At 33.0% G+C, this 288,358-nt stretch overlaps 5 protein-coding genes across 7 annotated transcripts in view; 1 reads left to right on the top strand and 4 right to left on the bottom strand.

The window, feature by feature from the left end:
- BicC (protein bicaudal C) overlaps nucleotides 1-13,442 on the bottom strand; it is a 110,635-nt gene extending 97,193 nt beyond the window's left edge. For both annotated transcript variants that reach the window (XM_089103611.1, XM_089103616.1), the window contains exons 1-2: nucleotides 13,370-13,442; nucleotides 2,128-2,351 (exon numbers count right to left, since the gene is read on the bottom strand). In XM_089103611.1, coding sequence (XP_088959737.1) covers nucleotides 2,128-2,319 — 192 coding nt within the window. In that variant the 5' untranslated portion in view covers nucleotides 2,320-2,351; nucleotides 13,370-13,442. The remainder of the gene's footprint in view (nucleotides 1-2,127; nucleotides 2,352-13,369) is intronic.
- A 13,164-nt stretch (nucleotides 13,443-26,606) lies between these two features.
- On the bottom strand, nucleotides 26,607-68,784 carry spict (magnesium transporter spict). 2 transcript variants are annotated; one of them, XM_089108320.1, is made up of 7 exons: nucleotides 68,679-68,751; nucleotides 49,876-49,983; nucleotides 49,048-49,236; nucleotides 44,960-45,082; nucleotides 39,358-39,500; nucleotides 32,963-33,071; nucleotides 26,607-27,958 (listed from the first exon to the last, which is right to left on the bottom strand). In XM_089108320.1, the coding sequence occupies exons 2-7, from the start codon at nucleotides 49,901-49,903 to the stop codon at nucleotides 27,399-27,401; spliced, it is 1,152 nt and encodes a 383-aa protein (XP_088964446.1). In that variant the 5' UTR covers nucleotides 49,904-49,983; nucleotides 68,679-68,751; the 3' UTR covers nucleotides 26,607-27,398. The 2 variants fall into 2 exon arrangements, with proteins under 2 accessions (XP_088964446.1, XP_088964447.1); XM_089108321.1 differs by lacking the exon at nucleotides 49,876-49,983 and having other exon boundaries at nucleotides 68,679-68,784.
- A 23,781-nt stretch (nucleotides 68,785-92,565) lies between these two features.
- Nucleotides 92,566-222,179, bottom strand: LOC148955711 (FAD-dependent oxidoreductase domain-containing protein 1-like). Its single transcript, XM_089108318.1, has 6 exons — nucleotides 222,161-222,179; nucleotides 215,514-215,614; nucleotides 115,347-115,433; nucleotides 106,219-106,369; nucleotides 102,092-102,206; nucleotides 92,566-92,717 (listed from the first exon to the last, which is right to left on the bottom strand). The coding sequence occupies exons 2-6, from the start codon at nucleotides 215,537-215,539 to the stop codon at nucleotides 92,578-92,580; spliced, it is 519 nt and encodes a 172-aa protein (XP_088964444.1). The 5' UTR covers nucleotides 215,540-215,614; nucleotides 222,161-222,179; the 3' UTR covers nucleotides 92,566-92,577.
- A 33,421-nt stretch (nucleotides 222,180-255,600) lies between these two features.
- LOC148955710 (uncharacterized) lies at nucleotides 255,601-256,290 on the bottom strand. Its single transcript, XM_089107891.1, has one exon. The coding sequence runs from the start codon at nucleotides 256,288-256,290 to the stop codon at nucleotides 255,601-255,603; it is 690 nt and encodes a 229-aa protein (XP_088964017.1).
- Nucleotides 256,291-261,580: 5,290 nt separating this feature from the next.
- The window catches only part of LOC148955709 (mitogen-activated protein kinase kinase kinase 7-like), a 72,688-nt gene continuing 45,910 nt past the window's right edge, over nucleotides 261,581-288,358 (top strand). Inside the window, exons 1-3 of the mRNA XM_089103604.1 lie at nucleotides 261,581-261,650; nucleotides 278,044-278,287; nucleotides 282,978-283,238. Of these exons, the coding sequence (XP_088959730.1) occupies nucleotides 261,600-261,650; nucleotides 278,044-278,287; nucleotides 282,978-283,238 (556 nt within the window). The 5' untranslated portion in view covers nucleotides 261,581-261,599. The remainder of the gene's footprint in view (nucleotides 261,651-278,043; nucleotides 278,288-282,977; nucleotides 283,239-288,358) is intronic.

Genomic DNA, 288,358 nt, shown 5'->3' with positions numbered 1-288,358 from the left:
AGCATGCAGTGATTAGCAAAACCTTCAACCAAAATACCAAGACAACAAAAAAATTTGGCTATCATATTTGTCATTGCCTTTATTGTTCAAGACAAGCAAATCAATAAACTTTATGAGCATTTAAAAACATATTCTTGGAAGTAACGACCCGTATAGAAATATATGTTCAGAACCAAGTGGTGCACATTCGGCAAGCATAAAAACCCAATATACATAAACTGCAAACATGAATGTTACCAGAATGAGGACATTTACTTTGTGCAAATTCATTTACCGTTTCCTGTTGCAGTTTACTGATTTATTTATCATACTTATGACCTAGGTCTTCTTCTCCCCAAATAGAGGATCTGCAGTGAAGGTGTTTCTATTACTGTAGGTAATGGTATATTGGATGCAAATTAGTAAAAGATTATATTTTTAATTTCGAAAAGCTCTGTTAAGTTTAACTATCGAATTGTATACGTATTTAAGATCACCAATTAATTTCTAGTGAAATTCAAGTCAAATCCTCTGCTATTATTGTTACTGTTGCTTGTTTAAAGTTTTACAGACTGCCAAGCCAACAGTTTCCAAAAAGGGTCTACAGAACATTAGGATATACCTCGCCGGTTTAGATGACTTTTGCATACGAGTGGATGCGTTTCTTGAAAAGATCTGTCAAGTTTTAGAAAGCTTGAAGAGTTCTAAGAAGCGTTTGACATCAGAACTAGATCTGTGGCATTTCAACTTCAAGATCAGAGCCGGAACAGGTGCCGTAGAACATGGTCAAAAGAATAGGTCCATTTTTCGCTAGTTAGTCTTCTAAGATCTTGTATCTTTTAATAAGAATAACTTTGGAATAAAATCTGAGGATCATTATCTCACTGCTCAGGCACTTTTCTGAAAATCTTTTCAGAAAATCAATATATCCTTAGTCTTCTCCCTTAGGTTTGACTGAACAGATAAATTACAATTCAAACATACTTAACTGATATCAGAGAGAAATAATATCGTAATGATTCAGGAAAAAAAAAATGCGAATTCAAGGATCAAGGGAAAAAAATGCGAGATTTAAGAGATTTTTCCTTGATTTAAGATCAAGGAAAAAAAAATGCGAATATGGACGGCATGATTTAAGACTCAAAGAAATATTTTAACAGATTTATTAGCTAAAAACCAGGGCTTTGCTGATAAATGCAATGAACGCCCTAAGCGTTTGTGACATAAGTTTCTTTCTTTATGTTAAGATACTATTAAAGATTTTTGCTCCGTTTGCAATTCGTACCACTATGCCAGGAGCCGGTTTTCTACCTTGTGATTAATAAAATACCCAGGGCTGTGTCCAGAGGTACAAGAGGTATCCAGTTGCACCCCGCTACCTTAAAATATTTCTCTGACTCGTAAATTGGTCGCAAAATGCGGATGAAAAGGCTATTTCTACTCAAACTAAAAGATGTTCCTCCAACTCATAAACTGGTTTTAAAAATACAGGTAAAAAATCTTAGTTGAGACTTTTAGACAAATTCCACGGGAGGTAAGCCCCCTTTTTGCTATTCTTTCGGTAGTCTCCCATGAAAAGCATTCCTTGGTCGCCCTCCCCCCCCCCCCCAAAAAAAATCATAGATAAATGCTTATCAACAAGAATGGTAGAAAAATCCGGTTTTAACTTGGATTCAATGTTTTGTAAAATCCAGGAATGACATTACAACTTAAAAGCTCATAAAAAAAAGATCATAACCTTCTAAATTTCTACCAAAACCAGTTTTGCCAACACGGTACAATTTTTCTGTTTTTGAACTCAATCTAAGATCCTGGTACAATGCGGTAGCCTATATTTGGAAATGTTTTGGTACAGTAAAATTTTCTGGTACATTTTCCCTTCACTTGCTCCTTTCCGACTCGGATATCTATTCAAGTTTAGGTTTATCGAAAATTTTCTTCCTGTTTCGGCAAATTTTTACCCTTGTTTTACGGTACAATTTTAGCTGGAAAACTGGTAGGCTACAGTTTATTTCAAAGCGTTGGCAACGCTGCCTACAACTACTATAGCATAATCCAACTTCTAGAGATAATGCAAGATTCTTGGAATTTTTAATTGAGGGCTGGCATTCATATTTTTGAACATTTGGTGTCAAGAAACAATAATACCTTTTTAAAAAACTTCTCTGCAGCACTTCCATTTTCCGCCATAAGCATGGACTCCAACTTCCGCCGGTCCACACGAAAACGATCTTCGAATTGGTACCTCGACCTTGACTGAGTCTCAGCGTCTTCGGTTCCTGGAGGAAAATCGTCCCGATCAAACAGCTCGGAATTAGTGTCGTCTCCAATGAGCCCCATATTAGTTTATGCACTTGGTTTACGGCAAAATACTAAGGAGAAAAGGGCAAAAATATAACATGCCTACAAGTAAATGTTTAAATACATATGATACAAAAAGTTAAGTATAATAAAAATTAAATAAATAAAAATAAGATAAAATAAATTTTGTGCAGAGAACAAAAATAAAATATGAACAATACAAATAAATAAAACATAAACAAAATCAAATATGTTTATTTAAGGTAATCTTAATAAAAATATTATCATTAAAAAGCATGTACCGTAAAACATAGTTTTTCAATCTAGGCCCTACAAAACGCTGACTTGCTAGATTCTAAGGCTAAATTTTAACCTGAACATAGTTACTGATGAAGGTAAAAGTATACAAATGGTAAGTAGGCTACATAGGCACACCATATACGGTGGGGTTCCTTTAAAAAAATCAAGCCCCTTTTTCTCCAGAAAAATCCTTAAAATCAAGTTTAAAGCTAGATTTTGATATGAAATAATCAATACCCCCCTTCCTCATCAGACTGGTCACCATGCCCTTACATTGATGTTTGCCCTCAAACATAGGAAAAAATGCCTAGCTACACTTATGACCGAAGGGTAATGTCATTTAAATATGGTAAAGGAGCAGACATAGAAAAGGTACTTTAAATTAGGTCTTAGTGGGTATTGAAAATATTGAGAAAAAAAAATGTAAATTGTACACGGTAATCAAACACTTCGTGGCAGCGAACTGCAAGTAAGGAGCGACGCGGCTCAATAGTAACCGAAACGCTAAAAAACAGATTGCATGCTGATTCCAAATACACTAAGTTCATTAAGTTTAATGTTACCCTTTCAAAAGTTATGAGCCTGAGAAAATTGCCCAATATTCAAAAAAGGATGAAATAACCCCCCCCCCTTATCCCAATAGCGAAAATGTATTGCGGTCTTAATGAATATCACACCATCAGACTCAGCGTGTCAGAAAACTCTTCTGAAGAGGTTTCAAGCTCCTATGTATAAAAATGTGGACTTTTGCATTTTTTTTTTTTTTTTTGGCCGGCAGAAAGATCATGAAAGTGGGTGTTTTTCCCAGGGGTGATTATATCGAACCAGTGGTTCTAGAAGATTGGGGAGACGACTCATTTGATCGGAAATAAAAAGTTCTAGTGCCCTAAACGACCGAAGTGACCGAAACGATTGGAGGGTAACTAGCCCTCCTGCCACGTCTCCTTTTACCCCAAAGTCGTTCGATCAAAATTTTGGGGATAACAAGACCCCCAACATCCCCATGGGAAAGGGTTCTAAGTTACGAAATTTGTCCATTGTTTATGCATAGTATTTTTTTATCAAGAAATATAAAGACATTTTTTTTTTGGGGGGGGGGGATTTTCTGCTTGGGGGGGACCTTACTCGGGGATAATTTTCCATAGGGAGGGAAGTTTTTGGGAGTGATTTTTCCACGGGAAATTTTACGCTGGGGAAATTTGCCAGAATTCCTATACGAAATTCTTTTTATTTGTCTTACTTTGTCTTTGCCTACTGAATTTTACATGTGGGGATATCCTGGGGAACTTTTCAGTGGGATTAGAATCGTCTGGAAAATTTTTCCGTCGGGAGGGGGAATTTGTCGTGGAATTTTCATCCGCGAATTTTTCATCGGGAATTTTCCACGGCAGCAACTTTCCACTGGGTGTGGGAGGATTTCCGGGAAAATTTTTCCGCAGAGGGGGATATCCGACAAGATTTGAAAAACGATCAGAAATTAGTATTTTTCAAATTAAAGTATTCTAATGAGAATATTTCAGGAAGAATCATCCGCAAGAAATTTTCTGGTGGGAGTTTTCAGTGATAATTGAATTTGTCCGGGGATGAATTTACATGGGAGGAACTTTACTTAGAGAAATTTTCCGCGGAGGAAAGAAATTTTCCATGAAGTGGAGATGGTTTTTCCGGTATATTTAGAAAAACAATAAGAAATTAAATAAGAAAAAACAAGAAAGCAGCGGAGCAACATTAAAACTTAAGACAAACATCAATTATTCCGTATATGAAGGAGTTTTTTCTCTGCTCAATATCTCAATCTTTGCTAAAGTTTGACTTGTGTCCCAATTCTTTGAGAACGACTCCTGATACCCAAGGGTCAATAAGTGTTTTTTAAAGTTCTAATGCGATTTTGCGAGGTATTGAAGAGGGGAGGCCCCTCATTTACTGAATAATTTCTGTTCGTTTTAAGATTTGACGTTGCCCCTTATTTTCGATTGACTTTTTTTTTTTTATTTGATGTATTTACAGAACGATAAACAAGTGGAGACTAAAACCTCGCAATCTTCAGAGTTAAGGCTAAATGTTGAATAATAAAGGTAACGATGAAATGGTCCTAGAAAGGGTAAAAAGTAAAGAGTAAGTACAAAGGGTAATAGTATTTGCAAAATGGTAAAGAAGCAGAGAATAAATAAAATTCTTTTAAATTAGGACGGAATGAAAAATCGAACAAATGATAAATATTTGAATGTTGTAATGCAATGTAAGATGTAATGTAAATATAGGAGGCTTTGTCGATGGGAGATACAAGATCAGTTGACAATATTACTAATAACACTACTAACAATTCACCGCAGTACCAAGTCGCCTGAGGCCAACCCAGCTACGCATGCGCCTCTTCCATGCTTATCTGTTGAAAGCCTCCCTCTTTACACCCTCCCAGTAAGTTCCGATTTCCCTTCAATCTTTCTTTACGACATCCTCTCACTCCAACCGCGGACGACCTGCTTTCTGTTTAGCCCTAGGCGGTTGGCCAAAAAGGGTGAGCTAGGAAGACTTAAACATGGTGTAACTTTGAAAATAGGTAAAGGTTGTAAAAGGAAAATAGGAAAATAGGTAAAGGTTGTAAAAGGAAAATAGGTAAAGGTTGTAAAAGGAAAATAGGTAAAGTTGTAAAAGGTAAAGGTATTGATAAAGATAAGTAAATTGTAAACGACAATTGTCTTTACAGAATGAGAAAGCAGCGGAGACGAAAACCTGCCTCGTCTTCCGAATCAGAGCTAAGAAATGAATTACAATGGCATTGATGGAGAATAAATAAGTACTAAATGGTAGTGGCAATTATCAACGTTATAACACACCTACTCTTTCAAATAAGGACTAAATGACAAAATACTAAAGGTGTTGATAAATGTTGAAAGGTGTTGATAATTAATTGATAATGGTACTTATAAAATGGCGAACTGGGGAGTCTAAAATCAGGCTCCATCATCTCAGGCTAAAATCAGAAATAAATGCTAAGTCATGAAATAATTCAAAGCTAAACAGCAAAGGCTACGGGAGAACACGGAATCAATGGGGAAGTAAAACTCTCATACACTTAGATTATGCTTATGATTTGAGCATCCTAGATGAAAAGGAAATAATAAAAAAGTTTTTTTTAACTGAAAGTAAGGAGCAACATTAAAATTTAAAACGAACAGAAATTATTCCGTATATGAAAGGGGCTGTCCCCTCCTCAACGCCTCGCTCTTTACGCTAAAGTTTTTTTTTTTAATAGAGTTGTGATAAAGAGTCAAAATTTAACGTAAAGAGTGAGGCGTTGAGGAGGGGAGAGGGGACTCTAATTTTTAAAGTAATAAAAAACTTTAGCGTAAAGAGCGGGGCGTTGAGGACAGAACAGCCTCTTTCATATACGGAATAATTTTCTGTTTGTTTTAAGTTTTAATGTCGCTCCTTACTTTTAGTTTTTCATTTAATCCCAGTTAAAAATAGGAACGGGGCCACAATTAGGGATACGAAAAGAGTTAATTTTGAGAATGTGCTAAACCGTGATAAAGTTACAAGAAAAGATATAGAGGAAAATGAAAAAGTTTGCGACATCTTGGATGTGAAGATAGATATATTTTGTGCGGAAGAATTAGTGACAGTACTAAAAGCATTATATAAAATATGATAAGGCCCCAGATACTGATAGCCCCGTCCTGCACTGGTTCTGGGAACGCCGCTTTTCCTGAGACAAAAATAATTTCAATGATTTAAAGAATATGAAAATTGCAACTTGGAATGTTACAATGTTAAAAAAAAACTATAGTATACTGTAATAACTATAGTATATTATTAAAATAACTATAATCCCCCCGCAACATCTCCACATGCAAAATTTGACAAAGAGAATGTAAAACAATTAAACAGAATTTCGTATAGGAATTTTTTCAAATCCCCCAATGTTTCCCCTAAAAAAATCACCCCCTGGAATCTTCCCTCCCCATGCAAAATTATACCCGTGGGAAAACCCTCCAGTAGAAAATCCCCCCCGAAATATGTTTGCATACTTCCCAAAAACAAATACTATGCGTAAACAATGGGCAATTTTCGTAATTTACAGGCCTCTCCCCACGGACTGTAGGGGTCATTTTACCCCTAAAGACATAATTATTTGATCAGATCAGAGTTATTTGATACTGAACAAAATGGCTATCTCAAAATTTTGATCAGATAACTTTGGGGTAAAATGGGTGTGAGAGGGGGCCAGTTGTCTTCCAATCTTTTTGATAACTTAAAAAGGGCACTAAAAGTTTTAATTTCCGTTCGAATGCACCCTCTACCGATCTTCTACGACCATCATTTCAATACGATCACCACTGGGGGAAAAAAAAAAAAGAAAAAAAAACAAACAATTAAACATGCATCAGTGATCTGTCTTCTGGTAAAAATAGCAAAATTCCACATTTTTGTGGCATATATAGGAGCTTGAAACTTCTACAGCAGGGTTCTCTGATACGCTGAATCTGATGGCACGATTTTCATTAAGATTCCTTGAATTTTAGGGGGTGTTCCTTCTTATTTCAAAAATCAGACAAATTTTCTCAGGCTCGTAACTTTTGATGGGTAACACTAAACTTGATGAGTCTTATATATATGGAATCAGCATAATAAGCAGATTCTTTTGATGGATCCGTTTTTTAGAGTTTCGGTTACTATTAAACCTTGTCTCTCCTTACTCCCAGTTCGGTACCAAAAACTGTTTGACAAGTCCAGATTGACTACTCCCTCTCAATTTACTAACATGCCAGTACAATATTTTACTAAAATGCCGTCTAGTTACATCTTCCAGACCACCGGTAATTTTATCCATGGCATCCACTTCACACCTCCCTAGTTAATTTTTTAATTATTTCTCCACTGTCTTTACATTCCTCTTATTTTCATTTGATCTCACATCCAGATAATTTATGTACAAACCCCTCCTCTCTATTAAACATAAAGCATGTTTACTAATATTCCTAGCTGCGTTCCTAGCTTTCTTCCCTAAGACACCATTAGCAATTTCACAAACTAGTTTCCTAGAAACATTCCATTCATCTACTACATAGTTAAATTTAAAACTCTCCAGTTTAGTATTCAACTGCTCCTGTAAAGTTTCTCTCAAATTCTCATCGGGGAGTCTACCAACGTCATGGCTTCCCTGAAGACAGTTACCCTTGCTAAGTTTAAGCTTTAAACTAACCCTACCCTAGAGACTACTAGACGGTGATCTTCACTTTTAACCGCAATAGCAGCACTCCTATATACCCTAGTATCTTGCATTGATACTGGGAGTCTTAGCTGCCTTACCATCATGTGAATACCATGTTAACTTATGGGCTATTTTATGACCAAATACTGTATTGGTTATAACTAGACTGTTATAGGCCTACTAGACTCGTACTTACCAAATTGCAGCAGTCTATTACAATTACAGTTTTTTTTAACACCGAATTTGCCTAAGCTAGGATACTATCTATCCCTATTTCTACCAGCCTGGGCATTAAAATCTCCTAATAATAACACCATATTTCTAGCTGGAACCATGTCGAATTGTTCCTGTAGCTTTAAGTAAAATTCATCTGAGTCAATACAATCTCCCTCAGTTGGTTCTATAGGGGCATATACTACTATGACTGACACTCTGCACTTTCTAGTCATAAAATGAGCGATTAAAATTCTATATTACTTAATGTCATGTTTCCTTCCCCTGGGACATAATTTTCTGAAACTTCTAATCGGGCGATTAGGAGTTCGAAGCGTCTCAATTCGCCAGTCAAAATGTCGATACGATAGTCAGTTTTTATGATTACAGCATTCCAAGTTGTAGTTTTCATATTCTTTAAATCACTGAAATTTTTTGGCCTGAGGAAAAGCGATGGTCCCAGAACCAGTGCAGGACGGGGACAGACATATCTCCTCAAGTCACGAAGCGCTTAAGCCGGCTTAGAACCGGACTGCAAGAAGTTCCTGGGGCCACCAGTTGAACGGAGGATTTGTTGAATTCTGGGCCCATATGGGTCACAACATGGTTTTCAGCCCTTGTTGATGCTCTTCTATCAACAAGAGTCAAAGCCCTGCCCAGACAATCTCAAGCCTATTACCTCCGACCCATTATATATTCATGCCTACAAATATTATGCTATTACGGGGAGGCAACCCATAGTAGATAAATTAACTAGGAAGAGGTTATTCAGCCCAAAAAAGCCCACCAAAGCAAAACAGGCCCAGAAGAATTATCCATTAATCAGAATCCACTGCAGATGCTGTGTCTCAAAGAATGAGGACACTTGGATAAATATATCATTTAAAAATTAGGAATGAAACACAAATACCTTATAAAAAGAAACTTTTTACAAGTTTAAAATCAAGAATTTTATTATCATAGAGTTTCTTGCGGTTTTACGTATAGCCTAAGACTATACCCTCCCCCCATGTGGGATGGGACACATTGTCACGATAGCGACCATTGTATTGGAAACGTCGTTGATTGGTAAATCTATATGTACTATTCTCTTGTTATTAGAGTGTTTTCTTTAGAGGAGCTCAGAGATTTAAATGTTATTTTTTTTTTTGCTACGGTTTTTTATTCTCGATCAGTTGCAATAGCAATTCCTGATAAAAAGAGCTTCCAATTTGCCCAGTACTAACCTAAAATTTAAAGAAACAGTTTCAACGTATTGCTTGGGCATTATGTGAACGCCTTACCATGTGTCCTTTGGTAAATTCAAGGTAATTAACTGAAACCTAAAATTTAAAGAATTTTCCTTTGGTAAATGCAAGGTAATTGACCAGATACAATTAATAACAAAATATTATTCTTATTAGAGAAACTTTTTTTAACTGATTTAATGTTTGCATTCCTTTTAATATGGATCTAAGCCCCGACCCTTCCCCTCTAATGCCTTAATACGGCCCTAGGCATAACACTAAGTTTGGTGGAATTCATTGAATGTTAGATTTATTTGCTAACAGAAACCCTGGGCTCCCACATATACAATTTATTTATGGCGAAATATTGCATTATGAAATCGGACATGAAATTTATACGTTAACGCTATAATTGTTATAGGGGATCACACTAGACAATTTATTTGCGTCCGATTTTGGAAAAACAGTACATTAGACTATTTGAGCGTTTTAAAATAGCTGATGGTAAGACCAATGATGGTAAGTTATGTTAGGGTGAGGGACTGGGAGGCATACAATGTCATTAATGATGACATTTAAAAATAATTATAAATGAGACATCAAATGGTATATTCCATTTTTGTCTTTTTGACTTATGTTCTAGGTTAGAAACAAATTGACTACTTAAAAGTACCTCTACTAGAATCAACCTGCGCAATGCTAGTATAGAAATTTAGCTACTATGCCCAATGAAGGCGCTTTTGTGCAGAGTCCGGCAGGGGCGGATCCAGGATTTTTCTTAGGGGGGGGGGCAAAATAGGTTGATCCGATAAACTAGCGTTAAGAGCAAGTTTAATTAACGCAAACGTGCGTTAATTAGGTACATTACACAACTTTAGACTACGTGAGGGGGAGCGCGCCCCCTCGCACCCTGGATCCACCGCTTGAGTCCAGGCTACACTGCATAAGACGAAACAAACTGGCCTATAGTTTTCAAATTAGGCCTAACCATCTAAATTGGCCTACATATCTTACCTCCAACTTCTTATTTATTGCTACAACTTTCAAGAATTTATTCCGTTACTTTCATTACAAGCAACCTTTTCATATGGTCTTAATCAGCTTTAGAGAATAGTTTTCTTTAATTTCTAACTGACAAACTCAGTTTTTCAATATCCATTTGGATTTTGCACAAACTATTAATTTCATGTTATTTATTCATAGAAAAACCGGAGAAGTTGAGATTTATGAACTTGCACGATATTTTGGAAACCGGATAGATTTCTACCTAGAATTCACACACAATTGCGATATTCGCATATGTGTTTGCTTGCGAATAACTGTATATGTGGGAACCGAGGGAAAGGAAAATATACCATTCAATTCACCATTTAATAATATTTCAACAATATATTCTACATTCAACAATATGTGTATATTTCCAAATGTAGACCTACTAATTAAAAACATCGTAGTTGCGTTTCAGCCCCCTCCCCAAGCATGAGGTTAAAGCCTTAGACTATATACAAAACTTCGTAGATTTTGTTGTTGTTAATTCTTCTGTCGAATTGACAAGATGAATCAGTTGTTGATGAAAAATTAATACAGAAATAATGCAAACCAAGAAAATTAACAAAGTTCTGTGTATGATCTTGGAGGGAGCTGAAGGAGCAGTTCCAGAACTAGGCAAGGGGGATGGATACCCATCAATGATGGTAGCGATACTTGTGTATTATACGCCACTCACCTAAGTTTACGCTGTGTAAAACTCGAGAACAAACTAGTTTCTTCGTATGTTTCTTTCAGCTTAGCGTGAGACAAGACAAAGACAAAGTGCCAGAATAGATGGGAAGTATATAATTTGGGCATTATATTTGCATATTAGGGGGATGGGGGTAAAGTATTTTGACGGTTTGAAGTTAGAAAACAATTCTTACTTCATAATATTCGAATAATTGTCCCTAAAAAAAAATTGCCTGCAGAACTGCTATACTTTACCCCTCCCCCCCCTCTTCAATGTGCAAATATATAGCCCAAATTCATTTCTAAAGTACTAAAAACTAATGAAGAAACCGGTTTCTTCTCGTGTTTTACACAGCGTAAACTTGAGAATGAGTGGTGGATGATACACAAGTACCGTGGTAGCAATTTCAAACAGTTCGTGGTAACGAACTGTAAGTAAGGAGCGACCCGGCTCAATAGTAACCGAAACTCGAAAAAAACGGAATTTTGATACCAATAGATATACCAGAAGAATCAGATTTTTATGCTGATTTCAAATATATAAGTTTCATAAAGTTTAGTCTTACCCATCAAAAGTAACGTAAGAAAATTTGCCTGATTTTCGAAAAAAGGGGGAAACACCCCCAAAAAGTTATAAAACCTTAATGAAAATCACGTCATCAGATTCAGCATATCAGAGAACCCTACTGAGTGGAGGTTTCAAGCTCCTATCTGCAAAAATGTGGAATTTTGTATTTTTTGCCAGAAGAAAGATCACGGATGGGTGTTTTTTTATTTTTTTTTTTTTTTCTTTTTTTCCCCAGAAATGATCGTATCGACCCAGTGGTCCTAGAATATGGTGGGAGGGCTCATTCAATCGGAAATTAAAAGTTCTAGTGCCCTTTTTAAGTGACCAAAAAATGGAGGGCAACTAGGCCCCCTCCCACGCTCATTTTTTTCGCAAAGTCACCCGACCAAAATTTTGAGATATCCATTTTGTTCAGCATGGTCAAAATATAATAACTATGTCTTTTAGAATAACTTAATCCCAGAAGTCCCCGGGGGGAGGGCTGAAAGTTATGAACTTTACCCAATGTTTACATATAGTATTGGTTACTGGGAAGTATACAGACGTTTTCAGGGGGGATTTTTTTCTAGTAGTGGGGGAGGGGGTCGGGGGTTATGTGGCAGGATCTTTCCATGGAGGAAGTTTTCATCGGGGAAAGGACATTGCTATGAAGGGAGCGCCGGATTTCCCAGCATTATTTAAAAAACGATCAGAAATTAAATAAAAAAAAAGTTTTTCAACTGAAAGTAAGGAGCAACATCAAACTTAAAACGAACAGAAATTATGACGCATATAATTGGTACCTCCCCCTAGCCATTACGTCGCTCTTTGCGCCAAAGATTTTTTAGTACTTTCGTAAGAGATATTTATCTTAATTAACGGCCTTTGTGATTAAGGGGTCATTTTTAAAGAATTGGAACAAAATTCAAACTTTAGCGTAAAGGGCTAGGTATTGACTAGGGGACGAGCCCTATAATATACGTATTAAAAATATATGAATATAGAAGTTCGTTACGTATGTTAATTCGTAAGTTACGTATATTTATTACGTATATTATAATAAAAACGTTCGTAAACAGAATTAAACAGCTTTCGAGAAAGCCATTTAACCAAATAAAAGTAAAATTAATATGCAAATTTTGTTTTAATTATTCATGTACGGTGAGCCAAAATCAACTCTTTCTCACAACTCTATTTTTTTAAACAATAAAAAACTTTAGCGTAAAGAGCGAGGCGTTGAGGAGGGGACAGCCTCTTTCATATACGGAATAATTTCTGTTTGTTTTAAGTTTTAATGTCGCTCCTTACTTTCAGTTAAAAACAAACTTGTTTGTTTTATTTAATTATATTAAGAAAGAACGTTGAATAGCAAATTTAACTACATGCCTGTCTTTCTGCTTGTGAATTTACAATAAAATTTGCGAATTTTATTGGCTTGTTTTCTTTTTTGTTCTTATTTCTCATGAAAAGTTAGTTCACAATGCCAAGTTGAAAAAAAACAACAACAGAATTAGAAAAGTTAAGTGTTCAGCCTTAAAAAGGCATTAGACAGGAGGGGGGGGGGCAGAGACTCAATTAATTGAAAGCGAATACAAAAATTTATTAACTATGGTTTTCTGATAGGAATAAAGAAAAATTTTGGTGTAATTGTAGCTAGTTCAGAAGAGGAAGCTTCTATTGCAATAACCAAATTAAGTTCTGCAAGCATTAATCTGCAAAAAATATTTTGAATTTTTGGGTGTGTCCGAATTTCATCTTCCTTGAATATTATTTTACTAAAAGTGCTAAATAATGCTTTATGATAATCCCAACTATATAATAACACTGATATAACCCCTCCCCCCCCCCCCAATAAAAAAATCTTACCTAATATTGACCTGTCGGCTTGAAAATAATTAGTCCTCTCAGTGGAGTCTCATAGATGATCCGTTTAGCTTCCAAACTTGGTCGAGACTAACACAAACAGAATTTAGTTCAGGTGAAAAATGATTTCATTCATTTCAGTAGTCAGGTAGCTGCATCAAAGGCCCCTGAGACTAAGCTAAATTATATAGCGGACCACTGAGTCAATCAAAGGAATTTTAATAAGTGGACCAGAAAAATTACAGAACATTATTTTGACTCTTAAAACTGTATCTAGCAAGTGAGCATATATCCTTGTCTATTTATAATCAATTTTACTAAACTATATTCAATATTATTAGTAATTAGTATCTGTCGATAGCACAGGAACCCGCGAAAAAAAGAGAAAAATCTAATCGATGGCAAGGCTAGAAAAAGTTTTCCAAGTGGGGAGAGTACGAAACAATACTAGTTATAACCATTAGAGCCTCATATTTATCCCGGCTGTTATAAAATTCTGAATTTTTTAAAATATGGAATAAAAAAAAGTTTGTTCTACTGAAAGTAAGGAGCAACATAAAAATTTAAAACGAACAGAAATTAATCTGTATATAATGTAGGCTGCCCCCTCCTCAATCACCCTCTCTTCACGCTAAAGTTTTCTTAAGAAATTAAAAAAAAAGGTTCTGATTCTAATTGCATGGCTCTTGTGTTTCAGGAACCGTTCTTAAAGAATTGCGGCAAAAGGTCAAACTTTAGCGTAAGAGCGGGGTATTAAGAAGGGGGAAGCCCCCCTGATACACGGTATATTTTCTGTTCGTTTTACGTTTTTACAGAAACCCCCCCCCTCCGTGGAAAATCCCCCCACGAAAAATTCTTCTATAGAATGTTCTTCCCATGTAAAATTCTTCCGCCCGGAAATTACTTCAGGACAATTCCATCCTCGCTGTGAATTCTCCTCACAAAACTTCTTTTTTACGATTCCGCCGGAAGAATACTCCTTAGTATACTTTCATTTGTAGAAAGACTTGTTTTTTTTTTATTTCTAATCCTTTTTAAGGATGCGAAATTTCTTGAACAAATCTCAAAATTTTGATAAGACGACTTTTGGCAAAAAGGGCGTGAGAGGGGGGCTAGTTACTCTCCAATTTTTTGGTCACTTACAAAGGGCACTAGCAATTTTAATTTCCATTCGAATGAGCCCTCTTGAGATATTCTAGGACCATTCGTTCGACATGACCATCCCTGGAAAAAAAAACAAATAAACACTCATCAGTGATCTTTCTTCTGGCAAAAAATACAAAATTCCCCATTTTTGCAGAGAGGAGCTTGAAATCTCAACAGTAGGGTTCTCTGATACTCTAAATCTGATAGTGATTTGCATTAAGATTCTTTAATTTTTAGGGGGTGTCACCCCCCTTTTTCAAAAATACATCAAATTTTCTCAGGCTCATACCCTTTAAATGTTAGCACTAAACTTAATGAATATTATATATTTGGAGCCAGCATAATAAGCCAATTCTAGTGATGTATATATATTGATATCAAAATTCCGTTTTTTAGAGTTTCGGTCACTATTAAGCCGCGTCGCTCCTACATAGACTGATTAACAAAGGGCTTAGCAAACACTTATCCTTTGTTATTTGGGATCTCATTTTCTATATTACATTCTATGTTATCGGTAATTAGTATCTCCAGACACAATTGTAGGCCACAAAAAAGTACCTGCAAGGGGTGAGCCTGAAAACCACAGTTTATATAATTATCCAGTATGATCTTTCCCTATCTCACCCATTATAAAAACCCGGACCAAGGTGCGAGTGCTCCAGAGAACGTTTTTGCAGATAGAAACATAAGCGGAATCAGATCTTTTCACGGGTAGACAAGTCAGACGCGAAACAATCGGAAACAGACTAACACCCGCTAATGCAGAAAGAAGTTGGAGGAGCTTTTTGTTCGTACCGAGAATGAAGACCAGAAATGATCTGCGATAAACTTACTGGATAATTCTATAAACTGTGCTGAAAACCAACTAAATAAACTTCTAAACTATCTGATTAGTTAACGTAGGCGAAATATAGCCCCGTGGAATCCAATAGTGATTAGTAAAACCTGTTACGCATACGAATTCTCTACGCATGGAAAGTCTAGAAACAACCCAATGTCAGCCAATGACTGTAAGAGGCAAAATATTAAATGAGAAGGATTCATATCATTATGTTTTTCTTCAATTCATCAGCATTTTATGGAACTAAACTCATTTTAAGAAATTTTTCTTTCTTTAAGTCAGTTGGTTCAAAACTTGTCGTCGTGCCACACTTTAGCGTCCCTAAATTATGATACCTCCAACCTCCCCCCCCCAAACCAGTGACGCATAATCTTCTAATTCAAAAAGCAAAATCTTATTTACAATGAGAAAATGGAAAAGGTCATTGATTTCCTCTAAATAAGTCTCCTCCCTCCCTGTTAGCCAGGTATTTTACTTTTATAATCAAAACTACAAACTAAATTTGGTAAACGACGGGATCGTTCGAGCCCAACTCGAACTCTCAGTATATGTTAGAATTCTACAGAGATTCCATTTTTATGTTATTCACCTGGATTCTGTGTTTTTTCTAACTTAGGCCCCGCTAGAACCAAAGTACTGTGCACGTATCTGCCCCCACGTAGTACCATAAAAGAAGATTTTTTTTTCTATATAGATACTGGAAGCCACAGAAAGTTTGCAAGATAATGGGGTGTGACGCTGCAAAATATTTCCGGAAAAGCCAGAGCAACGAATTGAAACATTTTCATTTGTACAGAGATGTGCTACATCATTTAGGAAAAAAATTCGTTAGTAAAGCGTCATATTTGCCGCAAACATAAAGACATTTCGCCCACGTTACACAGTGTTGTTTTTTCTGCCCAGTCTACCTTACTTTCCTTTAGTTGCTGTATTTTTCCACATCCACATCGCTGTACTCTTCCACACTTCCACGTCGTTCTCATGGGAACTTTATGTTCTATTTCACACTTACAGTAGAATCAGGCAACGGCAGAAACAAGTTGGTATGTTCGAAGACAAAACTGCCTCTCCGTGAAGTACAAATAACAGTTGAATAGGGACAAATCCTTTTAATTGACAGTTAAACGAAAAAAAAGAAATCTCTGGATATTTCGGTCTGTGATCAACAGATAAACGTGTACTCGACGTTTCTGCTTGGCTACCCAACTGTATATTTGACCGAAATATCCTGAGCTTTTGATGTTGCTTTAGTGAAACCACTGTCAAATAAAACGATTTGTCCGTATTGAATTGATATTTGTAAAAAAAATAATTTATAAGGGAGTTATTCCCCCTCAACGATAAAAGAATTCATCAAGACGGCTTTCCATGGGTCCTTGTATACTTGACGTTTCTGTTTTGACTACACCTGTAAGCTTTCCTTGGAGTTATTGACTGTTTATAGAATGATTGGTTTACAGATTCGAACACGTGCTTTAACCCCCCCCCCCCAAAAAAAAAAAAAAAACAATAAAAAAAAAAACTTGCTTATAGCAAGTACTTGCTATAAGCTACGAGTTGGATTCCAGTCCCCTAAAGACGCAAGTTAACCCTTTGTTGTGTATTTTAACCACATTTAATTGACATTTAGTAAGCCTTTTGTGGATGGCAAGAATACAGCACTTGCCTCAGAAGGATTGGGTTGAGCAAGGTCATTTGAAACCGTAACTGTAGTTGTTGTTCAGGCTCAGTTGAATACATCCAGCCCTGCAAGTGTTTCACCTAATGACAACAAGTTTTAAACTCCCTACCCTTCCTCCTTCCATAGAGGTTGGATCAGGTGCATATCCTAAAAAGCTACAACTGTGAACCTATATTTTGACCCCCACATAGTTTTTTGGTGGGGTGATCCGACAAAACCTGTCGGGTCCTAACTTTTTGAGCTGGAATGCATATAGAGTATTATACCGTGAATATTCCATCTAAAGGAAACCAGTATATCGTCACACAAAAAAAAATTGAATGAAAAAGTAGAAAGAGGATATGTTTCTTAAGAATGGAGGAAAAAAAATATAATTACACAAAAAATCGAATAAAAAGGAAATGAGTTGCCCCATTTCTATTATTTGGTATTCTGTGTCACGTCTAATTAGCTGCAATCAATCTGAACTTACCTTGTCGCATGTCAAAGGAAACGTGCTATTGGCTAGACGCATGTTGTGTTTGTAAAAACCTACTTGGGATGTTTTTGATTATATTTAAAAATAAATGCGCAACATCGCACAAGCGATTCTTCTTTTTCTGCCGAGTCCAAACATTCCTTATTTTCCTTTCCCCCATAATAGCTAAACCTTTACTATCTCCCATGTTCAGATTTGCATGAGGAAACCTGTTTCTCCTGAAGTTGTATTTTCAAAAATTAGCTTCGAAAACAGTTCTTCTGTTTACTCATTTGACGGTGGACCCATGGGGCTCAAACAAGAAAGTAGAGTAGATGGGGCTATGGATTCATGGTGTTTCAAAAATTTTGTAATATTTCCCGTACTTCTAAAATTGTTATTTACCATTTGTTTGCAGTTTTGCTACTTCCCATTACCTTGTTTTTTTTTATTGACTCAATTGGGAAAATTTCTCGAAAAACTTAATTGCTGGCTAAATTTAATTTCCATTGACCTTCAAAAAGCATTTGACCTTGTTAACCACAATATTTTAGTAGAGAAACTTGTAACTGATTTTAATATTGATTCTTTCCTGGTTAAATTGGTAGCCTCCTCTTTATCAAATAGATCACAGGTAGTCAAATATCAGAATCATTATTCCAGCCCCCTCTCTGTAGACAATGGAGTACCCCAAGTTACTCCCCTAAGTCTCCTCCTTTTTTCTGTCATGCTAAATAGTATCACTAAGGAATTTCCCGACAGATTTAAATTTGTGGATGACCTAATGGTTGTAGAAACCAGCTACCGAAACTTAGTAAGTAACCCTATTAGTATTCTCAGTGATATGACAGATGACGCTGCGGAGCTAGACATGAGAGTAAACCCCTCTAAATCTATGGTAATGCCAATTTCTTTCCTTAAAACCTCACTCCTTTTTCTCAACCCTATCCCCCCAGATATTTCTGTGTCTTCCTTTAAATTACTTGGGGTTACAATTTCCTCTAATTTAAAGGGGGATATCCACGTGAAAGACATTGTCCATAGAGCTAATGCGTCCATGTCTCTCCTTAAGCTGTTGAATAAATTTAACGCCCCTCCATCCCATTCTTTAAGGATCTATACTTCCTTCGTCCGCCCGCATCTTGAATATGCTTGTCCAGTTTGGCATCCCGGCATCTCCCGTGATGAATCAGAAAAAATTGAATCTATTCAAAAAAGAGCCCTAAGAATAATTTTTAAACAAGCTATGGTACCATATTCACTCCTTTTAAAAAAAAGCCAAGCTGGAAACTCTTGAGCACAGGAGAGGAACGCTGTGCCTCCGGTTTGCAGAAAATGCAATAATAAACCCTCGCGCGGAAGACATTTTCCCCAAAAGACATTCCCCATCCAGACACCGCCTGCCACGTACTGTTTCTGAGCCCGTCCCTATCTTGTCCCCCAATCGTTGCTTAACCTCCAGGTATGAAAGAACCTTTGTCCCCTTCATTACTGATCAAATAAGCTGCTAGTTTTTTTTTGTTTTTTTTTTTGGTACTGGTGATACCCAAGTTTGTGTCCGTTGGTTCTTTTGTTCCCTTTCACTTGTTTATATTTTCTCTTTTAACCTTTTTAACGCTATTTTTATCTCATTTTTTTTTGGCTTTATTTACTTTTTACCTTTTTAACTTTCTTACATTTGACGCTTTTATTTACTGATGAATGGCTTTGCCTTTCTGATATTGTTGTTTGTGGTATTGTTTAGCCAGTTTTTTAGTTGTTGTGTTATTTTTATGACTCCGAAATGTGAATTCGGCCCTTCGGGGCTTGTGATAGTAATTTTCTGAAATAAATATCTTATCTATCTTACCCCTCCAAAAATGAATTTCTGAGCAGTTGACTGAGGAGGGCCTTGTCCCATCACTGGCTTAAGAGTGCTGGAAAAAACTATCATGGAATAAAACCACTTATGAGTACAAAAAAGGGCGTATCCAGGATTTTGTTCGGGAGGGGGGATTTTTTTTTTGGGGGGGGGGGGTACACATTTTTTTACGAAAACCATCAAAATTTGTTTTATATGTATTTTGTTATGTTTTTACGAGTCAGAAAAATTTGTTTAAAGAGGCGGGATGGGGGTTCAAATTCTGAGCTCCTGCCCCCATGTTTACGGCCTTGAGAACATGCAACAAAATCTTGGGAAGGAAGAGGCGGTCAAACTTGCCACTTTTATATGATTTTCACTAGTTTTCGTTAATTTTCTTTTCCTTTATTAATATTTTTCTTACAGTGGCTTTTGCGTATAGTGAAATTGTAGTAATAAACAAACACCATACATACAAACACCAATAATTGCAACCAGGCGATTAATATATTACAATTAAAACTAGTATTGCGCTATTTTTGTTAATTTTCTTCGTTTTCTGTTATTGTTTTCAGTTGTGGGATCTGTGCCATAATTATTATTCTGAAAACATAATAAACATATTCGCTCAAAAAGAGAGCTAAACAAACAAAACAAGACCACTAATAAAGCAAAACAAGTTTGTATCCAAATGTTCCAATGATCTCCGAGTAAGCCTCTAGAAAACTAGCTTACTCTGATTCTCAACGTAAGCCAAATGATGTGCCGTCTTGCCTCACACCAATGAAGCTTGAAATCATTTGTCACAACCATTTCGAAATTCCAGCTTTATCTTCATCTGCAGCCTTTAGCTGCTGCTTATTCCATCTGCAGCCATTCCTAGAGTAGCACCCATTTCCTGTCCTCTCGGTTTCGGGCTGAACAGTAAAAACGATGGGGTGCAAAGAACCTTCTGAACGATGCATGGTGAAAAAAGGTAAGAAGAGCGATATTAGACATTTACTTCTTAAATCTCCACAAAGTCATACACTACCTCAGAAGGCCCGTTCATAGAAAAAAAGGCCCGTTTTATCATGGAAAGATGAAAACTTTTCGACAGCCGTATTTTATAAGTATGACTAAGTTTTTAAGTCATTTCACACATCATTTTGATCCATCTTTTATCTACGGCGGGAATGCCAAATATGACAATAAATACGAGCACTAACTTTATATCTATACATTGAATCTGCTGTTCTATCTTAAGCATGAGCTCAACTTTATGAGTTTGCAGTCTAAACCACTGGACGGTGATGATGCCAAAGCCTAAACACGAGCGAAAACGCGAGCTGCCTTATTAGCAAAGCTACGGCCGTGGCTACCAAGGATAAAAGTCTGATTATTCACCCGAGCGAAGCAAAAGTTATATACCAGATCTACAGCTACTGAAATATCGCCCCACATCTTTTTGATATTCAACTCTCTGATCTGAATTGTGAATTGAAACCGTCCTTCTGACACTTGTAAGGTTTTCAATCAAACGACTTTAAATAGTTGCACAACCAATTGACAAGATTTAAAAGGTGTGTCTATTCTTGAGCTTACTTACTTGTGTTTTCAGGTAAGGCATTGTGGAGATAGGACAGGCTACGCATTAACCAATGTGCACAATTGTACATTGGATAATTTTTTTTAAATGCAACAAAATAATTGCTTAGTTACAGTGCACAACTGGAAAAGCACCTAGTTTCGGTAGTTTTAAGACAAACGAAATAGGGTGCACACCTGAACTTTAAAATTTTATTCATAACAAAAAATACAAGACAATCACAATGTGCTACCTAGCGTGTAAAACTACCTAAGTTATTGACGCAAGGACAATACAATCCCCTAAAAAAATCACAATAAAATACTAGCATAAGAAAAAATGTTACTGAATCCCTCACATAGGACAAAAATAGCAGCCCAAAAAAGAAAGTCGAATAAATATCCGAATAGAATGGAAAGGAAAGATGTACCGGCATGGTGCCAACACAATCATAGTGCAATTCTGCTTGAAAAATGGACGGCAGTAGAAAGGCCAATCATAAGCCCTGTTTTGACTCAAGATTAAATAGGCATCAATATTAAAGCAATATCACTTTTGACCAATGAGGAATTATATGAAAAGGAAACTAAAATTGATCGGAAATGATGAGATGTCCTGACAACTGGACTATATATTAATAATAAGGGTTACTTACAAAAAGTCAAGCAAGCTCAAAATGATAAAAAGTGACAACTTGTCCTGATGATTGGAAAGAGTCAAGATTAGTACTTTCGATAAATCAAAACTTAAAGAGAAAACCGATTCAGACAGGTGAAAAGGTATGATTGACCCTAATTATTAAGACTACTTTAATACTTTAAAAAATTGATGATTGATATTGATATTTGGAAAGAGTCCTGATTTGGTAGAGAACCTTCAGCCAATCAGGACAACTTAAAAGAAGAAAATAACTCAGATTTTTTGAAAGGTATGATCAATCCTGATGATTGGTATGCATGTAAAAGTGCCAAAAGTGAAACTTGTCTACTTATAAAGGGAAGAGATCGCTCAGATTTTTCGAAAAAGCATGACTGGTGCTGATGACCAGATTGACCATAAAAAGCTCAGAACTGATAATTAGTCCTGATAATTGTAAAGAGTCCTGAATGGTAGCCAACCTTCAGCCAATCAGGACTACTTAAAAGAAGAAAAAAACTCAGACTTTTTGAAAGGTATGATCAGTCCTGATGATTGGAATGCACTTAAAAGTGCCAAAAGTGATAAATATCTACTGGGGAATTATATCTCAGATTGTCTACTTATAAAAGGGGAAAATAGCTCAAATTTTTCGAAACGTATGATTGATGCCGATGATAGGACTGTGAAAGGGTCAAAAGTAATGACTGATCATTATAGAGGAAAATTTCCTATCTGGTCACTTTTGACCCAACGACATAACTTACCAAAAAAAAAAAAAAAAAAAAAAAAAAAAAAAAAAAAAAAAAAAAAAAAAAAAATCGGATTGATTTGAAGTCATAAGATCTAAATAATTATGCTAAGTAAAGGTGGTTTTCGAGCTTCGCTCCATTTCTTTTGTCCAAAAACTAAGTCAAGCTATTGCAATTAAAATATTAGAGCCTCGAATCAATGATGGTAAATAATGGCGCAACGTTTCACACTATCACTTTAAAGTAACCACATAATCAGTATTGGTATTACCACAATTCTTGATATATAACGTAGAACACAAATAGTATAGGCCTATAGCAAAGAGAAACTTTGAACTAAATTTTAAATACAATATTGAAAAACCAAAAATAACAAAAACTTGAATATTTTACCACAACCCTTTCCAAGCGAGAGGATTTCCTAAGTCAGTTGTCTTTCTAAGCAAGTTGTTGAAGTAAGGAACAAGGAGGTTCTTAACAACAGACTTGCAAATTATACAAAGATCCTATTTAACTTGAAAACCACCTTAACACCCTATACCAGTTAATTAGTTCACTGGCATTAAAAAAAAGAATGCATATTACTACGACACTGGGAGTGTATATTCCCACTTTACAGGGTCTAAAACGAAACCCTTTCGTTCAGTTACAGACATTAGCCAATCCAAATGTACAATACTTGAAATAAAATCTTGGGAAGGAAAAGTTTGTATTGTCACTTTTATAGTGGTCAGACTATAAAACTTCATAATAGGAAGAGGTGGACAGACGACTTTTAGGTTGGTAGAGACCACTCTTTTTTAGGGTTAGTGGCCATTTTTAATTGCTCTTTCCTATTTCTGGTTGCATCAAAACGTTTCAATGGTTCTTCATTGAGATTTTGGGATATCTTTACGGGCAAAAAATCTTGGTCATCTTTCTTCTTATTTTAATGGGTTTAATCGATTTTGGGAACTGAGCCAATCCAATACTTACACTGAAAACATATTAAAGATACTTGCCTAAAAAGACAGTAAAACAAACAACAACAACAACAAAAACACTAATGCAACGGAACAAATTTGCATCAAAACGTTGCAATAATCCTTGAGTAAGTGTCGGGCCTTTTTTCAATAGCTTTGTTTATTGAGCTAAGTCTACACTATCCACAAAATATTGATTTTAGTTTTGCTGCTCGACAAGTGTAAAGTGACGGCTCCAGAAGCATTCTCAGCTTCAAAAGATCTATCCTGGCACTAAGGGCGTGTTCAGGATTGTTTTTTGGATGGTATTTTTTTCGGGGGGGGGGGAGGGTTCTTACAAAAAAATGCATCAAAAACTTGTTTATATGCATTTTTATTACTTTCTTGCGAGTCGAGCAAAAAAAACAATTTTTTTGGGGTGGGGGGGGGGTAAACCCAGTACCCCTTCCCCCTGAGTACGGACCTGCCTGGCACTCAACAGAAACCAGTGAGGCTAATTCTGGCAGTCTAGCTACATTTGCAAGGCTTGAACAGTAAATAAAAGTCACTAGTAAAGTATAGAAACCAACGAGAGATGAAGCACAACTTCTTCTCTGAGCAAAAAAAACAAGCCAACACCAGTGCTATCAGATACTTCTTCGGTTAATTGTGAAAACCCAGCTAAAACGTTAGCAGTGTTTACTTTTTGTATCTATGTTTCACTTATGCTTAAGTATACATACGCAGAAAGAAGGTGGCAACGGAGTCCAATTCCCTCCCCAAAATAGTTGTGCAGGCCCACCTCTCCACCCCTGTGTGTACATGTATGCTTGAGTCGCAGAGTCTATATATAATGGTGATGTCATGATATAATCTGCAGTGAAAGCTCATCAATATATGGAATCACCATGACGCAAAAACTAAACAAAATAAATAAAAAATGGCGACTAAAAATCCTCTTCTTTCGTACCTTCGAGTAAGGTAAATACATTCTTAGACCACACTGGCTATACATGACAAATGAAACTCAGAGAGGAAAGAAAATAACAAAATGAAAAATAAAATAAAAAAAGGTGAAAAAATGAGGATTTTTTCATCCAGTGGCGAATCATGCAGAAGAAGAAATAAGCAAGTATTTCGACAAGGACGTCCACCAAGTCGTTCTCAGTGCTATAAAAAAAAAAAAAAAAAAAAAAAAAAAAAAAAAAAAATGAGGACGACTCGGCGGAGGTCCTTGTTGAAATATTTGCTTATTTCTTCTTCTTCATGGTTCGCCACTGGCTAACAAAATCCTCGTTTTTTCACCTTTTTTTATTTTATTTTTCATTTTGTTATTTTCTTTCCTCTCTGAGTTTCATTTGTTCGAGTAAGGTCAAACACGAGAGCACCTATGAGTGTAAATATTTTAGAGAGCGTTGACAGTATATATAAAACGACCAAGGGAAAATTGTTCTTTATAATAACCAAATAGTGAAAGCCTTTTTTTCATATGGCCTGGAATAAAAAGATTGGAGGAAATTTGGACAATAGCAATTCAAAAAAGGCTAACTCACAAGGCAGTAATCCTAGAAGAGAGTGAAAGAACAAGAACAAAAATTATTTTCAGTATACAATCCTTTGAACAATAACTACTTGAGGTATAGTGCCTGTCACTGGCATTTGGCATGTTAGCCATCATCAAAATGTTAAGTTTTCAAAGAATTTTTGGGGGAACTTTTTACGGCATTATTTGGCAATACTCTAAAGTTTTTGTGGTTTTCAGGGATACTGGTAAATGGCTTCCAGATGATGTGTAATTCAAGGCAATAAAGTTATAAGGCAATATTGTCTATTTATTATTATAGAAATTAATTAATTATAGAAATATAAATTATAAATATAAAATATTAATTAATATAGAAATACAAAATATAAAACCTCCAGCGTATGCACTTTACTAGTGTATATACTTGCTGAATTTTAGTAAATTGCAAATCACACTATTTAAAACCATAATTTCTATTTAAAGATCTTAAGGCTAATTCTTAATTTTAAAGTATAAATCGTGTTTCTACATACCGATGGTACAATGCCTTGTTTTAATTTTGTCTTCAATTTTGTAAACAAACAGTTTTTGCATCAGCGGTTGCTCTTTTTAACTATTTCTGTTTATAAGGATAGGAAAAGTTCAATATTTCCAAACAAATAAAAACAACAAAGTATTTTAACGGGTATAACATTTTAAACAAAGCCGTGGACAAAAAAAAACAACAAATTTTAAATAATATAGAAATCTAAACATTTTGACTATCAACGAAAAAAAAAAGCAAAAGCAACATGAATTAATCTAAATTAAAAAAAAAAAATATTTCCAAACAAATAAAAACCACAAAGTATCTTGAAATCACAGTATACACTGGATTTATTCATTCATTAAATATTTAAGGGAAAGTTCAATACTTCCAAACAAATAAAAACCACAAAGTATCTTGAAATCAAAGTATACACTTTCGAAATAACCAATTTTGGTTGACACTATGGATCGATCTAATCAATCAAGCTTAGCGAGCTCAATGATAGGGAGTATACCTCTTAACTGGCCAAAAAATCCGGACAATCTGGCCAAAAGTTTATTTATTAGCTAACTACTAAATTGAGGGTTTAGAAATAAAATAAATAAAGCCCAGAACAGCACTGTATGAAACAAAAATTTTTCGAAATTGAGCTACTCATACGGAAACCTTCGCTTTTAGTTCTAATTAAGCAAGACTACTAAACAATTTAAAACGTAATTTATATGATAAGTAACTTTCCAGTAAATGTGATGAGTTACTTTCCAGTAAATGTGATAATTAACTTTCCAGTAAATGTGATAAGTTGCTTTCCAGTAAATGTGATAAGCAGCTTTCCAGTAAATGTGATAAGTAGCTTTCCAGTAAATGTGATAAGCAGCTTTCCAGTAAAAGTGATAAGTAGCTTTCCAGTAAAATATGATGATAGCTTTCCAGTAAATGTGATAAGTTGCTTTCCAGTAGATGTGATAATTAGCTTTCCAGTAAATGTGATAAGTAGCTTTCCCGTAAATGTGATAAGTAGCTTTCCAGTAAATGTGATAAGTTGCTTTCCAGTAGATGTGATAAGTAAGTAGCTTTCCAGTAAAATATGATAAGATAGCTTTCCAGTAAAAGCTGATAAGTAAGTAACTTTCCAGTAAAGTATGATAAGATAGCTTACCAGTAAAAAAAAAAAAAAAAAAAAAAAAAAAAAAAAAAAAAAACACATTTTATTCAAGAATAAGACCCTAAAAAACAAAGCCATGTGAAGTTGTTCTTTGATTTTTCTTTTATTATTACTTACATAATAAGTGAGTAGTCTATACGTTTTTATGCTACTTCTTCCCACTACTGAATCCTCTTAGACCCACTTCTATGGCAAGGGAATATGCCAAAGTTTGCGTCTGATCAAACCCAAGAAAAAGAGACAATTTTAATTTGGTGCACAAGAATACAGATTTCGTTGATCAATGATAGAAAAGAAATTGGAGACTTCCGGGGATTTATGAAACAAAATCCGGGGATTTATGAAACAAAATCCGGGGATTTTTTTTTCTGTTCAAACCTAAGCTCTCTTCATGACTGCACTCAAAAATATAGCTTCAGCTATGTTGGAGCATAGATACTTCAAAAAAACTTAATTCACTTTCAAGCTGAACGCCACATTTTTAAACTATATGACAAAAAAAACTTGCTATGTTGGAGCATAGGTACTTCAAAAAAAAACTTAATTCACTTTAAAGCTGAACGCCACATTTTAAACTATATGACAAAAAAAAACTTGCTATGTTGGAGCATAGGTACTTCAAAAAAAAACTTAATTCACTTTCAAGCTGAACGCCACATTTTTAAACTATATGACAAAAAAACTTGCTATGTTGGAGCATAGGTACTTCAAAAAAAAAACTTAATTTACTTTAAAGCTGAACGCCACATTTTTAAACTATATGACATACTTAAACCGAATTAACACCCTATAGCCCAGTCATTCTTTTAATATAAAAAAAAAAACAATTAAAAAAAAGTAATTAAAATATATAGTAAAATAATAAAATAATTAAGTAAAGTAATCTGATATAAAGTAATTATATAAAATATATTTTCTATATTCCATTATAGTGAATACAAAAAAAAATTACTCATGCAACTGATTCTAATAGTTTCTCCTCATCTGGCAATGGTGATGTAGCATAATGCATTTGGGGCGAAAATAAACCTGGCAAGTCTGTCATTGTAATATTAACTCCTTTAAACCAATTCAGTAAAAATATACCTAAAATAACGATTAAAAAACCGACTATACTACCAACAATATCAATAAATTGTATTGTGAACCATTCTTCAAACAAAATCCCCGTTGCAATAATAACCATCGTCGTAAACGTAACGTAATAAACTGGGGTAACAACAGCAGTCGAAAAAATATCTAATGCTTTGTTCAAATAATTAATTTGCACGCTAACTGTTACAAGAAGAAATAGAATAAAGAACCAAAATAACCAAGAGGTGAGTTGATTGTTTCCGCTGATGGTTTCCCGAATGGCCAAGCCAGTTCCTTTGACAGCCGAAACACTTAAAGAGCCGATAGCTGAGCATATGTAGACATATATAAGCACATTACTCTCACCAAAGCGGGGGGCCACAATGAAGGCTAGGATTAGGGAGGTGATCACGACAACAGCAACATAGACCAGGAACTCTGGAAGGAAAAACAGCTTTATGCTAAAAGTAGAAAAAACGGGCGGGGTTGATTCAAACAACTAACATTTCCAGGCACTTAACCAGGTTGGCAAGACTATCAAATATGCATCAAGATACTCTCCCATTGGCGTTGCCATAAGTTTTTCACTGATTAACTAAAAACAACAAAGGTATTTTTTTGGTATTTTTATATTTACACCTGGGCACGATACTAAAAAAATTAAAATTGAGAGATTCAAAAATCAGTGAAACTTTCAATAGTTTTATCAATTTTAAATAAACAGTCTAGTTTAATTAGTTTGACATGCACTAAATTTTATCCATACTTTCTACATTTTAAACTACACATTCCTATCAAATGCATAGAAAATAAATTGCTAAGTTGGTTTAAAAATTATTAAAGCTTATTGACTTTGCTTAGGCATCAGTTTTCCCAATATTTAGATGAAATAGAACAACAAAGTGTTCTTTAAAATAGTAAACTTAAACTGAAAGTTACAAGTGTCTTTATCTCAAGAATTTTTTCTTTCCAATAATCTTGATTATCGTCGTGATTTTCTTTTTTTGTTGTTCATTTATTGAAAAATAAACACAGCACTGTTTAAAAATACATGCTGTTTTCAATAACGCACAAATGACATTCAATTATCTTAGAGAGTTTGGGATAGGGGGAGGATAGCCCGACCCCTATTCACGGTAGCTCTTACTTGTAAACCTTAATTATCATTATGATATTATTTCATCGTTGTGCTGTTGTGGATATTATGAAAACTAAAAAACACACAACTCCAAATACTTTTGGTTTTCAGTAAAGCATAAATGACGCACTTGCCTTTAGAGGCTTTAGGCAATAGCCGTACTCTCATTTGTGGTAACTTCAGTTCATTTTAAGTTTGGCTTGACTGTTGAATTTAGTTTCTATTCGTTTTAGGATTCATCTGTTCGCAAATAGCAGTAATAGCTTTTGGCTTTATTAATTCATTCATAGCAAGTTCTTACTCTATTAAATTTAAATTATTGTATTACTTAATTGGTGCACTTTTTCGGTTTTAAAATGACACTTTACTTTTCTTCGAAAGACTTCTCTTTGGAAAATATTTTCTTTTAAATCAATCTAGGGAAATACCCCAAGGAACAGCAGCCATAAGATAACCAGCAATAAACGATACCAGTACTTGAGCTGTTTCAATAAAATTAAATTAAAAAATAAAACTTTTTTTCAACAGAAAGAAATGAGTTAAATTAAAAATTAAAACGCACACAAATTATTCCTCAAATAAGGGGGGCTGCGCCTTCCTCAACCCTCGCTCTTTACAAAAATTCCTCCTTAATAAATTTGCGTGCGTAATTAAAAACCCTTTCCCCAGGGACTATGGGGGGTCATTTCGTCCCCAAAGGCATAGTTCTTGGGCCTTTCAACTATGCTGAATGAAATGGCTATATCAAAATTTTGATCGGAAGTCTTTGAGGAAAAAGGAAGCATGGAAGGGGGGTTAGTTGCCCTCCAATCTTTTCGGTCACTTGAAAAGAGCATTAGAACTTTTATTTTCTGTTAAAATGAGCCCTTTCCCAATCTTCTAGGACCATTGATTCGATAAGATCACTCTTGAAAAAAAATAAAAATAAAAAATATACATTCGTCCATATTCTTTCTTTTGGCAAAAAATACGAATTCCATATTTTTATAGATAGGACCTTGACTGTGGGGTTTTCATTAAGATCGCTTGACTTTAGAGGGAATGTTTTCGCCCTTTTTCAAAAATCTGGCAAATTTTCTCAGAATCACAAACTTAAGCTTTACATGTTTGGAATTGAGCATAAAAAGCGAGTCCTTTTGATGTATCAATTGTTATCAAAATTCCTTTTTTAAGAGGTTCGGCTACTATTGAGCTGAGTTACCACGAACTTGTCTTTGTTATGGAATCTCTTTCAAAACAAGCCTCGTGTAACAGCTACATTCACCAGCTTTTTGACTAGTGTTTAGGAACTTTTCAATGAAATCTTCGGGTTTTCCCTTAAAGTTTCCCTAAGGTGTTTATATAAGCTGGATACCCCCTGAATCAAGTTCTGGCCACACTTCTGACAATAAAATAGCTGAAAATAAATAGCTCTTTATCTTTTGATTAAAGACAAAGATCTATTATCGATTTATCGTGACACGTTTATAATTCTTTGAACAAATATCCATTTCCTTAGATAACATTTTAAGCGGAAGTCATGAGTTTGACTTCCTTTTCGATAAACCTCAAATAGTCGTTGGCAGGGTTGCCATCCCTAGTGATTTATACTGATTTTTGCTCTAAAACTAGTGATTTTCCCTAAATTTAGTGATTTTTCCCGATATAGCGTTTAGACTGATGATTCAATCGAATAAATCGTACAAGAAGCTAATTAATATAAAAGCACATTTCGAAAAAACTCAATTAGTCGCTGAATATTGAAGGAGAATAGAGATTTTGATAAAGACAAACCAAGAAAATAACGTTATTCAAACAGTTTGTTTGAACCTTTCAAAAGGTTGAATATTGAAGGAGAATAGAGATTTTGATAAAGACACCCCAAGGAAATAAACAGTTTGTTTGAACCATTTCAAAAATACCAATGGCTTTTAATGTCATGGACAATAATTATTAATATATTGTTAAATAACATTATTATTGGCAATTAAAAAAAAACTTTTGAACGATTTCCGTCTTCGGGAAAATTGCCTTCTTAAAGGCCTCTCTGGGACACGTTGGTCTCCGCCTACATGTCCGAGAGGGGGGGGAGGTGGCCTTATTCAGAAGGCCGCCCACGTACATGACGTTACCATACTAATCTAGAACTTTCATTTTAATTGGGTATTAATCAGATCTATTATGTGGTTTTAATTAGCTCAGAGTGATAACCTCGCTTGCTCTTTTCAAGCGTATTGCCTTCTTGGCAGGTGAAAGGCGAATAGTGTTTGTTTTCTTTTTTAATAAATGTATATATCTCTCTGATTTTGGTTTTGTTAGTATTATTTTAACCTGCAATTACATTTTATTGAATATATACAATGATGTGCTTACGCATGATTATTGCGGTAAACCTACTTTGTTTATGTGTTTATTATTTGGAACTGATTGTCTTTCTTGTTTATTAGTCTTTATAGAAAATTCTGCATTTAAGCAGAGCCGCTTTTCTTCTTTCTTTTGGCCACCATTTTTTCAATTATACTTGTCTCTATCTAAATTTATTTTTTTTCCTCCGCCATTTTTTTTTTACAACTTTATATAGTGGATAAAAAAAAAATCATGGTTGCGGCGTCAAATACCACCTAGTAAGGGATGAACCCTAGCAGCTAGAATCTATGGTAACTAAAACGCGTTTTATAAGAAACTGTCAAATGAGGAAGAATTACCTTTTGATTCAAGAATTCAAGAATGGTAACTGTTATTTCGGTTAATCTTTTTGGTAAGAGAACAAACAAATGGAAATTTTAAAAAACAGCCTGAATTCCCTAAAAAATAATGATAGCTCGAAATGAAAACTATAGCCTACCATTGATCATCATAGCAAAAACCCCAATATAGGAAAAATACAGTCCCCCATCTTGAGCAACAAGGAACATCATTTTTTCGCAGGGAATGCACTGTTGTGTCTCATTTCTTTTTTTCTTCCTTTTTCGTCACCGATAGGGGGCACTGAAACATCATAGAGAGGACAGAAACTGCATCTTCATATACAAAGTAATATAACACACGTATCTTTCGACAAGAAATATAACACACGGGTCTTGTGAAAAGTTTACAAACAGTTCGTGGCAACGAACTGTATGTAAGGAGCGATGCGGCTCAATAGTAACCGAAACTCTAAGGGTCTATATAACAATATATACATCAAAAGAATTGAATTTTGATACTTATTTAAAATATATAAAATTCATCAAGTTTAATGTTACCCATCAAAAGCTACGAGCCCGGGAAAATGAAGCCAATTTTCAAAAACTGGGGAAACACTCCCAAAACATCAAATGATCTTAATGAAAATCACACCATCAAATTCAGCATATAAGAGAGCCCTACTGTAGAGGTTCCAAGCTCCTATCTGTAAAAATGTGGATTTTTGCCAGATGAAAGATCACGGATTCGTGTTTTTGGGGGGTTTGCTTGTTTCCCCAAAGGTAATCGTATTGAACCAGTGATCTAAGAAGATCAGAAGAGGGTTCATTTGATCGAAAATCAAAAGTACTAATGCGCTTTTTAAGTGACCAAAAATATTGGAGGCCAGCTAGCCCCCCTCCCACGCCCCTTTTTCCCCGAAGTCGCCCGACCAAAACTTTCAATTAGTTATTTTGTTCAGCATAGTCGAAAGATCTAATAACTATGTCTTTGAGGATGGCATGAACCCCCATAGTCTCCTGGGGAAGGGCTGCAAGTTCTGAACTTTGTCCATTGTTTACATATGGTGTTGGTTATTAGGAAGTATATAGATATTTTTTTGGGGGAGGGGAATTTCTGGTGGTGGTTACGTGGGAGGGAGAAATTTTCCTCGGGGGAAGAGAATTTTCCACGGAGGGGGAGCCGGATTTCCCGGCATTCTTTAAAAAGTGATCAGAAAATAAATATAAGAATTTTTTTTTTTTACTTAAAGTAAGGAGTAACATTAAAACTTAAAACGAACAGAAATTATGGTGTATATAAGGGTGTTTCTCCTTCCTCAATACGTCACTTTTTACACTAAAGTTTTTTTAGAACTTTTAGAAAAGCTTATCATTCTAATTAAACCACTATTGTGTTTCAGGAGTCATTCTTAAATAATTGGAATAAAAATTCAAACTTTAGCGTAAAGAGCAGGGTATTGAGGAGGGGGCAAACCCTCATCCTTTTCACTTTCGCTTCTAATCTGAGGGGGAAAAAGACTGGGGGAAAGAAAGAGAGAGAGAGAGAGGGAGGGAGAGAAACATAGAGAGAGAGAGAGAGTGAGCTTAATGGTCACTAGAAAAGGGTGAAACAGAAGTAAAAACAGCAAAAAAAGTCACCGGAAGATTTAAGTCTTTCAGCTAGGCCATAAATAGTGTCTGGATCTTCATCTTTTGGAGCATGCAGGACGATTACGGTTGATCCCAAAATGCAGAGGCTACATCCAATCTAGAAGACATAAAACTAATGAACAAGAAAATTCGCTGGCTGGTTAAAAAACAGTAGCTAATACACCAATACCTAAGTATAGAGAGCAATATAAAAGCCAAGTCAAATTGAACTCCAAAACATATTTAAACTGGCCGAGGAGATCTCCCAAACCGTTTGTTGAAGAAAGATGTTTGTGTCTTGTGGCCAGAAATTAACAGAGGAATTCAAACCGGAAACCAAGAAATACCTTCCCCCTTCAAGATTTGCATAAGTAAGCCCAGTAGCTACATTGCACAGTGGTCTGATACACTTTTTTAAAAGGAGGGGGTGGAGGAAAAGGGCCTTTGATGCTTGAGTCTCAACCCGGAATGTATATGTTCGTCCCGCCATAAAATTAGAATTAAATTAAAGAACCGAACACCAAAAAATTCCTTTCCACCTTCCATAGATAAGGCTAGGACACTGGTACAATGTACCATTGTCTTGGTGTAATAGCCCCGTTCTGCTGTTCAGGAGAATTACAGTCCTCTATCTTGAGCAAAAAGGAAAATCACCTTTTCGCATGGGAAGCAGTGATGCACCCCCGTTGTTTTCCCAGGGGTGTTCGTACCAAACCAGGGGTCGTAAAACGCTGGGAGAGGGCTGATTTGAAAGAAAATCGTCCTATCTAGTGCCTTTTGTTAGTAAAAACGATGATGTTAAAATGGAACACAATTTTTGACAAAAACAGCATCTTCATATACAACATGATAAAACACATGTATCTCTATGTTCTATACTTACTTTCTTGCATATCCATTTACTCGAATAAGTTCTATTTTACCATGGAAATATTTTCCTTTTTTGCTTCTATGTTTTTGACGGCTGATTTCAAATATGTGATTTTTATCTAGATTCTAGGTTCCTATCAGAAGCGCTTGTATGATTTAAAACAAGATGATTGTCCTTCTAAGGTTCAGATTGTGTCCTTAGTATCATTACTAATAAGCATTTCTAATCTTAATCAGGCCCAGAAACTCACTACCCACAGAAACATGCTTTTTTTACTACAATGTGTTCAAGTTATCAAGAAAGTAATCAATGTTTTTAAACCAGTACATGTCACTGCTTAACGGTGCCAGACAAGCTTTGTTGCTTTAGTAGAAACCTTCTCTTTCAATTCGTTTTCCCCTTTTCCCCTTTGATCTCCCCTTTAAATTACGGTTTTTTTTCTTTCCCTTTAAATCATCATTTTCCACCAACCGTGACCATTTACCCCCTCCTACACGTATTTGTCATTTGCAGGTATATTTTTTATTCGGCTTGAGATCTCCCCTTCGACATAAACTATTACCACAGAGAAACTGATAGTTTACTTAATCAAAATGTCGGACTAAAACTTTTCATTATTTCCATTGGATTAATATTTCTCACAAAAGAACCATTCAAGTTGTAAAAGGCTTTAGATTGGCCAATCAGCATTATGGGGCCAGGCTTGAAATAACGGGTGGGGGGGCTATTTTTCCCTAGGGATAAGGGACATCGTGACTGGCTCGCAAAAATGCGTCACAAAAATAAAGCAATGGAATTAGAGCATACTTTAGAAGAGGGATATATAGGACAGTAGCCACTCTTTTTTTTCTCTTTAATGTTATCTTATGTTATTTTGCATGCATGAATTTCAATTTCATAAAACATGGAGACCTAGCGTTTTTTTCTTGTTCTTTATATTCATCATTTCATGCTACAGGACTAGCTTTAATTAAATATAGTTAGATAATTAAAACTAATAATTTGATTTAGTGAATCATTTAAATTAATTATATAAATATATGTATATAATTATTTTTTCATAATTAAAAAATTATATTTACATAAATAAAAATTATATTTACCTAAATAATTTATTTAACAGTTAACAAAAAATTAATTTTATTATATAATAAGTAATTTAATAATTCAATTTACTTAATAATTTTAATCAAATTCCAACTAACTTCAATTAATAGCTAACACTTAGAAAAAGAAAGCGATGTCCCACCGATTACATGGCAAAAATTAGCTTCAGTCAGAGTTATCAATGGCATATTTATCGGGAAACGAGAATATGCAAACAATGTATTCAATGAATCATCAGCATTCCACAAGATAATATTTAGCAAATGACAATAGCAAAGTCGATGCTATTTTGACCTTTTTATCACAGTGTTTATTTCAATTCAATTTATTCGAATAAAAACATAACACAAACATCAATAACAATAAAGATCCTAGAAGAGAACTTGTTAAGGACTAAAAAAAAGAAAAAAAGTGACGCCAAAAAAAGATAGAAGAATAAAACATGGGTAATTGAAGCAAATTGGTGAAAAGTTAAAAGACTAAATTATATAATCAAGTTTTGTTACATTGTTGTACAGCGTGAAAAAACTTGTGGCTAGCTCAACACTGGAGGATATTTTGTTCCATTGAATAATAGATTTGTAAATGGGAGATTGCTGGGAAGCACTAGAAACACATTTAGGGATTATAAAGGCTCTACTGGATGATCGGAGACAGTGGGCTTCCAAATTATTAATATTATAATAGGTTAATAGTTGAAGAGGAAGATTATTGTGGAAAGCAGAGTAAGCAAGCGATAAGTTTAGTTTTTGTATGATTTGATCTGTTGGATATAGACGATGAAGCCGAAAAACTGCTTTAATGGCATGGTTTTGGGCAAATTTGAGTTTTTTAATGAAGGACCGGTTTGTATTTTCCCAAACTGATCCGCAATAAGAAAAGTAAGGAAAAATAAAGGAATAATAGAGGGTAACTAGGATGTCAGGAGGAAGAAAATAATTCACACGGTTAATCATAGCTACTTGTCTCAAAAATAATTCCTGTGATGTAAGAAATATGATTAGAGAATGACAAGCATGAGTCAATAAATACACCAAGAAACTTGGCAACCTCCACTTGTGGGAGGATGTCGGAGGAGTACTTGAGACCAAGAGCAGGTTAGATAATCCAACTTGGATTACGACTAATCCAACTTGGATAACGTGTTTGTTGTAGGGGGTTCTGAATAATACTACTTGACTTTTTTTGCTATTAATGGTCATGTTATTGAAGGCACAGAGGATACTCCACCTAAGTGCACACTCTGCACCCTTCCAGATAGATAAGAGTCAAACCAAGAGAGGGGAACACCACGAATACCGTAACTATTTAATTTACTTATCAAACAGTTCGTGGTAACGAACTGTAAGTAAGGAGCGACCCAGCTCAATAGTAACCGAAACTCTAAAAAACGGAAACCCGAAACTCTGAATTTTGATACCAACAGATAGATCAAAATAATCAAATTCTTATGCTGATTTCAAATATATAAGTTTTATCTAGATTAATCTTACCCATCAAAAATTAAGTGCCTGAAAGTATTTGACTTATTGTCGAAAAAAGGGGAAAGTAACGATTAAATGTTATGGCGCTTTAATGAAAAACACGCAATCAGACTTAGTACATAAGAGAATTCAACTCTAGATGTTTAAAGCTCATATCTGCAAAAACGTAGACTTTTGTATTTTTTTACAGAAGAAACATCACGGATGTGTGTATATTTGTTTTTTTTTCCCAGGGGTGATCGTATCGATCCAGTAGCCCTAGAATATCGTGAGAGGACTCATTTGAACGGAAATTAAAAGTTCTAGTGCCCTTTTTAAGTGACCAAAAAAATTGCAGGGCAACTGGGCCCCCTCCCCCGCTCATTTTTTTCCCTAAGTAAGCCAATCAAAATTTTGAGATAGTCGTTTTGCTCAGTATAGTCGAAAATCTAATTAATATATCTTTGAGGATGACTTAATCCCCCGCACTTCCCAGGGGAAGGGCTGTAAGTTATACACTTTGCCCATTGTTTACATATAGGCTAGAATTGGTTATTTGGAAGTATACAGGCGTTTTCAGGAGAAATTTTTTTCTGGTGTGGGTGGGGGGGGGGGTCGGAGTAGTGGTTACGGGGGATTCTTTCCATGGAGGATGTTTCCTTGGGGGAAGGGACATTAAATAAAAAACAAGTTTTTTTCACCTGAAAGTAAGGAGCAACATTAAAACTAAAAACAAACAGAAATGATTACGCATATGAGGAGGTTCGCCCCCTAGTCAATAGCTCGCTCTTTACGCTAAAGTGTTTTTAGTACTTTCAAAAGAGCTATCTATTCTCACAAACCGGCCTTTGTGGTTCAGGGGTTTGTGATTCGAACCAAATTCGAACTTTAACGTAAAGACCGAGGTATTGAATAGGGGGCGAACTCCCTGATATACGTAATAAAAAAATAATAGTAAGGATATAGTAAGGAGTAAGGTAATAGTAAGAAGCGACATTAAAACTTAAAACGAACAGAAATTATTCCGTATATGAAAGGGGCTGTCCCCTCCTCAACGCCTCGCTCTTTACGCTAAATTTTGACTCTGTCTCACAACTTTGTTTTTAAAACAATAAAAAAAACTTTAGCGTAAAGAGCGAGGCGTTGAGGAGGGGACAGCCCCTTTCATATACGGAATAATTTCTGTTCGTTTTAAGTTTTAATGTCGCTCCTTACTTTCAGTAAAAAAAAACTTGTTTTTTTTTATTTAATTATAATACTAGGATCGACCGTGTCAAAGGCCTTAGAGAAATCCAAAATAAATCCAATACAGTTTTTTTAGGTCGAGTTGTGAGCGTATGACCTGTGTGGCGTCAATTAGAGCATGAGAATTTGAAAATTTCGGCCGAAAGCCATATTGGTGAGAAGAAATCAAGGAAACGGAGCGCTGACTGCCAAACAGAAAGGGAGACAGACGTTTGAAGATAATTCTCTCGATTGGACAATAATTACCGATCTCAGTTGGATTTTAAGAACTTTCTTTTTAAGAACTGGAATAACAATGGCTGACTTTAGTAAATCAGGGAAAACTCCGCGAGTTAAAAGTTAGGTTGGCAACGTGCTTGATGGGCTCGTAAACAAAAGCAGATATGGTGTTCAGGAGCTTATTACTCAATCCAAGACAGTCAGGCGTAAAACTAATAGGGAGAGAAAAGACGATTTGAAGTACCTCATTGCTATCAGTTGGGCAGAAAAAAACATGGATGTAGAATTGAAGCAAGGGAGTACAGCCTGTAAGGACGAGCGGGAGTCAGTATGAGGAACATTAGAAAAATAATTGTTAAATGCGTCAGGTGCATGTAAAGGGTCAATTAATCTGTCATTTGTGTCTTTAAGGTGAATAGGTATAGACTTTGATTTTCTTTTTTTTTGAGAGTATATCATTAATAGTGGATCAAATCTTTTTCAGGTTTCCTTTGCAATTGAGAATTTTTGTATAATAATCATTTTTCTTTGCTTCACGGCTGAGTTTAGTGTATAAGTTTTTATGTGACATCCAGGGGCATACAGCGATAGTTTTCCGGTTAAGTTTACGAATAGGAAAAGTTGAATGGATAATCTCACTTAGCCATTGCGCAAAACCATTGCGCATTTCTCCTCTTTATTTTGTTTTCTATATTTTTACTGAACTAGTTCATTTACTTTCTGAAATATTTTCTTATAAAAAATATTGTTTATTATTATATAATAATATTAAAAAAGGTGACATATTAAAAGGATTAGAAGCGAGTATGTGTCTATGGCGAAGGGGAGGCAGGCAAGTATCTTTCCCTTTGCCAAGCAGCACACTAATTTTTTCTATACTTTCATGTGCTTCCCACCTTGTTCACCAACTTTCGAATTTTTTTAAATTATGCTCTCTTACTTCTCACCGAAACAATATGTGCATGACCACAAAAATGATCACGGAAATGTGGAGGGAGGGGGAGGGGGCAAAATGCATTTTTCAAAACCTAGAGGGGGAGAACAATTAAAAGTCTGTATACAAAAGCGTCAAAAGGGACTGAAATCATAATGCTTATAAAAAGTAAAAAGGTGACATATTAAAAGGATTAGAAGCGAGCATGTGTCTATGGCGAGGGAGGGGGGAGTACCTTTCCCTTTGCCAAGCAGCACATTGATTCTTCTAATATTTTTCATGTGCTTCCCACTTTATTCAACAACTTTCGCATTTTTTTTTTTAATTATGCTCTCTTACTTCCCACCGAAACAATACATGCATGCCAACAAAGATGATCACAAAAATGTTTTAAGGGGGGGGGATTTTTTAAACCTAATGGGGAGGAGGACTTTTATTCAAGGAGAATACGAGTAAGTTGTTTTGCAATGAAAATCCGAAAAAAGATTTTTTTTTTTTTAATCTATGGGGAAGGAGGCGAAATGGCAGCACTGTACGTCCCTGATTAGAAGAGTTAAATATTTACCTTTCCAAGTAGGTTGAGTCGCTCATGCAAGATTTTAGAAGCAAGAACTGCCGTCACCAAAACACTTAGGGCACCAAGCGGCGTCACCAATGAAGCTGGAGCTAAAGCATAGGCACCAAAATTCAAACCTTCACCAATACCCACTATAAAATAAATGAAGTCATTTCGATAGAAATTCCAGGTTATTTTTTAAAGCACGTAACATTTTAAGCTACTTTGAACTGATTCTTTTTTTTCTGCTGCTGGAGGAGCATTGGGACACCACAGAGTTTTTTAATGACTCATTTGAAAGCTAATTCTTTTATCTACGTGTTTTTTTTAAATATAAATTGGACTTAGCGCTATGATAAAGTGCTATATGGCACCAAAAATGACACTTTGGGTGGCATTTCTAGAGAGGAAAGGCTGAGAAGCATGAAAAGAATATTATCACAATCTCTATGTTCGAAAACACTCCACCTGGGGTTTGCAATCCCTCATCTTGCATACTCGCCTTCCAGTCCCCTTAGTAAGGGTTCAAAACCGTCTTCTGACTAACAGGACTAAGCCAGTTCTAGCGGCTTGACAAATTCTGGGCTAGGTTAGGGATTTCAATTCACAAGAAATTAGAGGGAGGGGGGGGGGGGGGCAAAATGTATTTTTAATATCTATAGGGAGTCAAACCTGTTCCAAAATTGATTGGATAATCTTGCCATAGCTTGTATAGCTTCGATAAGAGATATGAATAAATGACAGAAAACCAAAAGCCGACATCTACTTCCTACTTTCTCAGAAATTTAAAAAAAAACTTAACTACTCCTGTTTTGTGCCAGAGATTTAGATATTCAGATCTATGGAACTTATCATAGGCAGCGCTATTGCGCTGCCTAAGCAAAGAGCGATGTGGGCACAATGTATTATTAATATATTTTTTTGTTTAGACCAGGGCACTTTGCATCGAAGGAGTTGTCATAGCAACGTCGAAAAGGGCTCATTCGATTGGAATTTGAAGGGGCTAGTGCCTTTCTTAATAGTTGAAAGTGATCCAAGGGCAACTAACCCTCCTTCCACGCCTACTACCACCCCAAACACATCCAACCAAAATTTTGAGATAGTCATTTTGTTCAACGTAGCTGAAAGGTCCAGAAATTAGGTATTTGAGGATGACAACCCCCCCCCCAGCCCTCGGGGCAAGGGTTGCAAGTTATACCCTGGGGGCATATAAGGTATATATAGAAAGGGGTGACCGTAAAAACTTCTGAGGGGGCCCATTGGATTGGTAATCAGAAGTTCTAGCGCCCTATTTCAGAATCAGAGTTATCGGAGGTTGGATACCCCACCACCCACACCTCGTATTTTCCCGAAATGTATCGGATAGAAATTTTGAGGTGGCAATTTGTTGTCTTAGGAACTTCGAAAAGAGCTCATTCGATTGGAAATTGAAAGGGCTACGGCCCTTTTTAATATTCAAAAGTGATTGGAGGGTAAAAAACCCACCTTCCATGCCCACCTTTTTTTCCAAACACATCCAATCAAAATTTTGAGATAGCCATTTTGTTCGACGTAACTGAAAGGCCCAGAAAATATATCTTAGAGGATGATAACCCCTTGCCCAGAGCCCTCAGGGCAAGGGTTGTAAGTTATGTCCTGGGGGAATATAAGGCATATATAGAAAGAATGATCGTATAAACTTTAGAGAGGATTCATTCGATTGCTAATCAGAAGTTTTACTGCCCTTTTTGAGATTCTGAGTGATCGGGAGGTGGATAGCCCCCCTCCCCACACATACCTCGTATTTTCCCAAGATGCCTCTGATAGAAATTTTGAGATGGCCATTTGTTGCCTTAGAAACTTCGAAAAGAGCTCATTCGATTGGAAATTGAAAAGGCTAGTACCCTTTTTAATAGTCAAGAGTGATTTAAGGGTAGCTAACCCCCCCTCCCTCCCCATCCCACCATTTCCCTAAGCACATCCAATCAAAATTTTGAGATAACCCTCAGGGCAAGGGTTGTAAGTTCTGTCCTGGGGGCATATAAGGTACATATAGAAAGGGCGGTCGTATAAATTACGTTGAACAAAATAGCCATTTTGTTCAACGTAATTGAAAGGTCTGGAAATTATGTCTTTGAAGATGACAAGCCCCCAGAGCCGTCAGGGCAAGGGTTGTAAATTGGGGCATATAAGGTACATATAGAAAGGGTGATCGTATAAATTTCCGGCGGGGGGGGGGGGCTCATTGGATTAGTAATCAGAAGTTCTAGTGTATTTTTTAAGACTCAGAGTGATCAAAGGGTGGATACCCCCCACACCTCGTATTTTTCCGAAATACATCTGATAGAAATTTCGAGATGGCCATTTGTTGTCGTAGAAACTTCGAAAACAGCTCATTCGATTGGAAATTGAAAGAACCAGTACCCTTTTTAATAGTCGAAAATGATTGGAGGGCAACTAACCCCCCCCTCCACGCCTAAGATTTCCCCAACCACATCCAATCAAAATTTTGAGATAGCCATTTTGTTCAACGTAATTGAAAGGTCCGAATATCATGTCTTTGAGGAGGACAACCCCCCCCCAAGAGTTGCAAGTTATGCCCTGGGGGCATATAAGATATACTTAGAAAGGATGATCGTATAAACTTCGGAGGGAACTCATTGGATTGGTAACCATAACTTCTAGTGCCCTTTTTAAGATTCAAAGTGATCGGAGGGCGCATACCCCACCCACATCTCGTATTTTCCCGAAATGTATCTGATAGAAATTTTGAGATGACCATCTGTTGTAATAGAAACTTCAAAAACAGCTCACTCGATTGGAAATAGAAAGGGCCAGTACCATTTTCAATAATCGAAAGTGATTGGAGGGCAACTAACCCCCCTCCCACGCCCACCATTTCTTCAAACACATCCAACCAAAATTTTGAGATAGCCATTTTGTTCAACGTAACTGAAAGGTCCGGAAATTATGTCTTTGAAAATGACATCCCCCCCACAGACCTCAGGGCGATGGTTGTAAGTTATGCCCTGGGGGCATATAGGGTATATATAGAAAAGGTAATCGTATAAACTTCGGAGGGGGCTCATAAGATTGGTAATCAGAAGTTCTAGGGCCCTTTATGAGATTCAGAGTGACTGGAGGGCAGATACCCCTATCCCCCATCAATTCCCAAAACACATCTAATCAAAATTTTGAGATAGCCATTTTGTTCAGAATAGATGAAAGTTCTCGAAATTATGTGTTTGACAACCCCCATGCCTTCTCAAGACCAGAACATAATTTGCACTTTACTGAAAACAAAATATATTTAAAATGTTTTCACTTGTTTAAAATGTTTTTACTAGATATATGAAGGGAGAAGTCCTCCCCCTTGCACTCCAATTACAGCGCGAGTGTCTGGTGCCCTTTTTAAGAGTAACAAAATATTGGAGGGCAAGCAGCCCTTCACTTGAGCCCATACATTTTCCAAACGCACCTAGTCAAAATTTTGAGACAGGCATTTTGTTCAGCATAGTAGAACTCTCCAGAAATTATGTCATTAGAGATATTGGAAATTCCAAACCCCTACAATTAGGCAATTGGCTCATTATGCTTTAAAACTAAATGTTGCTTTTTAAACTAAATCAAAAGGCATTGTGCTTATGGTTGCCAATAAGATACCTCAGCAATATGTCGAGAACGACTTGGGGTATTAAGTTAAGACTTTTGGGTATGCTACTATTACTACTTCTGCTCTTACAATTTACATAATTAAAAAGAGTGTAAGTGTGTCCAGGTTGTCAAAGACCATAGATAGAATCTTTTGGGAATGATACTAACTTTTAATTTTCAGGTCAACTTCAGGAGTTATGAGATTAAACTAAAAATTATATTGTTTGTGTCCGGATTAAAAATTGTTAAAAAAGTTTCTCCAATATGCAAATAGCAACCCATACCACGGATTCTTATAGAAAAAAAAACTGAAAAGATATAAAATATTATTTTACATGAAAAAGACTATGTATATAAAAAAAACAAAAATTAATTTAAAAACTTTTTCCACAAGACAAGTTTCCAAGAAAAGTAAAGAACTCCATTAAGCCAAGAATGAGCAAAAATTAAGTAAAATAATCTTCCAAGCGTAAAACTACCACAAATCACTATCAATAAATAAATTAAAGTCAATACAAACAGAAATTACAATAAATAGCAGAGTCAAACTCAAAACAAGCAAAAATTAACATGAGCAGGGTTGAAAACCCCCATGCCTTCTAGAGAGCAGAACAGAATTTGTGCTTTACTGAAAACAAAATACGGTTGAAATACTTTTGCCTTTCTTACTTTCATAAAAAAAATTTATCAAAACCTTAAGGAACAAATATCAGTATCTGTCGATTAAACTGACAATCCACAGTCAATTGTTTTTGGTTTTGTTTTTTTAGTTAAGCACAAATAGTGTTCTGGTCTTGAGAAGGCATGGGGGTTATCAGCCCTACTCATGTTAATTTTTGCTCGTTTTGATTTAACCCGGCTATTTATTGTAATTTATGTTCATTTTGAGCTTCATTCATTTATTGAGTGATATGGTAGTTTTACGCTTAGAAGATTATTTTACTTAATTTTTACTTATTCTTGGCTTTTTACTCATTAATTTTTGCTTTTACTTTTAGCCTGCGACTTGTCTGGTGGGGCTCAAAATATAGTTTTTCAAGGGCTACTACCGATTATCTTCCTTTTAAAATTACTGAAAGTCCAATTTCCTATAGAGGTACTTTTTACGTTTTGGTGGGATTCAATTGGGTGACAAATGTTACTTTGAAGCTTTAAAAGATACTCTGAAACTAACTGCCGCAAGCAATAAAGGATTAAAAAAGCAGCAAAATAAATAGTTGGTCAGAAAAAATATTGCCATCAAAATAAAACTAAATTATTGCATTCAATTGATCTGATGCTCTTTGGAGCAAGGATGAATTTTTAGCCCTACAGAAATTAAAAGCCATCTGCTTTATCATACTTACTTTTGCAAAAAAAAAAGAAACATATTAACCATGACTTTAGTTTATCTTCTACTTATCATCAACAAGCATAAACATTCAGGGGGGGGGAAGTAATACAGCCAATACCTCCTCCTAAGAAGCTTTCTTTACAACAACCTATAAATGATCAAATTTATATTTCTTACTGATATTTTTAAGCATGATGATTTCAGTTCAGGAGAAGGATGAGTGGTACATCTGCTCACCTGCTTCTGGGGTGCTTTCTCCAAACAGAGCAAGATGTTTTGAAAAAAAACTGCACAAGCACCATGCAGCAAAACCCAAGCTGCACTCAGGTCTGGCATTTAGGAGGGGATCGAATAATTTTTCCTTGCAGGGTTTAGAGGTCGACTACACAAGGAAAAAAAACTTTTAGGTAACACAATTGTCAATTTCTAAGGAGGGGGGGGGGTTCTTCACATCAATATATATTTGGAAAGCAATCCAACATGGAAAACCTTGCTTCCCCTTGTTGCCAGACATGGTCCAAGCAACAGTAGTCCCAATAAAGTGGTAAAGTAGTATTATCATATCTATTGTACTAGTAATATATTAGTAGCAAAACTTAAAACATACATGAACTAGAATATACATGAATAATTTAGCTAACATACTTGATAAAATGCCTAACCACCAAAGCCAGTCCTTTAGGTAGCCATATCCTCCTGCGCCAGCTCTTGTATGACCTTTGAATCCCAAGCGTTTCAAACTTATCTTCTTGATGATGAAACTAGTTCCTAAAATATTGTCACATCACTTTAAAAGGAATTTATAGATTCAAAAATAAAAATGATGAAAATAAATGCAGTTTAATATCACAACAGTGAAATTTGAAGTCTCAAAAGAAATCACAGACACAAAACCTAAACAAATGAAAAATTGTTTTTAACCAGGATTGGACAAGAGATTTGTTTGTAATAATGCAGACACACTATCATTAGTGTTAGAAGAGCGCAAACATCAATTTTATAGATCATACATAATCAATGGTATCTAGTACAAGAATATTAAATTTTATTATGGGGCAGGGAAGGGGAGACGTGTATTGTTGATATCTGCTTAAGGGTTTTCAGCCTCAAAAAGTCAATGGCTATCTCAGTATTGTTCACTTGCTGACAGTTTGAGCCAAAATCATTATTCTGTGACAGAAAAAAAAGCACTAGATGTTTTCATTTCCACTTAATAAAGTCCTCTTTTGATTTTCTATAATCACTAGGGGGGAGAGGAAATACATTTCTGTTAAACATACAAAAATACAATTTAGGCTACCTTGTCTTCAAGGTTGGGGAGGGTAAACCTCAGGTTATGGCTTTTAATAACTTTATATAGCTTGAGAGGGAGGAGAAACGTGCATAGTTATGTTGGTCTCAGGAGGCTAAGTGCTGTGATGAGTTGTTAGTAGTAGTAGTTTTCCACAATTGCAATTTCAATGGTTTACTTTTCCTTTTTGGTTTTATGTCATTCAGACTCAAAATTTATTTTAGAAAATACTACAACCATTACAATCTATTTTTCAGTTGAAATTGAATTAAGGTTCTTATTCCAAAATTAGTGGAAAATTTGTCTCAATAGATGGTCTTCTTCAAAATGATTTTTTTTATTTTTTTTTAATTAAACAGGTTAATATGAACAAGTCACTTTTGACTGCTCCTTGTTTTTCTATTTAGATTGCAGCTACTGATGCAGGTATGACAGGGATACATAGCAGGTATATAGCTTACACAGAATTTTGTTGCTTTTTTAGGGGAGAGAGGGAATTTCATGCAAAAAAAGACAGAAGAAAACTGGTGAATTGTGGTCTTAACACCTGCTAGGACCTGCATGGTAAAACTGGGTTACACTTTATTAGGAACATTCTTTTAAGAGATGATTAGTTTACTTTCAAAAATTTTTCAACTGCTCAAAGTAAAAACAGGCATCTTGAGAACATTTATAATTTATCATGCACAAAAATTTCTGAAAACATTCAAACATACTTTAAATTCTTCATATCCTTGAAATTTTTATTGTTGTACAAAATTTTTGGAGTGAGTAGGGTGTTAATAGGCCTTGAAATTGACCAAAAAGTTTATTGTCCCTGATCTATTCGAAAGTTACTGCCATAAGTCTCTTGACCAAGGGGAAAATAATGTAAAAAATAATTAACTAATTTGGGCCACAATTTGTCCAAAAATGGACCTAAAAAGGGGAATAACTTTTTCCTGATCAGTTCAAAACTTACACACCTAGTCCTTATGTTCTCTGAATGGCTTGAAACATGCACTCATAAGTTCCTGGGCCAAGAGAACTCTCATGCACAAAAAAAAATTTAGGTTAGGGGCATGGGTTCCTAAAAACATAGGTATGAAAAATCTTTTGTTTGATTGGATTGACTTTTATATCTGAAAGCCCTTGGGTCAAGAGACACTAATTTACAAAAAAAAAGTATTTGAAAGAAACTTATACCAGTTTGCACAAAAGGGTGTGCTAAAAAGATAAATAAATTTTCTTGGACAAACTGAAACTTGAGATCATAAATTCCAGGCCAAGTAAAACCCATTTTCAAAAAAAAATGTATATGGGCACAGTCCTTTCAAAATTGTGGCCCAAAAAAGACCATTTATGTCTGAATAGCTTGAAACTTTCAAGGATCATTAGTCATGCTGAGGAAATTTTTTTTTGAGTTTTTTTAAATAGTTGTTTATTTTAACATCAATTATTAGCAAAAAAATTAATATGAATATATCCTCTCCAAATGCCACAGCATGATATGGAGGAGGGATAACCATTCAAATCCACCAAAAAAAAACACAACATCAACATCAAGTACTCTGCTACAACTAACTTAACACTCAACTCCTTCCTTAACACAGCTCAATCAAAATAAAATACCAAATTTAATGATTTAATACTAATTGAATCTATCAACTATGCATCCTATTAAATTAATTGTTAAAACTCATATTTAGAAAACAATTATTTCTTCAACAGCCTTTAAATTCACTTAAATCACTACTTTTAATGTAGTGACCCCTGACCTTGACAATTGGAGGTGGAGTGTGTTAGCATTCCTGGAAATGGGCTGTATACCTAGTTGTGCCTGGTCAGTTTAAAACTTACAGCTGGTAGTCTCAGGACCAAAAGGAACCTAACACAGAAAAATTAGTTTGGGGGCATTGTCATCCAAAAATAGGGCTCAAAAGGACAATAAGCCTTTTTTCCTCACAAGCTCAAAACTTAAATACTTCAGACCTTTGGCTAAACACAATGTGCAAGGTAAAATAGAAAGCAAAATATTGGTTTTTCCTGGAACAGGGCCCAAAAACCTTTTTTAATGACTTGAAACTTATAAATTTAGTCCTAGAGCCAAGAGGCCCTGAATGAACAAGAAAAAAGAGGAAAAAACATACTTTCCTTCAAGAAAATGCCAAAACAATCATATATTTGGTGGCTATACTCAAATATATTCTAAGACCACACTGGCTATACATGACAAATGAAACTCAGAGACAAAAGAAAATAACAAAATGAAAAATAAAATCAAAAAGGGTGAAAAACCAAGGATTTTGTCAGCCAGTGGTGAACCACAAAGAAGAGTTTTCCTCAGTGCTAAACAAAAAGGAAAGAAAAGAAAAAGAAATTTTTGTTGGTTTTTGGGGTAAAGTATAGTAGAGCTGTAGTCAAAATGTGTTAGCTATAAATATTCTGTAGGCTATATTACAAAGTACAAATCTTTTTAACATGTTTCCTTCTCAATAGCCTCTAGTCTAGACCTTTACCCAGTGTATACAGGATAAAAATAGTATGCAATTGAGCAAAATTAGGTAAAACTAAAACCCTAACATCTTGTTACCAAAGACAAATTAAGAAGAATTGTATATATCAATAAATAGCTAAAAATCTAAGCTATGTATCAACTGGTTATTATTAAAGTTATTCAAGATTAAACACTTGAAATTATTACTTTATTGACTTGACCATAAACAAGGCATATGAAAGGCAAAACATCTTATAGTGTTCTTTTTCAAAGGTCTTTCATCATTCTGTGCTGATCAGCAGTCTAAGAGTAATGATGAGTATATCATCAGTTCTCTCATCATTGTTTTATATGGTAGAAAGATGGCGTCTTTCACACTTTTTGCTACCATCAGTGAGCTGTAAGATCTTAGAACAAAGATGAGTTAAAAGAAAGGAAATCTTTGCAGAAAGATGTAAGATCTTAGTGCAAAAGAATGGGCATTTTATTACTACACTTTAATTGCATCATGCTGTAGTAAAATAGGGGTGGTCCAAAAACATGTCTCTATTTTTCTATAATGCTGAAGAAAAGTGGTCTTCCAAAAGAAGCCTATTGGGCCATTAGGGGGAGGGGTGGTAAGGAAAATTTACAACAGATTAATATGTGAACTGAAATTTATTCTGTAAATTGAAAAACCTACCTTAATGTGTTTGTGTCTGTGGGCTTTTAACATTAACTTGTAACACTTGGCCAATACTAGGCACTTTTTGAGTAGCCTACTGGGGTATTACCCTAGGCTAGTACTGCTAAATGAGCACATTTGCACCATTTTGGCACTTCTTTAGATGGTTGTATATTCTAGATAGTCTGTATTATCCTTAAATTTTTGTTAAAACTCATTTTTTTGGTTCTACTAAGTTATGTGACCTTTTCTAGGCTAGCCTAATTAATAAATCCATCTCAAATAATAAGACCAAACCATACCTATAAATATGCAAGATAAAACAGCCAAAAGTAATCCATAATAAACTTCCGTATTTCCATTGTTCTGCCTTTTGTATTTGGCGTGCAGCTCTTCTTCAGGAATCGGCGTGTCAAAGATAGCAGTGGTGGCTTTATCCATATCAAGGCACGGTTTCACAATTTGAATTTTTACCAGCTTCATATGCGTTACTGCCAACCAAAGTATAATCACCTACGGAACAAGTACTGACAAAACTCTCCAAAAGTAACCCCGCGTACCTCAGCGCCTCTAGACGCAAAATGTTGTACTACTTAATCGCTCCGAGCCAAAGTATTTTGCTCCGGCCAATAATTATGCTAGAGCGTGATTCAGGCGACGAGCGACCGGGATGAATTGTGTAACTACGGTTTTTAGTTGCCAGGATCGCATAGGTATACAAAGGGTCACTTTTTTGTGTGGAGAGGATAGGTTTTGTCAGTACTTGTTCCGTAGGTGATTATACTTTGCTGCCAACCAAATTATAATCACCTACGGAACAAGTACTGACAAAACCTATCCTCTCCACACAAAAAAGTGACCCTTTGTCCGCTTCTCCGGAGACGATTCCATATCTATGCGAACCTGGCAACTAAATACCGTAGTTACACAATTCAATAAAACTTTCCCGGTCACTCGTCGCCTGAATCACGCTCTAGCATAATTTATTGACTCGTAGCAAAGTACTTTGGCTCGGAGCGATTAAGTAGTACAGCACTTTGTGTCTAGAGGCGCTGAGGTACGCGGGGTCACTTTTGGAGAGTTTTGTCAGTACTTGTTCCGTAGGTGATTATACTTTGCTGCCAACTAACTCTTTTGATGTCCACTAGAAGAGGTCATTTTCCCAAGGACAAAGAGAAGATAACAAACTTCCTGTGTATCAAGTATGCCAAAGAATATTTAAGTATATGCTCATAGTACTAGAACAAATTATGTATAAGCTGATTAATAATCCCATAGAATAAACTACACTTAATCATTTTAGTACGTAATTACAGGACTTCAATGCTTTTTCTAGACGTACTGGTTTTTCAGAGTACTGGACGTAGTCCTCACGTCTCAAGGTTTCTTTAAAAAATATAGCCTCCTGGCCTCGCTATTTTTATTAGTGCGCTTGTGTAATATAAAGGGTACTTTTGCAACTAAAGCGTAATTTGTAACTTTTACTAGAAACTGTCCGAATTAGAACCGACGGGAAATTTTTTCGGTAAATAAACATACTTTTGCTTACTCTGATGCTATTTAATGATGCGCCCTGGCTTTGCTGATCATAATGCTGATGCACTCTTTCCACAACCTGCATGCATTTAGTGCACTTTGATTTTATTTAAAATACTCCCTATCATCCCCTGAAATTTCCACTTTATTACCCTTAGCCATTTTAGAGACATTGAAGTTACATCCTTTTAATATTTATTTTCAGTTATACCCTCAACATGCCCTGAAAGTCTATATTTAATACCTTCATCCATTCCTAAAATATCGCAAATAAACCCTTATGACAAACTTGGATGGACAGAGTATCTTTTGATTTAGTTCAACATTCCCAATAATAGGATCTGAGATTTCCAACGTTACACTCCTAACTGTTCTTGATATACTGCATATTCGTCTTTTTGACAATCTGGATACACATAATACCTTTTTATTTAGCTTTACACTCCTTTCAACTTTCCCTGAAAAGTAAAACTTAATATCCAATTTTATTCCTGAGACATTGTATCTATGGCATTTCGAAAACCTGGATCCGCTTAACCCCTTTTGATTTAATTTAAAAGTAGTAGCAGTAGTATTTATAGTATTAGCCCCGAGAGTTCCGAATTATTAACCTTAGTTGTTCTAATATATTGCTGATTCGTCCTTTCGACACCCATCATGCACATAGTACCTTTTGATTTATTTTTATAGCAACATAGACTTCCCCTAAAAATTCTACTTTATACCCTATTCAAGTCATAAAATATCCCGCCTATACCATTTTGACAAACTGAATGCACTTAAAATATTTTGATTGTGTGTTTAGTTTAGTTTAACATAATATATTTTTATTTAGTTCAACATCCCCCTCAACATTTCCTGAAAGCGTCTCCTTAATGCCTTTAGCCTTAGTTGTGGTATTAGTAGCAGCAGTAGAAATAGTAGTAGTATGCAAATAGTGCCTTTTGGTTAGTTCAACATCCCCATCAACTTGCTCTGAAAGTTTCAGATTATTATTCTAACCCATTCCTGAAATGTCACTGACATGCCCTTTTGACAACCAACATGCACATAGTGTGTTTTGATTTCGTTCAAACTCCCCCGAAACGTTCCGTGAAAATTTCACCTTAATACCGCTATCCTCAGTAGCACCAGCAATCGTAGTAGAAGAAGCAGTAGTCATAGTAGCATGCACATAGCAGTGGCGGATCCATGGGAGGGCGATGGGGCGCGCACCCCCCTTAACATAGTCTGAAGTAGTGTCATATGCTTATTTAACGCAAGTTTGCGTTAATTAAACTTGCTCCTAACGCGAGTTTATCAGATCAACTTATTTTGCACCCCCCCCTCCCTAAAAAATCCTGGATCCGCCACTGGCACATAGTGCTTATAGTTAGTTCAATATCCCCCTTAACTTATTCTAAAAGTTTCAACTTAAAAATCTAAGTCTTCCTAGGATATCGCTGCTACAACCTTTTGACAACCTACGTGCACATGATGTGTTTCTATTTAGTCAAATGTCCCCCTAAAAGTAATTCATGAAAGTTTCACCTTAATACCCTTGGCCTCAGTAGTAGTAGCAGTATTAGTAGCAGCAGTAGTAGCAGTATACACATAGCGTCTTTTTTTCAACATCCTCTAACATGCCCTGAATGTTTCAACTTGATACCCTATGCCTTTTCTGGAAAATTGATAATGCATACTTTTGACAACCAAAATGAACACGAGTGGTTTGATTTAGTTCAACATCTGCTCAACATTCTCTGAAATGTCCACCTTAATACTCTTGGATTTAGTAGTAGTAGTAGTGGGCATTCGGAGACTTCCAAATGGTCGGAGGACAACCGGACAGCTGCTCCAGGTGGCATGGCTGGGAGGGCTGCCATGGTAGAGGGGTTGCCCATTTTGTTCAAAAATTTTCCCTTCGATTTGGCTTTTTTGCTAATATTTGAGTCGAGAGTAGGGCGCTGTGATTAATTTTCCCCAGGCACCACAAACTCTAAGAAAGACTCTGGTAGTAGCAGTAGAAATCGTAATAGCAGTAGTAGTAGCAGTTGAAGCAGTAGCAGTAGCCCACACCTATTGCCTTTTGATTAGTTCAACATCCCCCACACCATGCTACGTAAGGTTTTACTTAATACTATAAGCCACTCCTAACATATTACTGATACGCCTTTTTGACAATATGCATGCATATAGTGTGTTTTGATTTAGTTCAACTTCTCTCTAAATATTAAATGAAATTTTCACCTAAACAGCCTTAGCCGTAGTAGCAGTAATAGTAGCAGTAGTAGTAGTAGCAGTAATAGTAATAGCAGTAACAGTAGTAGTAGTAATAGTAGTAGTAGTAGTAGTAATAGTAGTAGTAGTAGCAACAGTAATAGCAGTAGTAGCAGCAGTAGCAGTAGTAGTAATGGTAAACAGTAGTAACTCAGTTCTTTTCCTAAGATAATACTAATCAGAGCCGTTAAAAGGGAGGGGGCAGATTCCCCGAGCGCCGTAGCTAGGAGGTTGCCCACATTGATCAAATTTTTCGCTTTGCTTTAGTTCAACTTCTCTCTAAATATTCCCTGAAATTTTCACCTAAATAACCTTAGCCCTAGTAGTAATAATAGTAGTAGTGGTAGTAGTAATAGGAGCAGCAGTAGTATTAGTAGTAGTAGTAGCAGTATTAGTAACAGTAGTGACTCAATCCTTTTCCTAAGATAATGCTAATCAGAGCTGTTCAAAGGGGGGGGGGGTGCCCCGAGCGCCGTGGCTAGGAGGCTGCACACATTGATCACATTTTTCGCTTTGCCTCGGCTTTTTTAGCTTGTATTTAAGTCGAGAGGACGGAGCTGCAATAAATGATTGCCGGGCATCACCAACCCTAGGATCGGCTTTGTTGCTAATACGTCCTTTTGGCAACCTGTATGCACACAGTATGTTTGGATTCAGTCGAGCTCCCTCTCAGCATTTCCTGAAATTTTCTGCTTAATACCCCTAGCCTTCGTTGTAGTCGCAGTAAAAATAGTAGCTGTATTGGTAGCAGTAACAGAACAGTAGTAGCAGTAGTAGTGTTGGCGTGCATTTTTTTGCCTTTTCGTCAGTTAATCACCCCCGTCGTCATTCCCTGAAAATTCCAGCTTAATACCCAACACCGACCCTGAGATACGCTCTTTCAGCAGCCTGTATATACAAAGTGTGTTTTGGTTTAGTTCAACACTCCTTTCGACATTTTCTGAAAGTTTTACCTTAATAGCCTCACCGTTTTTAAACAAACAGGGTCAAACTTGCCCCATTTTTTAATAGCAGACACTACAAGTAAACTATAGGTGAATTACGAAACTTACAACCCTTTCCCCAACTGCGGCGGAGGGTTGTCATCACCAGAGACATAATTATTAGACCTTTCAACTATGCTGAAAAAATGGTTATTTGAAAATTTTAATTGGCTGTCTTTAGGAAAAAAGGGCGTGGAAGGAGGGCCTATTGCCCTCTATTAACTTTTGACTATTAAAAAACCATTAGAACTTTCTATTTTCTATCAAATGAGCCCCTTCCAAAGTATTTATGACAGCTCCTTCCATACTAGCAACAAACGACACTACAAAGAAGTGTCTTCTACAAAGAAGAAAAGAGACAGGCAAGCTTTATATCAGAATATAACGCCCAAGGGGACACCAATAGCCGAGTGGGACTTGGTACCATGTTATTATTACTCTTTTTCTGTTAGGAGGCAATTGGTTTATGTGAAATTAGCGTCGATTCATTTTCCTGCATAAGCTCATATTAATGACAGCAATTATAATAGTAATAGATTAGCTGTGTTGAAGAATGGTGCTTGACCAATGATTCTGTAGAGATTGAAAACCCATATTGGACAAATTTGGGACCAAACATGACTATGGTTGCAACTCGGGGTGTTCCTTGGGAAGCAGAACGACAGCCAGCGAGCAGAGCTAAAAAGTATGAGTAAAGGCGAAACAACGTTGTAGAAAAAATGTTTTTTGTACTAGGTCACGAGGAATTAGTAAAAGGTCAAAATTTGCATGTTTGATATTCTAATTAACACAAAATGCATTCTAAAATCGTTGAAAATGTTTAAAGTATAATCTGAATGAACAGCTATTGAAGTGGTCGCGTGCATTTTCTCATTACTTAAGAAATAAATATCGCCCCAGGATTTTTCAGATTTATCTGCGTTCTTTATATCAAACATATCGCGGTAACGAACTTTAGGTAAGGTGCAACCCGGTTCAATTGGAGTCAAACGCCTAGACGACGGAATTTTGGTATATGCGAGTGCACCAAAAGAATTAGATTTTAAATTGGACGTACCATATATAAATTTCATCAATCTTGGCGTGACCATTCAGAAGTATCGTGTCAAAGGAAGCCGGGCGGATTTTCGAAAAAAGAGAGAAAGACCCCCTGAAAGTTATAGAACCTTAATGAAATTCACACCATCATATTCAGCGTATCAGAGAACCCTACTGTAAAGGTTTCAAGCTCCTATCTATAAAAATGTGGAATTTTCCATTTTTTGCCATAAGAAAGATCATGGATGTGTGTTTGTTTGTTTTTTTTTCTTCCCAGGGGTGATCGTATCGACCCAGTATATCGCGAAAGGGCTCATTTGAACGGAAATTAAAAGTTCGAGTACTATTTTTAAGTGACCAAAAAATGAATGGTAACTAGATCCCTTCCTACGCTCATTTTTTTCCAAAAGTCACCCGATCAAAATCTTGAAATAGCCGTTTTGTTGAACATGGTCGAAAATTTTATAACCATGTCTTTTAGGATGACTTAATCCCTCAAAGCCCCCAGGGGGAGGGCTGAAAGTTATGAACTTTACCCAATGATAACATATAGTATTGGTTATTGGGAAGTATACAGACGTTTTCAGGGGGAATTTTTTGTGGTAGTGGGGGGGGGGGGTGGGTCGGGGGGTTATATGGGAGGATATTTTCATGAAAGCAGTTTTCATGGGGGAAGGGACATTGCTATGAAGGGGGCGCCGGATTTCCCATCATTATTTAAAAAAAATAATCAGAAATTAAATATAAAAAACAAGTTTTTCAACTGAAAGCAAGGAGCAACATCAAAACTTAAAACGAACAAAAAAATATTAGGTATATGATTGGGTTCACCTTCTAGTCAGTGCCTCGCTCTTTAAGCAAAAGATTTTGTAGTACTTTCATAAGAGCCATTTATTATAATTAACGGCCTTTGTGATTAAGGGGTCATTTTTAAAGAATTGGGACAAAATTCAAACCTTTGCGTGAAGAGTAGGGTAATGAGTAAGGGGCGAACCCCCTAATATACTTATTAAAAATATATGAATATAGAAGTTCGTTACGTAAGTTAATTCGTAAGTTACGTATATTTATTACTAATAAAAACGTTCGTAAATAAAATTCAACAAATTTCGAGAAAGCCATTTAACCAAATAAAAGTAAAATTAATATGCAAATTTTGTTTTAATTATTTATGCACGGTGAGCCAAAATCTAAACCTGCATTAATTCAAAAACGTTCACAAATGAAATAAAAAAAAAAACAAGTTTTTAATTGAAAGTAAGGAACGACGTTAAAACTTGAAACGAACAGAAATTATTCCGTATATGAAAGGGACTGTCCCCCCCCTCAACGCCTCGCTCTTTACGCTAAAGTTTGACTTTCTCACAACTCAATTTTTTTTAAACAATAAAATTTTGTTTTAATTGCAAATTTTTATAATTAACTTTAACAAAAATCACACCATCAGATTCAGCTTAGCAAAGAACATTATTAAAGAAGCTTCAAACTCCTATCAGCAAAAATGTGGAATTTTGCATTTTAAAATAAAAGCTGCATTAACTAAAAAACGATCAGAAATTTAATAAAAAAACAAGTTTTTTAAACTGAAAATAAGGAGCGACATTAAAACTTAAAACGAACAGAAATTATTCCGTATATGAAAGGGGCTGTCCCCTCCTCAATGCCTCGCTCTTTACGCTAAAGTTTGACTCTGTCACACAACTTTATTTTTTAAAACAATAAAAAATTTGGCGTAAAGAGCGAGACGTTGAGGAGGGGACAGCCCTTTCATATACGGAATAATTTCTGTTCGTTTTAAGTTTTAATGTCGCTCCTTACTTTCAGTTTAAAAAACTTGTTTTTTTTATTTAATTACCTATGAAACAACACTTTTGAAAACAATTTTGGTATAGAAGGAAGTTTAAAAATAGTTTTCTAAAAATATTTTTTTTTACCTTTTTGTTTAAGCGGTATCAGAGACAACGCTGTAGCGTTACCTATAGTAAAGACCAAATGGCTTCAATGTTTTATTTTTCTATTCCCAGAGGCACTTCACATGGAATGGGTCGTCGCAAAAAATTCAAAGGGGGCTCATTCGATTCTAAAATCGAGAGTTCTAGAGGCTTTTTTAAGAGTCAAAAGTGATCGGAGGGAAATAACCCCCCCCCTCTACGCCCTTTTTTTCTCAAATTCATTTGATAAAAATTTTGAAATAACGATTTTGTTAAAAAAAAAAAATCAAAGATCACATAACAAAAACTCCGGTGTCGACACAACCGCCCAGGGACCGACGTTGTAAGGTATGCCCTGGGGGCAAATAAGGTTCTTATGGAAGGGATGCTCGTATAGACTTCAGAGAGAGCTCATTTGATTGGAACTTAAAGGTTTTAGTTCATTTTTTCAGAGTCAAATGATATCGCAGGGCAACTAGCCCCCCGCCCCACGCCTTTTTTCCCCAAACGCATCAGATAAAAATTTTGAGATAGCCATTTTGCTAAAATAGTTCAAAGGTTGGATAACAAAAAATTTAGTGTTGATACAACCCCCCAGGGCCCAGGGGCAGGCGTTGTAATCTATGCCCTGGGGGCATATATGGTTCTCGTGGAAGGGATGCTTGTATAAGCTTCAGAGAGGGCTCATTTGATTGGAAATTGAAAGTTCTGGTTCACTTTTTAAGAATCAAAAGTGATCGGAGGGCAGCTAGCCCCCCCCCACAACGCCTTTTTTCCTCAAATGTATCAGATAAAAATTGTGAGATAGAAATTTAGTTAAAAATAGTTCAAAGGTCAAATCACAAAAAGACCGGTATCGACAAGGCCCCTCAGGGCCCGGTGGCAGGCGTTATAAGTTATGCCCTGGGGGCATATATGGTTCCTATGGAAGGGATGCTGGTATAAACTTCAGGGAGGGCTCATTTGATTGGAAATTGAAAGTTGTAGATCACTTTAAAGAGTCAAAAGTGACCAGAAGGCAGCTAGCCCCAAATGCAGCTTTTGGGGCTTCAGAAGGCAGCTTTTCTACCAAATGCATCAGATAAAAATTTTAACATACTCATATTGTTAAAATAGTTCAATGGTCAGATAATAAATTTCAAGTGACGATAGAACCCCCCAGGGCCCGGGGGCAGGCGTTGCAAGTTATGCCCTGGGTGTATATATGGTTCTTGTGAAAGGGATGCTCGTATAAACTTCAGGGAGGGCTCATTTATTTGTAAAGTGAAAGTTATAGTTCACTTTTTAGATAAAAAAAACTGTGGTGTCAGCACAACCTTCCAGGGTCCGGGGGCAGGCGTTGCAAGTTATGCCCCGGGGGTATATATGATTCTTATGGAAGGGATGCTTGTATAAAATTCAGAGAGGCCTCATTTATTTGGAAAGTGAAAGTTCCTAGTTCAACTTCTAGGAGTCAAAAGTGATCGGAGGGCAACTAGCCCCCCCCTCCCAACGCTCTTCTTTCACCAAATGCATAAGATAGAAATTTTGAGATAGCCATTTTGTTAAAAATGGTTAAAAGGTTCAAAACAGGCTCATTCGACTGGAAATTCAAAGGGTTATTGCCCTTTTTTATAGTCGAAAGTGATTGGAGGGCAACTAGCCCCCACGCCCATTATTCCCCTAAACACATCCAATCAAAATTTTGAGATAGCCATTTTGTTCAGCGTAGTTGACTTCCAGATAGAAAATATGTTTTTGAGGAGGAAACTCCCCCATAACCCTCAGGGCAAGGGTTTGAAGTTATGCCCAGGGGGCATATAGGTCTAGTGCCCTTTTTAATAGTTAGAAGTGATTAGAGGGCACCTAGCCCCCCCCCCCCGACCCCCGTCATTCCCCCAAACACATCCAATCAAAATTTTGAGATAGACATTTTTGTTCAGCGTAGGCTAGTTGATTTCCAGATAGAAAATATGTTTTTGAGGAGGAAACTCCCCCATAACCCTCAGGGCAAGGGTTTAAAGTTATGCCCTAGGGGCATATAAGGTTTTTTATAGAAGGCGATGTCGTAGAAACTTCAAAACAGGCTCAACCGATTGGAAATTCAAAGGGCTAGTGCCCTTTTTAATAGTCGAAAGTGATTGGAGGGCACCTAGCCCCCCACCCCTCCCCACACCCATCATTCCCCCAAACACATCCAATCTAAATTTTGAGATAGCCATTTTTTTCAGCGTAGGCTAGTTGATTTCCAGATATAAAATAAGTTTTTGAGGAGGACACTCCCCCACAACCCTCGGGGCAAGGGTTTTAAGTTATGCCCAGAGGGCATATAAGGTTTTTATAGAAGGCGTTGTCGTAGAAACTTCGAAACAGGCTCATTCGACTGGAAATTCAAAGGGCTAGTACCCTTTTTAATAGTCGAAAGTGATTGGAGGGCAACTAGCCCCCCCCCCGCCCCTGATTCCCCCAAACACATCCAATCAAAATTTTGAGATCGCCATTTTGTTCAGAGTAGTTGATTTCCAGATAGAAAATATGTTTTTGAGGAGGAAACTCCCCCATAACCCTCAGGGCAACGGTTTAAAGTTATGCCCTAGGGGCATACAAGGTTTTTATAGAAGGCGATGTCGTAGAAACTTCAAAACAGGCTCAACCGATTGGAAATTCAAAAGGATAATGCCCTTTTTAGTAGTCAAAAGTGATTGGGGGCACCTAGCCCCCCCCCCCCACCACACCCATCATTCCCCCAAACACATCCAATCTAAATTTTGAGATAGCCATTTTGTTCAGCGTAGGCTAGTTAATTTCCAGATATAAAAAATGTTTTTGAGGAGGACACTTCCCTACAACCCTAGAGGCAAGGGCTTTAAGTTATGCCCAGAGAGTACATAAGGTTTTTATAGAAGGAGTTGTCGAAGAAACTTCAAAAAAGGCTCATTCAATTGGAAATTCAAAAGCCTAGTGCCCTTTTTAATAGTCGAAAGTGATTGGATGACAATTAGCCCCCCCCCCCACGCCCATCATTCCCCCAAACACATCCAATCAAAATTTTGAGATAGCCATTTTGTTCAGCGTAGTTGATTTCCAGATAAAAATATGTTTTTGAGGAGGACACTCCCAACAACCCTCTGGGCAAGGGTTATAAGTTATACCTTGGGGGCATATAAGTTTTTATTGAAAAGTTTTGTCGTAGAAACTTGAAAAAGGGCTCATTCGATTTGAAATTTAAAGGACTGGTACCATTTTTAATAGTCAAAACTGACTAGTCATATTTTTTGTTGTTGTTGTTGTTTAGACCAAGGCACTTCGTATCGAAGGAGTTGTCGTGGGAACTTCGAAAAGGGCTCATTCGATTGGAAATAGAAAGGGCTGATGCCCTTTTTAATAGTCGAAAGTGATTGGAGGGCAACTAATCCCCCTTCCACTCCCACCCTCCCATTTGCCCATTATATTTAAAAACTAAATATTGCCTTAAGATTAAATCAAAATGCACTGTGATATCGCTAATTTTAAATAAGGCATCTCAGCAGTATCCCAAGAACGACTGAGGGTATTATGTTCAAACTTTCCGGGCTTAAAATTTAACCAAATCAAAATAGCGTAAGTGTATCTATGCTATCAAAGAAAGTAAACAGATTTTTTTGCGAATGGTACCAAGTTATTCATTTCAGGTCAATTAGAGGAGGTATGAAACTAAATTAAACACTATTATTTGTGTCCAGATTTTTAAAAGGGTGTATTTTGTTAAAAATTGCTAAAACGTTTTCTCCAGCATACAAATAGATGGTCTAACTATAAAGTCTTAAAAAACGAAAAGATTTAAAGTATTATTTTCTTTTTCCCAGAAAAGACTATGTCAATATAAAACAAACAGAAATTAAATAAAAAAAACTTTTTCCACAGAATAAGTTTTTCAAAGAAAAGTAAAGAACTCTATTAAACAAGTTGGGCGCAAAACCCCTATGACTTCCCAAGGCCAGAACAAAATGATCACTTTACTGAAAAAATACAAATGAATGTGGATTGCTGATATTTAGTAATCAAAATTTTAATATTACTTTATTTGTTAAATTTATAAAAGTAAAAACATTTATATTTTTTTTTCAGTAAACTGCAAATTTTGTCCTGGCCTTGGGAAGGCATAGGGGTTTTGCGCCCAACTTATGTAAATTTCTTCTTGTCTTGAGTTTGACTCGGTTATTTATTGTAATTTCTGTTCGTTTTGGGTTTCATTTATTTGTCGATGCTGATTTGTGGTAGTTTCAAGCTTGGTAGATTATTTGATTTTATTTTTGCTAATTTTTTGTTTAATGGAGTTCTTTACTTTTCTTTGAAAAACTTATTTTGTGGAAAAAGTTTATTAATTAATAAATAAAATAATGATGGTATATTATGATATATAATAGCTGTTATAATATGATAATAATAATTATTGTAGAGATAGAAAGGAAATCATGCTATAATTTTCTGTCCCTTACATCTTGAAAAAAAACTCTTGAATTGTTCAAGTCAATTCACTTTTAGCTGAATGTTTCTGTTCAGTTAAATGACTTTCTCTGTGGAGCTGTCAAAAAAAAAATGCCTTTTTTCCTACTATATGACCAGATTATAAATAAAATAAAAATAAAGAACATATAACAAAGGGCAAAACGGCCAATTAAGACATTGGACTGAATAAATACCATATTTAAAATATTTCGATAAATAACATATTTATATATTTATTATTATATATTTATATAGCTATTATATATATTTATTTATATAGCAGCGAAGACTGCTATATAAATAATATATATTTATTATTATATAGGCTATTTATGTAGCTATTATATATATTGATTTATATAGCAGCGAAGACTGCCGGTCGACAAACGAAAAAAAACGTAGCCAGTATTCTATAAGGTTATGGCTATAACCGCATTTTGAGTGTTTTCTGTCCCTCGTGCCTTGAAAAATTCAAGCCCACTCTCAATCTGCTAATACTACTTTATATTCGGTTGAACGACTTTCTTCATGACTTCTGTTCTTGTATATAAATAAGTAAAAAAATGTAATTCAATAAAAACAATTTCAAGTGAAAGTAAGGAGCATCATTAAAACTTAAAACGAATAGTTATTACTACGTATATGTGAAGGGGTACCCCCTCCTCGATACGTCGCTCCTCACGCTAAAGTTTTTTAGTACTTTTAAAAAGCTTATTGTTCTGTTAAAATGACCCTTGGGTTAAAGAATTGGGACAAATAGCCAACATTTAGCGTAATGAGCGAAGTACTGAAGAAGGGATAACGCCCCTCATATACATAATAACCTCTCTTTATTTTAAGTTTTAATCTTGCTCCTTACTTTTGGTTGAAAAAACTGGTTTTTAAAAATTAAATTTCTGGTCATTTTTTAAACAATGCCGGGAAATCCGGCGCTCCCTCAATGGGAAATTCCCTCGCCATCGGAAAATCCCTCCTTGTAAAATACCTCCCCCCTTCAGGAAAATTCCCCCGAACAATTCCATTCTTGTTGAAAATTCATTGAGGAAATATTTGATTGTTGTTTGAAATGCCTAACGAACAAATAAACTTATAAATGAGGATAAATACATTTATTTAGACAGCGAAAAAACAGGTACAAAAGTCCAGATATTTCGATCACATATACAGCGACCGTCTTCAGTATAAATAATAAAATAATAAAATTGAAACTAGCATATTTATATACAACAAAATAAATAACTTTTTGGGTCATTCACAGAATAACGAACTTCCAGATTATTCATTATTTTGTGAATGACCAGAAAAGTTGTTTATTTTGTTGTATATAAAGATGCTAGTTTCAATTTTATTATTTTAGTATTTATACTGAAGACGGTTGCTGTATGTGTGATCGAAATATCTGGACTTTTGTACCTGTTTTTTCACTGTCTTAATATATGGATTTATCCCCATTTGAAAGTTTATTTGTTCGTCATAGAACTGCCGTGTGGTCTAAGAAAACAACACCTAATTAAAGGCGTTAGGTCGAAAATATGAAATATCTAACTGTGCCTATATTAGAGCAATTATATGGAATTTTAAAGCTAACATATTTTGGGTTGTTTAAAGGAGCATTTTCAAATTCCTTCAATTTCTCTGCTACACTCCGTATTATGCTGGTAATGTGGTTGAAATTTTTTTTGTTTATATTTGTTGCACTAATGTAGTATAGACGCAGTTATTATTTCAGCTATTGTGAAAGCTTGGGTCTGTGAATTTGAACAAAAATAATCAGAAACCCTAGTGCTCATGGTATATATATTTAGCTGAATAAATTTCTATGGAACATACATAGAGGTAGAAAGTCCAATCTCTGAATTGTTATTTAAAAATGCATAGAGAATTAATGTAACAAAATTGATTGTTTGAAAGAGCTTGTTGCCTTTTGTGAAGGCATACAAATATGAGATGGTTGAGTGTAATATGTGACAACTATGAACAATCGCTTATTGTAATTCCCAGATATGCAATCTTCACATTTCGTGATTCCGCTGTCCGAGTTCGTGTGTTACAAATCTTTGTCTGTGTAAGCTCAGCGCCATCTACTGCATTTAACGCCTTTCCACACTCGGTATATGTTGGTAATATTGTCGCAGTTTTTATTTTATGTGTAACTTTGCAGTTATTACTTAACAGTAAGTAGTTTTTACGCAATACTCTTAGATTTCAGTGGCTTAGCCAGTATTGGGGTAGGAGGGGTATTATCCTACCCGAGTGCAGCATCTTTTGAGATGCCATTTAGATAGACGCTTTTTTTAATTCGCTGGGGATGTGTTAAGGGAGGGGAAGCCTGGGTGCTGATATACATTTACCTCGCCTCTCTTAGCTTTGCTATATGAAGTTTTAAAGCTAGCTTAATTTGGGTCCTTTAAAGAGCTAATTCAAAGGAAAGCCTTCAATCTCCCTGCTACACTCCATATATTTTGTGTCCTTTCAAGGAGCATATTTAAAAGAAAGTCTTTCGTTCTGCGGATGAAGGATGACAGATTGCCGAAGATTTTCCTTTCGGCCAACCGCCTAGGGCTAAACGGAAAGCAGGTCGTCCTCTTCTGGGGTGGGAGTGTGTCATAAAGAAAGATTTAAAGGAAATGGGAACTTCCTGGGAGGGTGTAAAGAGGGAGGCTTTGAATAGATTGGGATGGAGGAGCATGCGTAGCTGTGTTGGCCTTAGGCCGGTTGGTGCTGCGGTGACTTGTTAGTAGTAGTAGTTGGATAATGTAAATACATTTTGATTTTTGAAATGGCTAAGTGGAAACTTAGCAAAAATTGCAGAAATTGAGAATTTAGCTTTCAATGAAAAGGACCTCTATGTGCAGCAGTTATTGGTTTTAGCATGCAACAAAATAAAAATAAAAAAGAAACATGGTTGAAAAAACAGTAAATATAAGCTAAAACGCATGGTACCAAGCTAAAGAAGGTATAGCTTTCTTTTGAAGCTATAGATATCTCTGGTAATCAACAGATTATTAATCTGTTGTTACGGATAAAAATCCCTGTCATGTTTAACTGGTTTAATAGTAAATTACAAAGGGAGATTTTTTTCAAGCAGAAATGCTGTACGAAAACAGCAAAAAAACATTGTTTTTCATTAAGCATAAAAGCTCCACGGAATCTGCAATTTTATCTAGTAAATCTTATACAACAATGCACTTCTTCATATTCAAATCATTTTCTATGTATCGTCACATGTAATTTTTAGAGAGAGAGACAGAGGTTTACGGTGCTCACGAAGATATGGCACAGCCCTAAAATTTTTTTAGCTGTTAAATACCTGAAAGAAAAATCTCCGGAAATTGCAGTTTTCAGCTAAGAATATACCTAAAATAGGTCCAGGGGGGCAAATTTCTGCTTTGGCGTCCTTCCTGCTTTAACACTTGTTACTATTAATACTTTTACTATCAAAACTTTTGCAACACTTTTGATTGTCGAGTGACATGATGACACAACCGTGTATTATATAGCCGTAAATATTTTCAAGGAATAAGAAAAACTTAATTTTGATTTTTTTTTGGGGGGGGGGGGGTGCACCATGACTCCCAGGTATCTTGGAGACCTCTTCTAGGGAGCTAATTATTGCGGTTGAAGGTTTTGTAAACGATGTTTTAAAGTCACGGAATATAATTTTTATCATTCGTTGTTCCTTGTACAGGGGCTACCAATTTTTCGTCAATTTTGCCACATTGAACCGTGAAAATAAATAAGCAACGCCATCAACACCGTCTTTTCATCTATAAAATTCCAACATCAACAACCTTTTTATTCCCTAAGGGATCAACTACATTTTCAAAAGAAGCCAACAACTGCTTAAGCTGTTTGGTTCCAAATTTTTTTATCTTTTCTATTTATTGATTTTCTCCCCAAGTTTCTTTCGTTTTTTAATTTGGTTCCTGCTGTTCAACTTTATTGAATTTAATTTTAATGGTAAAGAACTGCATATGCAGCCGTGCAATTTGTGGTAGTATCGCACGTCAAATAAAAAAAAAGTAAAAATTGGCAAAAAATCTAAAAATAGATGGCACCAAATAGCTTGTGGAAGTGTAGTTTCCCTTTGACGGTCTAGTTGTCTTACAGAATCAAAAGATTATTAATGCTAAATTTTTTGTGTTATGAAGCGGTATCAGATTTAACTATTAGTTTTTTAGTATTTATTATCATGTTTCAACATTGCAACGCTGGCGAAAATAATTTTGAAGTAACCCAAACGAAAATTCTTAGAAAACCTTGGTTTTCAGGTATTAAAATGCCTAATATAGGTTTATTTTAGTAAATTATATTATTTATAGAACAATTATTTTATTAAAATTTCTTTTTATCTATTTTACTTTATTAGTCAAAAAAATTGTTTTATTTCAAATCATTTATAAATTATATATAAAAAATGTTTATTTTGATGTCCTTGGTGCTTTAACGACTATAATAGGATTAAGTAGGCTAAGTAATTTTTGCGATAAGAGCTGTGGAGTAGTCCCAATATCCATGCTAATCACCAGTCCTGGAGCTAGTTCAATTTTAGACCTATTCGAAAAAGGGTTCTAATATTACAACGCAAAATTAAAGACTTCTGCAACATTTTTTTTTTCTCTTTCGAGTGTATCACAATTTAAAAGTATTGAATATTTTCAAGGGAACAGCATCTAATCCGAACCCTTGTTCTCATTTTGCTTCGCAGATACTTATTAGACAGTCGCAGCTGGCGCGATCTTCCGCGGTTGGGGTAGGAGGATGTCTTAAATAAAGATGTAATTGAAACGGAAACTTCCTGGGAGGGTGTAAAGAGGGAGGCTTTGAATAGACTGGGATGGAGGAGCATGCGTAGCTGTGTTGGCAACAGGAGGCTTGGTACTGCGGTAAGTTGTTTGTAGTAGTAGTAGTAGTATCATCTTAACCAAAATAAATGTGTATCCAAAATAAGAGTGTATCCAAAATTTGTGCAATTTTGCAGCATTTTCGGTTAGATGTGTTTTTGTTGTGTTAATTCTCTTTCCTTCTCTCTATTTAATCTAATTTATTTTAATCCCTACCAATCATCAGGCTTATTTTTCAATTAATGCAATAACATTTCAGGAAGTGTTTTAATATATATTTTAATTGATAAGTGTTTAAATGAATAATTGTTTTAATAAATAAGCGTTTTATTAAATTAAATAATTATTAGATAGGTTCTTTTTTTTAGCTCCAGAAGTACTGGGACCAGAGAAGTATGACAAAAGCTGTGACATGTGGTCACTTGGAGTTATTATGTACATCCTGTACGTGTTTAATTCTTACTAGCATAAACCGCTAATACTATTTTCAATTCAACGTGGCACCTAGCATCCTGAGGTCAAAACATCTGCGGGATTGCTGCTTCACCCCGCATTGCTTAAATCTTCAATCGTTATTCCTCCTTTCTATTAAGTTCCAACTTCCTTTAAATTCCTTCCCTTGACCTCTGCCTCTCCTATTCGTTAACATATCCCTTATTCTGTGTTCTTCGTGTTCCGAGCTTGCTGCTGGATTTCAGAGCTACTATGATTCCTTGTTCTAGGTTCAGAGTTTTCCGTGCTTGTTGCTATTGTGCCGAGCTACTATTATTCCTTGTTCTAGTTTCCGAGTTTTCCATTCTTGTCTCTATTTTTCCAAGCTGCTATTATTCATTGTTCTAGGTTCAGAGTTTTCCATGTTTGTTGCTATTGTTCCGAGCTACCATTAATCCTCGTTCTAGGTTCCGAGTTTTCCATGCTTGTTGCTATTGTGCCAAGCTACTTTTAATCCTTGTTCTAGGTTCAGAGTTTTCCATGCTTGTTTCTATTGTTCCGAGCTACTATTATTCCTTGTTCTAGGTTCCGAGTTTTCCATGCTTGCTGCTATTGTTCCGAGCTACTATTATTCCTTGTTCTAGGTTCCGAGTTTTCCATGCTTGTTGCTATTGTTCCAAGCTACCATTATTCATTGTTCTAGGTTCCGAGTTTTCCATGTTTGGTGCTATTGTTCCTAGCTACTATTATTCCTTGTTCTAGGTTCCGAGTTTTCCATGCTTGTCTCTATTGTTCCGAGCTACTATTATTCCTTGTTCTAGGTTCAGAGTTTTCCATGCTTGTTGCTATTGTTCCAAGCTACGATTAGTCCTTGTTCTAGGTTCCGAGTTTTCCTTGCTTGTTGCTATTGTTCCAAGCTCCTATTAATCCTTGTTCTCGGTTCAGAGTTTTCCATGATTGTTGCTATTGTTCCGAGCTACTATTATTCCTTGTTCTAGGTTCCGAGTTTTCCATGCTTGTTGCTATTGTTCCGAGCTACGATTAATCCTAGTTCTAGGTTCCGAGTTTTCCATGCTTGTTGCTATTGATCCGAGCTACTATTATTCCCTGTTCTAGGTTCCGAATTTTGACTGCTTGTTGCTATTGTTCCAAGCTGCTATTATTCCTTTTTCTAGGTTCCGAGTTTTCCATGCTTGTTGCCATTGTTCTGGGCTACTATTATTCCTTGTTCTAGGTTAACAATTTCCATGCTTGTTGCTATTGTTCTGAGCTACTGATGTTTGTTATATTCTTCATGAAATTTGCTTTTTTCAATCGCTCTGCAAATTTAATTTTTGTACATTTTATCGTGAGTGTCTCCATTTTTTTTTAAATTAGCAACTTAGAATAGTCTACAGATTGGTAATTGCACGTAAAAAAAAACAGAACAAGCTAAAAAAAAGCTTATAGATTGTAAATTCTGTCTTAGAAATGGAACCTTGACTTAAATATAACTTGACTTAATATAAAAGAAAAAAAAAGAAATTATGCACTAGAGATAGTCCGAAATTCTGAAATTATTCTTCAGCTTGATAAGTTACCTAAGAACAAATCTGGTAATGTCTAGTAAGCTTTGTTTCGTGCTACTTCAAACTCATATAATAAAGAACAAAAGCACGATAAACAATAGAGGAATCTTTTTGCAAGACAGTGGAGATAGTTTGAATGAATATTTCGGCCCTATGTCCAAGGGCTGTCCTCAGCAAGACAAAAATAAAAAATAAAAAAATTCACAACAACATGCGACCAATAAAGCCAAAAATTAAAAAATTTTCAAAGCAGTCCCAGCATCCTTACTTCAGCGAAGTTCAACCAGGACTGATAAAAAGTAAGGTAAAACAAGGCGATTCAATGAGATGAAAGAAAAATAATTTAAAAATACGTTCTTATTGCTATTCCAGCCTTTTTGGCGGCTAACCTCAAAGGTCTTTTTGTGACCGGTTCTGTGTTAATGTCTGCTGGTTTTTTAAAATACTTTGTAAGATCATTTTTAATTAAATTTGTGTATAGAGCAATTAGTGTATACTCATATAATCTAATGCAGCTTTTTTTATTCCTCTAGGTTTTATACAGATATCAGAGAGGCCTTTTTGGATAATTTTTTTTTAAAACAGCAAAAAGTAAAACAATGAGGAATTATTCTAAGACAAAGAAATAAAATAAAACAAAAGTTTAGTAAAATAAAATATAACAAAAGATATAAAACAAAAGTATAAAACATCCGCATGGAATAAATGATTTTCATGCAAGTATAAAGCATTTGTGCATCTTTGTATCCCCCCCCCACCCCCGAAAAGTCAATATCAGCAGGAAAGCAGTCTCAAACTGACATATTCTCTGTTAGTTTAAATACACATATTATAATAGGTTAAATTGCGATGTGCACAACACCAAATAATTTTACCTCTGTGCAGCAATTTTTTCTACAAATCCAGAAGAAAATATTTTCCTGTCATAACAGGTACCAATGTGTTTATATGCATTTCATAATCCTTTTCTCCGAAGAATCCTGAAAACAAATCTTAATTAGTCATTTATAAATCATTATTTAATAAGCATAATTAAGAAATTTAAAACCAAATAAACTCCCAGTTAATACATAAATATATTAAGTTTATAATTCACGTGTTCCTTGATTAATTAATCGATTATAATTAATCAAGTAGTAATGTCTAATTAATTAAGTATAATAATTAAATATAAATTTTTTAAATGAATATTTTGGCTATCTGCAGATAAATACAAAATCAGACGCACAATAACTTGTGGATCATGAACATTTCAGACACGTTTGCTTAAAATATATTCTACTTTATTGCTATTGTTAGAACATTTTGAGAAAAAATGTATCTTGAAATGTGTGAGTATTAAAACTAAAATTAAAAATCAAAACAGTTCTAGAATCATCATTTTAAGGAAGTTCAACCAGAACTGAAGAAAAAGACACGAAACAAGACAATTTATTCGGACAAAAAAAAAAGAATCAGAGCGTGTTTTTAATGAGATTATGTTTACATATTTTGCAATTATCTATTTAAATTAGTTTTCTACTTTATAGGAATATCCTACATTCTTTTCAAGTCCTCTGTATGTAATCTGAATATTTTTATCATTGCGTAATTAGTCATTATTTCACAATTTGCATAAATTTTGCACATTTGCACAATTTGCAGAAATTTAACAATTTGTCTTTGCTTTGATTAGGTTCAGCAGTAAAATATATAGCAAGCTTTTCCACAGTAAATTGTCCTATTGCCCCATAGATGACAGACTTTTGTCAACGGTATAGGTATATTATCCTCATCCATTTTATCTCTTTCATCAATATCATTTACTTTCCAGTTTATGTGGGTATACTCCATTCCTTTCAAGTCATGGTCAGGCCACGTCCCCTGGAATGAAGAAGCGAATTCGAGAGAAGCTATTTCTACATGCAGCCTAAGCTGTTCCTGGGGGGGGGGGCAATCGGGTTTGCTGCCTCGGGTGCCGCAACTGGCGGTTGGGGTTGTGGGAATGCCCACTTCGATCAAATTTTTATTTTTGATTTGTTTTTGTCTTTTTGGTTATATTCGAGCCGGGAGAGGGGGCTGTGATATAATTTCACCAGGGCACCACCAACACTAGGAACGGCTCTGCATCCAGCTATAATTGAAGCATGTGGCAGCTTATATCTTCCATTGCCCAATATTTCTGAATATTCATACATATACCTTTTAGCATATTTGGTCTTCTGTTTCTTTTTCAAGGAAGTAACAACATCCAAGGAAATAATTTAAAAAATGAAAAGAATCGTATACGTTGAAAAAAGAGGAAAAGGAAAAGGAAGGAAAACATTTCTGAAAAAGCCGTTATCGTTATTTGGCTTAAAAAGGATATTTACATAAAAAGATCGTTTCATTTTATTTGAATCATATATCAGAAGACAAGGCCTTAGCCAGGACTTTTTTCGGGGGGGGAGGGGTTACTAAAAAAAATTATCGGGGGGGGGGGGTTACACAAAAAAAACTCAAAAAACGCATACAACATTTTTCATATCCGTTTTGTTACGTTTTTACGAGTCAGACTAACGTGTCGGTGGGGGGGGGGTTCAAAACGGGTAACCCATCCCCTGGATACAGCCCTGTCAGAAGATCGTACTTTTTATCACTTCTTTTGTACGTTGTACGTTTTACGTTGTTTGCTTCAGTTTGGTTGAAATTTTATACAGTGACTATTATCCTAAGGAGTTTGTCTAGAACTTTGACAAAACAACAATAATAATTTTTCAAATATTTTCTTTCATTCCCTCTCTTTTTTCTTTTTAGATACCTATTTTCATCTTGAATCCTCACAATCTGGCCAATAAGACCTGACTCGTATTAGCGTGGCTTAGGGTACCAGACCCTAAAATAAGCTAAAACGTAGTGTTCAAGACCTGAACACGTGTTAGAAAAAAATAAAAGGGTTATTCAAAACTTAAGTTGCTGAAGTACTATTTATGTTATACTTAATAGTAATATTTATATTTCTGATAATATAATATTTATTTTGAGTAATAATATGTATATTATATTAAATAGTCAAACACTAACCGAACTAGTTCATTAAAGAATCTTTACTTTTTAAGCTTCTTAATATTGCTGGCTCCAGGATTTTGTCTGTGGGGGAGGGGGGGGGTAAAAAATCTTTACAAAACGTGTCAAAATTGGTTTATATGTAGGCTATTTGTTGCTTTCTTACGAGTCGGCCAAAATTTGGACACAGCCTTGCTTCTTAAGATAAATTAGGCTTCTCAAGTTTTTTAATCTAGAAATAATTTTGGTTAATGGTTTTGGTTTTGTTATTTTTGTTATTTTATTTTTAATTTGGTTAATGGTTTTGGTTAATGGTTAACAAAGATAGTCTATGCTAAAAGGGTCTGTAAGTTAAGACACATTTTAAGCTTAAACTTAGTTCCAGCAACACTGCAACCTAGTAGAATAGAATATACAAACTATAGAATAGTTTACTCGAAATAAAAGATGGATGCCAACCTTCACTTACATTACTCTTGCACTATGTCTGACACAAAAACCAATTAAAAACAAGCTTATCTGAAATACCATTCTTCGTGTATGTGTAGAAATCAAAATAAACAGTGTTACCCCGTTCTATCTCAGTGTCCATAATGATTTATCGAGATCAGTTATTATTTGTCTATGTTTCTCAGATGATCAAGTCTCTAATAAACAGATAAATAAACAGCTTAAAATTTGGACTTGGTTGATAAACATTCTAATGTTGCTTTTCCTAAATCATAAAAGATTTCTTTGGATGCTAGCCTATATTCAGGCAAAATTAGGGGGGGGAGGGGGAGCCCCCCGTCCCCGAAATGTTTGCTCAAGTCGTAATAACGTAACAAAATACATATAAATTTTTTGATGCGTTTATAAAAGTTTTATGTGTAACCCCCCCCCCCGGACAAAAATATAGGAAACGGCCCGATAAGTTAAATAAGTGAATAAGCTCATAAAATAAGTCAATTTCAGTCAAATATTTTTGTTCTTTCCAGGATTGGGGGAGGGGGCTTTGAACAGCCTTAGAAACTCATTTCAGTTTTTTAACACTGTTTAATGTTGCTTCAGGCAAACAGATAGCTTAGATATGGAAAAACACTGAAGAATTTTAGGTTTATTTTTAAAGCGTATTTGCTGCAAATTGAAATCTAAATAACAACATAAATAAAATACAATATAAATAAAATACAAATGTAATTAAATTAAAAAACAAAAATGAATAAAAATACAACTATGTATGATAACAGTAGCTATTGAAATTATCCTTAGAACTTGCTATTCTATTAATGAAAAAGAATTAGCTTAATTAAATCTGACTATTTTAGATGTTATCGATAAGTGAAATTAGTAAATAAGTTCATAAAACATGTCAATTTTAAGGTCGCATATTTTGTTCCTCCCGGGTGTGGGGGGAGGGGGCTTTGAACAGCCTTAGAAGTATATTTCTTTTTATGTCACTTATTGTTGACCAAAGTAAACAGATAGTTTAGATATGAAATTATACTGAAATATTTTAAGTTTGTTTTTAACACTCATTTGTTGTAAATTGAAATATAAATAAAAACACAATGATGTGTGATATATGTGGCTACTTATCCTATATACATCTGTAATATTTTTGTATATCTGTCATTACATGTTATTTCTTTTTCCAAATTAAAAAGTTTATAACAATTACTATAGTGTGCATCTGTTTAAAAAATTAAATTACAAGATTAGTTTAAAAATTAATTCAATAAAAATTTAATGAAAAATTAAAAGATTTTAAAAAAGCAGAGCATTTGGGCATATTTTAGTCTATTTCTATTGTCTTGATGAAAAGTTTTACCCAATACTTATGTATCTGCTATTAATTCACCGACTGTGTTTCCCTAGCAATGTACTGCAGTTCCTTATCTTATCTTATGATTCCCTAGCAATACACTGCAGTTCCTTATCTTATCTTATGATTCCCTAGCAATGCACTGCAGTTCCTTATAATATCTTATGATTAATTAGCAATGCACTGCAGTTCCTGCTACTCCTCTCACTACCCACATCATTCTTCGGGAAGACGGTGACGTCTGGCCTCAAGTGCAAGAAGAGATGACAAACGTCTTAGCAACAATGCGCGTGGATTATGACCAAGTTAATTTGAAGCCAATAAATTCATCTAGTAACAAGCTCCTGTCAAAAAGGCGAAAAGGAGCTGTCGCTCCCATTGAAGAGGAGCATATGGTGGTTTCGTAAATCTAGGTTTATTCTTGAATGTGATATAAGTCAAGTGCAATTTATAAAAAGGGTGTTGGCATTTTAGGCGTGGATGAAGTTTTTTCTTTAATTTTTTCATAGGTTAATGAACACATGGAAACACTAGTCTTTTGGGCGGTGTTCGTAGGCTGGTTAGCGGAACAAGATTAGTCTTCGATCTGACATATGCGATTATCATAAGCAAATAGAAGCTGATGAGAAAAATTCAATTTCAAATTGTTCCACTCGGGGCTTAAAAGCAAATGGCTTTTCATCTGATATTTGCGATTATCGTAGGGAAATAGAGGTTGCTAGTGCAAAGTACTCCTGGCTAGTAATTTTTAGTGCCAAATTCAAATTGTTCTACTCGAAGCTTAAAAGCATATGGCTTCTCATCTGATATTTGCGATTATCGTTGGGAAATAGAGACCACTAGTGCAAAGTACTCCTGGCTTGTGTTTTTTTTAGCGCCAAATTCAAATTGTTTAACACATGTCTGTCGCCAAATGGCTTTAAAGCAAATGGCTTTCCATCTGATATTTGGGATTATCGTAGGAAAATAGAGACCACTAGTGCAAAGTAATCCTGGCTTGTGTTTTTTAGTGCCAAATTCAAATTGTTCCGCTCTTGGCTTAAAAGCAAATGGCTTTTTATCTGATATTTGCGATCATCGTTGGGAAATAGAGGCCGCTAGTGCAAAGTACTCCTGGCTAGTAATTTTTAGCGCCAAATTCAAATTTTTGCACTCGTGGCTTTAAAGCAAACTATAGATTTCTCTGTTTTCCTCATTTTGTCAATCACAAACTGACTAGTGTTTTTGAATTTCTTGCAAGGTAATAACTGAGACTCAAAGATTAATACTAGTTTATTGAGGTAATCTGATTACATGCTTCCATTTGAAACAATGGAAGCATGGTCAGTTCAAATAACTTGCTTTTTCAGTTAATATTCGCAATAACTTTCACTAGTCGGTCTCCCCAGCCAGCTTTTCGTTCCAGAATATTCACGACTGGGGTTCTTTTGCTGTTACACGAGCTATTGCAAAAAATTGTGCACTGGTGTACTAAAGGATAACCGTTTTTGGAATTATCAAAATTTAAAATAAATTTAGTTTTTACAAAGTGGACCTGAAAGTTTTATTATTGACTATTATTTCAGTCAAATTAACGTAGCCTATTATACAAAAAAGGTTATTTACAAATTTATAAGCCATGTACTCAAGGGTAAATGTTTTTGGAATTCCCAAAATTTAAAAGAATTATAGTTTTTACAAAATGGACCTGAAAATTTTATTAGTAGCTATTATTTCATTCAAATTAACGTAGCCTATCATACAAAAAGTTATTTGCAAATTTTAAACCACATCCTCAAGGATAAATGTTCATAGAATTCCCAAATTTTAAAAGAAATATAGTTTTTACAAAGTAGACCTGAAAATTCTTATTAGTAACTATGATTTCAGTCTAATTAAACGCAGCTTATTATACAAAAAAAAAATCATTTACAAATTTTAAATTGCACCCTCGATAATAAATGTTTGTAGAATTCCTAAATTCTAAAAAAATATGGCTCGTACAAAGTGGACCTGAAATTTTTATTAGTAACTAAGATTTCAGTCAAATTAACGGAGCTTATTATACTAAAAAATTATTTACGAATTTTAAACCATGTACTCAAGGATAAATGTTTGTAGAATTCCTAAATTCAAAAAAAATATAGTTTTTACAAAGTGGGACTGAATTTCTTATCAGTAACTATGATTTCAGTCAAATAAATGGAGCATATTATACAAAAACTTATTTACAAATTTTAAACCATGTACTGAAGGATAAATGTTTGAGGTCTCTACTTTTAAAAGGAATACAGTTTTTACAAAGTGAACAGGACATTTTCAGTAGTAACTATGATTTTGATCAAATTAACGAAGCCAATCATAAAAAAGGTTAAATTTGCAAACTATAATCATGTATGCAAACTTAATTGCTCAGATCTTGTTAATTGCAGGGAATTTTTAATGACTTTGGATGACTAGCTATCTAGCTAGTCATCTAGCTAGATAGCTAGTCATCTAGCTTCTAGATGACTTCTAGGTTCTAGCTTCTAGCTTCTAGGTTCAATATCTAGCTTCTTTCAGTTGGAGCTGATGAGTGATATATCTTATTAAATAATCTGTTTAAAAAAAAATTTGTTGAAGTAAAACGGATGAATAATCCAATTTTATCAAACTTTTAAGTAATGGTTAGGGATACCTGTTTTTTTTTGGGTCGGGCCATTTGAGGGTATGGTTATGGGTAGGCCCTTGGTCTCTCGTCCTCTCACAAATGGCGTTTCTTGCTGCATGGGTTTACAATTCGCACATTCTGTGTTTGATCCTTTAAATTCAGACACGCTTGTCTGAGGGTTGTTTAGAATTACGAGCTTAGAATTGTTTGGCACGCTTTAATTTTGTGCCATGTGTATTATTTTTATTGGGGGCTCATAATTACTTACTACCTTATGTATCTTTATGTTCATTAGTCTACGCTGTAATGCCAAGTTTACATTCTGAAACTTCTTATTTTCCCTATTTTCTTTTATTTATATTTTCTTTCGAAGGTAAAATAATCTGTTTGTATTTTTGATTGATTAATTTGGACCTGGCTAGGAAATAGTTTACAGTCAAAATATTTAAGATTTGCGTTTTGTTAGTCCGAAAAAACTGTTTATTTTCGCTTTTTATAAATAATTTTGAGTTTGTAAACCATCATGATAATTTTTACTTTTTGTTTCCTTGCATTATCGGCTTCTTCAGTGTTACACTGTTCTGACAGAAGGCGCCCTTTCTTGCGAAGAGAAAACGAGTAGGTGGCGCTTTTGTGCGAATTCGGCGGAGTGTGTAAGGCAGAATAAAATTATCTAGACTAGTACCACAGCTCAAAATAGAGTTTACGTAGATTTTAAAATTTAAATACAATTTTATTGGCTGGAGAAGGGATTTTTTTTTAACTTTGATCCAGAACACCTTTAAACTTTGAAGCTATGAAAATCTTCAACTTTGACGTTGGAAGCGAACCGAATATTCGCCTACACGAACACATTGCTGATTTTTATTTGGGTGACGTAAAATGCAGCTGCCAAAGCGAATTTCGCCTCCTGTCAAAACTTAGCTTCAGTCCTAAAACTATTTAGAGAATCAGCATAAGTATTTTTGCTAAAACAAAGTGACATATAACGTATTCTAACGAATAAATTTCTGTTATTAAATGAAGGATGCCTACGGTCCACCGGTAAAATTTACATATCCTTTTTTCTAAATCCTCAAATATGAAGCCATTGAAGTTTATTCGAAGTTATGCGAAGAATGTCAAGTATGAAATGTTGATAACTACCTTGTGTACAAGATATTAGGGGGCAGTATTTTTTGGGGGCGAACTTCTTAATCATTTTTATGAAGTTCTAAGCATAGTACAGGTACCTTCAGGGAGGAGCCATTGGGTGATAGCTCCTTGGGAATTATCGAAAAATGTATCAAAAGACAAAAATGAGAAATACTCCCATTTAAAACCTAATAAAAATAAGAGTCCTTGTTGTGCTTGTCTTCCTTCCCGAGAAAATTTCCTGGTGGTACTTTTAAGTCAGAGGTTTTTGATTTATATAGAAAGCCCTTGCTTGATTTTTCTTACTAGCTTCCAATAGAATTTTTTCAACTTAGTTTACTTAGCTTCCAATATATTTTTGCTATCGAATGACAGTGGTGATGACCAGGGGTACCAATGACTCTGAGTTATTTTTAATACAATGGTTAGGTGGGTAGAACAAAAAGGGGTAAAGGAATTTGCTAGTCCTATACTGATTATCAGTTGTTTTTTCTTTTAATTAATTTAATTTCAATAAAAAATGGAAAAACAAACTAAAAGCCCAGGTAAAAAAAATTACAAATGAAATTTTTACAGACATGATTTCTATTATTAGCTTCAGCAAAAAGAGCAGTTACTCCCTATTATTGAGACATGTCCCAGAGAAGAGGGAGCTCCCAGTTGTTAGCCTTCCATCAAATATCATTATTCGTAATAATGTTCGTGAAATTCCTTTAAGTTTCATATACCTAGTGTAGTAACTGCTCTTTTAACGGATTTACCCCCCCCTTTCCTTCAGAAATGTCAAATAGCTGGCCTAATATTTGTGTTGTTAATGTATTGGACATCCTCCCCTCTTGCCAAAAGAGAAAGTTCGTGTCAGTTATTAATATTTCAAAAGTTGAAAAGTCAATTGTTTTCTGTTTCAGTGTTTAGAAAATCGTTCTAAAAATGTTTGTGTGGTCATAAAATGTTTAAAAGATTGGATAATAGATCTTTGACAGAGAAGAAACGATATATTAACAAAATTATTATATCCTTGCATTCAAGGGGTGGGGGATTGTCTAAGGGGAAAATTAGCCTAGAACCCTGTATTCAAGAATAGAAGGGGGCTCCCAGCTTTTCCTGTCCCCTGAAATACCATCATTCTTAATATTTGCTTTCAAGAAGTGTCACAACTTGCCTATTGTTTACTATTTTGAAAAATTTACCCCCCCTTCTCCAGGAAAAAACAGGCATGGATGCCTGCCATTAATATTACATAAAGCTTCAAAATCAATTGTTTTCTCCTTTTTGGCAATGTTTAAGAAATCAAAAACAAATCCTACCCAAAAGAATCTGCTTTGACTTAAAAACGGGTCCTGACGAAATGGATATACAAATGTTTACAGTAAGCACAACAGTTATACGATAGTTCATAAAACAGTATGTTTTATTTAGTACAAACCGTGTAGATGGCTCAAATGGTTTTCTTTGTTTCAAGAGCCTATATTTAAGAAATCATGAAGGGCTATTCTCTAGTTGATATTTTCTTGTTGTGATTGTGTTGTGTTGTGATTGTGCATTTTGGATACTCGTTCTGTGCTTTTTTCTTTTAAAACTAAATTGGAACTTGAAAATAGTTATTAATAGGAATTATAGGCTGTTTAAGCCTATATCTGTGATCTGTGATCTAAGCCTATGATCTGTTTAAGTCATCAGATGAATTTATGTATTTCCTCGGAAATATTCCTTGTATGCATGTTAATTTATAAGATACTGCAATTAAGTTCTGGATATTATGAGACCATTTGGAAAAATTCCTTGGTACCGTTATAATGGTTGGTTTGAAATATAAAATTTTTGTATTCGTCGTATTTTTTTTTAACACTGGACACAAAATTTTGGGACAAAACTCTGGGGCTAACTCTGGACAAAGTAAGTTTTTTTTTTTTTTCTTTCTTTTTTTTTTTTAAGAGTAAATTAAGTTCTGTCTTTATTGAGATAAAGATAATCTTTTTGTCTCTAATTGTTTTTTTTAAGCCTTATGTTTTTCTGTATTGACCCAGGTTCCAATATCGTTTATTGTAATTAATTGCATTTACTTGTTGATTAAGCGTAACTATTATGCTCGTATTTATTAGTAAAAATTAATCTTACGTGAGTATTCGAAAATCGAAGGAATAGTCGAAGTCTAGTAGGCTTCCTTTCCTTGGTAATTCCGGACCCAGAGATCATACCCGCCTTTAGGAACGAACTTACTGTAGGTCTGACGCAGGGACCTTAGTAGTCAAGAAGCGTCGTTAATCCGACTACTTACTATCTTGTCTAGAGGTCTGACTTTACCTCTCACCATTGTACCAAAAACTGTATATAAAATAAAAATCTATCTAAGCAGCTCCGTAGCACCTTTTAAGAAAGGATCTAACAGGAAGATTTTTAATTTATCCTGATAGTAATTTTAATATATCTTGATACAACGATTGTATTTGCCTATTGAACGCTAAAAATTACAAAAAACAATTGCAATAAGCTTATTGACCGTAAGTGAGCTGAGAAGTTATTGGAAAAATAAAGTTTTGAAGTGAAAAAAACAGGCGAATTATAGCGGAAATTAAGAAATTCCATTGAAAATGACAGAAAATACCGGAATTCAGAAAGTTTAACGTTCCACGAAAAAGAAGTAGACAGTGCCGGTGAACAAAGGCATTACCTTAAAGCATTGTCTTTTAGTGTGTGTCTCAGAATTCATTTATTGTTAGTATATTTAGTTTTTTCGTCATTATTTTCTATCCAGGACAATGGATAATACCAAATTATTATGATTTTACGGGCAAAATTTGTTGCTATCTGCCATTTTGTGACTGAATATAGCGATAAATAATTAGTGATCATAAATGATAATTGAATTACGGAACACCCTCTTAATTTTGAAAACTTTTCAGTATGAATAGGATAATTTCCTAAATTTGAGGCTAAAGGCCTTTCGCGGTTTTTAAGATTTTTTTCACTCAAAGATTTTGAATATAATATCAACCATATAGCTGGTAAATTAATATCAAATCTATTAGTGTGTCTCCTGTTAGAATTTTGTTTTTAAATTTGGTTTTTATCTAGTTCATCAATGCATGAAGTTAAATTTTAGTTCTAAAAGATATTAAATAAAAAAAGATTATGTTACATAACGTTGACAGTGGTGATAATAGAGGGGATTTTTTTTTCCCTCCCCCTCCTAGATTTTGAAAAATATGTTTTGCCTAAATTCTCGCCCCTAAATTCTCGTGAATTGGTGCCATTGGAAGTTGATCAAGCCAGGATCATTAATGGGAATTTTAACGTAAAATTTTGAAAAAAATCGTATCAATCAGAAGGGAAATTCAGTGTGTAAAATTTACTATACATTTTAGCAGGGCTAACGACTTTGATAGTAAAAATTTCTGGATAAATTAGGTTTTATATATATATATATATATATATATATATATATATATATATATATATATATATATATATTATCTATTGCCAATTTAGTTGTCACATCTTATATTGTACTTAATAATGCGTTCGAACGTTCCAAGATTATATTGACAAGCCCGGTTACTTATTATTTGCTTTTCACGAGACGTAGATGACGTCATAGAATAGTTGGATTACTAATCCAAGATAACTTAGGATATGTGACATCTTATATAAACAAAATTTATTTTTCTTAAAAAAATGGAAGAAATATGTGAAACTATTTGCAGAGATCATAAAACAACAGTAATTGTTAAATTTGGCACACCTTCAGGGGGTTTCTAAATAAACTATGTTTATAGTGGAGTACATATGATTAATGTTGTTATTCGCCTAGTTGCCTAAAGTGTTTCAGTTGACGGATAAGTATCTGTTGTTATATTTTACGGATTATATCCCGGGAAGTTAACATTAAGCGGATTACTCGGATAAGGGATGCCCGAACACACTGTTGAATTTTGGTTTGTAGACTTGAAAGCTTTTTAGTGCCATCTATTTCAAATTTCTAGTGCCTTAAGAATTTTATTATATTTGCTGTCTGAGTGAATGTTTTTCTTCTTGTTTTGTGAAATATTCAATAAAGACGTTTAGAAAACTCGATAATAAGATTCACTTTATGATATATCGAGGTCGTTAAGGCCAATAGACATACCTGACTTTCAACCAAAAGTAAAGAACAACACTAAAACTTAAAACGAACCGAAATTACTCCGTATAGAATTATTCTGTATGTATATTGAGGAAAGGTTCGCTCCCTTCCTCAATACTTTGCTCTTCATATTAAAGTTTTTTTTACTACTTTTAAAAAAGCTTCTTATTCTAATTAAACGGTCCGGGTGTTTCAGGAGCCGTTTTTAAAAAAATGTACAAATAATTTAGCTTTTGTGTACAGAGTGAGATATTGGGGAGGTGGCCAACCCCTTATATATGGAATAGTTTCTGTTCGTTTCCAGTTTTAATGTTGCTCCTTACTTTCAGTTGAAACACTTTTTGTTGTTTTGTATTTAATCTCTGATCGTTTTTCAAATAATACCGGGAAATCTGTCTCCCCCTCCACGAAATTTTCCCTCCGGACAATTCCATCCTTCCTGAAAATTCCCCTGTAAAATTTCTTGCGGCCGATTCCACCTGAAAAATTCTCTTTAGCATACTTTCATTTGAAAAAGACTAATTTCTTATCATGTTTCAAATCATGCCAGTTATCCCACCTTCCGTGGAAAATTTCCCCGGGGAATCCCCCCCATCAGTGGGAAGTTGTTCTCACGGAAAATTCCACCGTTGAGAATTTCTACCGTGGAAAATCCCCCCCCCCACACACACAGAAAAATCCTCCATATAATAACAACCCTGCGGAAAATTTCCCCTGGACAATTCCTCTAGAACATCTCCACATGTAAAATTGAGTCACCAAAGAGAACGTAAGACAAATAGATATAATTTTGCATAATTTTACATAGGAATTCTATCAAATAACTCTAGTGTAAAATTTCCCCTGGAAAGCCCCCCCCCCCCCCGGGGATTTCCCTTCCCGCGAAAAAGTCTCACCGTGGAAACTCACCCCCTGCAGAAAATCCCACTAAAAATGTCAATATACTTCCCAATGAACTATACTATGAGTAAACAATGGGATAATTTTATAACTTGCAACCCTTTCCCCAGGAGCTCTGGGGGGTCATGTCACCCCCAAAGGCATAGTTATTGGATCTTTTAACCATTCTGAGCAAAATGACTAAAATTTTTCACCAGACGACTTGGGGGAAATGGGGGTTGTGGGAGAGGGACGTTAGGAAAACTCGTATATACTTAATTTTGAAATTTACCATTATTTCTAAAACTACCATTAAATTCCTCAAACTTTAAATTTAAACAACTTCAAGTTGAAATAACTCGTAAATGACACGAACTTGAAACCTGATTTGATTTTCCAATTTACCTTCTTTTTTTTAATTACCATTAAAGTCCTTAGAGTTTAAAATTTACGATTTCGATTTCTTTCTACATAAAAACGACATGATAAAGGTACGAAATTTGTTTTTATTATAATATATTATACCACAGTAAAGAGGCGGAGATTTGAGGGGCAAAACCATCACAAGAGGGTTGCTGGGAGACTGACTCCCAAATAAAATGTTTACTTAGACTTAGACTTGGGTATCCCCACGCCGGCTGGCGCACAAGGCGACAACGTTGCCTCTCCATGACGGCCTCTCTCGTGCTTTTGACCAAAGTTCTTCGAACGAAGATCTCAAAAGCGCAGCATCCTTCTCAAGGCATTTTCCTAGTGTTGTCTTATGTTACCCACGTCGTCTGATGCCAGAAGGAACCCAACACCACTAGGCGGCCCTCACCCATCCGCACCATGTGACCCCAATATCACCATCAGTTAGTTACTATTCTATCGATCACGAGCGGCTGCTTTGTCTTTTCATGCATAGAGGCAATAGTGAGCTTATCAGTCCATTGGATACCAAGGATGCGCCAAAGACAGATGTTCTCAAAACCCTAGATTCGCTTTTCCAGCTGCTTAGTCAACGATCAAGATTCGCAGCCGTACATTAGTGCGGAGAGGACGTTATTATTGAAATGCCGAAGTTTGAGCCGTAGGGAGTATGCTGGATTCCTCCACACATTTCTTAGTTTATTGAAGGCACTAGCTGTGCATGCAATGTTTGTAGTGATTTCCGACTCAAAATTCCACTTACATTTAATGAAACTACCAATGTCCTTGAGCGCATTAACCTCCTCTAGTACATCAGATCCGATTTTAAGCGGTGGGTTAGGTAAGGTATTGACGCTGTTTCACATGACTTTTGTTTTCTGTGTACTGATTGACAGACCAACTCACCCGGCCATACCGGAGAGTACCACGATATTATTCTGTAGCTCCTCTCTTAAATGAGATAGGAGGGTTATATCATCAGCAAAATCGCCGTCACAGAATGTGTGGTTTCGGTTCAGCTGAATTCCGCCTCTGAAATTACATATTCGAGGCACATAGTCGATGAGAACAGCAATTAACACTGGTGAGAGGATACATCCTTGGTGGACACCATACTACACTGAGCCATTTGGTAGGGTCCCCGTCACCAGTCCGTACAGCACATAAATTATTCTTGAATAGCCTGACAATTATAAAAAACAATCTTGTCGGGGAATCCATAATACCGAAGTATTTTCCATAGTGAGTCTCTGTGGACCGAGTCGAATGCTTTCAAAAAGTCAATGAAGGCAACAATAATCTCAGTCTGCCATTCGTTTGATTCATCTATGAGTACCCTCAAACTGAATATCAAATAAGCACACGATCTCCCAAGTCGAAACCCATGTTGCTTGTCTCTTAACATTGCGTCAAATTTTGACTGAATACAGTTCAGTAGTACTTGGCATAAAATCTTACTCCCTACAGACTGCAGAATGGTACCTTGCCAGTTGTTACATTCGGTTGTTCTGCCTTTCTTAAAGAGCCTGACGATAACCCCTTTCTTCCAATCGATGGGAATATTTTCAGTTTCCCATATCTGAGAAATAGCCTTGTGAAGGGGCTCGGCAATGGTTTCAGCTCCATACTTCAAGAGCTCTGGCTGTAAGCCGTCAACTTCTGCAGCTCTGCCATTCTTAAGCTTATTCAATACTGTCATGACTTCAAGAAGGCTTATAGGTTCTTCACTTATGTCATGTTGGAGGAACGATAGCTCAGCAGGAGGGGATACAGGGTTTGTAGGTGGTGGAAAGTTTAGTACCTCATTGAAGTATTCCTTCCATCTCTTATCAATGTCTTCATTTTTTTTTTAAAGTTGGCCAGCCTTACTTTCAATCGCAGGTGCCGGCTTTCTGAAATCTCTAGTTATTTCCTTTGTGATACGATAGGCTGTCCGACTGTCGCCCTTACTGGCGGCTGCCTCTTCATCAGCCGCCTTTGTCTTAAGAAAGAGTCGTTTGTCAGCTCTGGTAGACTACTTTACGGCCTTGTGGGCTTCCTTATATTTAGATTTCAAAAAATCTTTGTACTCGACAGTGGACTCACTCTCGCTTGATTCCAACATGATTTTAGCTTCTTTTCGGTCATTCTTAAGTTTCCAAGATTTGTCGCTGATCCACTGCTCACTTTTCCTTTTTGCATACCCGATGTTTTCTTCGGCACAATAGACTCCCATCTCTTGTTTACTGTTGCAGTTGTGTCTTCAGTCGAAATACTTGCAAACCTATTAGCAAGATTTACACAGTAGGCTTGTCGAAGACTCTTGTCCTAGAGCTTCGGGACGTCGAAGAACCTGATAGGGTTTTCAAATTTCTTCATGGTATTCAGCTTAAGTTTGAAACTGGCAATCACCAGTTGGTGGTCAGAGTATGAATCTGCGCCACGGTAAGTTCGTACATCCTCCAGCGATCGTCTATGACGCTTTTTCACTAATATGTGGTCGATCTGGCTTCTTGTAACACCGCCAGGTGAGGTTCAAGTATATTTGTGTACTTCACGGTGGGGGAACCATAATCCACCTACTATCAGGCTAAGGCTGGCACACATATCAACCAGACGCACTCCATTATCATTGATAACACCCAGGCCATGGTGGCCTAGCGTATCAGGCGCAAAACTGTTATCACTACCAACTTTGGCATTAAAGTCGTCAGACACAACTAATGCATCGTACTCACTGTATTGAGTATGTTATTCAAATCACTATAGAAACTGTCCTTGGTGTCCCCACCAGAATCGTTTATGGGGGCATAGGCTGCAACGACGGTAAGTTCAGACTGGGAGCTTTCAAAACGAGCCTTAAGAATTCTTTCACTCATAGGTACAAAGTCCAACATCGACTTCTTTGCTTGTTTACTGACAACTAGGGCGATTCCGGCTTCGCGTCTCTTCTCTTTACCTGAGAAGAAGACTTCATAGTTGTCAACATATATTAAACCAGAACCAGTCAGTCTGGCTTCAGAAATAGCTGTATTTCAATCTTATATGATTGAAGAATTCTAATCACAACCTCTAGACGACCTGGTTGTGGGTCAGGATTAACAGTCCTGACATTCCAAAAAGCAAGACGAAAAGGTTCATTCGCTGTCAAAAATCGTGTCCGGGGACGGTCAGTAGTCGTTACCAGAGAAATCACATTAGGTCCCAGGCTTTTCGTTATCGTTTCGAAAATTTTTACAGGGATAGGGAATTCGCCTATAGCCCAAACCTCCTCTTTTCCTGGCTTGGGACAATCTGCTCACCGAGCCCTGAGAGGCAAGGATCCTAACAGGCGGAGTTATAATAAAATGGTTATGAGGGCTTGACGTTACCCGTAAGTATTCACCATCAGTATAATGGAATGATGTTAACTCAATCATGCCCAACCCATTTTTCCTTATTGGGCTAACTTTCGAAGTTTATGACGATGGAATCCAAATTTAATTGCTGATTTAACAAAAATAAAAAAAAAAAAAAAAAAAAACAGAACGTCGGTTCACAGTCGTTTACTTTTGGGCAAAAGCTTGTGCAATCAAAAGGAAACTAATGAGAGTGGGAAACCTTTTAATTTATTGAATTAAGATTAATTAAGAAATTAAATGAGATTTTTTTTTAATTTCTTTAAATGAGAATACAGAAAGGAACAGGGCAACATAGTACAAACATACATTCTTATTTATTGTTCTTTTATAAACAAGCGGTAGTGATTAATATATTTGCAAAGAGTATTAAATGAGGAATTGCATTGCATTTCTCTTTTGTTACTAAAGTGCTGAGCTCAAGTTAAATTTTTTAACATACAATTTTTTCAGCCGATAGTAAGAAAAATCGGGAGGGGGAGGCTGTCTTGAAGTTCTCGCTAAACACTTCTTATTAAAATTCAACGGCTCTTGTGTTTGAGCATTCTTTCTTTAGTAATTGTGACAAAAGTCAAATTTTAGCGTAATGAGAGAGGGTCGACGAAGGGGCAGCACCTCTCTCCCACATATATGGATTAATGTCTGTTAGTTCTAAGTTGTATTGCTGTTCCTTGCTTTCAGTAAAAAAAAAACTTGTTTTCAAGCGCAGGTTTCATTTATGTGTTTGTTGATGATGACTGATGCAAGTTCGGTATGTTTGTGCTTTTTATGATCATCGCCAATGTAAATTTATTATATTTGTGCTCTCTTTGTGTTCATGGCCGTATTTTTGGCTTCAATACACTTATCTCATCTATCATACCTTAAACAGGGAAGTAGGAGTAACTTCGCTGCTTGTAGAATTTGTTGACTAATCTATCCAAACCCACCTCAAAACACTCGTTGCGAGAACCACAACCAAATAAAAGGTTCAAGAGGGCTTTACGTATTCCTAAGCATTCACTATCAGCATACTAGAGTCGAGTTAAACCTAATATATCATGTTCCAGCTATTTATGTCAAATTTTACTAATTTCCGTAGCTTATGATGTATTTAAAGTTTCGTTGTTTTTTTTTTTATCTTTTGTTTTGTTCGACAGCTTTATTTAAAATAAACCAGTTTTTTCTCTCTTAATCTTTTGCATATTCATTGTATTTTCCCTTTATACTGTCAAAAACTATAATTATATAATAGTAGATTATATTATATAATTATATACATAATAATATATAGTACATATATTATATATATATATATATATATATATATATATATATATATATATATATATATATATATATATATATATATATATATATATATATATATATATATATATATAAACTATTGTACTTTTTATCATGAATTTTCCGGCATTATTTGAAGAACGATCAGAAATTAAATAAAAAGGCTAGTTTTTTTAAAACTGCAAGTAAGGAGCAACATTAAAACCCTCTTCAATACCCCGCATTTGACGCTAAAGTTTGACTTTTTGTCATAATTCTTCAAAACGATTCCTGAAACATAAGGACCATTTAATTAGAATTATAATCTTTTTAAAGTAGTAAAAAACTTTAGCGTAAAGAGCGGGGTATTGAGGAGGGGGCAACCCCTTTCATATACGGAATAATTTCTGTTCGTTCAAGTTTTACTGTTGCTCCTTACTTTCAGTTGAGAAAAAACACACTGATATTGCCAAAATTCATTTCCTTGTGGAATCAAAAAGTGTCTCTTCTGTGTACCATTTCACGAATGGAGAGATTTAGAATCAATAGCTCAATTCACAGAAATGTAGGAGGGGGAGGGGTGTTTTTCAAAATCTATATGAGTGCAACTTTGTTTTTTCTTAAATAAAAGTACAATAAAGGTCATTTTCAAGGAAAATACCGGAAAAGGGTATTTTTCAAGACTGGGGGACGGCAAAAAAGTCTTGGGGGACAAGTGGCCTCCTCCCAACTTGACACCACTGGTTAGATAACCGGGCGATCCTACCCAAGAAGGGCGCCATTAAGGAGAATTGTTGAAATATATATAAATCCTGGATATAAATCATATATATATAAATAATAAATATATATAAACCAAATATATATAAAAACTGGATACATCTAAAGCACTCGACGAGACGGTGCTACATGAAACTAAGAATTCTTAAAATCATGGACAGACAAATAGGGGCGCAAATGAAAACAAGTACTAAGACGTAAATGTTGCTAATCATTACTATCAATGCCGCATTTCAGTGCACGCGAAACGTGCACTGATTCAATGCACGGTGCCACATGGAACTAAGAGCTAAGAGTAAAAAATAAGATCTTATTAAAGTCACAGAGACGAATAGAGGATTTTATGGAAGCTAATGTTGGTTCCAAGGCTGTACCCAGGGGAGAGGGGTAAGGGGGTTTGACCCCCCCCCCCCGAAATGTCTGTCCGACTCGGAAAAAATGTAACAAAAATGAATAGAATTTTTTTTGATGCGTTTTCTAAAGTTTTTTTGTACCCCCCCCCCCCCGAAAAAAAAATCCTGGATACGACCCTGGTTGGTTCCTATGTACTTTTGCAATTCAACACTAATAATCTCACGTTTCAGCACAACGTGGAATTAAAAAGTGAATTTCACCAAAGGCAATTGTGATGGTAGTGATTATTATACTAGGAAAGAGGGTTAAATGGAGAATCAAACAGCGTAATTTTTTGCTATTTACTTTCTGTACTACAATAAGAATTTGCTCTATTAGGAAATGCTTCAATTCCATTCCCACCAACTAGCCACTGCTTACTAGCTTCATAAAAAATTAGTTAACATGACATCCATTTAAACTTCAGAAGAGAAACAATCCGAATATAAGAAGCTCCATAAAGAAACTGATTTAAATATAAACTGATTCTCCGCATGTTAAGTTGTGATTTGTAACTTACTTCCTTTCGGAAAAAAAAAACAGCTTCCGCGTTCTTTGCGCTAAAGTCTTAAAGTTTTTTAAAATACTCCTCATTCAATTTCAACGGCCCTTGTGTTTGAGCAATCTTCCTTAAACAAATGTAACAAAAGGTCAAATTTAGCGTAAAGAGAGGGGGTTGGGGAAGGAGCAGCTCCTTTCATATACGGAACAATTTCTGTTTATTTCAATTTTTAATGTTGCTACTTACTTTCAGATGAAAAACTTGATTTAAAAAACTGAATTAAAATTCAATTCAGGAATAGAGAGGGTTAGAAAACTGGTCACTCCCTCTTAAGAAGCAACTAATTAGTCCTATTCAAGGGGTTGCTGACACAGATATGAGCTCGATTGGACAAACGAACAACTTCTACGGCAGGGCCCGACGGAGCTGACATTTTCGTAATATTGGAGTAGTGAGACTTGATAGGTAACAAACACAGTCTTGTTTTATGGTGTTCGTTTATACTATTTTAGTTTTGCCCTATGATGGATGGATGGATGATCTATCAAAAATTGAAATGACATCATTTTTAAAGAATTCTGAAAAATGGCTTATGCCAGCTTTGCCTCTCACTCAGACTCTCTGTCTTGGCTTTTTCTCCAATTAGCCATAGCTCTTAACTTTTTCATCACAGTCCACCAAATTGATTTTAATTCAAAGTTGATTTTAATCATTCGGACTGAGGTGCAATATATTTTTCCCTCAATATAGGAATTTTAATGACAATTTGACTTCACCCGTAAGCTGTAGCGTAAATTTTTAATATTTTTTTTTTTTATTAAGACATACAATTATTTTATAGAAGAGAGTTAGATCATTGTCTTAATAACTCTGTTGAATATATATTGCAAAAAAAAAAAAAAAAAAAAAAAACATTTCATTGAACATATATAGGTGACGAGAGTAGGTCTTATTTTTTGTCTAATTTTCTTTTTTGGTTTCATGATTTTCTAATTTTTTGTCCAATTGAAAATTTAATTTTTTGTCTTTTGTCGCTTCTCAGAAAGACACAGCTGATCCCACGAAGCTCATACCTGTACATTTTATTTTAACTAGCTATGCCAACATACAAACATACATTAATCCTTGGACCTATTTTACAATCACAAATAAAACGGTTTAAAAACGATAGAATCTGTGAAATTTCCGGTCGTATCAAAATAAACTTAAACCTCTAAGTGAAATTATAATATTGGTAATTTAGAACTAAATTTGTTTTAAATTATTCTATTTCTGATGGAGTTCCATTATCCATCCCATCAGTTACATTAGCAAATTATCAGTTTTTTTTTATTAGTCTTTGGATTATTATTATGGATGGACTCACACAAGTGATTCGAAGCTCAGCCCACAATGGTTCATTGCCTCCACACCAAAAAAAGGACAAAAAATAAATGAAGTAAAAAAATCATACATAAATACAAATAAAGAAATTTAGTACAAATAATCTTATTTATGTTTATATAAATTTTGATTTATTATTGTAACAAACTTACAATAATTTATAAATATTATTACAATAATTTTATTTTTTCGTTATATTATAATAAAATTATTGTAACAATATTTGATGATGACAACTAATTATAATGGTAATTATCATCGATGACAATTTGCTTATGAACCGTACCCGTAGATTCTAGGTATACCCAAGTGAATGTGGGTCGATAATTGTCATCAGTGCTAATTATCATTATCATCAAATTTCATCATCAAATATTAAATGTCATTGTAAATTATCATTAGCTGTCACTATCAAATATAATTAATTGTCATCATCAAGTATCATGAATTGTCATTACAAAATGTCCTTATTGATAAATCAATAAATCATAAATGATATATTTTAAAAATTCATTGAATTTTCTTTTTTGTTAGTTTAAATGGATGAGGGTTGTACATCCCAGGAGGAAGGGGGAACCCTATTGTTACGTTTAATTGAATGTATGTATTAATGGATGAATGTATTTATAATAGGCGTGCCGTTGCCGCGAAGAGTGCAATGGGAGCCGTACTGTATATTAGTGAAGCATTTTTTATGTTTATGTATCAGCGTGCGTTTTGTCATAAGACAGTGTATTTTAGTCATATTATATTATATTGTGTCATAAGACAGTGTATAAATTTATTTTTTCCTTTTTTTTATTAGTTCAAATCAATTCAACCTTGGCTTTTGAAACCTACCTAATGTTAAGGCATATTAATTTATGACCAATCATATTTTTTTTCTCTCTTTTTATAAGCAATTCTTATTAGTCTAGAGTGACAAATGTCTAAACATTTAGAGTGTCTAGAGGGACATTATTATGTCTAGAGTGACAATGTCTAGCTAAGGACACGTGATAACAGGGTCTAAACAAACAAAAGTAGCCAGATGGAAGTGGGTCCCTTGTACACCCTGTGGTTCAGCAATTCTTAAAACACATGACCAATGGGCAAACAAGATAAATTACTTAGAAACAGGGGGAAAATGGGTTAGATATAGTTATTCCCCCATCCTCAGCCAGGGAATTACTTAGTCCTTTGCCCCTCACAAAAGGAAAATAATATTTCTTCTTAAAAAAATAAATAAATAAATAAATGAAACAGTCAGTTCAAAAAGGTCCTTTCTATTGATTTCCCCCCCAAAACAAGTATTGACATTTCAAAAAAGAAAAAAATTGCCAATTTGTCACTTTAAGAAGTTTTTATTATAAATAACTTGACAATGATAAGTCTTTTCAAACAGTTCGTGGTAACGAACTGTAAGTAAGGAGCAACCCGGCTCAATAGTAACCGAAACTCTAAAAAACGGAATTTGGATGCCAATATATATATAAAAAGAATCAGCTTACTATACTAATTTTAGATATATATGTTTAATTAAGTTTATTTTTACCCATCAAAAGTTACGAGCCTGAAAAAATTTGCCTTATTTTCGAAAAAAAGGGGCAAACACGCCCTAAAAGTGATAGAATCTTAATGAAAATCAAACCATCAGATTTAACGTATCAGAGAAGCCTCCTGTAGAGGTTTCAAGCTCCTACCTGCAAAAATGTGGAATTTTGTATTTTTTGCCAGAAGAAAGATCATGGAGATCTTTCTCCGTGAAAGAAAAAGAAATTTTTTTTTCTTTTTTTTTGTTTTTCCCAGGGGTGATCGTATCGATCCAGTGGTCCTAGAAAATCGCGAGAGGGCTCATTTGGACGGAAATTAAAAGTTCTAGTGCCCTTTTCAAGTGACCAAAAAATTGGAGGGCAACTAGAGAGTTCCCTCCCACGCCCATTTTTTCCCAAAGTTACCCAATCAAAAATTTGAGATAGCCATTTTGTTCAGCATAGTCGAAAACTTAATAACTATATCTTTGAGGATGACTTAACCCCCCCACAGTGCCCGGGGAAAAGGATACAAGTTGTGAACTTTGCCCATTGTTTACATATAATATAGGTTATTGCGAAGTATACAGACGTTTTCAGGAGGGATTTTTCTGGTGGGGGGAGGGGGGTCAGATGAGGGGGTTATGTGGGAAGATCTTTCCATGGAGGACGTTTTCATGGGGGAAGGTACATTTCTATGAAGGGGGTGCCGGATTTCCCAGCATTGTTTGAAAAATGATCAGAAATTAAATAAAAAAAAGAAGTTTTTTCACCTGAAAGTAAGGAGCAACATTAAAGCTTAAAACAAACAGAAATTATTACGTATATGAGGGGGTTCTCCCCCTAGTCAATACCTCGCTCTTTACGCTTTTTTTAGTACTTTTGAAAGAGCTGATTATTCTAATTAAACAGCCTTTGTGATTCAGTGGTCATTCTTAAAGAATTGGAACAAAATTCGAACTTTAGGGTAAAGAGCGAGGTATTGACTAGCAGTTGAACCCCCCTCATATACGTAATAATTTCTGTTCGTTTTAAGTTTTTATGTTGTTCATTACTTTCAGTTGATAAAACTTGTTTTTTTTTATCTGATTATCGATAAGGGTGGTACTAGACTATAGCCTTCTCCCTCCCAGTCCTGTGGATTAGCTCCTAGACAACATAGAATACTAGTAGGCAGGGCCGTAGCTAGAATTTTTTTCGATAGGGTTATTTTGTTTGGGGGGGGGGAGAAGGGGTTAAAAAATTAAAAAACAAACAAATAAACTGTTTGTATACATTTTTGTTATGTCTTTACGAGTCAGACACAATTTCGCAGAGGGGGTTTAAAATCTCTAATCCTTCCCCATGGATACGCCCCTGCTAGTAGGGATTATTTGTGGTGATAGAAAAACTGTAATAGTCCATGTAGTTCATACTCTTCATTTTCAGGTAAATTTGAAGAGAATACCCTCAATTAGTATTCTAGCATACCCTCACCTAACGTATTGATATTCGAGACTTTATTTTTCCTTAAATATTGCTAAAAAAAATACCAAACGAATGCAACTCGATAAAAAACTTAGACTATATTCGTTTCAATTAAACGGTTATTATAAAGTATACACTCAATCCTAAACCTTGTCAGATCCAGAGTCTGATATCTTGAATGGATGATCAGTTCAGAAACTGCACGGCCAGCAGTAGGTGCTTGTTGCAGTCCTAAAATAATAATATTATACATTTTCAATAAGTAATTTAACATAACATCAGTGCTAATTCTCCAACTGTTGAAAATAATTTCTTAGACAACACTGCCTTTCTATTAACAGGAGATCGAACTATTATTTCTCAGACATTAAATAGATGGCCAGGTTGCATTTGTGCTAAAATGTGAAAAATCTACTAATTCCAATATGCTCTATTTTTCTAATTGTAAAAAAAAAAAAAAAAAAAAAAATATACAGCAAGTTTTGATGACCTTTGGTATCAGTCATAATAAACGGCCTGTTATTATTTTCGATAAAACCAATACATATTGCGAATTTATTGAGGGCGAATCTTCACATATTACGTAATGAAAAAGAAATGCAAAAAAAAAGAAAAGCTAACAAGGAAAATTCATGCAAATCAAAAGCAAGTGGGGCGTTAGCTGCGTCAAAAGCCATTGATAGGAATCATCATCAGTCTAACTGTTTGACTGCATTTTGTGTTTTACTTTTCATGTAAGTGTAGTTCTTCTTCTTTGTCATTTTCAATTCCCCCCACCAAAAAAAAAAAAAATTATTGAAAAAAAAGAAAAATTCATTTTGTAAGTTTGCCTAAGAAAAGTATAAACAGTATTATAATTCAGGTTCGATGAATGGATAGATCTGAAACAACTGAATCGAGTAATACTTTGTCTATATACTCTTATACTAATGTAAGTATAAACTAATGCTCTAATTAAATGTAAACTTATAAATATGAACTAAGTAATATACTATAAATAAATATAATATGATAAATATAATATAAATAAATATAAACGAAGTATAAACTAATAAGTAAAGAAACTAATGACAATGACAAAATTTACACTTTGTCTTTTTAGCGTAAGTTGTAGGCTTGTCGCAAAATCATAACCTTGTGGAGACCTTAACCTTAAGCTTTTATAGCTTAATCTTTAATAAAACATATGCTTTAATAGAGCTTCAGCTCAATATGCTTAAACTTTAATAGAACATATGTTTTAACAGAGCTTAAGCTTAATATGCTCAGTCTTTAATAGAACATAAGCTTTAATAGAGCTTAAGCTTAATATGTTTAAGCTTTGATAGAAGATATGGGGAAGATAAACCAATAGGTTTTGGGAAATCAAAAATAACAAAGGTATTAAGCTTTTGGGCGGAAATTTTCTCTCCACGATCAGCGCTATTTTAAAACTGGCCGCATAAACGACGATAATATCAAAGCACCAAAAAATTTGCGGGATTTCTGACTAACCAGTTTCAGGCGACAAAATATATTATTTTAAATCAGAATCAACATCAACTGGTAACAGCCAGAGCCGTATCCAGGATTTTCGCTTTAAGGGTACAAAAAAATTGTGGGTAGGTACAAAAAAAAGATCAGCGATTATCAGGGGTTCTGTATAGAAAAATTTGTTTATATGTGCTTTTGTATTGTGTTTACAGGCATCGTAAACACAAAACAAAGCTATACAACGGAGAAACATAGTTTTTAAAAGAATCATCAAGCTGTCCTTCAGTAGCAACCAGAGGCAGGGTTGCCACCTCTAGCACGAAAGTGCTTAGCACTATTTCATTATTTGTAACACTGTAGCATGTGGTCAGGGCTGCCTCCTGTAGTACTAAAGAAAAATTTTATCACTATTACTGTGTTTTTTTTTACTGTGGCTCCGGAAATTGCTATGTACCACGCATATTTGGGCAATTTTAGCACTCTAGGAACTGACCGTGGTGGCAACCCTGACCAGGGGTACCCGAAAGAAGAGGGCTCGCAAAAATCGCCCAACGACACAGCTATTGAGCTGACCTCCCCAATCGGATAATTTTTGGTGGCCGCAGCGATAAGAGGATGGCTGTCGCCTCTTTCTTGGATACCTTAAGCACCTCTGGAGGCAGAGGAGACTCCAAGGTCTAAGGTAAGGAAATGAGCAAATTTGGTTATTATACTAAATTCTTACTATGCTTTTAGACCGCAATAATTCACTCCAATAAATCAAGTCCATATAAATACATAAAGTATATAGTATAAACTATCATAGTGCACGTTAATAAGCCGCAGGTAGCAACACATAAAATGCTGGAATAGGAATTAGTGAAGAACCATTGAGCAACAAATTCACTTCGCCATGGAAAACAACTTTCAATACTTACAGTTCCAAAGGTTGTGTCAAAAGGTTGTATGCGCAATATCCCAGGAAAAAAGGGGATACGTTGGAACTTCTAGTGCATATTATTGGGGATGTTACTCTAAATAAAAAAAAAAAAAAATCCAAATTTGTCATAAGGGCATATCACGATATCTGGGGAACAAATAAAGGTATGAAATTGAAACTTCAGGACCTGTTGAAGGGGAATAATAATTAAATTTGCCATGGCCTATGGGTTTTTATCGCAAATAAATTCTATTCTAAATCTATTCTATGCATGTTAAAATGGCCTATCTGCAATATATCTCGGATGGCTAAGAGCATTAAGGTGAAACTATTCGGGGATATTGCAGTGTATATTGAACAAAGTCAAAAGACACTCTATGCATGCAGGGTGTCAAAAGGGCATATGAACAATATTTGAGGAACAGCTGAAAGCAATAAGTTGAATCTTCGAGGGGCTACTACAACTACTTGACTTGACTTGCTTTATTTACTACTAATTACAAAATAAACTATATACAAGCAACCGCCCGGAGAAGGCTCAAAAATCCTGATGAAAGACGGCTGCAATCCTCTAATTCTCAACCTCTCAAAATTCTAATTCTCAAAAAAAAAAAAAAAAAAAATAAAAAAAAAAAGACCTGAAAAAAAACTTGAACACTCTCTCTCAATTTAAACAATAATACCAAAACTATGAAGAAAAGAAAAAAAAAAATTAAAATTAAGACATTAATGATGAAAATACTAATAAATTACCTCCCCTCTCCCAATAAATGTTTTTTTATTTTTACTTTAAACGACCCAATGTGTTCAGCTTCCCGAACGCAAACTGGGATATCATTCTAAATAGCCAAAACCAAGTATAGAATCCCGAAACCTGCACGTGTGGTGTCTCGATACTCAACCGTAAAATTTTCCGCCTCTCTAGTCGCATACCTGTGGAGTGAACTATTTACGCGAAAATAATTTGTAAAAACTGGAGGACATACATCATTCCAACACCTATAGGCAAAAATAGCAGCTTGGTAATCGCGAATCTGACCAATGTTAAGCGCTCTTAATTTTTTAAAACATGACGCAGTATCATTCACAATTTCTATATAATTCCCAAGAAGACGTACTGTTTTATTTTGTAAAATCTGCACTCTTTTGAAATTTGCATAAAAATTGCTAGACCAAATGACACAACCATAAGACATATAAGGCGCAACAATACTATGATACAATAATAAAAGAACCGACAATGGTAAAAATGCTTCAAACGACGCAAAATTCCCAGACCTCTAGCAACTTTAGCTGCAACAAGATCACTATGGTGCTTCCAAGACAAATTACAATCAAGCTGGAAGCCCAAATAACGCACCTCATGCACCTGTGACAAAGGCTTACCATTAAAAAATATCTCTCCACCAACACTCGGAGGCTTACCAACTCTCCTAAAAATCATAAAATAAGTTTTTTTAACATTCACTGACAAAAGGCTTAAAATTGTAAATACATAAAATGACTTTAAAACCCTATTTACTTTCAACAATAGATCATCATTCATTCGAATAGACATAGTTAAAGCAGTATCACCCGCGAAAGTCGTGATAAAACACTCCGGTAAGTAAAAACGCATTGAATCAACATACACAAGGTACAGAAGTGGTCCCAAGACAGATCCCTGAGGTACACCGCACTTCACTTGATAGGCAGAAGAAAATGCATCATTTAAAACAACTTGAATAGATCTTCCACTTAAAAAACTATCAAACCATTTCAGATAATTACCACGAACTCCAAGGGACTGTAGACGTTTGAGTAAAATTTTAAAATCCACTGTATCAAACGACTTTCTAAAATCAATAAAAACAGTCAAAGGGATTTCACCACGTTCAAAGCATCTATTTACAATATCACAGGGAGAATGCACGGCGTCCGACGTCAAGTGACCTTTCCTAAAGCCGAACTGAGTTTCACTTAACATCCCTGATTTCGAAAGATAATCATATAGCCTTTTATGCACGATTTTTTCAAATATTTTTGAAAACAGGGGAAGGATTGATATAGGTTTATCATTTTTGATATTTAGTTTAGACCCACCTTTATGGGGAGGGATAACTTTTGCCCTTTTAAGCGCATCGGGGAATACCCCAGTTTCCAGGGACATATTGATTTTGTGGACGAGACATGGTATTAAATAACACATCACTGACTTAAAAGTCTTAAAGTTAATTTTATCTTTGCATGCTGAATATGATTTGATTGTTTTCACAACTTTTAGAATTTCATCTCCAGTACACGGTTGAAACTCAATTTTATTTCCAATTCCTCTTTCATCCAAAAATTCGTCCTCCAAGGAATCATTATTAAAATTCAGTAACCCTTCCGCCTGCACATTTTGACCAATACTTGAAAAGAACTCAGCAAATTTATTAGTAATAATCGTTTCATCACTCACTGCTTCTCCTTGAATCAGCAGCGAATTGGGTGGAGCTTCTTTCTTCTTTCCCAATAGGTCATTTATAACCTTCCAAGTTCCTCTCGCACTATCCTTATTTAAACTCAGTTGGTTAGCAAAATATTCTTTTTTAGCTTTCCTTCTCATTGAGTTCACTTTATTGCGTATTATTTTAAACTCTTCCAATTTCTTGAATAACCTACTATTTAAATAATCTACATACACTTGATTTCTTAAATGTGACGCTTCAAGAATTTCTGTAGTTATCCAAGGCTTCCTGGGTTGATCCTTATGCGGTTTCACAAATTTAACTGGGCAAGTCTTGTCATAAATTGGCTGTATGATCCCCATCATGCAATCAAATGCCCCAGAACCGTCATCTCTTATCTCCAAAATCTCGCTAAGATCAGTGCTGCTTAACTCATCACCAAGCCTCTGTAAGTTCTCTTTTTTTAACGATCGATTCTTCACTTTTTTTCTTTCATTTCTTTCTATGCGGACACAAAGTACCGTTCCGAGAACTGTAAAATGGTCAGAACAAGGGTACAGAACCACATCAGCATAACTACGATCCAGATACTTCGAACCAACAAAAATATTGTCAATGAGAGTAGCTGAATGACTCGTAACCCGTGTTGGAATATTAGCTAGGGGAAAAAGATCATTAGCAACCATCAAATTAAAAAAAATCAAGATTCACTCCATTCATCGATAGCAGGTCAAAGTTAAAATCACCCATACAAATAAAATCGAAACCTATCCGAGACACCGCACGCGTAAGTTGATCAAATCCACGCTCAAAATCTTCCCAGCTTGCGCTCGGTGGCTTATACACAATACTAATAAAAAATTTACTACTACCCAAATTTAAATCTATACTAAAACTTTCAAACTTACCCTCTATCCTAACATCAATATCATTTCTTACATGGCATGTCAATGACTTTGAAATAAAACATTCAATTCCCCCTCTGTGAAGTGACGTCCAGTTTTTAGCCTCCAAATTATAATCTGGAAAAGAATGCAGCGAGAAAGAGTGTTCCTGACTAAAAAAACTTTCAGATATACCAATAAAACTAATTTTTCCTTGAGAATCAGAAAGAAATTGCAACACATCTTCATAGCCAGTAGTGAGGTGACAATTCTAGGCACATAAACGCAACGAATCGGCTTCCCCGGGGTCTAACTTCGATCTTTGGACATAAGCACTATTTTTTAACGGTTGATATCTAACTTGGTTTATACACGGTTCAGCATCTCTTGCTATTGGTGCCGATAAAACCTCTTCTAGACGAAAAGGTCGGCTCATTAAATCATCAAGTGAAGAACCAACGAAAGTAAATAAATAAACATATAACATATCTCTCTAAATAAAAAAAAAGAAAAAAAAAAGTAAGAAATAAAAAATAGGAGACCAAGACATTTTTTTTGCAAATAATAATAGAAAGACTAAAACCAAAAACGAAACAAAACGGATCCCTCAAAAGAAAAGGAAAAGAAAGAATAAAATAAACGGGATACCAAAAGATTTTATGCTAATAATAATAACAATGAAAAAATCGCGAAAAACAACGACACACAAAAAATGCACCAACGCTGTACAGAGAACAAAACATGACAGAAAACAACACAAATATGAATTTAAACACATTCAGCAAGAGATCTTATTTTCCGGGCAGACGGTTCACCAGGTAGCTTCACTAGTATGTTGCCCCGGTCGGTCCATACATTTTTAACACCAAAGCGATCCCTTGCGGCATTTAGAAGGTCGCGACGTCGCTTTGTAAGGGATTTCGACACAAAGATTCCAGACCCAGCTAGTTTAGACTTCTGTAAGAACACTTTTCGAGCAACTTCTTTACTAACAAATCGCACTAAAACTGGGGCAACTTTGTCACTGGTGGTATGAGGCCCATTCATTCTAAGCCGGAAAACACTTGATAATTCACAAGAAGATATACCAGTAACACCCATCCGTATCGAAAGGACACTGAGCATAGTCGTTTTAAGGTCAACTCCTGGCTTTTGCTTCAGACCGTTGAAAACAAGACTGTCCAACATATTTTCTTCATCAACATAGTCTAGTTTGACTTCGATTTTTTCAATTCGATTCTCCAGATTACGGGTTTGCATTCTATACATTTTCAACTCACGCTCGATACGGTCTAATATGGGGTTGAGCTCTAGTGACACAGATTTATATAACTCGCTAATTATAGTCTCAGCTGTATCTTTAAGACCAGATTTCGCATTCGAGCCACACTTGGCAGAAACCTGACGAGTTATCTCTGTAACTATAGATTCCCTAGTTTTCTCTAGCTCCTGTTCTGTAGCGGAAATTCGTGCAAATAAAGCAGACTGTGAACCAGGCAGTACGGCAGCTTGATCCGGTACTTTTAGTGCCACAAACGCTTTTGAAATAGACCTGTAAATGTCGGGAAAATGCTCAAGTTCCTCAAAAGCGTGTTTCACATTCTTCGCAGTTTTAGTAGAAGCCCCTTGAACATTATCCTTTTACGATACAAGATTATTCTGAGAAACAATTCGCTCGTTATGATCCCCGTAACAAAAGATCAAAAGTTCGTTCGCTTTCCGTCAATTTTCGTAATCTTCAGAATTCGTAGAGGTCACAAGGGATAGCCCGCAAATTTCGCCAGTGCAAGATCGAATTGATTGAAAGTCGTCTTGATTAGTGTGAAATAAAACAACCAAACTTAAAAATGAAAAACCAACCTGAGACGCATCTTGTAGTGGGTAGGCCCACGAAAGGCGTTGGCAACCACCGCTTTTGCAGGGTGGCCCAGTGGACCGTGGTGGCCTGCGACGTTTTTTTTCTCCACCCTTTTCTTACATCCAAAACAGCATAGCATCCAATTATTAACAAAATAACTAAGCCACACCAAGTCCTTTTTCTTTTCACAAAGTGGGAATACAGCGAAACGAATTAATTCACTTATTGCGAAACTGTCCACTGTAATTTATTCTAAATTTAATCCGGCTTAAAAACAAAACAGATGTTTACAGGTCAGATGCCAAACAAGAACTGTGCAATTGGTACTACTGCTATTGTGACTTTTTCAAACTGTGACTGGTTTTAACTGTTTAAATTTGGGACTACTTGCAACTACAGCCCCAACTACTTGTAACTACAATTGCCAGTGCATGTGACTTTGATTGCATCAACCACTTTGCTATAGCAAGCAACGAGACCATCCGTCAGAACTGGAGCAATGCCAAAGAGGCAGGGATACACTGGCTGGTAGGCTTCCGAACTCGAAATTCACAACTGTCACAACGCAAGCCTGAACCCACAATCTTGGGTAAAGCAACGAGCTTTAACAGGGTCAATATAGGACAGTTCTTATCAAACCTGAAGTCAGTTCTAGAAAAGATTCCTTTGACTGCAAGTGACTTTTACAGCTGTTACGAAGAATCTGTAACCACAGTTCACGTTCCTTCTAGAATGTTTGGGGAGAGGGGTCAGAAAGTACTGTGCAAGGCAACATCCTCAGAGAGAAGTGTCTTTGTGACCATGGTCGGGACTGTTTCTGCAAGCAGTCAGTATTTATCACCGTACTTCACATTTCCAAGGAAAAATTTTCAGCCTCACATGCTACTGGTGCTTCAGCAAACTCAGCAGATGGAGTCTCACCAGGGGCTTGGATCGATCAAGATCTATTTTTGAAGCATATTCATCACCTCAAGGACATATTCACATGCATCTCAAAAGAGCCATTAGCTTTGAATCTTAGATAAAAATAATCCTCACATCTCCTTAAAAGTTATCCAGTTTGCAAAAGATTTAGGCATCACGCTACACATCAGCCCCAAGCTCTAGATCTTAGAGGGCAGTGTGTACTTTCCCTTCAAGTGCCAATACAACAAAGCTCCAGATAACTGGGTGTTGTCTAATCCTGGGAAGACCTCGACAATAAATGACATTGCTTCTTTTGTTAGATGGAGTCTTTCTCTATTGTTCACCCCAAATGACATCATGGGGGTCTTCCAGAAAACTCGAATATGACTGTAAAATCTTGAAATCTTCACAGAAGATGATTTTCTTACCTTTTTTGTCACTGACAGGCCTGCTCCCCCTAATCCTAACGGACCTACCCCAATTAGTCCAGCAAATGACATCCTATGTCAACCTGAAGACCCTGAGGTTGAGGTGAACAATGAAGAAGCTCAGAGCTCATCCGCTTCTGGTTCAAATCAAGAACCAGTTATGCCTGAACAAGTAAGTCCATTCCGCAAAGCAAAGTTCGCGTTACCCAACACAGTCAAGAACGTAAGAAAGGAACTTCCAAAGTTCTGACTGATACCCTGTCAAACTTCAGCTTGAAAAAGAAGGAAAGAAAAAACAAATAAAGAATTTAGCTACATCAACTTTGGTGACTTTTTAAAGGTAATATATGAGGGAGACTTTTACTCTGGTATTATTGCGGAAAAAACAGCGAATAGTGCCAACGTAAACGTGATATGTATGGCCAGACTTGCGGACAGCGCCCCAAACCTAAAATAATCTAACCTAACCCCCACCCCCGCAGGCGCAAATATATAGCCCAAATTATACAAGTCCAATTTTATCATCCCTCACTTGTATTTGTGGCTGTGAAACCGGTTTTCTCATATCTAACCTAAGCATAATTCTTGAGTGTGTTCGTTTAATTAACAAGTACCTTATATACTATTACATCTCCATTATATAGAGACCCGAAATTCCTTCGGGCATTCTTTAAGAGAAAAAGGAATAGAAAAAGCAAACGGAATTACCATGGCCACTGAATCGAGTGGCAAAAAATACATTTCTATGGATGGGATGGGGTCCTAATATAGCGTTCTGGTCATACGTGTTGTAGTCGTAGTGTCCAGCCCAGGCGCTCTTTACCTAAAAGAAAAACTTAGAGTTAATAAACAGTAGCTACGCCATCTACTTTTGTACTCCTAGAATAGGTTCTGGCAAAAGGTACGATGAAATCCCTGCTTCACTACAATGAATCATATGTTTTAGCTAATATTGCATAAACGGAATGAATGTTTAAAATTAGGTAGAAGTATTTCTGTATTTTAATCATAAAAAAAAACTTTTTACCACAAACGAAGTTTTCAAAGAAACGTAAAGACCTATATTAAACCAAAGATGAGACGACATGAAGTCAAATAATTCTTCAAGACTAAAACTACCATAAGTCACAACCAATAAATCAATGAAACCCAAAACGAACAAAAATTACAATAAATAACCAAGTCAAACTCAAAACGTGCAGACACTAAAAGGAGTGGGGATGCCTCCCCCATGTCTTCTAAAGACAAGAACAAAAGTTGCAAAGTTTGAACAATATAATCATAAGATATTTCTGATGCACCCTTTTGAAAACCTACTTGCACATACTGTCTTTTGAATTAATTCAAATTCCTCTTCAATGTTCCCTATAGTTTTCACCTTCATAGGCTTAGCAGAGTTGCCACTCGGCCGGTTTTCTTGGTGCCACTTTGGGTGGCAAAATAGTGTCAATTTTGTATAAAAAGTATCATTTTCCAAAAATTTACCGCTTGCGACACTTTGCATCGCTCACGCTCCAAAAGACCATCGTATGGTCTTGAAAAAATTTGCCAATCCGCTTCGAATCATCCCCGCATGGTTTCCCGTATTTTTAAATTCTTCAAAATCAAATGTCGGATCTAATGCCATCTATCATCTATAAAAAAGAAATTTTGACTTTACTTAGTCGCTGCTGATTTCCGGCTTTGTGCAGCACTTCCACTCTTGTCAATTTTCCAGCCCCCCTCCTATGAACTCGCTAAAACATAAATGTTGCTTACTGTATAAAATGGGAACTTGTCCCACAGAGTACTTTCTTCTCTTTTTTTCTGAGCAGTGTTTATTCTTAGCGTGAAAAAGGATCGGAAAAAGAAAAGAGGAAGCAGTTTTTTTTTCTTTTGAGAAAACGGAAAAAAGGGACAGCAATACTCGTCTACATTTAGAGTTTTTCATCCAGTTTTTCCATAAAATGGACTATCTGGATTATTACAGTGCATTCAGGCGCTTGAAACTTTTTTTTCTCCGAAAATGCTGAAGAGAATGCCACGAACATAGATCGTAGCTATTGATGACCCTATGATAAACACAACTAATACTGGTTCAGACACTAACTCTTTCAAATAATTTATTTGGCAAAAACTAGTGAAAAATCAATAAGACAGCTATATCATCTAATCTTTTCATCACAACCTGAATAGAATAAGTTTCACGAAAACTGTCGCCACCCCCAGTAACTTATTCTTTAAGATGCGTCCGGGGTCTAGGGCATAGGAACAGTCAACTATCATTTAAAACATCAATATGAAAGCACCTTTATAATAAAAAAACGAGCATTTAGTGTATTAGCGTGAAAGCACATTTACAATCAAATATTAGTGGGAATAAAATAACTAAAATGAGGAAGTGCGTCCAAATTCAATTTATGTAACGATTTTACATAAATTAAATTAAGAAAAAAAAGTGAAATTAGATTGTGATTTTGCTAATGATTTCATAGGATGAAAGATAATGGAATTTTTGGTATCGATTTTTTTTTTTAGAATGTTGGTTATGCATGAATATTAATTTTTCAATTGCCAAGAATTCAAAGAAAAAATATGAAAAGTGTGAACGGAAATCTTAGAGCGCATTTTTGCGTCACTGGCCCAGTCATTGAAGAGGTCACTAGATATTCTTGTGGGACACCAGTGAGCTCAGTGGATGTTTTTGCGTTGCTGAGTCGTTGTGTAATGTCACCAGTGAGATTTTCAGTCACTGGGCTTCAAGAGTTCCAGTCACAGAAATCGATGAAAAGATGTGCAAAGTTATGCAGTAACTGGCCCAGTACCTGGTTAACATAGTAACAGCTATTAACATAGTGGCGCAAAAATACACTCTTAGCTTTTCTTGCTCTTTTTTGTTCTTTGAATTGTAGTCAACCCTCAACTAATAAAACATAAAAATTGAATTCGGACACACTCAAGAATTGGAAACTGCTTGACTGACTTATCGTCTATGAGCCTACAAATTATTGCAACAACCGAAAATAGTTGAGCTGAAGAACTGAAAACAACTGAAGGCTTCTCCACCTCATTGAAGTTGATATCTATCTCTGTCCTCTTCATTGCCAAGTATTTCGTACCGAAGATCACTGGATGATCTTCGCTTATCAGTGATAAGAATAAGAATATAAACATTTCTCACACACAGATAGAGATAAACACCTTTATATTTTTCACCGCACAGAAAGATTCTTGCATCCAATAATTGCCAATAATTGCCGGAGTTAAAATAAGTATCTTAACTGACAGGAAAAGGATATCAATGCACATCTACATTGACAGTTTTTCTTCCGGTTTTTTGTCTGAAAAAAACCTTTTTTTTGTAAAACAGTACTACTTTGCAAAAAAAGTGCCACTTTTGGTAAAAAAAAAATGGCGTATTAGTGTCAGGTGTTCTGAAAAGTACCGTTTTTAAAAAAAAAGTGTCAAAAGTGACACTAAAGTGTCACCGGTGGCAACCCTGAGGCTTAGCCTTAGTAGTAGTCGTCGCCGCAGTAGTAGTAGTACGTAATAATAGTAGCAGTAACAGTAGTAGAAGTAGCTATGGTTTTGTGCACGTATTGTCTTTTGGTCAGTTGAACACCCACTCGTCATACCCTGAAAATTTCTACTTATTGCTCTAAGCTGATACTTCATAAGAACACTAAAGCGCTTTAACACCAACAGTAAAGTCACTTTCGTGTTCTCATTGAAACAACTCTATTCAGCTTCTGTGGTGCTCAGTCATAGTAGCAATAATTGTAGATACAGGTATTTGTTGTTTTTATTTCTTGGTTTTGGATTTTATTTGATTTTAAGTTGTTTTAGTTTCAATCGTTGTTTTCTTAGCGTTGCAGACGCCTTGTTTCATACAGGCGAAATATCCGCGTCGCTTTAGTTTTTTCTTCTTCTTCAACTAGCCGTAGTCCCGTTTGTTTTCTTCGTCATGAGAGTTCTCTCTCTCTTTGTGTTTTTTTCTTTCATAAAGAGACAGTACAGTGACAACAGGAAGATGGAACAGATTGACACAGAAACATTAATTCGTATTGTAAAATGAATATGACGACTGGAGATACATGCATGAATATGATTTCAACAACCTGGGTTCGGTTAGATTAGGTTTGGTTAAGTGAGGTTAGGCTGATTTAGGTTAGTTTATGTAAGGCTTTTAACCCATTTCTGATATTTATAACAAACTTTAACCTAGCCTAACTTAAACTAACCTAAACTAACATAATCTAACCTATCTTTAACCTTTACCATCATAGCTTGCACAGGATTGAAAAAGCTTCATGGGTGAAAAACCGGTTCACGACATTCCCCGGTGAATGTCGACATTAACCAGATTTCGGGCATTCACGGTAACATATATATGCATTAAATTAACTGCAATTAACTGGACCTTAGTGCATATGCACTGAGGTCCTTGCGTCAGTCCAGCAGTGTGTTTCTATAGCTGAGTTCGAACTCCATGTCCAGTATTACCAAGATAAGATCAAATCCACAACGCCACTAAAGGAATTACTTTCCAGATAATGCTAGAAGATCACCTTTTTACTTATTTTTTTAATTTACATACATTAAATTTTTGCCACTGTTAACCGGTTTTTTCATTTCCTGTAAAAGTAAAAGGAGAGGTGGAGAGAGAGGGAGAAGAGAGAGACAAAGAGAGGGAGAGAGAGAGAACTAATATAAAATGCTGGTAAACAGGCCTTCTTAAAGGTTCAAACTCTTCCAGGAGAAAAACTTGTGATAACCCCTGCTCTACCCCCACGCCCAACAAAATAGAAAAAAACTTTGGTTGAGTGAAATTTTTACAGAGAAGCTAGAATTCATACTTTTAAAAAGTTGAATGATGGCACTCGTTCAGCCAGTTTCGGCCAAATTTTGTCTTGAAAGAAATTGTCATCTACATCTAAATTATCAGTAGGCGGTTCTTCGTGTTCTTCAGGGGAGGAGCCACTTAGATAATGACCAGCCATTCCTTCCCTCGTAAAAATAAAAACTGAATTAGCATAACTCGTTATAATTCCTGTTATATATACATAGATAAAATCCATAAATTATAAATAGAGTAAGCATTCGTTTGGCGTAAGACGGAGTTAAAAACATTGCAAAATTGTACGATAATGTTTCCATAGTGGCCTCTTTAGGTAACTTAAACCATAGGGAGTTATAAAGACCTCTGTTTCTGTTTTATGATGACGGAGAGAGAACGGATAAACATTATCTAAAGTTGTGCATTGGTTTTTGCTTGGTAAAATTTAGTTTGTTTTACAAGTAATTACCCTGGCAATTGCTATGCAGGGTAGCTTTTGACATTTTACTGATGAAGTGTTGGAAATAAGAAACTCCTTCTTCATGCAATTTGCAGGAAAGGGAAACGAATACTTTCAATATTGCATAAATACATCTTTCTGGGCCATAACGTCTAGGGCGAAGGCCTGTTCAGGCAAGGAGTAAACTGTCCTGAAGTTACTAGCTTTTGTCAGCCTGTATCCTTAGAGCAAACAGACATTCACTGTTAACGATATAAGATCATAACGCCTACAACGTACTGATCTTCCGTGTTGAGGACGATATGTCGTAATTTCTGGGCCATAGGTTCTAGGGCAAGGGCCTATCCAGGACTTTTGTTCCAGGGAGGCGTTTATTCTTATTCAGTGGGTGAGGTCAGGGGGGGGGGTAAAAAAAACTATCAAACGCATCAAAAACTTGTTTATTTGCATTTTTGATACTTTTTTACGAGTTGGACATAAATTTTGGGAGGAGGCCTTCAAACCTAGTAACCACCCTCCCCTGTATATGGCCTTGCTCTGGGGAGTACAGAATTTTTCCGCAAGCGGATAAACTGTACCGGAGATTTTCGTCGTGATCATCCCCAGCGACGAATTACTATGGTCATAATGTTTAGGATGTAAAAACCTCACTGCTAAGGACATAAGATTATAACACCTAAGGCGAACAAACCTTTACTACAGAAGACATCAGGTCATAATGTGTAGGTCTTAGATTCCATAGAGTGCAGAATTTTTCTGGAAAATGGTAAACTGTACCGAATTTTAACTAAGATGAGCCCAAGCAACAAATTACTTTTGTCACAACGCCTTATGCACAAAGATCATCACTGCTATGGGCAAAATGATCATAATTCCTAGGAGGTATAGACCTTCACTGTTAAGGATATAAGCTATAAGGTCATAATGCATGTAACAAGCGACACGATCTTTCTTGCAGAGTCAATTTTATGTGTCTCAAAATCATCTTGCATGTTAGGAAACTTGACAACATTGTTTACCCGAGAACTACTATTTCCCCTCAACAAAGCTACTTTGCAGCAGAACACGTTTCATTAATTGAGCCACTCTAAAGATAAAAACCTATAACATTACCTTTCTTGCCAATACTGAAAACCTTTGTTAAGCAAAGCTCAGAGGAAAGTATGTCAACAACACAGAAGACGTTTTACTCAAAGTCAGCCAAGAATTCAGGCAGTTGTCTCCAGCTTGACGATTTGAGGACTGAAATCTCGTATTATCGACTTAAGATTACTGATGACATTACCATCTGCCGTACAAATGCCCTTAGAATGATGTGATACAGTGATCTAACATCAGGTACTGTCACTAAAATGTTAAAAAGTGAGAACGTCTCTCTTTACAGTGATCCGAAACTGATGAAGCTTTCGAAATTAATCAATACGTTCTAACAGTATATTTCAAATATCCTTCCAGTGTTTGAACATGACACTCACGAAAATGGATAATATCCTAGGGAGGCTCAAGATATTAGTAATGAGTTGAGGTCGTCATCTCTGGATAGTGGATTCCCGTTATTGGCATACTTTATGGACCTCGTCATTGAATGAGACGATACTGGGATTAAAGCAGACAGTTCCTCAACTTTCGTTTGACACACCAAAAATAAATGAGAATACGATTCACGGAGGAGCTTACGATGCTTTTGTTGACTTATTCAAAGGAAACCAGAGAATGAAGAAAAAAGGCTCTTTCATTTCCAGCAACAAAGCGAAAACTGGAGGAACAAAAAAGGTCATAGCTTCAATTTAGTCCCGAGGACTACAGGGAGAATACAGTCGAAAACTTGATGACCTTATTTTGGTACATATTCAAAATCGGCTTCCCTTAGGAAATCATCTGCCTCAATTTATGAAAAATTGAATAGTATTGCACACAAAAAATGTTTTCCACATCATCAGAGGGGTTCCGCCAGACTTTAATAAAAACATTCCTTCCGCTCTAGTGCACAACCCGATCAACGAATCAAATATACAATTGCATATTTTAGAATCAGAGATCCCCATAATGCTAAATAAAGGCGTAATAAGTCCAAACTCTAACCGTTTCCAGGATTTTACAGTTTTTTTTTTTTTTTTTTTTTGCCAAAAAGACAGAAGATGGAGACATGAGTTGGCGCCCAATAGAACACTTATCTTATCCACAAGAATGTTGGAAGTGACGATCTTCAAAATAGAGAACAAAGCTACGACTTTAGCTTCAATACAGAGATTAAACTGGGCGGCGTCAATACCAACACGGTTATACAGACGACTGACTTTTGCGAATTAAATAAAAAAAACAAGTTTTTTTAACTGAAAGTAAGGAACGACGTTAAAACTTAAAACGAACAGAAATTATTCCGTATATGAAGGGGGCTGTCCCCTCCTCAACGCCTCGCTCTTTACACTAAAGTTTTTTTTATTGTTTAAAAAAATAGAGTTGTGAGAAAGTCAAACTTTAGTGTAAAGAGCGAGGCGTTGAGGAGGGGACAGCCCCCTTCATATACGGAATAATTTCTGTTCGTTTTAAGTTTTAACGTCGTTCCTTACTTTCTGTTAAAAAAACTTGTTTTTTTTATTTAATTTTTGAACAATTTTGAATTAATGCAGGTTTTGATTTTGGCTCACCGTACATGAATAATTAAAACAAAATTTGCATATTATATTTGGTTAAATGGCTTTCTCGAAACTTGTTTAATTTTATTTACGAACGTTTTTATTAGTAATAAATATACGTAACTTAGAATTAACTTACGTAACGAACTTCTATATTCATAAATTTTTAACACGTATATTAGGGGGTTCGCCCCCTAGTCAATACCCTGCTCTTTAAACTATAGTTCGAATTTTTTTTCCAGTTCTTTAAAAATGACCTCTTAATCACAATCAGTTGATCAGTTGAAAAACTTGTTTTTTTTTATTTAATTCCTGATCTTTTTCTTTAATAATGCTGGGAAATCCGGCGCCCCCTTCATAGCAATGTCCCTTCCCCCATGAAAACTTCCTTCATGGAAAGATCCTTCCATAGAGCCCCCGACCCTCTCCTTCCCCCACCGACCAGAAACAATCTCCTCTGAAAAAGTCTGTATACGTCCCAATAACCCAGACTATATGTTAACATTGAGTAAAGTTCATAACTTTCAGCCCTCCCCCGGGGGACTTTGGGGGATCAAGTCATCCTAAAAGACATTTTTATCATATTTTCGACCATGCTGAACAAAATGGCTATCTCAAAATTTTTTATCGGGTGACTTTGGGAAAACAATGAGCGTCGGAGGGGGCCTAGTTGCCCTCTATTTTTTCGGTCACTTAAAAAGGGCACTAGAACTTTTAATTTCCGTTCCAATGAGCCCTCCCACGATATTCTAGGACCACTGGGTCTATACGATCGCCCCTGGGAAAAAAAACAAAAAAAAACAAACAAACAAACAAATAAACACGCATCCGTGATCTTTCTTCTGGCAAAAAATGCAAAATTCCACATTATTGTATATAGGAGCTTGCAACCTCTACAGTATGTTTCCCTGATACGCTGAATATGATGGTGTGATTTTCATTAAGGTTCAATAACTTATTAGGGAGTCTTTCCCCCTTTTTTTGAAAATCAGCCAAATTTTCTCAGGCGCGTAACTTTTGATGGGTTAGATTAAACTTAATGAAACTTATATATTTGAAATCAGAATTCAAATTTGATTCTTTTGATGTATCTATTGGTATCAAAATCCCGTTTTTTAGATTTTCGGTTACCATTGAGCTGGGTTGCTCCTTACTTACAGTTCGTTACCACGAACTGTTTGAAAAGGCAAAACCGGGTAGTAAAGAATAGCTTGACAACCTTGGTAATTCTTCTGTGCAGATTGGACTCTATAAGGCAACTGACGAAACTTATTGGACCCAGCAATGCGTTTACCCGAATAATTCCTTTTAAAAAACTGAATCTCAGGATATGTTAGTTACTCACGCCCTTGTTATCACACCGGGCATGGGACAGCATGGATATACACACTCCAATTGCAACAGAGGTGAAATAGGCGTTAAATCATGGCCGAATGAACTACGATTGGTTGAGTTACGGCTTCCCTGGCAAACCTCAAATTTTGATCGGGTGACTTTGGGAAAAAAATGAGCACGGAAGGGGGTCTAGTTGCTCTCCAATTTTTTCGATCTCTTAAAAAGGGCACTAGAACTTTTAATTTTCGTTTGAATGAGTCCTCTCACGATATTCTAGGACCACTGGGTCGATGCGATCACCCCTGAAAAAAACAAAACAAAAAACATCTATGATCTTTCTTCTGGCAAAAAATGCAAAATTCTACATTTTTACAGATAGGAGCTTGAAACCTCTACACTAGGGTTTTTTGATACGCTGAATCTGATGGCGTGATTTTCATTGATACTCTATGAATTTTGGGGGTGTTACTCCATTTTTTCAGAAATAAGGCATATTTTCTCAGGCTCGTAACTTTTGATAGGTAAGATTAAACTTGATGAAACTTACATATTTGGAATCATTATAAAAATTGGATTCTTCATCTTTTTATGTATCTATTGGTATCAAGATCCACGTCGAGACATTTATGACATTTGGTCTCCAGAGCAAAAGTCACTTCATATCAATAAGTAAAAATTAATATATAAATTTTATTAATAGATAAATTAATTAATAATTATAAGATATTAGATAATATTAGATAAATTAGAAAAATTTGGCTAAAGGGACTTGATCGCTATAGAGATATATGGTCATGCAGGATTTTGTGGTGTTTTAACCTCGTCCTGTATTCAAAAAACCAAAATGTTCTTGCTAAAAGCAGCTTATGAGGAATGTATCAGCCAGCCAAACTGAACTTTCCTTTGAAAACTTTGCCTTTGGGTAAGGATTTAGTCATTTTGTATCAGCCTATACTACCCCCGTATTCCAATACATGATACCTATAGTGGGCTGAACTCTAACACATAAAAAGATAATAGCCCATTCCCAACAACACCGCAGAATGAGGACTTGCCCGGAGCTTCCTTTCTAATACTGGATCAACGAAAATCACAATAAAGTGGCACTTAGTTTGCGAGCTGAGCATCTATATGCGACGGCAAACCACATCTTGCCGTTAAAGATTGCCATTGCTCATTGGACGTGGCATTGCCTCTGCTAAAAGTCACATCTTGCATCATATGGAATGATGCCCTGTGATTTTAGGGAGCCCCAGCGTGAAGTAGGCTACCATATTTGGTGGAAAAGAGTGGCCAGATGGGGGAATTTGTGCAATTTTGGCGCTTTTTTGAGGCAGTTGTGCATTAAATTTTTCAAATCGGGCATTTTTTGAGGGGTGAATCTTTCATTCGGCGCATTTGCACTAGGAAAATGGAGCTTTCGACGCATTCTCACTTTTAGGTTGCGCACCTTTAGACCAAGCAACTGTCAACACTGAGTGGAAGAACGTTGGTATGATTAGATAAAAAAGCAATTTTTTTTAACTGAAAGTAAAGAGTAACATTAAAACTTGAAACGAACAGAAATTATTCTGTATATGAAAGAGGCTGTCCCCTCCTTAATGCCTCGGTCTTTACGCTAGTTTTTTATTGTTTTAAAAAATTAAGTTGTGATACAGAGTCAAACTTTAGCGTGAAGAGCGAGGCTTTGAGGAGGGCACAGCCCCTTTCATATACGGAATAATTTCTGTTCGTTTTAATTTTTAATGTCGCTCCTTACTTTCAGTTAAAAAAAACTTTTTTTTATTTAATTTCTGAACATTTTTAAATTAATGCAGGTTTTGATTTTGGCACACCGTACATGAATAACTAAAACAAAATTTGCAAATTAATTTTACTTTTTTTGGTTAAATAGCTTTCTCGAAAGTTGTTTAATCCTATTTACGAACGTTTTTATTAGTAATAAATATACGTAACTTACGAATTGACTTACGTAACGAACTTCTATATTCGTATATTTTTATTATGTATATTAAGGGGTTCGCCCCCTAGTCAATACCTCGCTCTTTGCGCTAAACTTCAAATTCTGTTTCAATTCTCTACGAATGGCCCCTTAAGCACAAAGGCCGTTAATTAGAATAAATAGCTCATATGAAAGTACTAAAAAAAACTTCAGCGTAAAGAGTTAGTTATTGACAGTAGAGTACTAAGTACCATTTTGCTTACTCTATGTTCCTTCCTGTGCTATTTGTTTTACTTTACGTTCCTTGGCACCTTTCCAGAGCATGTACATTGCAAAAGACTGGTTTAGACACAGGTTTCTAAGCCAAAACTTTTGATTGTCACATTACGTATTCAAAAGTGGTTTCTGATTTTTTTGGACAATTACCTTAACTCGAGACTAGTTTCATAGGAATGTATGATGGTGCTAATTAAAAAAATCGAATGTTACACTTAGAATTGTTTGATTGACATATGCTGTTAAAAGCTAACTATATTTGCAAAAAAGGAATAAGGGATTCACGAATTGGACTGTACGAACGATCTTATTTGAATAATAGGGAAAAAAATAGCTAGATAACACTTGCGAATTGGATCATATGAAGGTCGAGAAAAAAAAGGGTTAAAGCGATTAGCAGTTAAGGTAAATATTTATCGGGCTTTTATTTTTTCTGTTCAATTATTTTCAGTGTAAGCCAATATAATGCTAGGGGGGAAATTAAGTTTTGAGGGGGAGGGGGGTTAAATGAGACGTATTTTGTACCCGGTAAACATGCGACTTGAAATGCTTCATTAGAAATAGGTTATTGCTTATGATACCTCCTCGACGGATATTTTTTTATTGTATTTTATAACTATTAGTCAAACGTAGCGTTGTGTTTGTCAAACCAACTAGTAAATATTTATGGGGCTTTTATTTTTTCTGTTCAATTATTTTCAGTGTAAGCCAATATAATGCTAGGGGAGGGAAATTAAGTTTTGAGGGGGTAAAAATGGTACTTATTTAGTACCCGGTAAACATGTGACTTGAAATGCTTCATTAGAAATACGTTATTGCTAATGATACCTCCTCGACAGATTTTTTTTATCGTATTTTATAGCTATTAGCCAAACGTTGCGTTGTGTTTGTCACACCAACTAGTAAATATTTATCGGGCTTTTATTTTTTCTGTTCAAATATTTTCAGTATAAGCCAATATATTGCTAGGAAGGGGAATTCGGTTTTGAAGGATGTGTCGAAATGGTACGTATTTAGTATCCACTAAACATATGACTTGAAATACTTCATTAGAAATAAGTTATTGCTAATGATACCTCCTCGACAGATATTTTTTATTGTATTTTATAGCTATAAGCCAAACGTTGCGTTGTGTTTGCCACACCAACTAGCAAATATTTATCGGGCTTTTATTTTTTCTGTTCAATTATTTTCAGTATAAGCCAATATAATGCTAGGGGGGAAATTAAGTTTTGAGGGGGTAAAAATATTACTCATTTAGTACCCGGTAAACATGTGACTTGAAATGCTTCATTATAAATAGGTTATTGCTAATGATACCTCCTCGAAAGATTTTTTTTTATTGTATTTTATAGCTATTAGCCAAACGTTGCGTTGTGTTTGTCACACCAACTAGTAAATATTTATCTGGCTTTTATTTTTTCTTTTCAATTATTTTCAGTGTAAGCCAATATAATGCTAGGGGGGGGGGAAATAAAGGTTTGAGGGGGTGTAAAAATGGTACTAATTTAGTACCCGCTAAACATGTGATTTGACATACTTCATTAGAAGTAGGTTATTGCTAATGATACCGCTTCGACGGTTATTTTTTATTGTATTTTCTAGCTATTAGCCAAACGTTGCGTTGTGTTTGCCACACCAACTAGTAAATATTTATCGGGCTTTTATTTTTTCTGTTCAATTATTTTCAGTGTAAGCCAATATAATGCTCGGGGGGAAATTAAGTTTTGAGGGGGTAAAAATGGTACATATTTAGTACCCGGTAAACATGTGACTTGAAATGCTTCATTAGAAATAGGTTATTGCTAATGACACCTCCTCGACAGATATTTTCTTATTGTATTTTATAGCTATTAGCCAAACGTTGCGTTGTGTTTGTCACACCAACCAGTAAATATTTATCAGGCTTTTATTTTTTTCTGTTCAATTATTTTTAGTGTAAGCCAATATATTGCTAGGAGGGGGAATTCGGTTTTGAAGGATGTGTAGAAATGGTACTTATTTAATATCCAGTAAACATGTGACTTGAAATGCTTCATTAGAAATAGGTTATTGCTAATGATACCTCCTCGACAGATATTTTTTTATTGTATGTTATAGCTATATGCCAAACGTTGTCTCTCTCACTCTTTTTGCCTGTGTGCCTGGGCGGGTGTTTCCTTATTCTAATGCATGTCTTTCTCAGTTTGTGGGTCTGAATCTACGTATTTGAATGTGTTTTTGTATCTCTCACTCTTTTTGCCTGTGAGTCTGGGCGGGTGTTCGCTTATTCCAATGCATGGATGGGTGTTTACTAATTCCAAATGCATGTCTAATCCTGCTTAGAACCATACAGTATTTCTAAAATCAACTTATTCATTTTAATATTGGCTAGACAAAGCTCTGCTTCAAAAATTGTCACAAAAAGGAAACAACAGTAACGATCATTGGAGGTGATGAACTTAATTATGGTTTTAAATATATGCAAATAAACCTATAATGTCAAACGGTATATTTACCTGAACTTTACACCAGATGGGTCTACAACAAGAGGGCAGTCAAGTCCAGGGCGATCTTGGGAATGGACGCAATACACATATCGTTTCCTGTAATTTTATAAGGAAATAAAACCACCTCATAAGAAAAATATAAACTAACATACACATCCATAATATGCAAAGATTTACACATAATCATAAGTTAAACCTCACAAGCTCCAGTAAGAAAAACTGAGCTTGGGGCCTGAACTGCTTCAGGTCAGAAAGACATAAATGAACGGCAAAAACCTGGTTGCATTGATTCGTGACGCCCTTTCTTGAGACAACAAAACAGAACTCTTTTACAATATATGACCTTAGTATGCATGTATTTAAGCAAAAGAACCATTACTACTACTAACAACTCACCGCAGCACCAAGCCGCCTGAGGCCAACACAGCTACGCACGATCCTCCTCCACCCCAATCCATTCAAAGCCTCCCTTTTTACACCCGCCCACGAAACTCCCATTTCGTTTAAATCTTTCTTTATGACGTCCTCCCACCCCAGACGGGGACTACCTGCTTTCCGTTTAGCCCTAGATGGTTGGCCGAAAAGAACAATCTTCGGCAATCTGTCATCCTTCATCCGCACAACGTGCCCTAATCACCTCAACCTTTCTTTCATTACAGCCCTAGAGAGCGGTATTGAACTACATTTTTCGTATAGCCTATTGTTTGAAATACGGTCAGACAGCCGGGTACCCAGAACAATCCATAAGCAATTTCTCTGGAAAACATCTAGCAAATCTTCATCCGCTCTTCGGAGCGTCCAAGCTTAAGAGCTATATTTGACCACTGTCATCACTGTAGCTTCTAAGATTCTAATCTTGGTTTGCAGACTTATCTTCCTATTCTTACAGACTTTTTTTAACTGCGAAAAAACACCCTGGGCCTTGGCTATTCGACTTTTAACATATTCACTGATCCCACCATATTTACTAATAATAACACTACCAAGGTAAGTGAAACTGTCCACCTGATCAATCTTTTCATTACCCAACGTCACCTTTTCATCTTCACTTATTCCTAGCCTTGAAGATTTAGTCTTCCTAACATTAATTTTCAAACCAATTCTAGCACCCTGAACTCGCAAAACCTCTAAAAGTTCATTCATCTTGTTTGCACTTTCATTTTGGATGATTAAATCATCGACATAATCTGAGCCAAGGAGACTTTTTCCTCCCCAGGTGCTTCTGCAGTCTCCCGCCGCCTTTCCTGTGCTCCTTAAGACAAACTCCGTCCATATGACCAATCTAAAGGGGGATAGAACACAACCCTGCTTAATTCGTGATTTAGTACAAAACCAGCTGCTAACCTCATTTCCTACCTTAACCGCAGCAGTGTTATTCTCATACATAGCACTAATCACTTAAATGTATTTGTCTGGTATACCATACAAGGATAAAACCTTTACTAAAGCTCTTCTATCAACAGAATCGAACGCTTGCTCATAATATATAAAACTGAGGACCAAAGGTGTTTGAAAACTCAGGCACTTCTAAATTATTAGCCTAAGAATGAAAATTAGGTCGACACATCCTCTACCTTTTCTAAAACCGCACTGTTCTTCTCTTAAAACTTTGTCTACGGCATCTCTCAGTCTAAAAATTATCATATTACTAAGTAATTTACTACCTACCGTGACCAGACTAATACCTTAATATTTACCACACTCGCTTCTATCACCTTTCTTATTAAGTGGCTTAATCAAGGTTTTCCTAAAATCGTTAGGTACTTCCCCTTTTTCGAAAATCATATTCATAATCTTCAATAGCTTATTTCTGAACTCAGAGCCACCATATTTAAGAAACTCATTTACCACCCTATCAGCACCTGGAGCCTTATTATGTTTCTTTAACCCTTTTAGTACTGTTGCTAATTCCTCCTCACAAAACAAATCTTCCTTCACATCCAAAGTATAACGAACTTTATCATTTTCATCTATATTTTTTCCTGCATCTCTAGCTCGGTTAAGCAAGTTCTCAAAATGTTCGGCCCATCTCTCTTTAGTTTTTTCCTTATCGCTAATTGCGACACCACTCCTATCTTTAACTGGGACAAGTCCTGATCGACTATTCCCTCTCAATTTATTAACATGCCAGTACAATATTTTACTATTATACCGTCTAGCTGCATCATCCACATCCTTAGCAATTTTATGTTCTCCGCTTCAAGCCAACTTAGCTTGTACTTCACTGCTTTCTTCACTTTCTTTTTAATCCCTTTGTTTTCATATGATCTATCACTCAGATAATTCTTGTACAAGTCCTTTCTCCTTTCTATTAAACATAAAGCTTTTTCACTAATATTCTTAGCTGCAGTTCTAGATTTCTTCCCTAATACACCTTCAGCGACTTCATAAATTATTTTTCTAAAATTATTCCAACCATCTTCCACATTATCAAATTTAAAACTCACAAGTTTAGTATTCAACTGCTCCTGGAAAGTTTCTCTCAAATTCTCATCCTGGAGTCTACCAACATCATAACTTCCCGGGAGGTAGTTACCCTTCCGATGTTTCAGCTTTAAATTAACCCTTGACACTACTAGATAGTGATCTTAACTTTTAACATCAATAATAACCCTTCGATATATTCTAGTATCTTATATCTATCCTGCCAGTGTTCGGTTTACAATAACATAATCAATAAGGTTAGCTGTCTTACCATTACGTGAATACCTTGTTCACTAATGGGCCATTTTATGACCAAATACCATATTGGATAACTGGATTGTTATACCTACAAAACTGCAAAAGTCTGTATCCATTACTGTTTTCTTTTCCTACACCAAATTTACCTAGGCTGGGATACCATCTATCCCTATTTCTACCAACCTGGGCGTTAAAATCTCCCAGTAATAACATCATATTTCTACCATTACAACAAAATTATGAGCTACAATAAGCTATGACGGATCTAAATTGAAAAACAAAAACATACAAACAAACATTCAACGAGATATTCAACATTTAGCAAATGCTGTTTAATGCATATGTTGTTTATGCAGCTTGATCAATATGAATTAGCGTACGCTGCCTGACGTTGTTAAGTTTTACATAGTTGTTAATTTTGTTATAATGGTGCTTTCAAACTACGCTGTAGAACCTTTCGCAGCACTATAACTTTGAAGTTTACGTTACATCACGTGATCTTATGAAGGAAATTTTGTCCGTAACGTAGGCAGTACCAAGTAGACTGACCTCTAAATAAAATTAAAAAAAACAAAAAACAACAAGTTTTTTAACTGAAAGTAAGGAACGACGTTGAAACTTAAAACGAACAGAAATTATTCTGTATATGAAAGGGCCTTTCCCCTCCTCAACGCCTCGCTCTTTACGCTAAAGTTTTTCATTGTTTAAAAAAAATAAAGTTGTGAAAAAGTCAAACTTTAGCGTAAAGAGCGAGGCGTTGAGGAGGGGACAGCCCCTTTCATATACGGAATAATTTTTGTTCGTTTTAAGTTTTAACGTCGTTCCTTACTTTCAGTTAAAAAAACTTGTTTTTTTTGTTTAATTTTTGAACGTTTTTGAATTAATGCAGGTTTTTATTTTGGCTCACCGTACATGAATAATTAAAAAAAATTGAATATTAATTTTACTTTTATTTGGTTAAATGGCTTCCGCGAAACCTGTTAATTTTCTTTACGAACGTTTTTATTAGTAATAAAAATACGTAACTTACGTAACGAACCTCTATATTCTTATATTCTTAATACGTATATTAGAGGGTTCGCCCCCTAGTCAATACCTTGCTATTTAAGCAAAAGTTCGAATTTTGTTCCAATTCCTTAAAAATGACCCCTTAGTCACAAATGCCGTTAATTAGAATAAATAGCTCTTATGAAAGTACTAAATAATCTTTGGCTTAAAGAGCGAGGTATTGACTAGGGGATAAACCCAATCCTATGCGTAATGTTTTCTGTCCTTTTAAGTTTTGATGTTGCTCCTTTTTTCAGTTAAAAAACTTGTTTTTTTATATATAATTTCTGATCTTTTTTTAAATAATGCTGGGAAACCCGGCGCCCCTTCATAGCAATGTCCCTTCTCCCATGAAAACTTCCTTTATGGTAAGATCCTCCCACATAACCCCCAACCCACTCCCCCCCCCACTACCAGAAAAAATCCCCTCTGAAAACGTCTGTATACTTCCTAATAACCAATACTATATGTTAAAATGGAGTAAAGTTCATAACTTTCAGCCCTCCCCCCTCGGGACTTTGGGAAATTAAGTCATCCTAAAAAACATAGTTATCATACTTTCGACCATGCTGAACAAAATGGCTATCTCAAAATTTCGATCTGGTCACTTTGGGAAAAAACGAGCGTGGGACTATGTCTTTTAGGATGACTTCAAGTAAATATAAACCCAAGATGCCTTGGATGTCTCCTAGTCTTGTGAGATCAATAATTCAGAAGTCAGAGCTTTTTAAGCTGGCTTGCAAAAGCCTTGATCCTGATGATTTATCAAACTATAAGCATTATAAGAATGTATTAACATCAACAATTAGACTAGCTAAGAAGAATTATTTTTTGTTGAAAATTCAGGAATGCAATGGTAATTTACAGAAAGTTTGGAGTGTTGTTAATGAAGCTTTATCTCGTAGGAAACAATCAATGAAACAGCCTACCGCCTTCAAGAATGCAGATAGTTCAACTATTGAAAAAGCAGCTGTACCCAATGCCTTCAACTCTTAATTTACCACCCTACCAACTGTTAAGACCCCCTCCTTTCCTAAACCAAGTAAATCATCACCAGCTGAGAGAAGTATTTTTCTAACTCCTTGTTCAAGCATAGAGATATGTGATTTCACTTCTTCTTTAAGTAGCAGTAATACAGCTGATGCGCTTGGACTAACAAACCATGTGCTCAAGTATGTTTCTTCTTATGTTGTTGAACCTCTTACCCATATTTTTAATCTATCTATTTCAAAAGGTGTATACCCTGATTTGTTTAAAATTGCAAAAGTAATCCCTCTTTTTAAGAAGGGTGACCCCAACTTAGTGTCAAATTATAGACCTATATCAATTCTCCCAATTTTCTGGAAATTACTTGAAAAAAATGCGCATAAGAGGCTTTTTTCATTCCTGTCTACTGGTACTTCAGTTGGAAGCGGTTCTGTTCTGTCTGATCATCAGTATGGCTTCCAACCTAAACTCTCTACTGCATGTGCTCTAGTTGACATTACAGAATTCGTGCGTGTTAACATAGACAAGGGTTGTTGTGTTCTAGGACTGTTTCTTGATTTTTATAATGCTTTCAACATGGTAGATCATTTTGTCTGGGAAAACTGGGAAAACTGTCTCTACTTGGAGTTCGGGGAATTGCCTTTGAATGGTTTAAATCTTACCTGTCTAATAGATCTCAGTTTGTGTGTTATGATGGGAAATATTCTGATCTAGCTTCGGTTTCCAAAGGGGTACCTCAAGGCTCAGTTTTGGAACCACTCCTCTTTCTTATTTATATTAATGACCTTCCTCCATCTCCCAACCTTGATACCCACACTGTTATGTTTGCAGACGATAGTAATTTTTTCGTGGTTTCCAATGATCTGCCCTCTGCTGTTGCTAAGGCTCAGCTTCTGCTTAACCATGGGCGTGATTGGTGTGACCAGAACAGGATGCTGTTAAATAGCTCTAAGAGTAGCATTATTCATTTTCGAACCCCATACCACATGTCTGAACCTTCCCCAACAATCTTCGTTTTTATGGTACTGATATAATTCCCAAGTGCTTTTGTGTTCAACTTCTTGGTGTGCATGTTGATTGTTTTCTTTCTTTCAAAACTCATATTTACTGTGAAAATTCTATAATTTCTCGTCAAATGTCTATGCTTCATCTTGCCAATCAATTTCTTACTCTCAATGTAAAGCTTTCTATTTATTATTCATGTGTCATTTCGTATCGTCCTTTTTGCTGCACTGTAAGGGACAACACTAACTATTCTTCCCTTTGGCGACTCTGAACAGCACAGAATAGAGTGGTGAAGGCAACTTATTGCCAACCCCGACTCTATGTTACAGCTGATCTTTACAGTGATACAGGTCTAGATGCCTTAGATGTGGTTATCAAGAAGCAGAACCTAAAACTAGCTCATCAAGCCTTCAATTTCTCACTTCCTCCAAACATTTTATCCTACTTTGATCTAGCATCAACACGTAAGTGCCAGACTTTGCTTCGGAGCTCTGTTCACCAATTTTGGCTGCCTAAAAGGGTATCCTCAGCAGCTCAGAGGTCACCAATTTATAGAGCAATTGCTCTTTGGAACTCTATTCCCAGTGAACTTTCCCTTATCAAAAACTCTTCTTCCCTTTGCAGAAAAATATTCTCTAAGGCTTTAAGTAATTTCGTTTTTTTTTTCTTTTTTTCTTTATTCATTTTGTTTTATCTATTTATTCCGCTTTACTTTGTATAGTTTTTTTTTTCTTTTCTCCTCTCTCAATATGTTGAATGAGATTTGAACCCCGGTGTTTAAAAGTATTATTATTGGTTTGGATTTTTATCAAAGTACAGGACATTTTCAGTTCAGGTAAAATTGAGTCGAAGGTTATTTTGTAGCAGTTGTTTGTTTTTTGTTGCTGTTTTTTTTTGTTGATTTTTCTCGCATTGTGTTTTTGTTTTGAGATGTGATTGTATTTTTTTTTCTTCCCTGATTTGTTTTGTTTGGATTTTGTGATTGATACGATGTCCTCTACAAGCTATGCTTCTTGGGACATCTAGTGCTTAAATGTATTTATGTTTTTATTGTAGTATTTAATAAATTGAATTGAATTGAAATGAATTGAGGGGGCCTAGTTGCCCTCCATTTTTTTTGGTCACTTAAAAAGGGCACTAGAACTTTTAGTTTCCGTTCGAATGAGCCCTCCCACGATATTCTAGGACCACTGGGTCAATACGATCACCCCTGTGGAAAAAAAAAACAAACAAAGCAACACGCATCCCTCATCTTTCTTCTGGCAAAAAATGCAAAATTCCACATTTTTGTAGATAGGAACTTGAAAAATCTTCAGATGGGTTTTCTGATACGCTGAATATGATGGTGTGATTTTCATTAGGGTTCTATAACTTCTAGGGGGCCTTTCTCCCTTTTTTCGAATATCGGGCAAATGTTCTCAGGTGCGTAACTTTTGATGGGTAGGACTAAACTTAATGAAACTTTTATCTTTGAAATCAGCATTAATATCTGATTCTTTTGATGTATCTATTGGTATCAAAATTTCGTTTTCTACAGTTTCGGTTACCATTGAGCCGGGTCGTTCCTTACTTACAGTTCGTTACCACGAACTGTTTGATTTAAGGTCACGTAAGCTTATGTTACATTATAGAAAATCCCAAATAGTTGCAACTAAACAGAATTCCTGGAAGAGCAGTTAATAAACTGTAAAATAAATTAATAAACTTTTCCTTGAAGGCCATCATGCCTTCATTTCATCACATAAGATCATCGTCGGAGCTTCAATATCCACCTCCATCCTCACTTTTTATTTTTGAATAGTTTGTATTTAATAGTGATGATTTTAGACGATGATTGATGACTCGTGTAAGTGTGAAGGGTTATGCTTAACGTAACTAAACTACTAAGCATAGAATATTACGTACGCAGTGTGAAAGCCACTTAATGGTAGTTAAGTCTTTGTCATGCCATTAATTAGTTTTTTCCCAGTGTTTTTTTTCTTTTGTTGTCTTTTTATATTACTCCACTATGTTCTATTTTACAAGAGGGGGGGGGGAGGTACAAATAAAAAAAACATATATACTTAGCATACAAACATGTACATAAGCATAAAGAAAGCAACTCAAGGTGCTCTGCGGAAAAAAAAGGTGAGCATGTGAAGTCTGAACTGAGCAATATAAGCGGCTTTCACACTACACACGTAATTTTTCTGTGTATTGGGGTTGAGTTACGTTACATTAAGTATGGTCATACACACTTAAACAAGTCCTTTCACATCTGGCTAACGTAAAAATCCATAAAACTGCCATAATCGTCTTCTAAAATAATTACAATCATCAATTATCACAATCTAGGTAGTTTGATACCTCGCTCTTAACAATAAATTTGACTTTTTGTCCCATTTCTTTAAGAACCACTCCTGAAATACAAGAGCCGTTTAATTTGAACAATAAAAAGCTTTTTTTAAACTACTAAAAAACTTCAGCGTGAAGAGCGAGGTATTGAGTGACCCCCCTCATATACCTAATAATTTCTGTTCGTTTTAAGTTTTGATGCTGCTCCTTACTTTCAGTTGCAAACACTTTTTTTTATATCTAGTTATGGAGTAAAGAACGACTTTCAAGCAAATATCTGACTCTTGGTTATTCGATAAACCTAGTGCATTTTAGAGAAAAACTAATATTTGATATTTCTCGTTTCCAATTTTTCTTTTGTATCGACATTGTGGAAGAAACTTCCGGAGCAAGACAGCAGATTTATTTTGAGTCGCGTAGGGCTATTATCTGCATGATTGATATACATATTTGGATGACGTCATATTCAAAAAAGATATCACTAACTAAATTACAACCACTATTTGACAAAAAAACATGACGTCATGTTCTCTACACGATGTATTCATAAGATAGGATGACGTCATGTTGAAAAGAAAGCCACAATACAGAAGTAATGCTGGCGAACACTTCAGTTTTTTACGGTTCCGAGAAGAGAAAGGTACTAGTCAGATACAAGTTCAACAACAAATTCAAGAATCATATTGGATATTTCCCTTTTCAGGTCCTCTTTTGATTCAACATGGAGGAAGGAACTTCTGTTTCAAGTAAGTAAGTTATGAATTATTAAAAAAAAAAATTCAGGGTTTAGTAAATATTTAAAATTTTCTTTTCAGGGTCTCTTTTAAGTGAACGCAGAGGAAGAAACTTCAATTTCGAGCATATAAGTAACAAATTATTTGAAAAAAAAAACTTTAGGTTTAGCACATGGCTAATACCTGAAACTTCCCTTTTTATCGGGCGCATTCCGCGCTGCGATCGTAATTAATGATATGTAATTTTTCTGACTGAAAATTGTTCCATGTCGCCGAATTAAAAAAAAAAAAAAAAAAAAATAGGCCCCACCCATTAGTAGTTTCTGTTCTGCGTTTATAAAATAATTGGTTATTACCTGGTTTTGACAAAATTTGACCACGTCTCAAAATTTGAGATGCTTATTTTGACCCCTTCCTCTAATCCGATTTGGCTCAAAATTTGTATATACCTTTGCTTTACCTAACATCCCATGAGAAATTTACCTAATTCCATGTAAATGTTCGGGCAATAAAATTACTTACTTACATTTTAATATTCTGATATATTTGAATCTCAAAAATACTTAATTATCCTACAGTTCAGTCTATGACTTTAGAAGAAACATAATCGAACATATGTTTCTTAGTGCTTATTAACTAAAAAAACAAGTTTTTTTTAACTGAAAGTAAGGAGCGACATTAAAACTTAAAACGAAGAGAAATTATTGCGTATATTAAAGGGGATGTCCCCTCCTCAACGCCTCACTCTTTACGCCAAAGTTTTTTTTTGTTTTAAAAGATAACGTTGTGAGACAGAGTCAAACTTTAGCGTAAAGAGCGAGGCGTTGAGGCGGGGACAGCCCCTTTCATATACGGAATAATTTCTATTCGTTTTTAAATTTAATGTCGCTCCCTATTTCTAGTTAAAAAAAACTTGTTTTTTTTAGTTAAATTATCAACGGTTCCTACTTAATACCACTTTGATATTGGCTCATTGTACATTAATAATTATAACGAAACTCGTATATTAATTTCCTATTTTTTGGCTAATTGGCTTCCATAAAATTTTAATCTGACGTAACTTAAAAAATTAATTACTTAAGAAATTTCTATATTCGTATGTTTTTATTACGTATATTAGGGAGTTCGCTCCCTAGACAATACCTCGCTCTTACGCTAACGTTCGAATTTTGTTCGAATCACAAGCCCCTGAATCACAAAGGCCGGTTAATTAGAATAGATAGCTCTTTTGAAAGTACTAAAAAACTTTAGCGTAAAGAGGAAGGTATTGACTAGGGGGCGAACCCTCTCATATACGTAATAATTTCTGTTTTTTTTTAAGTTTTAATGTTGCTCGTTATTTTCAGTTGAAAAAACTTGTTTTTTTATTTAATTTCTGATCGTTTTTTTAAATAATGCTGAGAAATCTGGCGTCCCCTTCATGGAAATATACCGTCCCCCCAAGGAAATATCCTCCATGGAAAGATCCTCCCCCGTAACCCCTACTCCGACCCCGACCCCCCCATATAAAAAAAATTCCTCCTCAAAAAATCTGTATACCCCAATAACCAAAACTATATGTAACCAATAGGTAAGGTTCACGACTTTTAGTGCGTCCCCTTGTACCTTTAGGAGGTCAAGCCATCCTCAAAGAAATATTTTAAATATTTTCAATTACGTTGAACAAAAAGGTTATCTCAAAAATTTTATTAGGTGACTTCGGAAAAAAAATGAGCGTGGGAGGGAGCCAAGTTTCTCTTCAAATTTTTTGGTCACTTAAAAAGGCCACTAGAACTTTTAATTTCTGTTCGAATGAGCCCTCTCGCGATATTCTAGGACTACTGGATCGATACGATCACCCCTGGGAAAATAAAAAACAAACAAAAAAACAAACAAATAAACATGCATCCGTGATCTTTCTTGTGGCAAAAAATACAAAATTCCACATTTTTGCAGGTAGGAGCTTGAAACTTCTATAGTAAAGTTCTCTAATACACTGAATCTAATAGTGTGATTTTCATTACAGTTCTATAGCTTTTAGGGGGTCTTTCCCCCTTTTTTCGAAAATAAGGCAAATTTTCTCAGGCACGTAGCTTTTGATGGGTAATACTAACCTTGTTGAAACTTATATATTTGAAACCAGCATAAAAATCTGATTCTTTTGATGTACCTATTTGTATCAAAATTCGGTTTTATAGAGTTTCGGTTACTATTGAGCCGGGTCGCTCCTTACTTGATCAAGAAGGGCTTGGCGCAGCGGAAGCGCGCTGGGCGTATGACCTAGAGGTCAATGAATCGAAATCATTAACTATTTTTTCTTTGTTTTTAAGAATTTAAGGCCAAAAACTTAAATAAATACTTAATAAAAAAAGAACTTTAAAAAACCATGTTTTACAAATGATAAAAAGGGGAAAATACATTTTTCGGCTCTAAAAAACACTTTTCATATACATACTTAAAATTGTTCTGAATATTTTGAATGCTGTGAACCCTTTAACTCAAACTTGTAAAAAATTCTAAAAATGTAAACGCGGTGCGCCTTTTCAATCAACATACCTATTGATTTCTAATTATTTAAAATACGCACCACGTTTAACTTTTTAGAAAATTTTTACGAGTTTGAGTAAAAGAGTTGACAACATTCAAAATATTCAGAAAAGTTTGAAGTGTGTATATAAAAAATATTCTTTAGAGCCGAAAAAATTATTTTTAATTCTAGTCGAGAGTTGAATTAAAAATGCGCAGGACATGGCAAGTCTTATCCGAATCGAAAGTGGATAAAATTCTGTGCAATTAATACATTTGAGATTCATGACATTAAAAGTGTACGAATGTATTTTCTCCTAGATCTTGTTTGATATTTCTTACTAATGAAAGATGATTAAAATATTATAGTATATATATATATATATATATATATATATATATATATATATAGTATATAAGCGTATATAGTATATATATATATAGTATATATATAGTATTATATATATATATATGGATATCTGCAGTAAAAACCGCCAAGGACGTATCCAGGAAGTATTCGGGGGGGGGGGGGTCAAAAAACTTTAAAAAACACATAAAAATGTGTTTATATGCATTTTGACACGTTCTTAACAGTCGGACAAAACTTCCAGGGGAGGAGGTGGGGGGTCAAATCTTGTGAACTCTCTCCCAGGATATGGCCTCTCAACCAACATCCTTTGATATTAGACAAATTACGACTACACTTTGACTAAACTAAAACGATCTCGATTCATTGGGGTAAACACCAAATATTTTTGGATGTACATTTTTAGCATTTAAAGTAGGGGCTCTTTGCTACACCTAAGCCCATCATGGAAAGAAGGAGTTACATGAAGGTTGACTATTTTGTAAGCCCAAAATGGTATATATTTTTTTTAAATTATTTACCTTGGCACCAAGTGGAGACACTACTCAATAGATAGTGAAGACAGAACTTGATTGTAAGTCACCCCTAGTCTTCTAGGAGGTTATGAACTAAGTAAGTAATCGGATTACCGACACTTATTGACTAATAAGATCCCTGTGTCGCCCCTGCAGTGTGTTGCTACAGTAAGGTTCGATCTATGGGTTAGGTATTACCAAAGTATAATCACCTACGGAACAAGTACGGACAAAACCTATACTCTCCACACAAAAAAAGTGACCCTTTGTATACCTATGCGAACCTGGCAACTAAAAACCGTAGTAACACAATTCATCTCGGTCACTCGTCGCCTGAATCACGCTCTAGCATAATTATTGACCGGAGCAAAGTACTTTGGCTCGGAGCGATTAAGTAGTACAACATTTCGCGTCTAGAGGCGCTGAGGTACGCCGGGTCACTTTTGGAGAGTTTTGTCAGTACTTGTTCCGTAGGTGATTATACTTTGGAGCTAAGGTCCAACCCACTGCGCCACTACGGGACAACCTTGTGAACCAATTTTTTAATTTTCAAAATACATGCCTAAATTGGCCGTTCCCCGTCAGACGGTAAATAATGATGATTGAACAAGAACATCACGAAGCCCCGCCTCTTATCATAATTAAATAAAAAAAACAAGTTTTTTAAACTGAAAGTAAGGAGCGACATTAAAACTTAAAACGAACAGAAATTATTCCGTATATGAAAGGGGCTGTCCCCTCCTCAACGCCTCGCTCTTTACACTAAAGTTTTTTATTGTTTTAAAAAATAAAGTTGTGAGACAGAGTAAAACTTTAGCGTAAAGAGCAAGGCGTTGAGGAGGGGACAGCCCCTTTCATATACGGAATAATTTCTGTTCGTTTTAAGTTTTAATGTCGCTCTTTACTTTCAGTTTGAAAAAATTGTTTTTTTATATTTTTTTTCTGATCGTTTTTTAGTTAATGCAGCTTTTATTTGCATAAAAATTTCACTTTTCTTTTACTAAATGGGTGTCTACAAATTAACTTACGTAACTAACTTCTATATTCTTGTATTTTTCTTCTGGCAAAAAATACAAAGTTGCAGATTTTTGCAGATATGAGCTTGAAACCTATGTAATAGGGTTTTCTGATACGCTGAATCTGACGGTGTGATTTTCATTAAAATTCTTTCACTTGTAGGGGATGTTTCCCCCTCTTTAAAAATCGAGTAAATTTTCTCAGGCTCGTAGCCTTTGATGAGTAATACTAAACTTAATAAAATTTATGTATTTAGGATCAGCATTAAAAACCCAGTCTTTTGTTACGTTTATTGACATCAAAATTTCGTTTTAAAAATTTTCGATTGCTATTGAACCGTATCGCTTGTTTTTTTTATTGTTTTTTTTTATTACGTATACGTTATTAAACATATGAGGGGGTTGTAGCCGTCGTGAATAAAAAGCAATTTACGTTCAAAGTTAAAAAAGAATTTGATTCACAAACCCCTGAATCACAAAGGCCGTTTAATTAGAATAGATAACTCTTTTGAAAGCACTAAAAAAAAACTGTAGCGTAAAGAGCGAGGTATTGACTTTGGGAGAACCCCCTCACATACGTTATAATTTCTGTTCGTTTTAAGTTCTAATATTCCTTCTTACATTTCAGTTGAAAAAACTTGTTTTTTTATTTAATTTCTGCTCGTTTTTTAAATAATGCTTGGAAATCCGGTGCCCCCTTCATAGAAATTTCCCTTACCCCAAATAAACATCCTCTACGGAAATATTCTCCAGAGTACCTCCCTCCTCTAGCCCCTCCTCCCCCAGAAAAAATCCTTCCTGAAAATGGTTGTATACTTCCCAATAACCAATAAATAATGCTGGCAAGTCCGGCGCCCCCTTCATGTCAATTTCCCTTCCCCCATGAGAACTTCCTTCATGAACAGATCCTCCAACATAACCACCGACCCACCCTTCCCTCCCACTACCAGAAAAAAAACCTCCTGAAAACTTCTGTATACTTCCCAATAAACAATGCTATATTTTAACATTGGGTAAAGTTCATAAATTTTAGCCCTCCTTCTGGGAACTTCGGGGGATTAAGTCATCCTAAAAGACATATTTATCATATTTTCGACCATGCTGAACAAAATGGCTATCTCAAAATTTTGATCGGGTGACTTTGGGAAAAAAAATAAGCGAGGGAGGGGGTCTAGTTGCCCTCCATTTTTTTTGGTCACTTAAAAAGGGCACTAGAACTTTCAATTTCTGTTCCAATGAGCCCTCCCACGATATTCTAGGACCACTGGGTCGATACGAACACCCCAGGGGAAAAAAAACAAAAAAAAACAAATAAACACGCACCCGTGATCTTTCTTCTGGCAAAAAATGCAAAATTCCACATTTTCTTAGATAGGAGCACGAAATCTCTGCAGTGGGGTTTTCTGACACGTTGAATATGATGGTGTGATTTTCATTAAGGTTTTATATCCTTTAGGGGGTCTTTCCCCCTTTTTTTGAAAATCAGCCAAATTTTCTCAGGCGCGTAACTTTTGATGGGTAGCACTAAACGTGATGAAAGTTATATATTTGAAATCAGCATTGAAATCTGATTCTTTTGATATACCTATTGGTATCAAAAACCCGTTTTCTAGAGTTCGGTTACCATTGAGCCGGGTCGCTCCTTACTTACAGTTCGTTACCACGAACTGTTTGATTTTGTATTGTATTGGATTTGAATTTTGAAATTAGGGTTCGTGTTTTTGTGTGTGTGGTTCGAGTTCATGATGTTTAAATTATTGTCTTTGGGCTTATGGCTTCACATTAAGTTTCGCTTTTGGTTTTTAGTATTTACAATTTGATTTTACTTTTTTTGTTTTTTTTTTGTTTTTTAGATAAAGTGTTAGATTTTTGTTTATAAATTGGGAATTAAAGTTTTTATTTATATTTAATTTTTTGCTAGTTTTTGTCTATAGGGTTTAAATTATGCGTTTTGCACTTAACTTTGGGTTATAGAATGTGTTCAGGTGTGCTCGTTGGTTTTAAGATTTTTTACGTGGCAGTTTTTTTACTGTGGTGGGCTGAAATGTAAAAAAGTTATTTTTTGCATTTACATTAAAATATTTCGCCGTCGGCGCATAACATGTTTTGTTTGTCAATTTTAGTTTTCTTCATTGAACCCTAGAGCTTAGATTTTAATACTTGGAGTTTTAGTACCATTGTGAGTAAGATGGGTATCTCAAGACTTTGATTCGCTGTCATCGAGGGTTAAAAAGTGCGAAGAAGAAATGGCGAAAAAACACAAACATAGTTTTTTCTTTTTTTTTGTATTTGGCTAATTAATTTTACTTTTTTTTGGGTAAATGGCTTTCTCGAAAGTTGTTTAATTTTATTTATGAACGTTTAACGTTATTAGTAAAAGATATACGTAACTTACGAATTAACTTACGTAACAAATTTCTACGGTATATTCATATATCTTTAATACGTACATTAGGGGGTTCGCCCCCTAGTCAATACCTCGCTCTTAATGCTAAAGTTCGAATTTTGTTCCAATTTTTAAAAATGACCCCCTAATCACTAATGCTGTTAATTAGAATAAACAGCTTTTATGAAAGTACTAAAAAATCTTTAGTGTAAAGAGCAAGGCTATGACTAGGGGGCAAACCCAATCATATACGTAATAATTTCAGTTCATTTTAAGTTTTGATGTTGCTCCTTAATTTCAGTTGAAAAACTTGTTTTGGTATTTAATTTCTGATCGTTTTTTTAAATAATGCTGGCAAATCCGGCACCCCTTTCATAGCAATGGCCCTTCCCCCATGAAAACTTCCTCCATGGAAAGATCCTACCACGTAACCTTTGTCATTTTGTTAAAAATGTAAATTTGTTACATTTTCGTATCTACATGGAAAGTTAAAATATTTTAAGTTAGATTTGAAGTTTTGTCAGTGTTTGAAGGTTTTGTGTATAATGTCTAACTTGTTTTAGCATTTAAATTTTTATACTAGGAAGGTTTTATTTGTGTATGTTTGTTTTGAGCTTCTGTATATGGCTTAACTTTTTTTGTGCCGGGCTGAAATTTGTATGTGGAAGTGTCTGTTTTCATTTAAATATAAATTTTTTGCTGTCAGGGTAAAACAATTCTTGTTAATTCGGTTTTAATTTCCTTGGTTGGGATTGGAAACTATATTTTATTTTCATTTTTTTTGTGGGCAGTGGAGATGAGTAAGTAAATATTATATATGGAGTCTAAGTTTTCTAGGGAAGTGTTTAATTTGACATGTGCTGCTAGTGGGAGGATTTTAGGTGGTCGAGTTTGGTGCTAGAGGATGTACTGAGCTGGCTGTTAACAACCTTTAGCGGTTACCCTGTTTTTACAAATCCATGGGCAAAACTAGCAGCGACTTCAGTAATCCAGAATCAAACATGCCCCCTTTTATTACTTAATTTAAAACAATTCTTCCGTAAAACAAGCTTTCCAAAGAATAGTGAAGAGCTCAATAGAGCCAAAAATGAGCAGAAATTAAGTCAAGTTATCTTCCAAGGGTAAAACTGCCACAAATCACAATAAATAAATAAGTGGAACTCAAAACGCGGTGGCCCTGTTTTCACAAACCTCAGTGCACATTTAGCAGCTTATACAGGAGATCCAGGATCAGACATGCCCTCTTGTCTTAATTAAAAACCTTATCATATGCAGCGCAATAGCGCTGCCTAAGTAAAGAACGATGTTGGCACAATGTATTATTTTTTTTTATTTCTTTTTTCTCCATACCCGGGCACTTCGTATCGAAGGAGTTGTCGTGGAAATTTCGAAAAGGGCTCATTCGATTGGAAATTTGAGTGGCTAGTGCCCTTTTTAATAGTCGAAAGCGATTGGAGGGCAACTAACCCCCCCCCCCACGCCCATCATTCCCCCAAATACATCCAATCAAAATTTTGAGATAGCCATTTTCTTCAGTGTAGTTGATTTCCAGATAGAAAATATGTTTTTGAGGAGGACACTTCCCCACAACCTTCGGGGCAAGGGTTTTAAGTTATGCCCCAAGGGCATATAAGAATGATGTTGGCACAATGTATTATTTATTATTATTTTTTCCCTTTAGAGCAGGGCACTTCATATCGAAGAAGTTGTCGTAGAAACTTCTAAAAGGGCCTATTCAATTGAAAATTGGAGTGGCATGTGCCCTTTTTAGTAGTCGAAAGTAATCGAAAGGCAGCTAACACCCCTTCCACACCGAATAATTCCCGAAACACATCCAATCAAAATTTTAAGATAGCTATTTTGTTCAACGTAGTTGATTTCCAGATAAAAATTATGTTTTTGATGAGAACACTCCCCCACAGCCTTCAGGGCAACGGTTGTAAGTTATGCCCTGGGTTTTATGCATATAAGTTTTTTATAGAAGGCGTTGTCGTAGAGCCTTCAAAAAAGACTCATTCGATTGGAAATTCAAAAGGCTAGTGCCCTTTTTAATAGTTGAAAATGATTGGAGGGCAACTAACCCCCCTCTCACGCTCACCTTTTCCCCAAACACATCCAATTCCAAATCTAATTCGCCCACCATTCCTCCAAACACATTTAATCAAAATTTTTAGATAGCCATTTTGTTCAGCGTTGTTGATTTCCAGATAGAAGTTATGTTTTTGAGGAGGACACTCCCCCAGAGCCCTCAGAGCAAGGGTTGTAAGTTATGCCCTGGGGGCATATAAGATTTTTATACTACGCGTTGTCGTAGAAACTTCAAAAAGGGCTCATTCGATTGGAAATTGAAATGGCTAGTACCCTTTTTAATAGTCGAAAGTGATTGGAAGGCAACTAACACCCATTCCATGCCCAGCATTTCCCCAAAGATTTCCAATCAAAATTTTGAGATAGCCATTTTGTTCTACGCAGTTTAAAGCTCAGGAAATTATACCTTTGAGCAGGACACACCCCCCACATTTTTCAGGGCGTAGAAACTTGAAAAAGGGATCATTCGTTTGGAAATTGAAATGGCTAATACCCTTTTTAATAGTCGAAAGTGGTTTGAGGGCAAATAACCACCGTCTCTCACACACCTTTTCCCCAAGCACATCCAATCAAAATTTTTAGACAACCATTTTGATCTACGTAGTTTAAAGCTAAGAACATTATATCTTTGAGAAAAACACATCCCCCGCGTGTTTCATGATAACGTTTATAAGCTATGTACTGGGGCAGAAAAGGTTTCTACTGAAAGATTCGTCTTAGAAACTTGAAAAAGGGCTCTTTTGATTAGAAATTAGAACGGCTAGTGCTCTTTTCAATTTTCAACAGTGATTGGAGGGCAACTCATCCCTCTCTCACGCCCACCTTTTCCCCAAACACATCCAGTCAAAATTTTTAAATAGCCATTTTATTCAACATAGTTAAAATTTTTGGAAATTAGGTCTTTAAGGATGACAACCCATCCCACCAACCCTCAGGGCAAAGGTTGTAAGTTATTCCCTGGGACCATGTAAGGTTTTTATAGAAAGCGATGTTGTAAAAACATCAAAAAGGGTTCATTCAATTGAAAATTAAAAAAGCTGATGCCCACTTAATAGTCGAAAGTGATTGAAGGGCAACTAACCCCCCTCTCACGCCCACCATTTCCCCAAACATATCCAATCAAAATTTTGAGATACCCATTTTGTTCAACGTAGTAGAAAGTTCTGGAAATTAAGTCTTTTAGGGTGATAACCCCCTATGAGCCCTCAGTGCAAGTGTTGTAAGTTACGCCCCGACTGCACATACGATTTTTATAGAAAATTGCTGTAAAAATTTCAAAAAGGGCTCATTTGTTTGGAAATTGAAATTGCCCTTTTTAATAGTCGAAAGTGAGTGGAGAGTGATTAATAAATAAATTAAACCCAAAACGAACAGAAATTACAATACATAACCGAGTCAAACTCAAAACGAGCAGAAATTAACACAAGTTTGGCTCGAATTCCCTATGCCTTCACAAGGCCAGAACAAAATTTGCACTTTACTGAAAAATAAAAATGAATGTGCATTGTCAGTTTAATATACATATACTGATATTTAGTAATCAAAATGTTAATATTATTTCATTTATTAAACTTATAAAAGTAAAAACATTTATATTTTTTTCAGTAAAGTGCAAATTTTGTTCTGGCCTAGGGAAGACATAGGGGTTTTGAGCCCAACTTATGTTAATTTCTGCTCGTTTTGAGTTTGAAGCGGTGATTTATTGTAATTTCTGTTCGTTTTGGGTCTCATTTATTTATTGATGCTGATTTGTGGTAGTTTCACGCTTGGTAGATTTTTTTATTTTATTTTTGCTCATTTTTTGTTTAATGGAGTTCTTTAATTTTCTTTGAAAAACTTATTTTGTGGAAAAAGTTTTCCCAATTAATATGTTATCAATCGGAAACTTGAATAAGTTAAAGCCGAATCAAATATTGAAATTGGGAAATAGGGATGATATTTAAATTTTGTTTTCCACCTTGGTGAATAAAATCGGAAAGAAAATAGTATGAAAGAATAGAAAATAAAAGAACGATATAGTATGAAAATTAATTCAAAATTGAAATTGTTTTGAAATGATAGTTAATACAAAACATAAAATTAAAAAGCAAAGGAAATATACATATTGCAATAATAAGAAGATGAAATAATTATTCCTATCATGACGTCATTATGAAAAATGATATGACGTCATATGAAGTATTTATGTAAATGCAATGTGTGCCATATTTTAGTTTCAGGATGTTTTTCACTGGTGAAGTGTCAGACAGTATTCCCGGGGAAGCGGATTTGAGGATTAAAAATACAGTGAACAAAGTAAGGACTTCAGGTAAGGGAATGTTTATGTTACTTTCAAAGAAACTTTATTGAGTAGATTAGTACAACTTTTTCCAGGGAACCTGACCGATCCTTAGGGGAAATTTCTTTGTTGGTATGTATTAATATCTGGTGTTACAGAAATACACTTGGTCAAAATAAAATTCCTGGAATTTATTTTCCAGTTAAGCCTACAATTTTAGGATTCATATTTAAGTTTTTTTCATTGGTTCCTAAAATTTGCTATTTGGATCAAATAATAGTGTGCATCATAGTCTTAGGAACAATTGTTCAAACTATTAATTCCATTTTGTTTTGTATAACAAATAAATATGCCCCTCATAGAGGTATTTGCATGTTCTGAGGTTTTCGTGCGTTGCATTCAAGACTTTCCGACTGAAAAAAAAAAAATGTTCTTGTTTTTAGGGTCAACAATTGGTCCCGGAGGCACGAATGCGCATATAAGGACTGAAGTCAAAATGTTTTGGGATTTTCTCCATTTTCTTTTTTAGACCCAAAATTTTGTAACTGGGTTTCTATATGCGATACTCGTATATCAGTTAGTGGCATTCGGGGACTTAGTTAGGAAATTATTGGGGTCCAAGATGTGTTTTTTGGTATGAGTTCCTCTGATATGACTACATTTTCTCTGTTAAAGGTTGAAATTTCTGTAACTTGGGTGTGTTTTCAGTTTTCTTACCTTTTGTAGACCAATAAGCACTTTTTTTCAAATTTCTAGTTGTAGTTAGGTATCTAGAGTAAAGTTGTTTTTTTTTTAGGGGGGGGGGATTAGAATGTACACGTATTTGCCATAGTCATTTGTGTTGGATTGAACTCTACGTGTAAAGAAAAAGTTTTTTTGTAAGGGTGTTAGGTCTTATGCTAATATTTATTTTATAGTATATTTAATGTATTAATTTTTTCTTATTTTAACTTAGTATTAGAATTAAATTTGGGTTTTTGGGCTAATAATTTGGAATGTGGTGCTTCATTTCTATAGTGTGTGGTATTTTCATACATGTCTTCCTGTGTGAGGTTTAATTTTTGTATATATATATATATATATATATATATATATATATATATATATATATATATATATATATATATATATATATATATATATATATATATATATATATATATATATATATATATATATATATATATATATATATATATATATATATATATATATATATATATATATATATATATATATATATATATATATATATATATATATATATATATATAGTGTCTGCTCTTGAATATCTTATAGTAAAGCTTTTGGGTTTTAACTTCAACAATTAGTACATGTGGTTTAAGCTGCTTTTTGGGCTAATCTCTTTTAATACAGAATTTAAGCTTTTTTGTGAGCTTTAATGTTTATTTTTCTATGGCAATGGAGGTAGTCAGTCTCCTCCACTAATAATTTGGTAAATATTATGGTTTATCTAGTAAACCTAACATAAAATAAGACAATACTAAGAGGAATATATTATATATATATATATATATATATATATATATATATATATATATATATATATATATATATATATATATATATATATATATATATATATATATATATATATATATATATATATATATATATATATATATATATATATATATATATATATAAATATATATATATATATATATATATATATATATATATATATAGTATATATATATGTATATATATATATATATATATATATATATATATATATATATATATATATATATATATATATATATATATATATATATATATGTATAATTTCTTACGAGTAGGTAACACTGAATTTATATTTTGCACGAGTGGTTTAGCGTTCGATGTCACGTCTTTTGTAAGTTTACTTACAAAGTTTACTTTGTAAACTTGTAAGTTTACTGCTCGTTTGAATGTATAAGTTTTAAATTTTGGGTTTGAAAGAGTTTAGTTTTTATATAGGATGTATATCTCGCACGTGTGGTTTAACAATTGGTGTTTTCAGTAAAGTGTTATCAATTAGGGTTTTGAAGTTACTTGTTTACGATCTTTTTCTGGTCTAATTCTTGCATGAATAAATTTTCACTCTTACAAAGGCTTAAGTTTTTGCATGTTTGGTTCTATAGGTTTTAACCTCTGTAAGCGGAACAAAGTTTTCTTTTGGGTCTTTTTTTTTTTTTTTTTTTTTTTTTTTTTTTTTTTTTGATTAGTTGTGTATACCGACCTACAGCTCTTGTGCAGAAAACTCAAGTCTCTTATACACACTTTTAATAAACAAAGAGAAAACGGCCTCAATCTGTACTTGATATAGTGTATTTTTCACCGTGGATATTAAAAACCTTATTTTTTATATAATTTTTTCTTTCAATTTGGTTATAAATGTAAAGCCAATGGGGGACGGGCCATAAGAAATCATCGAAATTTCCGTGTGTAAGACTTATGTATTTTGGAAGAACATTTTTTAATGTATTTTTTTTATGGTTTCTGGGTTTCAATTTCTTTGTTTGGGGGGGGGACGGGGTTAAAAGGTTTCTTAGATGCCGTTTACCTTTCTAGTGTTTGAATTTCAATTTTTTAGGTAGTATTTATGTTTTTTATATAGGTTTTATTATTATTAATACCAACATATTATGTTTAAGTTATTTTTTAAGGTACCTTTTATATACCTGTTATATGTGTTTTACTTTTGTATACGGAACGGAAGTTTTCGTCTTTGGCATTAAATTTTGCCCATGGCATTTAATTTTTAACTTTTTGTTTAGATTTTTATATTAGATCGAACATTTTTTTTGTAGGATTCTAGTCTTTTTATGTTATTTTAACTGTTTTTTCTAGCGTTTCAGTTAATATTTAAGGGGCCAAAGCTTTGTATTGTATTGGGTTTTTGAAGTTAGGTCTCATGTTTTTGTGTGTGAAGCTCGAGTTTATATATGATGTTTTAAATATTGTGTGTGGGATTATGGTTTCACATTAAGGTTCGTCTTTAATTTCTAGTATTTATGGTTTGTGTTTTTTTTTTACTTTTTTTTCTTTTTTTTTGGTGAAAGTGATCATTTGTTATATTCGTGTTTTATATAGTTAAAGTCTTGGTATTTATATTTAAACTTTATCTAGCTTTTGAAGTTTTTGTCTAAAGGGTTTAAATTGTGTGTTTTTATTTAACTTTCGGTTTTAAGAGGTTTTCAATTTTGCACGTTGGTTTTAAGAACTTGTATTTGGATTACTTTTTTCTGAGGTGGGCTGAAATTGTTTATGCGTAGCTAAATTTTGGTTCCTTTAGATTCATTTTTGTTTTTGTTTGCAGGGTATAGCATGTTCGTTTGTCAGGTTTTAGTTTCCTTGATTGAGGCTTAGAGTTTAGGGAAAGAGATTATGTGGAAGGGAAAGTTTTCATTTAGATGTAGTTTTTTTTGCTGTTAGAGTAAAACAATTCTTCTTAATTCGGTTTTAATTTCCTTGGTTGGGATTGGAAACAATAATTTTATTTTTAGTTTTTTTTTGTGGCAGTGGAGATGAGTAAGTAAATATTACATATGGAGTCTAAGTTTTCTAGGGAAGTGTTTGATTTTGGATATATATACATGTGCTGCTAGCGGGAGGATTTTAGGTGGTCGGGTTCGATGCTAGAGGATGTACTGAGCTGGCTGTGCACAACCTTAACGCGGTTACCCTGTTTTTACAAATTCAAGTGCACAACTAGCAGCACATTCAGGTAATCCAGAATCAAACATGCCCTCTTTTCTTAATTAATTTAAAACAGTTCTTTCGTAAAATAAGCATTTCAAAGAATAGTGAAGAGTACGGCCTAAAAAGAGTAGAAATAAAGTCAAGTATCGTCCAAGGGTAAAACTACCGCAAATCATAATAAATAAATAAATGGAACTCAAAACAAACCAAAAATAACATTATAGGCCGAGTCAAATCCAAAAACAAGCAAAAAATTAGAATGAGTCGGGCTGAAAATCCCCATGCCTTCTCAAGGCCAGAAAACAATTTGCACTTTACTGAAAAAAACGTATGACCGTTGATAGTTAGTTAAATTTGTATATACTCATATTCATTTCTTAAAGTTTGAATTTTTTAATTTATTAAAGTACAAAAAGTGAAAACATTGAAAATGCAGCTATTTTGCTTATTTAATTACATTTCTTTTTATTTTTTGATGGATTATTCATGTATATGTGCATTTTTATACATTTCTTTAAGTACAAATTATATTCTGGTCTTAAGAAGGCATAGGGGTCATCAGCCCTACTAATAGTACTTTTTACTCGTTTTTAACTTGACTCGACTATTTATCATAATTTATATAACATATTTTTGAGTATTGAATTGCGCTGGGTTTTATTTTTTAAAATTTGTGTTCGTGTTTTAGTGTATGAGGTTTGTATTCATATATTATGTTAAACTATTTTGTGTGGGTTTATGGTTTCAAATTAAGGCTCGTTTTTAATTTTTGTATTGACGGTTTTTGTTAGTGGGAGAGTATTAGGCGGTAAGGTTGTATACGGGGGTGCTAGGGGGTGAATAGGGATCGCTTTGCACAAATTTCACGCGGTGGTCCTGTTTTCACAAACCTCAGTGCACATTTAGCAGCGTATTCAGGAGATCCAGGATCACACATACCCTCTTGTCTTAATTAAAAACCTCATATGTTATCAATAGGAAATTTGAATAAGTTAAAGCCGTATCAAATATTGAAATTGGGACACTCTTGTCCCGATATTTAAAATTTTGTTTTCCACCGTGGTAGATAAAATCGAAAAGAAAATAGAATGAAAGAATAGGAAATTAAAGAACGATATAGAATGAAAAGAAATTCAAAAGTTAAAAAAAAAAACTTACTAACTTCCCATATAAAAACAAAATGTAAGGTTCCCTTTTGATTTAATATGGAAGCTTATAGCTAATTAAAAAAAAATGTTCCTAAGCATATGACTAATAGTTAAATTTTTTTCTTTTTCAGGTTTCCTTTTGATTCAACATGGAAGAAGAAAGCTTAAGGATCATGTAAGTAAGTTATATATTATTTTTTTAAATGTTCTTAGGCATATGACTAATAGTTAACAATTTTATTTTTCAGGTTCCCTTTTGATTCAAATTGGAAGAAGAAAGCTTGAGGATCATGTAAGTAAGTTATACATTTTTTTTATAAAATGCTCTTAATCATAAGACTAATATTTGACGTTTTTATTTTTCTTGTTTCCTTTTGATTCAACATGGAATAAGAAAGCTTAAGGATTATGAAAGTAGGCTATATGTTATTTAAAAAAAATGTTATTGAGCACAAGAATAATGGTTAAAGCATTCATTTTTAAGGTTACAATTTTACTCAAAATGGAATAAAAAATCTTAAGGATCATGTAAGTAAGATATATATTATTTTTAAAAAATGTTCTTAATCATATGACTAATAGTTAACATTTTTCTTTTTCAAGTTCACTTTTGATTCAACATGGAAGAAGAAAGATTAAGGATCATGTAAGTAAGTTATATATTATTTTAAAAAAATGTTCTTAAGCATATGACTAATAGTTAAAGAGAGCTTAAAAAAGAGCTTAAGGATCATGTAAGTAAGTTATATATTATTTTTAAAAATGTTCTTGAGCATATGACTAATAGTTAACATTTTTCTTTTTCAGGTTCCCTTTGGATTCAACATGGAAGAATAAAGCGTAAGGATCATGCAAGTAATTTATATATTATTTAAAAAAATGTTCCTGATCATATTAATAATATTTAGAATTTTATTTTTCAGGTTTCTTTTTCATTCAACATGGAAGAAGAAAGCTTAAGTATCATCTAAATAAGTTAAGAATTATTTTAAATTTGTTCTTAATCAAGTGACTAATGGTAAACATTTTTCTTTTTAAGGTTTAATTTTTATTCAACATGGAAGAAGAAAGCTTAAAGATCAATTAAGTAAGTTATATATTATTTCAAAAAATGTCCTTAAGCATATGACTAATAGTTAGCATTTTTCTTTTTCCGGTTCACTTTTGATTCGACATGGAAGAAGAAAGCTTAAGGATCATGCAAGTAAATTATATATTATTTTCAAAAAAATGTTCTTAAGCATATGACTAATGGTTAACATTTTTCTTTTTCAGGTTCCCTTTGGATTCAACATGGAAGAAGAAAGCTTAAGGATCATGTAAATAAGTTAGGTATTATTTAAAAAAAATGTTCTTAAGCATATGACTAATAGTTAACATTTTTCTTTTTCAGGTTCCATTTTGATTCAACATGGAAGAAGAAAGCTTAAAGATCATGTAAGTCAGTTATATATTATTTTCAAAAAATTGTTCTAAAGCATATGACTAATGGCTAACATATTTCTATTTCAGGTTCCCTTTGGATTAAACATGTAAAAAGAAATCTTAAGGATCGTGTAAGTAAGCTATATAATATTTAAAAAAATGTTCTTAATCATATGACTAATATTTAAAATTTTTTCTTTTTCAGGGTCCCATTTGATTCAGCATGGAAGAAGAAAGCTTAAGGATCATGTAAGTAAGTTATATATTATTTTCAAAAAAATGTTCTTAAGCATATGACTAATTGCTAACATATTTCTTTTTCAGGTTACCTTTGGATTCAACATGGAAGAAGAAAGCTTAAGGACATGTAACTAAACTATATATTATTTATAAAAAAATTTTTTTAAGCATATGAATAATAGTTAACATTTTTTCTTTTTCAGGTTCCCTTTGATTCAGCATGGAAGAAGAAAGCTTAAGGATTATGTAGGTAAGTTATATATTATTTTAAAAAAATTGTTCTAAGGCCTATAACTAATAGCTAACATATTTATATTCAAGGGTCCCGTTGGACTCAACATGGAAAAAGAAAGCTTAGGTATCATGTAAATATGTTAGATATTATTTAAAAAAAAATGTTATTAAGCATATGAATAATAGTTAACATTTTTCTTTTTCAGGTTCCATTTTGATTCAGCGTGGAAGAGAAAAGCGTAAAGATCATGTAAGTAAGTTATATATTATATTCAAAAAATTGTTCTTAAGCATATGACTAATGGTTAAAATTTTTCTATTTCAGGTTCCCTTTGGATTCAACATGGAAGAAGAAAGCTTAAGGATCATGTAACTAAGCTATATATTATTTAAAAAAATGTTCTTAAGCATATGACTAATAGTTAACATTTTTTCTTTTTCAGGTTCCCTTTTGATTCAACATGGAAGAAGAAAGCTTAAGGATCATGTAAGTCAGTTATATATTATTTTCAAAAAAATGTTCTAAAGCATATGACTAATGGCTAACATTTTTCTATTTCAGGTTCCCTTTGGATTCAACATGGAAAAAGAAAGCTTAAGGACATGTAAATAAGTTATATATTATTTAAAAAAAAATGTTATTAAGCATATGAATAATAGCTAAAATTTTTCTTTTTCATGTTCCCTTTTGATTCAGTATGGAAGAAGAAAGCTTAAGGATCATGTAAGTCAGTTATATATTATTTTAAAAAAATTGTTCTTAAGCATATGACTAATGGTTAACATTTTTCTATTTCAGGTTCCCTTTGGATTCAACATGGAAGAAGAAAGCTTAAGGATCATGTGAATAAGCTATATATTATTTAAAAAAATGTTCTTAAGCATATCACTAATAGTTAACATTTCTTCTTTTTCAGGTTCCCTTTTGATTCAACATGGAAGAAGAAAGCTTAAGGGTCACGTAAAAAGGGTATATATTATTTAAAAAAAAAATTCTTAAGCATATGACTAACAGTTAGCATTTTTCTTTTTCAGGTTCCCTTTTGATTCAACATGGAAGAAGAAAGCTTAAGGATCATGTAAGTAATTTATATATTATCTTAAAAAAATTTCCTTAACAACATGACTTTTTATTCAACATTGAAGACGAAAGCATAAGGGTCATTTAAGTACCTTATATATTATTTTAAATATTCTTTAGAACATGACTAATAATGAGCATTTTTATTTTTAAGTTTCCCTTTTGATGCAACTTGTAATAAGAAATCTTAAGGGATTATGTAAGTAAGATATATATTATTTTAAGAAAATGTTCTAAAGCATATGACTAATAGTTAACATTTTTATTTTTAAGGTTTCCGTTTGACTCAACATGGAAGAAGAAAGCTTAAGGATCATGTAAATAAGCTAGATATTATTTTAAAAAAAATTTTATTAAGCATATGACTAATAGTTAACATTTTTTTTTTCAGGTTCCCTTTTGATTCAACATGGAAGAAGAAAGTTTAAGGATCATGTAAGTAAGTTATACATTATTTAAAAAAAAATGTTCTTAAGCATATGGGTAATAGTTAACATTTTTTCTTTTTCAGGTTCCCTTTTTATTCAACATGGAAGAAGAAAGCTTAAGGATCATGTACGTAAGTTATATATTATTTAAAAAAAATATTCTTAAGCATATGACTAATAGTTGACATTTTTCTTTTTCATGGTCCCTTTTGATTCAACATGGAAGAAGAAAGCTTAATGATCATGAGAGTAAGTTATATATTATTTAAAAAAAAATATTCATAAGCATATGACTAATAGTTAGAATTTTTCTTTTTCAGGTTCCCTTTTGATTCAACATGGAAGAAGAAAGCTTCAGGATCATATAAGTAAGTTATATATTATTTAAACAAAATGTTCTTAAGCATATAAATAAGAGTTAAAATTTTTCTTTTCAGGATCCCTTTTGATTCAACATTGAAGAAGAAAGCCTAAGGATAATGTAAGTAAGTTGTATATTATTTAAAAAAAATATTCTTCAGTATATGACTAATGGTTAACATTTTTCTTTTTAAGGTTCCCTTTGGATTCAACATGGAAGAAGAAAGCTTAAGGATCATGTAAGTATGTTATGTATTATCTAAAAAAAAATTCCTTAAGCATATGACTTTTGATTCAACATGGAAGAAGAAAGCATAAGGATCAAGTAAGTAAGTTATATATTATTTTAAATGTTCTTAAGCATATGACTAATAGTTAACATTTTTTCTTTTTCAGGTTCCCTTTGTATTCAACATCGAAGAAGAAAGCTTAAGGATCATGTAAGTAAGTCATATTTTATTTAAAAAAATATTCTTAAGCATATGACTAATAGTTAACATTTTCCTTTTTCAGGTTCCCTTTTGATTCAACATGGAAGAAGAAAGCTTAAGGATCATGTAAGTAAGTCATATTTTATTTTAAATTTTCTTAAGCATATGACTAATAGTTAACATTTTTTCTTTTTCAGGTTCCCTTTGTATTCAACATGGAAGAAGAAAGCTTAAGGATCATGTAAGTAAGTTATATATTATTTAAAAAAATATTCTTAAGAATATGACTAATAGTTAACATTTTTGCTTTTTCAGGTTCCCTTTTGATTCAACATGGAAGAAGAAAGCTTAAGGATCATGTAAGTAAGTTATATATTATTTTAAAAAAATGTCCTTAAGTATATGACTAATAGTTAACAGTTTTCTTTTTCAGGTTCACTTTTGATTCAACATGGAAGAAGAAAGCTTAAGGATCATGTAATTAACTTACACATTATTTCTTAAAAATGCACTTAAGAATATGACTATTGGTTGAAGTTGTTCTTGTTTATGTCCCCTTTTTATTCAACATAGAAGAATAAACCTTAAGGATCATGTAAGTTGTACGTTATTTAAAAAACATATTCTTAAGCATGTGACAAATAGTAAACGTTTTTCTTTTTCAGGTTCCTTTTTGATTCAACATGGAAGAAGAAAGCTTAAAGATCATGTAAGCAAGTTATATATTATTTTAAAAAATGTCCTTAAGCATATGACTATTGATTCAACATGGAAGAAGAAAGCATAAGGATCAAGTAAGTAAGTTATATATTATTTTAAATGTTCTTAAGCATATGACTAATAGTTAACATTTTTTCTTTTTCAGGTTCCCTTTGTATTCAACATGGAAGAAGAAAGCTTAAAGATCATGTAAGTAAGTTATATATTATTTAAAAAAATGTTCTTAAGAATATGACTAATAGTAAACATTTTTCTTTTTCAGGTTCCCTTTTGATTCAACATGGAAGAAGAAAGCTTAAAGATCATGTGAGTAAGTTATATATTATTTTAAAAAAATGTCCTTAAGCATATGACTAATAGTTAAAAGTTTTCTTTTTCGGGTTCCCTTTTGATTCAACATGGAAGAAGAAAGCTTAAGGATCATGTAAGTAAGTTATATATTATTTTTAAAAAATGTTCTTAAGCATATGAATAATAGTTAACATTTTTCTTTTTCAGGTTCCCTTTTGATTCAACATCGAAGAAGAAATCTTAAGGATCATGTAAGTAATTCATATTTTATTTAAAAAAATATTCATAAGCATATGACTAATAGTTAAAATTTTTCTTTTTCAGGTTCCCTTTTGATTCAACATGGAAGAAGAAAGCTTAAGGATCATGTAAGTATGTCATATATAATTTAAACAAAATACTCTTAAGCATAACATTGTTCTTTTTCAGGTTCCCTTTGGATTCAACATGGAAGAAGAAAGCGTAAGGATCATGTAAGTAAGTTATATCTTATTTAAAAAAAATGCTCTTATGCATATGACTAATAGTTAACATTTTTCTTTTTCAGGTTCCCTTTTGATTCAATATGGAAGAAGAAAGCTTAAGGATCATGTAAGTAAGTTATATATTATTTTTTAAATGTTCTTAAGCATATGACTAACAGCTAACATTTTTGTTTTTCAGGTTCCCTTTTGATTCAACATGGAAGAAGAAAGCTTAAGGATCATGTAAGTAAGTTATATATTATTTTAAAAAAAATATTCTTAAGCATATGACTAATAGTTAAAATTTTTCTTTTTCAGGTTCCCTTTTGATTCAACATGGAAGAAGAAAGCGTAAGGATAATATAAGTAAGTCATATTTTATTTAAAAAAAAATATTCTTAAGCATATGAATAATAGTTAACATTTTTCTTTTTCAGGTTCCCTTTTGATTTAACATGGAAGAAGAAAGCTTAAGGATCACGTAAGTAAGTTATATATTATTAAAAAAAAATGCTCTTAAGCATATGAATAATGGTTAACATTGTTCTTTTTCAGGTTCCCTTTTGATTCAACATGGAAGAAGAAAGATTAAGGGTCATTTAAGTAAGTCATATTATATTTAAATAAATATTCTTAAGCACATGACTAATAGTTAGCATTTTTCTTTTTAAGGTTCCCTTTTGATTCAACTTGGAAGAAGAAAGCTTAAGGATCATGTAAGTAAGTTATATATTATTTTAAGAAAATGTTCTAAAGCATATGACGATTGATTCAACATGGAAGAAGAAAGCATAAGGATCAAGTAAGTAAGATATATATTATTTTAAATGTTCTTAAGCATATGACTAATAGTTAACATTTTTCTTTTTCAGGTTCCCTTTGTATTCAACATGGAAGAAGAAAGCTTAAGGATCATGTAAGTAAGTTATATATTATTTAAAAAAAAGTTCATAAGCATATAACTAATAGTTAACATTTTTCTTTTTCAGGTTCCTTTTTGATTCAACATGGAAGAAGAAAGATTAAGGGTCATGTAAGTAAGTTATATATTATTTTAAATGTTCTTAAGCACATGACTAATAGTTAGCATTTTTTCTTTTTAAGGTTCCCTTTGTATTCAACATGGAAGAAGAAAGCTTAAGGATCATGTAAGTAAGTTATATATTATTTAAAAAAATATTCTTAAGAATATGACTAATAGTTAACATTTTTCTTTTTCAGGTTCCCTTTTGATTCAACATGGAAGAAGAAAGCTTAAGGATCATGTAAGTAAGTTATATATTATTTAAAAAAAATGTCATTAAGCAAATGACTAATGGTTAAAATTTTCTTTTTCAGGTTCCCTTTTGATTTAACATGGAAGAAGAAAGCTTAAGGATCATGTAAGAAAGCTAAACATTATTTTTTAAAAATGTTCTTAAGCATATGAATAATGGCTGACGTATTCATTTTTGAGGTTCCCTTTTGATTCAACATGGAAGAAGAAAGCTTCAGGATCATGTAAGTAAGTTATATATTATTAAAAAAAAATGCTCATAAGCATATAAATAAGGGTTAACATTTTTATTTTTAAGTTTCCCTTTTGATTCAACATGGAAAAAGAAACCTTAAGCATCATGTAAGTAAGTTATATATTATTTAAAAAAAATGTCCTTAAGCATATGACGTTTGATTCAACATGGAAGAAGAAAGAATAAGGATCAAGTAAGTAAGTTATATATTATTTTAAAATGTTCTTAAGCATATGACTAATAGTTAACATTTTTTCTTTTTCAGGTTCCCTTTGTATTCAACATGGAAGAACAAAGCTTAAAGATCATGTAAGTAAGTTATATATTATTTAAAAAAAATATTCTTCAGCATATGACTAATAGTTAACATTTTTCTTTTTCAGGTTCCCTTTTGATTCAACATGGAAGAAGAAAGCTTAAGGATCATGTAAGTAAGTTATATATTATTTAAAAAAAATGTCCTTAAGCATATGACTATTGATTCAACATGGAAGAAGAAAGCATAAGGATAAAGTAAGTAAGTTATATATTATTTTAAATTTTCTTAAGCATATGACTAATAGTTAACATTTTTTCTTTTTCAGGTTCCCTTTGTATTCAACATGGAAGAAGAAAGCTTAAAGATCATGTAAGTAAGTTATATATTATTTAAAAAAAAATATTCTTAAGCATATGACTAATAGTTAACATTTTTCTTTTTCAGGTTCCCTTTTGATTCAACATGGAAGAAGAAAGCTTAAGGATCATGTAAGTAAGTTATATAATATTTTAAAAAAATGTCCTTAAGTATATGACTAATAGTTAAAATTTTTCTTTTTCAGGTTCACTTTTGATTCGACATGGAAGAAGAAAGCTTAAGGATCATGTAAGTAAGTTATATATTATTTCTTAAAAATGTTCTTAAGCATATGACTAATAGTTAACATTTTTCTTTTTCAGGTTCCCTTTTGATTCAACATGAAAGAAGAAAGCTTAAGGATCAAGTAAGTTATATATTATTTAAAAAAATATTCTTAAGCATATAACTAATAGTTAACATTTTTCTTATTCAGGTTCCCTTTTGATTCAACATGGAAGAAGAAAGCTTAAGGATCATGTAAGTAAGTTATATATTATTTAAAAAAAATGCTCTTAAGCATATGACTAATGGTTAAAATTGTTCTTTTTCAGGTTCCCTTTGGATTCAACATGGAAGAAGAAAGCGTAAGGATCATGTAAGTAAGTTTAAATTATTTTAAAAAAATGTTCTTAAGCATATGACTAAAAGCTAAAATTTTTCTTTTTCAGGTTCCCTTTTGATTCAAAATGGAAGAAGAAAGTTAAGGATCATGTAAGTAAGTTATATATTATTTTTTTAATGTTCTTAAGCATATGACTAATAACTAACATTTTTCTTTTTCAGGTTCCCTTTTGATTCAACATGGAAGAAGAAAGCTTAAGGATCATGTAAGTAAGGTATATATTATTTTTTAAAAAATGTTTTTAAGCATATGACTAATAGTTAAAGAGAGCTTAAAAGAGAGCTTAAGGATCATGAAGAGTAAGTTATATATTAGTTTAAAAATGTTCTTACGCATATGACTAATAGTTAACGTTTTTCTTTTTCAAGTTCCCTTTTGATTCAACATGGAAGAAGAAAGCTTAAGGATTATACAAGTAAGTTATATATTATTTTAAAAAAATGTTCTTGATCATTTGACTAATAGTTAACATTTTCTTTTTCAGGTTTCTTTTTCATTCAACAAGGAAGAAGAGAGCCTAAGAATTATCTAAGTAAGTTATGAATTATTTTAAAAAACATTCTTAAGCATGTGAGTAATAGTTAACATTTTTCTTTTTCAGGTTCCCTTTTGATTCAACATGAAAGAAGAAAGCTTAAAGATCATGTAAGTAAGTTATATATTATTCTTAAAAACATTTCTTAAGCATATGACAAATAGTTAACATTTTCCTTTTTCAGGTTCCCTTTTGATTCAACATGGAAGAAAGAAGCTTAAGGATCATATAAGTAAGTTATATTTTATTTAAAAAAATTTTTTTAAGCATATGACTATTAGTTGACATTTTTCTTTTTCAGGTTCCCTTTTGATTCAACATGGAATAAGAAATCTTAAGGATCATGTAAGTAACTTATATGTTATATTAAAAAACTGTCTTTAAGCATATGACTAATAGTTACCATTTTTAATTTTCAGTTTCCCTTTTGATTGAACATGGAAGAAGAAAGCTTAAGGAGCATGTAAGTAAGGTATATTATTTAAAAAAAATGTTCTTAAGCATATGACTAATATTTAACATTTTTCTTTTTCAGGTTCCCTTTTGATTCAACATGGAAGAAGAAAGCTTAAGGATGATGTAAGAAAGTTATATATTATTTTTAAAAAAATTTCTTAAGCATATGACTAACAGTTAACATTTTCCTTTTTCAGGTTCCCTTTGGATTCAACATGGAATAGTAAAGCTTAAGGATCATTTAAATAATTTAGGTATTATATTTAAAAAAAAATGTTCTGAATCATATGACTAATATTCAACACTTTTCTTTTTCAGGGTCCATTTTGATTAAATATTTAAGAAAAAAGCTTAAGAATCATGTAATTATTTTATATATTATTTTAAAAAAATGTTATAAAGCATGTGACTAATGGCTAAAAGTTTTCTTTTTCAGGGTCCCTGTTGATTCAAAATGGAAGAAGAAAGCTTAAGGATTATTTAAGTAAGTTATATATTATTTTATAAAATTTTCTTAACCATATGACTAATAGTTAAAATTTTTATTTTTCAGGCTTGCTTTTGATTCAATACGGAAAAAGAAAGCTTAAGGATCATGTAAGTAAGTTATACATTATTTTAAAAAAATGCTCTTAGGCCTATAACTAATAGTTAACATTTTTATTTTTAAGGTTCCCTTTGGATTCAACATGGAAGAAGAAAGCTTAAGGATCATGTAAGTAAGCTATATATTATTTAAAAAAATGTTCTTAAGCATATGACTAATAGTTAACATTTTTTCTTTTTCAGGTTCCCTTTTGATTCAACATGGAAGAAGAAAGCTTAAGGACCATGCAAGTAATTTATATAGTATTTAACAAAAATTTTATTAAGCATATGACTAATAGTTAAAATTTTTTCTTTTTCAGGTTCCCTTTTGATTCAACATGGAAGAAGAAAGCTTAAGGATCATGTAAGTAAGTTATATATTATTTTAAAAAATGTTCTTAGGCATATGACTAATAGTAAAAATTTTTCTTATTCAGGGTCCCTTTTGATTCAACATGAAAGAAGAAAGCTTAAGGATCATCTAAGTAAGTTATATGTTATTTTATACAAATCTTCTAAAGCATATGATTAATAGTTTATATTTTTCTTATTCAGGTTCCCTTTTGATTCAATATGGAAGAAGAAAGCTTAAGGATCAAATGAGTAAGTTATATACTATTTTTAAAAAATTATCTTAAGCATATGACTAATAGTTAACATTTTTCTTTTTCAGGTTCCCTTTTGATTCAACATGGAAGAAGAAAGCTTAAGGATAATGTAAGTAAGTTATATATTATTTTTTAAAAATGTTCTTAAGCATATGACTAATAGTTGACATTTTTATTTTTCAGGTTCCTTTTTGATTCAACATGGAAGAGGAAAGCTTAAAGATCATGCAAGTAAGTTATATATTATTTTAAAAAAATGATCTTAAGCATTAACTAACAGCTAATATTTTTCTTTTTCAGGTTCCCTTTTGATTCAAGATAGAAGAAGAAAGCTTATGGATCATGTAAGTAAGTTATATATTATTTTAAAAAATATTCTTAAGCAATAGACTAATAGTTAAAACAAAAATTTTCAGGTTCCCTTTTGATTCAACATGGAAGAAGAAAGCTTAAGGATCGTGCAAGTAATCTATATAGTATTTTAAAAAAATTTTCTACAGCTTATGACTAACAGTTAAAAATTTTTCTTTTTCAGTTTCCCTTTGATTCAAAATTTAAGAAAAAAGATTAAGGATAATTCAAGTAATCTATATATTATTTTTTTAAAATGCTATAAAGAATATGACTAATATTTGACATTTTTCTTTTTCGGGTTCCCTTTTGATTCAACATGGAAGAAGAAAGATTAAGGATAATTTAATTAAGGTATATATTATTTTTTAAAAATGTTTGTTAGCATATTTCGAATAGTTAAAATTTTTCTTTTTCATGATCCCTTTTGATTAAAGATGGAAGAAGAAAGCTTAAGGATAATGTAAGTAAGTTATATATTATTTAAAAAAAATATTCTTAAGCATATGACTAATAGTTAACATTTTTCTTTTTCAGGTATCCCTTGGATTAAACATAGAAGAATAAATCGGAAGGATTATTTAGTTTATTTATATAAAATTTTAAAAAAATGTTATTAAGAATATAAATAATATTAAAAATTTTTCTTTTTAATGGTAATTTTTGATTAAACATGGAAGAAGAAATCACAAGTATAATGTAATTAATTGATATGTTATATTATAAAAATGTTCTAAAGCATATGATTAATAGTTTATATTTTTCTTATTAAGGTTCCTTTTTTATTCAATATGGAAGAAGAAAGCTTAAGGATCATGTAAGTAAGTTATATATTTTTTTAAAAAATGATCTTAAGCATATGACTAATAATTAACATTTTTATTTTTTAGGTTCCCTTTTGGTTCAACATGGAAGAAGAAAGCTTAATGATCATGTAAGTAATTTATACATTATTTTTAAAAATGATCTTAAGCATATGACTATATAGTTTAGATTTTTATTTTTCAGGTTCCCTTTTGATTCAACATGGAATAGGAAAGCTTAAAGATCATGTAAGTAAGTTATATATTATTTTAAAAAACATTATTAAGCATATGACTAATAGTAAACATTTTTCTTTTTCAGGTTCCCTTTTGATTCAACATGGAAGAAGAAAGCTTAAGGATCATGTAAGTAAGTTATATATTATTCTTAAAAACATTTCTTAAGCATATGACAAATAGTTAACATTTTTCTTTTTCAGGTTCCCTTTTGATTCAACATGGAAGAACAAAGCTTAAGGATCATGTAAGTTATATATTATTTTAAAAAAATGTACTTAAGCACATGACTAATAGTTGGCATTTTTCTTTTTCGGGTTTACTTTTGATTCAACATGGAAGAAGAAAGCTTAAGGGATCATGTAAGTAAGTTATATATTATTTTAAGAAAATATGCTAAAGCGTATGACTAATGGTTAACATTTTTATATTTCAGGGTCCCTTTTGATTCAACATGGAAGGATAAAGCTTACGGACATGCGAGTAAGTTATATATTATTTTTTTTAAAAATGTTCTTAAGCATATGACTAAAAGTTGAAATTTTTTCTTTTTCAGGTTCCCTTTGATTCAACATGGAAGAAGAAAGCTTAAGGATCATGTAAGTAAGTTATATATTATTTTCAAAAAAATGTTCTTAAGCATATGACTAATGGTTAACATTTTTCTTTTTCAGGTTCCTTTTGGATTCAACATGGAAGAAGAAAGCTTAAGGATCATGCAAATAAGTTATATATTATTTAAAAAAAAATGTTCTTAAGCATATGACTAATAGCTAAAATTTTTCTTTTTCAGGTTCCCTTTTGATTCAACATGGAAGAAGAAAGCTTAAGGATCATATAAGTAAGTTATATCTTATTTAAAAAAAATGTTCTTAAACATATGACTAATGGTTAACATTGTTCTTTTTCAGGTTCCCTTTTGATTCAACATGGAAGAAGAAAGCTTAAGGATTATGCAAGTAAGTTATATATTATTTTAAAAAAATGTCCTTAAGCATATGACGATTGATTCAACATGGAAGAAGAAAGCATAAGGATCAAGTAAGTAAGATATATATTATTTTAAATGTTCTTAAGCATATGACTAATAGTTAACATTTTTTCTTTTTCAGGTTCCCTTTGTATTCAACATGGAAGAACAAAGCTTAAAGATCATGTAAGTAAGTTATATATTATTTAAAAAAAATATTCTTCAGCATATGACTAATAGTTAACATTTTTCTTTTTCAGGTTCCCTTTTGATTCAACATGGAAGAAGAAAGCTTAATGATCATGTAAGTAAGTTATATATTATTTAAAAAAAATGTCCTTAAGCATATGACGTTTGATTCAACATGGAAGAAGAAAGCATAAGGGTCAAGTAAGTAAGATATATATTATTTTAAATGGTCTTAAGCACATGACTAATAGTTAATATTTTTTCTTTTTCAGGTTCCCTTTGTATTCAACATGGAAGAAGAAAGCTTAAAGATCATGTAAGTAAGTTATATATTATTTAAAAAAATGTTCTTAAGCATGTGACTAATAGTAAACATTTTTCTTTTTCAGGTTTCCTTTTGATTCAACATGGAAGAAGAAAGCATAAAGATCATGTAAGTAAGTTATATATTATTTTTAAAAATGTCCTTAAGCAAATGACTAATAGTTAACATTTTCTTTTTCAGGTTCACTTTTGATTTGACATGGAAGAAGAAAGCTTAAGGATCATGTAAGTAAGTTATACATAATTTTTTAAAAAGTTCGTAAGCATATGACTAATAGTTAACATTTTTCTTTTTCAGGTTCCCTTTTGATTCAACACCGAAGGAGAAACCTTAAGGATGATGCAATTAAATCATATTTTATTTTAAAAAATATTCTTAAGCACATTAATAATAGTTAACATTTTTCTTTTTTAGGTTCCCTTTTCATTCAACATCGAAAAAGAAAGCTTAAGGATCATGTAAGTAAGTTATATATTATTTTAAAAAATGCTCTTAATCATATGACTAATGGTTAACATTGTTCTTTTTCAGGTTCCCTTTGGATTCAACATGGAAGAAGAAAGCGTAAGGATCATGTAAGTAAGTTTAAATTATTTTAAAAAAATGCTCTTAAGCATATGACTAAAAGTTAACATTTTTCTTTTTCAGGTTCCCTTTTGATTCAATATGGAAGAAGAAAGCTTAAGGATCATGTAAGTAAGTTATATATTATTTTTTAAATGTTCTTAAGCATATGACTAATAACTAACATTTTTCTTTTTCAGGTTCCCTTTGGATTCAACATGGAAGAAGAAAGCGTAAGGATCATGTAAGTAAGTTATATATTATTTTAAAAAAATGTTCTTAAGCATATGACTAATAGTTAAAGAGAGCTTAAAAGAGAGCTTAAGGATCATGAAGAGTAAGTTATATATTAGTTTAAAAATGTTCTTAAGCATATGACTAATGGTTAACATTTTTCTTTTTCAGGTTCCCTTTGGATTCAACATGGTAGAAGAAAGCTTAAGGATTATGCAAGTAAGTTATATATTATTAAAAAAAATGTTCTTGATCATTTGACTAATAGTTAACATTTTCTTTTTCAGGCTTACTTTAGATTCAGCATGGAAGAAGAGAGCCTAAGGATCATGTAAGTAAGTTATAAATTATTTAAAAAAATATTCTTAAGCATATGACTAATAGTAAACATTTTTATTTTTCAGGTTCCCTTTTGATTCAACATGGAAGAAGAAAGCTTAAGGATAATGTAAGTAAGTTATATATTATTATTAAAAACATTTCTTAAGCATATGACAAATAGTTAACATTTTTCTTTTTCAGGTTCCCTTTTGATTCAACATGGAAGAAAAAAGCTTAAGGATCATGTAAGTAAGGTATATATTATTAAAAAAAATGTTCTTAAGCATATGACTATTAGTTGAAATTTTTCTTTTTCGGGTTCCCTTTTGATTCAACATGGAATAAGAAATCTTAAGGATCATGTAAGTAACTTATATGTTATATTAAAAAAATGTCTTTAATCATATGATTAATAGTTACCATTTTTAATTTTCAGTTTCCCTTTTGATTGAACATGGAAGAAGAAAGCTTAAGTATCATGTAAGTAAGTTATATTATTTAAAAAAAAATGTTCTTAAGCATATGACTAATAGTGAACATTTTTCTTTTTCAGGTTCCCTTTTGATTCAACATGGAAGAAGAAAGCTTAAGGATGATGTAAGAAAGTTATATATTATTTTTAAAAAAATTTCTTAAGCATATGACTAATATTTAACATTTTCCTTTTTCAGGTTCCCTTTTGATTCAAAATGGAAGAAGAAAGCTTAAGGATAATGTAAATAAGTTATGTATTATTTTTAAAAAAAAAATTTCTTAATCATATGAATAATATTTAACGCTTTTCTTTTTCAGGTTCCCTTTTGATTCTAAATGGAAGAACAAAGCTTAAAGATCATGTGAGTAAGTTATATATTATTTTTAAAAAAAAATTTCTTAATAATATGAATAATAGTTAAAATTTTTATTTTTCAGGTTCCTTTTTGACTCAACATGGAAGAAGAAAGATTAAGTATTATTTAAGTAAGTTATATATTATTTTATAAAATTTTCTTAACCATATGACTAATAGTTAAAATTTTTCTTTTTCAGGCTTGCTTTTGATTCAATATGGAAGCAGAAAGCTTAAACATTATGCAATTAAGTTATGTATTATTTATAAAAAAATGTTCTTAAGCATATGACTAATGGTTAACATTTTTCTTTTTCAGGTTCCCTTTGGATTCAACATGGAAGAAGAAAGCTTAAGGACATGTAACTAAGTTATATATTATTTTTAAAAAAATGTTTTTAAGCATATGAATAATAGTCGAAATTTTTCTTTTTCAGGTTCCCTTTTGATTCAACATGGAAGAAGAAAACTTAAGGATCATGAAAGTAAGTTATATATTATTTTTAAAAAATGTTCTTAAGCATAGGACTAATAGTTAACATTTTTCTTTTTCAGGTTCCCTTTTGATTCAACATAGAAGAAGAAAGCTTAAGGATCATGTAAGTAAGTTATATATTATTTAAAAAAAATTTTCTTAGGCATATAACTAATAGTAAACATTTTTCTTTTTCAGGGTCCCTTTTGATTCAACATGTAATAAGAAAGCTTAAGGATCATGTAAGTAAGTTACATGTTATTTTATACAAATGTTCTTAAGCATATAATTAATAGTTTATATTTTTATTATTCAGGTTCCTTTTTGATTCAATATGGAAGAAGAAAGCTTAAGGATCAAATGAGTAAGTTATATACTATTTTTAAAAAATGATCTTAAGCATATGACTAATAGTTAACATTTTTCTTTTTCAGGTTCCCTTTTGATTCAACATGGAAGAAGAAAGCTTAAGGATAATGTAAGTAAGTTATATATTATTTTTTAAAACTGCTCTTAAGCATATGACTAATAGTTGACATTTTTATTTTTCAGGTTCCCTTTTGATTCAACATGGAAGAAGAAAGCTTAAAGATCATGAAATTAATTTATATATTATTTTAAAAAAAATGATCTTAAGCATTAACTAAGAGTTAATATTTTTCTTTTTCAGGTTCCCTTTTGATTCAAGATAGAAGAAGAAAGCTTATGGATCATTTAAGTAAGTTATATATTATTTAAAAAAAATATTCTTAAGAAAAATACTAACAGTTAAACAAAAATTTTAAGGTTAACTTTTGATTCAATATGGAAGAACAAAGATTAAGGATCATGTAAGTAAGTTATATATTATTTTAAAAAAATGTTCTTAAGCATATGACTAATAGTTAACATTTTTTCTTTTTCAGGTTCCCTTTTGATTCAACATGGAAGAAAAAAGCTTAAGGATCATGTAAGTAAGCTATATATTTTTTTTTTTAATTTTATTAATCAACTGACAAATATTTAAAATTTTTATTTTTAGGGTTCATATTTTCTTCGACATGGAAGAGGAAAGATTGAGGGTCATTTAAGTAAGTCATATATTATTTTTCAAAAAGTACGGATGCACATGACTAATAGTCAGAATTTTTCTTTTTGATGATACCTTTGGATTAAAGATGGACGAAGAAAGCTTAAGGATAATATAAGTAAGTCGTATTTTATCTAAAAAAAATATTCTTAAGCATATGACTAATAGTTAACATTTTTCTTTTTCAAGTTCCCTTTGGATTCAACTTAGAAGAAGAAAGCTTAAGGATCATGACAGTAAGTTATATATAATTTATAAAAAATTTTCTTAACCATATAACTAATAGTAAAAGTTTTTATTATTCAGGGTCCCTTTTGATTCAATATGAAAGAAGAAAGCTTAAGGATCATCTAAGTAAGTTACATGTGATTTTATAAAAATCTTCTAAAGCATATGATTAAAAGTTTATATTTTTCTTATTAAGGTTCCCTTTTGATTCAATATTGAAGAAGAAAGCTTAAGGATCATGTAAGTAAGTTATATATTATTTAAAAAAATGTTCTTAAGCATATGACTAATAGTTAACATTTTTCTTTTTCAGGTTCCTTTTTGATTCAACATGAAAGAAGAAAGCTCAAGGATCATGTAAGTAAGTTATATATTATTTTTAAAAATGCTCTTAAGCATATGACTAATAGTTGAGATTTTTATTTTTCAGGTTCCCTTTTGATTCAACATGGAAGAGGAAAGCTTAAAGATCATGCAAGTAAGTTATATATTATTTTAAAAAACATTCTTAAGCATATGAGTAATAGTAAACATTTTTATTTTTCAGGTTCCCTTTTGATTCAACATGGAAGAAGAAAGCTTAAGGATCATGTAAGTAAGTTATATATTATTATTAAAAAAATTTCTTAAGCATATGACAAATAGTTAACATTTTTCTTTTTCAGGTTCCCTTTTGATTCAACATGGAAGAACAAAGCTTAAGGATCATGTAAGTTATATATTATTTTAAAAAAATGTCCTTAAGCACATGACTAATAGTTGGCATTTTTCTTTTTCGGGTTTCCTTTTGATGCAACTTGGAAGAAGAAAGCTTAAGGATAATGTAAGTAATGTATATGTTATCTTAAAAAAATATGCTAAAGCGTATGACTAATTGATAAAATTTTTCTATTTCTGGTTCACTTTGGATTCAAAATGGAAGAATAAAGATTACTGACCGTGTAAGTAAGCTATATATTATTTTTTTTAAAAATGTTTTTAAGCATATGACTAATAGTTAACATTTTTCTTTTTCAGGTTCCCTTTTGATTCAACATGGAATAAGAAAGCTTAAGGATCATGTAAGTCAGTTATATATTATTTTCAAAAAAATGTTCTTAAGCATATGACTAATGGTTAACATTTTTCTTTTTCAGGTTCCCTTTGGATTCAACATGGAAGAAGAAAGCTTAAGGATCATGTAAGTAAGATATATATTATTTAAAAAAATGTTCTTAAGCATATGACTAATAGTTAACATTTCTTCTTTTTCAGGTTCCCTTTTGATTCAACATGGAAGAAGAAATCTTAAGGGTCACGTAAAAAGGGTATATATTATTTAAAAAAAAATTCTTAAGCATATGACTAACAGTTAGCATTTTTCTTTTTCAGGTTCCCTTTTGATTCAACATGGAAAAAGAAAGCTTAAGGATCATGTAAGTAAGTTATATATTATTTAAAAAAAATGTCCTTAAGCATATGACTTTTGATTCAACATGGAAGAAGAAAGCATAAGGGTCATTTAAGTAAGTTATATATTATTTTAAATATTTTTAAGCATATGACTAATGGTTAACATTTTTCTTTTTCAGGTTCCCTTTTGATTCAACATGGAAGAAGAAAGCTTAATGATCATGTAAATAAGCTATATTTTATAAAAAAAAAAATGTTCTTAAGCATATGAATAATAGTTCAAATTTTTTCTTTTTCAGGTTCCCTTTTGATTCAACATGGAAGAAGAAAGTTTAAGGATCATGTAAGTAAGTAATATATTATTTTAAAAAAAATATTCTTAAGCATATGGCTAATAGTTAACATTTTTTATTTTTCAGGTTCCCTTTGTATTCAACATGGAAGAAGAAAGCTTAAGGATCATGTAAGTAAGTTATATATTATTTAAAAAAATATTCTTAATCATATGACTAATAGTTAACATTTTTCTTTTTCAGGTTCCCTTTTGATTCAGCATGGAAGAAGAAAGCGTAAGGATCATGTAAGTAAGTTATATATTATTTTAAAAAAAATATTCTTAAGCATATGACTAATAGTTAGCATTTTTCTTTTTCAGGTTCCCTTTTGTTTCAACATGGAAGAAGAAAGCTTAAGGATCACGTAAGTAAGTTATATATTATTTAAAAAAAATGTTCTTAAGCATATGACTAATGGTTAACATTGTTCTTTTTCAGGTTCCCTTTGGATTCAACATAGAAGAAGAAAGCTTAAAGATCATGTAAGTAAGTTATATATTATTTAAAAAAATGTTCTTGATCATTTGACTAATAGTTAACATTTTTCTTTTTCAGGTTTCCTTTTGATTCAACATGGAAGAAGAGAGCCTAAGGATCATGTAAGTAAGTTATGAATTATTTTAAGAAAATGTTCTAAAGCATATGACTATTGATTCAACAAGGAAGAAGAAAGCGTAAGGATCATGTAAGTAAGTTATATATTATTTAAAAAAAATGTTCTTAAGCATTGGACTAATAGTTAACATTTTTTCTTTTTCAGGTTCCCTTTTGATTCAACATGGAAGAAGAAGGCTTAAGGATCATATAAGTAAGTTCTATATTATTTAAAAAAAAAATTCATAAGCATATGACGAATAGCAAAAATTTTCCTTTTTCAGTTTTCCTTTTGATTCAACCATGAATAATAAATCTTAATTATCATGTAATTAATTTATATATTATTTTATAAAAAATTAATTAACAACATTAATTTTGATTCAAAATGGAAGACGAAAGATTGAGGGTCAAGTAAGTACCTTATATATTATTTTAAATGTTCTTAAGCACATGACTAATGATTAGCATTTTTTCTTTTTCAGGTTCCCTTTGTATTCAACATGGAAGAAGAAAGCTTAAGGATCATGTAAGTAAGTTATATATTATTTAAAAAAATGTTCTTAAGCATATGACTAATAGTTAACGTTTTTCTTTTTTAGGGTCCCTTTGCATTCAAAATGGAAGAAGAAAGCTTAAGTATCATGTAAGCATTATATTATTTTAAAAAATGTTCTTAAGCACATGACTAATACTTAACATTTTTCTTATTTAGGGTCCCTTTGGATTAAATATGTAATGAAAAAGCTTATGTAGCATGTAAGCCTTGTATTATTTTAAAAAATTTTCTTAATCACAATACTAGTAGATAGAATTTTTCTTATTCAGGGTACTGGTAGATCCAATATGGAAGAAGAAAGATTAAGGGTAAATTAAGTATGCTATATATTATTTAAAAAAAATGCTCTTAAGCATATGAATAATTGTTAAAGTTTTTCTTTTTCATGTTCACTTGGAAGTCAACATAGAAGAAGAAAGCGTAAGGATCATGTAAGTAAGTTATATATTATTTTAAAAAAATGCTCTTAAGCATATGCCTAATAGTTAACGTTTTTCTTTTTCAGGTTCCCTTTTGATTCAATATGGAAGAAGAAAGCTTAAGGATCATGTAAGTAAGTTATATATTATTTTTTTAATGTTCTTAAGCATATGACTAATAACTAACATTTTTCTTTTTCAGGTTCCCTTTTGATTCAACATGGAAGAAGAAAGCTTAAGGATCATGTAAGTAAGTTATATATTATTTTAAAAAAATGTTCTTAAGCATATGACTAATAGTTAAAGAGAGCTTAAAAGAGAGCTTAAGGATCATGAAGAGTAAGTTATATATTAGTTTAAAAATGTTCTTACGCATATGACTAATAGTTAACGTTTTTCTTTTTCAGGTTCCCTTTTGATTCAACATGGAAGAAGAAAGCTTAAGGATTATGCAAGTAAGTTATATCTTATTTTAAAAAAATGTTCTTGATCATTTGACTAATAGTTAACATTTTCTTTTTCAGGTTTCTTTTTGATTCAACATGGAAGAAGAGAGCTTAAGGATTATCTAAATAAGTTATGAATTATTTTAAAAAATATTATTAAGCATATGACTAATAGTAAACATTTTTCTTTTTCAGGTTCCCTTTTGATTCAACATGGAAGAAGAAAGCTTAAGCATCATGAAAGTAAGTTATATATTATTCTTAAAAACATTTCTTAAGCATATGACAAATAGTTAACATTTTTCTTTTTCAGGTTCCCTTTTGATTCAACATGGAAGAAAAAAGCTTAAGGATCATGTAAGTAAGGTATATATTATTAAAAAAAAAAATTTTTAAGCATATGACTAATAGTTAACATTTTTCTTTTTCAGGTTCCCTTTTGATTCAACATGGAAGAAGAAAGCTTAAGGATCATGTAAGTAAGTTATATGTTATCTTAAAAAACTGTCCTTAAGCATATGATTAATAGTTAACATTTTTCATTTTCAGTTTCCCTTTTGATTGAACATGGAAGAAGAAAGCTTAAAGATCATGTAAGTAAGGTATATTATTTAAACAAAAATGTTCTTGATCATTTGACTAATGGTTAACATTTTCTTTTTCAGGTTTCCGTTGGATTAAGAATGTAATAGTAAAGCTTAGGTATCATTTAAATATTTTATTTATTATTTAAAAAAAATTTTCTTAAGCATTTGAATAATATTTAAAACTTTTTTTTTCAGGTTCCCTTTTGATTCAACATGGAAGAGCAAAGCTTAAAGATCATGTAAGTAAGTTATATATTATTTTAAAAAAATTTTCTTAAGCATATAACTAATAGTTAACATTTTTCTTTTTCAGGTTCCTTTTTGATTCAACATGGAAAAAGAAAGCTTAAGGATTATTTAAGTAAGCTACATATTATTTTATAAAATTTTCTTAACCAAATGACTAATAGTTAAAATTTTTATTTTTCAGGCTTGCTTTTGATTCAATACGGAAGAAGAAAGCTTTAAGATCATTCAATTAAGTTATGTATTATTTTTAAAGAAATGTTCCTAAGCATATGAATAATGGTTAACATTTTTCTTTTTCAGGTTCCCTTTGGATTCAAAATGGAAGAAGAAAGCTTAAGGACATGTAACTAAGCTATATATTATTAAAAAAAAAATTTATTAAGCATATGACTAATAGTTAACATTTTTCTTTTTCAGGTTTCCTTTAGATTCAGCATGGAAGAAGAAAGCTTTAAGATCATGTAAGTAAGTTATATTTTATTTTAAAAAAATTTTCTTAAGAATATGACTAATAGTTAACATTTTTTCTTTTTCAGGTTCCCTTTTGATTCAACATGGAAAAAGAAACCTTAATGATTATGTAAGTAAGTTATATATTATTTTAAAAAAATGTTCTTAGCCATATGACTAATAGTTAAAATTTTTCTTATTCAGGGTCCCTTTTGATTCAACATGAAAGAAGAGAGCTTAAGGATCATGTAAGTAATTTATATGTTATTTTAAAAAAATCTTCTAAAGCATATGATTAAAAGTTTATATTTTTATTATTCAGGTCCCCTTTTGATTCAATATGGTACAAGAAAGCTTAAGGATCATGCAAGTAAGTTATGTACTATTTAAAAAAAATGTTCTTAAGCATATGACTAATAGTTAAAATTTTTCTTTTTCAGGTTCCCATTTGATTCAAGATGGAAGAAGAAAGCTTAAGGATCATGTAAGTAAGTTATATATTATTTTTTATAACTGATCTTAATCATATGAATATTAGTTTATATTTTTCTTTATCAGGTTCCCTTTTGATTCAACATGGAAGATGAAAGCTTAAGGATCATGAAACTAATTTAAATATTATTTAAAAAAAATGTTCTTAAGAATATGACTAACAGCTAACATTTTTCTTTTTCAGGTTCACTTTTGATTCAAGATAGAAGAAGAAAGCTTATGGATCATTTAAGTAATTTATATATTATTTAGAAAAAATATTATTAAGAAATATACTAACAGTTAAACAAAAATTTTAAGGTTCACTTTGGATTCAACATGTAAGAAGAAAGATTCAGGATCGTGCGATTAATCTATATAGTATTTAAAAAAAATGTTCTTCAGCATATCACTAACAGTTAAAATTTTTTCTTTTTCAGTTTCCCTTTTGATTCAAAATGTAAGAAAAAAGATTATGGATCATGCAAGTAAGCTATATATTATTTTAAAAATGCTCTTAAGCATATGACTAATAGTTGACATTTTTCTTTTTCAGGTTCACATTTGCTTCGACATGGAAGAAGAAAGCTTAAGGATAATGTAAGCAAGCTATACATTATTTTTCAAAAAGCTCGTAAGCATATAACTAATAGTCAACATTTTTCTTTTTCAGGTTCCCTTTTGATTCAACATGGAAGAAGAAAGCTAAAGGATCATATAAGTAAGTTATAAATTATTTAAAAAAAATGCTCTTAAGCATATGACTAATTGTTAACATTGTTCTTTTTCAGGTTCCCTTTGGATTCAACATAGAAGAAGAAAGCTTAAGGATCATGTAAGTAAGTTATATATTATTTTAAAAAATGATATTAAGCATATGACTAATAGTTAACATTTTTCTTTTTCAGGTTCCCTTTGATTCAACATGGATGAAGAAAGCTTAAAGATCATGCAAGTAACTTATACATTATTTTTAAAAAATTATATTAAGCATATGAGTAATAGTTGACATTTTTCTTTTTCAGGTTCCATTTTGATTCAATATGGAAGAAGAAAGCTTAAAGATTATGTAAGTAAGTTATATATTATTTTAAAAAAAAATGTGACAAATAGTTAACATTTTTCTTTTTCAGGTTCCCTTTTGATTCAACATGGAAGAACAAAGCTTAAGGATCATGTAAGTTATATATTATTTTAAAAAAATGTCCTTAAGTATATGACTAATAGTTAACATTTTTCTTTTTCAGGTTTCCTTTTGATTCAACATGGAAGAAGAAAGGTTAAGCATCATGTAAGTAGTTATATATTATTTTTTAAAATGCTCTTAAGCATATGACTAATAGTTAACATTTTTCTTTTTCAGGTTCCCTTTTCATTCAACATGGAAGAAGAAAGCTTGAGGATCATGTAAGTAAGTTATGTATTATTTCTTTAAAATGTTCTTAAGCATATGACTAATAGTTAACAATTTTCTTTTTCTGGTTCCCTTTTGATTCAAATTTGAAGAAGAAAGATTAATGATCAGGTAAGTTAGATATATATTATTTTTTAAAAATATTCTTAAGCATATGACTAATAGTTAGCATTTTTCTTTTTCAGGTTCCCTTTTCATTCAACATGGAAGGAGAAAGCTTAAGGATCATGTAAGTAAGTCAGATTTTATTTTTTAAAAAATATTCTAAAGCATATGACTAATAGTTAACATTTTCCTTTTTCAGGTTCCCTTTTGATTCAACATGGAAGAAGAAAGCTTAAGGATCTTATAAGTAAGTTATATATTATTTTTAAAAATGTTCTTAAGCATATGACTAATAGTTAACATTTCCTTTTCAGGTTCCCTTTTGATTCAACATGGAAGAAGAAAGCTTAAGGATCATGTAAGCAAGCTATATATTATTTTTTTTAAATGTTCTTAAGCATATAACTAATAGTAAACATTTTTATTATTCAGGGTCCCTTTTGATTCAACATGGAAGAAGAGAGCTTAAGGATCATCTAAGTAAGTTACATGTGATTTTATACAAATGTTCTAAAGCATATGGTTAAAAGTTTGTATTTTTATTTTTCAGGTCAACTTTTGATTCAACATGGAACAAGAAAGCTTAAGGATCATACAAGTAAGTTATGTATTATTTTAAAAAATGATCTTAAGCATATGACTAATAGTTAACATTTTTTCTTTTTCAGGTTCCCTTTGATTCAACATGGTAGAAGAAAGCTTAATGATCATGTAAGTAATTTATATATTATTTTTTATAAATGATCTTAAGCATATGACTATTAGTTTAGATTTTTCTTTTTCAGGTTCACTTTTGATTCAACATGGAAGAAGAAAGCTTAAGAATCATGCAAGTAAGTTATATATTATTTAAAAAAATATTCTTAAGCATATGACTAATAGTAAACATTTTTCTTTTTCAGGTTCCCTTTTGATTCAACATGGAAGAAGAAAGCTTAAGGATCATGTAAGTAAGTTATATATTATTCTTAAAAACATTTCTTAAGCATATGACAAATAGTTAACATTTTTCATATGACAAATAGTTAACATTTTTGATTCAACATGTAGGAGGAAAGCTTAAAGATCATGTAAGTAAGTTATATATTATTTTAAGAAAATATTCTAAAGCATATGACTAATGGTTAACATTTTTCTATTTCAGGTTCCCTTTGGATTCAACATGGAAGAAGAAAGCTTAAGGATCATGTAAGTAAGCTATATATTATTTAAAAAAATGTTCTTAAGCATATGACTAATAGTTAACATTTTTTTCTTTTTCAGGTTCCCTTTTGATTCAACATGGAAGAAGAAAGCTTAATGATCATGTAAGTAAGTTATATATTATTTTTTATCAGTGTTCTTAAGCATATGACTAATAGTTAACATTTTTCTTTTACACGTTCCCTTTTGATTCAACATTGAAGAAGAAAGATTAAGCATCATGTGAGTAGTTCTATATTATTTTTAAAAATTCTCTTAAGCAAATGACTAATAGTTAACATTTTTCTTTTTCAGGTTCCTTTTTCATTCAACATGGAAGAAGAAAGCTTAAGGATCATGTAAGTAAGTTATATATTTTTTTTTAAATGTTCTTAAGCATATGACTAATAGTTAACAATTTTCTTTTTCAGGTTCCCTTTTGATTCAAATTGGAAGAAGAAAGCTTAAGGATCATGTAAGTAAGTTATATATTATTTTTTTAAAATGTTCTTTAGCATATGACTAATAGTTAACAATTTTCTTTTTCAGGTTCCCTTTTCATTCAACATGGAAGAAGAAAGCTTAAGGATCATGTAAGTAAGTTATATATTATTTTTTAAAAATATTCTTAAGCATATGACTAACAGTTAACATTTTTGTTTTTCACGTTACTTTTTGATTCAAAATTGAAGAAGAAAGGTTAAGCATCATGTAATAAAGTTATATTTTATTTTAAAAAATTCTTTTAAGCATATGACTAATGGTTAACATTTTTCTTTTTCAGGTTCCCTTTTTATTCAACATGGAAGAAGAAGCGTAAGGATCATGTAAGCAAGCTATATATTATTTTTTAAAAATGTTCTTAAGCATATGACTAATAGTTAACATTTTTCTTTTTCAGGTTCCTGAATTTTTCTTTTTCATGGTCATTTTCAGGTTCAAATTGGAAGAAGAAAGCTTAAGGATCATGTAAGTAAGTTATATATTATTTTTTTAAATGTTCTTAAGCATATGACTAATAGCTAAACTTTTTCTTTTTTAGGTTCCCTTTTGATTCAAAATGGAAGAAGAATGCTTAAGGATCATATAAGTAAGTTATATCTTATTTTAAAAAAATGGTCTTAAACATATGACTAATAGTTAACATTTTCTTCTTCAGGTTTCCTTTCGATTCAAAAAGGAAGAAGAAAGCTTAAGGATCATGTAAATTATATGTTATTGTAAAAAAAATGTTCTTAAGCATATGACAAATAGTTAACATTTTTCTTTTTCGGGTTCCCTTTTGATTCAATATGGAAGAAGAAAGGTTAAGGATCATGTAAATTATATATTATTGTAAAAAAAATGTTCTTAAGCATATGACAAATAGTTAACATTTTTCTTTTTCAGGTTCCCTTTTGATTCAACATGGAAGAAGAAAGCTTAAGGATCTTCGTATGTAAACTATATGTTATTTTAAAAAAATGTTCTTAAGCATATGACTAATAGTTAACATTTTTCTTTTTCACGGTCCCTTTTGATTCAACATTGAAGAAGAAAGATTAAGCATCATGTAAGTAGTTATCTATTATTTTTTAAAATTCTCTAAATAATATGACTAATAGTTAAAATTTTTGTTTCAGGTTACCTTTTGATTCAACATTGACGAAGAAAGCTGGAGGATCATGTAAGCAAGCTATGTATTATTTCTTATAAATGTTATTAAGCATATGAAAAATGGTTAAAATTTTTATTTTTCGTGTTCAATTTTCATTCAATATTGAAGCGGAAATCTTGATTATATGGAAATTAATTTATAACTTATTTCTTAAAAATGCACTGAAGAATGTGACAAATATTCGACATTTTCTTTTTCAGGTTCCTTGTTGAATCAATATGGAAGAAGAAAGCGAAAAGATTTATTAATTAAGCTATATACTATTTTTTATAAATATTCTTAAGAATATGACAAATAGTTAACAATTTTCTTTTTCAGGTTCCCTTTTGATTCAAATTTGAAGAAGAAAGCTTAAGGATCATGTAAGTAAGTTACAAATTATTTTTTTACAATGTTCTTAAGCATGTGACTAATAGTTAAAATTTTTCTTTTTTAGGTTCCCTTTTGATTCAACATGGAAGAAGAAAGCTTAAGGATCATGTAAGTAAGTTATATATTATTTTAAAAAATGTTCTGAAGCATATAATTAATTATTAACATTTTTCTTATTAAGGTTCCCTTTTGATTCAACATAGAAGAAGAAAGCTTAAGGATCATATAAGTTATATATTATTGTAAAAAAATGTTCTTAAGCATATGACTAATAGTTAACATTTTTCTTTTTCAGGTTCCTTTTTGATTCAACATGAAAGAAGAAGGCATAAATATCATGTAAGTAAGTTATATAATATTTATAAAAAAAATCTTCATAAGCATATGACTAATAGTTAACATTTTTCTTTTTCAGGTTCCCTTTTGATTCAACATGGAAGAAGAAAGCTTAAGGATCATGTAAGTAAGTTATACATTATTTTTTAAAAATGATCTTAAGCATATGACTAATAGTTGACATTTTTCTTTTTCAGGTTCCCTTTTGATTCAACATGGAAGAAGAAAGCGTAAAGATCATGTAAGTAAGTTATATATTATTTTTAAAAAATTGTCTTAAGCATATAACTAATAGTTAAAATTTTTCTTTTTCAGATTCCTTTTTGACTCAACATGAAGGTTAAGGATTATTTGAGTAATTGACATATTATTTTATAAAATTTTCTTAAAAAAATGACGAATAGTTAAAATTTTTATTTTTCAGGCTTGCTTTTAATTCAATACGGAAGAAAAAAGCTTAAAGATTATGTAAGTAAGTTGTATATATTATTTAAAAAAAAATGTTCTTAAGAATATGACTAATGGTTAACATTGTTCTTTTTAAGGTTCCCTTTGGATTCAACCCGGAAGAAGAAAGCTTAAAGACATGTAACTAAGCTATATATTATTTAAAAAAAAAATGTTCTTAAGCATATGAATAATAGCTAACAATTTCCTTTTTCAGGTTCCCTTTTGATTCAAATTGGAAGAAGAAAGCTTAAGGATCATGTAAGTAAGTTATATATTATTTTTTTAAATGTTCTTAAGCATATGACTAATAGTTAACAATTTTCTTTTTCAGGTTCCCTTTTGATTCAAAATGGAAGGACAAACATTAAGGATCATGTAAGTAATCCAGATTTTATTTTTTTTAAATGTTCTAAAGAATATTACTAATATTTAACATTTTCATTTTTCAGGTTCACTTTTTATTCAAAATGGAAGAAGAAAGGTTAAGCATCATGTAATTAGTTATATATTATTTTTAAAAATGTTCTTAAGCATATGACTAATAGTTAACATTTTTCTTTTTCAGGTTCCCTTTTGATTCAACATGGAAGAAGAAGCGTAAGGATCATATAAGCAAGCTATATATTATTTTTTTAAAATGTTCTTAAGCATAAGACTAATAGTTCTTTTTCAGGTTCCCTTTTGATTCAAATTGGAAGAAGAAAGATTAAGGATCATGTAATTAAGTTATATATTATTTTTTTAAATGTTCTTCAGCATGTGACTAATGGTTAACAATTTTCTATGTCAGGTTCCCTTTGGAATCAACATGGATGAAGAAAGCTTAAAGATCATGTAAGTCATATATTATTTTTAAAAATGTCCTGAAGCATATAACTAATTATTAACAATTTTCTTATTTAGGTTAACTTTTGATTCAATATGGAAGAAGACAGCTTAAGGATCATATAAGTTATATGTTATTGTAAAAAAATGTTCTTAAGAAATGACAAATAGTTAACATTTTTCTTATTCAGGTTCCCTTTTGATTCAATATGGAAGAAGAAAGCTTAAGGATCACATAAGTTATATATTATTGTAAAAAAATGTTCTTAAGCATATGACTAATAGTTAACATTTTTCTTTTTCAGGTTCCCTTTTGATTCAACGTGAAAGAAGAAGGCTTAAGGATCTTCGTAAGCAAGCTATATATTATTTTTTATAAATGTTCTTAAGCATATGACTAATAGTTAACATTTTTCTTTTTCAGTTTTCCTTTTGATTCAACATGGAAGAAGAAAGGTTAAGCATCATGTAAGTAAGTTATATATTATTTTTTAAAATGTTCTTAAGCATATGACTAATAGTTAACATTTTTCTTTTTCAGGTTCCCTTTTCATTCAACATGGAAGAAGAAAGCTGGAGGATCATGTAAGTAAGTTATATATTATTTTTTTAAATGTTCTTAAGCATATGACTAATAGTTAACAATTTTCTTTTTCAGGTTCCCTTTTGATTCAAATTGGAAGAAGAAAGATTAAGCATCATGTAAGTAAGTTATATATTATTTTTTAAAATGTTATTAAGCATATTACTAATCGTTAAAATTTTTCTATTTAAGTGTCCCTTTTCATTCAATATGGAAGAAGAAAGCTGGAGGATCATGTAAGTAAGTTATCTATTATTTTTTAAAATGTTATTAATATTATGAATAATATTTAACATTTTTCTTTTTAAGGTTCAATTTTTATTCAAAATGGAAGAAGAAAGCTTAAGCATCATGTAAGTAAGTTATATATTATTTTTAAAAATGTTCTTAAGAATATTACAAATAGTTAACATTTTCTTTTTCAGGTTCCATTTTCATTCAACATGGAAGAACAAAGCTTAATGATCATGTAAGCAAGCTATATACTATTTTTTTAAAATGTTATTAAGCATATGACAAATGGTTAACAATTTTCTTTTTCAGGTTCCCTTTTGATTCAAAATTGAAGAATAAAGATTAAGTATCAGGTAAGTAAGTTACAAATTATTTTTTTAAAATGCACTATAAAATATGACTATTCGTCGACAATTTTCTTTTTAGTGTTCACATTGGATTCAAGATGGATGAAGAAAGCGTATAGATCATGTAAGTAAGTAATATATTATCTATAAAAATTTTCTTAAGCCTATGACTAATTGTTAAAAATTTTCTTTTTAAGGTTCCCTTTCGATTCAATATGGAAGAAGAAATCTTAAGGATCATGTAAATTATATGTTATTGTAAAAAAATGTTCTTAAGATATGACAAATAGTTAAAATTTTTCTTTTTCGGGTTCCTTTTTGATTCAACATGGAAGAAGAAGGATTAAATATCATGTAAGTAAGTTCTATATTATTTAAAAAAAAATCTTAATAAGCACATGACTAATAGTTAAAATTTTTATTTTTCAGGTTCCCTTTTGATTCAATATGGAAGAGGAAAGCTTAAGGATCATTTAAGTAGGTTATATATTATTTTTTTAAAATGTTCTGAAGCAAATGACTAATAGTCGATACTTTTCTTTTTCAGGTTCCCTTTTGATTCAACATGGAAGAACAAAGCGTAAAGATAATGTAAGTAAGTTATATATTATTTTAAAAAAAATGTATTAATCATATAGCTAATAGTTAAAATTTTTCTTTTTCAGATTCCTTTTTGACTCAACATGGAAGAAGAAAGGTTAAGGATTATTTGAGTAAGTTACATATTATTTTATAAAATTTTCTTAAACATATGACTAATAGTTAAAATTTTTATTTTTCAGGCTTGCTTTTGATTCAATACGGAAGCAGAAAGCTTAAACATTATGCAAGTAATTTATGCATTATTTTAAAAGAATTTTTCTTAAGCATATGAATAATGGTTATAATTTTTCTTTTTAAGGTTCCATTTTGATTCAAACCGTAAGGATAAAGCTTAAGGACATGTAACTAAGCTATATATTATTTTAAAAAAAAATGTTCTTAAGCATATGACTAATAGTTAAAAATTTTTCTTTTTCAGGTTCCCTTGGATACAACCTGGAAGAAGAAATCTTAAGGATCATTTAGGTAAGCTATCTATTATTTATAAAAAATGTTCTTAGGCATATGACTAATAGTTAAAATTTTTCTTTTTCAGGATCCCTTTGGATTCAACATGGAAGAAGAAAGGTTAAGCATCATGTAAGTAAGTTATATATAATTTAAAAAAAATGTTCTTAGCCATATGACTAATAGTTAACATTTTTCTTTTTCAGGTTCCCTTTTGATTCAACATGAAAGAAGAAAGCTTAAGGATCATGTAAGTAAGTTATATATTATTTTAAACAAATTTTCTAAAGCATATGACTAATAGTTTATATTTTTCTTATTCAGGTTCCTTTTTGATTCAATATGGAAGAAGAAAGCTTAAGGATCATGTAAGTAAGTTATATATTTTTAAAAAATGATCTTAAGCAATATGACTAATAGTTAAACATTTTTATTTTTCAGGCTCCCTTTTGATTCAACATGTAAGAAGAAAGCGTAAAGATCATGCAAGTAAGTTATATATTATTTTTTAAAAATGCTCTTAAGCATATGACTAATAGTTGACATTTTTATTTTTCAGGTTCCCTTTTGATTCAACATGGAAGAAGAAAGCTTAAGGATCATGTAAGTAAGTTATATATTATTTTAAATGTTCTTAAGCACATGACTAATAGTTAGCATTTTTCTTTTTAAGGTTCCCTTTTGATTCAACATTGAAGAAGAAAGCTTAAGGATCATGTAAGTAAGTTATATATTATTTTAAAAAATGTTCTTAAGCATATGACTAATAGTTAACATTTTTCTTTTCAGGTTCCCTTTTGATTCAACATGGAAGAAGAAAGCTTAAGGATCATGTAAGTAAGTCATATTTTATCTAAAAAAAATATTCTTAAGCATATGACTAATAGTTAAACATTTTTCTTTTCAGGTTCCCTTTTGATTCAACATGGAAGAAGAAATCTTAAGGATCATGTAAGTAAGTTAAACATTATTTTTCAAAAATGTTCGTAGGCATATGACTAATAGTCAACATTTTCCTTTTTTAGGTTCACTTTTGATTCGACATGGAAGAAGAAAGCTTAAGGATAATGTAAGTAAGCAGTATATTTTTTTTTTAAAAGTTAGTAAGCATATGACTAATAGTTAAAATTTTTCTTTTTCAGGTTCCCATTTGATTTAACATGGAAGAAGAAATCTTCAGGATCATGTAAGTAAGTTATATATTATCTAAAAAAATGTTCTTAAGCACATAATTAATAGTTAACATTTTTATTTTTCAGGTTCCCTTTTTATTCAACATGGAAGAAGAAGGCTTAAGTATCATGTAAGTAAGTTATATATTATTTAAAAAAAATATTCATAAGCATATGACTAATAGTTAACATTTTTATTTTTAAGGTTCACATTGGATTCGACATAGAATAGGAAATATTAAGTATAATGTAAGTAAGTAATATATTATTTTTTAAAAATGTTCGGAAGCGAATGACTAATAGTCAAAATTTTTCTTTTTTAGGTTCCCTTTTGATTCAACATGGAAGAAGAAAGCGTAAAGATCACGTAAGTAAGGTATATATTATTTTAAAAAAATGTTCTTAAGCATATGACTAATAGTTAAACATTTTTCTTTTTCAGGGTCCTTTTTGATTCAACATGGAAGAAGAAAGCTTAATGATTATTTAATTAATTGACATATTATTTTATAAAATTTTATTAAGCAAATGACTAATAGTTAAAATTTTTCTTTTTCAGGTTTCCTTTTGATTCAATATGGAAGCAGAAAGCTAAAAGATTATGCAAGTAAATTATGTATTATTTTAAAAAAATGTTCTTGAGCATATGACTAATGGTTATCATTTTTCTATTCCAGGTTCCCTTTGGACTCAACATGGAAGAAGAAAGCTTAAGGATCATTTAAGTAAGTTATACATTATTTTTTTAAAGTGATCTTAAGCATATGACTAATACTCGACATTTTGATTTTTCAGGTTCCCTTTTGATTCAACATGGAAGAAGAAAGCTTAAGGACGTTGTAATTAAGTCATATTTTATTTTATAAAAAATATTCTTAAACACATGAATAACAGTTAACGTTCTTCTTTTTAAGGTTCCCTTTTGATTTAACATGGAAGGAGAAAGCTTAAGTACCATATAAGTAAGTTATATTTTATTTTAAAAAATGTTCTTAAGCATATAATTAACACTTAAAATTTTTCTTTTTCAGGTTCCCTTTTTACTAAAGATGGACGGAAAAATCTTAAGGATCATATAAGTAAGGCATATATTATTTAAAAAAAATATTCTTAAGCATATGACTAATAGTTAACATTTTTCTTTTTCAGGTTCCCTTTTGATTTAACATGGAAGAAGAAAGCTTAATGATCATGTAAGTACGTTATATTTTAATTTAAAAAATGTACTTAAGCATATGACTAATACTTAACGTTTTTCTTTTTCAGGTTCCCTTTTGATTCAAGATGGAAGAAGAAAGCTTAAGGATCATGTAAGTAAGTCATATATTATTTTTAAAAAATGTTCTAAAGCATATGACAAATAGTTAACATTTTTCTATTTCAGGTTCCCTTTTGATTCAACATGGAAGAAGAAAGCTTAAGGATCATGTAAGTAAGTTATATATTATTTTTAGTAAATGTTCTTAAGAATATAACTAATCGTTAAAATTTTTCTTTGTCAGGATCCCTTTGGATTCAACATGGAAGAAGAAAGCCTAAGGATCATGTAAGTAAGTTGTATATTATTTTTTGAAAATGTTCGTAAGCATATAACTAATAGTTAAAATTTTTCTTTTTCAGGATCCTTTTGGATTCAACATGGAAGAAGAAAGCTTCAAGATCATGTAAGTACGTTATATTTTATTTTAAAAAATATCCTTAAGCACATGATTAACAGTTAACATTTTTCTTTTTCAGGTTCACATTTTATTCGACATCGAAAGAAAAAGCTTAAGGATCATGGAATTAAATCATATTTTATTTTTAAAAAATGTTCGTAAGCATATGAATAATAGTTAACATTTTTCTTTTTCAGGTTCCCTTTGGATTCAACATTGAAGAAGAAAGCTTAAGGATCATGTAAGTACGTTATATATTATTTAAAAAAATGTTCTTAAGCCTATGACTAATAGTTAAAAATTTTCTTCTTTAGGTTCCCTTTCGATTCAAGATGGAAGAAGACAGCTTAAGGATCATATAAGTTATATATTATTGTAAAAAAATGGTCTTAAGCATATGACTAATAGTTAACATTTTTCTTTTTCGGGTTCCTTTTTGATTCAACATGAAAGAAGAAGGCATAAATATCATGTAAGTTATATATTATTTTAAAAAAAAAATTCTTCATAAGCATATGACTAATAGTTAACATTTTTCTTTTTCAGGTTCCCTTTTGATTCAACATGGAAGAAGAAAGCTTAAGGATCATGTAAGTAAGTTATATTTTATTTTTTAAAAATTCTCTTACTCGAAAGACTAATGGCCTATATTTTTCTTATTTAGGGTCCTTTTTGATTCAACATGGAAGAAGAAAGCGTAAGGATAACGTAAGTAATTTATATATTATTTTAAAAAAATTTTCTTAAGAATATAACTAATGGTTAACAGTTTTATTTTTAAGGGTCCTTGTTCATTCAAAATGAAGCTTAAGGATTATTTAAGTAAGTGATATATTATTTTATAAAATTTTCTGAAACATATGACTAATAGTTAAAATTTTTATTTTTCAGGCTTGCTTTTGATTCAATACGGAAGAAGAAAGCTTAAACATTATGTAAGTAAATTATGTATTATTTTAAAAGAAAATGTGACAAATAGTTAACATTTTTCTTTTTAAGGTTCCCTTTTTCATGGTCATTTTCAGGTTCAACATGAAAGAACAAAGCTTAACGATCATGTAAGTAAGTTATATATTATTTTAAAAAAATATTCTTAAGCATATGACTAATAGTTAACATTTTTCTTTTTCAGGTTCCCTTTTGATTCAACATGGAAGAAGAAAGCTTAAGGATCATGTAAGTAAGTTATATATTATTTTTCAAAAATGTTCTTAAGCATATAAATAATAGTTAACATTTTTCTTTTTTAGGTTCCCTTTTGATTCAACATGGAAGAAAAAAGCTTAAAGATCATGTAAGTACGTTATATTTTATTTTAAAAAATGTCCTTAAGCACATAATTAATACTTAAAATTTTTCTTTTTCAGGTTCACTTTTTATTAGACATGGAAGGAAAAAGCTTACGGACCATGCTAGTAAACCATATATTATTTTAAAAAAATGTTCTTAAGCATATGACTAATAGTTAACATTTTTTCTTTTTCAGGTTCCCTTTTGATTCAACATGGAAGAAAAAAGCTTAAGGATCATGTAAGTAAGCTATATATTTTTTTTAAATGTTATTAAGCATATTAAAAGTAGTTAACATTTTTATTTTTCAGGTTCCCATTTGCTTCAACATGGAAGAAGAAAGCTTAAGGATCATGTAAGTAAGTTATATATTATTTTTCGAAAATGTTATTAAGCATATAACTAATAGTTAACATTTTTCTTTTTCAGGTTCACATTTGATTCGACATGGAAGAAGAAAGCTTAAGGATAATGTAAGTAAGTTATATATTATTTTTCAAAAATGTTCTTAAGCATATGACTAATAGTTAAAATTTTTCTTTTTCAGGTTCACATTGGATTCGACATGGAAGAAGAAAGCTTAAGGATAATGTAAGTAAGTTATATATTATTTTTCAAAAATGTCCGTAAGCATATGACTAATAGTTAACATTTTTCTTTTTCAGGTTCACATTCGACTCGACATGGAAGAGGAAAGCTTAAGGATAATGTAAGTAAGTTATACATTATTTTTCTAAAATGCAAGGTAGAATATAACTAATAGTCGACAATTTTCTTTTTCAGGATCCTTTTTGATTCAACATGGAAGGAGAAAGCTTAAAGACCATTTAAGTACGTTATATTTTATTTTAAAAAATATCCTTAAGCACATAATTAACAGTTAACATTTTTTTTTTTCTGGTTCACTTTTGACTAGAGATTGACGGAAAAATCTTAAGGACCATACAAGTAAGGCATATTTTATTTAAAACAAAATGTTCTTAAGCATATGACTAAAAGTTAAAATTTTTTCTTTTTCAGCTTCACATTTGATTCGACATGGAAGAGGAAAGCTTAAGGATCATGTAAGTAAGGTATAAATTATTTTTCTAAAAGTTCGGAAGCGTAAGACTAATCGTCAACATTTTTCTTTTTAAGGTTCCCATTTGATTCAACATGGAAGAAGAAAGCTTAAGGATCATGTAAGTAAGTCATATTTTATTTTACAAAAATATTCTTAAGCATATTACTAACAATTAACATTTTTGTTTTTCAGGTTCCCTTTTGATTCAAAATGGAAGAAGAAACGTTAATGATCTTGTTAGTAAGTTATATTTCTTTTTTAAAAAAACTCTTAAGCATGAGACTAATGGCTAAAATTTTGATTTTTCATGTTCCCTTTTGAATAAACATGGAAGAACAAAGCTTAAGGATGATGCAAGTAAGGTATATTTTATTTTAAAAAAATGTCCTTAGGCATATGACTAATAGTTAGCATTTTTTCTTTTTCAGGTTCCCTTTTGATTCAACATTGAAGAAGAAAGCTTAAAGATCATGCAAGTAATTTATATAGTATTTTAAAAAAATGTTTTTCAGCATATTACTAATAGTTAACATTTTTTCTTTTTCAGGTTCCCTTTTGATTCAACATCGAAAAAGAAAGCTTAAGGATCATGTAAGTAAGTCATATTTTATTTTTAAAAATATTCATAAGCATATGACTAATAGTTAACATTTTTCTTTTTCAGGATCCCATTGGATTCAACATGGAAGAAGAAAGCTTAAGGATAATGTAAGTAAGTCATATTTTATTTTACAAAAATATTCTTAAGCATATGACTAATAGTTAACATTTTTCTTTTTCAGGTTCCCTTTGGATTCGAAATGGAAAAAGAAACCTTAAGGATAATGTAAGTAAGTTATATTTCATTTTTAAAAAAATTCGTAAGCATGAGACTAATGGCTAAAATTTTGCTTTTTTAGGTTCCATTTTGATTTAACACGGAAGGACAAAGCTTCAAGACGATGCAAGTACGTTATGTTTTATTTTAAAAAATATCCTTAAGCACATAATTAATACTTAAAATTTTTCTTTTTCAGGTTCACTTTTGATTCGACATTAAAGGAAAAAGCTTAAGGATCATGTAAGTAAGTTATATATTGTTTTAAACAAATATTCTTAAGCATGTGACTAATGGTAGACATTGTTATTTTTCAGGTTCCCTTTGGATTCAACATGGAAGAAGAAAGTTTAAATATCATGCAAGTAAGTTATATATTATTTTAAAAAAATATTCCTGATCATTCGACTAATAGTTAACATTTTGCTTTTTCAGGTTCCCTTTTGATTCAACATGGAAGAAGAAAGCTTAAGGATGATGCAAGTAAGTCATATTTTATTTTTTAAAAAATATTCTTAAGCATATGAATAATAGTTAACATTTTTCTTTTTCAGGTTCCCTTTTGATTCAACATGGAAGAAGAAAGCTTAAGGATCATGTAAGTAAGTCATATTTTATTTAAAGAAAATGTGCTAAAGCATATGACTAATGGTTAAAATTGTTCTATGTCAGGTTCCCTTTCGATTCAACATGGATGGAGAAAGCTTCAAGATTATGCAAGTAATCTATATTTTATTTAAAAAAAAGTTCCTGATCATTTGACTAATAGTTAAAATTTTATTTTTCAGGTTTCCTTTTTATTCAACATTGAAGAAAAAAGCTTAAGGATCATGTAAGTAAGTTATATTTTATTTAAAAAAAATGTCCTTAAGCATATGATTAAAAGTTAACATTTTTCTTTTTCAGCTTCCCTTTTGATACAACATGGAAGAAGAAAGCTTAAGGATCATGTAAGTTAGTCATATATTATTTTACAAAAATGTTCTTAAGCATATGACTAAAAGTTAACATTTTTCATTTTCAGGTTCCTTTTTGATTCAACATGGAAGGAGAAAGCTTAAGGATCATGTAAGTAAGTTATATATTATTTTACAAAAATGTTCTTAAACATGTGACTAATAGTAAACATTTTTCTTGTTCAAGTTCCCTTTTGATTTAACATGGAAGAGGAAAGCTTAAGAATCATGCAAGTAAGTTATATATTATTTAAAAAAAATGTTCTTAAACATATTACTAATAGCTAAAATTTTTCTTGTTCAGGTTCCCTTTTGATTCAATATGGAAGAAGAAAGCTTAAGGATCATAAAAGTAAGTTATATCTTATTTTAAACAAAATGTTCTTAAGCATAAGACTAATAGTTAACATTTTTTCTTTTTCAGGTTCACATTTGATTCGACATGGAAGAAGAAAGCTTAAGGATCATGTAAGTAAGTTATATATTATTTTACAAAAATGTTCGTAAGCATATGACTAATAGTTAAAATTTTCCTTTTTCAGGTTCCCTTTTGATTCGAGATGGAAGAAGAAAGCTTAAGGATAATGTAAGTAAGCAGTATATTTTTTTTTTAAAAGTTCGTAAGCATATGACTAATAGTTAAAATTTTTCTTTTTCAGGTTCCCATTTGCTTCAACATGGAAGAAGAAATCTTAAGGATCATGTAAGTAAGCTATATATTATTTTTTGAAAATGTTCTAAAGCATATGACTTATGGATAACATTTTTCTATTTCATGTTCCCTTTTGATTCAACATGGAAGAAGAAAGCTTACGGACCATGTGAGTAAGCTATATATTATTTAAAAAAATATTCTTACTCGTATCACTCATAGCTAACATTTTTTCTTTTTCAGGTTCCCTTTTGATTCAACATGTAAGAAGAAAGCGTAAAGATCATGTGAGTAAGTTATATATTATTTAAAAAAAAAGTTATTAAGCATATGACTAATAGTTAAAAGTTTTCTTTTTCAGGGTCCTTTTTGACTCAACATGGAAGAAGAAAGCTTAAGGATTATTTGATTAAGCTATATATTATTTTATAAAATTTTCTTAACCATATGACTAATAGTTAAAATTTTTATTTTTCAGGTTTCCTTTTGATTCAATATGGAAGAAGAAAGCTTAAGGATCATGTAAGTAAGTTATACATTATTTTAAAAAAATGTTCTTAAGCATATGACTAATAGTTAACATTTTTCTTTTTCAGGGTCCCTTTGGATTCAGCATGGAAGGGGAAAGCTTAAGGACATGTAACTAAGCTATATATTATTTTTAAAAAAATGTTCTTAAGCATATGACTAATAGTTAACATATTTTCTTTTTCAGGTTCCCTTTTGATTCAACATGGAAGAAGAAACCTTAAGGATCATGTAAGTAAGTCATATTTTATTTTTAAAAAATGTTCTTAGGCATATGACTAATAGTTAACATTTTTCTTTTTCAGGTTCCCTTTTCATTCAACATGGAAGAAGAAACCTTAAGGATCATGTAAGTAGGTCATATTTTATTTAAAAAAAATATTCTTAAGCATATGACTAATAGTAAACATTTTTCTTTTTCAGGTTCCCTTTTGATTCAACATGAAAGAAGAAAGCTTAAGGATCATGTAAGTAAGTTATATGTGATTTTAAAAAAATGTTCTAAAGCATATGGTTAATAGTTTATATTTTTCTTATTAAGGGCCCCTTTTGATTCAATATGGAAGAAGAAAGCGTAAAGATCATGCAAGTAATTTATGTTTTATTTATAAAAAATTCTCTTAAGAATATGAATAATAGCTGAAATTTTTATTTTTCAGGCTCCCTTTTGATTGAACATGGATGAAGAAATCTTAAGGATTATGTAAGTAAGTTATACATTATATTAATAAAATGCTCTTAATCATATGACTATATAGTTGACATTTTCATTTTTCAGGTTCCCTTTTGATTCAACATTTAAGAAGAAAGCTTAATGATCATGTAAGTAATTTATATATTATTTTAAAAAAATTTTCTTAAGCAAATGACTAATAGTCAAACAAAAATTTTCAGGTTCCCTTTTGATTCAATATGGAAGAACAAAGGTTAAGGATCATGCAAGTAAGTTATATATAATTTTTAAAAAATGTTCTTAAGCATATGACTAATAGTTAACATTTTTATTTTTAAGGTTCATTTTTGATTCGAGATGGAAGAAGAAAGCTTAAGGATAATTTAAGTAAGTTGTACATAATTTTTAAAAAGTTCTTAAGCATATTACGAATGTTTAAAATTTTCCTTTTTCAGGTATCCCTTTTGATTCAACAAGGAAAAAGAAATCTTAAGGATCATGTAAGTAAGCTATACATTATCTTAAAAAAATGTTCTTAAGCATATGACTAATAGTTAACATTTTTCTTTTTCAGGTTCCCTTTTGATTCAACATGGAAGAAGAAAGCTTAAGGATCATGAAAGTAAGTTATATATTATTTAAAAAAAAATGTTCTTAAGCATATGACTAATGGTTAACATTGTTCTTTTTCAGGTTCCCTTTGGATTCAACATGGTAGAAGAAAGCGTAAGGATCATGTAAGTAAGTTATATATTATTTAAAAAAATGTTCTTGATAATTTGACTAATAGTTAACATTTTCTTTTTCAGGTTCCCTTTTGATTCAACATGAAAGAAGAAAGCTTAAGGATCATCTAAGTAAGTTATATGTGATTTTAAACAAATGTTCTAAAGCATATAATTAAAAATTTACATTTTTATTTTTTAGGTCCTATTTTGATTCAACATGGCAGAAGACAGCGTAAAGATCATGTAAGTTATATAGTATTGTAAAAAAATTTTCTTAAGCCTATTACTAATAATTAAAATTTTTCTTTTTCATTTTCCTTTTTGGTTCAACATGGAAGAAGAAAGCTTAAGGATCATGTAAGTAAGTTATATATTATTTTTTTTTAAATGCTCTTAAGCATATGACTAATAGTTTAATTTTTTATTTTTCAGGTTCCTTTTTGATTCAACATGGAAGAGGAAAGCTTAAAGATCATGCAAGTAAGTTATATATTATTTTATAAAAATGTTCTCAAGCATATGACTAAGAGTTAATATTTTTCTTTTTCAGGTTCCCTTTTGATTCAACATGGAAGAAGAAAGCTTAAGGATCATGTGAGTAAGTCATATATTATTTTAAAAAAATATTCTTAAGCATATGACTAATAGTTAGAATTTTTCTTTTTCAGGTTCCCTTTTGATTGAAAATGGAAGAAGAAAGATTCAGGGTCAGTTAAGTAAGTTATATATTATTTCAACAAAATATTCTTAATCATATGAATAATTGTTAAAATTGTTCTTTTTCAGGTTCCCTTGGAATTCAACTTAGAAGAAGAAAGCTTAAGGATCATGTAAGTAAGCTATATAATATTTAAAAAAAATGTTCTTAGGCATATGACTAATAGTTAAAATTTTTCTTATTCAGGTTCCCTTTTGATTCAACATGAAAGAAGAAAGCTTAAGGATCATCTAAGTAAGTTACATGTTATTTTAAAAAAATGTTCTTAAGCATATGATTAAGAGTTTATATTTTTCTTATTCAGGTTCCTTTTTGATTAAAGATGGAAGAAGAAAGCTTAAGGATCATACAAGTAAGTTATGTATTATTTTAAAAAAATGATATTAAGAATATGACTAATAGTTAAAATTTTTTCTTTTTCAGGTTCCCTTTGATTCAACATGGTAGAAGAAAGCTTAAGGATCATGTAAGTAAGTTATACATTATTTTTTTAAAATGCTCTTAAGCATATGACTATTAGTTGACATTTTTATTTTTCAGGTTCCCTTTTGATTCAACATGGAAGAAGAAAGCTTAAAGATCATGTAAGTAAGTTATATATTATTTTAAAAAAAATGATCTTAAGCATTAACTAACAGCTAATATTTTTCTTTTTCAGGTTCCCTTTTGATTCAAGATGGAAGAAGAAAGCTTAAGGATCATGTAAGTAAGTTATATATTATTAAAAAAAAATATTGTTAAGCAAATGACTAATAGTTAAAACAAAAATTTTCAGGTTCCCTTTTGATTCAATATGGAAGAACAAAGCTTAAGAATCATGTAAGTAATTTATATATTATTTTAAAAAAATGTTTAACAGAATATAACTAATAGCTAACATTTTTTCTTTTTCAGGTTCCCTTTGATTCAACATGTTAGAAGAAAGCTTAAGGATCATATAAGTAAGCTATATCTTATTTTTTATAAATTTTCTAAAGCATATGACTAATATTTAACATTTTTCTTTTTCAGGTTACCTTTTGATTCAACATCGAAAAAGAAAGCCTAATGATTATGTAAGTAATTCATATTTTATCTTAAAAAAATATTCTTAAGCATATGACTAATAGTTAGCATTTTCCTTTTTAAGGTTCCCTTTTGATTCAACATGGAAGAAGAAAGCTTAAGGATCATGTAAGTAAGTTATATATTATTAAAAAAAAATGCTCTTAAGCATATAACTAAGGGTTAACATTTTTCTTTTTCAGGTTCCCTTTGGATTCAACATAGAAGAAGAAAGCGTAAGGATCATGTAAGTAAGTTATATATTATTTTAAAAAAATGTTCTTAAGCATATGACTAATAGTTAATAATTTTCTTTTTCAGGTTCCCTTTTGATTCAAGATGGAAGAAGAAATCTTAAGGATCATGTAAGTAAGTTATATATTATTTTTTAAATGTTCTTAAGCATATGACTAATAGCTAACATTTTTCTTTTTCAGGTTCCCTTTTGATTCAACATATAATAAAAAAGCTTAAGGATCATGTAAGTAAGGTATATGTTATTTTAAAAAAATGTTCTTAAGCATATGACTAATAGTTAACATTTTTCTATTTCAGGTTCCCTTTGGATTCAACATTGAAGAAGAAAGCTTAAGGATCATGTAAGTAAGCTATATATTATTTAAAAAAATGTTCTTAAGCATATCACTAATAGTTAACATTTTTTCTTTTTCAGGTTCCCTTTTGATTCAAGATGGACGAAGAAAGCTTAAGGATCATATAAGTAAGTCATATATTATTTAAAAAAAATATTCTTAAGCATATGACTAATAGTTAACATTTTTCTTTTTCAGGTTCCCTTTTGATTCAACATGGAAGAAGAAAGCTTAAGGATCATGTAAGTAAGTTATATCTTATTAAAAAAAAATGATCTTAAGCATATGACTAATGGTTAACATTGTTCTTTTTCAGGTTCCCTTTGGATTCAACATGGAAGAAGAAAGCGTAAGGATCATGTAAGTAAGTTATACATTATTTTAAAAAAATGTCTTTAAGTATGTGACTAATAGTTGACATTTTTCTTTTTCGTGTTCCCTTTTGATTCAACATGGAAGAAGAGATCCTAATGATAATGTAAGTAACTTATATTTTATATTAAAAAAATGAACTTAATCATATTAATAATAGTTACCCTTATTAATTTTAATCGTCACTTTTGATTCAACATGGAAGAAGAAAGCTTAAATAGAATGTAAGTAAGGTATATTATTATTTAACAAAAATTTTATTAAGAATATGACTCATAGTTAACATTGTTCTTTTTCAGGTTCCCTTTGGATTCAAAATGGAAGAAGAAAGCATAAGGATCATGTAAGTAAGTTATATATTATTTTGAAAACATGATCTTAAGCATATGACTAATAGTTAACATTTTTATTTTTCAGGTTCCCTTTTGGTTCAACATGGAAGAAGAAAGCTTAAGGATTATGCAAGTAAGTTATATATTATTTATTAAAAATGCTCTTAAGCATATGACTAATAGTTGACATTTTTATTTTTCAGGTTCCCTTTTGATTCAACATAGAAGAAGAAAGCTTAAGGATCATGTAAGTAAGTTATATATTATTTTAAAAAAATATTGTTAAGCAAATGACTAATAGTTAAAACAAAAATTTTCAGGTTCCCTTTTGATTCAATATGGAAGAACAAAGCTTAAGGATCATGCAAGCTATATATTATTTAAAAAAATGTTCTTAAGCATATGACTAATAGTTAACATTTTTCTTTTTCAGTTTCCCTTTTGATTCAACATATAAGAAGAAAGCTTAAGGATCATGTAAGTAAGTTATATATTTTTTTTTTAAATGTTATTAATCATATTAAAAGTAGTTAAAATTTTTTCTTTTTCAGGTTCCCTTTTTCTTCAACATGGAAGAAGAAAGATTAAGCATCATGTGAGTAAGTTATACATTATTTTAAAAAAATATTCTTAAGCATATGATTAATAGTTAACATTTTTCTTTTTCAGGTTCCCTTTTGATTCAACATGGAAGAAGAAAGCTTAAAGATCATGTAAGTAAGTTATATATTATTTAAAAAAAATGCTCTTAAGCATATGACTAATGGTTAACATTTTTCTTTTTCAGGGTCCCTTGTGATTCAACATGGTAGAGGAAAGCGTAAAGATTATGTAAGTAAGCTATATATTATTTAAAAAGAATGATCTTAAGCATATGACTAAGAGCTAACATTTTTGTTTTTCAGGTTCCCTTTTGATTCAAGATAGAAGAAGAAAGCTTATGGATCATGTAAGTAAGTTATATATTATTTAAAAAAAATATTGTTAAGCAAATGACTAATAGTTAAAACAAAAATTTTCAGGTTCCCTTTTGATTCAATATGGAAGAACAAAGCTTAAGGATCATGTAAGTAAGTTATATATTATTTTAAAAAAATGATCATAAGCATATGACTAATAGTTAACATTTTTCTTTTTCGGGTTCCCTTTTGATTCAACATGGAAGAAGAAAGCTTACGGATCATGTAAGTAAGTAATATATTATTTTATAAAATGATCTTAAGCATATGACTAATAGTCAACATTTTTCTTTTTCAGATTCCCTTTTGATTCAACATGGAAGAAGAAAGCTTAAGGATCATGTAAGTAAGTCATATTTTATTTAAAAAAATATTCTTAAGCATATGACTAATAGTTAACATTTTTCTTTTTCAGGTTCACTTTTGATTTAACATGGAAGAAGAAAGCTTAAGGATCATGTAAGTAAGTTATATATTATTTTAAAAAAAATGCTCTTAAGCATATAACTAAGGGTTAACATTGTTCTTTTTCAGGTTCCCTTTGGATTCAACATAGAAGAAGAAAGCGTAAGGATCATGTAAGTAAGTTATATATTATTTAAAAAAAATGTTCTTAAGCATATGACTAAAAGTTAACAATTTTCTTTTTCAGGTTCCCTTTTGATTCAATATGGAAGAAGAAAGCTTAAGGATCATGTAAGTAAGTTATATATTATTTTTTAAATGTTCTTAAGCATATGACTAATAACTAACATTTTTCTTTTTCAGGTTCCCTTTTGATTCAACATATAATAAAAAAGCTTAAGGATCATGTAAGTAATGTATATGTTATTTTAAAAAAATGTTCTTAAGCATATGACTAATTGTTAAAATTTTTCTATTTCAGGTTCCCTTTTGATTCAAAAAGGAAAAAGAAAGCTTAAGGATCATGTAAGTAAGCCATATTTTATTTAAAAAAATGTTCTTAAACCTATTACTAATAGTTAACATTTTTCTTTTTCAGGTTCCCTTTTGATTAAAGATGGACGAAGAAAGCTTAAGGATAATACAAGTAAGTCGTATTTTATTTAAAAAAAAATATTCTTAAGCATATGACTAATAGTTAGAATTTTTCTTTTTCAGGTTCCCTTTTGATTCAACATGGAAAAAGAAACCTTAATGATCATGTAAGTATGTTATATATTATTAAAAAAAATGCTCTTAAACATATGACTAATGGTTAACATTGTTCTTTTTCAGGTTCCCTTTGGATTCAACATGGAAGAAGAAAGCGTAAGGATCATGTAAGTAAGTTATATATTATTTTAAAAAATGTTCTTAAGCATATGACTAATAGTTAACATTTTTCTTTTTCAGGTTCCCTTTTGATTCAACATGGAAGAAGAAAGCTTAAGGATCATGTAAGTAAGTTATATGTTATCTTAAAAAAATGTCCTTAAGCATATGATTAATAGTTAACATTTTTCTTTTTCAGGTTCCCTTTTGATTCAACATGGAAGAAGAAAGCTTAAGGATCATGTAAGTAAGTTATATATTATTTAAAAAAAATGTTCTTAAGCATATGACTAATGGTTAACATTGTTCTTTTTCAGGTTCCCTTTTGGATTCAACATGGAAGAAGAAAGCATAAGGATCATGTAAGTAAGTTATATATTATTTTAAAAACATGATCTTAAGCATATGACTAATAGTTAACATTTTTCTTTTTCAGGGTCTCTTTTGATTCAAGATTGAACAATAAATATTAATTATTATGCTAGTAATTTATATATTATTTTTTTAAAATGATCTAAATAATATTACTATTTGTTGACATTGTCCTTTTTAAGGTTCACTATTGATTCAAAATGTAATAGGAAATATTAAAGGTCATTTAAGTAAGTTATATGTTATCTTAAAAAATGTCCTAAAGCACATGACTAATGGTTAACATGTTAAAAATTTAAACAAAAATTTTCAGGTTCCCTTTTGATTCAACATGGAAGAACAAACCTTAAGGATCATGTAAGTTATATATTATTTTTAAAAAATGTTCTTAAGCATATGACTAATACTTAACAATTTTCTTTTTCAGGTTCCCTTTTGATTCAACATAGAAGAAGAAAGCTTAAAGATCATGTAAGTAAGCTATATATTTTTTTTTTAAATGTTCTTAAGCATATTACAAATAGTTAACATTTTTCTTTTTCGGGTTCCCATTTGATTCAACATGGAAGAAGAAAGATTAAGCATCATGTAAGTAAGTTATACATTATTTTAAAAAAATATTCTTAAGCATATGATTAATAGTTAACATTTTTATTTTTCAGGTTCCCTTTTGATTCAACATGGAAGAAGAAAGCTTAAAGATTATGTAAGTAAGTTATATATTATTTTAAAAAAATGTTCTTAATCATATGACTAATGGTTAACATTTTTCTTTTTCATGTTCCCTTTGGATTCAAACTAGTAGAAGAAAGAGTAAGGATTATGCAAATAAGTTATGTATTATTATAAAAAATGTTCTTAGGCATTTGACTAATAGTTAACTTTTTCTTTTTCAGGTTCCTTTTTGATTCAACATGAAAGAAGAAAGCTTGAGGATCATCTAAGTAAGTTATATGTTATTTTAAACAAATGTTCTTAAGCATATGATTAATAATTTGTATTTTTCTTATTCAGGTCCAATTTTGATTCAATATGGAAGAAGAAAGAGTATGGATCATACAAGTAATTTATGTATTATTTTAAAAAAATTATATTAAGAATATTAATAATAGCTAACATTTTTCTTTTTCAGGTTCCCTTTTGGTTCAACATGGTACAAGAAAGCTTAAGGATAATGTAAGTAAGTTATACATTATTTTTTTAAACAGCTCTTAAGCATATGACTAATAGTTGAAATTTTTATTTTTAAGGTTCCTTTTTGATTCAACATGGAAGAGGAAAGCTTAAGGATCATGCAAGTAAGTTATATATTATTTTAAAAAAATTATCTTAAGCATATGACTAACAGCTAACATTTTTGTTTTTCAGGTTCCCTTTTGATTCAACATGGAAGAAGAAAGCTTAAGAATCATGTTAGTAAGTTATATATTATTTTTTTAAATGCTGTTAAGCATATGACTAATAGTTGACATTTTTATTTTTCAGGTTCCCCTTTGATTCAACATGGTAGAAGAAAGCTTAAGGATCATTTAAGTAAGTTATATATTATTTTTTTTAAATGATCTTAAGCATATGACTATTAGTTTACATTTTTCTTTTTCAGGGTCACTTTTGATTCAACATGGAATAAGAAATATTAAGGGTAATTTAAGTAAGTTATATGTTATCTTAAATATTCTTAAGCAAATGACTAATAGTCAAACAAAAATTTTCAGGTTCCCTTTTGATTCAATATGGAAGAACAAAGCTTAAGGATCATGTAAGTAAGTTATATATCATTTTTTTAAAATGTTCTTAAGCATATGACTAATAGTTAACATTTTTCTTTTTCAGGGTCCCTTTGATTCAAGATATAAGAATAAATCTTAAAGATAATCTAATTAAGCTAGAAATTTTTTTTTTAAATGCTATTAAACATATGAAAAATAGTCGTCATTTTTCTTTTTTGTGTTCACATTTGCTTAAACATGGAAGGAGAAAGCTTAAGGATCATGTGAGTAAGTTATACATTATTTTAAAAAAAATATTCTTAAGCATATGACTAATAGTTAACATTTTTCTTTTTCAGGTTCCCTTTTGATTCAACATGGAAGAAGAAAGCTTAAGGATCATGTAAGTAAGTTATATATTATTAAAAAAAAATGCTCTGAAGCATATGATTAATTGTTAACATTGTTCTTTTTCAGGTTCCCTTGGGATTCAACATAGAAGAAGAAAGCTTAAGGATCATGTAAGTAAGTTATATAATATTTTAAAAAAATATTCTTAGGCATATGACTAATAGTTAAAATTTTTCTTTTTCAGGTTCCTTTTTGATTCAACATGAAAGAAGAAAGCTTAAGGATCATGTAAGTAAGTTATATGTTATTTTAAACAACTCTTCTTAAGCATATGGTTAAAAATTTGTATTTTTCTTATTCAGGTCCCCTTTTGATTCAATATGGAAGAAGAAAGCTTAAGGATCATACAAGTAAGCTATGTATTATTTTAAAAAAATTTTATTAAGAATATGACTAATAGCTAACATTTTTCTTTTTCAGGTTCCCTTTTGGTTCAACATGGTACAAGAAAGCTTAAGGATCATGTAAGTAAGTTATACATTATTTTTTTAAAATGCTCTTAATCATATGACTAATAGTTGACTTTTTTTATTTTTCAGGTTCCCTTTTGATTCAACATGGAAGAGGAAAGCTTAAGGATCATGCAAGTAAGTTATATATTATTTTAAAAAAATGATCTCAAGCATATGACTAAGAGCTAACATTTTTCTTTTTCAGGTTCCCTTTTGATTCAAGATGGAAGAAGAAAGCTTAAGGATCATGTGAGTAAGTTATATATTATTTTTTAAAATGCTGTTAAGCATATGACTAACAGCTGACATTTTCCTTTTTCAGGTTTCCTTTTGATTCAACATGGAAGAAGAGAGCCTAAGGATCATGTAAGTAATTTATAAATTATTTTAAAAAAATGTTCTTAATCAAATGACTAACAGTTAAAAAAAAATTTTCAGGTTCCTTTTTGATTCTACATGAAAGAACAAGGCGTAAGTATCATGTGAGTAAGTTATACATTATTTTATAAAAATTGTCTTAATCATATGGCTAATGGTTAACATTTTCCTTTTTCAGGTTCCTTTTGGACTCAACATGGAAGAGGAAAGCTTAAGGATCATTTAAGTAAGTTATATATTATTTTATAAAATATTCTTAATCATAATACTAATAATTAACATTTTTCTTTTTCAGGTTCCCTTTTGATTTAACACCGAAAGAAAAAGCTTAAGGATGATGCAATTAAATCATATTTTATCTTAAAAAACATTCATAAGCACATTAATAATAATTAACATTTTTCTTTTTCAGGTTCCCTTTTGATTCAACATGGAAGAAGAAAGCTTAAGGATCATGTAAGTAAGTTATATATATTAAAAAAAAATGCTCTTAAGCATATAACTAAGGGTTAACATTGTTCTTTTTCAGGTTCCCTTTGGATTCAACATAGAAAAAGAAAGCGTAAGGATCATGTAAGTAAGTTATATATTATTTTAAAAAAATTATCTTAAGCTTGTGACTAATAGTCAACATTTTTCTTTTTCAGGTTCCCTTTTGATTCAACATGGAAGAAGAAAGCTTAAGGATCATGTAAGTAAGTTATACATTATTTTTTAAAAAAGCTCTTAATCATATGACTATATAGTTGACATTTTTCTTTTTCAGGTTTCCTTTTGATTCAACATGGAAGAAGAGAGCCTAAGGATCATGTAAGTAAGTTATAAATTATTTTAAAAAAATATTCTTAAGCAAATGACTAATAGTTAAACAAAAATTTTCAGGTTCCCTTTTGATTCAATATGGAAGAACAAAGCTTAAGGATCATGTAAGTAAGTTATATATTATTTTTTTTAAATGTTCTTAAGCATATGACAAATAGTTAACATTTTTCTTTTTCAGGTTCCTTTTTGATTCAACATGAAAGAAGAAGGCATAAATATCATGTAAGTTATATAATATTTTAAAAAAAAATCTTAATAAGCACATGACTAATAGTTAACATTTTTCTTTTTCAGGTTCCCTTTTGATTCAACATGGAAGAGGAAAGCTTAAGGATCATGTAAGTAAGTTATATATTATTTTTTAAAAATGCTCTTAAGCAAATGACTAATAGTCTATACTTTTTTATTCAGGTTCCCTTTTGATTCTACATGGAAGAAGAAAGCTTAAAAATAATGTGAGTAAGTTATATATTATTTTAAAAAAAAGTTCTTAAGCATGTGACTAATGGTTAAAATTTTTCTTTTTCAGGGTCCTTTTTGATTCAACATGGAAGAAGAAAGCTTAAGGATTATTTAAGTAAGTTATATATTATTTTATAAAATTTTCTGAAGAATATGACTAATAGTTAAAATTTTTCTTTTTCAGGCTTGCTTTTAATTCAATACGGAAAAAGAAAGCTTAAAGATTATTTAAGTAAATTATATATTATTTTAAAAGAAATATTCTTAAGCCTATGACTAATAGTTAACATTTTTATTTTCAAGGTTCCCGTTGGACTCAGTATGGAAGAGGAAAGCTTAGGGATCATGTAAGTATTTTATGTATTATTTAAAAAAAATGTTCTTAATCATATGACTAATAGTTAACAATTTTCTTTTTCAGGTTCCATTTTGATTCAACATGGAAGAAAAAAGCGTAAAGATCATGTAAGTAAGTTATATATTATTTTAAAAAAATGTTCTAAAGCATATAACTAATAGTTAACAGTTTTCTTTTTCAGGGTCCTTGTTGATTCAACATGGAAGAAGAAAGCTTAAGGATTATATAAGTAAGTTACATATTATTTTATAGAATTTTCTGAAAAAAATGACAAATAGTTAAAATTTTTCTTTTTTAGTCTTGCGTTTGATTCAATATGGAAGAAGAAAGCTTAAAGATCATGCAAGTAAGTTATGTATTATTTTAAAAAAAATTTCTTAAGCATATGACTAATGGTTAACATTTTTCTTTTTAAGGTTCCCTTTGGATTCAACCTGGAAGGAGAAAACTTAAGGATCATGTAACTAAGCTATATATTATTTTTTTTTTAAATGTTCTTAAGCATATGACTAGTACTTGACATATTTTCTTTTTCAGGTTCCCTTTTGATTCAACATGGAAGAAGAAAGCTTAAGGATCATGTAAGTAAGTTATATATTATTTTTAAAAAATGTTCTTAAGTATATGACTAATAGTTAACATTTTTCTTTTTCGGGTTCCCTTTTGATTCAACATAGAAGAAGAAAGCTTAATGATCATGTAAGTAAGTTATATAATATTTATAAAAAATTTTCTTATGAATATCACTAATAGTAAAAATTTTTCTTATTCAGGTTCCCTTTTGATTCAACATGAAAGAAGAGAGCTCAAGGATCATCTAAGTAATTTACATGTGATTTTATAAAAATCTTCTAAAGCATATGGTTAAAAGTTTGTATTTTTCTTATTCAGGTCCCCTTTTGATTCAATATGGAAGAAGAAAGCTTAAAGATCATGCAAGTAAGCTATGTATTATTTATAAAAAATTTTATTAAGCATATGACTAAAAGTTTATATTTTTCTTATTCAGGTTCCCTTTTGATTCAACATGGTACAAGAAAGCTTAAGGATCATGTAAGTAAGTTATATATTATTTTTTAAAAATGCTCTTAAGCATATGACTAATAGTTGACATTTTTATTTTTCAGGTTTCCTTTTGATTCAACATGGAAGAAGAAAGATTAAGGATAATTTAATTAAGGTATATATTATCTTAATTAAATATGCTAAATCATATGACTTATGTATATAATTTTTCTTTGTAAGTGTCACTTTTGATTCAACATGGATAAATAAATCATGATTACCGTTTGATTAATCTATTTATTATTTTAAATAAGTTGTATTAATAATATCAATTATAGTTATAATTTTTTCTTTTTCAGGTTACATGTGGATTAAACAGGGACTAATAAATATTAAAGACAATTCAATTAATCTCTATCTTTTTTCTTTAAAATGTTATGAATAATATGACTAATAGTCAAAATTTTTCTTTTAAACTGTCAATTTTGATTAAACATTGAATAAGAAATATTAAGGATAATGTATTTAATTTCTATTTAATTTATAAAAATTCTCAAAATAATCTTAATAATATTTAAAATTTTTCTTTTTAATGGTCCAATTTCAGTATACCTTTACTAAGAAATATTGATTAACATGTCATTAAGATATATATTTTTTATATAAAATTATATTAATATTCTGTATAAGATTTAAAATTTTTATTTTTAAGGTTAAATTTTTATTCAACATGAAAGAAGAAGTATTAATGATCAAGTAAGTTCTATATTATTTAAAAAAATATTATGAATAATATGAATAATAAATAAAAATTTTATTTGTTAGGGTATATTTTGAGTAAATATTTTAGAAGACATCTTAATTATCAAATAATGTAGTTAGGAGATTAAAAAAATGTTCTTAATAATATTAATAATATTTAAAATTTTTATTTTTAATGGTCCTTTTTGATTAAACATTAAATAATAATTCATAAAGATAATGTTATTTCTATATTATTTAAAAAAAAAATTCATAATAATATTAATAATAGTTAACATTTTTATTTTTCAGGTTCCCTTTTTATTCAACATGGAAGAGGAAAGCTTAAAGATAATCTAAGTAAGTTATATATTATTTTTTATAAATTTTCTTAAGCATATGACTAATAGTCAACATTTTTCTTTTTTAGGTTCCCTTTTGATTCAACATGGAAGAAGAAAGCGTAAAGATCACGTAAGTAAGTTATATATTATTTTAAAAAAATGTTCTTAAGCATATGACTAATAGTTAACATTTTTCTTTTTCAGGGTCCTTTTTGATTCAACATGAAGCTTAAGGATTATTTAAGTAAGTGATATATTATTTTATAAAATTTTCTGAAGCATATGACTAATAGTTAAAATTTTTCTTTTTCAGGTTTCCTTTTGATTCAAGACGGTAAAAGAAAGCTTAAACATTATGTAAATAAATTATGTATTATTTAAAAAAAATGTTCTTAAGCCTATGACTAATGGTTAACACTTTTATTTTTAAGGTTCCCGTTTGATTCAACATGGAAGAAGAAAGCTTAAGGATCATGTAAATAAGTTATGTATTATTTTAAAAAAAATGTTCTTAAGCATATGACTAATAGTTAAAAAAAATTTTTTTTCAGGTTCCCTTTTGATTCAACATGGAAGAAGAAAGCGTAAAGATCATGTAAGTAAGTTATATATTATTTTAAAAAAAATGTTCTTAAGCATATGACTAATGGTTAACATTTTTCTTTTTCAGGTTCCCTTTGGATTCAACCTGGAAGGAGAAAGCTTAATGACATGCAACTAAGCTATATATTATTTTTTTAAAAAATGTTTTTAATCATATGACTAAAATTTAAAAATTTTTCTTTTTCATGATCCATTTAATTAAACATTGAAGTATAAAGCTGAAGTATTATTTAGTTACTTTATATATTATTTAAAAAAAATGTTCTTAGGCATATAAATAATATTTAAAATTTTTATTATTAATGGTCCCTTTTGATTCAATATGGAAGAAGAAAGCTTAAGGATCATATAAGTAAGTTATATGTTATTTTAAAAAAATGTTCTTAAGCATATGATTAATAGTTTATATTTTTCTTATTCAGGTTCCCTTTTGATTCAATATGGAAGAAGAAAGCTTAAGGATCATGTAAGTAAGTTATATATTATTTTAAAAAAATGATCTTAAGCATATGACTAATAGTTGACATTTTTCTTTTTCAGGTTCCCTTTTGATTCAACATGGAAGAAGAAAGCTTAAGGATCATGTAAGTAAGTTATATATTATTTTTTAAAAATGCTCTTAAGCATATGACTAATAGTTTACATTTTTCTTTTTTAGGTTCCCTTTTGATTCAAGATATAAGAAGAAAGCTTAAGGATAATGTAAGTAAGTTATAAGTTATTTTAAAAAAATATTCTTAAGCATATGACTAACAGTTAAACAAAAATTTTCAGGTTCCCTTTTGATTCAACATGGAAGAAGAAAGCGTAAAGATCATGCAAGTAAGTTATACATCATTTTTATAAAATGCTCTTAAGCATGTAACTAATAGTTAACATTTTTCTTTTTCAGGTTCCTTTTTGATTCAACATGGAAGAAGACAGCTTAAGGATTATTTAAGTAAGTCATATATTATATTACGGTAATCACCTGGCAAAAAACAAAAAAAACCACCACAATTAACCCCTAAAAAAACACACAAAAAATAAAAAACTGCTTTCTTTACTTAGCAGCTGAAACAAATCAGTACTTGAAAAAGGTCTAAACCCTGCTCATCCATCCAGTTCCCTAGGACAAAACAGTATAACCAATCCGACAGTCCGAAAATCAAGTCCAAAATAGAGCAAAATCAGCATCAATAAGCATACGTCTATGTTCCCAAACCAAGCTATAGCACCATAAATCTACAAAAAGATTATATTCCCAAGGTGATCACCATATATTGGGGCTCGTCAGATGAAAACTCATTGCCTAAATGGGTTTCGGCGCTTAAATTTCATTACCCAGGCAATTGAGCGCGCCATGCCATAATCTGGCATACCCCTATATAGTACCACCAATTGAATAAACATAAACAAAATACAAAACATCAAAAAAATAAACATATATACCTAAGAAATTTTTTTTCCAACATTCTTAACCAACCTTCAAATAACACTTAGAGACGAACTTCAACCTATTTAAATACAAACAAATAAATACCACTAGTACTCCACCCGGAACAATTTCACTTTCACTCAAATTCTAAGAATTAAATTCCGAATATTCCACCATAATCTTTACCACAGGTGTCGCAATCCAACCCTCAACAACCGGGAAGATAAACCAATTCCGTCGACAAGTTACCGTAAAATATCATTCAATATATCTTGATAACTTTTATTATACTTATGTAAAAGCTGATTATACTTAAAACAAAGCTTTTTAAATTGCCAAGCAAGTTTATTGGCGGAAAAACCTCTTATGATTAGCTTCTTCCTAAGTAACATACATCTATTTCTAAAATCGATGTAATTAGTACAAATTCTTGCATATCTAAATAGTTGGGAAAAATACGATGAATATGTTATATTTGAATGAATATTACTTTTTGGAAATATAAAATTAACTATTTCAAAATTAAAATCGTCTGTTTTATTATATATTTTAAAATTTTTTGTATTATTAGGTATCACATTAATCTCTAAATCTAGAAAATGGTCATATTTGCCATTTCCATTACTGGATTCCAGCTTTAACTCTGGTGGATATATTTGAATTGCAATCTCTAAAAAATTTGAACAATTTATCACCAGAAGGTCATCTAAATATCTTTTATTATTTGAGAGCAAATACTTTATATTACTTGGATCCTTTTGATTCAATATGGAAGAAGAAAGCTTAAAGATTATGTAAGTAAGTTATATATTATTTTAAAAAAAATGTTCTTAAGCATATGACTAATGGTTAACATTTTTCTTTTTCAGGTTCCCTTTGGATTCAACATGGAAGAAGAAAGCTTAAGGATCATGTAAGTAAGTTATATATTATTTTTCAAAAATGTTCTTAAGCATATGACTAATAGTTAACATTTTTCTTTTTCAGGTTCCTTTTTGATTCAACATGGAAGAAGAAAGATTAAGGGTCATTTAAGTAAGTTATATATTATTTTATAAAATTTTCTGAAGCACATGACTAATAGTTAAAATTTTTATTTTTCAGTCTTGCTTTTAATTCAATATGGTAAAAAAAAGCTTAAAGATTATGTAAATAAGTTGTATGTATTATTTAAAAAAAAATGTTATTAAGAATATGACTAATAGTTAACATTTTTCTTTTTAAGGTTCCCTTTTGATTCAGCCTGGAAGGAGAAAGCTTAAGGACATGTAACTAAGCTATATATTATTTTTAAAAAAAATTCTTAAGCATATGACTAATAGTTAACATTTTTCTTTTTCAGGTTCCCTTTTGATTCAACATGGAAGAAGAAACCTTAAGGATCATGTAAGTAAGTTATATATTATTTTTAAAAAAATTCTTAAGCATATGACTAATAGTTAACATTTTTCTTTTTCAGGTTCCCTTTTGATTCAACATGGAAGAAGAAAGCTTAAGGATCATGTAAGTAAGTTATATATTATTTTAAAAAAATGTTCTTAAGCATATAACTAATAGTTAACATTTTTCTTTTTCAGGGTCCCTTTTGATTCAACATGAAAGAAGAAAGCTTAAGGATCATGTAAGTAAGTTATATGTTATTTTAAACAAATGTTCTTAAGCATATGATTAATAGTTTATATTTTTCTTATTCAGGTTCATTTTTGATTCAAGATGGAAGAAGAAAGCTTAAGGATCATGCAAGTAAGTTATATATTATTTAAAAAAATTATCTTAAGCATATGACTAATAGTTAACATTTTTATTTTTCAGGTTCTCTTTTGATTCAACATGGTAGAAGAAAGCTTAAGGATCATATAAGTAAGTTATATATTATTTTATTTAAATGATCTTAAGCATATGACTAATAGTTGACATTTTTATTTTTCAGGTTCCCTTTTGATTCAACATGGAAGAAGAAAGCTTAAGGATAATGTAAGTAAGTTATATATTATTTTAAAAAAATATCCTTAAGCATATGACTAATAGTCAAACAAAAATTTTCAGGTTCCCTTTTGATTCAATATGGAAGAACAAAGGTTAAGGATCATGCAAGTAAGTTATATATTATTTTTTAAAAATTTTCTTAAGCATGTGACTAATAGTTAAAATTTTTCTTTTTCAGGTTCCCTGTCGATTCAACATGGAAGAAGAAAGCTTAAGGATCATGTAAGTAAGTTATATATTATTTTTTTAAAATGTTCTTAAGCATATGACTAATCGTTGACATTTTTCTTTTTTGTGTTCCCTTTTGATTCAACATGGAAGAAGAAATCTTAAGGATCATGTGAGTAAGTTCTACATTATTTTAAAAAAAAAATTCATAAGCATATGACTAATAGTTAACATTTTTCTTTTTCAGGTTCCCTTTTGATTGAACATGGAAGAAGAAAGCTTAAAGATCATGTAAGTAAGTTATATATTATTTAAAAAAAAATGTTCTTAAGCATATGACTAATGGTTAACATTGTTCTTTTTCAGGTTCCCTTTGGATTCAACATGGAAGAAGAAAGCTTAAGGATTATGCAAGTAAGTTATATATTATTTAAAAAAAATATTCTTAGGCATATGACTAATAGTTAACATTTTTCTTTTTCAGGTTCCTTTTTGATTCAACATGAAAGAAGAAAGCTTAAGGATCATGTAAGTAAGTTATACATTATTTTAAACAAATGTTCTTAAGCATATGATTAATAGTTTATATTTTTCTTATTCAGGTCCCCTTTTGATTCAATATGGAAGAAGAAAGCTTAAGGATCATACAAGTAAGCTATGTCTTATTTTAAAAAAATTTTATTAAGAATATTACTAATAGTTGACATTTTTCTTTTTCAGGTTCCCTTTTGATTCAACATGGTAGAAGAGAGCTTAAGGATCATGTAAGTAAGTTATATATTATTTTTTTTAAATGATCTTAAGCATATGACTAATAGTTGACTTTTTTATTTTTCAGGTTCCCTTTTGATTCAACATGGAAGAGGAAAGCTTAAGGATCATGCAAGTAAGTTATATATTATTTTATAAAAATGATCTCAAGCATATGACTAACAGCTAACATTTTTGTTTTTCAGGTTCCCTTTTGATTCAACATGGAAGAAGAAAGCTTAAGGATCATGTGAGTAAGTTATATATTATTTTAAAAAAAATATTCTTAAGCATATGACTAATAGTTAACATTTTTCTTTTTCAGGTTCCCTTTTGATTCAACATGGAAGAAGAAAGCTTAAGGATCATGTAAGTAAGTTATATATTATTTAAAAAAAATGCTCTTAATCATATGAATAATTGTTAACGTTTTTCTTTTTCAGGTTCCCTTGTAAGTCAACTTAGAAGAAGAAAGCTTAAGGATCATGTAAACTATATAATATTTTAAAAAAATGTTCTTAGGCATATGACAAATAGTAAAAATTTTTATTATTCAGGGTCCCTTTTGATTCAACATGAAAGAAGAAATCTTGAGGATCATGTAAGTAAGTTATATGTTATTTTAAAAAAATGTTCTTAAGCATATGATTAATAGTTTATATTTTTCTTATTCAGGTCCCCTTTTGATTCAATATGGAAGAAGAAAGCTTAAGGATCATACAAGTAAGTTATGTATTATTTTTAAAAAATTATCTTAAGCATATGACTAATAGTTAACATTTTTCTTTTTCAGGTTCCCTTTTGATTCAACATGGAAGAAGAGAGCTTAAGGATCATGTTAGTAAGTTATATATTATTTTTTTTTAAATGTTGTTAAGCATAAGACTAATAGTTGACATTTTTATTTTTCATGTTCCCTTTTGATTCAACATGGAAGAAGAAAGCTTAAGGATCATGAAAGTAAGTTATATATTATTTTAAAAAAAATGATCTTAAGCATATAACTAAGAGCTAATATTTTTCTTTTTCAGGTTCCCTTTTGATTCAAGATGGAAGAAGAAAGCTTAAGGATCATGTAAGTAAGTTATATATTATTAAAAAAAAATATTCTTAAGCAAATGACTAATAGTTAAAACAAAAATTTTCAGGTTCCCTTTTGATTCAATATGGAAGAAGAAAGCTTAAGGATCATGTAAGTAAGTTATATATAATTTTATAAAAATGCTCATAAGCATATGACTAATACTTAAAATTTTTCTTTTTCAGGGTCCCTTTCCATTCAAAAAGTACGAGGAGAGACTGAAGATCATCAAAGTAAGCTATAAATAATTTTTTTAAAATGCTATTACGCATGTTAATAAACGTTAACATTTTTATTTTTTGGGTTCCCTTTTTATTAAAGATGGACGAAGAAAGCGTAAGGATCATGTAAGTAAGTTATATATTATTTAAAAAAATATTCTTAAGCATATGACTAATAGTAAGCATTTTCCTTTTTCAGGTTCCCTTTTCATTCAACATGGAAGAAGAAAGCTTAAGGATCATGTAAGTAAGTTATATATTATTTTAAAAAAAATGCTCTTAAGCATATAACTAAGGGTTAACATTGTTCTTTTTCAGGTTCCCTTTGGATTCAACATAGAAGAAGAAAGCGTAAGGATCATGTAAGTAAGTTATATATTATTTAAAAAAATATTCTTAAGCATATGACTAAAAGTTAACATTTTTCTTTTTCAGGTTCCCTTTTGATTCAATATGGAAGAAGAAAGCTTAAGGATCATGTAAGTAAGTTATATATTATTTTTTAAATGTTCTTAAGCATATGACTAATAGCTAACATTTTTCTTTTTCAGGTTCCCTTTTGATTCAACATATAATAAAAAGCTTAAGGATCATGTAAGTAAGGTATATGTTATTTTAAAAAATGTTCTTAAGCATATGACTAATAGTTAACATTTTTCTTTTTCAGGTTCCCTTTTGATTCAACATGGAAGAACAAATCTTAAGGATAATGCAATTAGGTCATATTTTATTTAAAAAAAATGTTTTTAAGCATATGACTAATGGCTAGAATTTTTCTTTTTCAGGGTTCCATTGGACTACAGATGGACGAAAAAATACTAATGATAATACAAGTAAGGCGTATTTTATTTAAAAAAAAATATTCTTATGCATATGACTAATAGTTAACATTTTTCTTTTTCAGGTTCCCTTTTGATTCAACATGGAAGAAGAAAGCTTAAGGATCATGTAAGTATGTTATATATTATTAAAAAAAAATGCTCTTAAACATATGACTAATGGTTAACATTGTTCTTTTTCAGGTTCCCTTTGGATTCAACATGGAAGAAGAAAGCGTAAGGATCATGTAAGTAAGTTATATATTATTTTAAAAAAATGTTCTTAGGCATATAACTAATAGTTAACATTTTTCTTTTTCAGGTTCCCTTTTGATTCAATATGGAAGAAGAAAGCTTAAGGATCATATAAGTAAGTTATATATTATTTAAAAAAAATGATCTTAAGCATATGATTAATAATTGACATTTTTATTTTTCAGGTTCCCTTTTGATTCAACATTGAAGAAGAAAGCTTAAGGATCATATAAGTAAGTTATATATTATTTTAAAAAAATGATCTTAAGCATATGACTAATAGTTAAAATTTTTATTTTTTAGGTTACCTTTTGGTTCAAAATGGAAGAAGAAAGCTTAAGGATCATGTAAGTAAGTTATACATTATTTTTTAAAAAAGATCTTAAGCATATGACTATATAGTTAACATTTTTCTTTTTCAGGTTTCCTTTTGATTCAAGATGGAAGAAGAGATCCTAATGATAATTTAAGTAAGTTATATGTTATCTTAAAAAAATATTCTTAAGCATATGACTAATAGTTAAAACAAAAATTTTCAGGTTCCCTTTTGATTCAACATGGAAGAACAAACCTTAAGGATCATGTAAGTAAGTCATATTTCATTTTTAAAAATATTCTTAAGCATATGACTAATAGTTAACATTTTTCTTTTTCAGGTTCCCTTTTGATTCAACATGGAAGAAGAAAGCTTAAGGATCATGTAAGTAAGTAATATAGTGTATTACGGTAATCACCTGGCAAAAAAAAAAAAAAAAAAAAAAAAAAAAAAAAAAAAAAAAAAAAAAACTGTCTTCCTACTTTAGTAACTGAAATAAATGAGCACTTGAACAAGGTCTAGACCCTACTCATCCATCCAGTTCCCCAGGACAAAACAGTATAACCAATCCGACAGTCCGAAAATCAAGTCCAAAATAGAGCAAAATCAGCATCAATAAGCATACGTCTATGTTCCAAAACCAAGCTATAGCACCTTAAATCTACAAACACATTATATTCCCAAGGTGATCACCATATATCGGGGCTCGTCAGATGAAAACTCATTGCCTAAATGGGTTTCGGCGCTTAAATTTCATTACCCAGGCAATTGAGCGCGCCATGCCATAATCTGGCATACCCCTATATAGTACCACCAATGGAATAAACATAAACAAAATCCAAAACATCCAAAAAATAAAAATATATACCTCAGAAAAAATTTTTCCAACATTCTTAACCAACCTTCAAATAACACTGAGAGCCGAACTTCAACCGATTCAAATACAAACAAATAAATACCACTAGTCCTCCACCCGGAACAATTTCACTTTCACTCAAATTCTAAGAATTAAATTCCGAATATTCCACCATAATCTTTACCACAGGTGTCGCAATCCAACCCTCAACAACCGGGAAGATAAACCAATTCCGTCAACAAGTTACCGTAAAATATCATTCAATATATCTTGATAACTTTTATTATACTTATGCAAAAGCTGATTATACTTAAAACAAAGCTTTTTAAATTGCCAAGCAAGTTTATTGGCGGAAAAACCTCTTATGATTAGCTTCTTGCTAAGTAACATACATCTATTTCTAAAATCGATGTAATTAGTACAAATTCTTGCATATCTAAATAGTTGGTAAAAATACGATGAATATGTTATATTTGAATGAATATTACTTTTTGGAAATGGAAAATTAACTATTTCAAAATTAAAATCGTCTGTTTTATTATATATTTTAACATTTATTGTATTATTAGGTACCACATTAATCTCTAAATCTAGAAAATGGTCATATTTGCCATTTCCATTACTGGATTCCAGCTTTAACTCTGGTGGATATATTTGAATTGCAATCTCTAAAAAATTTGAACAATTTATCACCAGAAGGTCATCTAAATATCTTTTATTATTTGAGAGCAAATACTTTATATTACTTGGATCCTTTTGATTCAATATGGAAGAAGAAAGCTTAAAGATTATGTAAGTAAGTTATATATTATTTAAAAAAAATTTTCTTAATCATATGACTAATAGTTAACATTTTTCTTTTTCAGGTTCCATTTTGATTCAACATGGAAGAAAAAAGCGTAAAGATCATGTAAGTAAGTTATATATTATTTATAAAAAAAGTTCTTAAGCATATAACTAATAGTTAACAGTTTTATTTTTCAGAGTCCATGGTGATTCAACCTGGAAGAAGAAAGGTTAAGGATTATATGAGTAAGTGACATATTATTTTATAGAATTTTATGAAAAAAATTACGAATAGTTAAAATTTTTCTTTTTCAGTCTTGATTTTACTTCACTATGAAAAAAGAAAGATTTAACATTATGTAAGTAAGTTATGCATTATTTTTAAAAAAATTTTCTTAAGCATATGACTAATAGTTAACATTTTTCTTTTTCAGGTTCCATTTGGATTCAACATGGAAGAAGAAAGTTTAAGGACATGCAACTAAGCTATATATTATTTTTTTTAAAAAAATTTCTTAAGCATATGACTAGTACTTGACATATTTTCTTTTTCAGGTTCCCTTTTGATTCAACATGGAAGAAGAAAGCTTAAGGATCATGTAAGTAAGTTATATATTATTTTTAAAAAAAGTTTTTAAGTACACAACTAATAGTTAAAATTTTTTCTTTTTCAGGATCCCTTTGATTCAACATGAAAGAAGAAAGCTTAAGGATCATGTAGGTAAGTTATATATTATTTTAAAAAAATGTTCTTAGGCATATGACTAATAGTTAACATTTTTATTTTTCAGGGTCCCTTTTGATTCAACATGAAAGAAGAAAGCTTAAGGATCATGTAAGTAAGTTATATATTATTTTAAACAAATGTTCTTAAGCATATGACTAATAGTTTATATTTTTCTTATTCAGGTCCAATTTTGATTCAATATGGAAGAAGAAAGATTAAATATCATGCAAGTAAGCTATGTATTATTTATAAAAAATTATATTAAGAATATGACTAATAGTTTAAATTTTTCTTTTTCAGGTTCTATTTTGATTCAACATGGTAGAAGAAAGATTAAGGATCATATAAGTAAGTTATATATTATTTTTTTTAAATGCTCTTAAGAATATGACTAATAGTTGACATTTTTCTTTTTCAGGTTCCCTTTTGATTCAAGATGGAAGAAGAAAGATTAAGGGTCATGTAAGTAAGTTATATATTATTTTAAAAAAATATTCTTAAGCAAATGACTAATAGTTAAAAAAAAATTTTCAGGTTCCCTTTTGATTCAATATGGAAGAACAAAGCTTAAGGATCATGCAAGTAAGTTATATATTATTTTTAAAAAATGTTCTAAAGCATATGACTAATAGTTAACATTTTTCTTTTTCAGGTTCCCTTTTGATTCAACATGGAAGAAGAAAGCTTAAGGATCATGTAAGTAAGTTATATATTATTTTTTTTAAATGTTCTTAAGCATATGAATAAAAGTCGACATTTTTCTTTTTCATCTTCCCTTTTGATACAAGATGGAAGAAGAAAGCTTAAGGATCATGTAAGTAAGTTATATATTATCTTAAAAAAAATATTCATAAGCACATGACTAATAGTTAGAGTTTTTCTTTTTAAGGTTCCCTTTTGATTCAAAATCGAAGAAGAAAGCTTCAGGATCGTGTACGTAAGTTATATTTTATTAAAAAAAAATGTTCTAAAGCATATAACTAATGGTTAACATTGTTCTTTTTCAGGTTCCCTTTGGATTCAACATAGAAGAAGAAAGCTTAAGGATTATGTAAGTAAGTTATATATTATTTAAAAAAAATGTTCTTAGGCATATGAGTAATAGTTAACATTTTTCTTTTTCAGGTTCCTTTTTGATTCAACATGAAAAAAGAAAGCTTAAGGATCATGTAAGTAAGTTATACATTATTTTAAACAAATGTTCTTAAGCATATGATTAATAGTTTAAATTTTTCTTATTCAGGTCCCCTTTTGATTCAAGATGGAAGAAGAAAGCTTAAGGATCATACAAGTAAGCTATGTATTATTTATAAAAAATTATCTTAAGAATATGACTAATAGTTAACATTTTTCTTTTTCAGGTTCCCTTTTGATTCAACATGGTAGAAGAAAGCTTAAGGATCATGTAAGTAAGTTATATATTATTTTTATAAAATGCTGTTAAGCATATGACTAATAGTTGACTTTTTTATTTTTCAGGTTCCCTTTTGATTCAACATGGAAGAGGAAAGCTTAAGGATCATGCAAGTAAGTTATATATTATTTTATAAAAATGATCTCAAGCATATGACTAACAGCTAACATTTTTGTTTTTCAGGTTCCCTTTTGATTCAAGATGGAAGAAGAAAGCTTAAGGATCATGTAAGTAATTCATATTTTATTTATAAAAAAATATTCTTAAGTATATGACTAATAGTTAGAATTTTTCTTTTTCAGGTTCACTTTTGATTGAACATGGAAGAAGAAAGATTAAGTGTCAATTAAGTAAGTTATATATTATTAAAACAAAATGTTCTAAAGCATATGAATAATTGTTAACGTTTTTCTTTTTCAGGTTCCCTTGTAAGTCAACTTATAAGAAGAAAGCTTAAGGATCATGTAAGTAAGCTATATAATATTGTTAAAGAATGTTCTTAGGCATATGAATAATAGTAAAAATTTTTATTATTCAGGTTCCCTTTTGATTCAACACGAAAGAAGAAAGCTTAAGGATCATGTAAGTAAGTTATATGTTATTTTAAACAAATGTTCTTAAGCATATGATTAAAAGTTTATATTTTTCTTATTCAGGTTCCCTTTTGATTCAATATGGAAGAAGAAAGCGTAAAGATCATACAAGTAAGTTATGTATTATTTATAAAAAATTATCTTAAGAATATTACTAATAGTTAACATTTTTCTTTTTCAGGTTCCCTTTTGATTCAACATGGTAGAAGAAAGCTTAAGGATAATGTAAGTAAGTTATATATTAATTTTTTTTAAATGCTGTTAAGCATATGACTAATAGTTGACATTTTTATTTTTCAGGTTCCCTTTTGATTCAACATGGAAGAGGAAAGCTTAAGGATCATGCAAGTAAGTTATATATTATTTTAAAAAAATGATCTTAAGCATATGACTAAGAGCTAACATTTTTCTTTTTCAGGTTCCCTTTTGATTCAAGATGGAAGAAGAAAGCTTAAGGATCATGTAAGTAATTTATATATTATTTAAAAAAAATATTCTTAAGCAAATGACTAATAGTTAAAACAAAAATTTTCAGGTTCCCTTTTGATTCAATATGGAAGGACAAAGCTTAAGGATCATGCAATTAAATTATATTTTATTTTTAAAAAATATTCTTAAGCATATGACTAATAGCTAAAATTTTTCTTTTTCAGGTTCCCTTTTCATTCCAAAAGTAAGGAGAAAGCTTAAGGACCATGTAAGTAAATTATATATTATTTTTTTAAAATGTTCTTAAGCATATGACTAATAGTTAACATTTTTTTTTTCAGGTTACCTTTTGATTCAACATGGAAGAAGAAAGCCTAAGGATCATGTAAGTAATTCATATTTTATCTTAAAAAAATATTCTTAAGCATATGACTAATAGTTAGCATTTTTCTTTTTCAGGTTCCCTTTTCATTCAACATGGAAGGAGAAAGCTTAAGGATCATGTAAGTAAGTAATATATTATTAAAAAAAATGCTCTTAAGCATATAACTAAGGGTTAACATTGTTCTTTTTCAGGTTCCCTTTGGATTCAACATAGAAGAAGAAAGCGTAAGGATCATGTAAGTAAGTTATATATTATTTTAAAAAAATGTTCTTAAGCATATGACTAAAAGTTAATAATTTTCTTTTTCAGGTTCCCTTTGATTCAATATGGAAGAAGAAAGCTTAAGGATCATGTAAGTAAGTTATATATTATTTTTTAAATGTTCTTAAGCATATGACTAATAGCTAACATTTTTCTTTTTCAGGTTCCCTTTTGATTCAACATATAAGAAAAAAGCTTAAGGATCATGTAAGTAAGGTATATGTTATTTTAAAAAAATGTTCTTAAGCATATGACTAATATTTAACATTTTTCTTTTTCAGGTTCCCTTTTGAGTCAACATGGAAGAACAAAGCTTAAGGATAATGCAAGTAGGTCATATTTTATTTAAAAAAATTTTTTTTAAGCATATGAATAATGGTTAACATTGTTCTTTTTATGGTTCACATTGGACTCCACATCGAAAAAAAAAGGCTAATGATTATGCAAGTAATGCATATTTTATTTAAAAAAATGTTCTTAAGCATATGACTAATAGTTAGCATTTTCCTTTTTCAGGTTCCCTTTTGATTCAACATGGAAGAAGAAAGCTTAAGGATCATGTAAGTATGTTATATATTATTAAAAAAAAATGCTCTTAAACATATGACTAATGGTTAACATTGTTCTTTTTCAGGTTCCCTTTGGATTCAACATGGAAGAAGAAAGCGTAAGGATCATGTAAGTAAGTTATATATTATTTTAAAAAAATGCTCTTAAGCATATGCCTAAAAGTTAACATTTTTCTTTTTCAGGTTCCCTTTTGATTCAACATGGAATAAGAAAGCTTAAGGATCATGTAAGTAAGTTATATGTTATCTTAAAAAAATGTCATTAAGCATATTATTAATAGTTAACATTTTTATTTTTCAGGTTCCCTTTTGATTGAACATGGAAGAAGAAAGCTTAAAGATCATTTAAGTAAGTTATATATTATTTAAAAAAAATGTTATTAAGCATATGACTAATGGTTAAAATTGTTCTTTTTCAGGTTCCCTTTGGATTCAAACTGGTAGAAGAAAGCTTAAAGATTATGCAAGTAAGTTATATATTATTTTGAAAAAATGTTCTTAAGCATATGACTAAAAGTTAACATTGTTCTTTTTCAGGTTCCATTTGGATTCAACCTGGTAGAAGAAAGCGTAAAGATCATGTAATTAATTTATATATTATTAAAAAAAATATTCCTTATAATTTTAATAATATTTAGAATTTTATTTTTAATGCTTCCTTTTGATTAAACATGGAAGAAGAAAGCCTATTTATTATGTTAGTTAGTTAAATTTTATATTAAATTTTTTCTTAAGCAGGGTTAATTTGGATTCAAGATGGAAGAAGAAAGCATAAAGATAATGCAATTAAGTTATATATTATTCTAAAAAATTTACTTAAGCATATGATTAATAGTTAAAATTTTCTTTTTCAGGTTCACTTTTGATTCGACATGGAAGAAGAAAGCTTAAGGATCATGTAAGTAAGTTGTATATAATTTTTAAAAAGTTCGTAAGCATATTACGAATAGCTAAAATTTTCATTTTTCATGTATACTTTTGATTCAACCATGAAGAATAAATATTAATTATCACTTAATTAATTTATATATTATCTAAAAAAAATTTAATTAACAACATTAATTTTTATTAAAAATTGACTACTACATAGTTTTCTTAATTTTATTCCCTTATATTTTTGTTAAAAATCTATTTATAACATTACTTATAATGAGAATTTTCTTTTTCAGTGATACTTTTGATGCAACTTTTAATAAGAAATATTCAGGGATCATGCAAGTAAGATATCTATTATTTTAAGAAAATATGATAAAGCATATGACTAATTGATAAAATTTTTATATTTCAGGTTCCCTTTGGATTCAACATGGAAAAAGAAAGCTTACGGACCATGTAAGTAAGCTATATATTATTTAAAAAAATGTTCTTAAGCATATGACTAATAGTTATCATTTTTCTTTTTCAGGTTCCCTTTGATTCAACATGGAAGAAGAAAGGTTAAACATAATGTAAGTAAGTTATATATTATTTTTTAAAAATGTTCTTAAGCATATGACTAATAGTTAACATTTTTCTTTTTCAGGTTCCCTTTTCATTCAACATGGAAGAAGAAAGCTTGATGATCATTTAATTAATTTATATATTATTTTTTAAAAATGCTCTTAAGAAAATGAATAATAGTCGACATTTTTCTTTTTAAGTATCCCTTTTCATTCAACATGGAAGAAGAAAGCGTAAAGATCATGTAAGTAAACTATATATTATTTTTTAAAATGTCCTTAAGCATATGACAAATAGTTAACATTTTTCTTTTTCGGGTTCACATTTGATTCGACATGGAAGAAGAAAGCTTAAGGATCATGTAAGTAAGTTATATATTATTTTTTTAAAATGTTCTTAAGCATATGACTAATAGTTAACATTTTTCTTTTTCAGGTTCCCTTTTGATTCAATATGGAATAAGAAATCTTAATGATCATGTAAGTAAGTTATATATTAATTTAAAAAATGTTCTGAAGCATATAACTAATTATTAAAATTTTTCTTCTTTAGGTTCTCTTTTGATTCAATATTGAAGAAGACAGATTAAGGATCATATAAGTTATATATTATTGTAAAAAAATGTTCTTAAGCATATGACTAATAGTTAACATTTTTCTTTTTCAGGTTCCTTTTTGATTCAACATGGAAGAAGAAGGCTTAAATATCATGTAAGTAAGTTATATATTATTTTTTTTAAAAAATCTTCATAAGCATAAGACTAATAGTTAACATTTTTCTTTTTCAGGTTCCCTTTTGATTCAACATGGAAGAAGAAAGCTTAAGGATCATGTAAGTAGGTTATAAATTATTTTTTAAAAATGCTCTTAGGCATATGACTAATAGTTAATATTTTTCTTTTTCAGGTTCCCTTTTGATTCAATATGGAAGAACAAAGCGTAAGGATCATGTAAGTTATATATTATTGTAAAAAAATGTTCTTAATAATATGAATAATATTTAAAATTTTTCTTTTTAATGGTCCTTTTTGATTCAACATTAAATAAGAATGCATAAATATCATGTAAGTAAGTTCTATATTATTTTTAAAAAAAAAACTTAATAATAATATGAATAATAGTTAACATTTTTATTTTTCAGGTTCCCTTTTGATTCAACATGGAAGAGGAAAGCTTAAGGATCATGTAAGTAAGTTATATATTATTTTAAAAAAATTATCTTAAGCATATGACTAATAGTTAACACTTTTCTTATTCAGGTTCCCTTTTGATTCAATATGGAAGAACAAAGCGTAAAGATCATGTAAGTAAGTTATATATTATTTTTAAAAAATGTTATTAAGCATGTAGCTAATAGTTAACATTTTTCTTTTTCAGGTTCCTTGTTGATTCAACATGGAAGAAGAAAGCTTAAGGATTATTTAAGTAAGTTATATATTATTTTATAAAATTTTCTGAAGCATATGACTAATAGTTAAAATTTTTCTTTTTCAGGTTTCCTTTTGATTCAATATGGAAGAAGAAAGCTTAAAGATTATGTAAGTAAATTATATATTATTTAAAAAAAAATGTTTTTAAGCATATGACTAATGGTTAACATTTTTCTTTTTCAGGTTCCCTTTTGATTCAACATGGAAGAAGAAAGCTTAAGGATCATGTAAATAATTTAGGTATTATTTAAAAAAAATGTTCTTAATCATATGACTAATAGTTAACATTTTTCTTTTTCAGGTTCCATTTTGATTCAACGTGGAAGAAAAAGCGTAAAGATCATGTAAGTAAGTTATGTATTATTTTTTAAAAATATTCTTAAGCATATAGCTAATAGTTAACATTTTTCTTTTTCAGGTTCCTTTTTGACTCAACATGGAAAAAGAAAGCTTAAGGATTATTTAAGTACGTTACATATTATTTTATAAAATTTTCTTAAGCATATGACTAATAGTTAAAAATTTTCTTTTTTAGGTTTCCTTTTGATTCAATATGAAAACAGAAAGAGTAATGATCATTCAAGTAAGTTATGCATTATTTTAAAAAAATGTTCTTAAGCATATGAATAATAGCTATATTTTTTATTTTCAAGGTTAACGTTTTACTCAGACCGTAAGGGTAAAGCTTAAAGATCATGTAACTAAGCTATGTATTATTTAAAAAAAAAATGTTCTTAAGAACATGAATAAAACTACACATTTTTCTTTTTCAGGTTCCCTTTGATTCAACATCGAAGAAGAAAGCTTAAGGACCATGCAAGTAAGTTATATTTTATCTTAAAAAAATGTTCTTAAGCATATGACTAATAGTTAACATTTTTCTTTTTCAGGTTCCCTTTTGATTTAACATAGAAAAAGAAAGCTTAAGGATCATGTCAGTAAGTTATATAATATTTATAAAAAATGTTCTTAGCCATATCACTAATAGTAAAAATTATTATTATTCAGGGTCCCTTTTGATTCAACATGAAAGAAGAAAGCTTAATGATCATCTAAGTAAGTTACATGTGATTTTATAAAAATCTTCTAAAGCATATGGTTAAAAGTTGGTATTTTTATTATTCAGGTCCCTTTTTGATTCAATATTGAAGAAGAAAGCTTAAGGATCATGCAAGTAATTTATGTATTATTTATAAAAAATTATCTTAAGAATATTACTAATAGTTGACATTTTTCTTTTTCAGGTTCACTTTTGATTCAACATGGAAGAAGAAAGCTTAAGGATCATGTAAGTAAGTTATATATTATTTTTTAAAACTGCTCTTAAGCATATGACTAATAGTTGACATTTTTATTTTTCAGGTTCCTTTTTGATTCAACATGGAAGAGGAAAGCTTAAGGATCATGCAAGTAAGTTATATATTATTTTAAAAAAATGATCTTAAGCATATGACTAACAGCTAACATTTTTGTTTTTCAGGTTCCCTTTTGATTCAAGATGGAAGAAGAAAGCTTAAGGATCATGTAAGTAATTTATATATTATTTAAAAAAAATATTCTTAAGCAAATGACTAATATTTAAACAAAAATTTTCAGGTTCCCTTTTGATTCAATATGGAAGAACAAAGCTTAAGGATCATGTAAGTAAGTTATATATAATTTTTAAAAAATGTTCTTAAGCATATGACTAATAGTTAACATTTTTCTTTTTCAGGTTCCCTTTTGATTCAACATGGAAGAAGAAAGCTTAAGGATCATGTAAGTAAGATATATATTATTTTTTAAAAATGTTCTTAAGCATATGACTAATAGTTAACATTTTTCTTTTTCAGGTTCCCTTTTGATTCAATATGGAAGAAGAAAGCTTAAGGATCATGTAAGTAAGTCTTATTTTATTTTAAAAAATATTCTTAAGCATATGAATAATAGTTAACATTTTTCTTTTTCAGGTTCCCTTTTGATTCAACATCGAAGAAGAAAGCTTAAGGATCATGTAAGTAAGTCATATTTTATCTTAAAAAAAATTCTTAAGCATATGACTAAGGGTTAACATTGTTCTTTTTCAGGTTCCCTTTGGATTCAACATAGAAGAAGAAAGCGTAAGGATCATGTAAGTAAGTTATATACTATTTAAAAAAAATGTTCTTAAGCATATGACTAAAAGTTAACATTTTTCTTTTTCAGGTTCCCTTTTGATTCAAGATGGAAGAAGAAAGCTTAAGGATCATGTAAGTAAGTTATATATTATTTTTTAAATGTTCTTAAGCATATGACTAATAGCTAACATTTTTCTTTTTCAGGTTCCCTTTTGATTCAACATGGAAGAAAAAAGCTTAAGGATCATGTAAGTAAGGTATATATTATTTTAAAAAAATGTTTTTAAGCATATGACTAATAGTTAACATTTTTCTTTTTCAGGTTCCCTTTTGATTCAACATGGAAGAAGAAAGCTTAAGGATCATGTAAGTAAGTTATATATTATTTTAAAAAAATGTTCTTAAGCATATGACTAATAGTTAACATTTTTCTTTTTCAGGTTCCCTTTTTCAGGTTCCTTTTTTCTTTTTCAGGTTATGAGTTCTGTTGCTTTGGTAGTGGAAAAATTGAGAGCCAGTGGAAATAATATTAAACTACTTGTTCCTCAAACGATCACCAATCAACGTCATAATGCCACAGGCTCACGCACCTTCACCAACTCGTCCTTTATAAGTGACGAAATTCGGTCAAAAGTAGCATTGTAATTTTTAAATAGCGCTAGCATAATAGGATGCTTGACTTACTGTCCAAAAAAATTTGAGCTGTTTGGGATTTCATACCTTGTATGCAAAGCAAATGAAATCCTACTCTATAATCAATTTTTAGATATATCCTTTAGGACCTTGCATGATTGTGCCATATCAACACAAAATATTAAATTAGAAATATTTGAAAATGAAATAACCGAAGGAATGCTCGCAGAAAATCATCGTTTCATTATGATAGACTTGTCTGGCATCAAAGATATGAGTATAGTATGAATGGGGAGTGGGCGTTTAGATTGTACATTTGCCAACCCATTACCTGAGAGTATTGCACTAATCTCATTAAATCAATTTAAAACCTGGGAAATCACTCCCAAAGGCAGTGTTCTAATAGACCTTGCACCATCAACACCAGTCAAATAATCAATTTATTTAATATGGATCCCTACATGTCCAAATACAGATCCTATTGTCTGCTCTCAGACTTCCTTGGAAAAATTCAATGTGCAAACAATACCTTATTCATTGTTAATAGCAGTCCGTCGACTGTGAATACCGGTCATTGGTTGTGCATCTTTCAAACTATGAAGACGATTGAATTTTTTCATCCTCTCGGCCTACTCTATACATTCTACACTCCACAACTCAGCAACTATACTGAGAGCAGTCGGAATTACTCAAAATCGGAAGAGTGCAGGATCTGACGACTAAAAGCTGTGGTTTCCATGCGCTACTATATTTCATGTTCAGATGTCGCGGCTATACTTACAAGCAGTTTCTCAACATTTACATAGACATTCCATGTCTGAACGACTTTATGGTGGAAAATATCCTCTCAAACCTGTATAATATTTATTTTAGTGCCCTACGAGTAAAGTGCTTAAAAATGTATGTGAATTTGTTTATTAATAAAGAAGAAATGTATATATACAACAATGTCTTTATTCTACACTTTAGATTTCATCTTCTTCTTCGATGTATAGGCAACTGTCGAGAACCACTAGTGCTGGTAGATCATTTAAATTCACTGTATATTGATCTTGATTGACTACAAAGTCAGGATCACATTTCCAACAGTACAATGTAACTTCACTCTTGTCGTATCTCTTTGTATAGTCAATGATACTATTTGCATTCATATTGTGAAATTCACGTGTTTCAATCTGTCTATTTGAAGCAATATCACATACAGTGTTTTCAAATGGTGAATAACATTCGATAACTGCCAAATAAAAGGTATCTGTCAAAATTAGCATTGGCATTTGTAAAAAGCGCTAGTGCAATAGGATCGTGGACTGGCTGCCCACATAAATTTGAGATGTTTGGGCTTTCATCTCTTATATAATTTGTTTTTACGATATGAAGAGACAATGAGGCTATGCGACATCCAGGGGCATATAGCGATAGTTTTCTGGTTAAGTTTACGAATAGGAAAATTTGAATGGATAATCTCACTTAGCCAAAAAACCACTGCGCGTTTCTCCTCTTTATTTTTTTTCTATATTTTTACTGAACTAGTTCATTTGTTTTCTGTAATATTTTCTTATAAAAAATATTGTTTATTATTATATAATAATATATATATAAATATAAATATAAATATAAATATATATATATATATATATATATATATATATATATATATATATATATATATATATATATATATATATATATATATATATATATATATATATATATATATATATATGTGTGTGTGTGATGATGATGATGATGATGATGATGATGATGATATATATATATATATATATATATATATATATATATATATATATATATATATATATATATATATATATATATATATATATATATATATATATATATATATATATATATATATATATATATATATATATATATATATATATATATATATATATATATATATATATATATATATATATATATATATATATATATATATATATATATATATATATATATATATATATATATATATATATATATATATATATATATATATATATATATATATATATATATATAATGTATATCAAAATACTTTAAATTTTTTATTTTATACTTTTATGCATTTTTTTCCATATTTTCACTGAACTAGTTCATTTGGCATGTAGAAATAGAGACAAACTTAGTTTTAAAAAAACAACATTACAGCATAGCTTCTTCTTTAAAAAAAAAAAAAAAAAAAAAAAAATCAAATTACGCAATTAAAAACCTGTATACAAAAGTGTCAAGAGGGAATGAAATCATAATGCTTATAAAAAGTAAAAAGGTGACAAATTAAAAGGATTAGAAGCGAGTACGTGTCTATGGCGAAAGGGGAGGCAGGCAAGTGTCTTTCCCTTTGCCAAGCAGCACACTGATTTTTCCTATACTTTCATGTGCTTCCCAACTTGTTCACCAACTTTCGAATTTTTTTAAATTATGCTCTCTTACTTCTCACCGAAACATTATGTGCATGCCCACAAAAATGATCACGAAAATGTTGATGGAGGGGACGGGGAATGCATTTTTCAAAAGTGGGGAAGAAAATTAAAAGCATGTATTCAAAAGCGTCAAAAGGGACTGAAATCATAATGCTTATAAAAAGTAAAAAGGTGACATATTAAAAGGATTAGAAGCGAGCATGTGTCTATGGCAAAGGAGGGGGGAGTACCTTTCCCTTTGCCAAGGAGCACACTGATTGTTCTTATATTTTTCATGTGCTTCCCACTTTATTCAACAACTTTTGCATTTTTTTTTAATTATTCTCTCTTACTTCCCACCGAAACAATACATGCATGCCAACAAAAATTATGACGAAAATGTTTTAAGGGGGGATGCTTTTTTAAAACCTAATGGGGGGAGGGCTTTTATTCAAGGAAAATACGAATAAGTTGTTTTGCAATGAAAATCCGAATTTTTTTTTTTAATCTATGGGGAAGGAGGCGAAATTGCAGCACTGTACGTCCCTGATTAGAAGAGTTAAAAATTTACCTTTCCAAGTAGGTTGAGTCGCTCATGCAAGATTTTAGAAGCAAGAATTGCCGTCACCAAAACACTTAGGGCACCAAGCGGCGTCACCAATGAAGCTGGAGCTAAAGCATAGACATCAAAATTCAAACCTTCACCAGTACCCAATATAAAATAAATGAAGTCATTTCGATAGATATTCCAGGTTTTTTTTTAAAGCACGTAACATTTTAAGCTACTTTGAACTGATTCTTTTTTTCTCTGGTGCTGGAGGGGCATTGGGGCAACACAGAGCTTTTTAAGGACTCATTTGAAAGCTAATTCCTTTATCTACTACTACTACTACTACTGCTAACAGCTCACCGCGGACCAAGCCGCCTGAGGCCAACACAGCTACGCACGGTCCTCCTCCACCCCAATCTATTCAAAGCCGCCCACGAAGTTCCCATTTCCTTTAAATCTTTCTTTATGACGTCCTCCCACCCCAGACGGGGACGACCTGCTTTCCGTTTAGCCCTAGATGGTTGGCCAAAAAGAACAATCTTCGGCAATCTGTCATCCTTCATCCGCACAACGTGCCTTAGCCACCTCAACCTTTCTTTCATTACAGCGCTAGAGAGCGGTATTGAACCAAATTTTTCGTATAGCCTATTGTTTGAAATACGGTCAGTCAGTCGGGTACCCAGAGCAATCCTTAAGCAATTTCTCTGGAAAACATCTAGCAAATCTTCATCCGCTTTTCGGAGCGTCCATGCTTCAGAACCATATTCGACCACTGTTATCAATGTAACTTCTAATATTTTAATCTTGCTTTACACACTTATCTTTCAATTCTTCCAAGCTTTTTTTAACAGTGAAAAAACACCCTGAGCCTTGGCTATTCTATTTTTTACATCTTCACTGCTCCCACCATCTTTGCTAATAATACCACCAAAGTAAGTGAAGCTGTCCAACTGATCAATCTTTTCATTACCCAACGGCACCTTTTCATCTTCACTTATTCCTAGCCTTAGTGACTTAGTCTTCCTAACATTAATTTTCAAACCAATTCTACCACCCTGAACTCGCAAAACCTCTAAAACTTCATTCATTTTGCTCACACTTTCATCTAGGATGCTTAAATCATCAGCATAATCCAAGTCCAGGAGACTTTTTCCTACCCATTTGGTTCCGTGGTCTCCCATTGCCTTTCCTGTGCTCCTTAAAACAAAGTCCATCAAAATTATTCCAATCTCTATGGTCGAAAACACTCAACCTGGGGTTTGCAATCCCTCACCTTGCATACTCGCCTTCCAGTCTCCTTAGTAAGCTTCAAAATCGTCTTCTGACTAACAGGACTAAGCCAGTTCTAGCGGCTTGACAAATTCTGGGCTAGGTTAGGGATTTCAATTCACAAAAATTTAGAAGGAGGGGGTCAAAATATATTTTTAATATCTAGAGGGAGGCAAACCTGTTCCAAAATTGATTGGATAATCTTGCCATAGCTTGTATAGCTTTGATAAGAGATCTGAATAAATGACAGAAAACCAAAAGCCGACATCTACTTCCTACTTTCTCAGAAATTTTAAAAAAACTACTTAACTACTCCTGTTTTGTGCCAGAGATTTAGATATTTAAGATCTATGGAACTTATCATAGGCAGCGCTATTGCGCTGCCTAAGTAAAGAGCGATGTGGGCACAAATTATTATTTATTTATTTTTTTGTTTAGACCAGGGCACTTCGCATCGAAGGAGTTGTCATAGCAACTTCGAAAACGACTCATTCGATTTGAATTTGAAGGGACTAGTGCCCTTTTTAATAGTCGAAAGTGATCTGAGGGCAACTAACCCTCCTTCCACGCCTACCACCACCCTAAACACATCCAACCAAAATTTTGAGATAGCCATTTTGTTCAATGTAGCTGAAAGGTCCGGAAATTATGTATTTGAGGATGACAACCCCCGCGGCCCTCAGGGCAAGGGTTGTAAGTTATACCCTGGGGGCATACAAGGTATATATAGAAAGGGGTGATCGTAAAAACTTCTGAGGGGGCCCATTGGATTGGTAATCAGAAGTTCTAGCACCCTATTTAAGATTCAGAGTAATCGGAGGTTGGATACCCCCACACCTCATATTTTCCCAAAATGTATCTGATAGAAATTTTGAGGTGGCCATTTGTTGTCTTAGAAACTTCAAAAAGAGCTCATTCGATTGGAAATTGAAAGGGCTAAGGCCCTTTTTAATATTCAAAAGTGATTGGAGGGTAAAAAACCCACCTTCCAACCCACCTTTTTTTCCAAACACATCCAATCAAAATTTTGAGATAGCCATTTTGTTCGACGTAACTGAAAGGCCCAGAAAATATATCTTAGAGGATGATAACCCCTTGCCCAGAGCCCTCAGGGCAAGGGTTGTATATTATGTCCTGGGGGAATATAAGGCATATATAGAAAGTATGATCGTATAAACTTTGGAGAGGATTCATTCGATCGCTAATCAGAAGTTTTAGTGTCCTTTTTGAGATTCTGAGTGATCGGAGGGTGGATAGCCCCCCTCTCCATACATACCTCGTATTTTCCCAAAATGCATCTGATTGAAATTTTGAGATGGCCATTTGTTGCCTTAGAAACTTCGAAAAGAGCTCATTCGATTGGGAATTGAAAAGGCTAGCGCCCTTTTTAATAGTCAAGAGTGATTGGAGGGCAGCTAACCCCCTCCCCTCCCCCACGACCACCATTTCCCCAAACACATCCAATCAAAATTTTGAGATAACCCCCAGGGCAAAGGTTGTAAGTTCTGCCCTGGGGGCACATAAAGGGCGGTCGTATAAATTCCGGGGGGGGGGCTCGTTGGATTGGAAATCAGTAGTTCTAGTGCCATTTTTAAGATTCAGAGTGATTGGAGAGTGAATACCCTCCCCCATATCTCGTATTTTCCCGAAATGCATCAAATAGAATTTTGAGATGGCCATTTCTTGTCTTAGAAACTTCGAAAAGAGCTCATTCAATTGGAAATTGAAAGGGCTAGTGCCCTTTTTAATAGCCAAAAGTGATTGGAGCGCAACTAGTCCCCCTCTCACGCCCACCATTTCTCCAAATACATCCAATCAAAATTTTGAGACAGTCATTTTTTTCAACGTAATTGAAAGGTCCGGAAATTATTTCTTTGAAGATGACAAGCCCCCGGAGCCCTCAGGGCAAGAATTGTAAGTTGGGGCATATAAGGTACATATAGAAAGGGTGATTGTATAAATTTCCGGCGGGGGGGGGGGGCTCATTGGAATGGTAATCAAAAGTTCTAGTGCATTTTTTAAGACTCAGAGTGATCAAAGGGTGGATACCCCCCATACCTCGTATTTTCCCGAAGTGCATCTGATAGAAATTTCGAGGTGGCCATTGGTTGTCGTAGAAACTTCGAAAACAGCTCATTCGACTGGAAATTGAAAGAGCCAATGCCCTTTTTAATAGTCGAAATTGATTGGAGGGCAACTAACCCCCCCCCCTACGCCTACGATTTCCCCAAACACATCCAATCAAAATTTTGAGATAGTCATTTTGTTCAACGTAATTGAAAGGTCCTGATATCATGTCTTTGAGGAAGACACCCCACCCACAAGAGTTGCAAGTTATGCCCTGGGGGCATATAAGGTATATTTAGAAAGAATGATCGTATAAACTTCGGAGGGAACTCATTGGATTGGTAACCATAACTTCTAGTGCCCTTTTTAAGATTCGGAATAATCGGAGGGTGCATACCTCACCCACACCTCGTATTTTCTCGAAATGCATCTGATAGAAATATTGAGATGACCATCTGTTGTACTAGAAACTTCAAAAACAGCTCATTCGATTGGAAATAGAAAGGGTCAGTACCGTTTTCAATAATCGAAAGTGATTGGAGGGCAACTAACCCCCCTCCTACGCCAACCATTTCTTCCAACACATCCAACCAAAATTTCGAGACAGCCATTTTTTTCAACGTAACTGAAAGGTCCGGAAATTATGTCTTTGAGGATGACCCCCCCCCCACAGACCTCAGGGCAATAGTTGTAAGTTATGCCCTGGGGGCATATAAGGTATATATAGAAAAGGTAATCGTATGAACTTCGGAGGGGGCTCATTGGATTGGTAATCAGAAGTTCTAGTGCCTTTTGTAAGATTCAGAGTGACCGGAGGGCAGATACCCCTACCTCCCATCAATTCCCAAAACACATCTAATCAAAATTTTGGGATAACCATTTTGTTCAGAATACTTGAAAGTTCTCAAAACTATGTATTTGACAACCCCCATGCCTTCTCAAGACCAGAACATAATTTGCGCTTTACTGAAAATAAAATACATTTTACATGTTTTCACTTGTTTAAAATGTTTTTACTAGATATATGAAGGGAGAAGTCCTCCCCCTTGCACTCCAATTACAGTGCGAGCTTTGGGTGCCCTTTTTAAGAGTAACAAGAGATTGAAGGGAAAGCAGCCCTTCTTTCAAGCCCATTCATTTTCCAACTGCACCCAGTCACAACTTTCAGACAACCATTCTGTTCAGCATAGTAGAATGGTCCAGAAACTATGTCATTAGGGATATTAGGCATGCTAACCCCCCACAATTATACTACTGGTTCATTATGCTTTAAAACTAAGTGTTGCTTTTTAAAATAAATCAAAAGGCATTGTGCTTATGGTTGACAATAAGACACCTCAGCAATATATCAAGAACGACTGGGGGTATTAAGTTGAGACTTTTGGGTATACTACTATTACTACTTCTTCTCCTACAATTTACATAAATAAAAAGAGTGTAAGTGTATCCAGGTTGTCAAAGAGCATAGATAGAATCTTTTGGGAATGATATTTGTTGTGATTGTTGTGACTTTTTCAGTGATTGTTGAAAAAGTTTCTCCAATATGCAAATAGCAACCCATACCACGGATTCTTATAGAAAAAAACTGAAAAGATATAAGATATCATTATCCATGAAAAACACTATGTATATAAAAAACGAACAAAAATTAATTTAAAAAACTTTTTCCACAAGACAAGTTTCCAAGAAAAGTAAAGAGCTCCATTGAGCCAAGAATGAGCAAAAATTAAGTAAAATAATCTTCCAAGCGTAAAACTACCACAAATCACTATCAATAAATAAATTAAAGTCAATACAAACAGAAATTACAATAAATAGCTAAGTCAAACTCAAAACAAGCAAAAATTAACATGAGCAGGGTTGAAAACCCCCATGCCTTCTAGAGAGCAATACACAGTTTGTGCTTTAATGAAAACAAAATACGTTTGAAATGTTTTTGCCTTTCTTACTTTCATAAAAAAAATTTATCAAAACCTTAAGGAACAAATATCAGTATCTGTCGATTAAACTGACAATCCACAGTCAATTGTTTTTGGTTTTGTTTTTTTAGTTAAGCACAAATAGTGTTCTGGTCTTGAGAAGGCATGGGGGTTATCAGCCCTACTCATGTTAATTTTTGCTCGTTTTGATTTAACCCGGCTATTTATTGTAATTTATGTTCATTTTGAGCTTCATTCATTTATTGAGTGATGTGGTAGGTTTACGCTTGGAAAATTATTTTACTTAATTTTTGCTCATTCTTGGCTTAATGGAGCTCTTTACTTTTAGCCTGCGACTTGTCTGGTGAAGCTCAAAATATAGTTTTTTCGAGGGCTACTACAGATTATCTTCTCTTTAAAATTGCTGAGAGTCCAATTTCCTATAGAGATACTTTTTACGTTTTGGTGGGATTCAATTGGGTGACAAATTTAACTTTGAAGCTGTAAAAGATACTCTGAAACTAACTGCTGCAAGCAATAAAGGATTAAAAAAGCAGCAAAATAAATAGTTGGTCAGAAAAAATATTGCCATCAAAATAAAACGAAATTATTGCATTCGATTGATTTGATGCTCTTTGGAGCAAGGATGAATTTTTAGCCTTACAGAAAGTAAAAGCCATCTGCTTTATCATACTTACTTTTGCAAAAAAAAGAAACATATTAACCATGACTTTAGTTTATCTTCTACTGCTCATCAACAAGCATAAATGAAAACATATATACACAACAAGGTCAAAAAATCACCATAATGACCTATATATATTTGTTTTTGAAGTTGATATTTTAATATTAACGTTTCAATTCAGGAGAGGAGGGTGAGTAATACAGCCAATACCTCCTCCTAAGAAGCTTTCTTTCCAATAACCTCTAGATGGCCACATTTATTTTTGTTATTGATATTTTTAAGCCTGATGATTTCAGTTCAGGGGAAGGATGAGTGGTACATCTGCTCACCTCTTTCTGGGGTGCTTTCTCCAAATAGAGCAAGATGTTTTGAAAAAGAAACTGCACAAGCACCATGCAGCAAAACCCAAGCTGCACTCAGGTCTGGCATTTAGGAGGGCATCGAATGATTTTTCCTTGCAGGGTTTAAAAGATCGATTACACAAGGAAAAAAACTTTTAGGTAACACAATTGTCAATTTCTAAGGGGGGGGGATCCTTCACATCAATATATATTCGGAAGGCAATCCAGAATGGAAAACCTTGCCCCCCCTTGTTGCCAGACATGGTCCAAGCAACAGTAGTCCCAATAAAGTGGTAAAGTAGCATTATTATATCTACTAGTAATATTAGTAGCAAAACTTAATACATACATGAACTAGAATATACATGAATAATTTAGCTAACATACTTGATAAAATGCCTAACCACCAAAGCCAGTCCTTTAGGCAGCCATATCCTCCTGCTCCAGCTCTTGTATGACCTTTGAATCCCAAGCGTTTCAAACTTATCTTTTTGAGGATGAAACTAGTTCCTAAAATATTATTACATCACTTTAAAAGGAATTTATAGATTTAAGTATAAAAATGATGAAAATAAATCCGTTTGATATAACAACAGTGATATTCAAAGTCTCAAAAGAAATCACAGAAACAAAACCCAAACAAACCAAAAATCGTTTTTGACCAGGATAGGACAAGAGACTTGTTGGTAATAATGCAGACACACTATCATTAGTGCTAGAAGACAATCATCTATTGTACAGATCATACATAATCAATGGGATCTAGCATAAGAATATTAAATTTTATTATGGGGACAGGGAAGGGGAGATGGGTATTGTGGCTTTCTGCTTAAGGGTTTTCAGCCTCAAAAAGCCAGTGGCTATCTCAGTATTGTTCACTTTCTGACAATTTGAGCCAAAACAATTATTCTGTGACAGAAAAAAAGCACTAAATGTTTTCATTTCCACTTAATAAAGTCCTCTCTGGATTTTCTATAATCATTGGGGGGAGGAAATACATTTCTTCTAAGCCTACAAAAACATAATTTAGGATACCTTGTTTTCAAGGTGGGGAGGGGTAAACCTCTGGTTATGGCTTTTAATAACTTTAAATAGATTGAGAGGGAGGAGAAAAGTGCATAGTTGTGTTGGTCTCAGGAGGCTAGGTGTTGTGAAGAGTTGTAAGTAGTAGTAGTTTTCCACAATTGCAGCTTCAATAGTTTACTTTTCCTTTTTGGTTTTATGTCATTCAGACTCTTTTTCAGACTCAAAACTTATTTTTAGAAAATACTACAACCATTACAATCTATTTTTCAGTTGAAATTGAATTAAGTTTCTTATTCCAAAATTAGTGGGAAATTTGTCTCACTAGATGGTCTTCTTCAAAACGATTTTTTTCTTTTCTTTTTTTTAATTAAACAGGTTAATATAAAGGAGTCACTTTTGACTGCTCCTTGTTTTTCTTACTAGATTGCAGCTACTGCTGCAGCTATGACAGGGATTCATAGCAGGTATATAGCTTACACAGAATTTTTTTGCTTTTTTAGGGGGAGGGAGAATTTCATGCAAAAAAAGGGCAAAAGAAAACCGGTGAATTGTGGTCTTAACACCTGCTAGGACCTGTATGGTAAAACTGGGTTACACTTTATTAGGAACATTCTTTTAAGAAATGATTACACTATTACTTTCAAAATTATTACAACTGCTCAAAGTAAAAACAGGCATCTTAAGAACATTTATAATTTATCATGCACAAAAATTTCTTAAAAAATTGAAACATACTTTAGATTCTTCATATCCTAGAAATTGTTACCAAATTGATGAAATTGTTGACAAAAAATTTACCGTTTTTTTTCAAAGGTATTACCTTACCTTAAATTGCAGCTAGGAGTAATCAAAGGATTTCTCCTTGTAGAGCTCCAGAATGATGACGAGGTATATGCAAGAATCACTGGTGACCAGGTGCTGCTCCATCTTCGATAGCATCCCAATTGAATTTACACTCTTTGGAGGACCATTCAGCATCTAGCCTTTGTTTAAAAACATCAACGGATTCAGCAGTAACAGTTTCATTAGAATTGAGTGCAGACTCTAGATGTTGTAAAATGCTTGACAAGTTTCAGTTGATGACCTCTAGTTCTTGAATTGGTACTAACAATAGGGAATAATGCTAGGAAAATGTTAGCCCTCAATAACTTAAAGGCTAAAATGGCATCCCCTCTATTTCTTCTGTATACAAGTGTAGGGAGGTTCAACTTTGATAGTCTTACAGGATAGGAAATTCTCAGTGTTATGAATCAGCTTAGCTTAGGTAAAGGTAAATAGTCTGGTGCATAGTCCCCCCCTATAAATGGGACCTGAGAAGGGCAAAAGCTTTTCCAATCAGCTCTAAACTTAATTATGTAAGTATTTAGCCAAGAGGACCTCAATGAACAAGATAAAACAACAGAAAATATTGGTTCCCTCAAAAAAATAACCCTAAGTCTTTTATTTTATTGGCTTGGATCTTTCAAGAATCATTTTGTCTAAGGAGACCCAACATTTTGTTTGGAGGGAGTAGGGTGTTAGAAGGCCTTGGAATTGGCCAAAAAATGTATTGTCCCTGATCTGTTTGAAAGTTACTGCCATATGTCTCTTGACCAAGGGGAACATGATATAAAAAAATAATTAACTAATTTGACACACAACCTGCCCAAAAATGAGCCTAAGAAGGGGCATAACTTTTTCTCTGACGAGTTCAAAACTTACACACCTAGTCCTTATGTTCTCTGAATGGCTTGAAACATATACTCATAAGTTCCTGGGCCAAGAGAACCCTAATGCACAAAAAACAATTTAGGTTAGGGGCATGAGGAATGTTTCTTTTGACTGGATTGACTTTTATATCTGAAAGCCTTTGGGTCAAGAGACACTAATTTATAAAAAAAAAAAGTATATGAAAGAAACTTATACCAGTTTACACAAAAGGGTGTGCTAAAAAAGATCAATAAAATTTTTCTGGACAAATTGAAACTTGAGATCATAAATTCCTAGCCAAGTAAAACCCATTTTCCAAAAAAAAGTTGTATTTGGGCACAGTCCTTTCAAAATTGTGGCCCAAAAAAAAGACCATTTATATCTGATTAGCTTGAAACTTTCAAGGATCATTAGTCATGCTGAGGAAATTTGATTTTGAGTTTTTTTAAATAGTTGTTTATTTTAACATCAATTATTAACAAAAACCTTAACATGAACATATCCCCTCCAAATGCCATAGCATGATATAGAGGAGGGATAACCATTCAAATCCACCAAAAAAAAACACATCATCAACATCATGTAGTCTGCTATCACTAACTTGACACTCAACTCCTTCCTTAACACAGCTCAATCAAAATACTAAATTTAATGATGTATTACCAATTTAATCTATCAACTATGCTTCCTATTAAATTAATTGTTTAAACTCATATTTAGAAAACAATTATTTCTTCCAACAGCCTTATAAATTCACTTAAATCACTACTTTTAATGTAGTGACCCCCTAACCTTGACAATTAGAGGGGGAGTGTGTTAGCAGTCCTGGAAATGGGCTGTATACCTAGTTATCCCTGGCAAGTTTGAAACTTACAGCTGGTAATCTCAGGACCAAAAGGAACTTAACAATAGAAAAATTAGTTTGGGGGCATTGTCCACCAAAAAGGGGGCTCAAAAGCACAACAAGCCTTTTTTCCTCACAAGCTCAAGACTATAATACTTCAGACCTTTAGCTAAGAGGACCTCAATGTGCAAGGTAAAATAGAAAGCAAAATATTGGTTTTTCCTGAAAAAGGGCCCAAAAAGCTTTTTTGATGGCTTGAAACTTATAAATTTAGTCCTAGAGCCAAGAGGCCCTGAATAAAGAAGAAAAAAGAGGAAAAAACATACTTTCCTTTAAGAAAATGTCAAAACAATCATATTTTTGACTACATCAAATATTTGAATGGGGGCAAAGGCTCCTTAGAAATGGACAGACTTTTTTTTTATTGGCTTGAAACTTATACATGAAATTCCTTGGGGCTATAGGACTCTAATTAAGGAAGAAAAACTGGTTCACCTACAAATGTGGCCAAAACCCTTTTTCTGTTTGGCTTGAAACTTTCAAGGATTTTTGTTGGGCTAGGGGGACTACATATTTCTTTGGAGGGAGGTGTTAGAGTTAGAGGACCTGTAAATGGGCCAAAAGCCTTGTCACCCTTGTGATCAATTTAAAACTACAACCACTTGAATTCAAGGGTCAAGCAAAACCTCATGCAAAAAAAAAAAAAAAAACACTTAGGTTGGTGACATGGGCCCCAAAAAAACTGATGCCTGAAAATTTAATTTCCAATTGGCTTGACACTTATATCTGAAAGTTCTTGGGTCAATGATGAAACAATTTGCAAAATGAAAAAAAAAATAATAGTTAGCCCAATTCTTACTTCATAATATGCAGAATGATTATAGCTAAAATATTTTGACTACAGCTCCATTATACTATCCCTTAATCCCCCCTTAATGTACAAATATATATCCCAAATTATTTATTTCCCTGCATTTAAATAATAATAATTATTTTTAAAACCCACTTTTATACAAAACAAGCAGAGTAAAGCACACTAAAAAGGAAAAAAAAATCAATCAAATACACAGAAACAAAGATAACTTAAACCTTAATCACTGACAAAAACACACAGATAATATTATGGTTTGGGCCTAGGGACACAAAGGCATTTCTTGTCAAATTATTACTAAGCAATTCAAATGATTGTATAATGTTGGTAGCACCATACTTCTCAATAATATGTGTATTACAATATGAAGTGGGAAGGTACAATAAAAATTTGCAATATCTAAAATAAGCAATACAGATTTGGTGCAAATCATTCTTATTCAACAACAAATGCATTCCACAATAAAAACAAGACAGAATGGTCACAATATGGGGAATACATTTTAGCTAAAGCTTGGCATGAATATTTTCCATGGTTAGGTACAATTTTTGCATATCCAATCTTCAACTTTTCTTTAACAGCATTCCATCATATGTTACTCTTGTTGTGTCACAGCTGATTCAATTTATGGATACATTGGTTGAAATTGGACCCTGGCACCTTGCTGGCAGATCAACCAAATGCTGCCAACAAGAGGCCTGGTTGACCACTGCTGAAGTGTTGCTATGCTGCTTCCAGCAGAGGTGGCAGTATTGAGCTGACTTTGACTTAATTTTTCAGCAATTCTTTATTGTGTCAACTGCAAAGTTGGAGCTTTTCTTTCTCATGTGATTTTGTATTTCAATTTTCCTCATTATAAATCATGCAGAGCTTGCACTATCCCTGAATTTTAGGGTATTTCCCCAAAAATCTATGCATCACCCCAAAAATATTTGGTTCCCTGAATCCCAAAACATCACCCACTACACTGTTCATTGTTAGGTAATGCACTTTAATTGCATCATGCTGTAGTAAAATAGTGGTGGTAAAAAAACATGTCTCTATCTTTCTAGAATGCTGAAGAAAACAGGTCTTCTCAAAAGAGGTATTTTAACCTATTAAACCATTAGGGGGAGGGATGGTAAGGAAAATTTACAACAGATTAATCTATGAACTGAAATTTATTCTGTGAATTGAAAAATCTACCATAATGTGTTTGCTTCTGAGGGCTTTTAACATTACCTTGTAACATTTGGCCAATACTAGGCACTTTTTGAGTAGCCTACTGGGGTATAACCCTAGGCTAGTACTGCTAGATGGGCACATTGGTAAATTTTTACCAAATCATATTATTGACTTACAAATAAAGTGAATATACCACTCAATGCCTTTTTTATGCTCTTTACAAATATAATAATCATTTCTATTGGAAATTCAAATTTAAGCTATTTTTGAACTCTTCAAAATGACAAAAAATATAAAATATATAGGATGTAAAAAGACTTAAAACACTTGTTCTAACTTAGTGTTTCATAATAAATCCTTTTTTAATCCACAAGCACTGACTTTCCAAGATTAACTTGGATAAATAAAAGTATATAAGTTCAAAAATTCATTTTGCAAATATTATGTATTTTTCTTCTTCCTTAATGCTGAATGTTCAAGAATGCCTTTTCAACAAAACAACAAAAATATTAAAGCCAGCAGAAGAAGGTTTAGCCACAAAAAAGTGGTACAGCCTTCTTCACAGTTTTTTTTTTTTTTTTTTTTTGCTTTCTTGACATAGCATTAACATGGGGGATTAGCTCCTCTTTTTGAGACTCACTTGTCTCTGTTCAAGCCATTGAACAGAAGTAGTTTTGAATTGAAGTCATCGAGTATTTTGAATCTGTTCCTTGGTTGGCTTCAGCCTCTACTGCTCTGGAAGGTGAGGGCTCTGATCTGGGGGGGGGTAAAACTTTTTGGCTTTAATTTTTAAAAAAATGCAGGCCCTCTTCTGGCTCATAGGCTTCAAGGAAAAGAAATCTGGCAATGTACTGCCTCAAGTACAGTTTCTTCATCCCTGGTCTTTTGTAATTTTTCTTAAGAGAGCCACTCAATTACTTGGTAATGTATATCTGTCTTGGCTTTTCTCTGCCTACACATTAGCCATGTCTTGATGCAACCTATGCAAAATACTTGATGACTTCAATTCAAAACTACTTCTGTTCAATGGCTTGAACAGAAACAAGGAAGTCTCAAAAAGAGGAGTTAATCCCCAACAATGAATTTTTCAAACTTATATACTTTTATTTATCCAAGTTGATCTTGGAAAGTCAGTGCTTGTGAATTAAAAAAAGGATTTATTATGAAACAGTAAGTTTAAAACAAATGTTTTAAGTCTTTTTACACCCTATATAGGGTAAAAGACCTCTTTTTGGGAAAGACCACTTTTCTTTGGCATTCTGGAAAAAAAGCGATGGGTTTTTGGACCACCCCTTTTTACTACAACATGAAGCAATGTGAGGGCAGTAACAAGAACCCCGCCTTCTTGGTCAAATTTTCACCAATGATTTGTCAGCATAAATTGAAAATGTGGTTTCTGTTTTGAAAAGCAATTGAAAAGAAAAATTGTATTTAAATATTTGTGATTTATAGAATAGGCTAAATATCAAGCAATAAAAGTTATATTTCTAGAATCAGAAGAAAATCAGCTTTCTGTTCATATATGAATAAAACTGAAACACTAAAAGGATATAGCCTATACATCAAAATAAGATAATTGGTATTTCCAAAAAGAGGTCCCTGCAGGTAAGTCAATAAACCAATAGTTTCAAATGGTTGATCTTAAATAATCTGAATAGCCTAACAACCATATTGATGCACAGCTTAGACTTTTAGCTATTCAATAATATACCCAATCCTTCTCAATTCCTCTGTGGTAACAAGATGTGAGGGTTTTAGTTTAACATAATTTTGCTCAATTGGATACTGGTTTTTTACCCTAGGCCTATTTTACATTTTTTGTCATTTTCAAGAGCTCAAAAATGGCTTAAATTTGAATTTCCAATAGAAATGATTATTTTATTTGTAAAGAGCATAAAAAAGGCATCAAGTGGTATATTCACTTTATTTGTAAGTCAATAATATGATTTGGTAAAAATTTGGTGGCACATTTTGGCACTTCTTTAGATGGTTGTATATTCTAGATGTTCTGTATTATCCTTACACTTTTGGTAAAACTTATTTGTTTTTTGGTTCTTCTAAGTTATGTGACATGCTCTGGGCTAGCCTAATTAATAGGCTAAATCCATTTCAAATAACAAGACCAAACCATAGGCCTACCTATAAATATGCAAGATAAAACAGCCAAAGGTAATCCATAATAAAGTTCCATTATTCCGCCTTTTATATTTGGCGTGCAGCTCTTCTTCAGGAATCGGTGTGTCAAAGATAGCAGCAGTGGCTTTATCCATATCAAGGCACGGTTTCACTGTTTGAATTTTTACTAGCTTCTCATGCGGTACTGCCGGCTAAGTATCTTCATGTCAGCCAGAAAAAGAAGTTTTCCCAAGGACAAAGAGAAGATAACGAACTTCCTGTGTATCAAGTACGCCAAAGAATATGCACAGAGTACTGGACCAAATTATGTATAAGCTGATTAATGCTTTCTCTAGACGTACTGGTTTTTCAGAGTACAAGGCTTCTTCAAAGTACTGGACGTGGTCCTCACGGCTCAAGGTTTCTTATAAAAACATAGCCTCCTGGCCTCGCTATTTATACCAGTGCTCTTGTGTACTATAAAGGGTATTTTCGTAACTAAAGTGTAATTTGTTACTTTTACTAGAAACTGTCCAAATTTGAACCAACGGGGAATTCTTTCGGTAAATAAACATGTTTTTACTTACTCTGATGCTATGTAATGATGCTCCCTTGCTTTGCTGAACATACTGCTGATGCACTCTTTTGAAAACCTGCAACCATTTAGTGCATTTTGATTTTATTCAAAATACACCCCATTATCCCCTGAAAGTTTCATTTTATTACCCTTAGCCATTTCAGAGATATTGAAGTTAAACCCTTTCAACATTTACATTCAGTTAAACATCCCTCTCAACATTCCCTGAAAGTCTATATTTAACACCTACATCCATTCGTAAGATATCACAAATAAACCCTTATGACAAACTTGGATGAACATGGTGTCTTTTGATTTAGTTCAACATTCCTAATAATAGGATACAAAATTACCAACGTAACACTCCTACCTGTTCTTGATATACTGCATATTCGTCCTTTTGACAATCTGGATACTCATAGTACCTTTTTTATTTAGCTTTACACTCCTTTCAAATTTTCCTGAAAAGTGAAACTTAATACCCAATTCGGTTCCTGAGACATTGTATCTATGGCATTTCGAAAACTTGGATTCGGTTAAACCCTTTTGATTTATTTTAATAGTAGTAGCAGTAGTAGTAATAGTATTAGCCCCGAGAGTTTCGAATTATTAACTTTAGTTGTTATTGATATATTGCTAATTAGTCCTTTCGACAACCATAATGCACATAGTACCTTTTGATTTGGTTTTGTAGCAACATAGACTTCCCTTAAAAATTCTACTTTCTACCCTATTCCAGCCATAAAATATCCTGCCTAACCAAACTGAATGCACTTAAAATATTTTGATTGTGTGTTTAGTTTATTTTAACATAAAGTATTTTAATTTAGTTTAACATCCCCTTCAACATCTCCTGAAAGCGTCTCCCTAGTGCATTTAACCTTAGTTGTGGTATTAGTAGCAGCAGTAGAAATAGTAGTAGTATCCATATAGTATCTTTTGGTTAGTTCAACATCCCCATCAACTTGCTCTGAAAGTTTCAGCTTATTATTCTAACCCATTCTGGAGATGTTACTGACATACCCTTTTGGCAACCAACATGCATATAGTGTGTTTTGGTTTCGTTCCAACTCCCCCGAAACGTTCCCTGAAAGTTTCACCTTAATACCCTTATCCTCAGTAGCATTAGCAATCGTAGTAGAAGAAGCAGTAGTCATAGTAGCATGCACATAGCAGTGGCAGATCCAGGAGAGGGGTGAGGGGGCTTGCCCCCCTAACATAGCTTGAAGTAGTGTCATTTACATAATATTATAAAAGCTAGCCTAGAACCATGAATAATCTTAGTCCGGTAGATGAATTTTAGAAAGAGACGTAGAATAAAATAAGAAGAGTAATAGAGAAAATTTTTAGCACTCCTGAGTAAGCCAAAATATAAACATGAAATAATACAATGTCAATCAAAAATATGTAGAATAAAAAGTTAATAAATAGCGAACATTTCAAAAGCCCAAAGGCAAGCAAATACTAATGACGGGATGTCATTAATTAATGGGAAGGGTAATATGTACCGTGAGTAAAATGCGATATATTTCAAATACCAAGAATAAAGTTCCTTCTTTCTAAAGATAATTCCGACTTAATATAAATATGTTTAAATCTAGTTGAAAAAATAAAGAAAAATCCTAAGTATGAAAAGAGAAAAATTGCTGTTAACCTTAGACAAATAACGGCATTATCAAAGTTTCGGATTTCGCTAAGATGGTGGGCAATAAAAAAGATGCTACGCACAATATTTCTAAGGACGTCTATGTTATATGAGCTATGTGAACGTTTGAATCATCAAAAATATTTAAGACAGATAATTGGGCGGAGGGTTTGGCCCACCTCAGGACTTAGGCCAATCGTGGGGTAGCTCCCACGGGACATGATCAGGACTTAGAATATATAGTGAAGAAAAGTGTTTTTCGCGCTCTCATTATTATCGATAGAACTATTTCGGCCTTCAAGCTTTGCGATTCTATCATTGTTGTTATCTCAGTCACCGTTGTTGTCATTTGAAGTGACCCACTGCTGTTCACCTAAATATATAAGTCTCAATAAATCTATTGCTTTTTACCTGTGTTTATTTCATTTTATATGTCTGTATCTAGTCTTAAGACAGGTCATATGTTCACCGATCTCCAAAGTACGTTCCCAGGGAATCTGATCTGCAGACACTTCGAGGAGAAGAGGTCACATTTATATGGCTACACATTTTATTTTCTCTCAATAATTGAGGGTGGCGAAGTCATTTCTTTTATAGCCACAATTCCCTTTTATCGCTACAAATGGCGCAGTCGGAAATTGGAGGAAAACTTGCGAACTAATTAGGCTATAAAACTTTCTAATTTAAATTTAATTATTGGAGAGATACAGACATATAAGTAAAGTGATTAAGCCTATAACCGCTAAGCTACTACAGGAAACCCTTTAAAATATCTCATAGGAGATAATATCCTCCCAAAGTAGGTTAAGTGAAAAAATAAATTTATTTCAAAATATTCAAACGCAGAAAAAAATGGCAGAGGATTTAGAAGAACAATTAATGGCGCAAAAGGTGGTCATAAAAAACATTGAAATAACCAAGTATATCCCTCAAAACAGTGGTCAATCAGATAATGACGAATTTAACATCTAATTGGCCCAGTTTGAAGAACTAACAAAAACGGAGCTAGAAACGTTAGTCGACATACTTCTACTATGATTAAAAGGCCAGGCCTTAACCTTTCTGAAGCAAATTGAACATACTATAGATGATGACGCCAACTTGCCAATAAATATGGTGGACAAATTGTTAAAAGCATTTAAAGATAGATTTATCGAAACCAGTTCCATAAATAAATTAAAACACGGAATGGTTGCTTTGACTATTCACAAAATATAAGATAATATCTTGATAATATACGCAATTCGGTATAGGCAAAATACGGAAGAGGTTCAGGACAACTGTATGAAAAAGTCATACTAAATACCTTTTTGCAAGGGCTACCCCCAAAACTATATAGAATGGTAATATCCAAAAATATTCAGACGTTGGATCTTGCAGTTCAGGAGGTAGATCGATTGATCGAAGTCGACACGATGGTCGCAAATCACAGTAAAGCAATAAATAGCCTAGGCGACTCAAACGCGAACCTAATCTTCAAGGGCGATCAGGCGTCTCCCAATTTCTTTTCAAGGGATAACTCCCCAGTACCACAAAGAAATAAAACGCAAGAAGCCGCTAGGCAGAAAACAGTACGTTTTCAGCCCATCAAACAATGTAGTTACGAAAATAACCCTACAATAATAAGGTGCTATATTTGTAATCGTGTTGGGCATATCGCGAGAGAGTGCCATTATGTCCCCAACCGCATACCAAGAATTGCTGTCGGCAGTAAGCAAAATTATGGCAACCTTTTGTTCGGAAGAACAAATTTTAGCGCCGGTGATGCATTAGGCTATAGCCAAGGAAGATTGCGCCAATCAGTACCTTACAACACGTACCAACCTAATTTTTATACCCCTCCTCCCAATAGACAAATTAATTACCGATTTGAAAACCCAAATACTCGCCAAAGCCAATATAATACGAGAATACTAGACAGACCTCACAGAAATTTGCCGATTGAGAAAGAAAACTTTGTAATTCAATGGCACAGGCAGTCAGCACCAGCAAGCGGCACTGACGCAAGACATCCAAGTTACTATAATAATACATGGCGAAGGCAGACAGACGTAAATCAATTAAATATGCCTACGGAATCTCAAATATCTGAATATCCGTTGCAGGCACCGACGCATGAAATAAATCCGCAGGGAAACGTTTCAGGCCCCTCAGAAATATAAATTGGACCCGGGGGGCGCCCAGAATATTTAATAGGTCCAAACTGATAGTGGTTGCGTCTTGTAGCGATAGTATTAACAAGCTACCTATATTCAATGATTTTGGTGTAGCAAACGTTTACTTTAAGGCTTTTGTTGACAGCGGAGCTTCAGTTAATATCATAAGCTCATCCGTATTTAATATGTTGCCTCTGCATATTAGGCGACAGAGGAACCCTAATAATCCCAATCTAACTAGCGTGACAGGGCATAAATTGGATGCAAGAGGTTCAATTTGCCTAAATGTAAAAAGGGACAACAGGATCTTTCCGACAAATTTTATAATATGCGATAACTTTCCGTACGAAGCCATAATAGGCGCAAATTTTTTAAGGTCTAATACAACATTATAAGACCTAGCAAACAAAAGACTTGTCTACACTGCTCAGGGAGGGGGATAAATATCTACCTTAAGAAATTGCAACAGCGGTCACGAAGAAACCGTTACAGTAGATGAAATTTTTGGTGGTGTAATGTCGCAATGTTTTGAACATTATGTCTCGCAAAAAGGACATGTCACAGTTAGAAATTTGTTCAATTATTCTGAGAGAGAAATTGTAGAGATGAAGTAAATTTAAAAAATAAGGGTATTGAATCTGCGAAAATAAAAATAGGAGATATGCGACAGTACAGGTCAAACGAAATTAAGAAAATAGCTGAATTATGGAAAAACATGGTAAAACCTAACGTGACGCCGCAAGATGCCGCAATGACGCAGCATAGCGCGAGTATGAATCTAAAAAACAGTGAAAATAAAGAGAATTATTACGGATTTACGATAAGGAAAACAAAAGTCCCTCCCAAAACGATGCAGAAAATTCAAATATCACAGATGATTGAACCAGTGGTTAGCAAATCCAAAATATAATTTGCAACCCCATCTGAAATTCTCGAAAATTTGCTATGCGAGGAACAGATTATATCTTACGACAAAGGAGAAGGTTTTATTTGGGTAACTAATAACCACGAAAATGATACAATTACAATAAAAAAGGGTAAGTGTTTAGTTCAAATCCAAGTTTTATCGGAGAATGATTTAAATAGATGGGAAAATTTGAAAAGAAACCTAGTTAACGGCATTAAAACCTCTAATAACAAATACCCTCTAACCAAATCGCAATTTTTAAACAAATTTAATATGGATCATATTACGGACTTGGAACTTAAGAAAAGATTATGCTAATTATTATGGAGTTTTAAAGATGTATTTTCCGCATCTTAAGATGACATCGGACTGATACAATTTTAGAAACATTCAATTTTAACGACTGGTAATCCTGTAGTGAAACAGCCATATCGTGTGCCATATAAGCACAAAGAATGGTTAAGAAATAAAATTCATGAATTAGAAAAAAATGAAATTATACGCCAAAGTATAAGTCCGTATAGTGCACCAGTGATCTTAGTACCAAAGAAGAATGGTTACCTTATACGTGTAGTAGATTATAGAGCCCTCAACAAACAAGTAATTAGTGATAAATTTTCTCTATCAAGAATAGATAAAATTCTTGACTCAATTTCAAGCAAAAACAAAATTTTTACTTGTTTGGACCTTACCCAAGGCTACCACCAAGTGAAAATAGCCGAAAAAGATGTCCATAAAACTGCATTTTAAGCATCTAAATGTGGTTCATATGAATACTTAAGGGTACCTTTTGGACTTAAAACAAGTTCAAGCGCTCTATGTAGATCCCTATTACACCTGTTAAGAGGATCAAAGAATATCATTCATTTTGTTGATGATGTCATATACGTGGGAGAAAACACTGAACAACACTTAGCAATATTAGCTAAGGTGTTCGAGAAGTTCAGACAGGGCAATTTGAAATGCCGGCCTGCGAAAGTAAATTTATTTCAATCCACAATTAAATTTTGAGTGGTGGTTGTAACACAAGGAAAGATATACTCACACCTTGATAAAACAAAATTTGTTAAAAATCACAAACCCCCCAGGAGTATGAAAGAATTAAGAGGATTTTTGGGTCTTACTGGCTATTTTAGAAAATTCGTGTGTAAGTACGCCCAAATTGCAAAACACCTCACGGAATTAACTAAAGGGAAATTCCAAAATATTAATTGGTCCAAAAAAGCTCAAACTTCCATAGACCGTCTCAAAAAGGTACTTACTTCTAAACCAATATTATCAATTTGCGATTTCGAAACCGGAGGATTCGTGGTTGCAACTGACACAAGCTCACAGGGCATTGGGGCTATTTTTTCGCAAAAAAGTCCCGGTAGAAAATCCTAATCTTCTAGAGGGAACGCCTAAACAAAAACAAATAGAAAAAGTTATATGCTATTCGAGTAGAACTTTATCAAAAGGCGAAAGTAGTTATTCCGCCAAAAACTTAGAATTATTATCTATAATCCACCACTTGGACAAATTTAGACACTATTTAATTTGTAGAAAATTTATACTACGATCAGACCACAAAAGCTTGCAGTACCGGCGCACATTTAAAAAACCCCCGGGCATTCTAGATAGAAGGATTATGAAAATCCAAGACCTAGATTACGAATTTGAATATTTAAAAGGTAAACAAAATGTAGCTTGAGACTTTTTGAGTAGATACCCAGAAAATATGCCGTCGGAAGCTGAGGAAACTGAAGTTAACGCTATCAATACTAAGAGCAAACATGAATGTAAGAAAAACAAAGCCAAGCACACGGTAAAAGAAAATAAGATTAACTATTGTCCCTTGTCTTTAGATAATATAAAAAGAAAGCAAAAAAAGGACGAAATATGTCCAGCGCTTATTAATTATTTTGTGAATGACGATGCGTTACCGGATAAATTCAAAACTCTTAGAAAAGAGATAGACAATTTTTAGTATGATCTTGATGAAGACATACTATGTAGATTCGAGACTGCTGAGACAAAAAGAAACCAAACCTCAATAATACCTGTGATACCACAAAACTTAATAGTAACCGCATTTTATTATTTCCATTCAGTTACAAGTTGACACTTAGGAGTTATTAAAACTCTCCGTAAATTAAAACAATATTTTTACTTGCCGTCGGGAATAACAAAACTTAAAGAATTTGTAAGTACATGCGAAGCGTTTAACTTAAGAAAAATCCCCCAAGCTTGTCCTAATCCTCCAATGGGAAGGGTCCCGGTAGCAAAGTACCCCTTCGATATTATCTCATTTGACTTATACGGAACCAGCAGAGGCTTGCCTGTTTCCAGCAGAGGCCATACTTGTATTCTTTCGGTTATAGATCACTTTTCAGGATTTACTTTTGCAAAAGTATTAAAAAATCAAGGTGCTTACGCCACCAGTAAGACGCTAGCGAAATTTCTTTTACAATTTGGCGTTCCAAATAAAGTTTTAAGTGACAATGGAAGCAATTTTGTTTCAAAAGTAACAAAAGACTTAATGAGTTTTCATAACATAGTTAAAATGGTGACAGCTCCGTACCAATCAAAATCTAATGGTAAAATGGAAAATAGGCATAAAATATTATCGAATGTACTAAGCATTGACACAAAGTACAATAGTATCGATAGAGATAAATTCTTACCTTATTTAAGTAACGTAATCAATACTGCTGATTCAGAAACAACTAAAGATAATCCATTTTATTTACTTTTTGGTCGTGATTTTAGAATCCCGTATAATGAGATTATTGAATCTCGACAGTATTATAATAACTCGGAGGATTACAAACAAGAATTCATAAATAGGAGGAAGAAAACTTACAAAATAGTTAGGCAAGAGTTGGAAAAATGTAAAATGAACCAAGAGCTAAGAAACCAACCCAAAGTCAAGGGGAGTATAGATTTCAAAATAGGAGACTGCGTCTACCTTAAGAACGAGACAAAAACGGAAGGCAAAAAACTTTCCAACAAATATTCTGGACCGTACAGAATAGTCAACAAGTACGATAACGATTATACTTTTAAAATGGAGAACCCCGATAGCGGAAGAACTTACAAGGCACATGTTAGCAAAATAAAAAGAGCCAAATTTCCGGAAAGATGGGTATCACGTCCCTCCTCTACTGATTCGTCAGATGCCGAAAATGAGCCCCCTAGATCAAGATTGGCAGAGCTAAAACCCTTTAATTTTAAACAAGATAAAATACCTAATACCAGGATTTTTTCCTGAAATAAAAACGCCAAAAGATCCAAAAAGTTATTCATCGGCGAGCGCAGGAGAACTAAATTATACGATATCTCCAAAAAACCAATTTTTGCCCCATAGAATTTCGACCCCTTGTCCCCCCAAAAGATTTCCAGACGATATGGTTTCCCCTGCAACACCAATAGAAAGGCCCCTGTCCTTACAGGAGGAATTAAACAGAGCTGTAGAAACCATCGGTATTACTGCAAAGAAAACCCCCCCCAAAGATTCAACTAAAAAAAATCTGCAAGAAGATATGTATTTAATAAATTTTCCCATAAAAACGAGTTGAAGTACTTTCCCCTATAATAAAACTCCTGAGGAGGACCAGTAAGGACAATAACATGATATGACCGTATCCGAAGTCAAGCCTAAACAATAGACTTTTTGAAGAGAAACCTTAGTGAGAAAACTGCCCCATCCTCCTGAAGACATGGCATTCAAACAGTGGAGGAACCCCGCAAAAACTATTGATTCCTCCCAAAGCTCTCAAGAATCTTTCATGAATCCAGAGGAGTAGAAATTTACGAAGGAAGGGGAGGTGATACCTCAAAAATGCAAGGTGCAACTTCTAAAACTTATGATACAGAATCATCGGAAACTAGTTCCGAAGAGTCTGACGGCGAATCAGACCATATAGTAGTTAAAAAAATAGGGAAATCAAGACCGACTTCAGCAGCCGCACACGCGAAGGAAACAAAATTAAAAGGGCAAGAATTTTTGAAAAAACAGTACAAAAAGTTTGATCTTATTTCGCAGTCAGACCCAATAAAGAAAAAACCGCAAGAAACAGAGGAGAAAATAATGACACAGTCAGGCAGAACGGTTAAAAAACCTGAAAGATGGGAATATCCCTAATTAATGTAAAGACAAATTTCAAATCCCTTATGAAAAAAAACTTGTGATCCACCATAATAAATTTAACAGTGTGCAAGTAAAGTTAACCAAGTCAATATTAATGAAAAAAAATAATAAAAATAGTAATACGAGTGATGTCAAAACATTGGTGATCAGAGAGAAAGGTTGGAACAGAAAATAACCAAAGGTAGGAAGCTCGTGGTCGACTGAGGACGACAACTGGTGTTGGACCACGTCTTGTGGGAAGCCTGGGGAAGAACTCAAAGCCCACGCAGCGTTTAATTTGCTTGGTTTTGGCGGTCCCCTTGGATTTTCTATGAAAAATCGACCCAGGTCCTAACAAAGATTGATGTCAAAAAAAAAAAAAAAAAAAAAAAAAAAAAAAAAAAAACTACCAGTACAGAAGCGTCTAATTATGAGCTGATCATGTTCGTATATATGAACGGGATCATAAGGATCATGAATTCCGTTCCCTGGGATCCTGTTCATATTTATGAACACTATCATGATTTCTGTTCCAAGGGAAACTGTTAGAACCTTATCTTGTTATAATAATACAGAAAGAATAGACCCAAGTTACAAAACAGAATCACTGTTACAAAATGTGTGTACGATAAGTATAAAACAAGAGTGTCGACTTGTAACTAAAGAGTCAACTGTTCGAACGATGTTAATTACCACGAGCAGAAAGATAATAAGCCCAAAAATAACCAACTTCAAGGCAATTAACCTGTCGTACACTATTCCCAATATAGAAAACGAGGAAATGAAAACCTCGATATGGTCCAAAATAGAAAAGAATAAAGGGACATTAAGGCTTACAAAAATAAGAGAAGCATTAGATTCCCAGATTCCCCTATTTACAAATGAAGACCAGAGATTAACGTATGTGGATTGTTCTCAACCAATTTCTGGTGGAACATGCTACTGGCCGTATGTTTCGTATTCGCGACTTCCCTGACCATAAGAACCCTATTGACTTTTAATTACGGAAAAATGCAGAGGTTAAACCCGGAACCTCATGAGAACGCCTAAGCCAAGAAATAGGGAAGACATTAGAAAACGAGTGGGTATAGAGGTCTCCACTCGTCCTTGCTATGTCTTGTTCCCTCATTTTAAGGTTGTTTGCTTAAAACCGTGCGGTTACGACGCTCCAATTTGCGTTTCTTAAACAGCACGGACGTGCGTGAACAATGCAGGCATGAAATATGTTGCAAAATTAGACCTCAAACTTAATAATGTAGAGTAAATTATGTTTATTTGATAAGTATTGAAGAAATAAATAAGCCCTTTATCGGTGTTTCCTCTCTGTTTTAGATTTCCCAATGGAAATTATGTCGTTTTATTATAACCAACGTTATATAGTAATATCAGTGTATCTTTTTATATTATTTTGTAGGGTAGTCTTCACCCTAAAACGCACCCAATTGTATTGTTTACTATGTATTAAGACTACTTGATTTTAAAGAATGTGTGATTCTACCTCGTAATTTTTATTATATGAAGTGGATTGACATATTGGATATCGATAATTAGAATGATTTGTCCAGTGCAGATACAACCTAATAGCATCTATTTTTATAGTATCTCAACCAACGAAGACTACTCACCATAGACTCCAGCCAATTTTCATCCCAGCTACGTCTACGAAAATTACAGTTACCTTTTGATCGTTGTTTCCTCGACCATGAACTATATTACGTATCAGGTAACATTATACTTGAATCTCAGTATACAGTGCAGTATCGAACTATATAATCACATAAATTCTGAGAACCCCATCGATCAGAACAAGATATAAGTACATAAATATCGCCTTTGATAATCATTATGGACCCATATACCATATCACCGCATAGTTATGATTTTTGATGACCCCAAAAACTATTTATGTGTCACGGACTTACGCGTCGAATCCCTTTCGACCATCGGAACCCATCCTATCCCCTCTGTGTGGAAAGTTCATATCTCTGTTATCCCATAAATGTGACGAGATAGTTCTGAAAAATGGACCTGGAAACCAAAATTAACCCCAGTGACCAACCCCTTAGTGGTAATATGCCCCTCCTACAAGCTAAAGACAATAGATTGAAGGATTCACTATTGTTCGATTCTGACCTGTTGCCAATCCAAACTGCAATTCCTCCATGATTAACAAAGGAATCACTACAAATGTTAATACACGCAAGCCTTGATCTACCAATTTTATATGAGACACGAATGAACAATTTTATACGAGAATAAATCTTTTTTGTACCTCAAAATATCCCAAAAATTAAGTGTTGAGAAAGAAATAAACGCCATCCCAGTGTCGGCCCCTTGATAAGAAGACACCCTATGAACTATCAAAAAGCAGGTGAGAATAAACTCTGATAGCATATTCCCACACTTGATATTGAAGGCATCTTTTCCCAGTTGACAATTAGAGGAAGCTTGTCGTGTGAACACAATCAGGTTCAAAATTTTCCATGAAGAAACTATGTTGCAAGTACTTAAAAAATTTTTGCCAAGACAAAAGGAGTGAAGGACAATAATTTACAGCAGAAGGATTGAGTGCACTAAAGACTCGAATGGTGATGAAATAGATGTGAATTTACATATGTTACTTCTTAATAACTTTGATAACTCAGAAATCCCAATATCCCATCATTAACGTTGCGTAGCAAACATCCCCATTGAAAGTGTTTCAATGTTACCAGTGAATATGGTAATCCCAATATTGTGTGTTTTAAATCGTTTTTGTATGTAATGTTAGATGTCCAGTTAGAGTTATGTGTAGCGTTGTCGAGCTATTCATTGGAAGTAGAGTATATAGGAAGTAGTATGCCATATAGACATCAAAATAAAAAAAAAGCCTGCTAAAATGTAAATTCAAAAAAAAATCTTATGTAGAGGTAGAGTAGCCCCAACCTTGTTTAAAATTTTAAAACAATCAGTGTTAGGTGTAGAAAAAAAAAATCTTTATTATAATAGCTAGCCTAGAACCATGAATAATCTTAGTCCGGTAGATGAATTTTAGATAGAGACGTAGAATAAAATAAGAAGAGTAATAGAGAAAATTTTTAGCACTCCTGAGTAAGCCAAAATATAAACATGAAATAATACAATGTCAATCAAAATTATGTAGAATAAATAGTTAATAAATTGCGAACATTTCAAAAGCCCAAAGGCAAGCAAATCCTAATGACGGGACGTCATTAATTTATAGGAAGGGTAATATGTACCGTGAGTAAAATGCGATATATTTAAAATACCAAAATAAAGGTCCTTCTTTCTGAAGATAATTGCGACTTCCTCTAATTAAGTTTAAATCTAGTTTCAAAAAGAAAGAAAAGTCCTTAATCAGCAAAGACAAAAATTGCAGTTAGCCTCAGACAAAGAACGGCGTTATCCAAGCTTCGGATTTCGCTAAGATAGTGGGTAATAAAAAAGATGCTACACACAATATTTCCAAGGACGTTTATATTATAGGAGCCATGTGAACGTTTTAATCATCAGAAATAATTAAGACAGATAATTGGGCAGAATGTCCGGTCCACCTCAGGACTTAGGCCAATCGTGGGGTAGCTCCCATAGCACATGATCAGGACTTAGAATATATAAAAAAGAAAAGTGTTTTTCGCGCTCTCATTATTATCGATAGAACTATTTCGGCCTTCAAGCTTTGCGATTCTATCATTGTTGTTATCTCAGTCACCGTTGTTGTCATTTGAAGTGACCCACTGCTGTTCACCTAATCATGTAAGTCTCAAAAAATCTATTACTTGTTACCTATGTTTTTTTCATTTTATGTGTCTGTATCTAGTCTAAAGACAGGTAATATGTTTGCCTATCTCCAAAGTACGTTCCCAGGGAATCTGATCTCCAGATAGCTCGAGGAGAAGAGATCACATTTATATGGCTACACATTTTATTTTCTCTCAATAATTGAGGGTGGCGCAGTCATTCCTTTTATAGCCAAAAATCCCTTTTATCGCTACAATAATTAACGCAAGTTTTCGTTAATTAAACTTGCTCCTAACGCAAGTTTATCAGATTAACCTATTTTGCACCCCCCCCCCCCAAAAAAAAAAATCCTGGATCTGCAACTGGCACATAGTGCTTATAGTTAGTTCAATATTCCCCTCTACTTATTCTAAAAGTTTCAACTTAAAAATCTAATTTTTTCCTGGGATATCTCTGCTAAGAGCTTTTGACAGCCTAGGTGCATATGGTGTGTTTCGATTTAGTCCAATATCCCCCTAAAAGTAATTCATGAAAGTTTCACCTTAATACCCTTGGCCTCAGTAGTAGTAGCAGTATTAGTAGCAGCAGTAAGAGCAGTATACACATAGCGTCTTTTTTTTCAACATCCTCTAACATGCCCTTAAATTTTCAACTTGATACCCTATGCCTTTTCTGGTAAATTGATAATACATACTTTCGACAACCAAAATGAGAACGTGTAGCTTGATTTATTTCAACATCTGCTCAACATCATTGGCAGCGCAATTGCGCTGCCTAGGTAAAGAACCATGTTGGCACAATGTATTATTTATTTATTTTTTCTTGAGACCAGGGCACTTCGTATCGAAGGAATTGTCTTAGAAACTTCGAAAAGGGCTCATTCGATTGGAAATTGGAGTGGCGTGTGCCCTTTTTAATAGTCGAAAGTGATTTGAAGGCAACTAATACCCTTCCATGCCCACCATTTCCCTAAACACATCCAATCAAAATTCTGAGAAAGACATTTTGTTCAGCGTAGTTGATTTCCAGATAGAAATTAGGTTTTCGAGGAGGAAACTCCCCCACAACCCTCAGTGCAAGGGTTTTAGTTATACCCTTGGGGTATATAAGAACGATGTTGGCAAAATATATTTTATATTATATTTTTTTTGTCTTTAGATCAGGGACTTGTCGTAGTTGTCGTAGAAAGAAAGTTGTCTTAGAAACTTCGAAAAGGGCTCATTCAATTGGACATTGGAGTGGCTAGTGCCCTTTTTAATAGTCGAAAGTGATTGGAAGGCAACTAACACCCCTTCCACGCCCATCATTTCCCAAAACACATCCCATCAAAATTTTGAAATGGCCATTATGTTCAGCGTAGTTGATTCCCAGATAGAAATTATGTTTTTGAGGAGTACACTCCCCCACAGCCCTCAGGGCAAGGATTGTAAGTTATGCCCTGGGGATTTATAAGGTTTTTATAGAAAGCGTTGTCGTAGAAACTTCAAAAAAGGTTCATGCGATTGGCAAATCAAAGGGCTAGTTCCCTTTTTCATAGTCGAAAGTGACTGTAGAGTAACTAACCCCCCTCTTACACCCACTTCTTCTCCGAACACATCCAATCAAAATTTTGAGATAGCCATTTTGTTCAATGTAGTTCAAAGTTCTGTAAATTATGTCTTTGAGGATGACAACCCCGCCACAGCCCTCAAGGCAAGGGTTGTAAGTTATGCCCTGGGGCCATATAAGGTTTGTCGAAAGTGATTGGAAGGTGATTGGAACACCCCTTTTACGACCACCATTTCATAAAACACATCCAATCAAAATTTTGAGATAGCCCTTTTGTTCCATGCAGTTGAAAGTTCTGTAGATTTTACCTCTGAGCAGGACATTCCCCCCAAAGTCTTCAGGGCAAGGGTTATAAGTTATACCCTGGGGACATATAAGGTTTTTATTGAAATCTTGAGAATGAATATTGAGGTTTTTATCGTAGAAACTTGAAAAAGGGCTCACTTGATTGGAAATTCAAACGGCTAGTGCCCTTTTTAATAGTCGAAAGAAATTTGAGGGCAACTAAACCCCCTCTCACGCCCACCTTTTTCCCTAACATATCAAATCAAAATTTTTAGATAGCCTCTTTATTCAACGTAGTTGAAAGTTTAGAAAATAAGGTTTTTAAGGATGACAACCCCTCCCCCACCACTGCCCTCAGGGCAAGGGTTGTAAGTTATGCCCTGGGGGCATATAAAGTTTTTATAGAAAGTGATGTTGTAGAAACTGCAAAAAGGACTCATTCAATTAGAAATTGAAAGGGCTAGTGCCCTTTTTAACAGTCGGAAGTAATTAAAGGGCAACTATCTCCCCTCTCGCACCCACCATGTCCCCAAGCACATCCAATAAAAAATTTGAGATATGTATTTTGTTCAACGTAGTTGAAAGTCCTGGAAATTAGGTCTTTTAGGGTGATAAACCCTTCAAAACCCTCAGTGCAAGCGTCGTAAGTTATGTCCTGGGGGCAGATAAGGTTTATATAGAAAGTTGTTGTAGAAATTTCAAAAGGGGCTCATTTGATTGGAAATTGAAAGGGCTAGTGCCCTTTTTAACAGTCGAAAGTGAGTGGCGAGAAATTAACCCCTTTCTCATGCCCACCATTTCCCCAAACACATTCAATCAAAGTTTAGAGATAGCCATTTTGTTCAAAGTAATTGAAAGTTCTGAAAATTATGTATTTAAGGATGATGTCCCCCCCCGCCCTCAGGGCAAAGGTTGTAAGTTATGCCCTTGGGACATATAAGGTTTTTATTGAAGGTGTTGTCGTAGAAACTTCAAAAGGGCTCATTTGATGAAAATCAAAGTGCCTTTTTTAATAGTTGAAAGTGATTGGAGAGCAACTAACGCCCCTCTTACACCCACCATTTCTCCAAACACATCCAATTAAAATTTTGAGATAGCCATTTTGTTTAACGTAGTCGAAAGTTCTGGAAATTAGGTCTTTTAGGATGACAACCCCCTCACAGCCCATAGGGTAAGGGTTGTAATTTATGCCTTGGGGGCACATAAGCTGTTTATACAAAGCGTTGTCCTAGAAACTCAAAGAGATTGGAAATCGAAAACCCTAGTGCCTTTTTTAATAGTCGAAAGTGATTGGAAGGCTTGACATTTTAATATGTTTTGTTTGTTTGTATGGACCAGGGCACTTGGTATGGAAGGAGTTGTCGTAGGAACTTTGAAAAGGGCTCATTCGATTGAAAATAGAAAGGGCTGATGCCATTTTTAATAGTCGAAAGGGATTGGAGGGCAACTAATACCCATCCCACGCCCGCCCTCCAGTTTGCCCATTATGTTTAAAAACTAAATTTTGCCTTAAGATTAAATCAAAATGCACTGTGTTAACGCTAATTTCCAATAAGGCATCTCAGCTGTATCCCAAGAACAAATAGGGTATTGTGTTCAACTTTTGGGGCTACTTCTGCTCTTAATATTTAACCAAATCAAAATAACGTAAGTGTATCCAAGCTATCAAAGAAAGTAAACATATTTTTTTGCCAATGGTATCAAGTCAACTAGGTCATTTCCATTTCAGGTAAACTAGAAGAAGTATGAAACTAAATTAAACACTACTGTTTGTGTCCAGATTTTTAAAAAGGGGTATGTTGTTAAAAATGGCTGAAAATTTTTCTCCAGCATACAAATAGCAGGCCAAAGTATAAAGTCTTAAAAAACGAAAAGACTTAAAGTGTTATTTACCTTTTCCCTGGAAAGACTGTGTCAATATAAAACGAACAGAAATTAATTAAAAAAAACTATTCCACAGAATAAGTTTTTCAAATAAAATTAAAGAACTCCATTAAACCAAAAATGAGCAAAAATAGAATCAAGTAATCTACCAAGCATGAAACTACCACAAATCCGCATTTATAAATAAATGAAGCCCAAAACGAACAGAAATTACAATAAATAACCGAGGCGAACTCAAAACTAGCAGAAATTAACATGAGTTGGGCTCAAACTTCTATGCCTTCCCTAGGCCAGAGCATAATTTGCACTTTACTGAAAAAATACAAATGAATGTGCATTGTTAGTTTAACATACATATACTGATATTTAGTAACCAAAATGTTAATATTGTTTGATCTATTAAAGTTATAAAAGTAAAAACATTTATTTTTCCGCTCCCTGTGAGAGGGAGTTCAGCTACCTCTCAGCATATCCTGAAATTTTCTTCTTAATACCCCGAGCTGTATTGGTAGTAGTAATAGAACGGTAGTAGCGGTAGAAGCAGCAGCGTGCATTTTATTGCCTTTTCGTCAATTACCGGCATTAATTAAAAAAAAAAAATTCCACAAAATAGATTTTTCAAAGAAAAGTAAAGAACTCCATTAAACAAAAAATGTACAAAAATAAAATACAATAATCTATGAGGCGTGAAACTTCCACAAATCATCATCGATAAATAAATGAAACCCAAAATGAACAGAAATGACATTAAATAACCGAGTCAAACTCAAAACGAGCAGAAATTAACATAAATTGGGCGCAAAACCCCTGTGCCTTCCCAATGTCAGAACAAAATTTGCACTTTACTGAAAAAAATATAAATGTTTTTACTTTTATAACTTTAATAAATCAAATAATATTAACATTTTGATTACTAAATATCAGTATGTGTATATTAAACTGACAATGCACATTCATTTGTATTTTTTCGATTTCCTTTCGATTTCCAATCGAACGAGCCCTTTTGGAAACGACAACGCTTTCTATAAACACCTAGTATGCCCCCAGGGCATAAATTACAACCCTTACCCTAAGGTCTGTTAGGGTGGTTGCTATCCTCTAAGACCGAATTTCCAGAACTTTCAACTACGTTAAACAAAATGGCTATCACAAAATTTTGATCGGATGTGTTTGGGGAAATGGTGGGCGTGAGAGGGGCGGTAGTCGCTCTCCAATCACTGTCAACTATTAAAAATTGCCCAAGCCCTGTCAATTTCCAATCAAACGAGCCCTTTTGAAGTTTCTACGATAAAACTTTCAAGAAAAATCTTATATGCCCCCAGGGCATAACTTACAACCCTTGCCCTGAGTACTGGGGGGGGGGTGTCATTCTCAAAAACCTAATTTCCAGAACTTTCTACTGCGTTGAACAAAATGGCTATCTGAAAATTTTGATTGGATGTGTTTGGAGGAATGGTGGGCGTGAGAGGGGGGTTAGTTACCCTAAAATCACTTTCGACAATTACTAAGGGCACTAGCCCTCTCAATTTCGAATTGAATGAGCCCCTTTTGAAGTTTTACGACAACTCCATCTATAATAACCTTATATGCCCCCAGGGTAGAACTTACAACCCTTTCCCTTGGGGCTCTGGGGGTTGTCATCCTTAAATACATAATTTCCAGAAATTTCAACTACGTTGAACAAAATGGCTATCTCTAAACTTTGATTGAATGTTTTTGGGGAAATGGTGGGCGTAAGAGGGGGGTTTATTACTCTCCATTTACTTTTGACTATTAAAAAGGGCAATTTCAATTTCCAATCAAATTGAAATTCTATAACAACTTTCTATATAAATTTTATGTGCCCCAGGGCACAACTTACAACCCTTGCACTGAGGGCTCTGAGGGGGGTTATTATCCTAAGAGACCTAATTTCAAGAACTTTCAACTACGTTTAACAAAATGAATATTTCAAAATTTTGATTGGATGTGTTAGGGAAAATGGTTGGCGTGAGAGGGGCGTTAATCGCTCTCCAATCACTTTCAACTATTAAAAAAGGCACTAGCCCTTTCAATTTCCAGTTGAATGAGCCCTTTTGAAGTTTCTACGCTTTCAATAAAAACCTTATCCGCCCCCAGGGCATAACTTACAACCCTTGCCCTGAGGGCTCTGGGGGGGGGGGGGTTGTCATCCTTAAAGACCTAGTTCCCAAAACTTTCAACTACGTTGAATAAAATGACTGTCTAAAATATTGATTGGCTGTGTTTGGAGAAAAGATGGGCTTGAGAGGGGGGTTAGTTGCCTTCAAATCACTTTTGACTATTAAAAAGGGCACTAGCCCTTTGAATTTCCAATTGAAGGAGCCCTTTTTCAAGTTTTTACAACAAAGCTTTCAATATAAAAATTATATGCCCCCAGGGCATAACTTATAAACCTTGCCCTGAAGATTTTGGGGGGAGTGTCCTGCTCAAAGGTATAATTTCCTGAACTTTGAACTTCGTGGAACAAAATAGTTATCTCAACAAAATGGCTATCTTTATTGGATGTGTTTGGGGATATGGTGGGTGTGGAAGGGGCGTTAGTTGCTTTCCAATCACTTTCGACTATTAAAAAGGGCACTAGCCATTTCAATTTTGAATCGAAATGCCCTTTTTGAAGTTTCTATGACAACGCGTTATATAAAACCTTATATGCCCCCTGGGCATAATTTAAAACCCTTTCCCTGAGGGCGGTGGGGGGGGGGTACATCCTCAAAGACCTAATTTTCAGAACTTAAAACTACGTTGAATAAAATGGCTATCTCAAAGTTTTGATTAGATGTGTTTGGGGAAAAGGTGAGTGTGAGAGGCGGGATAGTTGCCCTCTAATCACTTTCGACTATTAAAAAGGGCACTAGCCCTTTGAATTTCCAATCGAATGAGCCTTTTTAAAGTTTCTACGACAACGCCTTCTATAAAAAACCTTATATGCCCCCAGGGCATAACTTACAACCCTTTCCCTCAGGGCTGTGGGGGACTGTCCTCTAAAACATAATTTATATCTGGAAATCAACTACGCTGAACAAAATGGCTATCTCAAAATTTTGATTGGATATGTTTCGGGAAATGGTGGGCGTGTAAGGGGTGCCACTCCAATTTCCAATTGAATGAGCGCTTTTCGAAGTTTCTACGACAACTTTTTCGATACGAAGTGCCCTGCTCTAAAGGAAAAAGTTAATAATACATTGTGCCAACATCGTTCTTATGTGTCCCCAGGCCATAACTTAAAACCCTTGCCCTGAGGGTTGTTGGAGAGTTTCCTCTTAGCTTAGCGCGATCGTGCTGCCTATGATTTATACAACAACTTTCTATATAAACCTTATATGCCCGACGGCATAACTTACAACCCTTGCCTTGAGGGGGCTCTGAGGGCTCTGAGGGGGCTATCATCCTAAAAGACCTAATTTCCAGAACGTTCAACTACGTTGAAAAAATGGATATCTCAAAATTTTGATTGGATGTGTTTTGGATAATGGTGGGCGTGAGAGGGGCGTTAGTCGCTATCCAATCACTTTCAACTATGAAAAAAGGCACTAGCATAAGCTTCAGAGAGGGCTCATTTGACTGGAAATTCAAAGTTCTGTTTCGCTTTTTAAGAAACAAGAGTGATCGGAGGGCAGCCGGCCCCCCACTGCGCCTTTTTTCCTCAAATATATCAGATAAAAATTTTGAGATAGAAATTTAGTTAAAAATAGTTCAAAGGTCCGATCACAAAAACTCCGGTGTTGACAAGGCCCCTCAGGGCTCGATGGATGGCATGTAAACTTCAGGGAGGGCTTATTGGATTGGAAATTGAAAGTTGTAGATCACTTTAAGGAGTCAAAAGTGATCAGAAGGCAGCTAGCCCCCCCACGCTATTTTTCACCCAGATGCATCAGATAAAATTTTTGACATATTCATTTTTTTATAAAAAGTTCAAAGGTCAGATAAAAAATTTCCAGTGACGATAGAACCCCCCAGGGCCCGGGGGTAGGCGTTGTAAGTTATGCCCAGGGTGTATATATGGTTCTTGTGGAAGGGATGCTCGTATAAAATTCAGGGAGGGCTCATTTGTTTGTAAAGTGAAATTTATAGTCCAATTTTTAGATAACAAAAAACAGGGGTTTCAGCACAACCTCCCAGGGTTAGGGAGAAGGCGTTGTAAGTTAAGACCTGAGGGCATATATGGTTTTTATGGAAGGAATGCTCGTATAAAATTCAGAGAGGGCTCATTTATTTGGAAAGTGAAAGTTCCTAGTTCACTTTTTAGGAGTCGAAAGAGATCGGAGAGTAACCAGCCCCCCCCCCCCAAACCCGCTTTTTTCCTCAAATGCATCAGATAGAAATTATGAGATCGCCATTTTGTTAAAAATGGTTAAAAGGTTAAATAACGAAAACTCTGGTGTCGATACAACCCCCCAGGGCCCGGGGGCAGTTATTGTAAGTTGTGCCTTGGGGGTATATATGGTTCTTATGGAAGGAATACACGTATAAACATCAGAGAGGGCTCATTTGATCGGATATTGAAAGTTATAGTTCAACTTCTAAAAATCGAAAGTAGTTCAAGGGCAACTGCCCCCCCACCCTTACGCCCTTTTCCCCCAAACCCTGGGGGCTTGCATGGTTCTCTTGGAAGGGATGCTCGTATAGACTTCAGAGAGAGCTCATTTGATTGGAACTTAAAGGCTTTAGTTCATTTTTCAGAGTCGAAAGAAATTGGAGGGTAACTAGCCCCCCGCCCCACGCCTTTTTTCCCCAAACGCATCAGATAAAATTTTTAGATAGCCATTTTGTTAAAAATAGTTCAAAGGTCGGATAACAAAAACTTTGGTGTCACCACAGCCCCCCAGGGCCCAGGGGCAGGCGCTATAAATTATACCCTGGAGGCAAATAAAATTCTTATGAAAGGGATGATTGTATAATCTTCAGAGAGGGCTCATTTGACTGGAAATTGAAAGTTCTGGTTCGATTTTTATGAGTCAAAAGTGATCGGAGGGCAGCCAGCCCCCCACCACACCTTTTTTCCTCAAATGTATCAGATAAAAATTTTGAGATAGAAATTTAGTTAAAAATAGTTCAAAGGTCCGATCACAAAAACTCCGGTGTCGACAAGGCCCCTCAGGGCCCGATGGTTGGCGTATAAACTTCAGGGAGGGCTTATTGAATTGGAAATTGAAAGTTGTAGATCACTTTAAAGAGTCAAAAGTGATCAGAAGGCAGCTAGCCCCCCACGCTATTTTTCACCCAAATGCATCAGATAAAAATTTTGAGATATTCATTTTTTTTAAAAATAGTGGTCATATAACAAAATTTCCAGTGACGATAGAACCCCCCAGGGCCTGGGGGCAGGCGTTGTAAGTTATGCCCCTGGGGGTATATATGGTTCTTGTGGAAGGGATGCTCGTATAAAATTCAGGGAGGGCTCATTTGTTTGTAAAGTGAAATTTATAGTTCAATTTTTAGATAACAAAAACCGTGGTTTCAGCACAACCTCCCAGGGTCCGGGAGAAGGCGTTGCAAGTTATGCCCCGGGGGCATATATGATTCTTATGGAAGGGATGCTTGTATAAAATTCAGAGAGGGCTCATTTATTTGGAAAGTGAAAGTTCCTAGTTCACTTTTTAGGAGTCGAAAGAGATCGGAGAGTAACCAGCCCTCCCCCCCTCCCAACGCGCTTTTTTCCTCAAATGCATCAGATAGAAATTGTGAGATAGCCATTTTTATAAAAATGGTTAAAAGGTTAAATAACGAAAAGTCTGGTGTCGATACAACCCCCCAGGGTCCGGGGGCAGTCATTGTAAGTTGTGCCTTGCGGGTATATAGGGTTCTTATGGAAAGAATACACGTATAAACATCAGAGAGGGCTCTTTTGATCGGATATTGAAAGTTCTAGTTCAACTTCTAAAAATCAAAAGTAGTTCAAGGGCAACTAGCCCCCCCCCTACGCCCGTTTCCCCCAAACCCTTCCGATAAAAATTTTGATAGCCATTTTCTTTAAAGTAGTTCAAACATCAGATAGCTAAACTCCGGTGTCAACACAACCCCCAGGGCTCGGGGGCAGGCATTGTAAGTTATGCCCTGGGGGCTTACATGGTTCTCTTGGAAGGGATACTCGTATAAATTTCAGAGAGGGCTCATTTGATTGTAAATTGAAAGTTCTAGTTCATCTTTCAGAGGCAACGCTATAGCGTTGCCTATAGTAAAGGCTGTACGGCTCCAATGATTTTTTTTTTCAGAGGCACTTAATGTGGAAGCGGTTGTCGCAAAAACTTCGGAGGGGGCTCAATCGATTTGAAATCGGAAGTTCCAGTGCCCTTTTTAAGAGTCAAAAGGTATCGGAGGTCAACTAGCCCCCCACACTCTTTTTTCCCGAACGCATCCGTTTAAAATTTTGAGATAGCCATTTTGTTAAAACTAGTTCAAAGATCATATAACAAAAACTCCTGTTTCGACACAACCCCCTAGGGCACGGGGATATGCGTTGTAAGTTATGCCATGGGGGTATATATGGTTCTTATGGAAGGGATGCTCGTATAAACTTTAGAGAGATTGGAAATAGATTGTTCTAGTTCAGTTTTTAAGAGTCAAAAGAGATCGAAGGGCAACTAGCCCCTACCCCAAAGCCCTGTTTTTTCAAATGCATCACATAAAAATGTTGAGAAAACCATTTGGCTATAAATAGTTAAAAGCTCAAATAAGAAAAAACTCCGGTGTCAATACAACCTCCCAGAGCCTGGGGGTAGGCGTTGTAAGTTATGCCCTGGGGCATTTATGGATCTTATGGAAGGGATACCCAAATAAACTTCAGAGAGGGCTCATTTGAATGGAAATTGAAAGTTCTAGTTCACTTTTAAAGAGACAAAAGAGATCGGAGGGCAACTAGTCCCCCCTACGCCTTTTTTTCCTCAGACCATCGCTACAAATTTTGAGATAGCAATTTGTTTTAAATACGTCAAAGGCCAGATAACAAAAACTCCAGTGTTAACACTACCCCCAGGGCCTGGGGGCAGGCTTTGTTAGTTATATCCATGGGGTTTATATGGATCTTATAAAAGGGAAGTTCGTATAAACTTCAGAGAGGGCTCATTAAATTGGAAACTGAAAGTTCTAGTTCACTTTTCAAGAGTCAAAAGAGATCCAAGGACAAATAGTCCCTCCACGCCCTTTTTCCCCAAACCCATCCGATAAAAATTTTGAGATAGCCTTTTTGTTAAAAATATTTCAAATGTCAGATAACAAAAACTCTGGTGTCAACACAACCCCCCCAGGGACCGGGGACAGGCATGTAAATAATTCTCTAGGGCATATATAGTTCTTATGGTAGCGAAGCACGTACAAACTTCGGAGAGGGCTCATTTGATTCAAAATTGAAAGTTCTAGTTCACTTTTAAGAGTCAAAAGAGATCTGAGGGCAACTAGCTCCTCTAGCCCTTTTCCCCCGAACCCATCCGATACAAGTTTTGAGATAACCGTTTTTTTTAAATAGTTCAAATATCAGATAACAAAAACTCTGGGGTCAACATAACCCCTAGGGCCCGGGAGCAAGTGTTTTAACTTATGCCCCGGAGGTGTATAAGATTTTTTTGCAAGGGATGGTCGTATAAACTTCGAAGGTGGCTCATTTGATCGGAAATTGAAAGTTCTAGTTACCTCTTAATGAGTCAAAATTTAACAGAGGAAATCTACCCCCCCCCCCTTTGACACAAAGGCCCTCTATTCCTCAAATACATCATATAAAAATTTCTAGATAGCCAGTTTGTTTGAAATAGTCCAACGATAAGATAACAAACACTTCGTTGTCAACAACGCCCCCCTCCCCCCCCCGCTAGGTTAAAAGTTTCAATTGTTTTCCTTATGTACCTGTTTTGGGGGAGATGCTTAAACGAATTTTGCGTAAACATAACATTGATCTTTGTTTCCAATTAGTGAGCCAATTGGTAGTTTCCTTAATTCTGGGAATGTTTTAACCCGGGGAAATTTAGTTAGTGGGTTGTATAAAATTCCTTGTTCTTGTGGGAAGTTTTATATTGGTAGAACTCACCAACAATTTCTTGAAAAATTTATTGAGCATCACAACTCAACAACTGAATAGAAAAAAAACCTACAATCAAGCAAGCCTCCAGAAACTTTTGTTTCGGCTCTGGCTGAACATATTTTCTTTCAATCTGAAAATGTTGTACAATTTGATGAGGCCACGGCTATTTCTAATGATCGAGGCTTTTCTCAGTGGGCGAGAGAGGCTATAGAAATTTACAAAAAATATGTTCGCTAGTCTTTCAATAAATAGGGAAACGGGAAATTTAAATATTGACTCAATTTATGAGGGTCTTTTGAAAAGTGAGCCAATGGTCAATAAGGGAATAAAGATTTTACAAAATCACCGGGGGCCCTACTAGGCCAAGGAGGGTTGCTTCAATAATAGCTGAAAAGAGGATTATTTCGCAACAGAATAATTAACTTAAGTTCAGTTTTTATATTTTTTCCTCAGTTGCTTTGGTGTTCTCATCGAAGTAACTCTAATAGCTTTTTTTCCCTACGTAGATCAGAGCCGAAAATTGTATCGATATTGTTGGTAACTTTATTTTTTTTTAATTTAGTTTTTTTCTTTGTTTCTCTTGTGCTGAGGACGCCTAGCTTGCATAGAGGCGTAATATCCGCGTTGTTTTAGTCTTTCATCTTTTCTCCCTACTAACCGCAGTCTCGTTTATTGTCTTTTCATTGAATTGTACATTTCTTTGTTGTTTTTTATTTTTAAAAAAATATTCTGAAATAGGGAATTTCGAAAAACTTGACACTTTGGCAATGAAAAACGAACAGAAATTAATTAAAAAAAAAAAATTCGAAAAAGAAGTTTTCTGAAGAAAAGTAAAGGTCATTTATTTATTTATTTATTTATTAATACCGACAGCGGTAAGCTATACAAAAAGCTTGTCGCACTAACGAATAACATAATAAGGCAACGATATATCTTACTTTATAAAAAATACACACAACAGAAATTCCCTATAAATATACATGAAAACACATTTAAAATGGATCTTGAAAGGACTGACTGTGAAAATTCGTAGAATTAACAGAACGGTATAACATAATAACGCAACGATAGATCTTACTTTACAAAAAAATACACATAACAGAAATTCTGTGAGCGAGTGTGAAAATTCGTAGAAGCTAGTTTTGTTTTGAAAGTGTGGATTGTGAGAGTATCAACGGTCTCTGACGAAAGTGCATTCCAAGGCTTGCACACACGGCTGGACAGTGAGTTCTGACCTAATCTTGTAGGCTACGTGGCCGTAGTGGGTGAATTTTGTGCTGGTGTTGACGGGTGGTGTTGTATCCTGAGAAGGCAAAGAAGTGAGATGGGGTGATATTGTCAATGTTCTTAACGATTCTGAATGTATTTATTAGGTAATCTCTATCACGCCTGAACTGAAGACTGGGTAACTGTAGTCTCTGCATTCTCTGCTGGTATGGCAAATGTCTCAGATATGGTACGAGTTTAGTTGCCCTACGTTGAACATTTTCAATCCTTGCTCGGTCTCTCTTGTTAAGGGGAAACCATACTGACGAGCAATACTCAAGTATTGGGCGGAGAGTTGAAACATAAAGTGATATGAGTGGACGGAGGTTAAATCTGGAGAACGTGCGCTTTAAGCGCAACAGTTGGTAGTTTGCCCGATGGGTAATCTGCGACACATGTTTATCAAACTTCAGGCATGAATCGAAGCAAACCCCAAGATCTCTAATATACTCAACGCTTGGAATTCGTTTTCCATCAAGGAGGTAAGGGTAATGTTGAGAAGGTTTACGAAGATAATGAACAGTACTGCACTTAGTCTCGTTAATGAACATACAGTTTGCTATGTACCACTGAAGCAGAGTATCCAAGTCACTTTGGAGCAGTAAAATCTCCTGTTCATACAGTACTGATCTGTACAGCTTCACGTCATCCGCAAACATTTTTACAGTCGAGTTATTAACAACAAAAGGTAGATCGTTAATAAAAATTCAGAAAAGTACAGGCCCTAGGCAACTGCCTTGCGGAACTCCACTGATCACAGGTGTGGAATCTGATAGGGCTTCTCCTACAACAACCTGTAGGGTTCTGTGTGTTAGATAATCTGTTATCCATGCAGCAGTCCGAGAACCAATCCAATATCGTTGACACTTCTTAATCAGAAGTGAGATAGAAATTTTGTCAAACGCCTTAGAAAAGTCAACATAAATGCAATCAAACAAAACCCTCCTATCCGCCATTGAGTGAAAGTCATCGATGACTTCCAGAAGCTGTGTATTACAAGAGCGCCGCTTACGAAACCCGTGTTGGGCTGGATGCCACATATTATTTTCTTTAAAGTATGACTGTATTCCACAGACCAGGATTTTTTCCAAAATTTGAGAAAAAATGGACGTATACGAAATCGGTCTGTAGTTATAAAGTTGGAATTTGGAACCATTCATATAAAGTGGTGTAATAACCGCCTTTTTCCAGGCTGAGGGACACTTTAGACAAAAGGCACAGATTAAATAGGTACGTGAGTGGCTCTGCCAGAACTGGCGCAAGTTCACGCAGCATCTTGTTAGAAAAGCCGTCGATGTCGGGCGCCTTTCCTGTATCTAGTTTCTGAAGTGTCTGATAAACCTGCTGAAAGGTAAAATCCGAGTCATCGAATTCTTTTATTAAATTTGGAGGAGTGAATTGAGGGTCTGTTACTACCTGTGTTTGTGTGAAAACTGAAGCAAATAGTTTGTTGAATTGTTGTGATTTTAAATGATTACCGTCTATGTGTGCAAGAGTGTCAGGGTCTACGAATGAAATGCATGATGGAGACTGTGTGTTTTTGTTCCTTCTGACATACTTCCAGAATTTTTTTGGGCAAGTGTGGACTGATGCAATCATATCGGCCTCCACCTCATGGCGGTTCATTCTCAGGAAGTTGGTCGCTTTATTTCTTGCTTTCTTGTATGATACCCATGAATCTGCAGTTTTTATTTTTACGTGTTCACGCCATATATCAGCTTTTTCCTTGAGCATTTGGATAATATACCGAGGAAGAGTTTGTCTTTTATTCTTGTACTGCCTACTAGTAAACACTGGTACATATCGATCTCGACCTTCTTTCAGCGCCTGCCTAATAAATTCAAAAGACACATCAGCGGTAGCATTTAACTGTTTTAACTCATCCGGGATAGAGAGAGAAGAAATAAAATCACGAAACGCAGCGTAATTTGCCCTACCATAATCATATTTAGGTGAACCTTTAGGAGTTTCAGAAAAATTTGAAGAACAATTCAAAGAAATCGACATGACTACATGATCACTTTTTCCTAGTGGCGGTAAAAATTTCAATACTATTGACATCCTCGGGGGATTTCGTGATTACAAGATCAAGCACTGAAGGTTTTGAATCAGCTCGTAAACGAGTGGGGTCTTGAATATGCTGGTGCAAGTAGTGGTCTTGTAAAGATTGAACGAACCGATTCTCAAACGACTGATCTGAAAGCTGTGTTGTGTCAGTTGTCCAATCAATATAAGGCAGATTAAAATCACCAACTACTAACTACTTATAACTTACAGACGAAACAGAAGACAAGAACTGCAAAATATGTTCATTATTATAAATCGACACTTCATTAAAAGTAGGACTATGATAAACTGCGAAAATTCGAACAGCGCTTTTGGAACCAGGCAATTTCACATTGATAACTAAGCATTCACTAATATTTGATGCAACTGGTTCATTAAATTCCAAATACTTCAGTGAGGTATGAAGATACACGAAAATACCACGCTTATAGTTACTATTTACAGCAAGGTTATACTCGAGCACTTGCAGAAAATACACCTCCGGCTGCGAGCAGTTTTTAGGCAAAGATTCCGTAACAATGATGACATGAGGCTTACGGACTGATATGAGAGCTAGAAAATCATCAAATTTTGAGGATAAGCAATCCGCGTTCGTATAAAGTACAGAGAGTTCACTACATGTTTCCACTACAAAAAGGATTTATCTTCACAAGCTCCAATACTGATTAGCCGTTTAAAATCTTCCACCAAGATTCACCTGCAACTTCCTTTTTGTGGAGTTGTTGCTTCAGAGCATCATATTTTTTGTTCTGAGCAAGCTCAGTATTTGTACGATCGTGGGAGAAACTAAAGCCCGGAAACGCAACTTTTATATTCACTATATTGTTTGACAAGAAGAACGATGCCGTGTCTCTCTCAATGGGGCTGCGGAACATTAGTTTGATTGGAAGACACTTTCTGGGTTCCGGCTTTCCAACGCGAACAGAAAACGAACACTTCGAAGGACAGTTTTGAAGAAGAAGTTCATTTATCATTCCTAAATCTTTTCATTTTGCAGTTTTCTTGTAATGCAACTAGGATCTTCGGCAAGTCAAAGCGCGATAAGATTTTTCTACTTTGTAACTAAATCGTTGAAGTTACTCTTGGCTGCTAATTTCTCACTGATATCTTGTTCGAGTTTCTTGCTTAACGTTTCAAACTCAGTCTTCACATGATTTACGGCATGTATTTTTGCATCATTTATTGAACACTTTTCAGCCAAATCTTTCTCAACGTTTGCAATTCTGTCGCTCAGGGGCTTGATCAGCCTGTCAAATTTTTCCTGAATCTTATCATCGATGCTCGTGGATGATGATCGGATTTCATTCTTGATAATTTCTCTTATATCCGTGGCAGTGAGATTATTTTGAGTAACTCTAGTCTGTTTACAAACGGAAAAGCACCAAACCAAACCAAGACGACGCGTCATCTTTGTAAATAAGTGGTACTCCGTATCGGTCATATCTATGCATTCAATGCAAAGCCAGGCTTCACACGAGTCACACAAAAGAGCGCAACTACCGTCTTTCAGTCCTATATCACAGGCCTTGCATTTATCTGTACCCTTGGTTGGTGACTGTTTTTGGCGTTTTGTAGCCATTTTCACTTTTTTGTTAAAAATCTGGTAGAAGTTTTGGATGAGTTGACAACACTGCTTTCCGCCAAAATTCAAAATTTATTCCAAGTGTGTTTCCGGTGAGATAAATCTGAGTCTGCAATCTATTGGATGGTGATATATTTTCGAGAAATGGATTGTATTTAACACTTTCATCTTCTTGACCAAAAAACGAAAGTCGGGTATTTCTAATACCAGGTAAATCAGGAAATTATTGATTACTCACAGACAGGTAAACTTCGCTCTGTCAGCGTTGCCATATATATCAAACTTTATTAAACTTGTCTCATGTCATATTAAACTTAAGATCAGAAGAAATAGAAACCTACAATAACTGAAACTAAAAACAACTAGAAATTACTATTAAAGAATAAATTAACCCAAAAATGAACAGAAAGTAAATAAACAATCATAGCAAAAAAAACATACAACAGGTACTAATACAAATGAATAAATAAATCTCAAAATGAGTAAAGCCAAAGCTGAACATCTAAAGCAAGCTTAAAACGAACAAAAATATTTTGTTATTGAGGCATAAATGAAACCCAAAACGAACAGAAATTAAATAAACAATCATAGACAAAAAATCTTAAAACGAGTGAAACTTAAATTGAATATGCAAATCCAGCCTGAAACGAACAAAAATCTCTACAAAGAAGAGTTTGGGTTTTGCGTCCTCCTCTCACTGTAAAAGTCTAAAACCTACTGAGTCATTTGCGCTTCACTGAAAACGAATTATATTACAAATATCTTATTTTGTACTTATTACAACATTGAAATTAAACATAGGAATTACAGTAAAATTAAATTTTGAACTGATGAGCTTTCAGCAATTAATATCATTATATATCAAATATTTAGTTTAATTTTATTTAAAAAAAATTTTAATTTCCTTACCAATGAGCCCTCCCGCGACATTCTAGGACCACTGGGTCGATACGATCATCCCTGGAAAAAAAAATAAAATAGATAAACACGCATCCGTGATCTTTCTTCTGGCAAAAATTACGAAATTGCACATTTTTGCATATAGGAGGTTGAAACCTCTACAGTAGGGTTCTCTGATACGCTGAATCTGATGGTGTTATTTTCATTAAGGTTCTGTAGCTTTTAGAGTCTTTCCTCCTTCGTTCGAAAATCAGCCAAATTTTCTCAGGTGCGTAACTTTTGATGGGCAGGACAAGGGCTAAACTTGATGAAATTTATATTTTTCAAATCAGCATTAAAATTTGATTCTTTTGATGTATCTATTGGTATCAAAATCCCGTTTTTTAGAGTTTCGGCTACTATTCAGCCGGGTCGCTCCTTACTTACAGTTCGTTGCCACGAACTGTTTGATAGGTTGCAAATTTAAAAATATAAGAAGTCTTTTTCTGAACCCGAGCCATTTTTTTGCGGTGTACCTAAATGTACCATTCTGGGTCTTATTCTTTTTCTAGTTATGATCAGTGTTCCGGCCAACCGTCTAGGGCTAAACGGAAAGCAAGTCGTCCGCGGTTTGGGTGGGAAGATGTCGTAAAGAAAGATTTGAGGGAAATGAGAACTTCCTAGGAGGGTATAATTAGGGAGGTTTTGAATAGATTAGGATGGAGGAAGAGCGTGCATAGCTGTGTTGGCCTCAGGTGGCTTGATGATGCGGTGATTTGTTAGTAGTAGTAGTAGAATACATGCAGAGATAATACTCAAAGTACAAGATACCCTTAGTATTAACACAAAATTGTACACGCTAAAGTAAAAGCTCAGTGTAAACAATTAACTTTCTCTCACAATTATGGATAAAACCAATGGTGAACCAATGGCATTTTTATTGGGGGGTGGGGCAAGAGGGGTCTATATCCGAATAGTCAAGGGGCATGGGATATATAGTAATTTTTCTCCATATTATTGGGGTGAAACTGCCCCCTTCCCCCCTAACTAACTGCCCACTTCCCCCTGGATAAAACCAAATTTGAGAAGTGGCAAACTGGTAAGAGAGATTCAAGAAAACACCCACTTTCCTCGAATGTCTATCAAAGAAAAAATTGCAATATACATGCATAGATAATGCCGAAATGCCTATTTTTCTTTAGTATAAGAAGATCCAGAACAGATTGTCTAGAACCAACTTTCCCCTATTGTCGTTCATCAAGTCCTAAACATCTTATAAACAGAGCAGTCCATACAAGGAGACCGTGAATCCGCTTCCAAAGACAGGCACTTTTTGCTCAAATTTTGGATTTTTATCTTCGAATTCTGAAATTTCTGTCTAACAATTAGCTAGGAAAGAAAAGATTATATAGCAATTTAGCTGAAGGCTATAAATCTCTGATGCCCTTACATGTCGAAGAGATAGACCCCAATGAAATCGAAGCAATAAATGTAAGATACTTAAAGGATCACTTGGTTTTAAAGGTCATATTTATTCTTATCTGTGATAAAAAGATGGAGGAGGGGATCCCAGTTGGCTAGTATATTTGACTCCAAAGGGTAGGCCTAGACTCAGCTTAGGCTATGGTATAAACATTAAACTTAGATGTCTTTATATTTTGATCAACTTCAGTCATCAGTAAATATTGAGCTGTTCATATTTTTGACCTACAAATAAAGTGAACATAAGGCCTACCACTTGATGCCTTTTTTATGCTCTTCCCAAATAGGCCTATAATAGCCTAGGCTAATTGCTTTTGCTGCAAATGAATTTTACCCCACTCCTGTATACACCAATTCAGGGTATATATTTGCACATTAGGGGTATGAGGGTAAAGTTTAAACTTACCTCTCATTTAGCTTACAGGATCCTCAGTGCCTTTGGGGAAACATACCTGTTCTGTCACTCTCTAGATGGCTCTCAGTTGGTTTGTCAAGTCTTGTTTCTCTGATACTTGGCTATTTGAAATTCTGCAATTTAAACCATGAGTAAGGGTCTCCACAGAGTGTATGGCCAGTGGAGCCTCAGCACAACATCAACTTTGGAGGAGTGTGCACAGATGGTAGTGTTAACAGTTTTAAGGGTCAATATATACCAAATCATATTATTGAGTTAGGACTAAAGTGAATACACCATTTGATGCCTTTTTTTATGCTGATTACGAATATAATAAGCATTTATATTTGAAATGAATTTCAGCCCCCCACCCTATATATGCCAATTCAGGGTTATGTTAGGTATAGCCTATATAGGGGGGGGGGGCTGAAAATCATTTCCGATAGAAATGCTTATTATATTTGTAATCAGCATAAAAAAAGGCATTGAATGGCGTATTCACTTTATTTGAAACTCAATAATATGATTTGGTATATATTGACCATTTTAAGTCACTAAAGTCAGATGTTTAAGAGTTGTGTGTGTATGTGTGTTCTTCCCAGAATCAGTCAAGTCCATTTCTGAATGCATTTAGGGTGTCTGCTTTCACAACACTTTCTGGGAGACTGTTCTGGTTGTCTGCAGCTCTTACACTCCAGAAATTGGCTCTTGATTTATTTTGGGCATTGGGCTTGAACACTTACCAAGTGACCTCATGTATTCTGGATTTTTGGGAGTTGAAAGTAATTTTCGAAGCTGAGTTTTTCCAACTTGTTTTTCATTTTGTACATCTCGATTTGGTCTCCTCTTTTTCTTCTGTACTTGAGTGTTGGAAGTTGCAGTTTCTGTAACCTCTCTTTGTAACTCATCTCTTTGAAGGCTAGAAGACGCTTTGTGGCTTGTTTATAACTTTTTCTATCTTGGCTGAGTCTGTTTTATAGTGAGGCCCTGATATGACATTACTGTACTCAATAGTAGGTCTTACTAACCCATTGTATAGCTTTACAAAGGTCTGCTGGTCAAGATGCTTCAATCATCTTGACCATTTTCAATCATTTGCATCAGAGATAAACTTTGCCCTCCCCCTCTAATGTGCAAATAAATACCATGAATTGGTGTATATAGGGGTGGGGGTAAGATCTGGTAAAATTCCACTTTAGCTGCTTTTGGCTATCTTAGAAAGGGGTTATGTTGAGAAAATGAAACTTCCAGGGATGAGTCTACAGGCTAAAGTATGTACCAGGAAGGCATTTTGAAGTACATACCTCTAGTCCTTTTCTGTTTTGGCTACTTTACTACACAGAACATTTTCTTTTGAACTTAATTTGCTTTTGTGTTGTTATTTTCCTTTTGATTCTATTGTCTATAACTTCTAAACAAGCCTATACATTTGTTTTAGAGTTTTTTCAAGTGCTAGAATAGGTTTGAAAATTAATGTTAAGAAGATTAAGTCACTAAGGCTAAGAGCAAGTAAAGATGAAAAGGTGATGTTGGGTAAAGACAAGATCAAGCAAGTGGACAGCTTCACTTACCTTGGTAGTGTTATTAGTAAAGACAGTTGTAGCAGTGAAGATGTTAAAAGTAGAATAGCCAAGGCTCAGTGTGTTTTTTCACAGTTGAAAAAAGTTTGAAAGAATAGGAAGATAATTCTGTGAACCAAGATTAGAATATTAGAAGCTACAGTGATGACAGACTGACAGTGGTCAAATGTAGATCTGAAGCATGGGCATTCTGAAAACTGGAGGAAGATTTTCTAGATGTTTTCCAGAGAAATTGCCTATGGATTGTTTTGGGTAGCTGGCTGACTAACCATATTCTAAACAGTAAGCTGTAAAAAAAGTGTGGTTCAATCCTAAGGCTATAATGAGAGAAAGGTTGATGTGGCTATGGCATGTTCTGCAGATGAAGGATGACAGATTGCCAAAGATTCTCCTTTTTGGCCAACCATCTAGGGCTAAATGGAAAGCAAGTTGTTGGCAGTTGGGATAGGAAGAAATCATAAAGAAAGATTTAAGGGAAATGAGAACTTTCTGGGAGGATGTAATGAAGGAGGCTATGAATGGATTAAGATAGAGGAAGAGCATATGTAGCTGTGTTGGTGGCTTGGTGCTGCAGTGAGTTGTTAGTAGTACTAGTAGTAGTATACATGCAGAGACAAAACTCAAAGTACAAGATACCCTTAGTATCAAAACAAAAATATACATGCTAAAGCAAGAGCTTAGTGTACACAATTAACTTTCCCACACAATTATGGATAAAATCAGGGGTGAATCTCTGGCATTTTTATTGGGGGGGGGGGGCATTGACTATATCCAAATAGTCAAGGACATTAAATATAAAAAAAAAAGGTTTCTTTATTATTGGGGGGAAAAGGCCCCCCCCCAAATGATGCTCCTGGATAAAACCAAGAGTGAAAAGTGGCAAACTGATAAAAGGGGTTCAAGAAAACACCTACTTTCCTCAAATGTCTTTTGAAGAAAAAATTGCAATATACATATGTAAATAATGATGAAATGGTTATTTTTGTTTAGTATAAAAAGATCCAGAACAGATTGTCTAGAAACAACTTCCCCTATTGTTGTTCATCAAGTCCTAAACATATTATAAACAGAGCAGTCCATACAAGTAGACCATGAATCCACTTCTGAAGACAGGCACTTTTTGCTCAAATTTCAGATTTTTATCTTTTAATTCTTAAATTTTTGTCTAACAATTAGGTAGAAAAGAAAAGATTATATAGCAATTTAGCTGAAGGTTATAAATCTCTGATACCCTTACATGTCAAAGAGATAGACCCCAGTGAAATTGAAGCAATAAATGTAAGATACTTATAGGATTGCTTGATTTTAAAAGCCCTATTTACTCTTCTCTGTATATATCTGGTCTCATTGGTAAAAAGATGGAGGAGGAGATCCCAGTTGGCTAGTAGATTCGACTCCAAGAGTAGGCCTAGACTCAGCCTATGGTATAAACATTAAACTTAGATATCTTTTATATTTTGGTCAACTTCAGTCAGCAGTAAATATTGAGCTGTTCATATTATTGACCTACAAATAAAGTGAACATACCACTTGATGCCTTTTTTTATGCTCTTCCCAAATGGGCCTATAATAATTGCCTTTGCTGCAAATGAATTTTACCCCCTCCCCACCCCTATATATACCAACTCATGGTGTATATTTGCACATTAGGGTAAAGTTTAAACTTACCTCTCATTTGCACTAGAAATACACTTTGCCCCATACCTCTAATTTGCAAATATATACCCTGAATTAGTATATATAGGGGTGGGGGTAAAATTCTACTTTAGCTGCTTTTGGCTATCTTGGAAAGGGGTTATGTTAGGAAAATGAAACTTCCAGGGATGTGTCTACAGGCTAAAATATGTCCTGGGAGGGTATTTTGAAGTACATACCTCCACTCCTTCTCCCTCTAGAGGGTCCTGAAATTTGTCTACATGACCTATTGAAAATTTGACAAAACAAAATTTTAACTAATTTTTCGGGTATCAGTTTCTTTTTTACTGATTTTTGTTCTGAGACTATAATTTCTATTATTTGAGTAGAATTTTAAGCCATATCAATGTTTTTTTTTTCAAAATTTAGGGAATGTATTTGCATAGGCCTATCTTGAAAACCTTATAAATTGGGATTGAAGTATTGAAGCTGAAAACAATTTTGTTGTACTTCATTTAAGTGGAAGACCTATTCTGCTAGGTTTCACTTTTATAACACACAAATTTTTAAAGGTCATCAAAGGTCAGGACCCTCTAGAGGGAGAAGGAGTGGAAGTAGGTACTTAAAAAGACCTTCCCAGGGCATACTTTATCCTGTAGATGCATCTCTGAAAGTTTCATTTTCCTAACCTAACCCCTTTCTAACATAGCCAAAAGTAGCTAAAATAGAAATTATACTGTTATTTCATTTGCAGCAAAATGGATTATTATATTTGGGAAGAGCATAAAAAAAGGCATCAAGTAGCATGTTTACTTTGTTTGTAGGTCAATAATAGCCTCAAAATTCACCAAGTCATCAAACATTAAATAAGTCCTGTCTGAATAAATAATCTATGCTCAGATAGCATTTGCCTTAATAGTCTAGGGTAGGCTAGCTTAAGACCCCCACTAGGCTACTTGAACAGTACCTAATCTCAGAAAAATGTCTTGATGAAATTCTAAACATGGACAACTGGCTCTCAATCTTGGACATGACATATATAAATTTGGATGATTAGGCATAGATTGCCTTAAATTTAGGACTAGCCTAGCCTAATTGAGATTGGTTGACTGCAATCTTGGAAAAATTAATTTTTCACTGTTTAAATTTGGACAAAAATTATCTCTACAGCTTAGCCTATTTTAATGCTAGTATTCTGCTTTGCAACATTTGTCATAGATTAATTCTGCCCAATATTGACTCTTGTGAAATTCTAAATTAGCAGCTTTTATTGATCTTGGAAGGTAGTTAAGTTAGGTAATTAAAACTTTTAGGAATGAATTCAGGCCCTAAAATATACCTTTGGAAGGTATTGCCAAGCTATGTTCTCTGTCCTTTTCTTCTTTCTATTGTTTAGATGATTCCATATATGAAAAGTCTATAGCCTGTTTATCTAAACCTTGATTAACATTTTTTACATTAATTTCGAAGTCATTCATTGACCCTAATTTTAGAAAAGACAATTCCTATTATTTCAGTAGAATCTTAGCCATACCATGTTTTCTCCCCAAAATTTAACAAATAGATTTATAAATCTTGAAAACCTTATAAATCAGGATTGAGCAAGGTAATATACAAAATAAAAAGTGTCACAGTGTTGAAAGGCCCAACAGCACACCTTTTTTACAAAGGTTATATACAGTTGATTGAAGGTGTATGAAAGAGGTCTACCCAGTGCATCTCTGGACTTGGTGAGAAACCATATAATGAAAGGCTATCTAACCTAAAACTCCCCTCTTTGACCTTCTGATGCAAGCGCAGTGACATGCTACTCACATTTAAATTTGTCAACCAACCCCAAAATAAGCTCTTTACTCAGTTACCCAACAAATGACAAACACAAGGCCATTCTAAGAATCTTCATAAGCCCCAAGTTGACTATAGAATCAGACAAAACTTCTTTAGCCAGAGAGTCATCAATGATTGGAACTGTTTAAGCAAGGAGACAGTGTCTTCATCATCAGCTGAAGTTTTTAAAAGGAAACTCAACAAAGAATGGGAAGCCAAAAGTTCAAGATACAATTAGAGCTGCCCATCACCTGCATCTCATAAATAGTGATTAATATATATGTATATACAAAAGAGTTGTGCTAGGATGCTGATGCTGCTTGTCATACCCACAGTTCATATAATTATCCAGTAAGCTTATCACAGATCATTACTGGTCTTCGTTCTCGGTGCAAACAAAAAGCACCTCGCACTTCTTTCTGCATTAGCAGGTTAGTCTGTTTCCGATTGTTTCCAACAAAGTGCATTATTCGTAATAGCGGGTTTCCACTTGTTTCCAATTAGATCACAGTCTGACTTGTCTACCCTTGAAAAGATCTGATGCCGCCTATGTTTCTATCTGCAAAAACGTTCTCTGGAGAACTCGCACCTTGGTCCGGGTTTTTATAATGGGTGAGATAGGGAAAGATCATACTGGATAATTATATAAACTGTGGTCATACCCAACCAACTTGCATACTCTTATCAGAAATTGATGTTGTGTGGCAGTGTCTATTCTAAACTATAGAAGATTGGTCACCATTACCAAGTGGGCCTAAATTGGATCTATCCTAGCACACTCTTAGTTGGAAGGTGTGTCACTGGGCTGTAAACACGGTCATAACCCTCTTCTTTTATAATTTGTGTAAAATGTTTTAACTGCCATCTCAACAACAGAGCAGAACAGATTCAACATTGGACCTTATTTTGCTCCAAAGTGCAAATTCAGGTAATAAAACTATAGCTAGAAAAGCTTCTGTAGACTATCTTTACTGAGTCCATTTCAATCATTAATCACTCATTCAGTAAGAAAGTTCTTGTGTATCCTGGTATTCAAAGTCTGTTTCAAGAGCTTTTCTGAATGTCCTCTTGTTTGCTAGGTTGAAATATATGGTTTAATCAGACTATTACTTGGTTAACTGATGCATTTGTGGGTATACATTATGTTGCAACAGCAATGTTGGAATACTAGAGTTGGCATTTAAAAATTTTTCTATTCTTTTTCTGTCTGGTAGGTTATCAAGGCCAGTTATACACAGGGTTGTGCATCTCTGAACTCCCTTGATTGGTGTTGTATAATAGTTTTATTAGGTAGAGGTAAAAAAAGCTCCAAAGTCCTAAATACATCTCACAATTGCTTTTTTGAGCCTTATAAAGATCTTTTGTGATCAGCTTGAAATAGTTCATATAACTAGACTGAGAGTAGAATTAGGCTTCAATACCCTATCCAGCCAGTCCTCAAGGAATTTGATTGTCTGTTAACATAAATTCCTAAGTCCATTTTATCCAAACTTATTTTCAGCAGTAAATTAGAGTCTGACTTGGAGTCAAACATAGTGGATATTGCACATGGGTAATTTTGCTAAAATGGAAGACACTGCACTTCAATATATTAAATTCCAGCATCTAATCTGTAGCCCATGCTTGAATAATGGATAGGTTTGACAATATATTTTAAATTGGTCACCAAGTTAAAACATTGCAAATCACCAACTTAAAGAGTCATAATATCTTCTGTTTCTTTTATCATGCCATTTATATAAATTAGGAATAGAGTAGGGCCCAGTGTTGTACCCTTTGGTGCACCATTGATTACTTTGCATGGACTTGAGAAGCCCTTGTTAGGTGAGAAGCACTTGTCCTGGATTAATGCTATTCAAAATTGAATATGTCTTTGATTTAAACACTTTGTTTCAACTTATAGATCACATGCCAAAGATTGGACAGGATTTTACAAGATTATGCTCAAAATGTGTGTCCAAGTTAGGCTTCCCTATCAACTGTCTGTACATTTAAAATATTTGGCATTGTTTATGGCTAAAAGATTCAAACCAATAATGTTCTTATTAAAAAAAAATTGACAAATTTCAATGGTGAACAATCCAATTTCTAGGTGGTATAGTAGAGATTCTAGTGATTTGATTACTTAAATTGTGATAAGGTGTCTGACTTCTGTGAATCTTACCCTAGCAAAACTCTAGGAGGACTTTTTACTATCTTGGAAAACAGGTGATTTAGTGGAATAAAACTTCATGAGCAAATTCAGAGCCCCAAGTTATGGCTGGAGATAGTGTTTTCAAGCTTCTATCTTTACTCCTTCACCATTTGTAAGGTTTAGGAAATTACATAAAAGACATGTTTTGACCCTGGAAAAAAATCATAATTTTGGTTTCAGTCTAATTTTCCTTAACTCTAGGTTTTGGAAACATAATTCTGATAATTTTCTAGGGTTTTAAACTGTAGTTTTTTTTTCAAATTTAAGCAAGGTATATTATCCCAAATTCTTAAAACCTTTTAAGTGACGATTTAGGTAAAGTTGTGGGGGTCAAAACAACTCACTTGAGCCTTTTGCATGTAGTAGCCTTGATCTATCTTTGAAAGATTTGCTTTGATGTCACACACTTCAGTGCTCTTCATTAGAGGTCAGTGCTCTTTAGAGAAGAAATGGGAGGTAGATACTTCAAGAAACTTTTCTTGGAGCAGAGCTGAGGCTCTTGAAATATGAATGAAAGTTTTATTTACCAAACCAAACTACTTTTCAAGATGGCAAAAAAATCTCAGGGTATGTATATGCATATAGCCTACATAAGGTTTTGACAGTTAAATTTTCTAATCCATTTTATTGATTTACATTTCATGCTGTGAGGCAATTACTTTCAGATGTTTAGACCACATTATCTTGAATATAGATCTGTTTTTGTATATGTGTTTTGATACTGTAACATTGAAAATCAATCATGATTTTGAGGAGCTCAAATGTTGTCTCACTACCAGAGATTATGGTGAAGTCATTTGAATCTACCAAGAAACAGTACATATATTCCTCATACACAAATTAGGGATGGCAATGTTTGTTCCCCAAAACTCATCTGTTGAACAAAAGGAAAAACATTTGCATGTTTGTCAAGATTGATATGAGAATTGAAACAAATGTAATAGAGATAAAACTTGGATTTACAAGTACAGTCCAAAGACAAAGAAATAGAGCATGGAAGAAAATAATGAACAAACAAACAAGAACAGATGAGCCACTGACATAAAAGCAAGGATGTAAAAATAAAAAATTAGAACCACTTGATTTTTCTTTTTTTTCACTTCTGTAGAATTGTGCTATAAGAATAGGTTCTCTAGGGTCAAATAGTTAACTCTACTCACTCCCAACATCTGTTTGAAAGAACTTGCAGAAACAGTCTCAATTTGTGATAAAATTAGTCAGGGGTAATTAACTATGACAATGCACCATCTAATACAGCTATCATTGTCAAAGAGTTTTTAGCCAAAACAGCCCTTGAACCCCTCCCCTCTTCTGTACTTATCATATGTAACCCACTTTCTAAATACTAACTAGGCACTATTTTCAGACTGTAGAGGCCATTAGAAAACCAATGTTTGATGTGATTCCCATGTTTCAGGGTTGGATTTACTTTATTTATTATTGCCTGACTATTGGTAGAAATATAAAGTTGAAACTAACTATAATTATTCTTGATGATAAATTGCATTCATGACTGAGCAGTATCTTCCAAAAACATAATATGGCAATTGGCAATGCTGTGACTGCAAGGTTATGGCTGGTTTCTCATCTCTTTGTTGCACTGGCTACAGTACTAGGCCATGATAATGACATATTAAACTAGGTAATTTGGGTGCCATACTCTTGAAACAACGTGTGGATAACTATTAGATTTTCTCAAAATTTGCAATATTAATATTAAACAATTTTAAAGTAAAAAAGGGGGGCAGAAGAGATACTTCTTTATTTAACATATCAACTATGTATAGGATGAAAGTTCTTCTGTATAATAATAATAACATAATGCAAAAACAGGCTTTCGCCTCTATCTACAGAAATTTAAATAATCAATTGCTTTTTTACTGTAATGATTGTCAATCTTGTTCTTAAATGCATTGACTGAATCTGAGTTTACAGTGTCTGATGGTAGTGCTTTCCACTCAGAGACAATGCAGTTGCTGAATGCCCATCTACCAACATCTCTTCTGAAACGTTCTTTGGTTATCTTAAACTCGTAACATCTCAGCTTATTATAATTGAATGTTATTATCTCTTCTGGAGGGATGTTGTCATAGTATCTGCTGCATATTTTATATACTTCAATAAGATCTCTCAAAAATCGGTATGAGAGACTTGGGAGCAACAATTTTTTCAAATGGTCTTGGTATGATAAGTCTCTAAGTGATGGAACAAAATGTTTCATTACATGTTTCAGTGGAAAATTTTATTGGGGTAAGAAAGGGGATTTTTGTTGAAGAAGAACAAGGGAGATGAGGTAAAAGGTGAAAAAATTGACTAGGAAAAAGGGAATATGTTTGGGGTTACAGAAGGCATTGCTGGCAAAACACAAGGAAATTTCTGTTCTCCTTACCTTGAGGGGGTCAGATTGACTCTCTGAAGAAGAGAGATACAAGGGAAAAGTCATCCATAGTATCACAATGGATGACTTAAATACTGTTTTGTCATGATCAGGAGGAAGGCTAAAAAAAACACTGGCACCTAAGGGCAAAATTTTTGACCATTGAGTACCTAAACATACATTAATTATCTTAGCAAAGATCTCCAGGAGTTGGTCCTGAAATATCCAGTTTTTTATTTTGCTTCTAAGGTTAATGTGAAATCAAAAACTCGGTTTTGATTTCAGTTTCTAGATCATAGGCAGCACAATTGCGCTGCCTAAGTAAAGAACAATGTTGGCACAATGTATTATTTATTTTTTTGTTTTTTTTCCATACCAGGGCACTTCATATCAAAGGAGTTGTCATAGAAACTTCGAAAAGGGCTCATTTGATTGGAAATTCGAGTGGCTAATGCCCTTTTTAATAGTCAAAAGTGATTGGAGGGCAACTAGCCCCCCCCCCCCTCCACGCCCATCATTCCCCCAAACACATCCAATCAAAATTTTGAGATAGCCATTTTGTTCAGCGTAGTTGATTTCCAGATAGAAAATATGTTTTTTAGGAGGACACTCCTTCACCACCCCCAAGGCAAGAGTTTTAAGTTATGCCCTGGGGCATATTAGAACAATGTTGGCACAATGTATTATTTATTGATTTTTTCCTTTAGAGCAGGGCACTTTGTATCAAAGAAGTTGTCATAGAAATTTTGAAAAGTGCTTATTCAACTGAAAATTGTAATTGCCTGTGTCCTTTGTAATAGTCAAAAGTGATTGGAAGGCAACTAAAACCCCTTCCTTGCTCACCTTTTCCAGAAACACATCCAATTAAAATCTTGAGATAGCCATTATGTTCAGCATAGTAGATTTCCATATAGAAATTATGTCTTAAAGGAGGACACTCCCCCAGAGTCTTAAGGGAAAGGGTTGTAACTTATACCCTGGGGGTATATAAGTGTATTATAGAAGGCGATGTCGTAGAAACTTCAACAAGAGCTCATTTGATTGGAAATTGAAAGGGCTAGTGCCCTTTTTAATAGTCGAAAGTGATTGGAGAGCAACTAACCCCCCTCTCCACCTTTTCCCCAAACGCATCCCATCAAAATTTTTAGATAGCCATTTTATTCAATGTAGTTGAAAGTTTTGAAAATTACGTTTTTAAGGATGAAAAACCCTCCCCCCACATCCCTCAGGGCAAGAGTTGTAAGTTATGCCCTGGGGGCATACAAGTCTTGTATAGAAAGCATTGTTGTAGAAACTTCAAAAGGGTTCATTAAATTGAAAATTGAAAGGGCTAGTGCCTTTTTTAATAGTTGAAAGTGATTGGAGAGTGACTAATGCCCCTCTCACGTCCATTATTTTCCAAAAAACATCCTATCAAAATTTTGAGATATCTATTTTGTTCAACGTAGTTGAAAGTTCTGGAAATTAGGTCATTTAGGATAGATAATCCCCTCAGAGCCCTCAGTGCAAGGGTTGTAAGTCATGCCCTGGGGGCATACAAGGTTTATATGGAAAGTTGTTGTAGAAATTTCAAAAAGGGCTCATTTGATTGGAAATTGAAATTGCCCTTTTTAACAGTCAAAAGTGAGTGGAGAGTAATTAACCCCCCTCTCACGCCCACCATTGTCGCAAAAACATTCAATCAAAGTTTAGAGATAGCCATTTTGTTAAACATAGTTGAAAGTTCTGGAAATTATGTATTTAAGGATGACAAAAAACTAAGGTCTTTGAGAATGACAACCCCCCCCCCAGCCCTCAGGGCAAGGGTTGTAAGTTGTGGCCTGGGGGGCATATAAGGTTTTTATTGAAAGTGTTGTTGTAGAAACTTCAATAGGGCTCAGTTGATTGGAAATTGAAAGGGCTAGTGCCATTTTTAATCGTTGAAAGTGATTGGAGAGCGACTAACGCCCTCTCATGCCCACCATTTCCCCAAACACATCCAATCAAAATTTTGAGATAGCCATTTTTTTTTGGTAGTTGAAAGTTCTGGAAATTTGGTCTTAGAGGATGACAACCACCCTAACAGCCCTTAGGGTTAGGGTTATAATTTATGCCCTGGGGGCATATAGGGTGTTTATAGAAAGCGTTGTCATTTCAAAAAGGGCTCATTCTATTGGAAATTGAAATTCCTAGTGCCCTTTTTAATAGTCGAAGGTGATTGGAAGGCTTGGCATTTTTATAGTAAAGATCAGTGTGGGTATAATGTCTTATTTTTTCTTGTTGTTGTGTTCGAAACTAGGGCACTTTGAATCGAAAGAGTTTTCGTGGTAGCTACAAAGTGGGCTTCGTGGATTGAAAATAGAAAGGACTAATGAACTTTTTAATAGTCGAAAGTGATTAGATGGCAACTAGTACCCCTCCCACCCCCACCTTCTCATTCGTCCATTATGTTTAAAAACTAAATGTTGCCTTAAGATTAAATCAAAATGCACTATGTTAATGCTAATTCCCAATAAGGCATCTCAGCAGTCATTCCCAAGAACGACTGAGTGTATTATGTTCAAACTTTTGGGGCTACTTCTGCTCTTAAAATTTAACCAAATCAAAATAGCGTAAGTGTATCCAAGCTATCAAGGAAAGTAAACAGAGTTTTCTCCAAATGGTATCAAGTTTTCCATTTCAGGTCAACTAGAGGAGGTATGAAACCAGATTAAACATTACTATTTGTGCCCAGATTTTTAAAAGGGTGTATTTTGTTAAAAATGGCTGAAAATTTTTCTCCAGCATACAAATACCATGCCAAATTATAAAGTCTTAAAAAAAGAAAATATTTAAAGTATTATTTTCTTTTTCCCTGAAAAGACTTTGTCAATATAAAACGAACAGAAAATAAAAAAAAAAACGTTTTCCCCAAATTAAGTTTTTGAAAGAAAAGTAAAGAACTCCATTAAACAAAAACTGAGCAAAAATAAAATCAAATAATCTACCAAGCATGCACTTTACTGAAAAAATACAAATGAATGTGCATTGTCAGTTTAATTTACATATACTGATATTTAGTAATCAAAATGTTATAATTACTTGATTTATTAAAGTTATAAAAGTAAAAACATTTATATTCTTTCAGTAAAGTGCAAATTTTGTTCTGGCCTTGGGAAGGCATAGGGGTTTTGAGCCCAACTTATTTTAGTTTCTGCTCCTTTTGAGTTTGACTTGGTTATTTATTGCAATTTCTGTTCGTTTTGGGATTCATTTATTTATCGATGTTGATTTGTGGTAGTTTCATGCTTGGTAGATTATTTGATTTTATTTTTGCTCACTTTTCGTTTAATAGAGTTCTTTACTTTTCTTTGAAAAGCTTATTTTGTGGAAAAAGTTTTTTAATTACTTCAAGATATTTTTAATACCCATCCTCTCCACCCTTCCCCCAATAACCTTGCTCTTCACAGGCATTTGAGATCAAAATCCATTCACCTTCATCTCCATAAAAAACGACGTGGTAAAAAGTATTTGTAATAAAATGTAAGAAAATTCCCACATCTGATTGATCAAAGGAACAAAAATCACAGGGAAAATTAACGGGCTTAAAGATCATCCTCAGAAAATTCATCTTCTTGACACTTCGCGTTGTTGCACCAAACTCCTCTACATACTCGACAAGCTATGGTGCATTCCAGGCCATTTTTCTTCTAGGAGGATCTCTCACTGTCGCAACCATCAGCTCGGCAAGAACACTTCATTGTCTTTAGAAGATGAGGAGGAGTAGCGGGGAGATCCGTCATTTTTGCCTCTAAAACTTCGTTGCCTCGAAGATTCCATCCCCTGCTTAGGGGGTCAACCATGTTCCCTAGCCAAATCTGAACCTGGCTATAGACTTGGAACGAATGATACTTCGCTGCCATCATATTCGGAGGCAGCTCTTGTGGGTGTACGAATGAGGTGGCAGTATTGGCTTGCCTCTGGAAAACTTGGTTCCTGGCAGTGTCAAGACTTGGCAGATCCTGGCAGTTCTAGAGTATCAGCAAAGATGTTTCTCCAGCCGCAGCTATCTCATCATGAGATGCAGATTTTTTGGTAAACAGGGTACCGGCGTCTCTGAAACTCGAGCTGGATAACATTAGCTGAAGAGCTTTTCCTTTTCTGATGCCATCAAGGTGCGATGTTGTGTCGCAACCCAGTATGGCGTCACAGAATGGCATCAGCTGGCAAACTTCTGATCCTAGCTTGTCTAAATTTCGCTTCTGGCAAGAAGTAAACTCGATTTGAACTCGTGTCTACATGACAGATGAGGAGGACGAGAACATCCGTATCATCAGCAACCACAATGGTGTCGCTATGGAGTGCAGTTTCCGTAGCCTTCTGCACTATGTCTAGATCAGCATCTCCTTCAGAGTGGTATACATCGCAACCACTGGCTACCAGAGCGTTTCCAAGAAACTTCAGAAAACGCGATTTTTGTTCTCCTTGCAAGAAAGAAACTCCTCTTTCGTCATGCAAAGATTTATGTCTTCAGTAAAAAGCACTTCGCGGCCGACAGATCCAGCTCGACGCAAATGGGTTGCATCTTTGATTGACGGGCCGCCGTCGTATCTGTCGAAGATGACAACTGCATGGGGATACTTTTTTTGACGTAATGAGTGTACGACGACATGATAGCCTTGTATGTAGAAGCGACCTTCCACGGGATCCGATGGAGAAGGGCGCCCCCGTCTAAGACGAAGCTGGTAATTCCCACCGGTCTTCGGGACTGAGCATCAAACCCACATGACTGATAGACTGCTTTTGCTAGCTCGGGCTTGTTGGCCTTTCCCATGAATCCGTTTCTTTCGAAAAGAGCAGGAGGAATGGTACAGAGCTCAAACTTTAAATAATCTTCCTTGAGACTAGACCTCTGGGCAACGATAATGAACCTCTGAAAAAGTAGCGCCGGGTCGATGTGCGCTACCTCAGAAGAGCTCGACTTTTTTGTGGTCATCAGAGGCACTTGGTCTTTCTTTTTAAAGACTTGTTTCTTCAAGGTCTTTTCTGACATCTTGTCTAAGATTTTCTTCCCAGCAGACTCGGCTTCGTCAACATTCACGCCTGGAGATGAAGTTACTCCATTTGCAACGTTTCCCAGTTGTACATTGCCTTTGAATGGGGATGACACTTCGAAGAAATCTACCAACTTCGCAGTATCTTCACAGTCACGGGTTTGTACGTTTGTACGTTGGATGTACAACCAGACAGATTTCACGTAAAGGTTGTGCCCAGATACGGTTAGGTAGGGAAATATTTCTGCTGCAACCTGCAAATGCAGGTCCCATAGGCCCAGTCTCTCGGCACGTATAAACTTGAGAAGCGTTTCAACCATGTCAAGGTACTGCAGCCAGAGCTTTGCTGTTCGGTGATCTCGTAGGTCTTCAATCTTCTGTTTGATAATACTTTCCAGCAGTCCCAGCTATGGTGCTTTGTCAAGGTCTCTGAAGTTTGAAGAGTTTCTCAAGGCCGAAAGTATCCAAAGTTCTGGCATCTTGTCCTTAAAGATGAGCGTAGAGAGCCGAGCTCACGAGAATGTGAGCTCTAATAGCTCTAGAAATCGCTTTCCCAGAGAGTATATGTGGTAAAAAGAACGGACAAAAAGATAAACACAAATAAAGATATCATAGTTATCACTTAGTTTTTTTGCCAAAAATAGCGAAATTTTGCTATTTTTTTATTACTAAAAATTATTTTTTTCATTTTATTTGCGTTTATAAGAAAAACTAACGTCAGACATGGTTTCAGCTCTCAATTCTGATACAGATAGACCTATCAACCACTCATTTCGTGACACTTCATTTTTTCATGAAAAATAAAAATTAATATAACAAAAATAGCGAAAGAAACAAATTTCACAACGGGTTTGAGAGGGGAATTTTGGATATGTTGTTCAGCGCTTTTTTTCTGGTCCGGATGGTGAAGAAAGCGTTACTTTATCAATTTGTTCCTGGTTCGGGCATTTTTTTCTGTATTATTACTGTACTAGAAGGTGAACATTCAAGAGGAAGGTTGAAGGCTGTTTAAGGGTTTAATGCATTGCAGAAGTCATAGTTTGACAGTAACACAGTTTGACAGTAATAGAAAACACAAAACATGGATTACACAAATGTGTTTTGATTCATTTTTTGCCTTTGTTAGTTTGGCCAATATTCTTCAGGATTTAGAAAAAAAGTGTAAAATGAAGTAACTGCTCTATGAACAGCTGGAAAAATCCGTACACCAATATACCCATAAATGCAACATAATAAAGAAGAAGAAAGGTTGGAATTTAGCACACTGTTAACTATCCTTTTTTATTTTAAAGAGCCAAGACTTTAACTGCTATATAACTTAGATTTTCATTTATAAGTTGGCATAGCAAAGGGCTTGTTACATATCTACTTATTTAATTTTAGGGAGTTTTTGAAGTCATAGGTAAAGGGGCGTATGGAACTGTTTATAAAGCTAGATGGAGGCAAAAAATTGTGGCAGTTAAGGTGATTGACAATGAAATTGAGAAAAAGTCATTTGCTGTTGAGGTCCAACAATTAAGCAGACATTCGCACCCAAATATTGTCAGGCTGCATGCTGTCTGCACAACTCCTCCTGCTCCAACATGTCTTGTCATGGAGTTTGCAGAAGCAGGCTCCCTGTACAACTGTAAGTTCTGTTTCACTTTTTTGGCAACTAATGTTATATTCCACTTTATAATCAGTGCAAAGGCTTCTTGTCTTGTAATTCTTCTTTTTCAGTGTATGTTGCAGAAGTATTGCTATTTACAACAATACAAACACCTAATTACCTGTTACCTTTACCTAATTATATTCTCTTTTGTATACATTTATAAAACCTTTATATAATACCACATTGAAAAATTGGGAGGGGAAATCCCCTAAAATTAGTTTAAAAGATTGTTCCTCTGAAAATTAGATGACTTTTAACTAACTGATTGATGTGACTTTTGATAAAAACTGTGTGAAAAAAAAACCTTTGAAAGAGAACCTTTGAGAAAGAAAGTGAAAGAGAACCTTTGAGAAAGAAAGTGAAAGAGAACCTTTGAGAAAGAAAGTGAAAGAGATCGTTTAAAATTTTGGGAAGCATTGTAGAGTGAGCTGTAGTTACTTAAAAGAAAATAAACTTTTATTTGCATCTTGTCATACAAATATCATATTTCTTATCTTGCTTATCTTACAAAGAGTATTGATTGAAAAAAGCAAGTAAAGAGTGAATAAGTAAAATTTAATAAAAAATATTATGATATATGACAAAAGTAGTAAATACAGTAACAAAGTATTTGCTCTGTTTATTAATAAACATGTTAGTTGACTAGTTGCCTTTGTGTTATGGTTTTAATAGTAGTTTATTTATAACCCACATTATACAAAAATATATGACATCTGTGGAGTAATTGAAAGAAAGAGAAAGGAAAAAGAAACGAAAAGGAAAACGAAACTAAACATAAACTGATAAAACACTAACAACAATTATTCCTAAAAACCAAGGCCGTACCCAGGGGGTGGGGGGTAGGGGGTTTGACCCCCTCCCAGGAAATGTTTGTCTGACTCGTAAAAACGTTACAAAAATGGATAGAAACAATTTTTTAGTTAAACGACATAAAAAGGAATATGTAAAACAACAAAAAAAAAGAAATATGAGAAAGAGAAAAAAAAAGAAGAGACATCACAACTATCAGAACGATTTATAAAGAACATCTATAAAACACTGAACAACTTTTAAAACACTTTTAACATACATACATGGATGAAAACTGATGTTGCAATTGTGGTTCAAAATACGTTTTGATTGAGCTATTGCTGGGTCGGCTTTCTTAATTACAGATTAATGCTAAATTTCGGGTCCATGAGGGTAAATGAAGTTGATATTTTGCAAATGTGAAATATACTGAACAGAGTTTACGTTTATCTGTTTGTAAGTAAATCTTCAAAAAGGTGCTGCATATAGAAAATGTGGTAGTGCTGTTGAATTATATAGTTTAGCGAAGATTATTTAGTTGAAAGGTTTTTATTTCGGATAAATGAATCATAAGACGCACCACATTTTTTCAAAGTGGGCAATCGGCAGTAGATGGATTTGCCTTAAGGAGGACTCAATTAAAATATAAAGGAAAACACTTTGTTCAATTGCCTTTCCTAAAGAACGTCCTATTTGGACAGGCGGTGTGGGACCCTAATTAAATAGAAGATATATATATATATATATATATATATATATATATATATATATATATATATATATATATATATATATATATATATATATATATATATATATATATATATATATATATATATATATATATATATATATATATATATATATATATATATATATATATATATATATATATATATATATATATATATATATATATATATATATATATATATATATATATATATATATATATATATATATATATATATATATATATATATATATATATATATATAAAGGTCACGTGAGATAACAGTTTGTCAAGCAGTGGTTGAATCTTTTTGAAGCACTTGATATAGTTACAGCTTTTTTTTGGGTATAATTGTGAATTCATAAATTTCTTTTGTAATAATAGGAAAGGTGAATGATAACAGTTTAAAGATTTTTTCATTTTTGTTTGTAAGAAACAAAATCTGCTTTATGCTGCTCTTAGAATTTTAATATCATAGCCATTTATTGGCTATGGCATTAATTGGCTATTAATTGGCAAAAAATATTTGCAATAATATTTGCATCACAAGGTTCCAACCGAAGGGTTTTCCATTTTGTTTAATAATTGATAAGATATTATATTTATTACATATCAAACGATATTGATCAGAACCCACGACAAAATATTACATATATTGTGAAAATATGTTGGTAAAAGTAGGTATATGCTGTTAATCTGTATAATCCCTAGTTTCGAAGTTAATAATTTTTTAGACCACGCAGGCTTCCTCTTTATAATTAAAGTGAAATGAAAAATCTTTAACTTAAAAATAAAAATTTTCACTTGCTAGTATATTTTCATTTCATTTAATTTTTTTTCCCAGAATTCAGTTAACTGCTTACCTTATCAAATATGCTGTGACTCGCCCCTAGACTGAATCTTCTCTGTGCTTGATTATTTGTACTTATTAAGCTTGTTTATTGTCATATTCATGTTCTGTTTTACTATATTTTATTTTCATTTGTATTCTATTTCATTTTTGTTTTGAAACTCAACTCTGAAAGTAATTTGAGGGTCTGAACTGACTAGGGATGTGGACTGGTTGGCTTGGCTTTTTGACCGTAGATGGCTTTTTGCTGCCATAAGTTCTGATAGTAGTATTGTAATGTTCACAGCTTTGAGCAGGGACGTCACGTATGAGGGAGGGGAGTTGATAAAATAGTGGCGCGGGTACTGGGTCAGTTTTTTTTTATTAGGTAAATAGGCTGATGGTAAATAGGGTTATCATAGCAATGTACGAAGACACGGAATGCTGCGTGAGAACCTCCGAAGGAAATACACGATATTTCAAAGTAATGACAGGTGTGAAACAAGAATGCGTATTGTCTCCATTCTTATTTATTCTCATAGTGGACTACATGTTCAGGCAAATTGATGGATACGGGATCAAAATTGCAGGCAGACTAGTCCAAGATCTCGACTTCGCAGACGATATTGGATTGATGGAGAAAGACAAAAGCAGACTTCAAGACTTTTTATGCAAGTTAGCCGAAAGAGCCGAGCAGTTTGGGTTACGTATCAACGTCCCCAAAACCAAAGCGATGTCAACCACTAACTCACCGATGAATATCCAGTTGGGGACTGAAAGCATAGAGCAAGTCGCAAATTTCCGATGTCTTGGCAGCACCGTCTCGTTTAGTGGCGATTCCGAAAAAGAGCTGCGAACACGAATAGCCCTGGCAAGATGGGCACTTCAATGACTTCGACCAGTCTGGAGATCAGCGAAGTACTCACTCCAACGAAAACTTCGCCTTTTCAGAAGCAACTTCCGATCTTGACGTACGCGATGCAATGTTTAAAACTCACAGCTGAGCAGGAAAAACGACTCACTGCATATGAAAACAACTGTCTTCGACGTATCCTGAACATTAACTCGAAGGATAGGATAACAAACTTTGAAATTCGCCACTGCACAAACCAGCCTGATGTTGCTGATGTAGTCAGGCAACGAAGATGGCGCTACCTTGGCCATGTTATCTGTATGCCAGAATCGAGACTACCGAATATGCTTCTCCAGTGGCAACCAGACGACACGCGGCGACGAGGAAGGTCCAAAAACACGCCGCGCAGGACATATTAGCGGGACAGGAGAGCCCTTCATACATTCTTAATCCCAGAGTGGGAGGACATCTATGCCGCAGCTCAATTGCGCAATGATTGGAGGGTGTTAACGGACGCCCTGTGTGCCTCTGAAGGTACAGGAGGAGCTAAGGTCTAAGATATTTAGTAAAAAAAAAAAATTGAAGTAGTTTTAATAGCAATTTCACCCACATCAGTTGGTAGAAATGACCAGCCAGTCATAAAATTCATTTCCCCCTTCTAAATATCTTGGTTAGTGATGCCTCTGGCTTTGACTGGAAAAATTATTCTCTTCATCAGACATATTTTAGTTCTGTTTGAACTTTGTTTGAAACAAAGCTTTTAAAAAAAAACCCAAGAACCATTTGAACCTCTAAATAAAGTGAGGTTGAGGGAAGAATTTGCACTCATATGTTGTCCTCAGGAGGATTGGTCTTGCAGTGATGTGTCAGTATTATAATATATATTAGTGGCTTTGAGTAAATGTGTTTATTCATTTCTAAGCTACAGTGATGACAGTGGTCAAATATGGCTCTGAAGCATGGACGCTCCGAAAAGCGGATGAAGATTCTCTAGATGTTTTCCAGAGAAATTGCCTAAGGATTGTTCTGGGTACCCGGCTGACTGACTGTATTTCAAACAATAGGCTATGCGAAAAATGTGGTTCAATACCGCTCTCTAGGGCTATAATGAAAGAAAGGTTGAGGTGGCTAGGGCACGTTGTGCGGATGAAGGATGACAGATTGCCGAAGATTTTTTTTTCGGGCAACCGCCTAGGACTAAACGGAAAGCAGGGCGTCCTCGTCTGGGGTGGGAGGACGTCATAAAGATAGATTTAAAGGACATGGGAACTTCGTGGACAGGTGTAAAAAGGGAGGCTTTGACTAGATTTAGATGGAGGAAGAGCGGGCGTACCTGTGTTGGCCTCAGGCCGTTTGGTGCTGCGGTGAGTTGTTAGTAGTAGTAGTAGTAGTAGTTTGGACATATCCTATTTTTTATGTCTTTGTTTTGAATAAAAATAAATTTAAGCTTAATTTTTTTCAGTATTGCACAACAAGAAACATATACCGTACACAGCTGGACATGCAATAAACTGGGTATTACAATGTTCAAGAGGTGTTGCCTACCTGCATGGAATTCAGCCTCGGCCAGTAATACACAGAGATCTCAAGCCTCCCAATTTACTTCTAGTGAAAGGTGGCCAAGTTTTGAAAATTGCTGACTTTGGAACAGCATGTGATGCCAAAAGCCATATGACAAACAATAAAGGAAGTGCAGCCTGGATGGCACCAGAAGTTTTTGAAGGTATTCTCCACGTTTTAAATTATAAAAAGAACGAATTTTTTACCATACAGAAATATGAAACATCTCCTAAAATTTCAATTAAATGAAGAACTAATTTGTCATGCTGCAATTTGAACATTTCCTGAGATGTATTGTGGCCTATAGAGTAGGGAGAAAACATTTAAGTAGCAAAGTAGGACGTTACTGCAGTTCTCAAGTCCCATACATCTACATCTTTTTTGCATACTTTTTTAAATTTTGGTTTTACAGTCAATCCCGTTTCTGGTTTTGATATTCTGGTTTCTGCATCATGGAATACTTAAATTATGTCTCTTTGAAAATTAGTTGGCGTCTTTCTTATTTACAGACTAGTAATAATTAAGGTTTTATTTATATTTGTTTTTTATTTTATATTTTATTTTTTATATTTGGTTTGTTTATATTTATATTTGGTTATAAAGGGTTTATTTTATATTTGATTCAAATAAACAGAAAAAATAAGTTGGAATTTTTTAGAGAAAGTTGACTATTTAAGCGGTAACCAGCACTAATAGAAAAATCAATGTTGCATTTTTATGAAAATACAAAACGAAGATATATAACTAGGAGAAGTTGTTATTAAAATATTAAATTTTATTAATATATTAAATGTTAAGCTTATACAGGAGAGCCGTGGTATTTTCTTCCATAGTTGCAAAACCTTTAAGAGTGTGATAATGCTTTTGACAAGCTGACATGTCATGGAAAGGAGGCATTTTTTTGGCGAATTAAATTTAAAAATTAAATTAAATTTTTTTAATTTAAAAAAAAATTTCAACACTGACACTCACTGAAGGAAATTTGTTAAACTAAGGCATTAGCATGCATATTGAGTGAGATTTATTGAGCTTAAACCTCACAAAGAAGCGTTTCCAAAGTCCTTATTGCTTTTGTTGAGTCAAACTCTCGAATTAATTAAATTGAGGCACTTTAAAATGATTAAATTAAATTAATTAAATTGAGGCACTTTAAAAGATGCTTAAAATGAGTGTTAATCTGAAATATTTCCCCTGTCAAAAGGTGGCATAGTTGTGTTCAACTGTGTTGAATAATCCCTCGTTTTTGTAACTAAAAAACATGTGTCCGTTCGCCGCTTAAGTCTATGTTCGTTTAATATATTTAAGCCTAAATTGCTTTAAGCCGATTTACAAGGATATTGAACTAACGTCAAAGTTTCACTACATTAATCATTGATCTTCTATGGCCTACATGACTTATCAGGTAAAAATGTGTCACCAAGCGGTATTAATTGCCGCTTCATTAATTTACTAACTTCGGATCTATTCATAATATCGAACTAGCTTCTTCTGGCTTGATCAAATAGAAAATTTGCACTATATTTGAGTGGCAAATGACTATCGTCGTACGACAGTGTGACAGGATATAGTATCCTATAACTTCGAAGAAAAATTTCATTAAAGTCTGTATTGTAGTAACTGACCCTAACTAGTGATAGTAACTAGTGACCCTGTAGTAGCTAGAGAGCAACATTTTTAGTTTGGTATTACTTGCAAACAGCAAGACTGAATTTTTGACCTTATATTTGAATTTTATGTTTATGTTTTAAGTTTTATGTTTGTTTAAGTTTATATTTAAGTTTTTGACGCAGATAATGATTGATAGTGAAGTTCTCTAATTGGTCTGCTTTCGCTACATTCCAAAAAAGCTCAAATTGAAGTTTTAAACTGGCCCTATCTTGCTGTGGAACTTAGCTAAATCTTATTTTGAGTGTACGAATTACTTCCTTTTGCTTGTTGCTCGTTCGAGCCGCATTGAGACTCATCATGGCATATTGCAGAGGAGATATTGCTCGAGGATAACAGGCTCCATGATTCGAATCCAGTGATGATCCCAACGTTTGCCGAATTTCAGAAAATCTTCAGTAGGCTCAAGGTCAAACTTGTCAACCATGTTTTTTTTTTAGCTGTGTTTTCTATGTTTTATGTTTTCTTTGGTGTTCCGATTTTTGTATTATGAAACGAAATCACCACAGACGCCTAGCCTCAGAGAAAAGTGGGTTATCCCCAAATCTTCCCCTGATTTCGTTCTTCGAGTGTGTCGGAAAAACAAATGCCTAGCACATATTACAGGCATTTGTGATGGAACGCGAGGCTTATCAAAAAAGTATCCACCTTTTACTCATTAAAAAAAAAGAACTATTAGTCAGATGCAACATTTTTACACTAATCTCGCTCAAAATAGTTCCCCTTGGGCTGCCACACAGTTCTCCCAACGGTTCTGCCACTGTCGGAAGCAGTGCTGGGGCGCCTCTTTTGAGATGGAGCACAGCTGGTCCATTGAATTGGGTATGTCTTCTATGGACTGAAATCTGGTCCTTTTCATTTATATTGACAGCCGCAAGTCAAACGGAGCCATGTTGGGAGAGTAGGGATCCCCACAAAGGATTGTCACGAACTTTGCCGAGATTCTCCTACGGCCAAATTCTCGGTCAAAATGAAATGAACGGATGCAATGTTGATGGCACCATGTCTGAAAGTTTTCTGATCGAGATTCAACGATCCTGCATCACCAGGATCCTCACTTCGTCAATGACGATCTCATTTCTGGATCTTGAGGGCCTACCAGAACGTGCTCCACTCTCCACTGATACGCGGCCATATTTGAGGTGGTTTACTGCTTCTTTATCTGTCTGGTGCTCATTGCTTCGTACCGAAGGCCTGTTAGATCTTCCGTATTGTTTCTACTTGGAAATTACCAAGCTTTACACAAAATTTAATACAGTGGTGTTATTACAGTTTTTCTGTCGTTTTGTCAAAACAATATCTGATGGCACTTAAAGTACTTCTTCACTCATCGGCGGTCTGCCGGTAACTGACAGTTTCTGTAGACAGGGAAAAGTTCAAGCATGCCCTCTAGGACCTTCTGCATACATGCACCAAATCGTGTCTCCCTAGCTTCATTTGTTTGTGGAAAAAAAATTGTGGTCGGATACTCTTCGAATAAATATCGTATGCCCACACTTAATGTTTCCGGTGCTTTCAGTGACCAGGTCTCACACCCATAGAGAAGAACAATGAGCGCGTACTTTGACTTTTTAAATTAGATGCCTTTTGCGTAGGGAGATTTTGCCGGGCTTCCAAAGTGAATTATTGGGCTGCAAAAGACATTCCATGCCAAAGATTGGAGGCCAGTCAAGAGTGTTCTGTTTGCTACTTCATTGATCATAGCTTGGGCATGAACAACAGATACTGGAGGGACAAGATCCATGACAGAAAAGAACGTGCTCATGTCCATCATGAACAGACCTTTAGGTATCTTTCTAGTCACAAAGAGCTTGTAATTTCTACCAAAAATTCATTTGCTATTGTTTAGGTATAACTTTTGTATATATATCAAAGATTTCTTTGAAAGAATAATAAATGTAGGTTTCTTCTTGTACCTAATAAAGCAGAATCCCAGAGCAACCGAAAGAAAATTCTGGCCATCTATATAGCTTAACAAAAGAAAAGAGGGTTGAAAAAAAAAATTAAATGGATTTGGCCTAGCCAGAGATGGTGCTGGAATGCAAAAAAGGGTCTAAGATGGATGAATTCTCCCCCCTCCCCCCGCCCTCTGTATTGACCTGAAGGGTATGTAACGAAATGATCAAAAATTTGGTCGTATAAACACAATTTGTAGGCTTCGAGAACGCTACAAAATATGGTCCACTGACCTGTTCCAACGAGTAATGGTAAATCATAAGAGTGGGAATTGGCATTAATGTCTATAAAAAAAAATCTATCAACGCCATCTAGCGTTTGGCGACACTTGACATTTTTTCAACCTTTGTAGTAGTTTTTTTTTGTAAGGAAATGAGATCAGACACTTATTACTATCCTAATTTTACCAATTAAACGAATTAAATGAATTATTCTGAAAAATGCCAAGTGTTGCCAAATGCTAGATAGCATTGATAGTTTTTTTTTGTCGACACTAATTTCAGTTCCCGTTCTTATAAGTTACCTATAATCTTTGGTCTGTCACTAACAGTTGGTGAAAGAACGTAATGCTGAACATAAATGAATGAAGACTACAAATAGTTGTTTATAAATATATGTTCCGCTAATAGTATGTTGAAAGGTTGTTCTATGTTTTAATAGGGTATCCATAATCGTATATTCAAATAGTATGTTCGCTTTGTTATGAATACATATATGTTAATTGATGAATCCGTCACCACACAACACTATGGCCTTTGAAACTGTGAAGTTATACAAATAGCTTTTCATTATCTTTAACAGATCCGCTTGTTCAAAATTTCAGTTCGACCACATTTCTACCCTATAGCGAAGATTCTTGCACTCCCTTTTTTTTAAGAGTTCGTGTTAACTTTGAATGTTTGTTCTAATGAGCCTTCTGCAGATATTCCACAACCACTGGTTTTTATACACCTCTATTGAAGAGAGTTGAAAACCTAGTTGAGATACAGTTAGACACTGAGGTACAGAAAGATAAAGATTCACTACATTTTGAAATAAGATACTTTAATATATTAAGCTTTTTGAATTTACACACAACGTAAACTAAATTCATTATTTTACAGGATTTTTTAATGCATAACCTTCAAATTATTTGGTTCCAACATTAACAAATTTGCACTAAAATGGTCTCAACACTTCCCATGGCTAATCTTCAAATTATTTGGTTCCAACTTAACCAATTTGCACTAAAATGGTCTCAACACTTCCATTGGCTAATCTTCAAATTATTTGGTTCCAACATTAACAAATTTGCACTAAAATGGTCTCAACACTTCCCATGGCTAATCTTCAAATTATTTAGTTCCAACATTAACAATTTGCACTAAAATGGTCTCAACACTTCCCATGGCTAATCTTGAAATTATTTGGTTCCAACATTAACAAATTTGCACTAAAATGGACTCAGCACTTCCCATGTCTAATCTTCAAATAATTTTGTTCCAACATTAACAAATTTGCAGTAAAATGGTCTCAACACTTCCCATGGCTAATCTTCAAACTATTTGGTTCCAACATTAACAAATTTGCACTAAAATGGACTCAACACTTCCCATGGCTAATCTTCAAATTATTTGGTTCCAACATTAACAAATTTGCAATAAAATGGTCTCAACACTTCCA

Source organism: Artemia sp. Qi Xiang Cuo, chromosome 2 (assembly GCF_049724085.1).
Source record: "Artemia sp. Qi Xiang Cuo chromosome 2, ASM4972408v1, whole genome shotgun sequence".
NCBI lineage: Eukaryota > Metazoa > Arthropoda > Branchiopoda > Anostraca > Artemiidae > Artemia > Artemia sp. Qi Xiang Cuo.
This window is presented reverse-complemented; position numbering and strand designations above follow the sequence as displayed.

What these genes read in the sequence shown, in the direction of transcription:
- spict (XM_089108320.1), bottom strand. Translation starts at nt 49,903, where the DNA reads ATGACCTCTTCTAGTGGACATCAAAAGA. An exon ending in GTGGTTAGGCATTTTATCAA is followed by an intron (nt 39,501 to 44,959) that starts GTATGTTAGCTA and finishes TTTATTTTATAG; the next exon opens with TGGGTATTGGTGAAGGTTTG. An exon ending in TGAAAGACTTAAATCTTCCG is followed by an intron (nt 27,959 to 32,962) that starts GTGACTTTTTTT and finishes TTTTCCTTCCAG; the next exon opens with AGTTCCTGGTCTATGTTGCT.
- LOC148955711 (XM_089108318.1), bottom strand. Translation starts at nt 215,539, where the DNA reads ATGAGCGACTCAACCTACTTGGAAAG. An exon ending in GACTCAACCTACTTGGAAAG is followed by an intron (nt 115,434 to 215,513) that starts GTAAATTTTTAA and finishes ATAAAATTACAG; the next exon opens with GAAACGATATGTGTATTGCG. An exon ending in CACTCGATTCAGTGGCCATG is followed by an intron (nt 92,718 to 102,091) that starts GTAATTCCGTTT and finishes TTATTATTTTAG; the next exon opens with GACTGCAACAAGCACCTACT.
- LOC148955710 (XM_089107891.1), bottom strand. Translation starts at nt 256,290, where the DNA reads ATGTTTGCGGATGACGTGAAGCTGTACAGATCAGTACTGTATGAACAG.